Here is a 257,989-nt window from a genome sequence, read left to right as displayed (position 1 = left end):
TTCCTTTGAATAAAGTACTCAATATTGTGTGGAATATGTTTCTTAGACATACCTATAATTTATGTCTACACTGGCTTCTGGACACATGTCCCCTTACGTGTTTGTGCCAGAACCCTGCTTCCATCTGCACCTAAAGCTCAGAAACACAGGCTTCCAGGCACGTACAAGGCAAGAACACTAGCACTCCTGAGGGGTGTGGGTATGATCATGCCTTGGAGTGTGGTGTGGCATGGCCCCCTACCCATGCCACTATGTAGTGTGGATGAGGGTAAGGTATATGCACTGAATTAATTAGTCTTCTAGCCCCTTTCCCACAATGCATTGCACTTTCTTGCCTGACTCTCTAACCAAATCTACAATGGTTCATCACACACACACACACACACACACACACACGGAATATGCAAGAGCAGCTGCCTGGTCAGCTGAGCATGCTCGGGTGCTGCTAAATCTGTGATTGAAGTTCACCATTCTCCACGGCCTCTCCCACAACACCAGGAACTTACACCTGTACCGGGAAGTTCTGGAGAGTTAGTGCAAGTGTGCATTCACTGCACCGTGGCCCAGGGCCAGGAATGGATAAAGCACTTGAGGCTCCAGTAACAGAGGTCAAAAAACTCTGGCAGTTACTGTGGAAGGGGTCCTGCAACACATCCCTTCTTCAAGGAGCTGAACCAGGTGCTCTCCCAAGCTCCAAGTACTGAGCTGGAGGTGATGCATGACCCCCTCCTCAACCCTGCTGGCTTTGTCATCTGGTGGGATGCTAACGGAGGCAAGGTCGTGGAGGCAGCAGGAACTATGGAGAAGGAGAGGAGCACATTATTCCACACCCCTACCTGGAGGAGCCAGTTCAGCAAGCCCCTCCTGAGGAGTCAGAGAAGGACCCTGAGACTCAGTAGGATCCAGAACCCAACACTGGTAAGTTAAAACCTGGCTCTCCTGGGCAACATGCTTCCTCTTTCTCTGGGACTCCATGCATGATTGGAAGCCTCCCCCCTCCCCGTACATGCCTTGAAATCTGTTTTTCTGGGGTTTAGATGCAGACGGTAGGGGAGTTCTGGCATAAACATGTGAGTGACCTGTGTACAGAAGCCAGTGTCGATATATGTCCAATGGGCATGTTCCCCCACCCCACAGCTCCCAGTGGTCGCCAACCAAGACACAACTGCTGTTCTCTGGGTGAAGGGGTTGCATTTCCTGATGTTGCAGGGACTAGTTTGGGAACAGGTGAGCACTTGAAGTGGTTCACTCTCGCTTCTGTCTGCTAGCTTAGACTATAGTCTCTTTCCATTTGAATTATCTCCCAGTTCTGTGAGCATATGTTGGCAAACGTTTGGTGCAGCAGAAACTCCAGCTAGTTCTTAAGATTCAACAGCAGTGTAATTGGGCTTGGTCCACCTTCATGGCTTCCAAAGCCTCTCTATTAAGCAATTATGTAAAGAGTTGAAAAGTTGTACAAACTTCTCTTTTGCATAGATTGCTGGATCCCCACCTCAGGACAGTTAAGCCACCTTCTCTCTTCCCCCGTGCCCCACCCCCCACAAACCCTCCAGTCTGGTACTTCCAAAACTATGTTCTCCAACAGACGGCCAGTCTGAGGAGAAAAAATGGAGAACTCTTAATGTTGTCCCTGAAATAAATGCCCCCCACCAACCCAATCACACACTTTTACACTTTTAAAAACCATTAGTTCATGCTACCTACCATTTTCAGAAGGTGCTCCTTTCTCAGTCTGTAAAAGGCATCTGAATGAAACAATGGCATTCCTCAGATGCTGTAAAGTGCCCATATCTTGGCCTTCCACTGCAAAGTTGTGGGAGGGTTTCATACCTGCTTTCAAAGAAAAGATAAAGTATAGTGCTGCTCTTGAGATTGTAGTTGCAGGATGTTTGGCTGAGGAGACTGCACCTATTCTGTGCAGGGACAGTAGGGCCAGATGGAGAAAGTTACTTGAGGACCTGCTCCCTGGGCTCGACAGGGAGAGCTCAGAGCAGTTTGACTTTGAGAGAATGGGAGCGAAGAGCTATGGAGTAGAAGCAACAGACTGTAGAGTGGGAGGAATGTTTTCTCAAAGGCAGGAGGGATTAATGGTCCAGTTCCTGGAGCAGGACTTGTGGTTCAAGGAATGGAAGCTTGCCCCAAAGGACCCAGGAGTATGTCCTGTTGTAGTCCCTGTTACAAGTGGTGGTGGAACAGATTTGGGTCCTGCTTGCCACAATAGCTGCTGCCAGTATCTGAGAGCTGGCACCTCATCCTGCATCTGCAGCCCACTGTGCTGCTAAGGTGGAGGACTCCCCTCCCCCACCTCCATGATGGAGGGGCAGCCTCCGGACTCCAGGCTCAACACCCTGCACAAGTACCCAAAACCCCTCATGGGGGAGATCTGTGACAGTGCAGCAGAGGGATGAGCCTGAGAGTGTGCCTGAAGGACACATGTCTGTCCCCCCGAATGCCATGCTGGAGATGCCCTTCTTTATGTCCCCTGCCCCCACCTCAAATGTTTTCCACAGCTGTTCCCCACCCCCTCCTTGTCCAGGGGAAAGGGAGGTCAAGGCCAAGGAGACTGGGTCATAGGCAAAGTTCTGTATTAAAATCACAAATGAGTTTGATTCCCCATAGTTTAAATTCCAGGGTATTACTAATTAAGAGGTCTCTTGGGTTTTGGTACTGTTTCTCTCCCTCTATGTGTGAAACTTGCAAGCTGCTAATTGTGTTAGTACATTCTAAGACAGAATCTGTTCTCAAAGCAATTCACAGAGACTCAAAGCAATACTCTAACAACAGAAACAGCACCCAGAGACTCCCCGCCCTTTTGTTGTATTAACAATTGTGATTAAAATAGAGATAGAGGATGTATGTGGACGGATGCTTGGTGTGGATAACAACTGAATGATCAGGGAGGTGCCAGCCTAAGAATCCAGTGTCCATCGGCTGAAGAAGGCGTCAAGTGGAAATAACCAGAGGACCCCCGGAGGGCAGACTGGAATCCACCCAACAGCCTCAAGAATGGGAGAACCAAAGAACAAGATAACTTCTTGGAGCCGTCAGGAATGTGCTATCTGCTGATTGATTCAGCAACAGCATGATGAAGCAATTCCCATAGACTGGCATAGGAAGAAATTCCTATAAAAATAGACTCTTAAAAAGTGAGAACTTTGGGGTCTGATTCTGCAAACCAACTTCCAGGAGCATCAGATGAGCATCTGACAAGGCCCTGCTCCCTCCTCATGTCCAGGCCACCTGGCCAGTGGCTTGGCATGAGCAACTCTAAGGCTGGTAACTATGATGACAACCTTGCAGAACCTGTGTGTGTGTGTGTGTGTGTGTGAATGTGTGAATAAAGATGAGATTGAATGGAATGTTATAGCTATAACTAACTGCTTACTATGATAACAACCTTGCAGAACCTGTGTGTGTGTATATGAATGAATGAGTGAATAAAGATGAGATTGAATGGAATGTTACAGCTGTAACTAACTGCTTACTATGATTCTTTCTGTATTCACAATAAATGTGGTATTTTGCCTTTTTCCCTTTAATAAGATCCTGCTGGTTTTTAATTTATTGGTACAACACTCCTTGTCCAGGGGAAAGGGAGGTCAAGGCCAAGGAGACTGGGTCATAGGCAGTGAAGTTTTAATGTACTTCAGGGAGTCTGATTTGTTTGTTTCTCTTTAAAGTTCAGAGTTATGCTACATGCACTAGTTTCAATAAATGTTTTGTTTCCTTTACTTATGTGCAGCCCCTTCATTTGGGCTATAAGAGGGTACATTTTTGTCCCGTCTCCCGCTTTGGTTTTGGGCCCCACCAGTCTGTGCCTTAAGTTGTGTAATTGCCCGGGACAGAGAAGTGCAAGGTCCTATCTGTCCCTCCCAGAACTTCCAGTCAGTCCACCCTGACCCCCGCCTAGGTATGTGAATATAAATAAGCTGGAGATGTGCTGAAAGTACAATGTGCATGGAAATAAGTTAACTTTGTTAACGGGAGTCTGGGAGAAGAAAGGGTGGATAAACTTCCCTATGCATTTGACAAAACAGAACAGGAAAAACAGTGATGTAACTGTGCCATCATGCACATGTCCTGTCCTGTGCCCACTCTGTCCCAAAGTATTCACCTTCAGTCTCACATGTTACAAAATGCACAGCATGCCACAATAATGGGAATGGCATTGGCCACACTGGAATCCAACCAAGTGTGTCAGGATCACCAATGAGCCTTCAGCCATCCTAAGATGAGTTCCACTCCTATCCTGAAGCTGCTTAGTGTGAAGTTGTATTCTAATTTTTGCCAGGTTGTTGATGTCGGGGTAGGGTTTCGTTAGCCAGGGTAGGAGTGGTTAGACGGGGTCCCACAGAGTGATCCTGGGCACAGAAACATATCATTTCTGGGGAAATAAAGTCCTTTCCTTCCACTTCAAGTACAGTTCCAATCTCCTCAGCACTCTCGTGTCATGAACCCTGCCTGTGTGTCTGTTGTTACTGTCTCTCTTTGTGGTCCACTAGAGCTTGAATGAGGACCCTTTCTGATTGATGTACTCCCTCACTTTTGGTGGACAAAGTACGTGGGGGTGAGTGCCATTGATAGCCTCCATGCAGTTTAAGAACATAAGAACAGCCATACTGGATTAGACCAAAAGTCCATCTAGCCCAGTATTCTATCTTCCGACAGTAGCCAATGCCAGGTGCCCCAGAGGGAATGAACAGAACAGGTTATCATCAAGTGATCCACCCTTGTTGCTCATTCCCAGCTTCTGGCAAACAGAGGTTAGGGACACCAGCCCTGCCCATCCTGGCTAATAGCCATTGATGGACCTATCCTCCATGAATTTATCTAGTTCTTTTTTGAACCCTGTTATAGTCTTGGCCTTCACAACATCCTCTGGCAAGGAGTTCCACAGGTTGACTCTGCGTTGTGTGAAGAAATATTTCCTTTTGTTTGTTTTAAATCTGCTGCTTATTAACTTCATTTGGTGGCCCCTAGTTCTTGTGTTATGAGAAGTAGTAAATAACACTTCCTTATTTACTTTCTCCACACCAGTCAGGACTTTATAGACCTCTATCACATCCCCCTTAGTCGTCTCTTTTCCAAGCTGAAAAGTTCCAGTTTTATTAATCTCTCCTCGTATGGAAGCCATTCCATATCCCTAATAATTTTTTTGTCCTTTTTCTGAACCTTTTCCAGATCAAATATATCTTTTTTTTGAGATGGGGTGACCACATCTGCATGCAGTATTCAAGATGTGGGTGTACCATGGATTTATATAGAGGCAATATGATATTTGCTATCTTATTATCTATCCCTTTCTTAATAATTCCTGGCATTCTGTTCGCTTTTTTGATTGCCACTGCACATTGAGTGGATGTTTTCAGAGAAACACCATTGTCTGGAAACCAGCAATAATTTCCATAACTTTGGCAGCTACCCATGGGTAGATGAGTGTTGATAGTTTCGCAAATCTGCGTTACCATGAGCCTGACAGTGGACTTCCCTATCTTAAAGTGGTTTGTGACTGACTGGTAGCTGTCTGGCATTGCCAGCTTCCAGAGGGCAATAACCACCTGCTGCTGCTGCACCAGTATGCATCTCTGGAACCATGTGTTCTGCTGCTCTAGGGTTGGGGCTGGCTCCTCACAGAGGTCCAGGAATGTCTGCTGCTTCGTTCTGAAGTTCCGGAGTCACTGGTGGTCATTCCAGGTTTCGAAGACTATGTGGCCCCACCACACTCTGCTGGTTTTTGTGGTCCAGAAGCAGCAGTCCATCATGGATATACAAAAAAAGAAAAGGAGGACTTGTGGCACCTTAGAGACTAACACATTTATTTGAGCATAAGCTTTCGTGAGCTACAGCTCACTTACAGTCACAACACTGGCCCTCTCCTTGCATCTCTGTGTCATAGGGCGTTGGTGGACAAGTCACCGTCCCAGTCACCTGTCTCTGCCTTGTGAGAGAGATTTGACCCAGGATTCTCAATTGTTGCAGACTGCAATATACACACACTTGTCCAGCAAGAAGGGCAGGAGCAGAACCACATCATTGATTACTTGATTCATGTCTTCCAAGTTGGACAGGAGAGAGGGGTGAGTGGGAGCTGCCATTGCCAGATTTGTGAAGGCTCCTGCAATACCCAGCAAGGCAGATCCTAGGACGTCTCCTGTGACTCACTGAACCTGGGGATACCACCCCTGAAATGCTAACGCTAACCTTGTGTACCAAAGAAGACAGCGTGGATGTGGATATACCCAGGTACAAAGTGTATAGCCGTGGCTAGCACAGCCTGTTTGGACACTTGTCGGGGGGAGCATACAGATGTGTGGACGTGTATCCGGACGCCAGTGTAGACATAGCCTATATGCTGCATAAACACCAATTCTGAAAAGATTGCTACCTTCTTGTTCTCTAGAAGTCTTGCTGAATCCTATAGCTTCATTTCACAGTAGTCCATTATCTTTGACCTTCTCACCATTTGATCATCCTGAGAAAAATGTGTTCAGTCAGAGGTAGCCTCAGTATGAACATTCCCATGGGGTGCAGGGGTGGGGTGTCCGAAAGTAAAGCCCCACTAGTTGAGGTTAGTGGAGGGAGAGCCGGAGATCTATCAGGTTTCTAAATTTAGTTGTGCGTTTCCATCTTCCTTCACGTTCTTGGTTTGACACATTTGATGTAATAAAGGCATAATAAATGAATTGTCAAACTAAGGTGTGATTAGCAATGACCCAAATGAATAATTCAATACTGAAATGAACCATGAGGACCATATATATTTCTATAATAACGTATAAGCAGTATTTAATGCCAGACTGATTATGTGAGGAAGCTGAAATAATTTTGTAGTTATTTCTTTATTTTCACATGAATTATAGAACACACACACACTTGTACTATTGCGGTATTTTATGAAGCATTATTCATCTCTCAGCCAATTATATTAGTTTTTTATGCTATGCATTCTAATTAGGATGTAGGTACAATAGACCTGTGCCACAGGAAAACACTGTCTAAACACTTCAGCTGTACATTAGTCCTAAGTAAATGCACCCCACCAGGCTTTCTGAGCAGAAGTTCTATGTGGGATGTGCTTCTGAGATGCTTCAGTAAATTGAGGCCATACTCTGGACCATAACCAGGCAAAAATCAAACTCACTGAAAATTTTCAAACATTTGGGACCAGTATTGTAACGTGGAAACACATCGTCTATTTTTAAATAACTGGCATCTTCTTTTGGAAGCCTGTTGCTAAACAGTGGCTTACCCTACGTCTGGTAAGCACGTTAGAGAGACAACTTTTGTTTAAGGACTAGCTTATCTTGGACCATGTACCTATGGGTACAAAACCTTGTTTTCCACTGCAACTTCCATTTTGTTTCCCTGACACTTCTATGTGGCTCTCATTGTTCACTTTTCCTCCTTCCAAGGTAAGCCTTGTTCACACTGTTCTTTACATTAGAAATCTGTTGGTCCTCCATTAATGTTCTACTTCATAGGACAGTGGTTTTCAACCTTTTTTCATTTGCAGACCCTTAAAAAATTTCAAATGGTGTGGACCCTTTTGGAAATTCAACCTGTGGTCTGCAGGCCCCTACCATACCTACCAAGTCAGACTGAAAACTGTCTAAACAGAATTCAACTATAAATGTTGCACATACTCCGCATGGCATTTAATGCAGCACAAGAAAGAGCGCTAAACTGTGGGCTTCTATGGTAAAGACAACACTTCTGGCTTTTGACCTGTAGGTGGGGGTATTCACATACTTTTGAATGCCTTTTCTGGAATCTGAAACTATTTTCATAGTCACCTTTCTCAGACCCCTTAGATGTAGTCTGTGGACCCCAGGTTGAAAACCTCAGTCATAGAACAAAGGATACTACTTCACCGGTAGGATCCAGTAGCAGTATTACCACTGCCTTGTATAGCTCTGTCTCGAAACACTAACAACTTCTGGTGTTTTGGATACTAGTTAAGTTCTAGTAACCAAACTTGAGAACACTACTGGGGGTGGGGAGGGAGAAACTCTGCCTGAGGCTGTATTTCTGACTCGGTAGAGCAATTTAGTTTTACTACTTTTGTTAATTCTCTGATTGGTTTATTTAATTTTGGTGGTAATGCAGAATGCATTCTGAGTTTACTCTATACAAGGGGCATAGGTACTTAGGCCAGCACACAAAGTACTGATCCCTATGTGGATGTGCATCCTTCCACCACTGAATAATACATACGTATTGGCCTGTTTAATAGTTGTATTTGGATTAATGCTATCAGGGGGCTTGTACCATATCAATCAACATAGTCATAGTACTGTGTACTCTGCAGCAAGCCAAACCGAAATTCTGGAGCAGGGTTATCAGATTCTGTAGCAGACTGGAAAATATGAAGCTTCATTTATATTTAAGAAAACAGAGGTTAAACTAAACACCAACTTGAATGTCCTGAAGTAATTATTTTTAATGCTTCATTTGTTGCATTTAGGTTTCAAACCCCCACCCCCATTTGATTCTGACCTGAGCTATTGTTTCAGGCTCTCTGCAGAATCAGGCACATGACATTGCATTCATTTGCATTCAATTAGTGTCTTTAGATTTTTACAGCCATTCAGCTGAACACCTCCTCCACCCCCTCCCTTGTTTTTCTTTTTAATTTAAGTGTTTTGATACTGGAGCACAAATCTTTGGCAAATGCTTCACAGCCACAGAATCATGGAATATATAGAGCCCTGACTACAGTCACGCCAGGGGAGAGGAAAAAAAATGTAGAGTTGGAATCATGTGTCCGGGTTGTCATCCTGGCTCATATGATGTACCACATCTTTCAGAGTAAGAGGATCAGAATGGGCATTTCCTTTCTTACGGTTCAAAGGCTGTAGGCACATGCTGTGTCTGTCACAATATTCGGCTACTGCCTACGCTGCAATAAACTAGGATTTTTGAAGAGGGTTGTATGATTTATTTCAGAGGGGAAAAATTCACTTCTTCCCCCAAGCTCTTGTTCTTCCATGATGTTTTTGGCCTGAAGCTATCTTTCAAACTGTTAAAATAACTAATTTTAAAACCTGATCCTAAAATTTTAATATAAGTGATATCCTGCCTTGGAGAAAAGGTACAATCCTATTGAAGTGATCAGGCCCAACCCTGGCTTCTCCTGGAAACACATAACTAGCTAAAATAATAGTTCATGCATCGATATATTTGCCAAACCTACTCTTCTTTTGGAGTGGGTCACTGAAGCAGACTTCTCCATGGTGAGAGGGAGGTGGTTTCCATAATGATGCTTCTGGCAAACATGGCCATTGTTTAAGTGTTAGGGCATTCAGTAGTTTTCTATACTGTTCTCTTCTAGCTGTCCCACTTGGAAGACTATTTAACTGTTTCTCTGCTGAATGCAAGACCAACAGAACAATTATGATCACACTTGTATGACCAAGAAATAAAAAATATTGGTTAATTTGCTCATCATTCTGCTCTTACAGGAAAAATAGCTACCTCTGCCTCAGCAATGCACTGAACTGGCCTGTAGGGAACCTAGTAGGGTTGCAACTTTTGGTGGCTTTATTTGCAGCCCCAAGTCACAATTTGTATTTAGTCCCATTTTTGTTCTTACTCATAAGGCCTTCTGAAATAGTTAATACAAACGAATGCTACCGAATTGTATGATGATGGATTAATTAAAAGAGAATATCATTTAAATCGGTCACATATTAAAAATCTATATATAGGGTTGAGTGCATCCATGTACTGGTTTAGGGATATAAAATTTCAGGGAGAGTCTGAAAGCCACATGATGTCTCCATGCTGGGTTTTGCAGTGGGAGTTTTGAGTTAGTTGACCTATGTAAAATTACAAAGCTCCCTCAGAAGCTTGTGTGCATTATAGCATAAGAAAGCTCTGAAGTTGAAGGCAAGGACTTTGTTTCCAAGGGGCCTTATTCTGGATAGGCAGTATATGAACAATTGGTGCATATTGCTATCCACTGGTCTCTCGGGAGATGGGAGGATTCCAGAGTTCAGGCTGCAGCCCAAACGTGAACATCTACAGTGCAATTAAACAGCCCCTTAGCCCAAGCCCCACAAGACCAAGTCAGCTGGCACAGGCCAGCCCTGAGTGTCTAATTGCAGTGTAGACATATCCTTAATTAAGAGGCAGCAGATTTAAAATAAACAAAAGAAAATAAACAACGCACAGTCAACCTGTGGAACTCTTTGCCAGAAGATGTTGTGAAGACCAAGACTATAATAGGGTTCAAAAAACTAGATAGGTTCATGGAGGATAGGTCCATCAATGACTATTAGCCAGGATGGGCAGGGATGCAAAACCATCCTCTGAAGTGTCTCTAGCCTTTGTTTGCCAGAAGCTGCGAATGGGCAACAGGGGATGGGTCATTTGATGATACCTGTTCTGTTCATTCCCTCTGGGGCACCTGGCATTGGCCACTGGTTACTGGGCTAGATGAACCATTGTTCTGACCCAGTATGGCCGTTCTTATGTCCTTGAGGACTGCTACTGTAATGCAGGTACAGCAACCAGAAACACCTACTACCTGGTGGGGCAGGTATAGAAGAAGCCTGCTCTACTAGACCCCCTTAAAATAACCTTATGACCCCCCCTGCAACTCCCTTTTCTTCAGGACCCCCAATTTGAGAAACACTGGTCTCCCCCATGAAATCTGTATAGTATAGGGTAAAAGCACACAAAAGAACAGATTTCTTGGTGGGAGACCAGATTTCATGGTCTGTGATGCATTTTTCATGGCCGTGAATTTGATAGGGCCCTACTTATGATTAACTGCTCGTCTGCTCTCCAGGCTCACATGTGGGTTCCAACTCAATTCTGTCTTGTCACCTGTCCTGTTTAGTGGTGCATTGAGCTGTGGCAGACAGATTCTGAGCTGCAGAGTCATTAGGTTGCTGATACTTAGCTCTTCCCCAGCTTTTCACAGAATTAAGATTCTGTAGCAGTGTCTGTTTCTCATTGCCTAGCTGAGATAAGGTGTGTGGTGAGACTCATTCCAGATCAGGCCGAAGTGATGCCTGTAAAGGAAAACATTTGGAGACATGGGGAAAGACTGTGTTAGCTCCTTTTTGGGGTAGGGGTTCTCTTCCATTTGCAAAGAGAGGTCCTTGCATCAGGGTCATATTGGATCCATTGCTGCTCTTGGTTTCTCAGTTACAGGGGACATTTTCAAAAAGCCCCTAAAGGATTTAGGATCACAAGTCCCACTGAGAGTCAGTTGGTACTTGTGCTCCTAAATCTATTAAGGCACATTTTTGAAAGAAGCTAAGTGCCTTTTTCATCTAGAGTTTGTCATTTGGCTTTGAGCTTTCCACTCTAATATGGACCTCACCACAGTTCTGCATGTCTTTATTTTCAGGTTGGCTTATTCCAAGGTACATTATTGGAACTGTTCTGGAAGCTGCAGAGTTCAGCTCCCCTTCTTCCAAATGTGCGGAGACACCGAGTACTCCACATAACGCTAGTGCTCTGTGGTCTGCAGTGGTTAGCAGTTCAGGGTGTAATTCCATCCTCTGGTTATAGAAAGGCCTAGATTGTGTGGAACCCAGTTACACAAGAAGCTGACTCATGCCAGGCAGTTCAGATTGTCTGGATGGCTTTTGCTGTCAGCTCTGGAAAGAGAAGCCTTCAGGACTGGCAACAGGGTATGTTCCTGGGAGGGTCCTTTATAGTATTGGTTTAAAAAGTACTTCCCATAGCAAACTGGCTGATACATAGTGATGTAGAAAAGAGAGCCAGGCAGTCTGCACAAAACAAGAAACCCAGCATGTGCAGTACCACAGTTTGGCTCCAGTGTGGTCCCATGAACACATTCTCCAGATCTTCAGTTAAACAAACCCCTGAGTGTGGTGGAGGGAAAATCTCTCTCTCTCAGATATTTCAGATGGGACATCGCATGACCGAATGTTAGTGCCTGGTACCGTGAAAGAGAATTGGGACACCTGCGGTGCTATGAGACGATGTTGGTTGTTTTTGTTTTGACAATTTATACACCTTATTTTCATTTTTCTACGTTCTGTTTCCTGTAGGGAAATGAGCCTGGTGGACTGTACAGATAAATAAGAATAAATTTGGTGTGAGTTGTAATTTAAACACTATTTCTCTCTGTCATGCTGGACGCAAGAGCTATTAATAATTGCATGTAAGCTGTTAACTCAGCCCCAGTGTAGTTGTGCTCAGCCCCAGTGAAGCTGAGGCTCTGCTCACAGGGAAATGATTGCAGGATTAGGGCCTGAGTTAACCATGCAGTCTCCAGAGAATGGCATTTGCTGACATGAACAATGAAAGTTAAGGCTGTGCTTAATTCTGTTCCCTTCTAGGAGATGATAGCCTTCAATTACATGCCTTTATATTATTCAAATACGTATTAATGAAGCACCATTGAGAACATTGTAATCACTGGAAGAATTTTAATTTAATTCCAAACCCCTAGAGGTGCTGGAGGACCTTAAGTATTGCTCTGTTTGTATTTGGAAAAGTCCTAGATAAGTGTAGTGTACTGTTTTCATATAATTGATATGTACTGACTCTCCTCAGTATCATGGGGCATTGTGTACTACTGTACTGTAAGACAACACATATTTGGAGTCGGGAAGGAATTTCCCTGTAGATCTGATTGGCAGAGACACTGGGAGTTTTTTGCTTCCTGCTGCAGCATGGGGCACACTTCAAAGTTTAAAGTAGTGTGAGTGGTGGATTCTCTGTAACCTGAGGTCTTTAACTCATTAGGGATCTGTTGCAAGAGTGGGTGTGGTTCTGTGGTCTGCAATGTGCAGGAGGTCAGACTAGATGATTATGATGGTCCCTTCTGACATGAAAGTCTGAATCTTAAGGCTTTGAATAAAAATTGGAGAATACATTGTATTTGAGAAATAGGATGTGTTCATGTCATTCGACAGTATCAGAATGCACACATTCATACAGGCAAGAGTTATGGTTGTATGTACACACCTGACTTTAAAATTTCCTGATGTGTTAAAATAATGTTCAAGGGACATAATTAAACAGCTTTCTATTATGGCATTTCCTACACTCCAAAAGAGAGAGAGAGAGAGAGAAGAAATATGGCCCTAGGTGACTGACTGGCTCACTGAAAGCTAACTTAACTCCATACACACACACACAGCATGCTGTTCTCAGAATGTACACACAAGTCCTGATCCTTCAATGCACTCTGCACAGAGCCTTTTTGACTTCACTGGGGCTTGGATCACATGGAGCCTATCGCAGGATTAGGGCCTTAATGAATTTAACAAAACAAACAAACAAAAAAAAACCCCCTGCACATGCTCAGAATGTGATTTTCAAATGCTCTTGGCTTAAAATTTGATTTATGAACCTAATTCCTCTAGAGTAAGGCCATTTGCTGTTCCTCAGTGAGGACTTTTTTGATTCCAAACTTTAGTTTTTAAAAGATGCAAGTTTCAGAAAATTTAAAAATGACGAAAACCAGGAATTGATTGGAAACCATGAACTTTAAAGGGCCCTACTACTGTCAAAGGTAGCAACCAAAATTACAGTACCTGAAAGCACCAGACATCGGCCACTGTTGGAAGACAGGATACTGGGCTAGATGGACCTTTGGTCTGACCCACTATGGCCGTTCTTATTAAAGAAAATATTTCCCCCCAATATATTGCTTCTGGTATTAGTCTGATGTCTATAGTCAACTTCCCTGGTGTGTTGATGGGGGCTTACATCATTCATGCCTAGCTAGAGTGATTAAACTCATAATGTGCACACTCCCACTTACATGAGCCCTGCAAGAAGGTGTATGTCATTAACAGCAGCTAAGCTGAAACTGAAGAGGTGCAGCGTTCAGCCACAAAGAGGCAGGGAGAATGGGTATGCTTGGTTGTGCTTGGTGATTTGCTCTTTGGCCCATGCAAAAGACCCTGCAGCAGGGGGAGCAGAATACAGGTCCATTCAGGAAAATAGGTTTTATCTGCAATTTGAAAAAAGATCAGGATAACTATAGGTTTGAGACTAGAAACCTCCTGTAAAAATACTTGGTGCTGATCCTCTGACTCTGTTAGTGTTTTACAAACAAGCCTCAAACCCCGCCCCCTGTGAGGTGCTGCTATAACAATTTTACAGACTGACAAACAGGTTTTTGTCAACACTGCATTGGCCCAAACAATCCGATTCACAGTTCTCTGGAATCAGTAGACACAGATGTCTCACGTGAGCCATTCCTGAACTTACTCTTACACCAATAGTAATTAACATATTGTTAGGGCAACAAAGGGAACACAATTGGAGCAGGAACTGGCAATTTGGCAGGAAGGGTTGCTCTGCTACCACGGATGTCTCTCTTGCTGTTGCTGTCGGGGTGAGGGAGATCCCAAATGTGGCCAAGTTACAAGCCCTTGAAAAATCTGTTTGCATGTAAGGACTTTGACAGCTAAATTCTGATTCAATCTGCATTGAGCATGCTCCAGCCTAGGGCTGCATGTGCTGAGCAGGACTTTCCCTGCAATACCTGCTCCTAGCTGCGGCGGTGGGCACTCAAGAACTGAGAGCAGGGAAACACTTTCCTGTGTTTTCTGTGCTCACCCTGGTGGCTCTCCGGCGAGGAGGAGGAGGAAGGTGCTAGTCTTGAATGCAGAGGGGACAAGAACTGAACCGGGGTGGTAGAGGAAGTAGATTGAGACAAGGAGTCTCAGATGCGGGGAAGGATGGGAAATTAAGAGGTGGGGGGGCAGGGATTGGGACAAGGACTCCAAGAGGTGGCGACTGGGATCAGAAGTTTTGTGGGAAGGGGGGAGTGGCAGAGGTGTGAGGAAAAGAATGGGCCCAGAAGCCAGGTATGGGAGAAGAGACAGCACCAGGACAGGCTGAAAGGGATGGAGTAGAATGGTTCAGGCTTGAGGGTTATGGGTAGAAGAGTCTGTGACCACTAGGCTCATTCATTTCAGAAGCCGGAATGGAACCCAGGATGCCTGAGTCGTGCCGTTCCTCTTCTGTCAGCAAACAGCTGTGAAGCCCACTGGCAAAGTGTTTGTCCAATCCCCTCTAGTGCTGGTCCACATAGCAATAGTAGGTTATCATCTTCTATCACTGGGGTTCTCAAACTGGGGGTTGTGACCCCTGAGGGGGTTGCGAGGTTGTTATGCGGGGGGAGGGGGGAAGGTTGCAAGCTGTCAGCCTCTACCCCCAAACCCTGCTTTGCCTCCAGCATTTATAATAGTGTTAAATATATTAAAAAAAAAATTATAAGGGGAGATCGCACTCAGAGGCTTGCTATGTGAAAAGGGTCACCAAAACAAAAGTTTGAGAGTATCTGCTCTCAGTTACTCCATTAGCTCAAAGGGCAGAGGTTTGTGGTGGAGCTAAAGGTTCCATTCCTGCTGATAAACCATTTAGGTGTCAGAATGATTCCAAATGATGGGATTTGTTTTTATCAGTTTGCTTTTTTAAAAATACCGAGACCCAGATTCTTAGAGGCATTTAGGCTCCTAACCTCTATTCATTTCAATGGAAGTTAAGCACCTAAATACCTTCGAGGAACTGGGCCCTTGTAGTTTGTGTGTAATCTATTTTAAAAGAACATTAGTGTGGCACAAGTTAGGAAATGCCAGAATTAACTTTACTCCAGCCTCCTTGTGCATATGCTTTGTAATAGTCTTTAATTATATGATCACATACTAATTTTTCCACAGACTCCTCTGGCTCATTCAGTGCACAGGATGGACCTGCTCTGGGGATGAATCAAGGGTGTATAGTAAGGCAGGCTGATTGTAGGACCCCTGCCTCATTTGTTGCAGAAGATGGATGGTGTGTTGTGTTTGAGGCAGGGTACTGCAGGAATTAAAAGGATGGTCTCACAGTAAAGGGTCTGATGCCCTTGAGCTTGCAGTTCTAACTCTGCCCCTGACGCAGAGGTTGTGTGTGATGCTAAGTCAATCACTTAAATCAAATTCTTCACAGGTGGTCACTAACTGTGTGTTCTTCATGTTCTGGGTGCCCAACTTGATACCTGGGGGTCTGCTTTGCAGAAATGCTAAGCACTTACTTAGAGCTTACTTAAAGTTACTTAGTATAACTTTAAAAATCAAGAAGTCACTGTCCAGTCTTGAGCTGTCTTTTGATCAAAAAGTTTGTACATATTCAACTTTTGTAACCGATAACTTGAGCACTCACTTACACAAGCCATAAACAAACTGTTCTTATTAAATGTGATCAGCATGTTAAGAGATTTGGGGCCACTGTAGCTGAGGATCTGAACTGGTATGATCAGAAAAAGTTCATCTGGCCCACCATAACTACCTATCTTTGGTTAATTTTACTTCCTGCCTTTCCAGTACGCCCCTCCATTCCCTCCTCATGAAACTAAGTCTAGGGCTTTCTTGAATGTACTCATTTCTTTTGCTTCAGTTGTCTTTCCCTTGTTAGCTTATTCCACCTTTTTGGCTCTTGGCATGCATTAGACCAATAATGCTCTTAAAAAGAAAAAAAATCTGGGAGTGAATAAGGAACTCGAGCAGAACAAATTTGCTAATTCCTTGAGGTTTGCCATAAGTGGAAGAAAGCCCAACCAACTTCTGTCGTGAATGTAACAGACAGAACCGCAAGGCACAAGATTATGCATCATTCATCCCAATACACAAGTCATAGATTTCCTTCCAGAAGATAGGGCCTACTGAGGCAAGCTTTCCATGGAAGGCAGAAATTTGGCTGAGTCAGAAATGCAGTGTGAAGTTCTGACTACCCTGCAGCTGGGAATGTGCTTCTCTGCCTGGGTCAAAAGACATGCCGGAGCTCTTCTCAAGTTAGCACACTAAAAATAGCAGTGTTGTTGTAGGGGCCTGGGCAGTGGCCCACACCAGCCACCCGAGTACAAGACCACGCACTCCCCTGGGTCCAAGCTTGGATGGCTCGCCTGTGCCACCACAGTGCCCACACTGCTATTTCAAGTGGGGCTCGGGTCTGTCTGTTGCTGACTGTGCAGACTGGGAGGCATGCTGCCAGCTCAGTGTGGCCACATGCGGCTAAGGCATTAGATGCAGTAACCAGAGCTGGGGGGAGACTTAAAGCTTGATCCAGCTCTCAGTAAGATAAAGGGGGAAACTCCCATTGATTCAGTGTGAGTTGGACTGGGGCTCTTAGTTAATTGACAAACTGATGACAGTGGGCCTTATCCTGTAAACCTTTACCCATGCAAGTAATGGTCCTTTCTCACACAGGTTGCCCTGTTGACCTGTTTAGGACTACTCATGAAAGTAAGCATTGCAAGATGTGGGGCCGCTGTTTATACATTGTGGGAGACGCTTGGGGACCTATCTATTCTGCTAAGCAACTGAAAGTGGAATTTCTGAAAGCCTGAACATATTGAGAACTTATTAAAGCTGACAAAACATAAAGAACCAGAAATAAATCTTGAAAGAATTCAGCTGCAGTGAGTCCATGTTATGGCCATGCAGGCTGTTTAAAATTTACGCTGTGAAACTGTTATCCAGTATAGAGACTGTTGGGACAGTTGGCCTCTTAATATATATTAGAATTGATCAAACAGCAGAATTGTTTCATATTTTGAACAACCCAGCTCTTGGGGATGTTCCAAGCTGGGGCTGTGGGTTAGCTCATCGTGTAGGAACTATATGAGAACAATAGACTGGGGCCTGAGTTCTAAACGGCCACGTGCATCGACACTTTGAGGTTGTTTGTATGCGGAGTCTAGGCATCTGATCTATTTCTAGTATTTGTCTGAAAAAGGAAGAATCCATGATCATAAGGCCGAGGCACAGTAAAGAACTCACGGCTTACTTGCCAGGAAGAAATAAATGTTTATGAGGCAAATTAAACTTTGTGGTCACTCATTCAAAAGATGCCAGGTTACCTCCTTGAATCAAAGTGCTAGTAAAAATCATGTCAGTTACATCATTTCCTTTCACCTGAAAAGAGAGCAAGGACTTTAAGGGTTATTAAAGATGAGCTGCCAGGGATTTTTAAAAACTGAGCTGTTTCAGCTTTGTCTTCCTTATCATGATAAGCATACAATTTATCCCAATAGCCTTTTAATAACAGTAGGGATGATTAGTGAGATGACTTGTAAAGCTGCAGTGTAACTGACCACATCATCCAATGATCTTTTCTGGCTCTACTATCTATGATCCTGTGACTCCTATTATGTATAGAGAATACATTCCTGAGAGTAAACCAGCTGACTATGTTGAATCAAATATGGGAACAGCATCTTTAGTTTAGCCGTTAACATTTTTGCCAGTATCATGAGGTTGCTGGAGCTGCAGTTCTCTGAAATTCTATTTTTGGAGGACCCCCTGAAATCTGCTGTTTTCCTTGCCATTAAATAAACATAGCATCTAATCATGAGTCAGTCCAAAGGAAAATTGAATATTTCCAGAATTTTCATTTAAGTCACCGGCACCCAAACCTTTGAATTTTTAGGGCAATGTGGGACTTTAAATGAAAGGACCAATACCCTGACTGATAAAGCATTTGGATAGTGGTGTTCATCACTGTTGCACAATCTTGCATCCTGAGAGTGGTCCCAAAAGTGAAGGAGAACTTCAGAATTGTGCTCCTTAGTGTCCAATTGCTGATTAGCAATGAGGAATTTTATTACCTTTGCTGCGGAGTGGTGCTCAAAGTTGCTAGGCTCCCAGTGCAGCAAAGTATTAAAAAATATGATGAACTTTGAGCATGCAGGTATTCTCATCCCCATTCAAGGTACAACATTAAGGTACAACATTTAGGCACATGTGTAACTTTAAGCACATGCATAAGTGCTTTTCTGAAAAGGGGTTCGAAATAGAATAGCAGTAGAAAATTTGAAATTGTTCAGTGCAACTAGATGACCCTTTAATCCACATTTCAGTGTGCCTAGAATGTCTCCATTTGCCACGGAACTAAACCAATATTAAATATTGAACAGAAAGGAGTTCATTTGTGACTGAAGCATTTTAATTAAAAAGAAAAGCTGGTGCAGATCATTTGGCTCATGGCTTCTTTTACCTCCATCAGCTGGAGACTTTTGGAGGAGCAAGAGATCATTCAGCTTGGAAGAAGCTTTAATGGGGGAAGAGAAGAAGGAGCACCTAAACCAAAGGCCCAGCAACCCCAAATAAAACCAGGCTTAATCATGTAGACTTTCTTCAAAAGAGCCACCTACTAGAAATAAAAGAGGTGATATCTTGTCCCCATTGAAGCAAAAGGGAGTTTTACCATTAATTTCAGTGGGATCAGCATTTCACCCAAGTTTTGTCCAGAGAAGGACTGCAGGATTAGATCATTTGATCTCATAGATTCATAGATACTAAGGTCAGAAGGGACCATTATGATCATCTAGTCTGACCTCCTGCACAATGCAGGCCATAGAATCTCACTCACCCACCCACTCCTGTGAAAAACCTCTCACCTATGTCTGAGCTATTGAAGTCCTCAAATCGTGGTTTAAAGACTTCAAGAAGCAGAGAATCCTCCAGCAAGTGACCCGTGCCCCATGCTACATAGGAAGGTGAAAAACCTCCAGGGCCTCTTCCAATCTGCCCTGGAGGAAAATTCCTTCCCGACCCCAAATATGGCGATCAGCTAAACCCTGAGCATAGAGTATCTATGAATTTGGAGCCAGGGTGTCTGTTGTATACAGTGAGACTGTAAGTGGATCTTCCTGGCTCAGCTTCGCTGGGAACACACATCCTTTTCACATACAAATCCCCTTTAGTTTGTGCTTCATCTTTTTTTTACTCTTGGAAGTAGCAGAGAGCCAGAATTCCTTACTAAACCAGATTTACAGCCTAGTCTATATCCACTTCCTACTTTAAGTTAAATTAACAATGGGGATGTTCTAATACAATGGTTGTAGCCGAATTTATTACTCTGGGCACATGGAATTGTACACCACAAGCCTGTTAGTTTCACTTAGCCGTGAATATTTGTGCCAGCTGAAACTGCAAATACATTGGTCCTCGTTGACCCTCTACAACGTGTCCTGTTCTGTATTACCAACCAAACTGCTGTTCAATGATGTGGAGCAATAGGTAAGGCATCTGGCAGGAGGAAAACCTCCAAATAAATAAGACAGTTTGATGCATAATATAATTCAGCTGTGGACAGAGTGAAAATACAGAATTACTTTATGAATATTAAATCTTTTCCAAATAGTTTCCTGACACCAGTGATTGATGGAAAAACACATTAACATGGGGAACATGCATCAAGTTATTAATCTGAATGTTAAAGAGGGTTTTTTTTTCTGACAGCTCAGAATTGTTTTATACATTTTTAAAAAATGTGAAATAGGAATCTGACATGAACGATTAAGGGAAGCTATTTAGAATTGCAAAATGAATTAAAGCTTTAAAATGTCTTTACACAGTTATGGGCAGAAGCAAAACTACTGAAATTGGAATAATGAGCTAGGAAATTGCTGTTTCAAAAGGAGAATCAGCTGAAAACTACCTTTCCAGAAACAAACTCCTTCCAGTGCAGGTCCTATGAGTGCAATTTATTTTAATTCTTGAGACTCAACAGCAATGTGGAAATGGAGCAGGAGTCTGGAAACATGCAAAATGTTTTCTGTACATTTAGAAGTTAAAAGTATTTTGGTTAGAAATCTTGAAAATATCCGAACGGAGATTTGATGGACTAGTCTGTGTACATACATGCAGGAAAGGAAGAACGCTTCCCCCATTGTGTGTTTAATCTAATTTTTCATCAAATTTCTACCTTTTACACGCTATGCAATTGGGATTGGGGTGCCACTTCACTGAAAATGTGAAAACCCAGATTCAGCAAAGTACTATAAGCATGTAATTCCCTTGAAGTAAAGATTACTTAGGTACATGTTTAAAGTGCACTGCCAAATCTTTGCCTCAGCATTTTCAGTTGAGTGGCATCAATTCCATTTCTAAGAGTATAACGTGTAAAAGGTGGTAATTTGAGGAAAAAGTAGGATCTGGCCCTAATTTGTTAGCCCGCTAATATCATTAAATGCTTTCATTTTATGATGAATAATAGGACCTTTTTTTTTTTTAACCCAAAGAATGTTGTCCTCCCAGACCATTATTATGGAGAGGTACTAGCGTCTTCATGGTTAAGGTTGTCTTCTATGTCCATTATAATGGTTTCTTTTAGTCCCTATGTAATTTTAGCTTGGAAAATTCATTTGTGTAGAAAAATGTCAGATTTACTGTGTGGGGAAAGAAAAGTTTTCTACGAAATTTGAAGAAAATTAATCAAAATGTGTTTTGAATTACAGCTTAATAAAAATGTCACCCTAATTTGAAATGTTGATTTTTGTCTAATGTTTCTTTCTTATTTTAGCGCAAAAATGCCACACAGCTATCCCTTCAAACATTCCATAACCTTCCATATAATTGAAAACTCATGCACTGGCTATGTTTGAAGAAAAGAGACTATACTTAAGCAAAGTTACTCACAATGTGTGTGGAGGCTTTAGGCCCAGCGCTGCTCCTATGGAAGTCAATGGAAGAAGTTTTTTGCCATTGACTTCAGTGGAACCAGGATGTGTGTTGTGAGCAAGTTTGCTTTTCATTGGTTGCTGCTTAGAAAAAACAATGTGATGTTCTACAGTTAATAGAGCTGCTTCTCTAGTTCAGGGGTTAAAGGCTTGTGGTTTTGAACCTCTAGAGGCAGGGTTCTAGTTCCCATTCTGCAAATATGTGTATTTTATTATGGAGAGGTAACAGACTCTCCAAAGTTATGGTTGCAACCAAAGTCCCCATTTGAACACTGCTTTTTGCAATTTTTGCAGTGTCCCATAATTCTGTAAAAAGAAAAGGAGTACTTGTGGCACCTTAGAGACTAACCAATTTATTTGAGCATAAGCTTTTGTGAGCTACAGCTCACTTCATCGGATGCATACTGTGGAAAGTACACAAGATCTTTTTATACACACAAAGCATGAAAAAATGGGTGTTTACCACTACAAAAGGTTTTCTCTCCCCCCACCCCACTCTCCTGCTGGTAATAGCTTATCTAAAGTGATCACTCTCCTTAAATGTATATGATAATCAAGGTGGGCCATTTCCAGCACAAATCCAGGGTTTGACAAGAATGTCTGAGGGGGAGGGGGGTAGGAAAAAACAAGGGGAAATAGGTTACCTTGCATAATGACTTAGCCACTCCCAGTCTCTATTCAAACCCACATATCTATTCAGGGGACACCATCACAGGGCCTACTAACATCAGCCACACTATCAGAGGCTCGTTCACCTGCACATCCACCAATGTGATATATGCCATCATGTGCCAGCAATGCCCCTCTGCCATGTACATTGGGCAAACTGGACAGTCTCTATGTAAAAGAATAAATGGACACAAATCAGATGTCAAGAATTATAACATTCATAAACCAGTCGGAGAACACTTCAATCTTCTGGTCACGCGATTACAGACATGAAAGTTGCGATATTACAACAAAAAAACTTCAAAACCAGACTCCAGCGAGAGACTGTTGAATTGGAATTCATTTGCAAATTGGATACAATTAACTTAGGCTTGAATAGAGACTGGGAATGGCTAAGTCATTATGCAAGGTAACCTATTTCCCCTTGTTTTTTCCTACCCCCCAGACGTTCTTGTTAAACCCTGGATTTGTGCTGGAAATGGCCCACCTTGATTATCATACACGTTGTAAGGAGAGTGATCACTTTAGATAAGCTATTACCAGCAGGAGAGTGGGGTGGGGGGAGAGAAAACCTTTTGTAGTGGTAAACACCCATTTTTTCATGCTTTGTGTGTATAAAAAGATCTTGTGTACTTTCCACAGTATGCATTCGATGAAGTGAGCTGTAGCTCACAAAAAGCTTATGCTCAAATAAATTGGTTAGTCGCTAAGGTGCCACAAGTACTCCTTTTCTTTTTGCAAATACAGACTAACATGGCTGTTACTCTGAAACCATAATTCTGTGTGTTTCTGACCAATGCAATCACATTATACAATTACTTTCTTGAAACATAGTAGCTGTGTGCAGGAGACACATCTAAAGGAATGAACTAGACATATGTTTAAGAAAATTAATTTATTGTAAAATCTAGACCAACAGAGAATAAAAACATGGCAGTGGAAAAAGTCTTCTTCAGACACAGTCTTCTCCAAAGTGAGAAGAAATGCCTCTAGGGGCTTTCCTTACCAAAATGGGCCCTGGGCTAGGAGAATTATTTCCTAGCTAGCCTTTGAAAATTACAACTCTCTCTTCCTCAATTGCGCCCTCTGGAAAATGAACCTGTTTACATTCTCCTAGGCCATGTTCTAGAGTTGGTAATTAAGGAAGAGAGAGCTGTAGGAATTAAGGAAGAAAGAGCAATTTTCAAAGGCTATATAGGAAATTGGTGACAAAGCTGGTACCAAAAGCCACTCTCTGGAATGGCAAGCTCATATCTTATCCATTAGATGCCAGTGGTTCTCATACAGATTTTTCAGATCTCTGTTTTCATGACACTATAAAATTAGGCAATTAATATGTACTTTTGTCATATTCTTCTAATGTTACATATCTAAATGCAAAGCATTGTTGCTAACCCAATTTTTCAGATGATATAACTAAGATTAAAAAAACCCAGCAACTTGGTCCAATTCAGCAACTCATTTAAACACATGTCCAAATCCATCCCTATTCAGCAAAGCTCTCACAGTGGTATTTAGGCACTTGCCTAAATTAATGTAAGCATGTGCTGAATCAGGGCTGTAGCTGGAAGGCACTATGGCCTAGTGGTTTGGGTATTGATCATGGAACCCAGCAACGTGAAAATTTGCCTTTACAGTGAAGGAAGGCTGGGCACTATATGCATGTATGGCTAATTTAGCTGTGCAGTGAGAATGAGTATATCAGGCCACATTGAGGCTGGACTCTACAAGAGCTGTCATTAGCTCTACCCTTGATAATTATTCCCTTAATTTCATAATCTGATGACCAATGCATTCCCCAATTTTTATTTTCAGGTATTTACACAACAGAAAAAAGTAAAGATTTACAAAAACAAAAATAATAGACACCACCATACCCTACCTGTAACATGCCAATAATGTAAAACTTTGTTTCAAAAGCCAGTTAAAGTTGCTATATTGGCCTTGCTGACACATCATTTATAAAGCCCAAGCATTTAAAATGAGGAAATTACTAGGTAAAGACTTCATAAACCTTCTACTGGTCACAATAGTCCTGATTCCAGTCTCTTCTGAGGCCCCTTTATTAGAGCTCAGCTGCTGTAAAGGGACTAGAAAGCCCTCTTAATGGTCTCTGGTTGTTTGGATGCTAACACAAAGAGCACACCAAATAAGGAATTAAGGTGGGAGAGGAAACAGATGCATAGGAAGGTTTACTATGAGGTTACTGGGAATTTCATCGGGTGGGTACAGACTCCTACTGCATGCTTATATTTCCCACAAAGACACTATAGGTACTTTCCAGTCTGTTAATTGCATCCAGAGTTAAAATAATAATAGCTATTAGCATGCAGTCAGAAATCTCCAAGCACTTCATAAAGGTGGGTAAGTATCATTATCCCTATTTACCAATGGGGACAGTGAGGCATAGAGTGATGAGGTTCCTTGTCCAAGGTAATTGACGGTAGAGTTGAATAGAGCTACAGCCTCCTGACGCCTAATGCAGTACCCTATCTACTAGATCTCATTACCTCCCCTAAAAAATGCAGTTTTGGAAATGGGAGTCAAAGGGGAAACTTTGAAGGCCTTTTGCCTCAATATCAAAGGGAAAGGGGGCCTGAGATTGGAATGTGATGTTTTTGGTGCCCTAAGTATGGAAACTCCAATGGATGGAAGGTTGATACTTCCTGTTCTTTACGCCTCTCCTACACCCTCCTTGTTGCTTTCTCTGGTTGTAATTCTTGGAGAGCCCATTAGTACCCCACCTGCACTGGCTAACCAAGTGTGGGTTTAAAAGGCACTTAAGCATGGTTTAAACTTGGTTGTGACCTAACAAGGTTCTAACATGGCCTGATCAGCCAGCCCAGATGCCAAATGAATCGATGATACATAAACAAAACCCAAACTGTATAAAACCAGCCACATTTTAGCCTAACATAAGTAGGGACATAGGCTAGAAAACAGCTTTTGTTTTGTCCCAACCAAGTCTCAGCTATGCTTGAGCATGGTTTTTAAGCCCTGTGCAGACAGACCCTTAATTGGCTAGGGCTATGGGGAAGTGGTGACACAGGAACCAAACCTGGTGTGAATGTAACTTGAATGTTTTTTCTAATTATTACAGAAATAAATACCATCTTGCACCTATAGCCCTTTACATCTACAGGCTGATTGTTCTTGGTTCCTTGTGAAGTCATGTAGATAATAATTCTAGCAGATCAGATCAAGATCTTATGGCTCCCTCAACAACCAAGGGGCTATTCCCAATGGTGTGTGGCTCAGCTGACATCACTTGAATTTGATGTTAAGAGAGACAGGAAACCAATGGGAGAGTTCAATCCCTCTAGAGATTTGTTGCTTTCCTATTCTGCCTTTCTCTGCAATGGTTTCTTCTGCCTCCAGTTTTGCTGCAGTTTAGTGGGAAACTGCTTCGGAGAAGGCTTAGTCCTTTTCCATCTTCTAGCCTCCTCTTCAAGCCCAGAAGCCAGCCTGGAGACAAGGTCAGATTTTGTAGGGTAGAAAAGGGAGAAGCTATGAAAAATCTGTGAGGAGACTGAGGGGAAATTCTCACAGTAGGGAGCTGGGAAGAAAGAATAGGAATGCATTGCCCTGCTATGTTTAGCAATTACCAATCTCACCCAGGGCTCTAATTCCTATTCTGGTCTGGGTCTGATGTTTGTCACAGGGTTGCTAATGCCCTGAAAGGCTTGGGGCAGTTATATGGGGTAGTATCCTGGGTGGAGACGCATTCAGCTTTCCATTAACTGATTGTTCTGTATCCTGGGGAAAAAAAGAAAAAAAAAGTGTGGGGGTGGAATCTAACTTATTTTCCAAATTAAGACAAGGTTGTCTTGTCTCTCTCACTAACAGAAGTTGGTTCAATAAAAGAGCTTTATCTCATCCCTCTTAGCTCTCTAAAGTTGATCGCTGCATTTCTAGGTGTAAAATATCTGCCTGTAGAGCTATGTCTGGCTTGAAACAGCTGTGGTGGCTGAGAAGTATTTAAGCTTTCTGGTGCAGCCTGAGTGTCCCTGGAAATTAGCACAATGGACTAAGACAGGCTGAATGGACACTAATACTAATAGGGCAGGTCTCAGAGAGAAGCTGGAGTTTGCTTAGTGGTGTCTTGGCATTTAGGCCTTGAGGGGATGGTAGTTTTTCCTAGTTTGAAAGGAGAAAATATTCCAGAAATTCCCAGACAAAATTCCTCTCTGGCTAGAGCCTTTCTTGAGACTAGTAGACAAAATTCAGAGTGGTTGATTGTTGCACTCCATTGAACTGGTCTTGAACTCCTCACTAGGGACACAGTCTTCCTTATAACACACATAGGCACTGAGCAAGGCCAAGGGATGGGAGAATAAGCTACATGTGACAGATGTGTAGTCACATTGCTTAATGCATTATTGGAAGGTGTTCTGATACTACAGTGATGTGTGGTATAAAAACCTGTATAGAAGAGACTCTGAATCCACATAGTCCATAGTCCTAAAACCGAAGTCAACATCACCTAAGTGGAGTGATGCAGACTCTTGGAATTAGGGGCGTGCATGAGATTTAATATTTGTATTAACTGTTTGAATGGTGGTAATACCATAAAGATGAGCTCTTGTGTTATTTCAGTCGCACAAGCAGTTTGAGGCACAACAACAGCCCTTGGTGACTGACCATGAATAGTAAAAGGGAGCTATTTGGGTTCCTGTAGATCCCCAGCACAGAGCCCTGCTTGGAATTGTGTGTGCCAGTTAAATCCTGGAGCAGAGCAGCTGGAAGAGCTGAAATACCATGGGAGTGCTTGGATACCACCTCATGATGGGTGTGGTATCAAACACTGACTTGGTTAATGGGGAGTTACACCAAAATGGCAGCTTTTTAGAGAGTCTATCAAATGGCTCTATATTGTACATTCTTTATTTTTACTTATATAAGACTTTTTTTAGTATTGAGATGATAGCCATAACCAGACTCTAATGGTTTCAAGGTTTTGGTCAGAACAGGTTCTCACTGACTTTGACACGTTCGGGGGCAGGGGCAAGCGAGGAGTCTCTTGATGTTTGTTGTTACTTTTAAAATATATTCATTACATCTTAAAAAGAAAAGGAGTACTTGTAGCACCTTAGAGACTAACAAATTCATTTGAGCATAAGCTTTCGTGAGCTACAGCTCACTTCATCGGATGCATTCAGTGGAAAAAACAGTGGGTAAGTTCTGTAATTATGTCCGATAATGATGGTCTCTAATACATTCATGTAGTAATGTTCACTTCAGCACTAGTATGGACATGCTGTTGCTATATGGACACAATGTGAAGCCACAATGTTTGTATTCCTGTTTTATGCACCTTTGCACTATAAGAAGATCCATTTCTTTAAAATCTGGGTAACTCTGTGCCAACAGAGAGAACAACTTAATAAACAGGGTAGATGTGGGAAAAGCTGAGCAAACAACCACTGACAGTCACAAAGAACCAGCAGATTAATCTTTCCTTGAAGGAGACTTCTTTCTTCAGATGGTACAGAAGGAGAAATGTTTGTCCTGAGATTGTCCAGCTCAGTTAGGCAAATACTTCTGTGTTTTCATAAACATTACTGACTAAAAATACCTGCTACATGTTCTGTCGGAGTGGATCAACTAGGAAAGCTCTGATACTTTTGCAAAGGACGGCTACAGTCAACTTAGAAATACATACATCAGGTAAAATCTAAGAAACTTACGGTTCACGTTCCAAAGGGACTTGCTTTCATCTCATTAACATTGTGGCATTGTTCCTAAACTAGAGTGGGGTATAGACAGTTCTTAAAGAAGGCAAGGAGTCTGCACACTTGAGTTTGCAATGGGTTAATTGGAATGTTAAGCTAAATTTTATGTTGTCTGCTTTTAATAAGCTTTGTTAGGAATATGTGATGGTTAGGAAATATGCCAGGGGAGTTAGGGTAAAAAGGGAACATGTATGGAAATGTGGTGAAAGCAATATTTAAAGTCCTGGACACTTCTAATTACTCACATAACCTGTATTTTTTCTGTGCTAGGGCAAATAATGGTAAATATCTTCTTTAGGTTTAATCCTGTGGTGTTGAGTGTTGCCCACCCTGATCCAGCAAAGCCTTTAAGCATGTATGTTAATTTCATATGCCTAATTGATTGGGTCTTGATTGGGGCCAGATTGCTCAGCACCTTAAGTTCCAGGACTGAGTAGTTCCTTAACAATTTGAAAAGAGTAATGCTTGTCAACCCAACCTGACTCTCCCGATTAGAGATTCCCCCCACCACACTTTGGAGGTAAAAGCAGGAAGAACCTCTTGGATAACTTCAGGGTCTCTCTGGGGAGCCTGTTCCTTGGTGACTTTGCTCTTTCTCCTCTTCACTAGCCTCCCCCACAGCCCATTGCAGCTGCTGTGGTTGTCATTAAAAAGTCAACGCTTGACAGCGGTAGCCATGTAATGGTATTGGAGAGAGGCAGATATTTCCTTATGTTTCAAATAGGAAATTTCTGAGGTATTGTAGAGACCGCTGTGTATTAACATTGGGAAATGTTGACTTTCTTTAATGGTGACTTCTGTATGGAGGGTCTTTGTTAGCTGTTTACCATCACATCAAAGTACATTTATCTGCTTATCTCTTGCAGTACATCTGAGTGTAAAAGCATTGGGTGGTATCTGTAAGACATCAGGATGGAGAATCAACGGCTCCCAAGTTAAGCGACTGCTGTCCAGTCTTGGGTTCAAACACACTCCCCGCTGACTCTATATCCCTTATCTCTAGGGGAGAACAGGGACTGGTAGGGACGGTAACTGCACTTGTGATTTTTATTGCATGTTGTAGCAAGAGTGACAAATAGAAGCTCTGAGAGGAACAGTTTTTCTGAGTTCAGATACTCTTTCATGGGTTGTGCTAAATGCCAGTGCTCATGAGGCACACACAATAGATTTGATTTAAAGCAAGTATAATTTAAGAAGCTGACATCCTCCCTTTTCCCTGACTGAAAAGGCAGAAGCAAATATATCCGGTATAAACATACTGCAAAGAGTCTGCTGAAATGCCAACCTTTCCATTGTGCTGCCAGAGGGATTGATCTAGGTGACTTGATGGGTGGTTTTCATCTCTAATAGCCATGAGTTTTAACAATAGAAACAATGGCTTGTATCCCTTTGTTTTTTTTATAGGGAGTCTTCCCCTTCATGGCAGAGGTGGCTCAGCTAAGGATTCTAGGTATTTATCTGCACAAGATATAGCATGTAATAGAAAGCATGGAATGTGAGAGTTCACGGTCACTTCCCTTTGAAGTTGGTCACATGCATACATACATGTCTGTACAATATATAATCTGCATGCCAGATTTCCTAGTGAGCTAGACATTCACCGGATTGAGTGTGTTAACAAAAGATAAGCGCTGCTTCTACAAAATCCCTCTCAGAACTAACATAGCAGTAGCATAGGTTTGGCGGCACCTGCATTCATCTTGGAAATTAGAGTACATACCTAAATATGATCACTGCTTTATTATAGCAACACTGCCATAACTGAGGAACCATTGGTGTTTCTGCTCTGACGTACAATGTGACCTTGGATAAACCTGTCTCTCTACATGCACTGGTCCCCATCTCTTCCCCCCCCCCCTGCATCTTGCCTATTAGATTGTAAACTCTTCAGGGCAGTGTGTTTGTACAGTTGTCTAGCACAACAGGATCTCAAACTCAACTGGAGCTTCTTGACACTACTATAATAAATCAGCTAAATCTATCCCTGATGGTACTCAATTGAAGCTAAGAGTCACCTGGGGATGAAATTGGTTCAACATGTTATAATCTAGTGAACCTAGTTCTTAATTCTAGAGTCTGGGAGAAACTTTAAAAGTTTTAGATCCTTTTGTCATATTTGAAGTGTTAAGATATACTTGGTTTAAAAAAAATCCTTTTGCAAGCATTAGGTCTTGGGTGAAGCCTTTCACTGTTCTGTTTTTAATAACCAAATTAAGCAGCTGAATTTGTTCTTGGTGCAATTTCATTGAAGACAGTAGAGTTATACTATAGTGGTGTTGGTGTTTTGTATAGTAACCTTTACATTCTAACAGCTAACCTGATGATGGAATAAGGGCATGAACAGGAAGTTCCAACAATGACATTGTTTCTATGCTATGTATACATGTGATATTATAAATTCATAGCCAAGGTGTCCATTTTTTCCTTTCCTGTGCTAGACTATCATAGTTTTTTTTTATTTAGGGCAATGATTAAGTAACATTGTCTCTAGAACTGTGTAACTGAAGATCTAATGACCAAATTCTGACCAGATTTAGGATGCAGCTCATCAACTTTAGTGGGTTTGTGCACAGGTTGTAAGTCAAGGTAGAAAACTGCATTAAATGTCCCCTTGGGGAAGTTTAAAAGAATAAAAATCTGACCTAAGCTTTTTAAAGGAAAGCAAATGGGTGAGCATCACCTTTACATCATCAGAGAAATGCCCAAGACAGTTAACAACAATCTTCTTTTTGTAACATAATGTGACCGGCAGATGGCACCAAACATTTGGCCTGAAGAAGTGTGTGTAGGAGTCTTGTGCTATAGTATAATAGGCAATTAGAGAAGCACCACATTGTTCTATAGACATATTTTCTGGGACTGTAAGATTCTGATGAATTGTACTAGTGCCGTGGAACTCTGATTTATTCAGTGTACACCAGCACATTTGACAAATAATTTTGTGTACAGCATCAAGGACTAAGCATAGCTTTTCAGCATAAGGGATGCAGTCTCACCTTCATGGATGGAGATTTAGTAGGCTCACGAGAAAATCCCTATCTATCAAGATGAGAAATGCACTTACAAATATTTATCTTGAAGAACCAGTGAAAGAAGGTGCAGGAGAAGAAAAGAGAGGCTGGAGTGGAGTTATGTAGAGCTCTGAAGGTTAGGACAAGGAGACTGAGCATAATGTAACAGACCATAGGAATCCAGTAGAGAAGGACGACATACCTAAGGCAGTAAGCAAGAAAGTCCTTTCAGTAGGGTTAGCCAATTATTTTTTGTCAAGGTCCAGATTTCTTGGTCAAGATATAGTCCAGGTCCAGACTCCAGAGAAAATAATGGAAAAAAATAATGATGATGAGAATAGGCAACAGGGGATGGATCACTTGATGATTACCTGTTCTGTTCATCTGGGGCACCTGGCATTGGCCACTGTCGGAAGACAGGATACTGGGCTAGATGGATCTTTGGTCTGTCCCAGTATGGCTGTTCTTATGTAAGTAAATAAAAAGATTTCGGGGTCCATTCAAAAGCATCTGGTGGTCCATATTTGGCCTGCAGCAAGCCTATTGACTACTCCTGCCTTTTAGACTAGGTTAGGGAACCCAGAGGGAGGGAGATGACCCATGTTGGGTTGAGGGTTTTAACCACAGGGGTGGAGAAGAGAGAGATGGGTTTTTAGGGATGTTTTACAGGATACTGAGGATTAATTATCTCTGTTCTCCAAATATAGAAAGCCAGCAGCATGTATGGCCTAAAGCTTCTGTCAAAGCCTTGAAAGGGAAAGACTTCTGCTCCTATCAACCTCCACTAGTTCTGCATGTGCTTTAGTATCTAACAAGGGGTATTTGCTTACCACGGATCATCTGTAGAAGGAACTCTTTGTTGACCAGACAACCTGATTAGCTTGATCTTTCCAAACCAGCAATTTGTGGTGCCTCTACCCCTGGAAATATAGGGACAAAAGACTGCAGAGGTGTTAATGGGCCACTCTACCTTGAAAGGTCCCTTAAATAGTGCTTACTACTATGTCCTAACTAACCAATCTGGGAGTACCTTTACCAGAAAGGAAGAAGAGCTGTGTGTGGCTTGAAAGCTTGTCTCTCTCACTAACAAAAGTTGGTCCAGTAAAAGATATTACCTCACCCAATTTGTCTCAGAAAAACACAGGCATTCAGTTCTGGTATATAAAATGCTTATAGAATTGCATGTCTCACTGGCATACAGATACATGAGGAATTTTCCAAATTATTATTCAGCTTCCTCACCAAAAGAAAACCACTGTCTGATTTCTTCTTCTGGCATCTCGCTCTCAAATCACCACAGACCAGCGATTTTTCACTTCAAATCCTAGCCATCTTACCATTTGACAGCTAGCTTTCTTTTGTACCATCTGAGTGTACAACACCACCAGCACAGCAGGCATGACTGACAAGCAGCCATACTTGTTCCAAAATGTTTGCATGTGAGATTGTCTGTCCTAAAAAGACACGTGTAATGAGTTCTGAGGCCATATATATATGAGGATTCTGTCACTATTAACTCTTCTGTGAAACCATGCTCTGAGTACTGGGACATCCCAGGTATTTTACCTCCCTATGCATAGATCTTTGGCCCAGTTTGTAAGGGATGGATGCTCTTCTTTACCTTTCCTTCCTGGGTATCTGCTTGGTCTCTATTCCCTCTGTGGGTGGATAGTGAATCACTTATGGTACAGAATCACTTCTTTGTGTAGTTTTTAGGTATGGAAGTGACTTAGTTGATGAGCTTCAGCCCAAATGGGAAGGGTGGTGTGTATCTCAGCTCCAGCATGCACTGCTGTATTGCAATAGTGAATACTGGCCAAAAGACTCCTGGCAAGGAAATTGCTTAGTGACTAATTCTGCAAACGTTCAGTTCTACACTGAGAATCTTTTGTTCACTTATTCCAGTAAGTCAGTTGCCAGGCCCTCCCTCTATGAGGAATTTCTTCATATATATTAAAAAAATAAAAATAAATGAGCAAATATTTTCTGAGATGAAATTGTGGCTTTGCAATGCGATTGATTCGTTCTATCCCTTCCAATAGTGACTTTTATAATGGGATTACATGAATGTAAATCTTCAGAAGAACAGTTACAAGATAATGCCTCAAAGCACAGCACTGAGGGTTTGACTCTTGGGAGTGACTTCCTTCCTGCTGGTGATGAGTTGATCAAAGCTATATTATAAATCACTTAAATTGAAATGAGGCTAACTTCTTTTTTTAGGCTAAAGGGATTATTCTCGCAGTTTGATCTTTAACTTTGTAGTTTGCTATGGAAGGGAAAACTTTATAAATCAGAAGAAAAAAGTAACAAGTACTTGTCTCTAGAAGACAGTCTAGAGTCTAGACTGGGACTTGTCTCCCCAGTACAATGAGGATCTGAGCTTGACTGTGTACTAATTATATTATTACTGCAAATAGTAATTAAGCTAAGTCCTAACAGAGACTTAAAAAAAATAGCAAAAGCGTGTCTATTTTATTACTTAAAAAAGAAAGTATTTGTACAGATTCTATATGAAGAAAATTAGCCTGTGCCCTAGCTTTGTAACCATTATCTAATTATGCTATCAGGCCACCACACCTGCTCCTCATTCAAACCCCTCCTAAATTCTCTGACTCAGTGTCCATAGTTCATGCTCATGTTACTACTACATATAAATATACTGTCACTAAATATAAAAATATTCTCTGGCTTTCCAAGTGTGTCCCATCTTCTCGGCCAGTCTTCTCAATGGGAAGATCTTTAGTGCAGGGACTGTTTATCTTTGTGTCTTGTACAGGGCCAAGCAGATAACTAGATGCTGTGGCCTTCATGTCCATTCAGCTCATCTGACCTCCATTTCTCTTATAGCTCACTCTGAAATCAGAAGTAGCATTCAGTCCTGCCTGGGGCAGAAGAGTGAGATAAAGTTCTTCTATCAATCACTCTTCACTGTTCAACACATGATCTGTGCAGGCCTAATCTGGTCTGGTGCTCAGTATCTGCAACTCCCACTGAATTACCACCCAATGACTCAGTTGCCCCTTGCCATGCATGTGACTCTGATAACAAGTGTTAAGGCGATACCAGGAAGATTATGACAATACAAATTCTGCTTCTTTTCAAATCTGTTCAACTCCTTTTATACTCAAATTGTTGGTGTGGTGGGAAAGCAAGAAGAGATGCATTTTACTCCACTTCAGTTAGGACCTCAAATAGTTGGGGATAGACCTAAGCAAGCATCACTGAACTTTTAGGTGTTTCAATGCACCAAGAAGCACCTAAATAGGTTCTCTTCCCCCCCCCCCCCCTTTTCCCTCAGACAGTAGATCAGCCTTATGAAGGACATTGGCTAGTAGGCCTCACTTACTCTTAGGAACATATTTCAACATCAATTATTGATATACTTTATCTAAGCCTGTATCTAAATTTAGGTGCCTAGCACCAGTTCCTAATGGAAGCATAGTTTTACTAAGCCTCCACCCCACTTTCTGTAACTGTCCTCTTAATAACTAATTAGCCAAACCTGTTCTCTGTCCATTCTCTAGCATGCTATTTTTACATTTGATTATCATCACTTGCCAATATCTAATTAATGCCCTAGTGACAATATACAGACTACAGAACTCTAATATAAAAGTGCATTTGGTAGGGAAGACAGCCTACTGATCAATAGCAGATCAATAATGTAGTAAGGCAATATGCTGAACTATCTTTTGTCTTCTAGTCATAGCTTTTCTTGAAGGAAAAATCTGTTGGGGAGTCTAATAACCAGTCACTAAATGATCTTTTTCAATATATTGGAATAAACCATAAGCATTTTATGGCTTCCTATGATTTGAGGAGCAGCAGGTCAACTACAAGAAATACTGAGCTTCCATGAGTTAAGTCCCTGTTGTTGTTAACAGAGAGGCGGTTTTGTTTTTAGCCTCTGAATTCTCCTCTACAGACATGCCTCCCCCTTTTATAGGAGGAAAGAAATATCCTATATTCTCAGGCAGCTAAAATAGCTTCCATAACAAGGCAAGTCTCTTCACAATTGTCTAACTTTTCCCACACATCATCCAAACTGTGCAAACAGCCACCAGATTTAAGTTCCTACTTGTTGTACACCCTTGAAACTATGTAGGGGTAACTATTTCAGCCCTTGTCCCCCTTTGACCGGCTTATATTCCGTGTTGTCGTGTATTGTAGGCACAAGAAGCCGGGTATAGTCATGGCTTGCCGCAACCAAAACGTTAAATTTTAGACTTGATTTACTGCTTCATTAGGGCTATTTTGTTCCACTCCAGTGGTGTAAGGCAGCCTTAAATCCTACTTAGCTAGCTGCAGGACTATGAGGGAAAGCCTTGGGTACTGAGCTTCCTTGAGTCTTGGATTATTTCAGGCCCATGAAATGGGCCTTTTAGCATCATAGGAGCAGCTATGGATTACAGCAGCCTTTCAGATGCTCTAATTTATGCTTGGGACTGGCCTGGAACCGGGTTGGCCCCACCCTCAAGGAAGGGCCACAGTGACAAAACTACTTCCGTCCTGCTCATTCCCAACTCCCTAGACCTACACTGAGCTTGCCTTGCCTGAACAGAAGAGTCAGAAATAGGCCATCTGCAGGGAGAATACAGACTTCTCAGCAGTCATACATCATCTGTGACTTTTAGCCCAGCTTGTACGTCCCACTGATGGTACAGTACTAGGCTACTAAACTGTATATATAGTTTAATTATGTACTTATCTGAATGACAAGTCAGTAGCGACACTTGCTCTGGGATGAATGATTCTTGTGGCTTGTCACAATTCTAATATGTTTATTATTAAATAGTTTCCTTAAAACTGCAAATAAAAGAGGATGTGAAGCAGAGTTTGTTATGGGTATCTAGAGAATTTCTAACTACTGTAGTTAGTGCTTAGATCCTACAATAAGAGCCCTGGAAATGCTTTCAAATAGTAGTACGCTTCTTCCAAGATCTAGAAGTCTCCATCTCCTTCAGATGTTGGATTAAAGCGTACCTTTTAGAAACAGGTCTAAGCTTTTCTTAAAGACTGCATGCAATGGTGAATCTACCACCTTCTCCGGCGAACAATTTCAATATTTAATTACCCTCCCTCACTGCCAGGAAATTACAACGTCAAGGTTGAATTTGTCTAACCTCAACTTCCAGCCACTGGTGGTTCTTATGCCTTTAGCAGGAAGGCTGAAAAGCACCCCCTCTTACCCCCATCTCTTCTTTTCAATGTGTATGTACTTACATGCAGTGATTGAGTCACCTTTCAAACTTCTTTAAAGCTGAATAGGTTGTGCTCCTTAAGCCTTATGTCAAAGCTTGTTTTCCAGTCTCTGAATCATTTTTGTAGTCCTCTGAACTCTCCAGTATTTCCACATACTTCTTGAAGTGTGGATACCAGAACTGGACACAGTATTCTAAAAACAGGCCTATCAATGCTTTGTACAGAGGCAAGGTAACTCCCTATTACTATTTGATATTCCCTTGTCTATGTAGCCAAGGATTACACTACCCCTTTTTACCACAGAATTGCACTGACAGTTAACCTGTGAAGAGCCTTATGTCCTTCAGAGACACTGTTTTCCAAGACAGTCTCCATGTAGAGGTATAGCCTGCATTCTTTGTTGAGATATGACCTTGCATTTGGCTATTAAAATGCATCTTGTTGAATTGTAACCACTTAACCAGGACCTCCAGATTACTAACAGTGACCTGTCATTATAGGCTACCCCACCAATCTTTCTCATCTGCAAACTTTGCATATCATTTATATAGTAACTTTTCAACAGAACAGTGTTTGGACCAAGAACTGACTCCTAGAAATAACCCAACTCATTTGTCACCCCGCTAACAATTATATGTGGAGATCTGTTAATGAGCCAGCTTTTAGTCCATCTAATGTGTGCTCTGTTAGTTTCATCTAATGCAAGTTTTTGTTTTTAATCAGTGTCATGTGGTACTAGATTAAATGCTTGGAAAAAAAAAAATCAACCAGTACCATAATCTTGTAAAAAGACAAAGACCTACCTTCCATGAAACCATGTTCATGGATTATAAAACAGACTGATTTAGTCATGGAGGTCACAGAAGTAATGAAATCTGACTTCCAGTGACCTTCCTGACTTGAGCCTGTGGTGCTGGGGAGCTGCAGGGTCCCCCTGGCACCCACAGGTGCTGGGACCTGTGGGGTACTCTTGCCACCTCTGGCAGCTCCCAGAGCTCCCGACTGCAGTCGGCAGCAGGGGCACCCCTCAGCTCCCAGATAGGAGCACCCCAGCTGCTGCAGGCAGCAGGGGGCCCTGCAGCTCCCAGCCATGGGCTGCAGGAGACCCTGGAGCTCCAAACACTGAACCTGAGGAGGGAGCCCCCAGAGCTCCTAGCTGCAGTGCAGCTGCCCCACTGCAGGCAGTGTGGGGACCCGTAGATCTCCATTTTGACAGATTTTTTTAGTAAAAGTCACGGACAGGTCACAGGCTTCCATGAATTCTTCTTTATTGCCCGTGACCTGTCCCTAACTTTTACTAAAAATATCTGACAAAATCTTAGCCTTCCTTAAAATTAAGGCAAACATTCTGTCATGCAGGTCACTGATTCTGTGATTTTACGTGACCTCTGACTTCAGCCCCAGATGGCAAAGCTCAGGCTTCCAGGGCTTTTACTAAAGATACCTGTGACAAAATCTTAGCCTTAATTATAAGGCTAGAAGGGATCACTGATCATATAGTCTGAATGCTTCTATTGGATGATTTCTATAATTTTAGCCTTTAATTTTTTGAGTCCTGAATTAACCATTCCATTACTTAACCAATCTATAGGTCCCCCAGTCATCCCTTTTAACTTTTTCAAATATTTGAACTGCTGGCAGTACTCCAAGCCTTTACAATTTCCCCAGTTTTTCACGATTGTTCAAAATAAAATGCCAGTGGTTCAGAGTGCTTCACAGCTAGTTCCTTTAAGACTGTTGGATGCAAGTTATCCAGGCCTCTTGATTTGAAAAATGCTTCATTTTAGCAGATTCTGCCTCACTTCCTCTTGCTACAGATAGCAAACTTTCTATTCCATCCACCACCACCACACAAGATTAATACAGCATTTTGCACAATTTCTCCTTTTGATTTCCAGGCAGGTGCAGTGCTCTCTCCCTTACTCTGAGCTATCCACTGAGATACAAAGATGTATTTAAAAAACTAGGAAGTTGTTTTTTCTTCTTTTAATTATGTCGAGTAGTAGTTAAGGTTGCATGAGGACATAACTTATTTTCAGATTTTTAAGGTTTTTGGATGGATGAGGTAAGGGGAGAGATTTGTTTGTTACTTAAACTTCAGCTTCAATATAAATTAAGTCCATGTTTCATAAGTTATCCTTATTTTATTGTATGTATTCACGCAACTAGCAAAACTGACAATTCACACTGGGTCTCAGTCTACTGTGTGTACAGGTATCTGTTCTCTGTTCGCAGTAATGATTGAAAAGGGAAAATAGATGCTTTAAAAAAGGAAACAAGCTTTATAAATTCAATAAATAAAAAGCATATCCAAGAGATTTGTGAAAGTAATTTATTGCCATCTCAAAACACTTTATATTCTAAGAACTCAGATCTACAGTAGTAAAGTAAAACACTTGGTGTAAAGTACACCTGACATCAGACTTACACATGCCTTAGAGGTTTTCTATGTAGTCTTCACTAAAGTGCACCTACTTCATGTTTTACAATCACTCCAAATCATGAGTTCTTCCATCATAACCAAACTCCCAAAACTTTCAGAACCAGGCATTTGTTATAAACTGTAAATAACATGTCTATAAAAAGGACAGCTGAGAAATACAAAATGTGAGAGAGGACTAGCAGACTAATCTTTTTGGAGGCAGAGTACATCTCACATTTGATTATGACTTCCTGTACACAGAAAAGCAACATACAAAAAGCATGGTAATTATCTCAATTATTTGGAACTGCCAGCTAGTTTTAAAAGTTTGTAAAAACTGGTCAAATTACAACAAACTCAGGAATTTGCATAATTAACTGAGTTTATCATTAATGAAATGCATTGTTACAAACACAAAGAGCTGATATGTACTAGCACAAACTATTTGTTCAGCTTGCCAACTTGTCAGATGTCTGCTGTGCTGAAGCTTCAATTTCTAATTAAAAGATATTTAGTACCATACAATATGATCTTTTTAAAATTAATGTAGAAGCTGGAATGATTTGCTGGGTGTAGCACACTTTATCTCAGAAGATAATCAGGATCAAATGTGAGGAAAGGACTGACAGCAAGATTTATATGCGTTCTAGTTTTTCACTTAGGAATTCTTCTACACTATCTGTATTCCATTTGAGGATGCTCAGTTCTTCAGCAATGTTCCCACTGTCATCCAGCAACTTTAGTACAGGATCAGAACCACGCACATACTGCACAAAGAGAAGGTTAGTTATCTTCTGTTTGGAAATCACATTCCTACCTCTCCCCGCCTTCCCCCACAAATCAGCTTTAAATTAAATGCCTTAATTGCAGAAATACCAATTTCAAATTGAATTACTTTTTATATACAGGTATAAAAATCAATTAAAATTAAACCAAAAAAACTCAATGACATTTAATACCATAAGGCACTAAGTGCAAAGTTTATCTAATTTGGGCCATGCAAATTGTATTGGGAAATCTAAGCATAGTAGTGCGTGTGTGTTTTTTTTTTTTTGGGGGTGGGGGGAGGCTATGCTAATTTAAAAATCCAATCTTAATTTATGAAAATATAGTCATTCCTGCTAGGGCTTAAGTAAGATTGTAAATGTTTTAAGTTTAAAAAACCTTGACGCTTTTTATCAGCATTTGCTCCAACACTGAAAACAGTGCCTAGCATCCATCCTGAACTGGATTCTTATTCTTAAATAAACAGTTTGTATAGGATACAGGTTTATTTGATAAGCAAGTACTAAACACTGTGTGAAAGGACAGGTTTCAAGTGGGTTTAATTCCTCTTAAAAGCCAGAATTTAAAATGTGGTTAAAAAAATGCTACTCACCTTGATTTGCAGTCCCCTGAATAGTTTGGGTTTGTCACTCCTGACAAAAGCTGAAGTTTGGAGGAAAGAACAAAGAAAACCAACTGAAAATTACTATTATTCGAAAAGAACACAAACTAGGTAATTTTCTCCTATGTGGTCTCTCATAGATATTGGGAGATTTAATTTTTCCAGATATACTTTTTGATTTTGAATACATGCTTCAGGCTCCAAACTATACTGCTACAAGCATTAAAATCCTCATACATAAGCAATAACAGTTGTGGAATTAATTGTACTTGGAAAAAGCCACATTTTTACTTTGAATACATCTCGTCTTTTCCCCCAAAAAACTTGGAAGCACATCTAATGCCAGTCATGGTTTCCATGTATGAAGGAGGAGAATCTTAAGGAGATTTATATTGTATTGTTGAGGGCAGTCTAGTGCTAGTACAAGGTGCGAATGTGCAAGAACAATAGTTTGAACCTAGTTGACAGTGCATTCAGTTTTGTGAGTGGAGGGGGAAGGGATGTCTCCTAGTCATCCCCTCTCTCTCACGCACGCACAGGCAGCCAGGGAAACCCTAAACTTCCACCGAAAAGGCAGAAATCCTTCTGTTCAGTCTGACGTTTTTGAGGCAGCAGGTTTGAGCATTTCCCAGGACTCCCAACTCAGTCAAATTCAGATCCTCCCCTTTCTGTTCCATCCTTTAGAAACCATCTGGCCCATTTTCTTCCAAGATACCAGGGGTGTCTCTTCAGTCTGAGCATGAAGCCATGATTGAGACCATCTACAGCTGGTCTTTCCCTTTACAGGAAAAGAAATTATTACGGTATCTTGTCTCCACTTCAGTTGACGGTTATAGGAGAGGTGCCAGAGCTCTACATGTTTTAATCCCAGCATCTCTTGACATCTTCTGAAAGCAACATCATGAAAACTCTGGATTTACATACATGAAAAAGGAGGAAGATCTTTCAATGTTGGTATAAGGTAATTAAAAAAAGATTTAAAAATTGCTAATGCACTTAAATACAATTCCTATCTAAGTGTTACAAGATGGGATTTCCTGCTAGGAAATATGGTATCTGTGATGCAACAGCTTTCATTGAGTCAACAGTACTGTTTTACCATGGGAATAGTGAAAAAGCAAAGTTTCTAAATCACTCAGATAATAACTACAGTGGTATATATTCACTACAGCTTTCCTTTGAGAAGTTAAGCTTCATTCAAGTAGTAGCATCAGGATTTGTGCAACTTCAAACTATATACAAGAATAATTAATTTAGAGTATCCTAATATATAAGAGGACTCCACATACCCTCAAATACACCTAACAGACTGGCTACTAGCAACAACTGTACCATATATATTGTGGTAAATATAGGAAATAGGAATTATTTTCAAATAAAATGAGTGCAAACACACAACACTGGACTGAAATCAGCGATACTACTTAACATGGGGGGAGGGCAGAATTGGGCATGAAATTAGTACTACTGGCAGTCAGTTTGACAGCAGAATAAAAACATTCAGATGAACAACATTATGAGAAACAAGAACTTAATTTTCTAGTCAGCAAGGTCACAAGACAGAAAATCAGTGCAGAAGTAAGGGGATCTACCAAGACTAACGAACTACTCAAGATTTTATTCAGCTTATCACATAAGGAACATTTAAGCCTTTAGTTTTCAAAGGGAACATTCAAGAAGTGATATATTGCACAGAAGAGTAAAAATAAAACTTCATCCTATTATGTTTGGACATTTGAGCCTCATTTATAAAGGTAAGATACAATGAATTGTTGAGTAAATGGCAAAAAAGCATTGGCTAGTAATATGTATAAATCATTCTGAATAGGAAAGTATGCAGAATTAATTTCCTCCAGCAAGGACACTTCTGTAAAAATATAAATTTGGGGGGTGGGAGCGAACATAACATAGTCCTGCTTCAAAACCTCCATGATGACCCATATCATTTTATGAAGAGACTAAACTACAAAAGATGAAGTGCACATCTAGACTTTAACAGGCTCAGTCATTTTCCTTGTGAGACCTCAACTCTGGAGAAAAAAGTAGTAGTTTATTAATGTGGATGGCATATTGAGGACTATACATTTCTATGAAGAACAAGTACTTCACAATAGCAATTTGATAGATTACAAAGAACTAAAGTTTTCAAAAACCAATTCAAGATATCTGGAATGAGGCATGTGATCACAAAAATGATGCAGGTTGTGCATCTGTAGTTTCCCACTCGGCATGACTAATAAATCGGTTACATTTCTGATTTGGAGAGCACTGTTTTTGACTTTTCCTACTGCAGGTGTTTATTTTATCTGAATAATCTGGCAAAGGAAGACTGTGATAAAGGGCAGTGAGTATTTAGGGGCAGTTTTTGGAACAAAGGCCACATTGAAAATAGAAGGGATTTTACTAAATAACTGCAAGATGCAAGTCTTAATCAATGGGATTTTGTGAAAAAGTAGACATTTCCAATATTTAAGAATTGGGTTAAGATTTCTGTGTAACAGATTTGCTGGGAGTGTACCAATGGCCTGATTAAAACCAGTCTCATAAGGAGGTGAGCTGGATGTTCTCCTGCTGATCAACTGAATGCATTGGGAAAGCAGCAACATTCAATGAATGTCTTTATTAGAACAATGGAAAGAATGTTAATACATTAAATATCACAATTTTATCTCCTTAATGAACAAAACAGGGCTACCACTGAAGTTCTACCTTAAGGTAAACTGATTACCTACAGTGATTAGTTAATTTGAAAGTTTGTGTGCAGATGTAAGAATAATTAGACTAGTCAGTCAAATGGGAATACATTTTCTGGCTTTCTACTGTGAATTAATACATTTAAATGATCATACAGAAAAGGTTTAATATTTAGAGTAGAATTTTGTCCAATCTCACTTAGTACAAATTGAGTAGAGTGTGCGTGTGTCCATAACAGAACAATTTGAGGAACGTTCACCAGCATTTTTGCTAGTACCACTGAACAAATATTGGCAGAAAAATATTTTTCTCTATACCTAAAGCTGTTTATATGACAGATAATGGGTGACTCTGGAAGTATGTACAAAGACACTTATTTAAAATGTTTCTGGAAGTTTTTTTTTTTTTTTTTAAATATAGTGTGGTCTAGTCAGTAAGCAACCAGTTTTCCAAACTGAATAACTTGCTGGGACTAAAGGTATTTCAGTCTCTCATACTCTTAGGTGCTTAATATCCAGTGACTACATTTTGAGCTTAATCTAGCGAGACAGATTTTAAAAAACATTTCTTGAATATTGACCTTTTCCTAAATTAAAAACAGCATTTGAAATTAACTACTGTACTATTAAGAGTTCCATTTGATGTATTAGTACCAGATAATCTATTATTTTGTACCAGTGGTTAAATAATGGTTCCTCTCCTTATTGTATAACTTTATTTTTATACGATTCACTTTATTTCACAAACAAAAACTTTAAAACTAGATCTCTGTATGGTGAACATCATCTCTGGCCAAACAGAAAAACAAGACAGAGGTAGATTTCAGAGTAGCAGCCGTGTTAGTCTGTATTCACAAAAAAGAAAAGGAGTACTTGTGGCACCTTAGAGACTAACCAATCTATTTGAGCATAAGCTTTCGTGAGCTACAGCTCACTTCATCAGATGCATCAATAATAATAATGCATCGGATGCTCAAATAAATCGGTTAGTCTAAGGTGCCACAAGTACTCCTTTTCTTAAGACAGAGGTACTGTGCCATCAGATTTAATTGTAAGCCAAGTGATAAAATTTTAATCAATGTTTTATATGTACTTAAAGAACTTGGTCATCTACAGAATTAAACATAGTAATTTATGTAATTCTAATACATTCACAATCCACCAATTAGTGCTGCCATCTTGTGTATACTCTGCAAGAAAAAAATCTTAGAGGGAGCCATCAGACAGGAATCAAACTGAAGTGAGCATTTGTAATGAGAGCATTGGCAATGACAGGTTACACAGTTCAATATAACCTAAAAATACCAGCACTCCTGAAGCTTCAGAAGCAGCAGTATGACCTTCAGTCAACCTCACTTCTGTAACAGTCAAGTCACAACTGGAAATATATAGAACCCTTAGATAAATTTAAGGTTCCCAAAATGTTAAAATTTAAGGTGGAATCTCAAGATAAAAATGATCTTTACTTCCTGCCAAAACAAACGGGCAAGTATAGTAAAAAACTTAAGGTACCAATACTTGAGAATCTGAGAATAAATTCAAATTAAGTAAATTACTCCATTGTGCTTCTAAATATTTTACAGTATGTTGGAACAAGCTGAACGCTGGTTGTATCAAAACTGGTTTGAAGACGCCAGTTATGATGCCTTTAGATCTCATAACTATATGGAAGTTCATGACCAAGAGAAAATTATGTACCTGTAAAGGTTTGTCAATCTTTCCTCTGTTACCATTGTACAAAAGAAGAGTTGCCAGACAAATGCAAGTATTTACTGGCAGGCTCCCAAGCTTCAGTCATGGTATGTCTATACTGAAGTCACTGCAGATTACCAGACATACCAGAGCTAGCTTTAATTTACCTAGCTTGTGTACCCGGAACACTGAAGCTACAACAGGGTATGCTCCTGCGTGGGCTGTACAAACCAACCTGGAACCCGGGTGATTACTTGCATGACTAGCTCATGCTGAAGCATGTTTTGCCATAGCTTCACTGCTCTAGTACTGGAGCTAGCTAGATTAAAGCTGACTCTGGTATGCCTACATAAAGGCGCAATCGCACCCGGTGATTGCAATGTAGGCATACCTTCAATCATTTTAAAAAGCAAACTAAATTTAGTAGAATTAAAGAAACTTACAAACTTGTTTTGAAAAAACAAGGATTAAGAGAGAGGATTCTTGATTACTAATGTGAGCCAGCTTCCAGGAAATTAGATTCTAGAGATCCTGAATGAAAAACTGATTTTAATACAGACTAACACGGCTACCACTTTGAAAGCTGATTTTAATTAGTTCTCTTTCAGGATAATTATCCCCAGCCCCTCTATGGAATGTCTTCCTGTACGTTCACCATTATTTCCCAAAATGGGTATAAATTGTAGGGGACTAAAGAAACAGGATGTTGAAGTTGGTTTTAACTGAAGATAAAGTCTCAGGAGAAGGAGCCTGGGCTTTTCATTAGAGGGTGGAGTGAGGAAGAAGAGTGTTTGGAACAGTATGTACACTGCTATTTTAAGATAGGTTGATAGAACAAAGGTCATTTTATATCTGTGCAGGCTTAATTTGGCCCCCTGGTGCATATGCGCTTTGATGGATAGTGCTCAGTTAATGAGCAGCTGGACTTGATAACTTCAAGGTTCCTTCTAGCCCTTCATTTCTAAGATTTTCTTTTATCCTCATTGTTTAGTGTGTGGCTCCATGCCTTATTTATTGCACACTATTCAAACCCTGCTCTGAAGACAGAATGATTTCATCTGGGGCTTTTCTATGGTGCTCATCACTTAGTTTGTGAAGCACTCATACTATATTTATCTTCGAAATCCTTGTTAAATGGGGATATGTGGAGAATGGAGTTACCAGTATTTAATAATCCTATGCACTTCATGCCATTATTCAGGCACAATCATATCGAGGAAGGTCACCAGGGGAAACAATGAGCAATCTACTAATTGGGAAAAGTGCACCAACCAGGCTAGGAGGTTTAGTTTTGCCCTGGCCCAAGGCTAGCATCAAAGGGGCACTAAGCTAGTAAAAACCCAGCCTAGTGAGGAAAGGGGGTGAACAGGCAGTAGCAGCTGGACAGAAGTCTGACAGAGAATAAGCCACAGTCTCCTCCAGGCCAGGAGCAAGGGGTCTGGGCTTAGTGGAACTTACTTCCCCAAACCTTGCAAGGAAAGAATGGAGCTAAGACCCAGGCAGACAGGCTTTTTGTTTGTATAGCTTTGCTTGATGAGTAAGTAGTGCTTTGTTTTGAAGAAACTAGGACTTTAATCAGCCACAGGCTCCTGGAGAAAGAGGGCATGCAGGTGCCAAATACTGTCAGGCCTGTCTATTTATAACAATTTGTAAATGGGTGCATCCCAGAGATGCAGTCTCAAATTGGTAGGATCACATGGTTCTGTCCAGAGAGGAGTTAAAGTAGTGAAACATATCACCAGACAGGTGCACCTGAAGGACTAAAAACAGTCTGAAGTGCAGCTCACCTGTAATGGGACAAGGGGGAAGATTCTCATTTTACTGATGAGAAGGAGCTGAAGCACAACAAAAAAGTGTCCAATTCTGGTTGCCCATTTTAGATACCAAGAACCTGATTTTTCAGAATACTTAGCCTTACACAGCACTTCAAAGAACAGCTCCTATCAACATCAGTTGCATCTTAAGTGATCAGCACTTGTGCAAATTAGATCCTAGGGTCTTACCTCAGACACCGAAAAAGTGAGGAACACAATTAGTTACCACCTGTGAAAAGTCTAGATTAAGTGATATAGGAACCCTACAGCAGAAGCAGGGATAGGATCCAGTTGTCCATGGCAGCATTCAACTGCCTTAACCATAAGATCTTCCTTTCTCTTGCTGCAGTCCCCTTTTCCGAGTCACTACACACTTTTCTAACATTGCAAATAAAGCAGGGGTTCTACTACCTCTTTCACCACACAACCCTGATTCATCCCCTGAGCTGGACCATCTTGTGCACTGAATCAGGCAGGGGTCCTGTGGAAAATATTCGGATTTGATCATATAATTAGATCATAATGCATATATACAAGGGACCGAGTTAATACTGCTCAGGCATTAATGCAACGTTAGTTCTGGTATTTCCTAGCCTGAGTGCTTGACTTGGCAACCTTGATGTTCTTTTAATGTAGTTTGTGTGTAATTTCCTAGCTTTTTAAGAAAGTCAACTGAAAACACAATTCCAACATGTCATTGTATTGACACCCACATGAGGTCATCAGCAGGGTTGGAACCTTTAGATTCGCCTCAAACATTTGGGACTGCAGCTAAGTGAGTAACTGATAGCAACATCCTACATGTGGACCAGCACTAGAGGGGGATGAGATACCCACTTTGCCAGTAGTTTCACAGATATTTACTGACAGCAGAGGAATAGTGAAACTTCCACCACCGGGTTCTATTCTAGGCTTTTGGAGCAGGTGTGTGTTCTAGTGGGGACAGAGTCTTCAAACACATCTCCTCCAACCTGTCCCAGCCTCCTAGCCCAGCTGGTACCTCCCCTCCCACCTGATCTGCCTCTCCATCCCATCTCCACAGACTCCCAGTCCCCCGCCTCTCGCTGCTTATGCAATCTGTCTCCTCTTACATTCCCTCCCTCATTCCATGCTGTCCCAGTCTCCATCTCCCCTTCCCAATAATCTACCTCCTGTCAGGCTTTTGTTCAAGCTTTTATTTAAGTCAGGCATCTTCCTCCTCCACATTGCCTTTGCTCTTTAGACCCCTTTTTAGTACCTCAAGTGCTCCTTGCTCCCACTTCCAGTGCCCAGGCATCCCAGCTGGGAGCAGCATTTATAGGGCAAGTCCTAGTGAGCTTCTGCAACCCGGGAGCTGAGTTACTCTGTGGGGTTTGTGCATGTACAGTCTGGTCAGCACTAGGACCTGAGAGAGTCTGGCGCATGCACTGTTGGTTGTAGGGATGGTACAAGTACAGTACAGTCACATGTAGGAACTGCAAGAGTCTTCAAGCTTGTGCAGTGAGGATCAGAATCTGTAGAGATTTTGTTACTAATGCTGAAGCCTGTAGCGTGCAAGTCCAAACAGCAATTTCTCAAAGCCTTATAGCTTGGCCAAATTTGGCTGGACTTCCTTAGGGATAGCAAAAGCATATCCCTTACACAAAGGTTGCACCTCTGCAAGTTTCAAGTTCCTCTCCAAAGTAGGATGGTGCTAGAGCATTTCAAAGAAAAATTTTAACATGGGCAAAATTTATTTTGGCCGGGTCTCATTCTCTAAAATGGCTGACCTGTTTTTTGGCATGAAAAATGTCACTCCAAGTTTGACACAGTTATATAACATCTTCACATTATAAACAGCAAATGAAATATAGGGCAAACTTAATGGACAATGCTATCAGCCCTGCCTATAATAGATGTTTTCGGAAGACTGATTAGAAAGGATAGGTCCATCAGGATAAAAGTCCATAGCAGAAAGACGAAAGCTTAGGATAGATACTTCAAAAATACATCTAAATAAAACAAATTAAGAACTTACTAAATAGATGAAAGGGCTGCAGCCATTTAAATCCTCTCCCCTTTATAAACATATTTCCATATTGAAGTTCTTTATAGATTTAACCCTGAAACACGCTCACACTGACACGGTTTACCTTTTACACTACTGTATTCCAGCCATGCTAGTCAGCTTATCCACTGAGAGAACAGGCAGTTACATCAGGATTTGAGCTAAGAATAGTCTATAAAATGGCCAGCAAGCTTCATGTAACAATACAGAAAGTTATTGTGCTTTAGTTCCAGTAGTCTAGAGTCTATGGGACTCTCAATTTTTATCACTTTCCTATTAAATTCACAACTTGCTTTAAGAAAAAATACTATTTAAATAGTGATCAAATTTTTATATATATTTTGACAGAAAATTTAGTGGTACCTTTACTTACCCTGAACTTGAGGGAACCTTCCCAATTTTCATCCACACACTTCAAGAATAGCACCTGCATAGAGCTGCAATAGAAGAAATATTTTCTATTTATTAAGTTCAGACTACTAGTTTACTTATTTTTACATCTACTTAATTATCTTTGGGAAAATTCAGGAAATACAACAAAAGAAAATTCTTCCACAGTAAGATTAATTTACTATTAATTTTAGAATGGAAACAAATCTACTTTTCAGATATTCTATTAAAATGGTATTAAAATATTTTATTACAATAGATAACTAAGGGGTCACAGCCACTGCATGAAGACTGGCTAAATGCTAAGCTCCACTATGTCAAAAAGGAAGAAGCTATAACTCAAATTAGGAACAATCCTGACTCATTCAAACAAGTCTTAGTTCCTGAAATGCAGGAATGTTTTGTTGTGCATTTTACTTAGGGCTTGTCTTCATGTACAGCAGCTGCGCCGCTGTAGCACTTTAGTGAAGACGCTACTATGATAACGGGAGAGCTTCTCCCATCAGCATAGTTAACCCAGCTGCCCAAGAGAGGATAGGAGGATAGGTCCATGGGATAAACTGTCTACACTGGGATTTTTCACGCTCCTGAGCGACGTAGTTATCCTAATATTAGTCTGTAGTGTGGACGTGGCCTGAGTATCCATAGAGCTAGTAAACCTAGAAGAAAGTTTTCAATGCTATAAATAAATCAATTCTGAAGACTTCAGTGAAACATTTTCTAGATTTAGAACTAGTCACCTTTCTCTTAAGCCATTGGAATCCTCCTTGCAACTCAGGGCTTGTCTACACTCCCGCTTAAGTCGATGTAACTTATGTCGCTCAGGGGTGTGAAAAACACAACCCCAAGCGATGTAAGTTACATCAACTTAAAGTAGTGTCTAAACTGCACTGTGTCAGCCAGAGATGCTTTCCCGCTGACATAGCTTCCATCTCTCGTTGAGATGGAGTAATTATGTTGATGGAAAAGTGCTCCACCCGTGTAGCATTGTAACGAAGACAAGCCCTCAGTAGGTTTAAGAATCTAAAAAAAATATTTGAAACCAAGTAGATTTTTACTTTGAAAAAAGAACTATGTAAAAACAATATCTTAAACATCTTTTCTCTCCAATGACAAAAAAGCTTTTACTGCTTTCTGTTTTCACAACACTAAGATACAACGAACTACAAATTCTGTTGCATCTTGAATATAAAGAATTCTGTTGCTAATACACATTTCTAGAGCTCTTTGGGCTCAGTCAAGCTGTCTGCCTTCCATCTTTAAATCTCATGCATCATAACTAAAGGTTCTGTAGGCCAAATGATGCCCCTCAGTGATAACTCTGAAACACAACTGCTTTTCAGTTCAAGTTCAAATATGTTACACCTGGGCTAACCTACTGAAGGCTGACAGTTAGAAAACAACATTCTCTGTTTACAAGTAAAAAATGTGAGTGAGACAATGAAGGACCCATACAATCCAGTTTTCACAGCAGAATTGCATAAGATTTGATATAAAGTGCACTGGTTATATATTTAACATTTGTTGGCTTGATTCTGAGCTTGTAATTAACTTAGTCACCACTGTATGATATTCAATTTTAATTTATTACTACTTCTGCTGAATTAGTGACTGGCCACAAAGTAAATTTGTGCATAGTGTTACAGATGTCTCAAAATAATGAACAGCGACTATTTAGGCTTCATTACCTACAATAAGCATTACAAGGTTGACTTAAGGATGGATTTGCAGCTTAGCTTCTGAACCTCTTTCTTGAATATAGGTCAAACAACATTTCTTTCATAATTTTGTAGATTAACAAATCTTAAAGTATGTTACTATTAGCATTCATAGAGACAGAGAGATTTTGTATGATCTGTATTAATCAGTCATTTCAACAGGAAACTGAACCAAAAATGTTAAAATAAATCTACATTATCTGCTCAGTACTGCATCCTGAAAGTTTGCTTTGATAAAAGCACTTTTGACCATATTTAAATTTTAAGTTGAATCTGGAAATGAAGTTCTTAAAATTAGCATTTTGCCTCCTGCTAAAGACCTCTACAGTCTACACCTCTGTAGAGCAGCATTTGCGATTAGCAGTGCTGGGTGCCTTCTAACTTCAGTTTTAAATCATGGAGTGACACTGATTTAAGTAAAAATAACTTCATTGATTAAACATTGTATAAATACAGTTTATATAATATTAGAAAAATGAAATTCACAAACTTAAATCTTGGTGTTCCATATTCCCAATAAATGTCATTACAAATCAAATACTGCTCATGCAAGCCGAGCAGTATCTGAATCAAGCTGTTCTTTTTACCTGGTACATCAACAATAATTCTGGATTTAGACTTCAGATAGCATGTATATTGATGCATGAGGCAAAATAGATTGAGAAGTGCTTTGCCATCCTTATCTTGGCTTTAAGTTCGACAGCAATAAACTTGTTTTTCCTGTTAAACAAGTTTAGAGTAAATGGATGGGATTATGAAACAGATATGGGAAGTAACAAGATGCCTCTCTAATCACTTTCTGACTATATCCACATCTTTACATTTGCACATAGCAAAGTAAAGTATCATCGACAACCTCTGTCAACAGCTTCTAGATCTGGTTGTTACCAACTATAATTAATTAGTTGTAATCACGTGTGTAATCCACATAATGTGTAAACTAACTTTTTAAAGTTAACCACTCCCCTCAATCTACATAGCAAATACTAAATACTGCATGTATATATTGAAGTCCAACTGTGCTACAGAAAAGTTGATTCATGTAGAGACAAAACAACTGCTCTGTGCCATTTTTCACGAGATGATTAGACGAAGTCAATCAACTTCATTTACAACTCAGGACAAAAGTTACTTTTGTGAGATATAGATCCTTTGCACCATTTAAAAGCACACAGTGCTGTACTTGTTAACATCTGCCATCACATCATAACCAGACTAGAGGAATGAAATCCACCACACTTGTTTGTGTACAAATTCCCTATGTTAAAGTATTATTCAGAAAGAACATAAGGGAATGATACACCACTCTATATTATAGCAGAAGTATACACATTTAATTTGACTCCTTTGTTCGTTACACAATGCTTTTTTTTAAAATGTGTTGGCTCATTTTAAAAAGAATACTTCACTTGCTTTTAGTCTTTATGAAAGTCATTTTAATGACACAGAAAATAAAGGACTTCCTACAACCCACTATAGTGTCCATTTTAAAATTTGAAATAAATTGCTGTTATGGTTTCTAGGCTGATTTACGTATACCTTGCAAGCAGAAGTTATTTAAACATTCTCAATATCTCTTCCCCCACTAAGGGTTATCATGACATTAAAATCTGAAGCTCTCTCTCTGTTTTACAGGGCACCAATTTCAGTTAAGATTTCACTTAAAAGCTTTTTTTTTTTAAAGCACTTAAATGCTAATGTAGAAATCATGGCCCTTTAAATTTAGAGAGACAGAATGTCATTATGACATAAGCAAAAATGGTTCTTCAGAAAACAGTGCACATTATATATAGAATGTCACTCACAGGAAGATACCAAAGGGTTTTACACTGGTACAAATCATTCACCACTGAAATGCAAAGAAGCCAACATAAGAGCTTTTCTGGAGCTGAACTGAGGAGTAATTTCTTCCAGTGAAGTTCCCAGTCACTTGTAAATAAGTTCAGTGGACATAATCCAATTAGCCAGTTTCCAGTTTGAGTAAGAGCATGTCTACACTGGTGGAGTTACAGCACCACTCAGAGAGCACTGAAGGGAAACCGCTGTTGTATGTTCATACTGTCAGCTGCCTGCACAATAGTGTGTTCATACTTGCGGCACTTGCAGCTGTATTCTGAGTGTTGCACTCTGGGAGCTATTCCACAGAGCATTTCTTCCTCTTCTGCCACTAAGAGTTGTGAGAAGACGAAGGGGGTCCTGGGGCTTCCTGGGTCCTGTCCCAATGCCCTGTGATGCATTGCTTCGTATCCCAGCAATCCCTATGCTTCTGTTTCTGCTTTCAACTACCTGAGAGGTGGTTCCAAAGAGTATTCTCAGTGGTAGAAGAGGACAGGACAAGGAGTAATGGCCTCAAGTTGCAGTGGGGGAGGTTTAGGTTGGATATTAGGAAAAAACTTGTTCACTAGGAGGGTGGTGAAACACTGGAATGCGTTACCTAGGGAGGTGGCAGAATCTCCTTCCTTAGAAGTTTTTAAGGTCAGGCTTGACAAAGCTCTGGCTGTGATGATTTAGTCGGGGATCGGTCCTGCTTTGAGCAGGGGGTTGGACTAGATGACCTCCTGAGGTCCCTTCCAACCCTGATATTTTATGATTCTATGTCTGCATTTGGCGCCATCTTTCAATGGTTTGTGTACTGTACGCTCTGCCTCTTCTGCAGGAATGGATCCCGAATTGTTGACCAGTATACTGCTCGCTACACGTCATGGAGTGGCAGTGGAGTTATTCCTTAAACTACAAAGGCAAGAGGAGTGCGACATTGATCTTCCCATGCGTACTACTTACGACCAATGTTCCCTCTAATTTTTGACAGGCCACATGCGCAAAAAATTTGTGCAAATTTTTGTGCGCACGGTAATTCGCCATGTGCGCGGGGGTTAGGATCTGTGTGTGTGTGTGCGTCTGTACAGCTTAGAGGAAACAGTGCCTACGACATGAGATTGTGAATGCCGCAAGCAGAGGTGCTGACCACAGTGGAACACTGCATTTGGGCTCGGAAAACAAGCACTGAGTGGTGGGGATCATATAGCGACACAAGTCTAGGATGGTTAGCAGTGGCTGCAGAACTTTTGGATGAGGAAAGTCACATTCATGTGACTGGGAGATGAGCTTGCCCCAGCCCTGCGGTACAAGAACATGAGAATGAGAGCTGCCCTGCCATTGGAGAAGCATGTGGCAACTGGACTGTGCAAGCTGGCTACTCCAGAATGCTACCGATTGGTTACTAACCAGTTGGGAGTGGGAAGGTCAACCATTGGACTCATGTTGATGGAAGTGTGCAGGGCCATTAATTGCATCCTGCTCTGAAAGAGTGACACTGGGCAATGTGAGTGACACTGTGGATGGCTCTGAAAAAATGGTCTTCCCTAACTGCGGACGGGCGATAGATGGCACGCATATTCCACTTCTGGTACCAAGCCATCTAGCCCCTGACTACATTAATCGCAAGGGGTATTTCTCAGTGGTTCTCCAGGAGCTTGTGGATCACCATGGGTGTTTCACAGACCTTAACACAGGCTGGTCTGGAAAGGTGCATGACACATACATCTTTTGGAACACTGGCATGTTCAGGAAGCTGCAAGCAGGGACTTTCTTCCCAGACCAGAAGATCACTGTAGGGGAAGCTGAAATGCCCATTGTAATCCTGGGAGACCCTGCTTACGCCATAATGCCATGGCTTATGAAACCATACAGGAGGCAACTTGACAGCAGCAAGGAGCAGTTCAACAACAGGCTGACCAAGTGCAGAATGACCGAGCGTGCTTTTGGCTGGCGCCGTCTCTATGGCAAGCTGGACCTGGCAGATGACTATTCTTATGCTTATAGTCATGTGCTTTGCGCTCCATAATAATTGTGAAGGGAAGGGTGAAAGCTTCACCCAGGGCTGGACCTCAGAGGCTCAGTGCCTGGAGGCTGAGTTTGAACAGCCAGAGACCAAGGCTAATAGAGGGCTGCAATGCAGGGCCATAAGGATTAGGGATGCCTTGAGGCAGCAATTTGAAGCTGAAAGCCACTAACATTTGTTGCTATGCTCGGGCGTGCAGTGCTTGTAATGCTAGGAGGTGGCTGTGATTGGTGCAGACGATGCAATATGAAGGTTTAACATAACTGTTGCTTTGCAGGGCTCTGTTTGCTATCAATTAATAGAATAAAGATTGCTTTCAAACCAATACAAAAGTCTTATTAAAAAAGAACAAGCGAAGGAGAGAGTCAAAACAAACAAAAAAACATCAGCCATGAGGGGAATGGGAGAAAAGAAGGTCTCTGGAGGAGATGGGGTCCTGGAACAGCTAAAGATTTGTGTATGTCTAGGGATCATATCCAACCTTCTCCTTTGGAGTACAATGCAGCAGGTACTGTAGTTCAGCAGGGCCAAACAATAGAGGGATGGGTGTTGAGGGCAGTGGGTACTGGGAGTCCACAGTGCTGGACTGTGAAGTGGGGGGGAAAAAAGAGTGGAATGCCGTGGGTATAGACTGGAGCCAAGAGGTTGATGAGTGTGTTGGCGGTGTCTGGGGGGAGCATGGGAAAGAGTTTTGTGACAGTGGCTGCAGGGGAAGGCGGGCATGGAACTGCTTGGTTTGCAGTGCTAGTATTGCCTGGAGCGTGTCTGCTTAGTGCTCCATAACATTTAAGAGCTCCGCCGTGGCTTCGTTCTGGTGTGCTGCGTTCTCCTTTGTCCCCCTTATTGTCCCGCCACTCCGATTTGTTTCTCAGCTGTGGAGCGCAACATAACACGTAGAAAGTCCTCCTTAGTTCTTGGCCGCTTTCTAATTCTGCACAGCTGTTCAGATGCTGATTAAAGAGGGAGGCTGGGCTCCCAAGGTCATCTCTGAAGTTTAAATGCAGTATTTTACAGAAGCAGTATTGTCTGCAACACGCACAACACTGATTCAGTGATTTAAAACACAGCCTGTACTCACACCTGTCACTAACTGTCTGACCCCAGGCAAGCGCAGATGAGCCCCAAAATGCTGAGTAGCCCCAGGGGCAGGGCAAATCACTCTTCCTGGACCCTGCTGTACACTGGACATTTGAGCTCTTGTGGAGAGACAGTACTATGGGGGGGGGAGCCCTGATAATCATTCCTTCCCACAGGATGTGATTATGGAAGCTACCTCACTGTTGAGGGTGAGCAGGGAATCAAGGGAGGGTCTTCTCCAAGACACTGGCTTCTGCCATGGCCCCATACGGATTGCCTGTGTGCAGCAACAGTGTTACAGGAGTAACAGTGTAGAAAGCTGCTTTACTGCACAGAAACTTGCCAGTGTAGACAGGGCCTCTGACAGAGCTTACATCTAAATGAGAAAAAACTACCATAGACTCTGTAGTGAACTGAACATAACCTCTGCTTTCTCAAATGAAATACAGCACCTCAATTAGCACAGATCACCCCCATCATCATGCTATGGGTTTAGATCAATGCTAACTTAGAGAGTTTTGCATTGCCAGCTAATGAATAGTCAACATTACTTTCTATTGCACCTATGATTTCAATGCAAGTTTTCTATCCAGATGCTGACCTGGCATGATCTTGTTTAGACTGACATCTAACTTGAACATAGCTTATAATTTTATGGCTATTTTTAGAAACATAAAATGGATGGTTGAGATACGATAGTCAACTAATAAACAATCTTTAAATATCCAGATACTGATAGCAACATTTTGTAAAATAAAAAAATGACTTCTGAAATCAAAAACTATTGTCGCATTTGCCTATCTATTGCGCCCACTGGTTTAAAGACCTTGACAAATTTTTTTTTAAAGAAGTAGTGGGAATAAGAATTCTGAACTCTAACAAAAGAGAAGTCACCAACAAATAATACTCGAGAGAGAGAGAGAGAGAGAGAGAGCGCGCGTTGAGAATTTCCAGTTACCTCAGTTACAAAATGTATAAGCTGGTAAAATAATTCATCAAGCTATCTCTTTACAACCAAATTTGACTGACACTGCCTTACATGAAATTGGAATTCTAAATCAGGTTCTTTTTCTAATTCATTTTTATATTTTTTTTCCACACTTACATTTGAAATCCTTTTTTGTATGACAGCAATAATTAGTCTCAATTTGAGGATATTATAACATATAGACAAAACTAAGGTAATTGATTTAACAATCATACATTGTACTCTTTGGAGCAGGTCATTAAAACAGATTATAGGTTATGCATGTTGCCAAAATGACCCTAATCTTCCCGGGAGACACAAAATTCACAGGAATCAGTAGAATACAAGGAACTAGTAGGAGAACCTTGTTCCAGGGGCATTATGAATTATTGCTCTGTAAAAGAGAGCCACCAAAAGTCCATTTCTGCATAATTCCTAACATGGCATCAGACTAAATCTGCTGACAAAAACCACTCATATTCAAACCTCACCCAGGGATGTGGGGCAGAGGGGGGAGAAGTCAGGCTCTCAATGAGAGCTAAGAATGTAAAGGTCAGAGGGTCAAAAGGCACTGTTGTCTGGTGGTGTTCCTGTATTCGTGGCCATGTGTATTCAGAGGAATTTGCCTAACAACCCTTGTAGCAGAATTCTGCTGCAGAATCTAAGCTTTACTTTATTTTAAGCTTAAATTCTTGCCTTTGATTTTTGAAAGAGCCTCTCAAACACAGAAAACAAATACCAGTTAACAATCCTTAAGATAAATGAGGGCAATTTTTCTCTCTGAGCTAATGACGACTATCAGACAAACACTGCTCCTCATTTTAGCAGAAACATCTAGTTCGTGAGTGTCCAAACACTCACCTCTTTGCTAACCAGTTGCCAAAACCTTCAACTTGCCTAACAACTTATGCAGTGTAGTTATGCCTCGTCACTACAAAAGTATGAAGCATACTGAAAGTTTAGAGACAGTGTAAAATTGAATATTACAATCAGGACAGTGTTAACACACATTCATATTTAATCAACACATTTCTTGACTTACTAAAAAGAACTGGTGGGCCTTGCTGCAGAGTTTAGGTTCATCTTATCTGTAATATTTCAAAATTGTGTACACGAAAGACCAACCAGCTGCCTTACGCAATTCTGGCAGAGAGTTAGCAACAGCTTTGGACTGAGGTCTTATTCATGAAACAGGTGAAAGACCCTATGCTACACAAGACCAGAAATTCCATTGGATTATGGTGGTCTTGAAGGTCCCTAGACCAGCCCCTTCCCAAAGCACCACCTCTGACTTTCAAGAGAACAAAAAATTAAATTTCATAGTTCTCAGGTAGAGTGAAGGGTCTCATTGTCCCAGAGGTGAAAACCATTCATTACTAGAGCACTACCAATTTCACAGCTGTGAAAAAGATGTCACAGACTGTGAAATCAACCCTTCCCCATGAAATCTGATCTCCCCTGCTGCTTGGAGCCAAGGGCTCCTAGCTGCTAGTCTGGACACGCTGGGGCAGGACAGGAGTTGTCCTTCCCTTCTATGGCTGCTCTTTGTAGGGAGATTAGACCCCCCCTCCAGAGGCAGCACAGAAATGAGGGTGGTACATCCTCACTTTTGCACTGCACCAGCCCAGGAGCTGGGCTCTGGGCTTCCATTCCCCACCCTGCACACACACTTTTCTCACTGCCGTGGCTCTAGGCACTGAGCTTGAGGCTTCCGCCCCCGACCCGGGACAGCCTGGGCTCGGAGTGACCCCGTTAGGGCTTCCACCCTGGGGCTTGGATGCCCATTTTCCCAGGGGAGCCCCAAAGGGGCTAGGGGCACCTGCCTTAATCTGTCCCTGGTGTGGACTAGCAGCTAGGAACCCATGGCTGGGGCACTCCCAGCAGCATGGGGGAGATCCTATCCACCTTCATCTCCAGGAACCTCCTCTAACTGTAGGGAGCTCTGAAGGCAGCACAGAAGTGAGGGTGGAAATCTTGGGACCCCTTCTACAACAACTTTGCAACCCCACATAGTCCCATTTTGGGTCAGTACTCCCATGGCTACAAGACCATGCAATTTCAGCGGTAAACATCTGAAATCATGAAATTGACCAATTTAAAAACTTTCTGGCTGTGAAATTGACCAGAATGGACCATGAATTTGGTAGGGCCCTATTCATTACTAAAAGAATAGGGATGATGTCCACGTCAATGTTCCCTGAAAGACTGGGCACCTGTTGGAGGCGAGAGCCAAAGGGAAGCATGGCTAAGTGGATAGGAAATCATACTGGAACCCAGGGTTCCATTATCACCTCTACTACTGACTCAGTGTTAGGATGGACAAGTCACAACCTTTCTCTAGTGGTAAAAGTGGGGCTAGTGAGACTTGCCTACCTCTGTGGATGTTTGAGACTTATGGTGAAAGACAAATGCGAAGTAGCTATGTTGCAATTAAGAGCTAGATTTTTCTTAAAGTAGAAAACTAGAGGATATAGATGGATGTCTGGTAAACATTACTAGTCAAAACAAAAAAAAAATACAGATATCTATGTAACTAACAGATGTTGGCACACCACCATCCCAGAAAAGGACTCTGTGCTAGTCATCCCTGAAAATTAGTGAATAGAACCAGTTTTATTATTTTATACCAAGTTCAGTTAGTGTATGTAACTGAAGTAAAAAATTGGCAAAGTATGGGAAAATAGCAATTTTTGAGTCTCAACTTTAGAATCCATTGTCTAAATAATTTTTAATGTCTCAGGAGGGCCAGCACAGCATAATGATCTCTCACAAACTACCTCCTTATTCTCCAGGATTTTTTTTTTTAAATGAAAGCAGAGTCTAGCATGACTGCTAAGAACCTTGAAAATGTTAACAAATGTAAACAAACAGTTGTGTACTTGTTTGCAGAGTCAAATAATAACGTTGAGGTATGACTGTCCACATTCATTTCACTGTGTATTCATTCAGATGTTAACAGTAATACTTTAGGAAAAGACAAGGTTAGGTTAAGAGTTAGCTGACTACATCCTATTCTCTACTGTAGATGCAGATTCACAATTTTTTTTAAACCTTGCTTTCTACCCTTGATTCCCTCTGCTCTTCAACCTGTGTCCTAATGTAGACAAATGTTCCATGGCTATGTCTAGATTAGACAAAGAGGTCAAGGCTAGTCACCATCTTCTACCTACTACAGACACAGATTAGCATCTCTGATTTAGCTAACTGAGATCCACCTTGGTTGATCTTGTTGATCTCGTCCACCTAAAAGATGGTAAACTTGTCTGCCCTAAGAACACATTACCTAGCCCCAATCTCTCTTCCTAGATATATCTTTTGTCAACTTTGACTATTCCACTACTGAATAAAGCATTAAAGCACAGAGAGAGGATCATATTACTAAGAATTACAGTCAGTGGGTGGGCTTGGGAAGAGTACCATTTATTTAACGTCTTCCCTCCATTCCAATGTAGGAGCCATGCCAACAGAGCCGATGAAGTGAGCTGTAGCTCACGAAAGCTTATGCTCAAATAAATTTGTTAGTCTCTAAGGTGCCACAAGTATTCCTTTTCTTTTTGCGGACACAGACTAACAGAGCCTAGTGAGGCACCTAAATCCCATTAATGAGCCCAGAAGATCAAGGGTGTATTTGAACTTCACTCAATGGGAACCAAAGCCAAAGAACTCTGTGTGCCTAATCGCAGTTTGAACATCTACACAATATATTTATTAAGAAAGGCATCTCCTTTATCATCTCAAGTGGACAGAACATAGAAGATCATAACTACCTGACTTTTTGTCCCCAATTTGACCTGCACTCCCCTAAAAACAAAAACCATTTATTCCATATATGGACTGCACATGGAAACTAAGTGTGTTTAAAAAAAAAGTTGGAAAGTTGAATTATTTTGACCTTTCAGCCTTAACTAAGGAATTAAGGTCATGACTCAGTTGTTAAATGGTGAAATACAACACTCTCTCTCATTCTGCAATTTCGAAATTGCATTTGTAATAAAAGTAGGATAACTTAATGGGGGTACTGAACAATATCTAACTCGTTTTACATGGAAGTAAAATGTGAAAACCCCCACTCATGCAATGTATCAGAAGTGAGGGATAAAGCTTTGTAAAGCCACAATTTGATCCTCTCTAAAGTCAAACAAGGGATCTCACTAATGTGCATCAAGATATAGGATATACAAAGGATTTTTTGTGATGGGTGGGAAATAAACTAATACTGCCACTCACTAGCACAATTTAGGGGACCTGATTTTTACACCCATTTTACACTAGTGTAATTGCAGTGAACTCTTAACAATTCCTCAATTTACACCATCATAAGCCAGATGAGACTGTCTCACTAGAAACCATGTATTTAGAATATCCGGCATATTGACAAGAACAGAACTCAGGCTGCTTAGACTTAGACAACAATAGGCCTTATTTTGTTGTAGCACTTAATAAAACAGAATGAACCCAACTTAAAATGAAATTAGGTCACTCAAACATAGAATTAGCTCAAAGCATAAAATGCCTTCTATAATCACTCAACTACTCTACTGTAGATTCTTTAGGCAACTCAGATAAAGTGTTCAAAGTTTTTGTTCAAATTCTTCTCCCTTACTTCTTCCATCACCCATAACAGACTATTTAGAAAGTGAACAGTTACAGAAAGCTGGGGCTTTAAGAGGCTATTCTATAACTGAATCTTATATTAATACTAAACATCTTTAATATTCACAAACAAAACTTGGTTTTACATTAGAGCAACCTTAACTAATCAATAAACAAAACCAAAAATTAGTAAATATAAAGTTAGGTTCTAAAGTCAAGTCTCTCAAATTAGGAAATGCTAGAATAAATGTTGCCCACACAACCTTAATTTGACCCCCTTGTGAGTATGCATTATGATAGTCTAATTATATGATTGTTTTAACTTCACAGGACTCCTAATACGCTCAAATCTGCTTTGGCAGTGAACTGAGGTTGTGCAGTGAAGGGGCTTGTCTGTAGGGACCTCATTTGTTGCAGAAGTTGGCAGGTTTGTTGTGAATGAGGCAGGGGACTGTAGGAAGAGAAAAGATGGTCTTTGTAAGGGCAGTTGAATGTCATCTTGGAGATTTGGATTCTGTCCCTGCCACCAAGTTCCTATGTGATGCTAGGCATGTCACTTAGAGCGTGTCAATGCTGCAATTAAAAACCCATGGTCGCCCATATCAGCTGACTTGTGGGACTTAAGCTAAGGGGCTGTTTAATTACACTGTAGACATTTGGGCTCAGGCTGCAGCTCAGGCTCCAAGACTCTGCGAGATGGTAGCTGTAGCCCGAGCCCAAATGTCTATACTGCAATTAAACAGACCTTTAGCCTGAATCAGCTGGCATGAGTCAGCCACAGGTGTCTAATTACAGTGCAGATATGTCCTCACACAAAATTCACCCCAGTCACTTCTGCATGTAATTAAAGGCACTATCATAAAGTGCATGCACAAAGGGTCTGAATTAAGGTTTCCTGGGCAACATTCATTCTGGCATTTCCAAACTTAGCATGTTTGACTTTGCAACCTTTTCATCCTTAAACTTTATATTTCCTTTTTTTTAAAATTTATACATGAGTGCAACCTTAACTAGTTAGTATTTTTGTGAATGCCCTTTGTTAAATAGAAAAATGTGCTATTTAAATAACAAAACTTGTCTTCTCTGTATACTGGATTGCTACTATCTTTCTGCAGCTCCCTATTTCACCACTCATTGCCATGTTGACAAATACACTAAGTAATTCAACTGCATTCAAACAAAACACTTTTTAATACAATCTCAGTTTTGCTGCAACTTCTAAATTACTAGTGAGGAAACAGTAACTTGGATATGGTTTTGCAGTTTGGCTGTTCACATCTTGGCGCCAGTCAGTCCTACTAATTCTGGTGAAGATATACCCAGAAGAGGTTTCTGTTAATCAGGGGAAACCATCTGATCCTATTGGGATCCAGGAAGTGGGTGGGCGGAAACCTGCCCCCTGTTAAATGGTCCCCCCAGCCTAAGGGGGGGATCCACAGGACCTGGAAGCCAAGTTATTTCGGGGGACAACTAATAAAACCACAGGAACAGGAGTGCTGTCAAAGGGTCAAACAAAGGGAACCTGACGGGGACACCGAGCAGAAGATGGAAGGAAACGGCAAAATACTCCAGTGAGGGATCTCTTGCTGTGCCATATATGGACTGGGAAGAAGGCTTCAATTTCTGTTTCTTCAATCTCAAAAATGTGGGAAATGTGGGAAACAGAGAAGGCTGGCATCATCTTGCTAAATGTCACTAAATCTGAAGTACTTTTGAATCTTGTTCTGGTTTCCTTCTGCTTGTCAGCAATTTTAAGGGTTTTGGTACAAGGAACTGAATTAACAGCCAAATGACAGAATCACAAATGCTACAATTATTTTAGTGTCTAGCAGAACCTGAAACCGGATATGAGCAGGAAGCTAACTCAAGTAGGACTTCAGAAATGCTTTAGCCTAGATTGCCGACTAACATATCAAAGAAGGCAATTTTAGTAATACTTCTGGTGTTTTATTTCTTCAAAACTTTGTAGCAACATTGAACTATTAGTCCAAACTGGTGAATTTAAAGATGGAGAAAACAAATTTTCAAGCATTACAGTATGTGAAGTTTAAAATTTCTTAGCTAACATAAAAACAGGCCAAATTTACACATTTTTAACCTTGTGCACTATTACATTAAGCACTAGGGGGGTGAATAAGCTGATGCTGAATTTCTCTTTATATTCTCAGTGCAAATGGCGAAATATACTAACACATCACTAACCTATATTTTTCTGACTATTCCTTTGCCCATATTATTGGCAGCTCAGAGTGCACAGTCCAAGTGCCATACAAGGTAATTTAAAAATCCAGGTGCTGAGTTGTAAGCTTATGAACTCCCTATTGTGAAGAAATTTCCTGCTTTTGGAAACTTTTATTGTTCTTGTGCCACAACTTGTTGTCATTCATATTTGATGATTTAGAATAATGAAAGCGCTGCTCCACACAAGAACACATTCCTGCTGTATTTAGAACCATGGTTCCCAAACTTTAGTACTGCATTTCCCTTACAGACATTTTAGACATTTATGGCTCCCCACAATTATTTTTTTAAACCAACTCACTGCAACTTTTATTCAACTACATATAGTTTAATTAGCCAATCTGGGTTTTAAAAATTATAAACTGAAAACATGAATTTTTTGGGCACGTTTGGGGACAGCCTAAGATTTCAGTGAGAATGCGCCTATTCCAAACTGCATAGTTGTACAACTTTTGGTTGAATCTGATAGTGCCAGATGTAAGTTGTTTTCAGAGTTTAATTTTTTTGTTTTCTATATTTAGTTTTCACAGAAATCATGGCTGAAAACCTAATCTCTCAGAGGTAACTGGAAGCAAGTGGAAACAGCACTTTTACAGCTTCGTCCGAGTTCTTCATACTCATGTAACAGAACTCCTAGATTTATATTTGAAAAATTGATCTTTAGCATGTAATCACTTGACAGTTTTGATAGTTTCTTGAGCAAGTTACTTAAGGTTGGAATGGAGTAAATAGTTAGCGAAAATGGGTTTCGAATCAATCTGTATCTGGAGATTTGTGTTGGACTCCAGGAAAATATTCATCAAAATGGGAATACAATTCAGTTTATATTTAGTCTTTAATACCATTCTGATCACTTTCACTCCATTTTTTTTTTTTAAAGAAGTCTGACGTTCATTTGTATTCCTACCTTGAAGTGATAGGTTCAGAGCATTCAATTTATCAAATATGTCCATCAGGTAAGCTAATTTAGTCAAGTTGTCCACATTATACATGTAATCTGCAAGGCCTCTTTTCCAGAGGAAAGTTCTGATGTAACAAAATTCAAAGACCCCTGTAACACTTTCCCATGTGACAACCACCTGACTTGTCTGTGAGACAGAAGCTCAGTGTGGTCAGGGCCCATCTGTTTGTACAGCAAATGAAAGAGATAACTGCTTGAGATTTTATAAACAATTTTAATAAGAATGGGTGAGGACTTTGTACTTCAGGTTGCAACTTCAACATCAAAACTCGGTGATGAATCATGCAATGTCCAAATTGCTGCTAGTACCACTATCTTTACTCATGCTGCAACCTCATTGTTGTTTATGGTCATGACTGCTGCCCCATCTTTGCAGAGTCCCACTGTAACAGGACCCAGGCGGGCCCCTCTATCTTCTGCGCCTACAAACCAGCCAGAGACCTCTGCTTTGGTGCAATCACCCTTGCTTTTTATTTACAGTATAAATTCCTACCACCTTGTAGCTACATATAGCATCAGGCTCACAGCCTCAAGGACTGCTAACAAGGCCTGCAGCTGTTCCCTGTTTGTCTCTTAGGCCTGGGCTTACTCAGCCAGCTCCAATTCCCCATCCTGATTGGAGCTGGCATGACAGAGGTCTGGCTCAGGGTTTCCTAGCCAGCACCCTGTTACACCCACACACAGAGCCCAGTTAAGACCCTCCATACATTATGAATTTATCAAGGATCTTGAGTATTTCCTCAATGGTAGTTCAGGTTGGGATTTCTTTAAAAGTTCAGTTATTATCCTGGCTTTGGCAATGGAAGCTCACTGTGAGTAAATATTAGTAAGGCTGTCTTAAATAAAAGATAAGTATATACATAAAAGGATTTCAAGCAAACATTTTTGTTTTAGAACTCTTTTTGCTGCAGTGAGCAAGTCATCAGAAATCACTGACACACTCACTTTTTGGTGCTGTTGAATGAAAATTAATTGAATGATTTTTACAAGACCATAAATTAAATATTTGCTTCTGGGTTGAAAACTATATTACTAACTGCACCACTGTTAAAGAACTTTTCATAGTTCTACTATATCTTTGGGAACTGATGCTTTTATTGGGAGTTCATTTACAAAGCAAATGCTGTAGTTATTTTGAAGATAGTCTTTTTATGATACTATGCCACTCAGTTTAAAATGTGACAGATTTAAAAATCAGAAGAAGAGACACTCTTCACTCCTCCTTCCACCACTATCAAATTGGGTTAGTCTACAGGGGAACATCCGATGAAGTGAGCTGTGGCTCACGAAAGCTTATGCTCAATTAAATTGGTTAGTCTCTAAGATGCCACAAGTACTCCTTTTCTTTTTTCTACAGGGGAAGTTACTCTTCAGAGTTTGAGTTTTAAAAACCTGGCAAATCCAGGCTGTGCAGTTCCAAGCAATGGTTTTACATGAATTTAATAGGATAAAGTCTGACATTCTTTAAAAGATCACTACAACATGATGATGCATCTTACGACAACCATGGTAAAACAATCCAATATTTGATATGAAATAACTGAAAAGTCAATCTTTATTTTCTTATCCAATTTGTAAATGCAACTAGTACTAGTGCTTCCTTGATTAATCACTTTGGCAATTCTGACCTAGTCTCACTGGCTTTATCAAATTGGTACTCAATGAGCCAGCTTCAAATCAAATGGGACTTGACAGTTTCTCCAACAAGGCAGTAGACTGAGTAAGAAAGGACAGAAGGATAATCAAAATGAGTACTGAACCCTACTAGGGTCATTTCTTTAATGCACTTGCCACAAAATCCAAGCAAGAGCACTGCGGCAGAGTAAAGCAATATAAAGAGATAGCTTTCTTTCACCAGGAAATCAAGTAGTACCTCATATCATTTCTGCTTCCCTTTAAATATACAGCATATCCTGTTGAATAGCTTTACTGAAATGGAAACTCTTGATGTACACTGTAAAGCCTTGAGCCTGCAAAGACTTATTAACATGCTTAACTTTACACACTGTAGTCTCTATGAAGTCACTGTGACTACTCACATGCTGAAATCTTATCTGCTCCACTCCCCAAACTTCCAATGTCTGAGATGGAGCCAGAATTTCACCAGCTGTAAGTTTAAATACATACATAAGCCTTTGCAACATCAGAGCCAAAAACTGGGAAGCCTAAGAAATGAACTACCACAAAGCTACCACAGCTTCAGAAATCCCTCTAATTCCACAACACACATTTTCAGCATGTCCCAGTATAAAATTTCATTAATCTTAAAAATAGTTACACAATAAAATTTGTGATTTTCTTAAACACTGCATTCTAAATGAAGAAATTTTAAACAGTGCCCAAATTAACCTCCACTGTGTATCCATAGGGCAATTATTGTGGAATACATGACTATAAATATTGAAACATAGGTTTTCACACTGTTAGCTTGTTAGATGTAATTAAGAATCTATCAGCGTCAAATGTTTTATTTTTGCATATATCTAGAAACATTAAGTCAAGATGATAAAACAGAAGTTTGTGTGTGAAATGCGTTAATAAAATGCTATACAAAATACTAGTATTGTGTAGATTGGAGAATTTTCTTAAACATATGCCTTTTAGTACAAGAAAGTTAAGATGATTCACTGGACACTTGAATGTAAAAATTAAGATTTCTTTAACTTCAGGTAGGGTGGTATCTCTCATCACCCGCAACTGTTAGAAATTATAGTTATAGCTTAGTCATTCCCTGGGAAAGTGACATCTAGACGCACATGCCTACAATATCCAACTTGGTGGCTATGTACAACATAAAGCATTCTCAAACTGGAAAGACAATAAGCCAGAGGAGTGACATTTATAACACCTGAGAAATGGTTTTGCAGAGTCTGATCACAGTTGGTCAACAGACTATGTAGTGCAAAGAACTGATCTGTTACACAATTAAGCTTCAAATGAGTACTAGAGTGCACTATCTTCAACAGGTAACTTAAATCTTGGCTCCAGATTTTACTAGTGCAATGGTGTCCAAGGTCTGAGATCTATAAGACATATCTTTGGAAAATAACCCCAACATTATCTCAGTTAGTATATAGGATGGGTTAGAGTCAAAGCTGAAAAGTTCAAATGTTGCAGCTGAAAAGCAGTCACATTGACAGGGATCCTGTATCGCCTACTAGTTTTCACAACATATACCGCTAATGATCTTATTCTTTTCTCCTCCCACTTGTAATATTTCCCACTTGTTTCAAAAAAATGCACAAAACTTTCCCACTAGTATAAAGCAAATATAGGCATTTTCCAGAATTTATGTAAAACTAATCTCATTAAACTCAATTTAAACACTGTCAGATGAAAATGAAAGGTCATGCACATTAAGTCAGACAATGATTGAACTGCAATATTTCTTCAAGTATTTTCTCAGAGAAAATATTGTTAATCTGTGTGACAAACCATAAATCCTTATCCCATTGTACAGGCATCAAAGGGAGAAGGCTGAGTGGCTACAGCATGAACCAAAAGGAAAGTGCTAAAGAGAGGGGAATACCAATTAGTTCCGCAGCCTTCAGTTAATTTATTTTTTGGAAAGCCTGCAAGTAGGGAGACATCTTAATTCTTCATAATCATTTTAAATTGAGACCTGAACATGGTCTAAGGAAACTCGGAAAAATATACAGTATTTGCATAAAAGTAGCAGCAGCATCTGCAAAGACCAATTTTCTTGACACTCCCCACCCCAACTCCACGTATGCAGTCTGATAGCGGCCAGGGGTTCAACTATGATAAATAGCAGTGAAGATGGCTGGCAACACTGCCTGAAGTCTACAAGTTTCCATTTTCAGTTAATTTAACCTTTAAATCTCAGTAAAGTAATCCAGGATAGCAAGTTTTGTTTCCTGAAGTGGAGAGTTGTCAAAACATTGAACACACAATCTCATGGCTCTGGAAGACCGCTGCAGGATGTGTGAGAAGGCCCACTCTCACATCATGAATATTAAGAATTCATCTGATAATAACTATCTGAACTCCACTGTACATGGTCAGATTGATCATAAATTACTCCCACTGGTAAAATTGTATCTACTCAGCCAGTTAAAATAATACAATCCTGACAGGTGTCTAACCTGTTCTTAAAGACGTCCAACAACAGTGATTTCACAACCTCCCAGGGAAGCCTATTTGAGTGCTTATTTTTATAGTTAGTAAGTTCTCTTTAATATCCAACCTAAATCTCTCTTGCTGCACATTAGGCCCTTTACTACTCACCCTATCTTCAGTAGAAATGGAGAAAAATTGATCACGGTCCTCTGTAAAACAGCCCGTAGCATATTTGAAGACTTATCAGGTCCCCGCCCTGCACTTGGTCATCTTCTCTCAGAACTAAACATGCCCATATTTTTTTCCCCAACCTTTCCTCATAGGTTGAGCTTCTGCTTATACTGAAGTCCATGGTACAGTTTTGGAAAATCTCACTCATGGAGAAAAGGCAATACAATGTTTTAAATACAGATCCTTAGTACCAATCAAGGACTGCTTCCTCTCCCCACTGCAGGATTCTTGTATTTCTTCAGGTGCTATCTCTGGGTGTGTGTTATAGGTTTTTTTTTATTCCATCCCACCTCTAATACTGAAACGCATTATTGTGAATAAGATCTGTTCAGATATCAAGTAGCATAGCTTGTGTATTTTGAATTTGTTGTAGAGTAAACATTATGGAGTAAACATTACGCATAGTATTTTAACTTCATCTTTGAGCAGTCCTTTTTGAACTACAATAGCCTCTTTTATTGGCATTCTTTCATCCCCCAAAGGAACCACAGTCTCATCTTAACTGTCTTCAGATTTTCCAGCCTTCGTACTAAGGCACTTCACTAATTTCTCTAACTTTATAATATTCATTAGATTTTTTTCAAGTCCCCACACTTAGACTTTTTGAAATCTAATATACTTCTACTACTGCATTCTCTGAACCCTTTCTCACGTTATGTTGAAATTAACTAGTTGCTGATGACTGCTAGGTCTCCTCCTTATTTTCATGTTCATGTTCTCAAGTGTTCCCTATCCACAGGAAGGGAATCCAGTATTTTCCCCACTTTCAATTCTCTGTCTAGATAGTTACTTTGTCCTTTACAAGTCTTTGGATCCCCTTTAATTAAATATATTTGACATGTGTTTTACTTAGTAGCTGTGTGAATGTTTTTCATTTTTATGACAGGAAAAAATAACCAAAGACATTTACATATTGTAGAGAAGGCTAAAATACAATCACAGAACAAATAAACTCAGCACAAAATGGAGGGACCTTACAGTTGTCCCTGACACAGGATGGGCCTTCAAAGAGGCTCATGTATTTAATACTCAGTTTGGGAACTGGAGGAAGAGGTGCAACCTTTCTAAACCATTGAATAGAAGAATCCATTTTTCCAATGAAAGAATTAACTGTACTAAAATCAAATTATCATCTTCAGCAGCTCGCCATACTGTCAAAACTTCAGATTCAAGACTAATGAACCTGGTGTCAAGGCAAATTATCTTCAAATCCAAGGTCTTGCAATGTCTAAAGTGAAGTGTCCAGGAAGATCTTAAACACTGAGTGTCAGTCTAGAAATTTTTCTATTAATTCTCCTTTAACACAGGTGGAAGGCAGCAGCTTCTCCTCTAGCACAACCTCACTAGTACCAAGTTGATAATTGGTATGGCACTGGCATACTGCCACCTCTTTAAACACTTCAGATAGGAAAATCTTCTCACCCCATTTTAGTTATTCCTACTACCAGCAACAGTTGCCACTTTAGACCTTCACTTCATATGCATCAGATGGATGGGGCACCATGACAGAACTTTAAGCTAGTACTGGGTAGAAGAGGAGAATATTTGCATATATAGTTTTCCCTCCTCCTTCTATGATCTTTTTCCACTAGTACATACAAAATTAAGCTAAAACCTATATCAATGTAATGCTATGGTTGAGAAGGGAAGCATTCAAGGGACTGGAAACACAACATAACATTAAAGTTTTTGGATTTAACATCAAGCACCTTTGAAGCCTGCCAAAAACATAACTCACAAGGCATATTTTGTACAAAGATTATTAGAGTAGTGTGTAGGATGTGAATACAGGAGTGCATTGCATCAGTCACCTATTATAACTGATTCCTGTTAACTCAGTGTTTTCACATCTATTCTCCCTCTCCCACAACCTTAACACAAAAATGAAGTCCAGCTTTGTATGCTCTTTTACAGTTAAAGTGTGGCTAGCAGAGCCCCTCAGTCTCCCATCCCCATTTCTCCACCTACCAGACTTTGGGGGGTGGGGAGAGAGCTCAGGACCTCTGCCTTGCAGCAGAATGGTGGGATAGAATCTGCTGCCCAACAGGGAGGTGGGTCTCGTGGCTTCAGCCTGCAGGATGTGCCTGCTGGGGTTCAGGGCAGCAGCAGGAGCAGGGCTGAAGCCCCAAGCCTCGCCAGGCGCATCCTGTGGGGCTGGAGCCCCGAGTCCCAGGAGGTGTGCCCCGGCTCTTGAACTTCTGAAGATTGTCGTATATGGCTTGGAGGGTCAGTAAGTTTGGTCGGCCCTGGTTTTATCATGCAATTTGTGCCTATACCATCACCACATACTTGTGCAGTTTTTCCTAGGTCAGCTGCCAGGTCTATATTCCTATTCCATTTAATATTGTGTCTGTTTCCAGTCAAGTAAAACTTACTAGAATTATCTTGTCAAGTGCTGACAGCTGGATTTTAGTGAATTGCAACTGACTGTCAGCAAGTCTTCCTTCATATAAAGTGAGAGCAAGAGCAGAATGGCAAGGAATTCACACAAAAATAAAGCATGTAGAGAGGCTGGAATCCTTAAAGCTTACATATAGTGAGTGGTCCCCTGGAGTTTGCTATCTATTGTAACAGATCATTCTTCATGTAAGATACCTTGTTTATGGTAGCACATGTCTAAGGATCTCCTACTGGATTTACAAACATTAAGCCTTTCACTGCACCAGTAGGGTGAAGTCACACACAGATCTGTTACCATTAAAAAAAAAAAAAAAAAAAAGATAAATAATGATTAAAACTAATATACAATGTATGTTACGAAAGAGCTAGAAAATTCAAAATTCAGGTCAACCATGTATGCCATTCTGTTACATAATTTTAAAATTCACTAATCTGTCAGACTGAAATGAGAGCTTTTTCTGTATGGACCGAGTCCAGGAAGTGTTTTATACTCACGCTCTCTCTGTTGGCTTACTAGCTATAGTAATTTCCAGAAATGTGCTGACATTTTTGAATATATTGGCACAAAGTAAAAAATAAAGCCAGTTAATTTTTTGCTCCCTCAGAACCATAGAAAGGAAATCTGAAGTAGTTATTGGAATTTAGTAACATTGAAATAATTAGGCTTACTATTGTGATGTATACTTAATCTATAGATTTTGGCTATAATTATAATTATTGATAGTTATTTTCAAACTGCTCTATTTTGAAAACTATGGAGATTAAAATAAAATGAAAAAAATTCTTCAGTGTCCTTTAATACTTGGGTCATTAGGGCAATAATAGCTGCTGCCAAAAAACAAACGAACAGTTATCCCTATCCTTCATTTCTTCCCTTCTCCCCTCAAATTCCAGTCATTCTTCCAATCAACCAAAGTTGAACAGGGTTCCCACCAAAGCTAGTTAGTAGTACCTGAGTGACCAGAAGGGCAACTGCAGAAAAACGAAAGGTGCTTGTACTCATACCTGAGCATTGTCGCAGAAGCTGAACTGTGCCAAACTTTCAAATTCAGATCATCTCTATATTGGACTGTCATGTAACAGCTGTATTTCCTCATGACTTAAATGAGGTTTAATTAGAGTATTTATACAAGTCTAGGAAACTTATTACTTAATTTAAAAAGTTTCAGAAAGTGTTTTGAAGGTTTGCTTTAAACTTACCTTTCTGGTTTCAAACTGAGCTTCTTCTTGGCAACACTCTCTGCAGAATGGATCTAGTTGATTCAAGCTAAATTGTCCCAGAAGGTTGCAAGAACTACATAGCAAGTTACTGGAAAAGCCTAGTTCTCTGCATGCTTCTGATGATAACTGTGCCCCATACACAGATATCTGAAAGCGAATAAACAATATTACATATTTTAGCATTTAAAATAATTATTTGCAGTTGTGGGAAGGCAATGCTGTTTGATAGTTAGTCTGGACTCTTGGGTTCTACTCTTGACTCTACAACTAATTGGCTTTTTCAGTTTAGGTAATTCACTTAAACTCGTGTAGCATTGTAGATCTGCAATGGAGAGTTGTAGCATACGTGCTCCTGAGGATGTAGCAGTGGGCAGTTTCTTGAAGCCTACTTTGCTTTCCTGCTCCAAAGCAGCCCCCGGTACAGCTGTTCTTGCATACAAGTTCAGGAAATAGCTCAGCAGGCGTAGTTCTGTGTGTGTGCATGGTCTAACAACACACTTCAGCTATGAGAAAACATTCTGGCCCCACACAGCTTTCACCCTGGACAGTTCAGCCCATTACCGTATGATTACAGCATTCATGAGTGAAGGGAGCAACAGGAAGAGAAATAAAACATGAATGCTTAGAAGAAAAAAAGGCAGAGAATGTAATGAACCCAAAATGAAACTTGGCAATCATCGATATATTAAGTATTATTACCGCTAAATAATTTATTATTATTTTCATCTTTCAATGGGAGAATGAACATGTTAAAACTGGCTCTCAAACTTTTTTTTTTTACTGGTGAGGCCTTTCACATAGCAAACCGCTGAGTGCAACCCCCCCTTGTAAACATATAAAAAAAGTATTTTTAATTTAACACCACTATAAATGCTGGAGGCAAAGCAGGGTCCCGACCCCCAGTTTGAGAACTCCTGTGTTAAAAGGTATAAATTGCCTAGGGAGGCTGTGGAATCTCCATCATTGGAGATTTTTAAGAGCAGGTTAGATCAGTGGTCTCCAAACTTTTTACCTCACGTGCCCCCCTGTCCCCCGCAAGCTGGGGCGGGGAGTGGGGCCAGGTCATTCTCTGGGAGGAGGGGGACACAGGCAAGGGTAACAGGGCCGAGGCTGGGTCCACAGCTGGTGGTGTGGATGGGGCCAGGAGCTGGGGGGGACGCTCCCTCACCACCTGCATGGGGGCTGGCCCAGGCCTCCACTGCACCCCACCCCCTGAAAGTTCCTCGTCACCCTAGGGAGCTGTGCCCCTCAGCTTGGGAACCTCTGGTCTAGATAATACTTAGTCCTGCCATGAGCACAGGGGACTGGAGTAGATAATCTCTGGAGGGCCCTTCTAGTCGTATGATTCTATAACATTTCCTTTAATTTTCTTCCTACGGTACTTTCAGTAGCTGTGTGTTTTGCAGCTCAGTGAAAAGGGATAAATATTATATTTAATACAATCTTACATTTTTTGGGAGGATGAGGAAAACAAGGGAATTTAAAAAAATATTTTATTTAATAAAAAAAAACACTACAGAAAGAGAGAAGTCTTGCAGATCAGATATAGCAAGGGCAGCAATAACACAATATTCTCCTCACTATACAACCTCCATAAACCATGAGCCGAAGGGGGCAGCCACACAGTCCTTTTACAAAATCCAAACCACTCCCTGCTCTTGGTACTGAGAAGGCCAAGCTCTAACCAATACTACCGTACGGTGTCGGGTTAGGGATGCATATGGACAACATCCAGTTGGAAGGAGAAGACCAGCTAACTCGTTTCCCGAGTTACCGCCCAGGCCCGAGAACAACAACTCTTTAGTTATAGTCAACCCAAGTTAGAGCCGAGAGGGTAACCCGGAGAAGAGAGACTCTACCTCTCACAACCAAATCAGAGCAACCCACCCTCCTAAGCCGTATCCACCACGGGCGTCAGCCAGTGCAGGACCAAGCCCTCCCTTCGGGCGAGACAATCAGCGCCGCCGCTTTCTAGAAGGCACAAAGAGGGAGAACGGCACAGCCGGGAGCAGGGGGAAAGAATAGGCCGCTGTCAGTTACGGAAGAAGAAACGAGTATGAAAAGAGCCACCCCGGCCGCTAGGCCACGTCTCTCTCTGTCACTCGCTGCCCCCGCCTCAGCCGGCATCTGTCTGCCCGCAGGCCGAGTGGGCTTTAGTTTCCCCAGGGAGAAGGGTACCCACAGCAGCCCTCTCCCTCGAGCCCAACCAGATTGGAAACCGCCCTCACCGCCTGCAGCACCGCCAGGAACCAAAGGGGCCAGCATCCCGGAGCCGTTAATCCTGTAACCGCCGCCATTTCAGTGCGGGTCTGCGCTGTCAGCACGGCCGCCGGGCGGTTGCTCTCAAGACCCCGCCCTCGTAGGGTGACTTTTCGCTGCCTACGGCGAAGGAAGCAAAATGTACGAGTAGGGCCCTTACACCGCCGAGGGAAAAGATTATCTCAGGGCTCTATACGTAGAGAATCTGTAGAGGAACTACCTGGCCCTATCAAGGGAAGGGCTTTATAATGTAGCTGGAGATATCATTTCGGAAATTTACTCAGGCATCAACGTAGTAAGCCGACTGGGGTCCTTTTTCTTTTTATAACCTACAGCTCAAAAGCGAACAGACCTATAATCCTGAAGATTGGCAACGAGATTAACCAATGGCGCTGCGAGTTTGCTGATTGCCGCGGTGCCAATGCCCAATAATATATAGATATGTGGGCCGGACTTCAGAGCAGGTATCCAATGGAGAAGAAACGCGTGTGGGAGGGGCGTCACGTCCGTACATCCGTTTTATTGGGGTGGAGCATTTGTGGGCGGTGTATTGGACTGACTGCCCAATGGGATAGGGGAGAGGGTGGGGCGTAGGAGATGCCGCCCAATGGTGGAGGGGCCGTGGGCAGAGCGTGTGTTTTGCTAGTCAATGGGGGGGGTTAGGTGGGGGTGTGCGCGGTTGGGCGTTCGGTTGCTGAGCAGCGCACGTAGGCGGGGGGAGGGGCGCGGGCTGGCTGGCTGTCGGGGAGTGAGGCTAGTGAGGGGCGGGCTGGCGCGGGGGGCGGCTGGGACGGTGCTGGCTGGGGGGGCTCTCGAGGGATGTGAGAGCCGTCTGTGTCCCTTCGTGCGCCTCACTGCCACCCTCGCGCGCTGCGTCCCTGCGCCCGGCTGAGGCTCCCCTCGGCCTCCCCGGCCGGGCCCCACGTTATGTCGTGATCCCGGGCCGGCGGCGCTGCTGCTGCTGCTCATGGGGCTGCTCAGGATTATGCTGCCGCCCAAGTTGCAGCTGCTGGCGGTGCTGATGTTCGGGGTGGCCGTGCTCTTCCTGGAGAACCAGATCCAGAAGCTGGAGGAGTCCCGCGGCAAGCTCGGTGAGTGCGAGCGGGCCAGGGCCAGGGGGCAATTAGGGAGAGAGAGGCGGTGGAGGGGAACGGAGGGGCTGGGGCTATTGCTGTGGTTGAGGGACAGGGCTGGGGAGAGCCGGGGCCATAAGCTCAGAGGAGGGACGAGGCCCAAGGACCAGAAGCGCTGAGGCGGGATGGGGGCATAGGTGAGGTACGGGGACTATGCACATGTGTGGGGTGGTACTACACAGAGCTGAGAGGGAAGGGTACCGTGAGCAAAGGTGGAGCTGGCGGGGAAGGGGAGAGATGGCAGTGCACAAATCTGGAGTATCCGGAGGATGAGGAATTGCAAAGCGTAACCCTCTCCCTTTCATATATTGAACCCACTAATGTGGGATATGGGAACATAACTCTTCTTCTCCCATGTGGCCCTTGTATTTACAAGTCTGGAAATTATAAGTAACTTCAGCGATATGATTTGGGGGACCCTGCAAAAGAGGTTGTAAACAGTAGAGGAAGTAGCCGTGACCTTTAAGTTTGTATGCACATTATGCAGAATCGTGAAACCAACGAGAGATTGGTGTTTTGGGAAAATGTATAGTTATAAAGAATCTGAATGCACATTCTTTCTCGGAAAGGGAAAGGAAAGTTAAAGATCAGTATTGTGCTATTAGCAGCTGCTGGCCTCTGTGTGTATTGTGCGAGATGCAGTTGGAGATTGAGGAGCAGCAGTGATACCTGAAGGAAGCCCAGCTCTGGTTCCTCCTCCTCCGTGTGCTGCTGCTGCACATATTTTTGCCTAATCGCCTTTATTTTGACATAATAACAAAGAAAAATACAGAAGATAATTATAGTTAAAACATGCATGTTTGGTGAAAATCGTCTTAAATCATTGTAATTATAAATTCATGTGATTTGTTTTACTCTTACTGAACACAGGTTTTAAATACCTCTATTTAGCAGGTGGTGGTGGTGTTACTAGCCTCATATGCTCTGTGATGAAGCAGTAGTTAAACCGTATAAAACTAGGTCCTAATAACTGTCATATAAAATTGTTTTTTTCCTGTTAAAAAAAGTTTCACTCTTCAGTTGTAATTTTTCTGCTAAAATACTATTTCATATGTACATTAAATGTCAGACTGCAGAACCAACAAGCATCGGGATTAAACCTGATCAAAATGAGGAAATGCCGTTTCTAAGACAATACAGTTTGTTTATGCAAGAGTTGTAACTGGAGAGCAGTGGGACCCCCAGAAATACCTAGGCATGGTGTGGAGGGCAGAAAACAAGTTCCGTGCATGTTTCTGATTCCCTAATCTGCTCAATACTAGTAGTTTGTGGTAAAATTCTTAATATTTGAATGTTTATGGGTTAATCCAAGAAAAAAGGGAATGACTATACAATGCTCTTACTAGCAATAAGGCTAGAAATGTATTTTGAGTGCAATGAGAAGTTAAATGTTGCAAGCCTATGAAAGAGGTGAAATCAGAGTAACTTAAAGTATTCAAGTCAAAATGATGAACGCATATTAGACATGGTTTGTTATCTGGATTAGGTAATGGAAGTTAGTGTCCTGTGAGAAGGCAGTGATTGACTGGATGAGCGGTCTGAATCTTCTTGATCTATACTTACTCAACTAAAAGTTATTAATATTTGAAGGGTGATTTTGTTTTTTTCATAGCTTAAATATTTTAAGCAATGGTGTTCAGTGAAAAAGGGAAATACTTGTTATGGAATCAGAGAATATTTTGAGCAGATATTGTTGATAGAGCAGTCGAGGTTTAGTTTTGTGCAAGTCTGTTTTTAATTGTTCGGTGCCAGTGGTTTCAGTGCATCTAATGCTGGCAATGGATGTCATGCAGGAAAATCCAACTCCTGGCACAAAAGGATTAATGCAATGCGAGAGTGAAGAGTAGTGCTGGTAAGATTTCCCAACCCTTTGCTCCTCCTTAATATATATGCACTGGACATGATTAAGTTACATATTTAGAGGATTGAAATATACAGCTCAGTCTGCCTCAAGAAAAGAATCATATCACTATGTTTTGCTGATGCTCTTTTTATTTTTTAAAAATGCTTAAACTCTGTTTCTGAGCTTTGATATTAAAATATAATGGGAAATACTGCCTTATAACGAACTTGTTAGTGGCTGTCAAAGTTTGTGTGGGAGGAGAAGCAAGGGCTTTTTATTTTTAGTGTTGAATTATTCTATATGGGTTTAACAACCTGTTAGATCGCGTGTGGTTTTCATCTTGATTAGGTAGTCCCTTAGTATGAAAGGCCTGTTGTTACCATGATGTCCACCAAAAGGCTCCCCTTATTTTTTGTGTATGTTTAAAGAAAGAAATTAAAAGTGATAAATTTTAGAAGCGTTCTTTATCTGTTAGTAGAATTTCCATCCAACTGTGATACAGAGAATGTAGTTTCACTAAATTAAACTAATCAATTTTGGCCCGATGCACTTGGTTTATAGGAGTGAAGATAAAGAAAAAGAAGGGGGAAAACAGACTGGTGATTCCATGGTCTGCTTACAATAATTATTGCAATTTAGTTGAAAGGCCTGTGAAAATAGTCTGCGTGACATTAAATATTGCTCTTAACATGGTACAATGTGTAATTTGGTTTAAGTCCCATATTATTGAATTATATGTACCTAATATATCACATGAGAAACCATTCTTGATGGGATATAAACATAAATAACTGCATGACTTACGTTCTGACTCGGAAAACTACAGTATGTCACTTTAAATGGAACAGTTTAGCAAAAAATAGTTCTACCAGAGTCTTATGAGTAAAACTCAGAACAGCATTTCCTGACACTTTCTGATGGAACAGGATTCCCTGACATGCAAGCTACATTGGTTTCCATATTGCAAAAAGATTTTCACTCTGATTCAAGACTAATATAAAATAACTCCCATTAAATGAGAAATAGGTGCATCTTTATGGGAGACAGAGAAAGAGGGAAGGTTTTATTTTTTTGCAAGTATAATTCATTCATTCTTGCAGCTAAATTCCAAAGTCACTATTATGTATAATTTTTACCTCTTTCTTTAAGGACTGCAGAAGTTAATTTGCAATGGGCATTTGCTTTTCTCACATTGTGGCTAAATTCCCCCTTTATTATTCAGATTGGTATGCTCCTAATAAAAGGAGGGCTTGTGGCACCTTTAGAGACTAACAAATGTATTTGAGAATAAGCTTGTGGCCTTTAAAAATGTTTAAATAGTGCTGTTGTGAGCTTGGTTTGATTTTTTTTTTTTTTTTTTTTTTTTGAATAACTGATGAGCCCACCATGGGTAACGCTTGTGTCTTAAGTAAGGGAAATCCTTTTCAGTTTAAAAAAAATTCTGTCCACATGAAACAATAAGACAGAAGCCCCTTGAAAAATAAGAATCCTGAGACCAACTTCTCTGATATTAAAGCAATACTTTATTAGAGTTCGATATTTATTAAGGGAATATTTGAATATGAAAATGGTTTATTATTGCCTCCTGCACCAAACTACCCTGGGAAAACTTGTTTTTTCTTGTGAAATTTAGTTAATTGTTGAGAAAATAGCATTTCTTTTTGCTAATTGAGCAGATAAAGTAGATAATAAAGAAAAATGTGTTTTTTTTGTTTTGTTTTGTTTTGTTTTCTTCTCCTGATTTTCTTTTTTGTTTATGGTTCACTTCTTGGGTATATATTAATCTAAATTACTTTCTTGTAGTGTATGGAATATTGGCTATTTCCAAAGGCCGATGGTCCCAGAAAGTGACTGATCTTTGGGCCTGCTGGCCTTTTGCAAGCAGTTCTTAATACTTAATTTATTGTCTTTCAGAGTATTTCTAGTGTCAAAACCCAGGTTCAGGTACCTCTTTGGGTGGGGTATTAACATATAACCAGTAATCCTGATTTACAATCTGTAATTTTATAGAAAACATTTTTAAAATGTATTTATTCTCTAAAATATGTGACAAATCTTAATTTGTGTTGTTGCAATTTTCTAACTAAGCATATCTAAATATTATTTATTAACTATTTAGTAAGAAGATTGAATTCTAACTTTGTTCTGTGAAGGTAAAACATGACTTTGAGGTAAGCCTCTCTTTACTTTCTGTCAAAATGAACTCTGAGAGTTTATAACTGGATTTATTCCCTGCGCTATCCCATAATATTGTTAGGTTTCTCACTCTATACCCACATTACATAATGATGGTGCTACCAACTGACTCCAACAAGTACGTAAAACATTTATTAACAAAGAGTTGATTTTCACTTTAATATTGACTGACCGATAGTGCCCCTTTTATTTGATCACCCTTAAAGGTAAAGGTGCTTACAGTTTCCTGCATTCCAGCAGGAATTGGGTCATGTGGTTCATACCCATCTGTGTAATTCTGCTGTGATATAGTGACTGAGCTAGGAACAGATTGCCCTGTTGTGTATATATGGGCATACATTTTAGGCACCGGTGAGATCAAGTGTGAGCAGTGATGTGTTTTGTTGAGGGTAAGAGCTCCATTGACCATCCAAAAGAGTCTATTCTGAGTTATTGAATACGTGGCTATGCCATTACGTATGCAGTTCTTGCTTGGATTTATTTCTAAACATATCTTTTCTGTAACTGATTCTGTTTATGGCATTGCTGGATTTGTGACCTACAGACATTGGTAAGACATCCTTGTGGCATCTCCACCCATTTGCAGCAAGGATCTTATGAAATGGGCTGAAAAAATTACCTGTGTTGAATTCTTACTGAATGGGTCAGTAGGAGTGGCACAGTATTCCATGCCCTTTCCTTTTGAAGGGGATGTAAAATACATCCTACTGATTCTTCAAGCTGAAAAACAAAACAGTGCTTCTCCCTTCTGTCATTTTAAGCTCCAAACTACTGTAGTAAGTCTCCGCTGACTCATATTATTTTGAGCTCGAGAATAGCCTTATGTTAAAAGCTTTTTGTACTCTGGCTTAACAGGACATAAACCATATGACACTTTTGTACATCAGACTTGAAATTCTGTGGCAGATCTAGCAGAATTAAAAATGGAGGTTTATGGAATTAAATATGAAAAATCAACACACAATTTGTTTTTCTATATTAAAATTTCCATCTGCCCCATAATTTTCAGTTGTCGATGTGAAATGTTGTATGTACAATGTATTGTAGAGTTTTGTATTGATAACTTAGAATTTGTTAGGAGAAAGCTGTAGGTTGTGGTGTTTGGATGGAGGCCATTTATGTTTTTGGCACCAGGGAAGGCATGGGAGACTGAAATTGTGGCATAAGCACATTTGTTTAATGTTTCTGCTAAAAGTGTTGGTATTTCAAGTTAACAACATTACTTACATAGTTAATATTTTCAGTAGTGTACACCCACATCACTATGAATGGTGGGTCATTAAACATCTCTTACAGCTACCATTTTAGACCTTTTTAGGAGCTTAGTCATCTGAGTGCAGATGCAGAAGTATTTACAGAAATCATTTCATATTTTTTTGTTGAACTTAGAACAGAACAGCCACCTCACCTGTGAAGCTTGGTTTTCTTTAAGGCTGTATTCATGAAAATTCTGGTGGTGATGATGGTGATCATTACAGAAAAGGGTATTGTAATATTCCCATGTTTGTGTTTTGTTGAAAGTTCTGTTCTTCATACACTTCAGGCAATTTGGAGGCTCCTCTAGGTGCTTCAGTGCAGGTTAACTTCTCACTGAATCAGCAATTTAGCTTGAAGCCTACTTTAACACTGGTTTCAGAGTAACAGCCGTGTTAGTCTGTATTCGCAAAAAGAAAAGGAGTACTTGTGGCACCTTGGAGACTAACCAATTTATTTGAGCATGAGCTTTCGTGAGCTACAGCATCCGATGAAATGAGCTGTAGCTCACGAAAGCTCGTGCTCAAATAAATTGGTTAGTCTCCAAGGTGCCACAAGTACTCCTTTACTTTAACACTGTTTGGTAAAGACTTCCTTGATCAGCTGAAGCTTGACTGCTAGGCTTCCTTTTTCACTTCAGTGTAACAAGACTAATGCTTCAAGATAGCATTGGAGGCAGGATGGATTAAAATAGTTTATTTTTTAGAAAAATCAGGTTTTTTTAATTTAGTTTTTTACTCAATTAAAGACCAGTTTATTTTTTAAAACCAAATCTCTTTAAAATTAAATTTGAATGAGACAACCTATATTAAGGCCTAAATTTATTATAATCTATTATGATGATTTTAATTTAATTAAAAATATTAAACAGTGCATGTTTGGTGCCAAGATTTAAAGAAAATCAGACCACTGAACTAGTGGCAGTTACTGGCTAAGCACCTGGCACCAGAATCTGAAGTGCTAAACCAGCTTGTTTTCCACTGTCTATCTAAGAATAGCAACTGTGTATGAAAGGATGGGAGCTACTAGTTCTAAAATCTTAAACGACATTGGGACTTGAAACAATAATTTAAATTCACTAGCTACAGATACTACTTCCTTTTGTTGAAGAAATCAGTTAGTTTTAAATGCAAAACATGTTTTAATAAACTCTTTTCCTTATGTATTAGCATTTTTAAGGTAGTTTTATTTAACAAAAAATAAAATGCTGTTAGTGCATTTTAATTGAATTGAATTGAATTTCTGTCCAAATAGAGCTTGACACAAACCCACAAGTAAAATATCATTTATTAACTAAGAGATGCATCATTCACCATTTTCTAACAGTGTAAAAATTAAGAATCTGAATAAATGTAATTTAAACTATATAGTTAACTATATATACACACTATATCTATACACATTTATCCTCTTGATTAGCAAATAGAAGCACCAAATTTAATAGGCTTTATTTTGTTACAAATAACATGTTTTAATGGTTATCAGCTAATCAACTTTTTGGGGGGAAAATAACTAAAAAGTTCACATGCAAAACACTGTTAAAATTTATTATTTAAATCAGGGTTTCCTGCTAATTGATTTAATTTCTTTGATTTAAATCAGTACACCCTGACTGGAGGTGGGAATTGGGAAATAAAGACTATATATAAGAAAATATTAAGACATCAGTGATGTACAAAAAAACCCCTGTGTGTACAAGTGAGTGCATTTTGCTGCTTGATATGAAAAGCAAAATTAGATCTGAACTGGAATTGTTTCCAATATTTTTCAGTTCTTCCAGGGACTATGTAAAGGGTCTCTCTTTTTTTTTTTTTACATTCTAGATCAGGGGTGGGCAACTTGCAGCCCGTCAGGGTAATCTGCTGGCGGGCTGCGAAACAGTTTGTTTCCATTGACCATCTGCAGGCGTGGTTGCCTGCAGCTCCCAGTCGGAACAGCGAACTGTGGCCACGGGGAGCTGCGGGTGGCTGTGCGTACAGATGGTCAATTGAAACAAGTTGTCTGGTGGCCTGCCAGTGGATTACCCTGACGGGCCGCAGGTTGCCCACCACTAGTTTAGATTGTAGTCTTGGGGCCTCTTACATCAGAAGACGCTAATGGAATCTGTTTCATAAACAGAGTTTATTTCCAATGATACTGAACCTGGTCATACAGTCATAATTGAATATCACTAACTTGCCTGCCTTGTCTCTTCTGTTCTTAGATATAAGAAATTCATTGGACACTCAAAATGCAAATGTTAGAAGCACTTTAGGAGTTGGGGAGAATGAAGAGGAGGAGGAAAGAAGGGAATGCCTGAAGGGAAGAAGACAGGAAAAGATCAGACAAAATGCAGGGAAAGGTAGAAAAGAGAAGGCTTAATCTTGCTCAGGATAGTAGTGACTTAAAGTTGTTACCATCTGATTATTTTGTAGCCTATGTGAAATAAGCTTGTTCACAGTCCAGGTTCCAAATTGCAAAATTCACCACCAGATTTTCAGACTCAGCAGAGAAGGCAAGGATTAAATTATCATCTTACCTTTTGAAGGTGATCTCTCCATGTCAAGGTTGAGACATGTTGGCTAGATAGAGTAAGGAACTTGTACGTCTGCTGTTTGTACGGGATCTGTTACATGGACAAATAGAAGACTTGTTTCCTTGGGGCTGCTAATTGAGCATCTTTCATCACATGGACAGTTTAAAACACTTCAAAGAACTCTGTCAACATTATTGAACCCCCTTTTTTGAAAAGGTATGTTGCAAGTGAAAGCTTGAGGACAATCAACTATTTTAAATCTAACTTTAGGTGCTGCAATTATTATTTTGTAATTTGTGGTGTTGCAACATCTTGGGCCCCAATCATCAATCAGGACCTAATTATACTAAGCACCATACAAATATATAACAAAAAACCCCTTTTGAAGCTTAAATCATTTATTTAAGGTTGGGGCAATTGAACTGTTACTACTGTAGCGTTGTATAAAAATCTGAGGTATTTTATTGTTTTTAGATGTATTTTTTAAATCCCTTTATTTCCTTTAATCAGATGCAGCCTACTTTTCAGTCGTGTGCTGCCAGTTTAGCATGTGGTTCTCAAACCAAACACTCAGAACAATGTCAGGAATCTTGTTTAATTGTCTTTGACAGTGTAGCAAGTACTGTGCCTTAGAACGCTACTTATAATTGGACTTTATTTAGAAAGAAAAGTTACTTATAATTAAACTAAAATGTACTAGTTTAATTATATAAAAATGTAAAAATTATTAAAAAGGGTGCTTGTTGTTTGCTGTGGAAGTAGCATAATATATTAATTTGGGCTAATAGCGAAAGAGTATTTATTACATCAAGGAGTTGGGAGTGTTGAGTAGGTTTCAGCCCCTCGCTGTTGAAGCTAACTGGACAGTTGAATGGTTCATGAGCCAGTCATTTCCATATCTACCGACTGGCAATCATGAATCACTTTTAGAATTACTCTGGCTAGGCTTATCCTGCCTTCTGGTATTGCATGACTTGTCTGATAATTCTGGCACCACTTTAGAAAGTAGAAGACTTCTAAATGTCAAAGCTTCCACGTAGTGCCACTTAGCTGATCCAAAAAAACTATCTGTTTGTGAAAATACGTGTAACTTGTAATTAATGTTGTCATTTGTGTCAGGTGTACAAAAACCTTCTCAGAATGCTGTTAAAGTGCCGGTAGTCAGCTTGTTTGAGAAGTGGTGCTATTTATTTGTGTACATTTTAATGTTTAACTTGGCAAAAAAAGTATTTTTCAATAGGATGGTGTTGGCATAGTTTAACATTTCTGGAAGTGAAATGCTTACCCTTATTTTTCAGTCATAAATGAAAGATAAAGCATTGTGAATGGCAAGGGGCCAATAAAGACAGACACACCTGGAATTTGGCCAAATGGCTGCAACTTTATTTAAACATACAAACTTAAACAGGATAACTTCTGAGGGCAACTTGTCCTTGCAACAGTGAAATGGGGGAAGGGCAAGTAACATCTGCTTCAGGCTGTCATAACTTGCCTGCCTTTTGATGCTGAAATCCCAAACATCATACAATCCTATTGACTTAAACCATCTAATTTAAAATCAAGGCTGTATTAGAGCTTCTGCTCACAACCCAGAATCCTGGGCAGGCATCTTCCCAAAGAAATCATTTAACCTGTTAGTATAGTGAATCCAACTCTTTTTCTCAGACACAGTTGATGCTTAAATCCTAGTGAAAGTGCTTGACCGCAGCCTCCTGACCTTTTGCATTGAATCAGCCCTCACCCCCCCATCACTACCTTGATAAAATGGATCTACACTAGGCTACCACTTCTCAATACATGCGGAAATGTTTGTGACAGGTATGACAGCGTCCTGGACAAATCTTATTGAATTGAGTAAAATTTTATTGAATTTTTTTAGGAGTTGATTGTTTTAAACATGCAAATTTTTATTGCTACTAAGGGATTGTATGTAATTTTATGGGGGAGATGGACGACAGGCCTCCAAGAACAAAGTACAGTGGTGGGTAGTTAGGCAAATAAACTCAGTTGTAACAACTCCAGAGAGCTACCGCCCCCTGGAGAGAGGTTCACTGGTTCAAACTGGATTCTCCTGAGACCTACACACAAAGAAAGGACTTTTGGATAAATAACGTGAGCGTCAACTGACTCGGGGCCTTCTTTCTGATCCAGCATACGGACAGGATCTTCTGTCCCAGGGGAGGGCCCCAGCCCTTAGGGAAGGGTTGGAAGGACTGGTGCTAACCAGTGTTCTTGTGGAGATGAGGCTGTGCAAGAGATTTGGTAAGTATACTAGCATGCGTGTGGGCTTTTTATTGTATTTAGTATGTTTTCACTGTAATGCTTTTACCTTAAAGATAAATGTGCTTGCTTAGAAAGAACAGTGCGGTAACTTAACTGCTGCAATTACACTGTGTACTGTCTCTGAAAAGAGGAGCAAAGTAGGCCTTGTTAGGTAGACTGTCTTTTTCTGGGGATATCACAGTGTAGTCAGGGAACTGTGTAGTCTGGTTAGAATGCAGAGATGCACCTCCATCCAAGAGAGGTGATGGCTGAGCAGCTTGGAGTGGGTGCCATTGCTGAACCATAAATAGGGAATACGGGTGCTATTGACCTGAACTGTGACAATATTTACGTTAAACGTATACATTCTTGTGTTAGAGAGCTGCCCACCATCATGATGAAAGAGTTCAGTGTTGTCAAAGGAAATACTTTTGGGCTTCAGGGTCTGGCTTCCAGCTTAATCAGCTAATGTCCTTACTGCCTGCTGGATATGTGTCCTCAGTCATCTGCATGGCAGCAGCTCAGACCACACAGCACAATCAGTTGAAAGAAAGGGTTCAGAATTGCCCAATCCTGTTTCAGGTGGAGGAGAAGCACTAGTCTTAATCATACTGATTCAATCAGGGTGGATTCAATCCCTTAGGTGGATGATGAGACACTGGGGTAGGAGAATCAGCCACTGCAGCTCATAGCTCCAAGGCATCAGCTGATCCCACCATATGATTTGCTGACCAAACCATTGAGGCAGCACATGATTCCAAGGGATATCATGGCCAGTGATCCATAGGGAGGGAACATCTGGTTGATCTTATCAGGTGAATATAGAAAAAGAAACTACAAGAGTAAATACAAAGGGTGAGGGTAGGTGGTATCTGTTTTTGTCCAGAGGAAGGAAGGAGGAGTGGGAAGCTCTTACGAACTGCTGAACTGCAAAGTGATGGTGGTGTGGGCAGAACAGGAAGAGATCTGCTTCCAGGCCATCCTTTTATGGAAGACGCTGCCCCTGAACCAATCCTGACACATATTAGAAGTTCTGTCCTTTTGGCGTGTGTATGTCTAGGGCCTGAACCCACATGTGTATGCTGGCAGCATGGTCTGAAGTATCATAAGTCCAATATTTTCATCCAGAATTAGGTTCAGACTTTGTTCTCCTACATTGTTCAGTTTTAGAATATATAACTTCTTTATAGCAATATTGGGACTATTTAATATGTATGATCGTTTAAGTATGGGGACCATTTTTCAGATGCCTTAATTTACATTATATAAGCAAATTACTGCCTGAATGTGGACAAAACACTATTGCTTATGGACATTCTCACATTTCATACCAGTTTAAACCTATCTTTTATTCCCCAAATAAATGGGTTTACTTATGATGCTACGTGTTTCTGATTCAAATTCCATTGATAGTGGTCATAAACTATATCATAAAAATATAGCTACTTAAAAGCACCTTTATAGAAGGCTCGCACCATGTTGTGCTTTTCTACTCATGAATAATTGGGTTTATGGATTAGTTTTGCCTGTAGAATCAGAAATTAAATTAGATTTTAAGTCTGACTTCGTTCTTGGAGTATCAACTGGACGTGCACAAATATCAAGTGATAGGGATGTTGCAAAACTTTTTTCTTTTTTTTTTAGTTTTGTGTTTTTATGGTGTATTGTAGGAGTGTATGAAAACTAGGTATCTAAAATACTTACGGCCCCCACTATCATAGTGTTTAGAACTTCACAATCTTTATTTATTGGAATACCCTGGATCCCCATTTTGCAGAAGATGAGTTGAGGTAAGGAGGAACTCAGTAACTTACCCAAAGATACCCAGGAAGTCTGTGGTAGAGCAGAAAATCAGGGAGGATTTCATGATTTAAATATTAGGCAGGAAGACTCTATTTAATCATGGTTTTCTACATAAAAGTGCATTCTTGTTGGTTGTTATAACCTCAATACATATTCTTCACAACTCAGAGATAGATGTAGGTTTCATTTTTAGAAGATACACACTATACATTTTTAAACAGTGATTTATTTTGAAAACTTTTCAGATTAATTTTACAGCTAATCAGAAAATGAATGATTGGTTATTTCATTTACCAAAAGTAATTGAAGCAGATATTTATGAAGTCATTGGGAGGAGAACTATCTCCAATTCAATAGGTTAATCATTCATATTTGGAGGATTTTCTTGCCATGCTGTATTAGGAGGAGAACATCACCAGACAGACATTTACCTTGTTTTATTTAACTAAAACAACAACGTTAAGTATTCTGGATATTTTTCTTCAACAGCAAACATACAATATTTTAACAAAAAAGCATATGTTCCTCGCTTCTTACATTTATCTCCAGACGTCTTCTCCTTGGCCAGATCTGTTCCGCCCCCAGCAATCTTCTATTCATTGAACTTTTTGAAACTTTGCACTTTTAGAGAGAGGTCGGGGATTGACTCTGTCTACACAAATTTGCAGAGGGACAATAGAGTTGAGGTCTATGATTTCTCACCTCTATATTATTTATTTATTTATTTATTTAAAACATTTTTGCTGTTAACAAGCATGTTATCTCTGGAGACACAAATCCAGTTTGAGAACTGCAAAACTAAGCATCTCTGATGGTATCTTCTAGACTGAGCACTGAGTCCCATTGGGTAGATAGAAAGATTAACCTAAATAATCAACACAGAAGCCTGTGGAACCCCATAAGATTGGGGTCCCTAATCCATGAACTATTGGAATTTATTTACGAAACTTTTCTTAAACATTACATGAAAGTATTTTCTCATACTATAGAATTAGAATTAATAATCCCTATTCCATGATGATACATTATAGCTCAAAGATATCTTTATCTTTAGATAGGTTTTTTACTCAAAAAGCATTTTATCAAAAAAATCCGGTTTAAATTAAAAAAATCTGATTTATTTATTTTTATTTTTTTTTAAATCATTGATTTTTATCCACCCTGCAGAAAATTAAACCTGGCTCTCCTGAGTTCCAGGCTAGTATTACTACCAATAGACCATTTTTCCTTTCTCAGCTGTGGTATAGAAGAGTATAGCTTGTTCAGGAAGGTCAAGCAGGATTAAAAGGGAAGATGTGTTGCATTATGTGTCAAAGAGAGAGACACTTGTTCTGAGGCTCAGAAAGAGGTGAGAGGCAGACCAATCAAGTCTCTGGGTGTAGATTAAAGAGGTAAAAAATAGGGGTGATGTCATGGTAGGAAGTCTACTACAGACTACAAAATCAGGAAGAAGAGGTGGATGAGACATTTTCTTAGAAGAAATAATGGAACTATCCAAAATGCAAGACCTGGTAGTAGTGGGGGGCTTTAGGTGCCCAGACATTTGTTGGAAGAATAATACGGCAAAACACAAAATTTCCAGTAAGTTCTTGTTTCAGAAAGTGGAGGTAGTATCCAGGGGCACAGCCATTTTAGAGTAGATTCTGAACAATATGGAGGAATTGGTTTCCAGTCTGAAGGTGTAAGGCAAAATGATCATAAAATAATAGATTAAATGATTGTAAGGATAGGAAGGAATGAAAGCAGCAGAATAAGGATAATGGACTTCAAAAAGGTAAATTTTAACAAACTCAGAGAATTGGTAGGTAAAGTCCCAGGGGTGAAAGTTTAAGGGAAAATGGAATTCAGGAGAGCTGGCAGTTTGTCAAGGAGATAATAGTAAAGGCATAACTGCAGACTCTCCTGCTGCAAAGGGAAGATAGGAAGAATAGTAAGAAGCTAATATGACTACAGCAGGAGTTCTTTTATGACTTGAAAATGAAAAAAGAATCCTACAGAAAGTCGAAACATGGACAGATTGCTAACGAAGAATACAAAAGAATAGCATAAGCATGTAGCGACAAATCAGAAAGGGTAAGCACAAAAGTTACACCTAACAAGGGACATAAAAGGCAATAAGAAGCAGATCTTTAACTATGTTAGGAACAGGAGAAACATGAAGGAAATTATAGGTCCTCTAGTTAGTGGGAAAGAGAGCTAATAAACGATGACATCAAGAAGGCTGAGATGTTTGTCTATTCTGCTTCTAGCCTTCACGAAGGGTATGTCTACACTAGTCGCCGGATCGGTGGGCAGCGATCGAACCAGTGGGGATCGATTTATCGCGTCTAGTCTAGATGCGATAAATTGACGCCCAAGAGCTCTCCCATCGACTCCTGTACTCCACCGCCGCGAGAGGTGCAGGCAGAGTTGACGGGGGAGTGGCAGCAGTTGACTCACTGCGGCGAAGACACCACAGTAAGTCGATCTAAGTACGTCGACTTCAGCTATGATGTTCACGTAGCTGAAGTTGCATAACTTAGATCTATTCCCCACCCCCCAATGTAGACCAGGGCTATAAGGGTTAATGGTGACCAGATACTCAACAGAATTAATATTAACAAGAGGGAAGGAATACAAGCCAAAATAGGGAAAGAACAGGTTACAGAATACTTAGGCAAATTAGATATATTTAAGTCATCAGGGCCCGATGAAATTCATCTTAGGCTACTTAAGGAACTTGCTGAAGCAGTTTTGGAACCATTAGCAATGATCTTTAAGAAATCAAGGAGCACATATGAGGTCCCTGAGGATTGGAGAAGGGCAAACAAATACCTATCTTTAAAAAGGGGAAAAAAGAGGACCTGGGCAATTATAGACCAGTCAGGCTAACTCAATACTTGGAAACATACTGAAACAAATTATTAATCAGTTTGTAAGCGCCTGGAGGATAATAGGGTTATAAGTAGAGCTGCCGATTAATCGCAGTTAACTCATGTGATTAACTCAAAAAAATTAATCGCGGTTTTAATTGCACCCTTAAACATAGAATACCAATTGAAACTTATTTTTGGATTTTTTTCCTACATTTTAAAATATATTGATTGCGGTTACAACACAGCAGTCACTTTATATTTTTTAGTACAAATATTTGCATTGTAAAAATGGCAAACAAAAGAAATAGTATTTTTCAATTCGCCTGATAAAGTACTGAGTGTAATCTCTTTATTGTGTAAGTGCAGCTTACAAATGTAGATTTTTTTTTGGTATGTAACTGCACTCAGAAGAAACAGTGTAAAACTTTAGCGCCTACAAGTCCACTCAGTCCTACTTCTTGTTCAGCCAATTGATAAGACAGACAAGTTTGTTTACATTTACGGGAGATAATGCTGCCTGCTTCTTATTTACAATGTCACCTGAAAGTGAGAACAGGCATTTGCATGACACTTTTGTAGCCGGCATCACAAGGTATCTATGTGCCCGATATGCTAAACAATTTGTATGCCCCTTCATGCTTAGGCCACTATTCGAGGACATGCTTCCATGCTGATGACACTCGTTTTAAAAAAAAAAATGCATGAATTAAATCTGTGACTGAACTCCTTGGGGGAGAATTGTATGTCTCTAACTTGGTTTCACGCCGCATTTTGCCATATATTTCGTGTTACGGCAGTCTCAGATGATGACCCAGCACATGTTCATTTTAAGAACACTTTGACTGCAGATTTAGCAAAACACAAAGAAGGTACCAAATTCCAATGAGATTTTTAAAGATAGCTATATTACTCGACCCAGAGTTTAAGAATCTGAAGTGCCTTCCATAATCTGAGGGGGATGAGGTGTGGAGCGTGCTTTCAGAAATCTTAAAAGAGCAACACTCCAATGCGGAATCTACAGAACCCGAACCACCAAAAAAGAAATCAACCTTTCAGCTGGTGGCATCTCACTCAGATGGGTGAAAATAAACATGCGTTGGTCCGAACTGCTTTGGACGGTTATTGAGCAGAACCCTCTATCAGTATGGACGCATGTCCTCTGGAACGGTGGCTGAAGCATGAAGGGATATATGAATCTTTAGTAATAATGCTGCCCTCTTCTTGTTGACAATAGAAATGTAAACAAACTTGTTTGAGCGATTGGCTGAACAAGAGGTAGGACTGAGTAGAGTTGTAGACTCTAAAGTTTTACATTGTTTTATTTTTGAATGCAGTTATTTTTTGTACATAATTCTACATTTTGTAAGTTTATCTTTCATGATAGAGATTGCACTACAGTACTTATTAAGTGAATTGAAAAATACTGTCTCGTTTTTTACAGTGAAAATATTTGTAATCAAAAATAAAGTGAGTACTATATACTTTATATTCTGTATTGTAATTGAAAGCGATATTTTTGACAATGTTGAAAATATCCAAAACTATTTAAATAAATGGTATTCTATTAACAGTGCGATTAATTGTGTGATTAATCATGATTAATTTTTTAAATCACGTGATTAATCACGATTAAGTTTTTTAGCCACTTGACATCCCTAGTTATAAAGAATAACCAGCATGGGTTTGTCAAGAGCAAATCACACCAACCAACCTAATGACCTCCTTTCCTAGGGTTATTTTTCTGGTGGATAGAGGGGTAGCTGTAGAAGAGCAAAAGTAGTTGATTTTAGTAAGACTTTTGATACAATCCCCCTGACATTCTCATAAGCGAAGTAGGAACATGCAGTCTAGATGAAATTACTATAAGGTGGGTGCACAGCTGGTTGAAAGACCATACTCAAAGTAGTCGTAATGGTTCATTGTTAAACTAGGAGTGCGTATCTCATGGGGTCCCACAGGAGTCAAAACTGGATTTGGTACTAGTCAATATTTTAATCAATGACATGGATAATGGAGTGGAGAGTATGCTTATAAAATTTGCAGGTAACACCAAGTTGGAAGGGGTTGCAGGCCCTTTCAAGGGTAGGAATAGAATTCAAAACAACCTTGACAAATTGGAGAATTGATCAGAATTTAACAAGATGAAATTCAATAAAGATAAATGCACAGTACTTCACTTAGGAAGGAAGAAATAAATGCACATCTACAAAATTGGGAATAATTGGCTAGGTGGTAGTACTGCTGAAAAGGATTTGGTGATTATAGTGGATCGCAAATTGAATGAGAGTCTGTCATTCTGGAGCATATTCATAGGAGTGCCATATGTAAATCATGGGAGATAATTGTCCTACTCTACTCAGCACTGATGAAATCTCAGCTGGAGTACTATGCCCAGTTGTGGACACCACACTTAAGGAAAAATGTGGATAAATTGGAGAGGAGGAGAGCAACAAAAATGATAAAAGGTGTCGAAAACCTGACCTATGAAGAAAGGGTAAAAAAACTGGGCACGTTTAGTTTTGAGAAAAGAAGACTTGAGGGGGACCTTGTAATCAATTTCCATATATGTTAAGGGTTGTTATTGAGAGGAGAGTGGTCAATTGTTCTCCATGTCTACTAAAGATAGGACAAGAAGTAATGCTTGTAATGTACAGCAAGGGAAATTTAGGTTTGATATTAGGAAAATCTTCTGTACTGTAAGGGTAGTTCTGTGGAATAGGTTTCCAATGGATGTTGTGGAATACCCACCATGGGAGGTTTTTAAGAACAGATGGGACATACCTGTCTGGGATGGACTAAATTTACTTGGGCCTGCATCAGCACAGAAGGGTGGACTTGACTTCTCCAGATTCCTTCCAGACAGATATTTTTGTGATTTTTGTGTTTCTTTGAAATAGATCTTCAGTGTTGGAAATAGCCTACTCAGGTTTCATGAGAATGAAGGTTATTTGAAAGAAAACATATTAATAAGTACAAAGAGCAGATTTGAATGGCTATACATTTTGGCTTAGTGATATCTGAATAAGAGGTTTGTACTCTGACTGGAGCAGAGTAGAAACAGAATAAATGTCTTATAAGAGCAATGCATAAACAATGAGAGAGGAGTTTGGGGAACTCAAACTCAGACCGGTGGCATCTGACAACAGTTGCAAAAGGGTGTTTTAGATGATTGTTTTTGTACAGAAAAGGAGAAGCGCGTATTTCGTTGTGAACGCTGAATGGGTTTTGATACCCTCCCACCTTAGGATAATACTGTATATGAAAGCAACATAAAACTGAAGTTGATTGCATGGCTTTATTCCTTAATAAGGTCATATCTTAATGGTGTGCGTAAGAATTGCAGATAAATATAAAAGCTTGGTTGTTGATCTCTGTAAGATACACCTGAGTGGCCCAATTCAGGAATGGCTGAACTTTATTCACAAATGTTTGGCATCTTACGTACAATAAGTTGGCAGTATCAGTTCAGTTTCTGATGTGTGGATGTCCGTGTCCCAAAACCACTACAATTGATACTGATTCTTACCCATGTTGGCAGTTTCTGCCGAGGATGTGAATTGGCACAGAGACTGAACTGCCCTCTTATTAATTAGTATATTCCTTCCAAGTCAAGCATAGAAGTACCCTGCCACTGCAGCTGGATATTGTAATAAACTGCTGCTCTCCCCCACTCTTATTTGCTTTGAAGTAGTAATCTTGAGTTTGCTGTAATAAGGTGAAGATGTGTATTTCAGGAACTAATTTTGTTGCAAAAATCGAGACTAGCATTTGATTTTAAGTTTCATTTACATAAGGGCATGAAGGATAAGCCACCAGAGTCCCTCCTGCCCTGGGCTGAGACTTCTGTGCTGCTCCTATTCCAGGGTTTCTGTTTCTGGTTTTGCCATAGACTAGCTGCACTGATCTTAAGCAAATCACTTCACTGTTCTGTGCCTCAGCTTTCCCCATCTGTAAAGTGGGGATACCGTCTTACTTTTGAGGTATGATTTAGATTTAATTCAGTAGTGTCTGCAGAGTGCTTTGAAATTTTTGTATGTTGCTTGATATATAAACAAAGTTTTATTATTATACATGACATTCTTAATCATTCATGGCTAATTTTATTATTCACCAGTTATTAAAATTTATTCTCTGATTTATTGAAATGGTTTAAAAAAAATAAGTGCTTGGAAAAGGAGAAATTTATTTTCGCTTTAGAACAAACCTGTTTGTTCTTTCTCCACCCCCTTCACCTTTGAGGTGAAGATGATGATGACAAACAAATGTGTAGCTCACAAAAGCTTATGCTCAAATAAAGTTTAGTCTCCGAGGTGCCACAAGTCCTCCTTTTTTCTTTTTGCGGATACAGACTAACACGGCTGCTACTCTGAAATATGTCAGTGTGATTTACCAATTTGTGTAGAAACATGTAAAAGTGGTGTTTTGATTGATTAAAATATGGTTGTGAAGTGTTTATTCATACCTGCTTAATTACCTTAAAATTGCAAAATCTGTGTTGGGGGAAGGGAGATCTTGGTTTCTTTAATTAAAATTTAGGTCTTTTTCCATTGACTTAGATGAGTAACCCCCCCCACTCCCCCAAAAAAGGACTTTATTTTATTTCTGTTCTTTGTTTTAATATAAATCATTAATTTTATCTGTGAACTTTTTTTGTCTGGAATATCTCTTCTACTTCAATATGCAGTACAGCACTTTTTGTCTGAGGAAAAAAAGATTGAAGAACATCTCATTTACCTGGAGGTAAGGATAAAAGACTGTTGGAGGGATGAAGGGAAGCTGATAACAGAAGCAGCAGAGAAAATTAAGCAACTTGGACACATGGGAGCACAGAAACAGGGATTACTTGTATTCCACTAAGCTTTTGAAAAGTGGAGAGAGAAACTATGCCTACTATGTTCATTTTGTCTGTTACTTTAAAAAAAAAAAAAAATTTCCTCTTCCAGAAGTCTCCACACTCTTGATATTTTATCCCCTCTCCTTATACACTTTTGCTGAAGATGAAGAGGGAATGCAAATGCAATTGTGGGAAAAGCACTTAAAAAAAAAAACAAAACGTCTCATTTATTCCCATGTACTTTGAGTGCATTGTCATGAGGGTTGATTGATTTTTTTGAACTCCAGTTTTAATCATGATTTAAATCAGTAAGCTAGAAACCTTGATTTAAATAATTTTAATCTTGTTTTGCATTTGTACTTTCTGATTACCTTCCTAAAGAAAAGTTGATTCTTGTGGTTGGTAACCATTAAAACATGTTGATTTGCAAATATCTTTTACACTAAAATTGATACTTTTTGCTAACCAGGACAATACATTATTTCTATATATATTTACTTAAGAAATTACTTAACATACATTTATTCAGATGGCTCTTTTTTTTTTTAATTATATTAGAAAATGGTGAATGATGCATTTCTAATTTACTGGATGATTAGTTTTTACTTTGTCATTTGTATCAAGCTGTATTTGGATGAAAAATTGGAATTCAATAAAAAATGTGCAAAAACAGTGTTTAATTTTTTTAAATAAATCTACCTTAAATGCACTAGATAGATAAAAAGAGTAAATTTATCAAAACCTGATGTGCTTTTAAAACAAACTGCTTTAACAAAAGGATATTGTCTATAGTTAGTGAATTGAAGTGATTGTTTCTGGTTATCATGTCCTTTAGGATTTTAGAACTTGTAGGTGTCATCCTCTCCCACCTAGTTTTAATTGAAAAACTGGAATAGGAAAATAAGCGTTCATGCTTTTTCACCTTTTTTCAATCAGTTGTTTAATTTTGAATGACCTAGACATTGAACTGAATGAGTTAAGTAAACTGAAATGAAGAAAATATTCTATCTGCACTTGCTACTGCTGACATAAGCTCATGAAGCACTTCAGCAGACTCTGGCACTGTGTGCATAGCCAGAGTCTTCCATCAGTTTAGTGCTTTGACTTTTTTTAAAACTGGGCAGCAAACATGTATTGCTTAATGTTTTTATTTACTGTAATGATTTTAGTAGGTTTCGTTTTAATGTAAGTTGTCTTTTCAAATTTAATTTTCAATAGGTTTAATTTTAAAAATGAAAATGCATTTTATTTGAATAAAAGCTGATTTAAATAAGTTCTTTTTTTTTTTTTTATCCACTCTGGTTTACTTTAATGTATGTGGTAGAAAGTGTTTAAGTGGCAGAAAAGTTGCTTGTGCTACATCCAGCATACGAGCTGCATCTTAGGAACCTTACTGGCAGTAGTTTGGCCACACCTAATGTATTTTTACCTTAATCAAGGAATTCAGCATGTGAAATGCTAAATATTTAGTTAACCATTGAATGTTTCAGTTGAAATTTTTTTAAAAGTTGTGAGCCTAAGTGGTGAGGGAACACAAAAGAGTAATTCTATCCTCTTGAAATCTGCTAATGTGTCTTAAAGTGGAATTACTACTTGTTGACATGAAGCTGTTGATTAAATAATAGTCTGTTTTGCTTATGGGAATAATTTTTGGCAAGCTGAACCACCACAGCATTTATCAGTCAAACTGGCCAACTCTTTCATCAGTAGCAAATACTTTGTCCAATAAAAAAATCAATCTCTCAAATTCCAAGTAATGAATAGGATTCACTTGGACTTACAAAACACAATGGAAATGACTTTCCATTGATTGTCCCATCAAGATTAGGTTGTGTAGGTTTAGATGAAATTGTTTAAGTGATTCTGACAAGGATTTGCAAAGTGAAAGGGGATGAAAAACAAAATGTTTTTAACGAATTTTGAAGCTGATAGTTAAAATGAATAGAAACACTTTTTTCCAAAAGAACTATTTATAAGATCCCAGGTTAACATGAGCAATATATTAAATTCAGCAGTCGAAAATATGTATCTGTACTTGGTAAGATCTGAGTTGAAGATTTTTTGTTTTCTGCAACAGTTGAAATTACTCAGACATCACCAGTATTTTTATTTCTTATGTAAAATCATCTTTTTAGTCATGTTATCTAAAATACAACTCGAAGAATCAGGAACTTGTCCGCTTTCCTCATACTTGATTGTTAAATTCTGAGCAAAAGGAAGATGCTGTCTTATGTTTTGTGGCTATTGGGTCATCATTTACAGGCCTCAGTTAAAAGCATTCATAATAAAGTAAATTTACAGATTTTGATTTCTCATACTGCCAAAGCATGTCCTAATGTGGTAGAATGCTAATATTTTTATTTCTTACAGCTTGCCCTATCTAATGAAATAGAGCTGGTTTGAGATGAATCAAGCTGTGTTTTCTAAAGGCTGCTCTTTTTTGGACCTTGTGTTTGGTGACAGTTGTAGGATTTATCCCCATCACTATCAAATATTGGGCAGGATCACCACTTGTCAGAGTGACTGTGTTAAGGATTATTGCAGGAGAACTTTTTCAAGTACCGAAGTCCGTTAAAAGCCGAAGAGTGGTATCTTCACAAATGTCTTTTGACTCAGATTGGTACCCCTTGCAGTTTTTTTACATCTTCGAGTATGGATTTAGCCAAGTACAAACATAGATGTAATAGGATCTACCTGAAATATGTTTTTAGAGGGCGAGATATGGTGATCCTTCAGACCTGGATTTGATGATTTTGGGAAGGGACCATGGGATGAAATCCTGGCTCAACTAAAGTCACTGGAAAAACTAACATTGACTTCACGGGGGGAGGGGTCAAAATTTTCATTCAGAGGTGGCTTTTTTTTTTTTTTAAGTTGAGAGCACGGTATCATACAAGCCTATAGCATTGTATTTATATATGTATTTTTTGTTTTTTAAAGCATGTTTTCCAGCTCTAGAACCATTTTCCATGGGGCTGCTCTACACTGGTATTTTACATGGCATAGCTATGTGAAAAATCCATACCTCTGAGGGGCGGGAGGGATAGCTCAGTGGTTTGAGCATTGGCCTGCTAAACCCAGGGTTGTGAGTTCAATCCTTGAGGAGGCCATTTAGGCATCTGGGCCAAAAATTGGAGATTGGCCCTGCTTTGAGCAGGGGGTTGGACTAGATGATCTCCTGAGGTCCCTTCCAACCCTGATATTCTGTGATCAGATGTAGCTATGCCAACCTAACCCCTGCTGTAGATGAGAGCTGCTAGATCAATTTGAAGAATTCTTCCATTGACCAAGCTATCGCCTGTAAGGAATGTCGATTACTTATGCCATTGGGAGAATCCTTCCTGTTGGTGTTAGGTAGTCTCTTCCTAGAAGCACTACAGCAGTGCAGCTGCAGCATTTTCAGTGTAGATAAGCCCTTAGTCTTAACTTGTGCCCTTTGAATACTAAACATCTTCCAGCACACAGAGCATATCCATGTTTTGTTTTTTAAACTTGCTAAATGCACTAAAATGTCTGTCTTATTTTAAATGGGGTTAGTCTTTTTAATAGGTTTTTGGGCAAATGAGCTTTGCTGTGTTAATTTGACTGCCAGCAAAGCAATCCTTAGGTAAATACTCAATAAGTGGCTTGCTACCCTTTGAGGAAAGAATTAGATTTTGCTGTCCCTTTTGATTATTTGAATATTTGATTATTTCAGAGTATATGGAAGATGGATGGACCAGTTTTTGCTTTTTTTTTTTTTTTTTTTTTGTTAAACCTTCATTCAGTTTACCAAGATATTATTTCAAGAGTGGCTATCTGTAAATTATTTCTGCTTTCTTCTTTGAGAATTTCCTTACATAGATCCCCACCTTTGCGATCCATAACCTGCTACATGGGTCAAAATATTTTATAGTTACGTTCTCCTTAGTGCTAATTTTAGTGTTTTAAAAACTAATGCTTGTTTCAGGTCTTTCTCATAAATCCTTAATCCATACATATTTATGGAACTATTGCTTGGCTCATGTGGTGCTGGAGCTGAGAGCATCAACTTCCCTTTTCCATGGAAATTGTATAAGATTCAAAGTGCTCATTTGACATTAGGACACATTTGGTATATAAATTCAGATATTGATCAAACTTAAAACAACAGAAAAAGCAAAGTTCTTCTGGTAAATAATATGTGGAGAATGCTTTTATTCAGATTTTTAGATGAGATGATGGTAAATGTTTTTAAGAAAAATTAAGTCGCAGTGGCTGGCATTGGAAATACTGAGGGCTTGTCTATATTACCCGCAGGATCGACGGGCAGTGATTGATCCAGCGGGGTTCGATCTATTGTGTCTAGTCTAGACATGATAAATCGACCACCGAGCGCTCCCCTATCGACTCCAGTACTCCACCAGAGTGAGGTGTTGGCGGAGTCGACAGGGGAGCGTCAGCTGTCGACTCACCGCAGTGAGTAGATCTAAGTACGTCGACTTTGGCTATGTTATTAACATAGCTGAAGTTTCGTACCTTAGATCGATTTCTCCTCCTCCCTCCCAGTGTAGAACAAGCCTGAGAAATCTTTCCTTCCTGTAGGCTAGAATATTTTTTATTTCTAAAGCTTTGAGTTGCATTACCAACAAGCCTGCTGAGCTTAAAGCCAAAGGGTGAATAACGAAGGAGGAGCGACTCAGGCTTGCATTTAACATGTAGCAGAGTTTTATGACCTGTGATTTTTTTATAGATTACAAATAATGGATGTTATCAAGTTAACTAAAGGAAGAATTTTTTCTGGTGTGCAGATACTAGCTAGTAGGAGGCAAAACAGTTTTTCATAGAGTTAGTTGAATTGGTACAATACTTACTCTAAATTCTCAGATTTTAGAAGAAATCTCTTCTGTTAATGTGGCTAATTTGTCATCTGCCACCAGTGGCTTCTATATTAAAAAGATGGATAGGACAATTCACGGGGAGACACCTCTTCATGGGATACTTAGATATGCATGTGGCTTGTCAAAATGTTCTGTAGGTCTGTATGCAGTTATCTTGCAATGCATTTACCTTGACACAGAACGTATCTGTTAAAAGAAACAAAACTCTTTTTAGCCATAGTACACAGTCGTTGTTTTTTAAATAGGAAATTATTCATGTAAAATAAAACTATTGGAAATTATTGGATATAACGCCCACCAAGTTTGTGGTAAAACAGCTTTTTAAAGCACTTAATATATCAAGTAACCAACTTCCACATAGTTATATCACATTGACTTTTTGAATGTCAGTGATTTACAAGTGGGTGAATACTGGGGGGAAAAATATAAAAGTTTTAACTTCTACACAAATTCCCCTGACCTGGGCTTGCGTTAATGTCTGTGCTTTCTGTTCATAGCTTAGCAAACAAGTTTACTAGTGGAAATGTTTGCCAAAACAAGTTTCAGGGAATATTCCCAAATTGAATAAAAATGTTTTTTTGAACTGGGACTTCGTTTTTTTCACTGAAAAGCTGATTTCAAAGTAGTACTCATTGAGTCTATGAGCAGAAATAGTACCATGGGATTGCATGATCCATTCAAAGCAGCTAAAATTTTGAATATCAAATACATGAGCAATCTACAGACCATTATTAGTAAAAAAATTATTAAAGTAATTTAAAAAACACATTTTAAGAAAATCGCATAATATCTACAGAAAATTTATGAACAGAAATATTGAACTCCAAATTATTTGTTACAAAATACCCAGGTCTGTCAAAGATACATCTTTGAGATATCAAGCAAAAATTACTTGAAGGACAGAATAGAGTTAGCCTCAACAGTGGTGGAATAATTCATTTCTTCCATGATGTTCTCTAGGTTCATCACCAGTGTTCTACCTAACTTTTTTCCTGTGTGCAGAGTTAGCATCTATAAGTGCATAAGTTTCACTCCTGTGAGCACAATTTGCATACTATGGGAAACCACTGTGCATAAAGCAATGTCAAGCATACGTTTATTGTAGAAAATGTAGTGATGATTGTTGCTTCTGTTTTTTAGATAGATGTAATGAACATGGAAAGAACCCAGTTAGAATATAGACTTCATGTATGTAAATATAAAACATAAAGTGATTTTTTTTAGAGGGTGCTTACAGGTAACCCCTTAACATGCTGTTACAGAATTAAGGAAAAGTTGGGACTATTTTCAGGCCCCGATAGAATTTCTCCTTCTGAAGCTACGACTAAAGTATCCTGCTACAGATGATTTATCATTGTGGTTCATAAAAAGATTTTACAAAAGCAGATATTTTGCTTTTGGAGTAGATAAAATTGCTGTAAATGACTAGTACCTTCAAAAACTAGATGAGGAATGAGAACCTTGCACTCTAAACAAGGTCTGTTCCTCTCCCCTCCTTTGTTTCAGTTTTCACAAATAAAATACTGCTATACTGTCGAGAATTAAGAATAGTCAGCATACTATTTAGGATTAAAGTAAAATGACTTATAGCAAAAGGGCACTTTTCCCAAGGCTGTTGCTTTTCTCCTTGGTTGTGAGAAAGCATTTCTGGAATTGTTTGGAAAAATTAAAGCAGATAAGTGTACATAGCCCTGGTCTACACTACGAGTTTAAGTCAAATTTAGCAGCGTTAGATCGATTTAACCCTGCACCCATCCACACAACGAAGCCATTTTTGTCGACTTACAGGGCTCTTAAAATCGGTTTCTGAACTCCTCCCCGACGAGGGGATTAGCACTGAAATCGACATCGCTGGGTAGAATTTGGGGTAGTGTGGATGCAATTCAACCATATTGGCCTCTGGGAGGTATCTCGGAGTGCTCCATTGTGACCGCTCTGGACAACACTTTCAACTCGGATGCACTAGCCAGGTACACAGGAAAAGCTCCAGGAACTTTTGAATTTAATTTCCTGTTTGGCCAGCATGGCGAGCTCATCAGCAAAGGTGCCCATGCAGTCCCAGAATCGCAAAAGAGCTCCAGCATGGATCGAATGGGAGGTACTGGATATGATTGCTGTATGGAGAGATGAATCTGTGCTATCAGAACTCCATTCCAAAAGACACACATTTCCCGAGGAAGAACACACGTACCCAGGAGCCCATGACAGACAATATGGAGAAATTCGCTATTGAGACAATGGCAGCAAACCAGAGTTGCAGCGGAAGCAGTGGATGACGACGGTCAGCAGTCCTACTGCACCGTCTGCTGAAAGCAGTATGGTGTCTGCACAGAAAAAAGGTGTGAAAGGATTGTCTGCCAGTGCTTTCACAGAGGGAGGGGCGACTGACCACATGTACCCAAAACCATCCGCAACAATGATTTTGCCCCATAAGACATTGGGAGCTCAACCCAGAATTCCAATGGGCAACGGAGACTGCAGGAACTGAGAGTGCACCACTCCGTAAGTCGATGCTAGCTATGGTAGTGAGGATGCACTCCGCCAACTTAATGTGTTTAGTGTGGACATACGCAATCGACTGTATAAAATCGATTTCTAAAAATCAACTTCTATAATATGGACCTAATTTCGTAGTGTAGACAGACCCTATTCACTTTTGGTCAGATTAAGGGATCTCTCTTGTCTGGTCAGTTATTCAAGGTGAGTGTTGTTAAAGCCATAGTGGGATTAATTTTTGTGTGTGTGTGAGAGAGCTGCTTTTTCTTCAGACCCTTATCCTGACTTGTATAGTACTTTTTTTTTCCTTCCAGAATCACCCCATTCCCTACAAATTCCATCACCCAGTTTCTCACTGCCTTTTCCCACCTTCCCCTCTGAGTCCATCAACTGTTGTTTTTCCCCCCATCCCTCTAACCTGTTTTCCTGCCTGGCTGGTGACAAGAGCAGGAGTGGAGAAGGAGAAATTACACCAGTTACGGCTGCTACACTGAAACCAGTTATAGGATGTTTGGAGCATATTTCCTTGAGCAGATGGAAAAAGGGAGCCCCTTAAGTCCCTTCATCTGGAGAAGAGGAACTCTGAAATCTTTTACTTCTGTCATCTCTACTCAGGGAGAAGAACATCAAGGGGAAAAGGGAGTCACAGAAATCTCGTCTGTAAAGGGTTCAATATGAGTCCCTTCTCCCTTGCCAGGATTGGCTAGTGGCATGGGAATGGAGAGGCCTCTCTCCATATATAGGAGCAGTATTAAGAACCCAAGAGCTTCCTCCCTGCCCCATGCTGGATACAGGTGCTTCCTGATGAGGGAGCTTTCCTGTTGCAGCAAATACTGTGTTAAATGCATGGTGCTTAGAAGAAGATACATGGCTGTGCATGTGAATTGTTTGAGTGGAACTTCGATCATTACAGGTTCCTTTTTTATTATTTTTTTGACAGGACAAGCATGTAGGGTGGAGGTGGGTTTTTTCTTTTCTGGCTAGACTGTACAAGCAAACTTGATATGTAGCAAAGATTTAATAAGTGGTCCCACTAGTTTCCCTCAGCATTCCAGTGTACCATAGTTAAGGTTAGAGTAGTACCGCTTAATTTATTCAAACTTATCCACTGTAAATTATAATTAGCAGTAGGAGTTTGGTTAGGATTTGATTATAGCAATTAAGATGTTGTGCCCTTATTATTCCATATGAAACTGAATTACTTTAGTTTGTTATTAACTTCGGTAACATAAAAAGAGAACTTAGGTTAATATTGTTAACTGAATAAAATGTTCCCCTTTATGTTCAGGTGTGGCATCATCAGCTGCTTGCCTGAAGAAGTGAGTGTACGGTATATTGCTGTGCTTTATTCTTTAATGTCTAGAATGCATTTTATTTCCAGAAAGCTAGAGGTATAAAATTACAATAATATGTAAATGATTCTCGTTTTCTTAATGAAACTGAAGGTGTTCATCATAATAGAGGCCACATTTTTATCAGATCTGTTGACATTTTCTGGGATGACTTTTAAACATGTTCAGTCTTGCACACTGTCAGGCTTAATCTGGAAGAAGATAATCCCACAAATATAAGAACAGCTAGGATAAAATACTTAAGGTTTTGGTTGTTTCCTGTTAACCAAACTCTGTTTTATTTTACTTTAACAAACTCAGTTATTTGGCTAGATTAAAACTACTGGGGGAAAAAGGGCTGTTTTGAAATTTAAATAGCATGTTTTATGCAACCATAATGCAATAAGAGAAACACATAAGAAAAATGTTTCTCATTTGTGACCTAGACATGCACTTCCTAGGGTCAGTGAATAGTCTAATGGTGATAACTTGACATAGCTTTTTCCCTACTACTTAAAAACATTTTCTCAATTTGTGATTACTAATGTCACTGCAAGCAAATCAGAGTTTAGAATTGGATACAAAGGATCCTGAAGGTTGATTTCTAAAACTACTCATCTTTGTTATAACATCCATTGATCTTGTCAAAACTTGCGGTAGTATTTAACATACTGTACTTGGTAACTGACATGAAAATGTGTAGTAACTACATGCAATACAAGATGGAATATATTAACATGCTCTATGCTGGTTGGTTGTGAGATATTTCTGCTCCCCATATCCTTGAGTGAATTAATTATACAGATAAATGGTTAATTTGTTTGGTTTGACTGAATGATTTAAAAAAAATCTGAGTGCTTTGCAGACAAAATATTGTACTCGGATCACATATTTTCTGATTTTACTATTGCTTCTTGTTCAGACAAAAGGTGAACATTTATTCTTATCTAATATTCCTTATAAATGATGCATTCTAGCATTTATTTTTTATAATAGTTTTGAAGAGCAGCAAAAAATTTCTGAATGGCATATGTGCCAAAGAGCAGATAAATTAGCTGTCAAAAATATTTTTTGGTAATTGAGACTATTTCTCTAATCATTTTCTATAACAAACAAATGACTGTTGGGGCTTTGCCAAATGGCTGCTAAGGTGTACTGAGAACTATACATTCTAGTGCTGTTGTTTTTATTATAGTCTTAACTTGGCAGCAGTACTGGTGTTACAAATGTAAGAATTAGTTATGCTTTGGTTCTTTTTTTTAATTATAAAAATACTTTCTAATTAATACATGCTTCTCTATAAATTACTCTGAGACTGAACCAATGGAGTCATCAGAGTATTTGACAAATGAAAAGTTATTTGAGTTACCAAAACTAGAATTGGCATTGAGCGGGGAAAAGTAACTCTCAAATATTTTCATATGCTAGTTAATAGTATCTTAAATACTGCAGATTTCTTCAGGGGGATGATTTAACGGGTGCTTAATTGAAGAAATCTGAGACATAATAGGTTGTTTTTTGGTTGGTTGTTTTTTTTTTTTTTTTTTTTAAGACTGTCAAGGAGAAATCTTCAGCCAGGTGGGGGAGGGGGAAGGACAAGAAGACTTTTATGGTTTAATCTTGCTCAAGTTGTTAAGCCAACATGTAGCTATGTATTGGCATGGGAAATCTTGGGTTTCAGATATAGTAAGCACTTGATAGCTAGGTGCTGTGGTCTGGTTTTTTTAACATCTGATTGTAAAGATACCAGTGCGCCTCTCTCTCTCTGCTTCTGTTAATGTTCTATTATTGTCCTCACAGTAACATTGATATGATTCTTATTTGCTTTGTTGCTGGCCCAGGGGTTAAGAATACTGGTTGTTAAACAGACCGGAGTATTGTTAATTTCACACATTTGCTACTTGGGAGAGCTCAGAGGTACTGCAGAAGCACTGGAGCTGTCTTTCTGTTGATTCAGGAGGATAGCACTGCATTCTTCATCATTTGGAAGGTTGGTTTTACAACTGAGTACTAGAAACTTCTTAAAAAGAGCTTAAATTTTTCAAAAACTAATGGGTCCCTGTACTAATCAGGGCACGTTTGTCCTCGTCAATAATAAGAGGAGTGGATATTTCAACTTTGATTGATTAAGGGGCAGTTTTCATGATTGACAGGCTTTATATTCGCACAGTTATCTCCCTCCTGTCAGCTTACAAATCTGCATAGTGGTAAAATTTCTTCACTGTTTCATCTTTTTTTTTTTTTTAATTGGTAAGGCTAGCAACTATGAACAGCTTAATAATATCAACCGGTGGATATATGGATAATAGGAATCCTTTAAGGTTCATTTCAGGCTTTCAAGGAAGTATGAACAGTAAGCGTGCAATTTAAAGGGGAAAAGGGAATTTTTTAAAAATTTAAGTACTGCTTCTGGGAATAGGAATGAAGACCTTCCTCAGATTACTCCATGGTGTGTTGTGGGGGGTTGTTTGACTTGCTATTTGTACATTTGTCTAAATGCATGGTTTTCAAATGGAGGCAATTGAGAAATGAGATCTTCATTTCAAGCAGACTGTACCCTTTCAGTGCCATAATATTTATTTTTACCTGTTTGCTTATCTAGCTTTGTCTGGCCTCAGATACTTCTGTTCTTAAGCTTATTTAAAACTGGTGACAGTATACTACCATTAGAATGTCTGTTATTAGATCAAAATGTGGTGGGCTCCCCGTTTATAAGACCCCCCTGTCATGTTTTTAGGTACATACCTTAGTCTGTTTCCTGTCTGAGGTACAGCTAGGGCAGCAAAGTACTGAAAGCAACTGGCTTCAGAATAGTGTGCTGCTAAGGGGCAGGAATGCCTTGACTAACCTTCTAGTCAGTTCTACTTTACAGTTAAACATTTATGCAGGTTGCAGATTTAAAAAGAGGAATTTTTTTTTAAGTCAAAAAAGGGGAGGAAGGAAGCTGGAGAGAATGTGGAAAGAAGTAGGAAAGCAGAAGTATGGAAACTGCCCAACAATGGAATATGAAGCAACAACAATAGTTCCAAAGTTAGTGTCCAGTTTTTAAATTTAGGACTTTGTACTGGACCCCATCCCATAATCTAAGCATCTTCCATAGAAAATGAGCAAATAAGGTCTTTAGTGGATTTCATAAAGTCTTTATTTTTTCTCCCTTCTCTGATGATGGGAAGTTCTGGGGTTTTGTTTTGTTTTTATTCTTGGTGGTGGTGGTGGTATGGAACAGTAGAAGACCGCAATTGTTGCTTTTTCATTCTGTATAGAATGGAAAGGTTTGATCAAATATGTTGCTTTGATCATGCCACACTACCTACAGGTACTCAGACTCTGGATTGTCTCATCCCTTTTGGAGTTTTGTTCCAAGAACAAAAGACCCCTCTGACTAAAAATGCTTTATCTGTAGCTCTGAGGCTCTTCATCCTCTGTTTTTGAACTGCTGCTTGCGAAAGGAGTGCAACTTTCCTGGAAGTTCATAGATGGAACTTTAGGCCCAGATTCTCAAAGGTATTTGGCAGCTAATGCCCATTGATTTCAATAGAAGTTAGGAGCTTAAAAACTTGTGAGGGTCTGGGCCTTACTCTGTCACGTAACTGGAATCTGCTCCATTGATGGCTTGTGGATCAGAACAAAAGCCTTGAACTTGCAGCAGAAGCTGGCTGACAGTCAGTAGAACAACTGGAGCTTGGATTTAATGTGCTCTCTTACTGGATCAGACTGTATACTGGAGAGCTGTGACTTTGAGAAGGACATAGGGGTTGTGGTGGATAACCAGTTGAACATGATTTCCAAATGCACAAGTGTAGCTAAGAGGGATAACTTGATCTTTTGAATGACCAGGGCAATATCAAGTAGGATATCTGAATAGAGCATTGGTGAGATAAGTATGGGAATACTGTGTTCACTGCTGGCATTAACACTTAGGGCTTGCCTACATTTGCGAGTTATAGTGCAATAAAGGAGCTCACTACCCGTCCACACTGGCAAGACACACAGAGCGCTCTGATTCTGTGGCTACAGCACTCCTGGTACTCCACCTCGGCGAGTGGAATAACGTTTGCTGTGTCCCGCTGGAGCGCCGCAGCCCCAATGTGGACGTCCTAGTTCCATAGTGCGCTCTGATGAGCCTCCAGAAGTGTCCCATAATGCCTGTGCTAGCCACTCTGGTCATCACTTTGAATTCTACTGCCCTGCCCTCAGGTGACCAACTGTCAGACCCGCCCTTTAAATTCTCTGGGAATTTTGAAAATCCCCTTCCTGTTTGCTCAGCCAGGCGTGGAGTGCTCTCAACAAATCTTTCCAGGTGACCATGCCTCCATGTGCCAGGCGAGCCCCAGTATGGAGCAATGGCGAGGTGCTTGGGGGGAGGAAGCTGTCCAGTCCCAACTGCGCTCCAGCTGTAGGAATTACAATACCTTTGGGCAGATATCAAGGAACCTGATGGAAGGGGCCATGACTGGGACACACTGCAGTGCAGGATTAAAGTGAAGGAACTCCAGAATGCCTACTGCAAAGCCCATGAGGCAAACAGCCGTTCCAGTGCTGCCCCTGCGACCTGCCGTTTCTAGGAGGAGCTGGACGCGATACTTAGGGGCAACCCCACCTGCACTCAGAGTACCACCGTGGACGCTTCAGAGCCCAGTTCAACAAGGCAGGAGGAGGAGCGAAGCGGGAGTGAGGGTGCTGAGGCGGAGGAAGACACCCCAGAATCCCTAGATGCATGCAGCCAGGAGCTGTTCTCAAGTCAGGAGGAAGGTGGCCAGTCGCAGTGGCTGGTGCTTGGGGAAGGACAAACACCAGAGGAGGTTCCCGGTAAGCAGCTTTTATTTTGGGAAGCAAGTTATTCAGTGTGGGCTCTTGGGGAGAGGAGGGTTAGGGCTGTATGCATGCCTAGATGTGTAATAGGGCGTTGATGTGCTCTTGCACATCGTGGTAATCGGCCTCAGTGATTTCTTCAAAGGTCTCATCCAGAACTTGGGCAATGCGCTTGTGCAGGTTTCTTGAGAGAACCACTGTGGTCCTTGCCCAGTAAGGCTAACTTGTCCACGCCACTGTGAGGGGTGGGGGAACCATTGCTGCACACAGGCAAGCTGCATATGGGCCAGGGCGGAATCCGCATTGCAGTAGAAGACCCTCCCTTGCTTCCCAGGTCACCCTGAGCAGCGAGATATCTTCCAGGATGAACTCCTTGTGGAAAATGTGGAGACAGTGTTCAGTATAGGGGTCCCCTGCCACTGTTGGCTCTCCCAAAGGCGCAGAAACCCAGAGGATAGTACAGCCATGAAACAATAAGTCACGCTTGACCCTGTGCTTACTCACCCTTTTGAGGCTCCTATGGGTTATGTGCGCTCGCTTTGGGATGGGCAAATTATGCTATTGTGTAGACTGTGCTTTCCCTTACGTACTGGGGAATCACTGCTCTGTCTGGTGTGAACAATGCTGCCTCTCTTAAGTGTTGTATTTTGCCTTTACAGATGCAACCTTGAGATCTCAGCCGTCCATGTTATCACCAACCGAAAGACTCCAAAGAATCAGAAAGAGGCCATGTAGAGGCAAGGAAGACATGTTGCATGAAGTAATGCAGCATTCAAGTAATGAAAATTGAAAAGTGCAGGAGTGGCAGGACAGTAAAAGGAGGATCCGCCAGCAGAATGAGGAGCGGTGCTCTGGCAGCAAAGCATGGATCGGCTGATAAGCATAATGAAGCACCAAGCGGACTCGATCCAGGCGCTCGTAGCCATGCAGGCGGACCACTACTCCACCCATCCCCCCTGCAGCCCTTGTCTCAAAACTCTTTCCCTTGTGCCCCCATGTCACCTCCAGCCTACTTTCCCCAACATCTGGGTTCTTACCGCCACCAGCTGCCTCGAACACCTGTAGCTTCACCACCCAGCCCTGAAAACTATGACCCTTACCCTCTGCACTCAACCCCCATCACCATGCAGTATAGCCATCCTGAAGTGCGCAGCACTCCAGACAGGAAGGCGGAGTATGATAACAGGACATACGCAAATCTGTGATTATATCGTTCCCTATCCCACTCCCTTGCCCTTTCTGTTTCCCAAGCAGTTGTGTTTCTTTTCAATAAATGGATTTTTTGGCTTTGAAAAAATTCTTTATTATTGCATAAAGTAAAAGATACCTTTAGCCCAGGAAAGAAACAGGCACTGCAAGTCAGCGTAGCAAACACAGATTCCTACTAACATTGGAACCACTGCAATTCACTCCCGTGCAGGGCACCAGATGTTACTGGTGACTTTCAGCCTCAGATTGCTCCCTCAAGGCATCCCTAATCCTAGCAGCCCCTCCAATAGCCCTACTCTCTGGCTGTTCAAATTCAGCCCCCAGGTGTTGAACCTCTGAGTTCCGTGCCTGAGTAAATCTTTCACCCTTCCCTTCACAAATTTATGGAGGGTACAGCATGCAGATATAACTGCGGGGGTCCTGTCATCGACCAGGTCCAGATTTCTCATACAGAGAGCGCCAACTTCCCTTTAAACAGCCGAAAGCACACTCCACAGTCACTCTGTACCGGCTCTTTGCTGCTGTCAGGGCTCCCTGTGTAGGGTTTCATGAGCCACGGCATTAAGGCGTAAGCGGGGTCTCCAAGGATCACAGTGGGCATTTCGACTTCCCCTATGGTGATTTTGTGATCTGGGGGAAAAAGTCCCGGCTTGCAGCTTCCTGAACAGGCCAGTGTTCCAAAAGTTGTGTGCATCATGCACCTTTCTGGGCCAGCCTGCATTAATGTCAGTGAAACGCCCATGGTGATCCACAAGTGCCTGGAGAACCATAGAGAAATACCCCTTCTGATTAACATACTCAGAGGCTAGGTGATGCCATAATTGGAATATGCGTGCCATTGATCGCCCCTCCGCAGTTAGGGAAACCCATTTGTACAAAGCCAGCCACAAAGTCATGCACGTTACCCAGAGTCACAGTTCTTCCGAGTAGGATTCGATTAATGGCCCTGCAAACTTGCATCAACACAATTCCAACAGTCGACTTCCCCACTCCAAATTTGTTAGCGACTGATCGGAAGCTGTGTGGAGTTGCCAGCTGCCAGATTGCAAGAGCCACCCGCTTCTCCACCATCAGGGCAGCTCTCAATCTTGTGTCCTTGTGCCGCAGGGTGGGGGCAGGCTCTCACATAGTCCCACGAAAGTGGCTTTTCTCATCTGAAAGTTCTGCAGCCACTGCTCGTCATCCCGGACTTGCATGACAATGTGATCCCACCACTCGGTGCTTGTTTCCCGAGCCCAAAAGCGGCATTCCATGGTGGTGAGCATGTCCATGAATGCCACAAGCAAATTTGTGTCATATGCGTTACTTGAGTCGATATCGTCCTCGGAGCCCTCACTGTCACTTTGGATCATAAGGAATAACTTGACTGCCAGACGTGGTGTGCTGGCGAGACTCGTCAGCATACTCGTCAGCAGTTCGGGTTCCATTCCTGCAGACCAAAAGGGAAGACAGAGCGCACAGTACAAAAAACGTTGAAAGATGGCGCAAAATGTGGACAAAAGCAAAGGGAATGCGGGGATGCGAACCAATGCATCACGGGGTGTTGGGACAGGACCCAGAATGCCCCACACTCCCCGCCCTCTTCCCACAAGCCACAGCACCAGAATGGGAAGAGGTGCTCTATGGGATAGCTGCCCATAATGCACCGCTTCCAAAGCCGCTGCAAGTGCCACAAACATGGCCACGCTAGTGTGCTTGCAGCTGTCAGTGTGGACAGACTGCAGCGCTTTCCCTACTGCGCTCTACGAAGGTGGGTCTAACTCACAGTGCTCTACATCTGCAAGTGTAGCCATGCCCTTAGAAAGGATATTGAGAAATTGTGAACTTTGTAAAGGGTTCAGAAAATAGCCATAAGAATGAAGATCTGGAAAATCTGTTTTATAGAGCATGTCTTTTAAAAAACTCGATCTTCTTAAATTTAAAAAAAAAAAAAGGAATCAGTGGATTCTAGCCCACAAAAGCTTATGTCCAAATAAATTTGTTAGTTTCTAAGGTGCCACAAGGACTCCTCGTTGTTTTTGCTGATACAGACTAACACAGCTACCACTCTGAAATCTTTCAATCTACTTAGTTTATTAAAGAAAAGGTTAAGAGGGACCTTGATCTGTGTAATACAAGGAGAAAAGATTTCTGATAGTAGAGGGCTCTTTAAGATAGAAGACAAAAAGCTTATCAAGATCCAGAAGCTGAAGCTAAATAAAATCAGATTAGTAATATGCTCCATTTTCTAAACAACCTCACCGAGTGAGGGTAATTAGTCATTGGAAAAACTTACTAGGAAAGTGGTGAAAAGAAAAGGAGTACTTGTGACACCTTAGAGACTAACCAGTTTATTTGAGCATAAGCTTTCGTGAGCTACAGCTCACTTCATCGAATGCATAAAGTGGAAAATACAGTGAGGAGATTTATATACACACAGACCATGAAAAAATGGGTGTTTATCATACACATTATAAGGAGAGTGATCACTTAAGATGAGCTATTACCAGCAGGAGAGTGGGGTCGGGGGGTGGGGGAGGAGATAGAACCTTTTGAAGTGATAATCAACATGGGCCACTTCCAGCACATTTCCAGGAGTTAACAAGAACGTCAAGGAGAGGAATAAACAAGGGAAAATAGTTTTACTTTCTATAATGACTCAACCACTCCCAGTCTCTATTCAAGCCTAAGTTAATTGTATCCAGTTTGCAAATGAATTCCAATTCAGCAGTCTCTCCTTGGAGTCTGTTTTTGAAGTTTTTTTGTTTTAGAATAGTCACTTTGAGGTCAGAAATTGAGTGACCAGAGAGATTGAAGTGTTCTCCGACAGGTTTATGAATGTTATAATTCTTGACATCTGATTTGTGTCCATTTATTCTTTTACGTAGAGACTGTCCAGTTTGCCCAATGTACATGGCAGAGGGGCATTGCTGGCACATGATGGCATATATCACATTGGTAGATGTGCAGGTGAACGAGCCTCTGATAGTGTGGCTGATGTGATTAGATTCTCCATCACTTGAAGTCTTCAGCTAAAGACTAAATGAAAATTTCCAAAAGATACACTTCAGTTCAACCAGAAATTATGGGCTTGATGTAGGAATTACTGTGAGAAATTCTAAAGTTGTGTTATGCAGAGGGAACGAGTAGTAGATGATCTCAGTAGTGCCTTTTGGCCCTAAAATCAATGATTCTTTTCTTGGTAGTGGCTGTGGTTTCTTCTGCAGAAAATAAGGTATGGAACTAAATGTCATTTTCATATGGCTGATGCCCTGGGGTGTTTCACTGGACTGCCTAGCCCTAATGCAGTAATTCCTCTCTTAAGTGACCATTTCGGGAACCAAAAGACAAGTTGATTGTGTTTAAACTATACTGGTGGTGTTGTAAGAGTGTAGTAGAATAGAACTTAGTAAGAGTTGAGTGGTCTGCTGCACTGGTTTTACAGTAATTGGAATAAAACTGTGCTGTACTTACTGTCTTTTTATAAATTGGTTATTAAAGAGCTGATTTATTTACTTTAAAAGTGTAATCAATTTGAGTAGATTTGCTTAAAATTAGTAAAATTGCTGTTCAAAAGTATGTTTAAAATTGAGTTGAAGAACTTTGAAGAGTTAATTAGGTCTGATAGTATGATTTTACCTAATAACGAACTAATGTAAACTTGACTTAATTTGAAATCACGCTTAATCTACTGTAACACTCTGAACCTTGCTTTCAAGATGTTAAATTACAGTATCAATTCATATAAATATTCACAGTCTCAAATAGCTCACAATCAACAGAACAAATTAAAGCCAGTTTGGCAAATTAGCAGAGCAGCCCCAGTAACTGCTAAATTACTAAACTCTTTTGTGTATTGGCCCCAGTGAAAAAATTTATAAACTATTGCGTGCACACACTCAGTTGTTTTAAAAGAACATTATTAAGGTAGCAGAGTCAAGCACTCAGAAGTGTAGTAAATGCTGGAATTAAGGTTGCCTATGTGACCTTAATTTGGGTCCCTTATGCATATGCATTATGGTGTAGTCTCTAATTACATGATCACATACAATTTTTGCCACAGGACCCAGGCCTCATTAGATGCATGGAATGTAATGTGCTCACTTAAGGGGTAGTTAAGTTATTCAATATTTTGTTTTATCCTCATGGTCAGTGTATGGCCCCAGATCTTATTTAAACTCTGTTCAAACCCTGTACCCTATTAAAATCCTGCTCTGATGACAGAATTATTAATTTTCTCACTGGCTTTATCGTGCGATCACTATAGTATTGAAGTGTATCTCAAACAATCTTCAAACACTCCTTTGATGTGAAGAGGTTGTATTATCCCCATGTTAAAGATGGGGATCTGAGGGACAGATTAAGGTAAAAAGTTTTTGTGAATTTTGGATGTCCAATTTGAGATGACTAGGACCTGATTTTTCACGGAACTTAGCATTTTATAAGCACTTTATATGTTCAAAGAACAGCTCCCATTGAGTTCAGTTGCAGATATGAATGTTCAGTACTTCTGAAAATCAGACCCCAATGTCTCAAGACACGGGCACAGGCCATCTTAATTCTGGCATTTACTATGTTTTGAGAGCTTGACTTTGCAGTCTTAGTAATGTACTTTTTGTGTGTGTAATTCCCTGGGTTTTTAAAAACTGAAGAAGCAAAAATTCAATCATGGTGACATAATGACACCCACATGAGTTATCAGAATGGTTGGACCCTTTAGTTCAACTGCACAGACCTCTGGAGCTAATGGAGTAATTGATAGCAGTAGCAGGTTGTCATTTTCTGTGTGGATCAATCCTAGAGGAGAATGAGAAAAACTTGGAGTGGGTTTCACAGCTATTTGCTGGCGATAGAGGAATGGGTGAGACTCAGGAATCTTGGGTTCCCTTTCATGCTCAAGGAGGAATAGACTTTTTTTCCCTGTAACATCTCCTTCCACCAAAGCTTGAACCCTTATGCCTTGTCCCATTTCCAATCTGGTCTCTTTCCCACCACTTGCTCCTTTTCCCAGTCCCTTGTCCTTCAGGCTTGTTGTCTGAATCCCAGCCCTCTCGTTCCCTCCCCACTTGCAGTCTCCTTGCCCAGCCAATCGCAGTTCTTCCCCCCAGCTCTGTTTCCCAGCTCTTTGCCAGCCAGATCCAGTTCTCTCCGCACACAGCTGCTTCTTCCACACTGCTTGGCTGCCAGTGGAGGAGAGCAGGAGGGGTCATTGGGAGCGCAAGAGAGACAGGCTCCCTGCTCTCATTTTCAGTGTCTGGACCCATTCTGGCCTGGAACAGCCATCACAGGGAAAGTCCTTATGAGCCTCTGTGGCTCTGGGGTTAGTCACTTTATGGGACTGGTGCATATACAGTTTGGTCACACGTAGGAGCTGTGATGGGATGGACCATGCCCTTTTACTGTGTTGTGATGGTGCATGCTCAGTCTGGTCAGCACTGTTGAGTTGAGAGGCTTGAGCTTTCTTGGTATGAAAAGAATCTTCAGAGAGTTTAGCGGATGAAAATCAAACAAGTCTTTCCTGAGCACATGAAAACTGCAGGGTGTGTTTGTTTTTCTTTTGTTCGAAAGCTTAACTCGTTCAAATTAGGATGGATTTTCACAGGGATGACAAAAGTCACATTCCTGACACAAGGGCCAACTCCCTGCTCTAGTTGTAATAGGGTGCTAGAGGTTTTCCAAAGAAAAGATTGCCAGCATTTTTTAACATGGCGGGGAGGGGGACATTGTTTTTCCCTAGCTTTGTTCTCAGAACTATCTGAACTGTTTTGCCTGGAAAATTCAGCCCAAATGATAAACATTAGCCAAGTTGTAAACAACTGTAAATAGGCTGTTATAATGGGAAGTGTTGGGCTACCTTAATAAGTGGTGCTACTAGTTCTGTCTGTGATACCAAGGTATACTATTTGTGACTTTTAAGATATTTTAAATAAGGTTAATAAGTAGGACTAATGAGGTGGTCAGTGGAATTTAGATGTACATGGTTTTAACAAAAAGAAAAGGAGTACTTGTGGCACCTTAGAGACTAACCAATTTATTTGAGCATAAGCTTTCGTGAGCTACAGCTCACTTCATCAGATGCATACTGTGGAAAGTACACAAGATCTTTTTATACACACAAAGCATGAAAAAATACCACCCCCCCCCACCCCACTCTCCTGCTGGTAATAGCTTATGTAAAGTGATCACTCTCCTTACAATGTGTATGATAATCAAGGTGGGCCATTTCCAGCACAAATCCAGGGTTTAACAAGAACGTCTGGGGGGGGGGGGGGTAGGAAAAAACAAGGGGAAATAGGTTACCTTGCATAATGACTTAGCCACTCCCAGTCTCTATTCAAGCCTAAGTTAATTGCATCCAATTTGCAAATGAATTCCAATTCAACAGTCTCTCGCTAGAGTCTGGTTTTGAAGTTTTTTTGTTGTAATATCGCAACTTTCATGTCTGTAATCGCGTGACCAGAGAGATTGAAGTGTTCTCCGACTGGTTTATGAATGTTATAATTCTTGACATCTGATTTGTGTCCATTTATTCTTTTACGTAGAGACTGTCCAGTTTGACCAATGTACATGGTAGAGGGGCATTGCTGGCACACGATGGCATATATCACATTGGTAGATGTGCAGGTGAATGAGCCTCTGATAGTGTGGCTGATGTTATTAGGCCCTGTGATGGTGTCCCCTGAATAGATATGTGGGCACAGTTGACAACGGGCTTTGTTGCAAGGATAGGTTCCTGGGTTAATGGTTCTGTTGTGTGGTATGTGGTTGCTGGTGAGTATTTGCTTCAGGTTGGGGGGCTGTCTGTAGGCAAGGACTGACCTGTCTCCCAAGATTTGTGAGAGTGTTGGGTCGTCCTTCAGGATAGGTTGTAGATCCTTAATAATGCGTTGGAGGGGTTTTAGTTGGGGGCTGAAGGTGACGGCTAGTGGCGTTCTGTTATTTTCTTTGTTAGGCCTGTCCTGTAGTAGGTGACTTCTGGGAACTCTTCTGGCTCTATCAATCTGTTTCTTCACTTCCGCAGGTGGGTATTGTAGTTGTAAGAACGCTTGATAGAGATCTTGTAGGTGTTTGTCTCTGTCTGAGGGGTTGGAGCAAATGCGGTTGTATCGCAGAGCTTGGCTGTAGACGATGGATCGTGTGGTGTGGTCAGGGTGAAAGCTGGAGGCATGTAGGTAGGAATAGCGGTCAGTAGGTTTCGGGTATAGGGTGGTGTTTATGTGACCATCGTTTATTAGCACCGTAGTGTCCAGGAAGTGGATCTCTTGTGTGGACTGGTCCAGGCTGAGGTTGATGGTGGGGTGGAAATTGTTGAAATCATGGTGGAATTCCTCAAGGGCTTCTTTTCCATGGGTTCAGATGATAAAGATGTCATCAATATAGCGCAAGTAGAGTAGGGGCGTTAGGGGACGAGAGCTGAGGAAGCGTTGTTCTAAGTCAGCCATAAAAATGTTGGCATACTGTGGGGCCATGCGGGTACCCATAGCAGTGCCGCTGATCTGAAGGTATACATTGTCCCCAAATGTAAAATAGTTATGGGTAAGGACAAAGTCACAAAGTTCAGCCACCAGGTTAGCCGTGACATTATCGGGGATAGTGTTCTTGACGGCTTGTAGTCCATTTTTGTGTGGAATGTTGGTGTAGAGGGCTTCTACATCCATAGTGGCCAGGATGGTGTTATCAGGAAGATCACCGATGGATTGTAGTTTAACATACTCTTGTGGTTATTCTAAAATTTTTAGTCAACTAAATCATCTTTCTTTGGTCAAATTTCTCAAGGCTTGCAGCATCAAACAAATGAGAGAGCGTGCGCGTGAAAAGAACCCTGATATTAACTTAATGTGTAATTGTATGGTCTTTTAAAATAAAGATTAAACAGGAAGCCGTGTTTGTAGAGTCGCAGTGTATAAATAGCCTTTGTGTAAGAGAAACAGTAGTTTTATATCAGGGTTCTCCAACTTTTTCATAGTATAGATCATATATTTTTGGAGAGATCTTCAGTGGTTTGAGCATTGGTCTGCTACACCCAGGGTTGTGAGTTCAATCCTTGAGGGGGCCATTTAGGGATCTGGGGCAAAAATTGGGGATTGGTCCTGCTTCAAGCAGGGGGTTGGACTAGATGACCTCCTGAGGTCCCTTCCAACCCTAACCTTCTATGATTACCAGTCTTCTTGTCCAGACTGACTTACCTCCCATTTACAATTGTGTAATATCTCTGCTAAGATTTTCAAAAGTTGGACAATAAAGTAAGACTGCTAAATCAATATTTAACATCTAAATAAGTGGCCATATTTTCACAAGTTCTGAGCACCTGGCAGCACCTATTGACTTCAGTGTCCTCAGATGAAGGCTAGAAGCCTGAACGCTGAATTGTTCCATTGCTTTAATTAAAGTTCTTTAGGGGTGGGGGGAGTGGGGGAGGAGTTGTAACTATCTAGCAGCACAATGGGAATATTTATTTTTAACTTTTTTCTATATGAAGACTTGCTTTTTGGGGGATTATAAGAAAAATTGAAATAGATGTTTTTATTTATCTTTAGCTCCCTCCAAAGACTGAAAAGTGTCAAACCTATAATAAATAATACTTATAAGAGTAATTTTGACTGCAATATGGTTTATTTATGTTATGAACTATGAAAAAATTATTTCAGAGTATGTTCTTCTCATGCTGGCCTGGACTGGGAAAGTTATGCCAATCACTTCCAGTAGGTGGAAAACTGTAAGAATAACTTGCCCACAAAGTTAGTGTCTGTAATTTTCCTGAGGCCTTTCCAATAACTGATTCTTGTCTAGGATGAAAGTGTAGACCGAGGCAGGTTTGCTGCTCATGCAGTGTTCAGTACCATCTGCTGGAATGGAATTTCATAACAGCACACCAGAAGTTTTGACTTATATCTTGGCTGCTGTAGTCAAGAGTCCAGCAGAATTTTTGCACGCTTAATAGATCTTTGCCCACGATGTAGGACTGAAGAACACATATTGAGCCATTTTGCAGATTAGTCTGTGAACTGCTGATTGAACAGAAACCTTTTGCTAAACAACAAAGTCAGTCTTATAATATCAAAATTGCTCAAGACTCTGGTAGGAAGGGTGGTTTTTAGCAGTCCATACTTGGATACAGGGTAAGCTATTGCGAATAGTTGGTCATGATTATTCATAGAGGTAATAGGAACTAGTATATGTTAAGGTTTTGCTACTCGCCTGGTGGTCCTTGCTACAATGCACAACAAATTGATTAAACTGAGTCTAGAAGACTGGAAGCCTCAAAATGGTTCTCTGCTTTTCCATACTTGGGGAGTCCCACAAATGTCTGTCTTCATCTCCCATAAATAACTTGGAAGCTCCTTGCTGCTTCAGAAGGAAAAATAGTTAGAAAATGGTTGAGATATGAATGCCTTAGTACAGAGGTGGTGCAGTCTGTTAGCTGTTGTGTATATATATCCTTCATGACACACGATGATACTAGAAATATCAAGAGTAGACAGTATAGTTTTGTAAATGCCCAAAAGGCTAAAGACTACTGAATACTGTTGTCAAGAGCAGCAAATCTGTATTTCTTCTTTCAATTTTTTGAGACTGGGTTGTTCTGTTTCTAACAATTTATTATTTATATTAGTGTCACTTAAAAAATAATACTGGTGTTTGGCACTATACAAACATGTAGTTGGTGTCTGGGCATGCAGCTCCCGGAAGCAGTGGCATGTCCCCCCTCTGGCTCTTACATGGAGGTGCAGCCAGGCAGCTCTGCCCACCGCCCCTTCCGCAGGTGCCACCCCTGCATCTCCTGTTGGCCACAGTTCCCGGCCAATGGGAGCTGCAGAGCCAGTGCTTGGGGCAGGGGCAGCATTGTCTGGAGCCCCCTGTCTACTCCTATGCCTAGGAGCCGGAGAGGGGACATACTGCTGCTTCTGGGAGTTACGCGGAGCCACGGCAGGCAGGGAACCTGCCTTAGCCCTACTGCGTTGCTGACCAGACTTTAACGGCCTGGTCAGTGGTGCTGACCAGAGCTGCCGTGGTCCCTTTCCGACCAGGCATTCCGGTCAAAAACTTGACACCTGGCAACCCTTCTTTCTTCACTTATTCCTACTTTGTTTCATCCTTTGCATCTCACATTGAGGGATACCCTTAGATGTACTGCACCCAAGTATTCAACTTTTTTCAGCATTGCCTTTACATATGTATGTTAATGTAGGCAAAGTATAAAATTGACATTTAACAAAGTGGACATGTTTATGAAGAGCTTTTCTAAGTACACATTGCACCCTATAAGACAGTAATGTATGTATATGTACATATATAATTTTAGAGTTTGATTTTGGCTTCTAGTCTTCACAGCCAGCTATTTCATTTAGAAAACTTACTTTGTGGGGTTATAGTCAATATGGTGGGAACCAGTTATTTTTGTCTTGAGAGGTTGTCCAGAGATGAGCTTCCAATCCCCAAACTTAGTATTTAATCCTCAAATAGTGCAGTGCACATGGATTTTGAATAATTATATAGAACGATATTAAAGTGTAACTTGCATGATAGCTCAACAGACTGATAAATTCCAAATGAATTTTAATGTTCATGAAAATCAGGTCTTCGGGGGATAAAATAATTATGCCATTTAGAAAACTTTATTGAAAAAAAAAAGTTGAAAATTATGTACCATCTGCAATAGCAGTCTGTCTGTGTCCTCTACATACTATCCCACATATTAAATATTAAACATGATATGTTAGATTTTCTACGCTTAATGCTTGCATTTGCAATGTTATGTTACTATTCTGTTCCTTAACTAAGCAGCACCTTCATATATATCAGCCTGCAAGGATTTAACTGGTGCTTTCAAGAGTTCAGTCGGCGTTGGCACTTTTGTGATTTCTTCCTGCGAGCAGCTTGAATACCACATATTCAGCATAGTATGGCAAAAGCATAAAAGTTGAGGGGAACAGCATACTGTAAATCAGGGGTCTCAAACTTCCAACCCGTGGGCCATCTGTGGCCCGAGAACGTCCCCAACGTGGCCCGCGGGGCTCCTGCCATTTTGGGGCTGGGTCTCTCCCTTGGCCCCGCTTGCTGCGTCTGGGTGCTCCCCCGGGCGATTTACAATGGCCCGGGGCCCCGCCCACCACCGGCAGAGCAGCGGAGCTGAGCGGTTTCTGTCTGCTTGCTCCAAGTGTCTGCTGGCCCCTCACTGTGGCCCCTGGGAGGAGCTGTGCCTCTGTGCGCTGCTTCCGCTCCGAGTGCCCTTGTAGCCAATGGGAAGCTGTGGGGGCGGTGCCTGGGGGAAGCAGTGCGCGGAGGCCCCCAGGCCTGCCCCGCCTTGGAGCCCCAGGTAAGCGCCGCACCCTTTGACCCCCTCCCAGATCCTGCACCCCCACCACCTCCCCCACATACCCTCTCCTGCCCCCCAAACTCCCTCCCAGAGCCTTAGGCAGCTGGGGGGGGGCAGAGTTGGGGGGGGGGCGGGTTCTGGGCGGCATGAGTGACATTATTGGCCCGCTGCGGGGATTTGAGGACTGGCACTGGCCCTAAGGTAAATTGAGTTTGAGACCCCTGCTGTAAATGATGCTGGTAAAGAAAGAGGCATGTAAAATTGCTTGTAAGATGGTAAAATTTCATAACATTCTGGAAAAGCAACCTTTTTTATTGATCCAGTTTTTGCGACTGCAGAGATGAAGTATAGTCTTTTGAAGTCTTACTACTTCCTTGAAGACTTTATATTGATTTGAAGCTCAAGAGCTGAAATCGCTCACATTTTTAGAAAAAAGAAAAGGAGTACTTGTGGCATCTTAGAGACTAACCAATTTATTTGAGCATAAGCTTTCGTGAGCAACAGCTCACTAGCTCATGAAAAGCTTATGCTCAAATAAATTGGTTAGTCTCTAAGGTGCCACAAGTACTCCTTTTCGTTTTGCGAATACAGACTAGCACGGCTATTACTCTGACACCTCACATTTTTAGGAGTGTTGCTTCTTTAATGGCAGTACATTGCCCCCAGTTTAAGTGGAAGACTTTCTGCAGTATTTTTTCCGGGAACTTGTGGACCAGTCAGTCAGGGTTTTTTTAAAAATCCTTGATGAGATACTGCAAATCATGTACTCATGTGGTTTGTTTGGTTGGATCACTGGGCTCTTGAGGCTGTGCTTCTTCAGTCAACCTTACTGTGATACATGTGCACTTCATGAAAGAAGTATACACACCAAAGCTTTCTCCAGAGTGCAATACAGATACAGATTTTTGTGTTATCCATAAACAAACCAGATGTTTGGCACAAACTGCCAACACCTCAGTATACCCAACTTGCTAATACTTTCAGAAGTGTTGTCCTACAGCCTATCCATGTGTTGTTTTCAAAGGTATACACTAACTGGATATAGTTTATTAAGGTAAATGTATTCATATTGTGACTATAGCATGAACTTTCTGAATCTGTTTGGTTATACTTTTACAGAGCAGACTAGCGGTGCAAACTTGGAAATCCTGTCATTGAGGTAAGGAGCCTGGATAGTAACTTGAGGCACCATCTACGTATAGCTTAGATCAAGGGTAGTCAATGGGTGGACTGGAGGCCAAATCCAGACCACCAGATGCTTTTGAATGGACTCCAAAATCTTTTTATTTACTTATTATCATTATTTATTAAAATTATTTTTCTTCTGGAGTCTGCACCTTGACAGTACCTTGACTAAGAAATTCGGACCTTGACAAAAAATAATTATCTACCCCTAGCTTAGATGGATATGTATACAACTACTTCATTACTATCCTCATGGTCTTCTCTCTGTATTTCTATATAGTACTCTCACACAGTGAGGTGTCTCCAGTTCTGACTTCAGAAAGCCCTTAGCTTGCAGATCATCATCTACAGGATTATAATTCCTGCAAGGATCCCTGATGTATATGATAACTGAATGTAATATCTAATTATTAACCCACCAAATGTACCAGAAGATCTTACTGGGACAAGCAATATAAAACAAAATAAATCTAGAGTTTCTACGTCAATCTGAAATGCTAAGCCAATAAAAGGTATAAAACTTTCCTAGAAGTGAAATCTCTAACTTTTTACTCTACCCTCTGAAATGACATCTCTGATTTTCCTAAAACTCCAAAAATGTTCAACTATTGAATCAGATTGCAAATAGGAAAACTTCAGTCTGATCTCATGTATAGATAAATTAGGTTTATGAAGGGAGAGAGGTGTCAGAAGTGGGCCTGAGGTTGACGTTAGTCTTCAGTATTTCTATGCTGAAATGAGCATCTGTCCATATTTATCAGACCTCATTTTACATGTTATATTTAAAGTATATAATCTGTAAACCTATGTATATTTTTAACACCTTTTAGAGAGCACCCAAAATGATCATCTCTTTAAGACCCAGTAAATGAACTGTTGTGAACTTCACTTTTGGGGGTTTCTGTTGGGAATCAGACTGACAGTACTTCTCAAAATTACCCAGATATCTTAGTTAGGTGCAATATTTCTATAAAAGTAGATTTTATTAACAAGGTGACATTGCAATGAAGAAACAAGAAAATAAACTTTTAAAGTGGCCATTTTGCAATTTAGTTCTTAGAAGTACTTAATTCTAGCAGAAATCTAAAGTTGCAGAAAAAATTAGATTATTTGAAGTTTGCTGTCCTGAAGATGTAGAGTTGTAAAGCTGATTTTTATTACTACCATCTCATATCTACTCAGAAATCCTTTTCTCTCACGCACATGCTCGCTCACTCACACACTGACCCTTTTCCCTTGTATTCAAGATTCTGTCTTTGAAATATTGGACCGGAGAGGGTTGAAGAATGCAGGACTTCTTTACATATGTCATAGATCTATTCTGATTAAAAACATTTTCCTTCTTAATCCCCTTCATTGGGATTGTATACAAACTCACTTCCTCCAGGTCTCGAGAAAAAAAATCCCAATTAAACACACAGCCTTAATTCTGTTAATTCAAGTATCAAGCAAGTACAAGCAAATTTTACCCTTGCTCTGCATTTGAAAGTCTTAGACCAGTGGTTCTCAAACTTTTGTACTGGTGACCCCTTTCACACAGCAAGCCTCTGAGTGAGACCCCCCTTATAAATTTAAAACACTTTTTTATATATTTAACACCATTATAAATGCTGGAGGCGAAGTGGGGTTTGGGGTGGAAACTGACACCCCATGTAATAACCATAAGACCTCCTGAGGGGGTCCCAACCCCCAGTTTGAGAACCTCAGTCACGGACTGTGAACTGTGGCACACTTGTCAGTAATCTGAAGAGAACTGGCTACTCCCACAGTGCTGACTCACCACCTTGTTTCAGGTAGAAGGAGAACAAATGGTCGGTGGTGATGAAATGAAGAGCATCAAGTAGATAGTGTGATTTACTTTATTCTGGACATAACACATCACTTTAACTTTAAGTGCAATGGATTGCACTTGTTAACAACGTCTTTGTTCCTACCAGAGTTGCCAATAAGTAGAAGGCAGGTTTGTGGGGCTAGAGCCAGGGAAGGAAAGGGTGGGACGTGCCTTTCCTGGTTGTAGCCCCACAGACTTGCTTGCGGGGAAGGGCAGCAGGATGGAGGGGCCTGCAGCCCAGATACAAGGACTTTCCATGGTGAGTGGAGACACCAGGGCCCGCAGAGCTGCACTGTACTCCTCCTTGCACACTCAGGGCTATGCCCTAGCCTGGCACCAGAGGCCTAGGCTCAGCACACCCCAATTCTTCTTTCACTGGCTGTAGCCCCCTGTGCCCCCTTGTGCTAGGTCAGCATGCAGCCTGGAGAGTGCAGGGAGAGGTACTGTGCTGCTCTACAGGCCTCCAGCACCACCTTTCCCCATGGAAAGCCCCATTATCTGGCCTGCAGCCCCCCTTCTTGCTTCTGCCCTGCCCACAGCCTCCCCTCGCAGTCTGGAGTGCTGGGTCGCTGGCAGGGACATCTCTGCGGGACAGGGCTACAGATGCCCCACCCCATTACTACTTGGGTGGGCAGCAGATTCCCAGGTGCAGGGAGGTTTGCACAGCTGCAGCAGGGAAGGATATGTCCAAGTATTTCCCTGGCTATGGTTCTGCAAACCTAACTGTGGCTGGGTCCTTCCAACCCCCCCAACCTCCAATTCTCGATAAATGGCATTCTGTTGCCTATATCCAAATCCATTTAACATTAAAGTCAATGGATTGGATAGGTTTGTGGAAAAAGTTACTTTTAACCAGAAGTTGTTAATATCAGAATTGCTATTAAGCAGAATCTACTGCCCAAATATTATTTTCCATATACGCAATTGCTGTAGTTGCCATTTGGTTGTTGAGCAATCAAGGCTGACAGGAAAGCTGGCCCACTGATTTCTCTATCAAGCTGAGGTACACACTATGAAAAGGTATGGGAACCCGTAACCCTCGATAGACAAACACCTTCTGCAGTGTGTTTGTGAATTTTCTGAGTCTGACAACCCACAATCAAATTGAACATGCAAATAACTGGAATGTAGATACAATTAATCTGTAGGTGTCTGGGTGAACTGTATTCCCAAATCATAAATGAAATGAGGTTTACTTCTAGTACAAGAAGTTAAAATGTCAGAAATTTGTTTAAACTATGAATGAATATGGCTGACATACTGTTTTGTAATGGCTGAGAAGCCACAGCGTATTTTTGACAATGCCCAAGAAAACCAGGTAGTACCCAAGTTAGTTATCACATGTGGTTGGAAACAAAGTAAATTCAGAATAACACTCTCAAGGGGTAATATGGACTCTTTTTTGATAATTCCACCATTCACGAGATCACAACCAAAGGTAATAAAAAGCCTAAAACAGACCTGTTATCCACAGCAATCATACAGATATGTAGTGACTCCATAGTAAAATTTCAGCACTGAATGACCCCTGTTCATTTTTCTAAGAGCACAGTGGGTAACCAGTTAGTGTTCCTTCATGTATTAAACATCAATGAGTTTAGTCTTTTGACAATAGCCTTCCGATTGTACTGTTAGCTTTTAAATAAGAAGACTCCGGGCCATGTGGTAGTGTTAATTTGAATACACTCTTTGGGTGCATTGTGAATATGAAAAATATAACAATATCCTGAACAAACTTCATGGAGTTAAGGTAAACTATTAAATTAATACTTAGGATCCGTTGTATTAAAAGGTAACTGTGTATGTGTTATTGTGGAATTGTATGTAACTTTTCTAAGAGACTGACTAAATTGGGAGGGATTAGAACTGCACAGGACTTTTTGGGCCAATGTGTGTGAAACGGATTTCCTGGGAAATACTTCGGAATGAGGGAAATGCAAATGACCTACCTTTGAGCTAGCCTTTTGAAGCTGTGCCCTTGAAACAGAGACCCATTGTCTACTGATGACTTCTGGAAACTTCAGGTTCAGAGACGCCCAAATTATATAAAGAATGGACTAAACTGTTCATGATGTGCTGGTTCTGATACGGGGCTGTTACAAATTCGTGACAACTAAAGAAACCCCTTGGGGTCAGGGGGGAGGGCTAAAGGACTCACTTGCCAGAGCCAATGTTGGAGACAGTCTAAGCTTATTAGAATGCATGCATTTTAGTGTTTTTAATGTTTTCTCTGCAGTATTTTACCCAAAGAATAAATAGGTGTGCATGGGAAGTGCTGGGGGGTATTGTATAACTGTTGGCAATTACTCTGTTAGTCTCTGAAGAGAAGGCAAGAGAAGCCAGCTTAGGTTGCCTGTCTTTTGTTGGGAGTAACACAGTGAAGGCAAGAAACTGTTCAGCCTGGAGATACCCTGGTCAGAAAGGAGAGAGAGAGATCTCTCTCTCCACCCAAGAGAGGTGACTGTCAGAGGAGCCAGAAGCCTGAGGATGGGTGTCCTGCCTGTACTAATAAGGGGAAATACAGGAGCAGTCGCCCTGAACTGTGACAGTGAGAAATGAGAGCAAAGTTATCAGTCAATTTTACCATTAATTTAAAGTGTCGTACTGTAATTAGTTCTGTGTTTTTTGTTGTTGTAGTTTTTCACTATTTAAATTCTTTCTAATATGTGGTGGGTAAAATAGTACCTAGGAAATATTTTGCATTTTATTTAATTTTTGTTTTCTTTTTAAAGCTTCAATTTCAAATGTTAGTTTCTGTTGAAAACTACAGTTTTAGAACTTCTTTAATACTTCAGCTAGGTTTTGGGAATAAAAAGCTGAACTGACTTGAATTAGCCAAAGCACCTAAAACCTTTTATTGTAAAGGTGGATGCAATGAGTGGCCTCTGAATTTCAAAGCAGTGCAACAGCTGCAGGGGTCTTCTTATTTCTGCCCTGTCTGCACAATGCTCTTTGTTCAGTGTGATTAGCAGTTCACTTTCATCAGTAGAAATGATGGTATTCATCTCCACCTGCTTCAGGGTTTTCAGTAGAAAGTCATACACAAACCTAGAAAGCGCTAAGGTAGTAGACCTGAACAACTATAGAAACTGAGGACAAGATGCACAGTATTCTTTAATTGCCTTTTTGAAACACTATAAATCTTGCTAATTCTTCATTTTCTCATGTGTTGGGCATGTTGGTTGATAGTTTTGATTTGAGTATGATGAGATCACCTGTTTGAAAAAAATTTTAAACCAGAGTAGTAGCAATAGTTAACTAAAGGATTGCACTTTGTTTCTTCTGTAGATAGAGCACATTGCACAACATTGGGGTTCTTTGCATTCCTCAAGTCCCCCTTCCTTCCACAAATTCGTTCTATGTCACCCTCCCATCCCCTTCTGTTTCATTGACTGTCTGCAACGTCTACATCCAAACCTAATCTCTCATGCCCAGATGTAAGTCAAGGCATTCAGTCTTGTTTTTGAAGACTAGGAGATGGAGAATCCACCACTTCCTTTGGTAGTTTGTTCCTCTTATTCATCCTCACTCCTAAACTTCTCTCTCTCTCCTTCTTGATAAAACTGAACAGCTTGAGCTCTTTAATTCTATTGCTGTTAGACATTGTCTCCCTTGAATAATTTTTTGGGACCCTTCTTTATAATTCTTTTACAAATGTTGGCACCAGTACAGTACTGGATGCAGTATTAGTGTCACCACTGTCTTATACAGTTGTATCATCCTCCTGCTTCTGACTACTTCCCTGTTTATACAGTCAAGTATTCATTAGTCGATTTTGCCACTGTATTTGAGTGTATTAAAATACATTTTGTTTGAATGGGCCCAGTTTACCAAGCGTACTATGAATGTCTGCCCTATCCTTGTTGTTGTTTAGCATTTCACCAATCTTAGTCATTCACAAATTTTATCAGCAGTGACTTTTTATTTACTTCTAGATCATTGAAGAAAATGTTGAGTAGTGTGGCTGTCCACAGCTTTCCCAAGCTGTAGCAGGAGAGTGAATTTGATATATTTTCTGGTTAAAATCACGATTGCTTCCAGGTTTCTGAGTAAAACCACTGGTATCTTGTAAATTTCTCTCTACTGTTTGGCAAAGCTATGAGCAACCCCAGAGATATTAAACCCCTCTGTGTGCTGACTCATTAGCCAGAGCAGCACTCACTTCCTGTTTGGGAAGCCATCTTCACAACTATAAGGGTTAGAAACAAACTCATTTTATTTAAATTAAAACATTAATCAGGAGAAATGGATGGCCACACAGTGGATTTTCCAAACATATTTGTAAATGTAACCTAAATAACTTGTGAAGTATGTTACTTATTTTTTGTAACTGTTATGCTCTAAAGCAGGGGTCTCAAACTCAAATGACCACAAGGCCACATGAGGACTAGTACATTGGCCTAAGGGCCGCATCACTGACACCCCCGCCGCCCCACCCCCACTCCACCATTTTCATGAGGCCCCATCTCTTCCTACCCTTTCCCTGCCCCCATTCCAACACCTTCCCAGGGTGAGGCAGGGATTGGGCTGCGGGAGGGGTGCAGGGTGCAGCAGGGGGCTCAGGACAGGGGGTTCGGGGTGCGGCAGGGGGCTTAGGACGGGTTGGGGTGTAGGAGGGGTGCGGGGTACAGCGGGGGCTCAGGGCATGGAGTTGGGGTTCAGGGTGCAGCAGGGGGCTCAGGGCAGGGGGTTGGGGTGCAGCAGGGGTCCGGGGTACAGCAGGGGGTTCAGGGCAGGGGGTTCGGCTGCAGGAGGAGTTTCGGGGGTGGCCTCCGGCCCAGCGTGCACCGGGGGCAGGGCAGACTCCCTTTCAGAAAGGGAAGCGGCCGCATTGTGGCGGGGGGAGCCCCACAGGGGTCTGTGTTGCCCTTGCTTCCAGGCACTGCCCCCTGCAGCTCCCATTGACTGCGAACAGGGAACCGTGGCTTATAGGAGCTTTGGGGGAGGTACCTGGAGGAGTGGCCAGGGCAACATACAGACCCATGTGCCCCCTTTCCCCCAAGTTCTGGCCTCTTTCCGGAGCAGCGCAGGGCAGGGCAGGCAGGCAGGGAGCTGCTCTAGGTAAACGCTGGCGGGGCCGCAGGAAATAACCCTGCGGGCCGCCTGTTTGAAACCCCTGCTTTAAAGTGCTGTTTTTATTTAAGGATTTCATGAAAATTGTCTCCGAAGATTTTCATGTCTTGATAATGTTCCTCAGGAGACTAGAGGAGACACTCCTCAAGAATGGCTGTGTGTGTGGGAGGGGCAGCTATTATTTGTATTTCACTCTTTAATTTTTCAAATGAAAACAAAAGCATTCATTGACTGTTGACCTGATTGTATGTTTTTGGGAGGCCTTCACTGATTATCCTTTAGATAATGACTTCTGAGCAATTTACTAGGATTAGTTTGCAAAACCTTGCTAAAAACTAAAATTGGATGCACGTCACATTTGGAGAGTGCTAAATATGCAAAGTTATTTACATTTAGTATTTAATCAGTGGGAGTTTGGCTTTTTAATATTGTATTAGTGAAAATATCAAACATGACAAAATATAACTTCTGGGTATTTTGGCAGAATAAGTAACTGTCAGGAAAGCCATTAATCTTAATTTAAGATGTTTTACCTTTGTTTTTAAAAAAACTTGCTGTGATTTTTTTAAGCCAGCAAGTTAGAGAGCTATAAAATGGAAGTGTAGACAAGCCCTGAGTGATTTGTTTGGCTGCTTATTCCCATGAGTGGGGAGGATGAACATTTACAACGTTGGAAACACTTCATTGAGGAAAATGCTGAAGGTTTACAATTAGCATACGTCAAGGTTCCTTCCCGACTCTGAACTCTGGGATACAGATGTGGGGACCTGCATGAAAAACCCCCTGAGTTTATTTTTACCAGTTTAGGTTAAAACTTCCCCAAGGTACCAACTATTTTACCTTTGGTCCCTGGACCGTATTGCTGCCACCACCAGGCATCTAACAAATATAACAGGGAAAGAGCCCGCCTGGAAACATCTTTCCCCCACAAAATCCCCCCAAGCCCTACACCCACTTTCCTGGGGAAGGCTTGATAAAAATCCTCGCCAGTTTGCATAGGTGAACACAGACCCAAACCCTTGGATCTTAAGAACAATGAAAAAGCAATCAGGTTTTTAAAAGAAGAATTTTAATTAAAGAAAAAGTAAAAGAATCACCTCTGTAAAATCAGGATGGTAAATACCTTACAGGGTAATCAGATTCAAAACATAGAGAATCCCTCTAGGCAAAACCTTAAGTTACAAAAAGACACAAAAACAGGAATATACATTCCATTCAGCACAACTTATTTTATCAGCCGTTTAAACAAAACAGAATCTAATGCATATCAAACTAGATTGCTTATTAACTCTTTACAGAAGTACTGACCTGCATTCCTGCTCTGGTCCCGGCAAAAGCAACACAGACAGAGAGAACCCTTTGTTTTCCCCCCCTCCAGCTTTGAAAGTATCTTGTCTTCTCATTGGTCATTTTGGTCAGGTGCCAGCGAGGTTATCTTAGCTTCTTAACCCTTTACAGGTGAAAGGGTTTTTCCTCTGGCCAGGAGGGATTTCAAGGTGTTTACCCTTCCCTTTATTTATGACAGCATACAAATTCAAAAGACCAAAGTCCTCTGGGATTTATTTGTATAGGTTTAATTTAAAATTGAGACTGCTTAATGAAAATGTGCAAGATAAAGAAAGGATATCTTTTTAAAATATAGTTAAAATACACCTTTTAATAGATTACTTATGCATCATAGAAGCAGTGTGTTAGTTGCAGTACAATTTTTATGTCAAGTGTTGCAGAAGATCGTAACCCTACTTACTGTTAGGGCTAGTCTACACTGGCAACACTAGAGCGCTGCTGTGGCAGCACTTCAATGTGCTTTTGTGGTTGCGGTGCAGCGCGCTCAAACTACCTCCACCAGGGGTGTAGCTACCAGCGCTGGGAGCTTGTCTACCCAGCACTGGTGCACTGTCTACATTGGTGCTTTACAGCGCTGCAACTTGCTGTGCTCAGAAGGGGGTGTTTTTTCACACTCCTGAGCAAGAAAGTTGCAGCACTGTAAATTGCCAGTGTAGACAAGCCCTGAGTTTTTACTTCCTTCACATTAACATTTCAGACCTCTTCCATTGTTAATATTAAACTCAGGTTAAGGAGCATATTCTTTCTCCAGGTGAGAACTCTCAGAAGCAACAGTAAAGGTGCGAACTTACACCTATTGCCTTTTAAAATGGACTGTTTGGAGTTTTTTAAACTGTTTTTATGATTGTTTTAACAATCACATTACAGTGCAAAACTGCTAATTCCTTTGATTATTTTATTTAAATATAATTAAAATGCTATTTTTTATGGGGGGTTGCTGGTGATGGAGGCTTTTCAACTTGAGCACTCAGTTGGTGAAGGACAGGTCATAGAGTAGAGAGAGGAAAGAATTGATGAGTTCTTGCATCTCTGACAGTCTACACATTTTCTTCTTGGAGTGCTTGCTCATGTCCATTCAACTTAGGTGTGTGTGCTCACCATATGCACCGGTGCCAGAAGTTTTTCCCTCAGCAGTATTCGTAGGGGACTGGCTCCGGCGCCCCCTGGAGTGGCACACACATGCCACAGTATATAGGGTGCTGCCAGTTCCCCGCACCCTCAGTTCCTTCTTGCTGCCTGTGATGGTGCTGGAACTGTTGCTGCTTCAGCTAGTGCTGTTGCTGCTCGTTTGTACGAATTAGTTATCTCTTGTATTGTATATAGTTTTCTGTTAGTGTTTATAAATCTCTTGGCTATAGTTAGACACTTCATAGATCCCGAACAGGACTTTCTAGCTCCTGAACCAGGACGGTGCATGCCCTGGTCCCCAGGCTTTAAGCCCTGTGATCGCTGCAAGAGGCCCAGGCCTGTTAGTGATCCACACAGCAGCTGTCTGCATTGGTTGGGCGAAGGGCACATCAATGAGAAGTGCAAAATTTTCAAGTCCTTCAGGCCAAGGACTGTGATATTCATTTAAGAGCGCTCCTTATGGAGTCGGCCCTCACCCCAGCACTGGAGCAATGCTCTGATTCAGTGCCGAGTACCATGACCTTGGTACGCAGCACGCAATGGGGACCGTCCACTGGCCGGCACCAGTCCCCTTCCATGGCTCTGACCAAGAAGGCAGGGTGAGGCCAGTCTCCAACCTCCTGCAAGGGAAAGGTTAGGACTCAGTGTGAGCAAGGTCCCATGCCAGGCAACTCTTCACCCACATAGAGACCTTGGGCCCAAGCTCCGGTGGAGCAACGTAGCCCAACCCGTTCCCTGCCAGCTACACCAGATAGCAGCAGAGGCCTCTGTCAGCTCCGGGTGCCGTCCACGCCAGAGGCCCTGCAGGTGGCGCAGGAGATCATGTCCCTCCCGGTGCCGCCCATACCAGCTCCTGCGGTTCCCCGGTCACGGGGTAAACCTGCGTTCGGACCACTTCGGTCTCCACCGCAGCAGCACTGTTCCCTGTTGTGGGGCATGTCCATGCATCCAACCACAAAAGGCAGACGCAGCTCCACCACATTCAGTCCCTAGACCTTTGGCACAGGCAGAGAGGCTTGAGGCACAGCTCATTGACCACCAGGCGCAGACCTTTGGAGTCACGTGCCCCCCAGCAGGAGTACTGGTCCCGGCACCTGGTATCTCTGAGACCACGGTACCACTCCAGGGATCCTTCGAGGGATCGACGTTACCATTCCTCGGACCATCGCCAATCCCCTAGGAGGGCATCACTGCGTGTGGGCTCTTCCTGGCTCCAGGCCTGCTCCGACTCCTGGTCCCACTACTCATCCCGGTACCGCTTGTCAAGTGCGAGACAGATCACCGGCTCCAAGGTGTTGCAGATCCATCGAGCGCCATTGGTCCCTAAGACCTCACTCCAGGCGATGCGAGCAGCACCATTTGGGACAGCCACTGTTCCGCTCCGTCCTGATCATCTGGGAGTGACCGCTCAGGATCCAGCCCTAGTTCGGAGTAAGGTTCCCTGATGGTGGGACAAGCTACAGTACCAGTGGTACTGGCTACATTGTTGGCTCTGAAACCGGCCCCGTGGCCTCAGCCACAGTATTCATGGAACCCAGGGGGGTTCTCCCAGGCCACCCGCTTGGTGTCCGGAGCCTCAGAGAGACCAGCTGCCTCTCTCTCCCGCCCTCCTCTGGTGCACGAAGCCTCGGGCACGAGGACTCCACAGGCCCAAGAGGGAACAGGGGAACAAGCCACTGGACCATCAGTGGTTGTGGAGGACCCTACAGCACTGGCATCTTCCTCATCGTCGTCAGACGAGGCTATAACGGGGTCCCCTCCCCCAGTTCCTCTGGATGATGCTAAAGTGCACCAGGATCTACTGAAGAGGGTTGCTGCCAACTTGGGTCTTCAGGCGGAGGAGCTAGAGGAGCCCTCAGATTCTCTCTTTGATGTCCTCTGCTCCACAGCTCTGGCCAGGGTGGCTCTGCCCCATCATGATGAGGTCTCTAAGATCACTAATGCCCTGTGGCAAACTCCCTCCTCCCTGCCAGCCATCTCCAAGAGAGCTGTGTGCAAGTGCTTTGTGCCATCCAAAGGCCACGTGTACCTGTACACCCACCCTGCTCCCAACTCCCTAGTGGTAGAAATGGTTAACTACAGGGAGTGACAAGGTCAACCTGGGGCTACCCCTAAGAATAAAGACTCCAAGAGACTAGACTTGTTTGGGCATAGGGTTTATTTGGCCTCTAGTCTCCAGTTGAGTGTGGATAACCACCAAGCCCTCCTGGGATGCTATGATTTTAACATGTGGCAAGCCATGGCCAAGTTCAAGGGCTCTCTTCCTGAGACTTCTAGGAAGGAGTTCCAAGCTATTATGGAGGAGGCCATGACTACAGCCAGGGCGATGCTCCAGGCATTGTCGGATGCGGTGGATACTGCTGCCCGAACCCTGGCTTCGGCCATCGCCATGCGCCAGGCATCCTGGCTGCTCCTCTCTGGCTTGTCCACGGAGGCTCAGCAGTTGATGCAAGACCTTCCCTTCGATGGGAAAGCCCTGTTTGTGGAACAGATGGACAATAAGCTCTGTGGTCTAAAGGGCTCCCGCATGACCCTTAAAATCCTAGGCCTATGTGTTCCTGGCCTTGCCCACAACGTTCAAACCACAGCAGCCTCAGGGCCACGGGAGCCACCCTCACCAGGAGCCTCCCCATAAGAAATTCAGAGGCTACAAGCGGCGTCCTAGCTAACAGCCTTTGCAGGCCTCTGAGCTCGACCCACAATAAGCAGAGGGGCTGGTGCTCATTTTGAGGGTACACCTGTTCCCGGGATCCTCCCTCTCCTAATTTTGCCAACTGCCTTTCTCCTTTCCCTTTCCTGTGTGGGTATATATAACATCGGACCGATGGGTCCTCAGTATGGTGGCGCGGGGTTACACTCTTGAGTTACTCTCTACCCCTCCTTCCGACACCCCCTCCCCATCCCTTTTCAGGGACCCTTCTCTCTAGAGTTTCCTGGCACTGGAGATGGAGGGTTACTACAGCTAGGTGCGGTGGAGGTCATTCCTCCAGAATACAAGAACAATCCCAAAGGCCAAGGGCGGTCTGTGACCTATCTTGGACCTGCGAGACTTGAACTGCTTCCTAGCAATGTTGAAGTTCCTCATGGTCTCCCTGGCCCCATCATCCCTGTCCCTGGATCTGGGAGACTGCTATGCTGCCCTCTATCTGAAGGATGCATACTTTCACATTAGCATTTTCGAGGGACACAGACGCTTCCTCTAGTTGACGGTAGGTCCCAACCACTATCAGTTTGTGGTCCTTCCGTTTGGCCTATCAACAGCACCGCAGGTATTTACCAAGTGTGTTTTGGTGGTGGCTGCTTACCTCAGACGTCGGGGTGTCCAGATCTACGTGTATCTCAATGACTGGCTAGTCAAGGGCAGCTCCAGGTCCAAAGGCATGTCGCAATGCTGTTAGCCACCTGCCATCTCCTTGGCCTGTTGGTAAATGAAAAAAAATCCACATTAGTTCCAGTACAGAGGATAGAGTTCATCGGACCAATGCTCGACTCGACCTGCGCCAGGGCTTTCCTGCTGCTGGAGAGATTCAGGGTACTGACTGATCTCAATCGCAGAAGTCTCTGCTTTTCCCCTGACCACGGCTGGGGTTTCCTGCGCCTACTAGGTCACATAGCAGCATGTACATATGTGGTGCGCCATGCCAGGCTCCGGATGCAATCCCTGTAGCAATGGCTGGCGACGGTCCACTCCCAGTCCAGAGACCACCTGGAAAAGGTTGTCGTCATCCTCGTGATGGTACTTACCTTACTGTGATGGTGGACCAACCCCGGGAAAGTCCTGGAAGGAGTTTCCTTCATCAGCACTCCTCACTCAGAAGCATGTCACCTTCCGGGTGCCAAGAACACGCTAGCAGATCACCTAAGCAGGAACTTGTTCTCTCACTGCGAAGTGGATGTTTCATCTAGAGGTAGCCGGCATGATCTTCCAGAGGTGGAGAACTCCCCAAGTGAATTTGTTTGCCACCAGGCAGAACAGGTGGTGCCACAGGTTTTGCTTCAGATGGAGTCTGGGCAGGGGCTCCCTCTCTGATGCCTTCCTTCTCCCATGAGCAGGAACCCTGATGTATGTGTTCCCTCCGATTCTGCTCATCAGCAAGGTCCTAGCAAAAATCAAGAGAGACAAAGTCCAGGTTATCATGATTGCCCTGGCGTGGCCTTGCCAGCACTTGTTCGGGACATTATCAAGCTTGTCAGTGATTCCATCCTGGCCCCTGCTGAACCGACCTAACCTGCTGTCACAGGATCATGGCCAACTCTTGCACCCCAACCTCGCGGGGTGGATGTTGCGTGACTGAACCCAGAAGAACGGTCCTGTTCGGAAGGGTCCAGAAGGTCCTTCTTGAGAGTAGAAAGCCCTAGACTAGGCAGACCTACCTGGCAAAGTGGACAAGGTTCTCCCACTGGACGGCCGAACGGGGCATCTCCCCTTCGCATCGTTCAGTGCAGTCGATCTTAGACTACTTGCTTCATTTGAGGAATCAGGGCCTGGTGCACTTCTCTATCAGGGTGCATCTGATGGACATTTCTGCCTTTTCATCCGCCAATCCAGGGGCAGACTGTGTTCTCCCATGACATGACTATCAGGTTCCTCACAGGCCTCGAGAGACTTTTTCCTCAAGTTTGGTCCCCGGCCCTTCAGTGGGACCTCAACTTGGTTCTCCCTAGGCTCACGGACCCAGCATTTGGCCTCATGCTCCCTATCCCACCTATTGTGGAAGGTAGCTTTCCTGGTGGCGGTGATGTCAGTGAGGTGAGTCTCCGAGCTGTGAGCCTTGACCTCAGAACTGCCATACACGGTCTTCTGTAAGGACAAGATACAGCTCCAGCCCCACCTGGCCTTCCTCCCCAAGGTGATATCTTACTTTCCACATAAGCCAGGACATCTTCCTTTCGGTCTTCTGCCCTAAGCCCCATGAGATAAGTGAAGAGAGGCACCTTCACACTTTGGATGTAAGAAGGGCCCTGGCTTTCTGCCTAGATCGGACAAAGCCTTTCTGTAAGTCAACTCAGCTTTTCATCTCTACAGCTGATAGGATGAAGGACCTCTGGGTGTCTACGCAGAGGATTTTTAACTGGATCACCTCTTATATTTGGACCTGCTGTGAGATGGCAGGAGTCCCACATTGCCAATTGTCGGAGCCCACTCAACCTGAGCACAGGCATTTTCGGTGGCCTTCCTGGCATGCTTCCCGATCCAGGACATCTGTTGAGCCGCGATGTGGTCCTCAGAAAGAAAAGGAGTACTTGTGGCACCTTAGAGACTAACCAATTTATTTGAGCATAAGCTTTCGTGAGCTACAGCTCACTTCGTCGGATGGATAAAGTGGAAAGTAGAGTGAGGAGATTTTATATACACACAGACCATGAAAAAATAAACATTGTATGGAGAGTGATCACTTAAGATGAGCTGTTACCAGCAGGAGAGTGGGGTGGGGGGAGAGAAAACCTTTTGAAGGGATAATCAAGGTGGGCCATTTCCAGGAGTTAACAAGAACATCTGAGGAACAGTGGTGGGCGGGGAGGACTAAACAAGGGGAAATAGTTTCACTTAGTATAATGACTCAACCACTCCCAGTCTCTATTCAAGCCTAAGTTAATTGTATCCAGTTTGCAAATTAATTCCAATTCAGCAGTCTCTCGTTGGAGTCTGTTTTTGAAGTTTTTTTGTTGAAGAATTGGCACTTTTAGGACTGTAATCGAGTGACGAGAGATTGAAGTGTTCTCCGACTGGTTTATGAATGTTATAATTCTTGACATCTGATTTGTGTCCATTTATTCTTTTACATAGGGTATGTCTACACTACGGAATAAGGTCGAATTTATAGAAGTCGGGTTTTTTAGAAATCGGTTTTATATATTCGAGTGTGTGTGTCCCCACAGAAGTGCATTAAGTGCATTAACTCGGCGGAGTGCTTCCACAGTACTGAGGCTAGAGTTGACTTCCGGAGCGTTGCACTGTGGGTAGCTATCCCACAGTTCCCGCAGTCTCTGCTGCCCATTGGAATTCTGGGTTGAGATCCCAATGCCTGATGGGGCTGAAACATTGTCGCGGGTGGTTCTGGGTACATATCGTCAGTCCCCCCTTCCCTCCCTCCCTCCGTGAAAGCAAGGGCAGACAATTGTTTCGCGCCTTTTTTCCTGAGTTACCTGTGCGGACGCCATACCACCGCAAGCATGGAGCCCGCTCAGGTAACCGTCGCCGTATGTCTTCTGGGTGCTGGCAGACGCGGCACGGCATTGCTACACAGTAGCAGCAACCCATTGCCTTGTGGCAGCAGACGGTACAATACGACTGGTAGCCGTCCTCGTCATGTCCGAGGTACTCCTGGTCACCTGTGTGAGGTCGATCAGGAGCGCCTGGGCAGACATGGGCGCAGGGACTAAATTTTTAGTGACTTGACCAGGTCATTCTCTTTAGTCCGGCAGTCAGTCCTATTGAACAGTCTTATGGTGAGCAGGCAGGCAATATGTCCTTCTGCACCGTCTGCTGCCAGCCAAAGATGTAAAAGATAGATGGAGTGGATCAAAACAAGAAATAGACCAGATTTGTTTTGTACTCATTTGCCTCCTGCCCTGTCTAGGGGACTCACTCCTCTAGGTCACACTGCAGTCACTCACAGAGAAGGTGCAGCGAGGTAGATCTAGCCATGTATCAATCAGAGGCCAGACTAACCCCCTTGTTCCAATAAGAACAATAACTTAGGTGCACCATTTCTTATTGGAACCCTCCGTGAAGTCCTGCCTGAACTACTACTCGATGTAAAGCCACCCCCTTTGTGGATTTTAGCCTCCTGAAGCCAACCCTGTAAGCCGTGTCGTCAGTCGCCCCTCCCTCCGTCAGAGCAACGGCAGACAATCATTCCGCGCCTTTTTTCTGTGCGGACGCCATAGCAAGGCAAGCATGGAGTCCGCTCAGCTCACTTTGGCAATTAGGAGCACATTAAACACCACACGCATTATCCAGCAGTATATGCAGCACCAGAACCTGGCAAAGCGCTACCGGGCGAGGAGGCGACGTCAGCGCGGTCACGTGAGTGATCAGGACATGGACACAGATTTCTCTGAAAGCATGGGCCCTGCCAATGCATGCATCATGGTGCTAATGGGGCAGGTTCATGCTGTGGAACGCCGATTCTGGGCTCAAGAAACAAGCACAGACTGGTGGGACCGCATAGTGTTGCAGGTCTGGGACGATTCCCAGTGGCTGCGAAACTTTCGCATGCGTAAGGGCACTTTCATGGAACTTTGACTTGCTTTCCCCTGCCCTGAAGCGCATGAATACCAAGATGAGAGCAGCCCTCACAGTTGAGAAGCGAGTGGCGATAGCCCTGTGGAAGCTTGCAACGCCAGACAGCTACCGGTCAGTTGGGAATCAATTTGGAGTGGGCAAATCTACTGTGGGGGCTGCTGTGATGCAAGTAGCCCACGCAATCAAAGATCTGCTGTTATCAAGGGTAGTGACCCTGGGAAATGTGCAGGTCATAGTGGATGGCTTTGCTGCAATGGGATTCCCTAACTGTGGTGGGGCCATAGACGGAACCCATATCCCTATCTTGGCACCGGAGCACCAAGCCGGCGAGTACATAAACCGCAAGGGGTACTTCTCAATAGTGCTGCAAGCTCTGGTGGATCACCAGGGACGTTTCACCAACATCAACGTGGGATGGCCGGGAAAGGTACATGACGCTCGCATCTTCAGGAACTCTGGTCTGTTTCAAAAGCTTCAAGAAGGGACTTTATTCCCAGACCAGAAAATAACTGTTGGTGATGTTGAAATGCCTATATGTATCCTTGGGGACCCAGCCTACCCCTTAATGCCATGGCTCATGAAGCCGTACACAGGCAGCCTGGACAGCAGTCAGGAGCTGTTCAACTACAGGCTGAGGAAGTGCAGAATGGTGGTAGAATGTGCATTTGGACGTTTAAAGGCGCGCTGGCGCAGTTTACTGACTCGCTTAGACCTCAGCGAAACCAATATTCCCACTGTTATTACTGCTTGCTGTGTGCTCCACAATATCTGTGAGAGTAAGGGGGAGACGTTTATGGCGGGGTGGGAGGTTGAGGCAAATCGCCTGGCTGCTGGTTACGCGCAGCCAGACACCAGGGCGGTTAGAAGAGCACAGGAGGGTGCGGTACGCATCAGAGAGGCTTTGAAAACCAGTTTCATGACTGGCCAGGCTACGGTGTGAAGGTTCTGTTTGTTTCTCCTTGATGAACCCCCCCGCCCCTTGGTTCACTCTACTTCCCGTAAGCTAACCACCCTCCCCTCCTCCCTTCGATCACTGCTTGCAGAGGCAATAAAGTGATTGTTGCTTCACATTCATGCATTCTTTATTCATTCATCACACAAATAGGGGTAGGTAGCCCAGGAGGGGTGGTGGAGGAGGGAAGGAAAATGCCACACAGCACTTTAAAAGTTTACAACTTTAAAATTTATTGAATGACAGCCTTCTTTTTTTGGGGCAATCCTCTGTGGTGGAGTGGCTGGTTGGCCGGTGGCCCCCCCACCGCGTTCTTGGGCGTCTGGGTGTGGAGGCTATGGAACTTGGGGAGGAGGGCGGTTGGTTACACAGGGGCTGTAGTGGCAGTCTGTGCTCCAGCTGCCTTTGCTGCAGCTCAACCATACACTGGAGCATACTGGTTTGGTCCTCCAGCAGCCTCAGCATTGAATCCTGCCTCCTCTCATCACGCTGCCGCCACATTCGAGCTTCAGCCCTCTCTTCAGCCCGCCACTTACTCTCTTCAGCCCGCCACCTCTCCTCCTGGTCATTTTGTGCTTTCCTGCAGTCTGACATTATTTGCCTCCACGCATTCGTCTGTGCTCTGTCAGTGTGGGAGGACAGCATGAGCTCGGAGAACATTTCATCTCGAGTGCGTTTTTTTTTCTTTCTAATCTTCACTAGCCTCTGGGAAGGAGAAGATCCTGTGATCATTGAAACATGCAGCTGGTGGAGAAAAGAAAAGGGACAGCGGTATTTAAAAAGACACATTTTATAAAACACTGGCTACTCTCTTTCAGGGTAAACCTTGCTGTTAACATTACATACATAGCACATGTGCTTTCGTTACAAGGTCGCATTTTGCCTCCCCCCACCGCGTGGCTATCCCCTCAACCCTCCCCCCTCCCCGTGGCTAACAGCGGGGAACATTTCTGTTCAGCCGCAGGCAAACAGCCCAGCAGGAATGGGCTCCTCTGAGTGTCCCCTGAAGAAAAGCACCCTATTTCAACCAGGTGACCATGGATTATATCTCACTCTCCTGAGGATAACACACGAACGGATGTTGCTTGAACGCCAGCAAACATACACTGCAATGCTTTGTTGTACAATGATTCCCGAGTACGTGTTACTGGCCTGGAGTGGTAAAGTGTCCTACCATGAAGGACGCAATAAGTCTGCCCTCCCCAGAAACCTTTTGCAAAGGCTTTGGGTGTATATCCAGGAGAGCCGCGAATGCCAGGGCAAAGTAATCCTTTCACATGCTTGCTTTTAAACCATGTATAGTATTTTAAAAGGTACACTCACCGGAGGTCCCTTCTCCGCCTGCTGGGTCCAGGAGGCAGCCTTGGGTGGGTTCAGGGGGTACTGGCTCCAGGTCCAGGGTGAGAAACAGTTCCTGGCTGTCGGGAAAACCGGTTTCTCCGCTTGCTTGCTTTGAGCTATCTACAACCTCGTCATCATCATCATCTTCTTCGTCCCCAAAACCTGCTTCCGTATTGCCTCCATCTCCATTGAAGGAGTCAAACAACACGGCTGGGGTAGTGGTGTCTGAACTCCCTAAAATGGCATGCAGCTCATCATAGAAGCGGCATGTTTGGGGCTCTGACCCGGAGCGGCCGTTCGCCTCTCTGGTTTTCTGGTAGGCTTGCCTCAGCTCCTTCAGTTTCACGCGGCACTGCTTCGGGTCCCTGTTATGGCCTCTGTCCTTCATGCCCTGGGAGATCTTGACAAAGGTTTTGGCATTTCGAAAACTGGAACGGAGTTCTGATAGCACGGATTCCTCTCCCCATACAGCGATCAGATCCCGTACCTCCCGTTCGGTCCATGCTGGAGCTCTTTTGCGATTCTGAGACTCCATCATGGTCACCTCTGCTGATGAGCTCTGCATGGTCACCTGCAGCTTGCCACGCTGGCCAAACAGGAAATGAGATTCAAAAGTTCGCGGTTCTTTTCCTGTCTACCTGGCCAGTGCATCTGAGTTGAGAGTGCTGTCCAGAGCGGTCAAAATGGAGCACTCTGGGATAGCTCCCGGAGGCCAATACCGTCGAATTGTGTCCACAGTACCCCAAATTCGACCCGGCAAGGCCGATTTAAGCGCTAATCCGCTTGTCAGGGGTGGAGTAAGGAAATCGATTTTAAGAGCCCTTTAAGTCGAAATAAAGGGCTTCATCGTGTGGACGGGTGCAGGTTTACATCTATTTAATGCTGCTAAATTCGACCTAAAGTCCTAGTGTAGACCAGGGCATAGAGACTGTCCAGTTTGCCCAATGTACATGGCAGAGGGGCATTGCTGGCACATGATGGCATATATCACATTGGTAGATGTGCAGGTGAACGAGCCTCTAATAGTGTGGCTGATGTGATTAGGCCCTATGATGGTGTCCCCTGTATAGATATGTGGACACAGTTGGCAACGGGCTTTGTTGCAAGGATAGGTTCCTGGGTTAGTGGTTCTGTTGTGTGGTGTGTGGTTGCTGGTGAGTATTTGCTTCAGGTTGGGGGGCTGTCTGTAGGCAAGGACTGGCCTGTCTCCCAAGATTTGTGAGTGATGGGTCATCCTTCAGGATAGGTTGTAGATCCTTGATAATGCGTTGGAGAGCTTTTAGTTGGGGGCTGAAGGTGATGGCTAGTGGCGTTCTGTTATTTTCTTTGTTGGGCCTGTCCTGTAGTAGGTGACTTCTGGGTACTCTTCTGGCTCTGTCAGTCTGTTTTTTCACTTCCGCAGGTGGGTATTGTAGTTGTAAGAATGCTTGATAGAGATCTTGTAGGTGTTTGTCTCTGTCTGAGGGGTTGGAGCAAATGCGGTTGTATCGTAGAGCTTGGCTGTAGACAGTGGATCGTGTGGTGTGGTCGGGTGAAAGCTGGAGGTATGTAGGTAGGAATAGCGGTCAGTAGGTTTCGGGTATAGGGTGGTGTTTATGTGACCATCGCTTATTAGCACAGTAGTGTCCAGGAAATGGACTGCTTTTGTGGATTGGTCTAGGGTGAGGTTGATGGTGGGATGGAAATTGTTGAAATCATGGTGGAATTCCTCAAGGGCTTCTTTTCCATGGGTCCAGATGATGATGTCATCAATGTAGCGCAAGTAGAGTAGGGGTGTTAGGGGACGAGAGTTAAGGAAGCGTTGTTCTAAGTCAGCCATAAAAATGTTGGCATACTGTGGGGCCATGCGGGTACCCATAGCAGTGCCGCTGACTTTAAGGTATATATTGTCCCCAAATGTGAAATAGTTGTGGATGAGGACAAAGTCACAAAGAGATTAATGATTCTGCTCTACAGCCTTAGCTAATGGCCACATGGCTTTTAGCTCATGCAATAGAGGCTCATGCACTAAGTTCCAGAGGTCCCAGGTTCAATCCAACTCGCTGATGACTGGGGTCTCTTGGTGCATTTGCAGCTTAAATCTCCAAGGCTTCCTTTTACAGACTGATCTATCTCACCTGTGCTCAGCCCCTGCCTCCCCCAGCTTAGTTCCTTTTGTTTCTTAGGTGTTTTCAGCAGTCTTCCTTTTTGGGTGGAGAGGCAGTGGAGAAGAGTCAAGATTAACTCACTCTCCAGCCTTAAATAGGACCTGTGTGTGCTGAGAATCCTTTGTTTCCCATCCTGTGGAAAAATACCACCATTTTAAGGTGGTATCCTGTACCAGGTGACATGATCGCATGACCCTGCAGTGTCAAAGCAGCATCCCAGGAAACTTCTCTGGGAAGGAGGGAGATTAGTATTTTCAAAGTCCTATTGTCCTTCCTAATGGCCCATCCAGGCTGATTGCATACTGTCTGGTGGGTGTTCTCCATGTACACACATCTTTGTAATTGTTACATAATCAGTATCCCTAACTTCAGATACAGAAATGATACATGCATATAAATTGGATAATCACATTCAGTAAATCATAACCTTTCCAGTGATACCTCACATGACCCATCTTGGATAAAACGTATTTTATAATATGAATATGGTATAACTCACAATATTTTTATATTTGACATTATGCCCTATATTCTTCATATGTTGTGCCAGGTTCCTCAGAAAACTACTGAGGAACCAAGAACTTACAAGTAAGTAAAAATAGTGTACTGCATATGCACAGTACACCAGACCCTCACTAGAATGCGCATCTATATACTGTGAATTCACATGTAACGCGGTTGCGGCCATGGATCCCAAATTCAATTACTTTAATTGTAATTCATTTTAACGCGGTCCCTGCGTTAACACAGTACCATGCCTGGATCCCAAATCCCATGTTCTAGCGAGGGTCTGGTGTACTATATTTCCCTCACAGATATGAGGTTAAGAATCTGGTAATCCTGAAGGATGCATTTGCCAGTCTGTCCAAGCACTGAAATATGGGTGGTGGGTGTATTTGGATATTGGAATCATTTAGCTTTTCCCTTAACTTCCCTTTCTTCTTTTTCTAAGGAAACTAAAGTTGGAAAACCTACATTAATGCAACATATGGCTGAAATATCATAATACTAAAAACAGAAAATTCAGTTACCATTTCCACAACTGTAACTGAGCTAAACAGCTCATGTTCACAGAGGGCTTGTCTACACAGTGCTTTAGTCTGCACCAGAGAGGTGTAAATTCCAGTGCTTAACTAGTGTGTCATGCACTAACTGCCCTATATGGACCCTGCAGGCATAAGCTCAAAGATCCCTACCATGTGTTAACGTAATATTATTTGAAACAGGAATACATTAATGCACACTAGAGAACTTTTAGTGCACGCCAGCAAGGTCCACACAGATCTCTTACTGTGCAACGTGCTCGTTCAGACTAAAATTTACATTACTCTGGTGTGGACTAAAGCAGGGGTTCTCTACCTTTTTCTTATTGAGCCTCCACCCCCTCCCCCCCACCCCGTGCTATAAAAACTCCATGGCCCACCTGTGCCACAACAACTGGTTTTCTGCATATAAAAGCCAGGGCCAGCCTTAGGGGATAGCAAACGGGGCAATTGCCTCAGGCCCCACGTCACAGGGGTCCCTGTGAAGTTACATTGCTCAGGCTTCAGCCCTGAGTGGTGGGGCTCAGGGCACTGGTCTTCAGCCCCATGTGGTGGGGCTTTGGCTTTCTACCCTGGAGCCTAGTGAGTCTAACACTGGCCCTGCTTGGCAGAGCCCCTAAAACCTGCTCGCAGCCCCACAGGGAGCCTCAGACCCCTGGTTGAGAACCACTGGACTAAAGAATCATGTAGAAGGTCCTAAGACAGTAGCCATGCACAAGTCCAGAGTGCTGGCATGATTTCTAGGATCCTTTGGGGTTTACACATGGGTCTATAGGGAAGTGCCATATATAGATTTTTGCACTCACATCCTACCTGGTGGATGGGAGGATTGTCATTCTCTCCTCACCTCTTCTTGAAAAGTACAGGTTGCCTGGGAGTGGAATTGTGGTATCCAGAGCAGCTGTGTCTGACAGAGTGGAATATCAAGTGAGGGATAAGGCTACAATCAGAAAATAGAACTTTCAGTGGTAAACAGTTGAGAGAGTTCTTGATGAACTTTGGTCCTGAGAGTTGGAAAGGAAAAGAGCATGTGCTTAGTCTGCTCTTTGTGCAGGTCTACGCTTAGTAATATATAATTTCCTACCATCAAGGGGACAGTGTTTTTGATTGCTCTGGGGACCAGAGCTTTGAGATTCCTGACTTTAGTGCTATAAAATTGCAACTACATTTGGAGAAAATTCGTTCTTTTCCTTCTCCAAACTGCTGCTTCCTCCTTTTGTGACCCACCTGTGTATATCTTCATACAGTTGCACATGTTAGTCAAGACATCACACTTGATGAACCAATAGTATGGTAAGTCTGATGTAATCACAGAGTTGCATTAAGGTATTTCTTGCACTTAATACTATTTAAATTTGGATTTTAGATTAAAGTGATACTGGAACATGAATTTTAGAAGATTAGCTACTACTTACATTTTTTGAATTCCCAGGCATACAGATAAACCAAGCATGGATTAACCACATCCATCTGTAAGTCATTTTCTTTCATTCAGACTGCCCAACAGAGAGTCTTTATTTCACCCAGTGGAAACATGTATTTCAACTGGTTTCTTTTTTGGCTATTTTCCAAGCCCATCAGGACATTCTTAGTTTAAAAATAAAAACTGGGTAATGTAGACATTTTAATTTTTAGGAACAGAGGCCTGTTGTTTGAGAGAGGGAGGAAATAGAAACCACACTCATTCTTTTCCAATTAAGTAGCAGCACTCTTATAATTCATGAAACCCTTAAAAATGAAGCTCAACTTTCAGTAACCCCATTATTGTAACTGGTTGGTGTTACTTTGATTTGAAAAGTTCATGCCTTTTTTTTCCTGTGTAATAATGGAATAGTTGCTTTTTCTGCTTTGGCTCCCTCATGCTGACAGGCCCCAATGGTGGTAATAGAGCTCACACATCATATTCTAGAATGCTAATTTAAAGGAGGATAAACCCTTTAGTGATGTAAGTTGAGCTTTTCCACATGTAATTGCATTAGAGGACTACACTGGTGATGATGTAAATGCAATATGGTGAATGCAGGCTGACAGACTTACTGGCCCTTTGTGCCTCTTGTACAGTATGGCCCTACTTTAGTTTTCTGGTTTGTATTCTGTTCAGCCCTGTGAAGAACCTGGGTCTGGTTTCACTTTCCCTGAACTGATGATCCTTGAAAAGAAATGCACTCCCTTGTGGAAAGGGGAAATCTCTCACAATGAACCCTTTGGCCAATCAAGAAACAGTGAGGTAAATCTCTTGCAGTTCTCTTTGGCTGAAGGAACATCACATGTGTACACAGCATGGGGTTGGATCGGCTGCACAAAAGAGAGAGAAAATACCTTCGAGTGTGGTTATATTGTTTAAATACTTCTATTCTGGGGGACATAAGTTTGGGGAAGGGGTTTGTAACCTGGTTGTGTGGATTCACCAGTCTGAAAAGTCCAAACAAAGCCCAAATACTCAAGTAAAGTTCCATGTTCTTTTCCTAAAGGCAGGTTTTATTAAATAACAAGATGCAAAAGGCCCAAAGTAATAGAAATGATTAAGAGACTTTCCTTCTTTTTGCAAACTTGGTGGGTGGAGAGGGGGGAGAAGGACACATGTTTCCCTCCTTGGTAGCCCTTCCCGTGTACTATGGAAAGCACCCTCCCAGGTCCTTAACTGGGCCTTTCCTTGCTGCTACCCTTGTCTAAGGCAGGAAGCCTATATTTGACTTCTTGTATATCACACACTTGCTCCTAGTCATGTGCCCTATGACTACAGATTCTTGCTTTAAAGGTCCCAAGGACCATAGCAGGCACGTTGGCAGGCAAACATCTGTCTCAAGGCTTAGTGCCCTGTTACAGAGTGTGAATTTGGTGCTTACGAAAGCAATGCTGCTAGTACTTGAGACTTTATCATTAATCTTGCAATATTTTGTGTGGTTTTTTTTGTAAAATCCCAGCTGTTGGACTCAAGTGGTGAGGTGAGAATTTCAGGTTTCATTTTTTAAAAATAAATTTCTAGTCCTCGTGGTTGCAGTGAAAAGCTTAAAAATGTGAACCAAGTGCACTTCAGTCTCAAAACCCAGAAGGCAAATAAAAAGAGCTCCAAATGTATTATTGTTCCTACTTTTAATGCTTGCTTCACTTTGCTGCATCTATCTTATATCCGTGCCCTGTTGAAGCAAGTACAGCTCTAGGGGCAATTGCAGGGTAGTGAAGCTGGATGCCTACAGCTGAGTGGAAGGAAGCTGCTCCTGCCCCTGCTAAGTCCTTCAGCCAGTGCCTGGAAACAGACTGGGACTATTAATGGCTATGCCATCACTTCGTTTAGTCCCTTTTCTCATTAGTTAGAGGTAAGGAGAGAGAGAGGATCCCTTAGTGCCTCTGTGCACATGTGGGAGCAGAGGACAGGCATTGTCATAAAAATAAAGGGAAGGGTAAACCCCTTTGAAATCCCTCCTGGCCAGGGGAAAGCTCCTCTCACCTGTAAAGGGTTAAGAAGCTAAAGGTAACCTCGCTGGCACCTGACCAAAATGACCAATGAGGAGACAAGATACTTTCAAAAGCTGGGAGGAGAGAGAGAAACAAAGGGTCTGTGGGTCTGTCTATATTCTGTCTTTGCCGGGGATAGACCAGGAATGGAGTCTTAGAACTTTTAGTAAGTAATCTAGCTAGGTACGTGTTAGATTATGATTTCTTTAAATGGCTGAGAAAAGAATTGTGCTGAATAGAATAACTATTTCTGTCTGTGTATCTTTTTTGTAACTTAAGGTTTTGCCTAGAGGGCTTCTCTATGTTTTGAATCTAATTACCCTGTAAGGTATCTACCATCCTGATTTTACAGGGGGGATTTCTTATTTCTAATTACTTCTATTTTTATTAAAAGTCTTCTTGTAAGAAAACTGAATGCTTTTTCATTGTTCTCAGATCCAAGGGTTTGGGTCTGTGGTCACCTATGCAAATTGGTGAGGCTTTTTATCCAACATTTCCCAGGAAAGGGGGGGTGGAAGTGTTGGGAGGATTGTTCATTGTTCTTAGGATCCAAGGGTCTGGGTCTGTAGTCACCTAGGCAAATTGGTGAGGCTTTTTACCAAACCTTGTCCAGAAAGTGGGGTGCAAGGTTTTGGGAAGTATTTTGGGGGGAAAGACGTGTCCAAACAGCTCTTCCCCAGTAACCAGTATTTGTTTGGTGGTGGTAGCGGCCAATCCAAGGACAAAGGGTGGAATATTTTGTACCTTGGGGAAGTTTTGATCTAAGCTGGTAAAGATAAGCTTAGGAGGTTTTTCATGCAGGTCCCCACATCTGTACCCTAGAGTTCAGAGTAGGGGAGGAACCTTGACAGGCATTTTGGATGGGCAGCAGCTCATGAAGAGTGTTCGACCCCGTAATAGAGGTCTCCATACGGGATGGGGAGCAAGTGGATACCGGACACAGTGTTGGTATATAATACTCTAAATGCTCTTTATTGATTACAAAACAAACCTTACTCACTCCACATTCACACCCCAAACATACTACACCAGAGTCCAAAGGTCAGAATGGTCCCGATGGCCAGTTGAGGTTCCTTCTGTCAGGATAAGATCATAAGATGTGGGGAGCCGGGAAAAACCACATCTATATCCACATAGGACTCCATAAACAACTCCAATTTGCAGAAATCATAGTCATCCATTTATAGTCCATTCCATTGTGTCATCGGTTCTTTGCCTTTGTTTACTAGGCTTCTACCCACACAATTTCAAAGAGACAAACCTGGGTGGCAGGCTGCCATGATCTAAGGTGTGCCATTTCCTCCAATTCTTATACAATTTTATATCAGTTGGACTGATATTTCCTTTTCTGATGATTTTCCATATTTTTCCCAACATTCCCCCCTCTTCATACATGATTAATACTGTTAATTATTGTATCACTTTATAATTTCGCAAGCAATTCAATTTTATATATCACTTTCTCCAAAACTTCTTGCTGCTTTCTTATTTGGCAGCATAAACATAGCATAATAAAAGTTAACAAAATCTTTAATGTAAATAATATCACAGTAGGATGTAGTATTAAATTTAGAAGAGCTGTGACACTGGGAGACCATCCTTTAAAAACATTGTACCAATGAGAAATTACCAATTCTCCTTCTTTCCCCAATTTTAATATTTGACCATTGTGTATCAAAATGTTTATTTTTCTCAGCTGAGCAGACTTACTTACATCTTTTGCATATTGCCTGATTTTTTTTTGCTTTCATCAATCAATTTTTCCCATTGTTCCCAATGTATCCCCAAATCAAAGGACCAGTCCACATCTTTTGGTTCCCAGACAATTTCCTTTTTTAAAAATAGAGGACCTCGGTAAATAATTCCATTAATATTTATCTCTGTTACATTACATTTACATGACTCAACTGGGCCTTTTTCTGTCATACTTCCCCAAAATACATGTTTTTTGGTGGTTACCACACAAATACACCCATTGCCTAAATCAAACACTCTTGTGCTATTAGAAGCTAAATATTGCATGGTACATTCTCTGCTTGAATAGTTCAAATGACATCCCTCTAGGGACCAAGTTAGTTGTGGGCACACCCATTTGCTTCGTCCCCACTCTTCACAATGTTTTGTGAATTCTACTCATTTTGTAATTCGTTTCTTGGATCAAATGTGTCCCACTTATTTCTATTTGCCATAACTTTCCATTAATAATTTTTGGCAACACCCAGGCCATTGTTGCTTTTCTTTGCTTCCCTGTGTTATGTAACAGCATTCTGTCTTTCCACTCTCCTCTGAGTGGCTTGATCCTAGTTAAACTTCATATATTTCCTTCATCCTGTAATTCATTGATTCCGTATATGAGGATCTTTGAACCATTGAAAAGGCCGTTCCCATTACTTAACAGATTAAAATGTATTTGTCGTCTTTCATCTTTTCCCAGTCCATCGTTCTTTTCTCCAGTTTCCTGTTTAGTTTCCCCATTTGTTCTTACTGAGTTGGCATTATCTGTGCCTGCCACACTTCCTTTCCTCAACACCCCCCCAATGACATGACTGGGGCCGGGACAAGGAAAGCGGAGTGGGCTGGGGTTGGGCTGCTCCGCTTCCCGCTGCCGGTGAGTGCGGAGGACATCCTTTCCCCAACCTCCCCGCGCTCACCGGCGGCGGGAAGCGGAGCAGCCCAGCCCCAGCCCGCTCCACTCCGCGAGCTCCCAGCCACGGCGCTCCGCTTCCCGCTGCCAGTGGGTATGGGGGGCATCCTTTCCCCAACCTTCCCACACTCACCGGGGATGGGAAGCAGAGTACAGTGGCTGGGAGCGGGCTGGGGCTGCGTTGCTCTGCTTCCCGCTGCTGCTGGTGAGTGCCTGTCAGGGAGTGCGGGGGGGTGGATAGGGGTCGGAGTAGTCGGGACAGGGAGCAGGGGGGTTGGGTAGGAGATGGGGGCCTGAGGGTGATTAGGGATGGGGGTGTCTGGAGGGACCGGTCAGGGAACAAGGAAAGGGGGGGCCAAAGCAAGTTTGATATAACGCAGTCTCACCTATAATGCGGTGAGATTTTTTTTTTTTGGTCTCCCGAGGACCACATTATATGGGGGTAGAGGTATATTTAATAATAATGTCGGTAAAAACTCCAGCTCTGCTGAAAAAGTCTGTGTGAACAGATGTGTCTTGCAGCAAGCCTGGAAGATCTATATTCTTCAAGCTGTCAGATAGGAATCAGCTCACTCACTCACTCAAAGTAGAACATTTTCCTGAAAATACTCTCCTCCTCAGTATGCTAAACTAGGGACGGTCAGTCAAGGTCTAAGCCGTAAAGGTCAAAAGGCCATATAAACACCTTGAATTGAACTTGGTAGCTAATGGCAGTGCAATCTCTGGTGCACAGGAGTAGCGTGTCTGAAATAGCATTAGAACCCCTGGAAAATGTGGACCATTTTCCCTTAATTTGGCAACCACCTCTCTCAAACAGCCAGCATTGACACAGAAATAGAATACAGAATCCGCTGTGCCAGCACATCCTTTAGAAGACTACTCAAACACGTCTTCAATGATAGGGATCTGCAAACAGGCACCAATGTCTTTTTTTACAAGGCAGTTGTCATCCCCACCCTTCTCCATGGGTGGGAGATCTGAATAACCTACAGATGACATCTCAAGCTGCTGGAGTGGTTCGAGAGGCACTACCTCAGGAGGATTCTCAGGATCAGCTGGGAAGACTGACGCGCTAACATCAGTGTTCTCTCTGCAGTGTAGAAGCGCATGTCATGAACACCAACTCCGCTGGGCTGGCGACTGTGTCCATGTGCCTGACACTTGCCTCCTGAAACAAGTACTCTTCTCTCAGTTATGTCAAGGAAGAAGTGCTCGCGGAGGGCAGCGGGAGCGCTTCAAAGACATACTGAAAGTACACCTTGGAAAGGGAGGAATCAACCCAACAAACTGGGAAGACTTGGTATGGAACAGAACACAGTAGCACCACACCATACACCAAGCCACAGCTCACTTTGAGGAGAATAGACATGCTCATGAGACAGAGAAGTCTCTCACTCGCATGACTGTCCAGCCCCTCCTCCCCCCTCGGTGATGATTTATGTCTCTACCAGCTGCTCCAGGCACCCGAACCATCCTGCCTGTGCTACTGGGGAGGGGCGCATGTCTGCTCTTGCAGCTTTCCTTTGCTTCCCTGGCAGAAGTCCTTTTTCTGTGAGGAAGCAAAGAAATCTGCGGGGGACATGAATTCTGCGCATGTGAAGTGATACAGAATTCCCCTAAATAGTAAGTAAGTAAAGTAAGTAAGAGGAGTAAATAATATATATACAAAATAAGTTGGCATGGGTGGCTGATCTTTGTGTCCTGCTACAAAATGATAGTCAACCAATATAAATATCCTAGTGTGTAGTATATCCAGACTGAAAAGGATCAAGGAAATCAGACTCCAAATCAGACTCCAAATACTGTTGCCACAAAATTTCTCAATCCCATAAAGCAAAACCAGATGGCAATTGCTGAGAGAGGCCCTGGCTCAAAGTAACAGTCACCTGTTTAAGAGATACTGTCACTTTGTCTTCTCCTTTAAGGGAGGCATTGACTAATCCATCAGTAATCACTTAGTGTCTCTAAGATTCACTAGCCTGAAGAGGTGAATGGAAGGAAATCACAAGTGCAGCATATGGCTGCTTAAGTGTTTCGGGAGCATTAATGACCGGACGTGGATGGGACTGAAGAAGAAAGAACTTCAGGTAAAATGTTCAGAAGCACATAGATGTTTCAGAAAATTTTACTCTGCACTTCAAATCCTTTCTATCATAGATGTGCTAACATGGTGCTGGCCTAGATTGATTTTTCACAAAGTAAATTGGAAACACAGCAAGAAACACTCAAGTATGTTTCTGTGCAATATGACCTGGAATGTCCATGTTCTTTGCTGCCTGACACAATTTTCAGCTAATCAGAACTATGCAGACCGTGTGGTGGAGGCAAAGAACCCTCTTTTCTTCCTCACCTGCCCTGGCACAAGGTTTAAATAAATAAAAAAAATCTGTGCTGCAGTTTGTCAATGCAGGACGTAATTTTCATCATTGGTTCCCTAGATGCCTCATTGTAAACCAAGGTGCCCTGTGAGGAAGCACATGTTCTCCTCTCCTGTGTGAGTAATGAAACGTAGCTAACTTCCTTTTCAAAATAAACTTTGTTAAAATAGCTACTGTATTGTATAATGACAGGTTTCAGAGTAGCAGCTGTGTTAGTCTGTATTTGCAAAAAGAAAAGGAGTGTTTGTGGCACTTTAGAGACTAACCAATTTATTTGAGCATAAGCTTTCGTGAGCTACAGCTCACTTCATCGGATGCATAACAGGCTCTGTGTAACAGAGAGAACTTTAAAAATTGAGTTCTCTCTGCAGGAGGAGGGTGGTTTGTGTATGCAAGAGAAATAATTGCCATTTACAAAACTGTCAGTGGTGTTTGAGTACAGAAGATTTAAATCCTTAATGGGGATGTATTATTGCTCCAGAGAAATCTCCTACCCTGAAAGGTCCTTAAATGCAAGTTGGAGCATATACAAACTGAAAGATTATCTTAAAAAAAAATTCAAGAGCACTTCTCAAGTCATTTTTTCTTCAGATAACTGCTGTTCTTCCACCAACACATTCAGTTTTCCCCCTAATAAATACTTAAGGATCTCTCCTTTTCGTTCCCCCCAACACTCCATCTTTCTTTTTGAATCCTGGCAGCAACACTGTTTAAAAATAACTTGTGTTCAATTAAAGTAACTGGGGATACTCTCCAAGTAGCCACACACCCAGGGAAAATGAGATGAGGCATGGAACTTGGGCTTCATGCATGCCAGTTCAGAACATGATTATTAGACATATATTTAATCAATCTACAGTCACTGAAATCTGAACTTATTGGAAAACAAGCTGTATTTCTGCTTGTTCATAATTAGGAATTATAAGAAGTCTTGAATCCAAATTTAGCTTACATTTTTATTTATAATCCACATGAGAAAGTAGAATACAGCTTTCTTTGCCATAGTTACAGTGGCTGTGCAGAGAATGCGAGCAGTCGTATGAACTTGTATTTGTCAGCTAAGTAGTTGTGACTAAAAATACCTGTAGGGAACAGATATCTGCTATAAGAAGTTGCCAGTCATTTACAGAGCCCAGTATCAGTAATTAACACATAACAAAGAATAGTAATAATTCAGTCTTGTATTTTCTGTTTCTCAATATAATGCAGGCATCTCTCAAGCTGAGCTATCAAACTATGACCCTTCCTGGCCATGTTGGGATAGTACCCTGTGACCCTCCATGCTTCGGTGTTCACCAGTACCCCATTAGCTTGCATTTTTCAGCAATCCTTCTAATGTGACTGCTGTGATTACAGAACTGCTCAATTTAGGAATCCTGTATGTTTACCTTGTTGTTGGGATGTTTCGTGTAGGAATGTATTGGTTTACTTTAATAGGTGGGCTATCTAGAAAAACAAGCAGGAAGGCAAAGAATGTCTCAAGATAAGCCACTGCTTGGTAAACGTTTAAGGTTGTTAAGAGGCAATGTGCAAAATATTAGCTTTGAAGATTCTGCCTCTTCAGCCAGCCAGCCTACAAAACCGATTTTATCGAGGACAAGAAAAGGCCTATGAACACAAAAGAATGAAAACTACAATAGGGTTTTAAAAAAGATGCTGTATGATTGCCTCGGTTACTATCGGGGTGGCAGGCCTTTAGATAAGATAAAATAGTCTACATGGATGTCTAAAATTCTTTTTTTCTGTATGCTTTGTTCTTACTGCAAAATAAACAACACATTGGTTTTAGAAATGCTCACTGGTCACAGTACAGATACCTGTGTTCATTCAGACCTTCTGGGTAAGCTTAGTTAAAATCCAGGGTAGCGTGCTTAGGGAGAGAATAGCAGAATACCAGCCCAGGTTAGGTAAAGGCGAGAGACCTGGCAACAGGGTGCACTCAGAGACCAGAAGGGGGACTGAGATGCATTTAGTCTTGTAATATTAGGAGTACTAGTGGCACCGTAGAGACTCTAAGGTGCCTCTAGTACTCCTTTTCTTTTTGCGAATACAGACTAACACGGCTGCTACTCTGAATCTTGTAATATTGACACCCATGCATTTTGGAAGAAAGAATTGGGCTAATAGCAAGGAACTGGTAAACAAGACTGTTAAGTGTCTAATTTTCAAATCCATGAGCATAACAAAAGAGCTTGATACTTAACCCCCCCCCCCTTAAAAAAGAAATCATTGTGTACACATCTTAACAGGATAGTGAAAAGACTAATTCATCTCACTTTCTGGTTCTTATGCACTAGCACAGTTGTGCAGATTTTGGCTTACAAATACTCCTGGGAATGATCTTTTTATTGAACCTCTTGTTTATTGATAACACTTATTTTTTCACTTCTGTATGTTTTCAGTAAAAGCACTGAGCTTTTAGACTTTAACATTTATAAGAGTTCTTTGTCACAAGTGAGGGTTTACTTTGAGATGTAATATTGTATATTTGGTTGTCTCCACAGGGCTGCAGAATGTACGTTTTATTTAGTTCAGCTCTTAGAAGCTGCTTCCGGAGGGGAAGCAAAAAAAATAAATCTTGAATTTCTGCGCACTCTCAAAGACTAAGCAAAACTTAACGTTCTGTGCATACTTTTCTTCGAGTAATTGTTTAAAAACAAAACCAAACCAAAACAAGCTAGGGGGATTTACAGTTATTCAAGGACTGTAGAGGCCCCAAAGAACCCTCTTTGATTTGTTGTACACCTCTGCAGCAGCACAGTTTTGCTTTGAGAATGCCAACGAAGTAGAATATTGCTCTTTTCTGGTAAGAACCTTGTTATAGCAGAAGCTGGAAATATTAAGTGTTTACTTAACTTTCTAAGAAGGCTTTATTATATTTTATGTCAACCTCAGTGGATACAAACATGCAATATCTCCATTTATATTTTATTACATTAGGGATGTATGCTCATTGGCGGCAAGCAACATAAGGAAAGGAGAATAGATTATTTAAATCTGTCAGCACAATTTCTATCATTGATGAGTCTAAGATATTTTGTAAGGTGTGTATTAAACAGCCTTCCCCACATTTTGTTACCCTCCTTCACTGTAGAGCTGTTAATTACTGCATTTTTAGCAAATGGCTAATAAGCTGTTCTGGTTTTTAATATATACCATGTACTCCAGTTAAAATAAAAATAACTTTATTTAAATCGAATAGCAGGAGTCAGAAGAGCATTTCCATGTTAACATTTGTGCTTATTAACATGCTGTCCTTGCACTTAAATATGTGCCTCTTCCCCACTTTCTTTGTGATGCTTCTACTAAAGGCATAGAAAATTAAGTGTAAATTACATTACCTGTGGAACATCTCTTCACATTTACATAAACTCACCTTTACTAAATTGCACCAAGAAGGAAAATGCAATATCATAATTGTATAATCAGTTGACTGTGATTATATTTTCTCTTGATGCAATTTAGTAAACGGGAGTTGGTGTAAATGGGTAGTAATGTTTCTCAGTTAATGTAATTTATGTAGTTTTCAGTGATATTTTTGTAGAAATGGGAATCAGATACATTTTCTTTTAAGTTAATGTTTCTTTCTAGGATTCAAAATGCATTTGCCTCATGCCCCTTTCTGATGGCATCAGGTGGCTTTCTTTGGGAATAATTTACAATTTGTCTCTGTTTAAATCTGGGACACACAGACACTAATCTTTGAAGCTGGAAATAATGTAGGATTCATTTCCTCAGTGTAAAGCTTTTCCATTTCCTCAGTTCCAGTCAGCATTTTTAATGTAAATGTACAGTAGTAGCTGACATTCTAGCAGGTCTTTGCAGGAAGAAGACGTACATGGGTAAAATGAGGGACATTTGTGAGATCTGACAGTCAATTTTAGTTGAGTGATTGCAAAAGAGGTTTTATTTCAATTATTTCTCAATTTAATGCATCATGAAGAAAGTATTTTCCCCACAATGCAAGCAGTTTAGAAAATAGCCTTTTATTATTAGCAAATAATAAACAATTATATTGAAGGATTTAACATAAAGGAAATGCATTTAGTGAATTCATTGCTAGATTGGATCTTGCCATAATTTATGCAGTAATAGTTTATTACTGCTCGTAGTACTCCAAATACTCAATCATTGTACCTTGACAAAATCTTTCAAACTTGGGTGTTTAAATCCATATTCAGACTCTCCACTAATGTGGCTCATGATTTGCTAGTATGTTTTACGGTGTTTAAACCTGTCTACGCTAGGTACCATGGCAGTTTATTTTAAAAATTGTACTAATTTGCTAAAACAGTTTAGAAATTGACTTAGTGAAATCGGTGCAATTTAGTTGTTCGGATCCTCTTATTTTGGTTAAGATAACTTTATTGATTTAACTTAAATTAGTGAGGAATCTAATTTAAGATTAATAGATATAAGAAACTCTTAACCAAAATAGCAGGTGTCAGAGTAGCAGCCGTGTTAGTCTGTATTCGCAAAAAGAAAAGGAGTACTTGTGGCACCTTAGAGACTAACCAATTTATTTGAGCTCAAATAAATTGGTTAGTCTCTAAGGTGCCACAAGTACTCCCTTTCTTTTAACCAAAATAAGCATCCACACATTGTCACCTTCAGGTTTGATTCCTATAATGCACATTACATGAATGTATGTTAATGGCTACCACTTAGAAGCTCCAAATATTGCAAAATGCGACTGCTCACGCTTAGGTTCTGTATTTTGCACTATTTGTCAATTTGCTCTTGGTATAACTTCTGAGGTATTGATTACCTAGAGTTTCAAATAGTCAAGGACTCAATTATGAGTCATGTGTTATGACATATCCTTGCTGTGCTCCAGCATGACAGTTGAGATCAGCTTTAGCTGATGCATCTTTTGGAACTTGTGGGAACAAGCAATAGGGTGTTCTTAGAGTTCATTTTGGCTAGTCCTCCATCAGAACCTGAATCTTGCCGTTTCCAGGGCTAGATACAATATGCATCTCTCTGATCAAGGTCATCTTTGTGGGTTGGTAATTTCCCCTATCCTTTTAGTCCACTGAGATCTTTTTAGTTTGTACTCCTCTGGCTTGCATGTAGGGCTTTTCTTTTGTTTGGAGAGAGGTAACAATTTTTTATTTTTTTTGCACAGAACAGATATTTGTAAAGTACCTGATCCAGGCTTTAGGTAAATATCATATATTAATGGTACAAATTGAAACTATTATTTATTTGTGCTACCATGGTGCATAGGATCCCTAATCATGGATCAGGAGCCCATTGTGCTAGGTACTGTATAAACAGAACAGAAAGGCAGTTCTTCCCCCCCAAGGAACTTACAGCCTAAATAAACTAGATATTCAGGTGCATGGGTGTCCTTACATGTTTGTGAATAAGATGCATTGAGATACCTTGTTTACAAAAGACTGTATTTAAAAAAAACCTTTTCTGAAACTAAAACAGCAACTAATTTAGTAAATTAGTATTTTGCCTTACTGCTAATAAGCAGCTCTTCACAAAGTGTGGAATGATGTGATTGATGCCAGTGGGAACATTTTCCCCTTTAGTTTTCATCACTTCTCCTACTTGTTGTCCAAGAAGCAAGTGTAACAGATTTTGCAAAGTCTAAGTGTTCACTTGACTAATTGTGTTAGGGCAAGAAGGGGCTTTTTTGTTCAGGAACACATCTAGTGAGTGAAGTTGCTCCTTGAAATTCTCACTTCTTGAGCTGCTTGACAGAAACCAAGATGCTTGAATAGGATGAATACATTTAACTGGTATCTCAATACATAACAGTGTTTTTTAGTAGTATGGCTTTTGAAACCATTTGGGTGCTGATTATAAAGTAAGCAATTTAAGGGTAAAGTTGCTTCAGGACCTGTTAACCTAGCTGGGGGAAAACCTACTTTAAATTGATTTGGACTCTGGAAAAAGCAACCTTCAGTGAAAACCAGACATAATGCAATCCTTTTGTAATAGAGTGGGTATGCTACAAAGCAGCACATTTCAGTGTCCAAGCAAAATTTCCATCACTTGGTGAATCTTACTGTGCTGATGTTTTTGCTAAATCAGTGTTCGAGCTGAGTTGGATTTTTTTAAGTTTGTTTTACTGAGGTTGCATTAAATGTGGTTGTTGCAGTATTAGGGACACTTTTTTCCTTTTAAATCTAGGATTTGATCAGAGTTTTTTTGTTTTGTTTTGCAACTTTCTCTGATCAGAAAGTTGCTTTATTGCACTTTTAAAAATCGTAAGGATTTTTTAGTGTGCTTATTAGGTTTTAGTTACAACAAACTAGTAACAAGTTTTAATAGTGCTTTAGGATTTTATTAGAACTTAGACATTAGGGCTGATTTTGTAGGCTCTTCAAAATACACTTGCCAATACTTTGCGCAAAAAAAAAAAAGTACCTTTTGCAGGGATTAAATGATTAAACCATAATGGGTTTCATAATTTTCTGACATCCATTAAAAGAAAACTGACCTTGTTGTTTGTGTTTGGAATAGTACTGTATATGGTAAAAGTATTGCAGACTATACATGAAAGGAAATACGGAGCCATAACGTGTCTGAGAAATAAATAAATAGCTTGTCTAATATTCTGCTTTATTTATTGCCTGGCAGCTTGCTTGTGAAATAGACATATTGACTTAGACAAGCGTATTTGAGAAGGTACTTTAGAAGTAGTTCTCAGCAGTAGCTCTATGGAAAACCCACTGACCTGTAAAAGTGTGCTGCTGAGTGCAGTATGTCCATCTGGATGGTGAATGTATTTGATTATTCACTAATGGTGCTACTGATCCTGAAGATATTTTAATGCATCCATCACTTTGAAAGAACTCTGTTTTCCTCAGCACTTACAATCAGTTGTTATATGAAAACAAATTGAATAACTCTAGCAGAGAATGAGCCTCAAGGTTTAGTTTACAAAAGTAACCAGACATAAAGATTATGAAAGAAACCAGCTGTGACTGGTGTTTGCATTTGAAGAAAAATAAGCTTTTGTCTGAGTTTTTTATTATGGTTAGCAATGGGAATGTCCTTGACCTAAAAATATTTTACCTCCTTCAGTGTTCAGAAAAAATAAATGAACACAGTTTTTATGGGCCAGATTCTGTATTTAATCCACATACATAACTCCCATTGAAGTCTATGTGCACTAAACTGGACAATTGATAGCATATTCCCCAAAGTGATTATCTTTTGACTAAATATGACCACTTTTCATTGTAATTCTGTCTTCCCTTTCAAAATGTGGGAGTATATGAGTATCTCTTGTAAGGAAGGTTACAGTATTTGCACATATAACCTAACAAGATACTCTGGTACTTTTTCATGTGGAGGAGAGCAAGACTTAAGTTTCCAATATGATCATTATGTTGGCAGCATTGTGAAATTGACTAGAGTTCAGATATCTGAAGCTCTATATTTCTGATACTTAAAATATTTCACCATTTATTTTTAAAACATTCAAGTTTTGATAGAGTACCCCCGTAAGTTCCTTAAAAAGAATAAAAAATTTATTTGTTTTTTCTGCTCCCCAACTACAGTTTAGAAAGGTGTTTTGGACCAGGTCAGAGGACTATAGCATCAAATAGACTCATGCCTCCTTTGTCTTTTTATCCTGTCCTTCTACCCCTCAATTTTCATTCTTGCTAGTGCTGTTAATCATATTTTTGCATAACATGGATAAGAATATGCATGTAAACTACCTCCAGAGTAGTGCTAGAGTGATGACTTCGTGCTAGTCCAGAAGAAAAGTGCAATGGACCATCAATGCACAGTCAATGGAATTGACTCTACACCAAATGCAACAAATTAAATGGGGATAGATAAATGTTTCTCTAATTTTTCAATTATAATAATCTCAAGTATTACCTGTAACAATTAATAGGTGTAACATTTTCACAGAAGAAATGTAATTTTCAAGTTGATGGAGTTATTCTGGAGGAATCAAGTTTTGTCATTTGACTACAATGAAAACAAAGAAGGGGACTAACATCTAGAGAAAGGGAGTGGCATAAAAAGAGAAGCAAACTGACTTCCTGAACCAATTAAAATATGACTACTTTATTAATGACACTTCTAGCCCCCTCAGTACCTTATGTGAGTGTTGATGCTTGTGACATCTGTGACCAGAAACATCATATTAAGTGAGTGCATATGTGCTTGTGATTGAAGTCCTCTTGTAAGTTGGATGGAGATGCCAGAAAATTTAATTTTGCTGATAATGGTTGAGTAATCATTTCCCCCCTACCCAGGAGCAGCTTTCTTTTAATTATCCAAACGTCTGTTTTTTAACTCCAGGACTGTTCTCCATTTGAGTAGATGTAATATAAGCTCCCCCTATTAGTGCATTTGCAATAAGCTTAGTTGAGGAAACAGCAAAAAAAAGGATTTTTATTAAAGATGTTCATTATAAAAATATAGATGAAAATATTTACTTCTAAGCTTTACAGCTACAGTACCATAAAGTTGAGGGGAAAAAAAGACACATATTGAGCATTCATTTCATGTATTTGGTGCATATGCCATTTAAAAAATTCTTAGGGTTTTGTGATTATATCATCGAGCTATCATTCTTCTAAATTTGGAGAAGGGTAGATCTTTTGTTTTACTATAAATTTTAATGAAATTCTAGAAAGACTGTGACAGGCTCTATAGTGCATCAATAAGGCTATGGTAACATGTTTCTTGTTTTCCTAGGAGTATCTTCCATTACCTTAATATGTGCAGCAAATTAGTCAAAACAATTGTTTCACTTGGGAATAGTGGTGAATTAAGGCAGGGTTTTAGCATTGACATTACCAGCTCAGCTCATTTTTACTGCCAAAAAATTCAATAAGAGATGTAGCAATGGTTTGAGCCGTATTAGTTGCTATATTAGTTTACTATTACAATTCAGCATATATACACTGGGAATTCTTAATAAAAGGGCATTAAAGTAAATAATGCACACACAGCATTTAGTAGTCAATTGGGGCTGATTTGCCTAGACAGAGATGGACTTTCTGATTGATCATATCCATTACATCAAGATTGTATTAGTTTTAGATAACGAATCAGTAATTATGTGCCTAGTCTAATGATTAATAAGTTTTAGTTGGTTCATACTGTCAGAGGTATCGATGGTAATTCTCTATTCGATGAATTTTAGTTCATGGTCTTATTGATTTAGTCTACTTTGGGATTATGGATTACTACCTGTAAATGTGTATTGTCAGGGTTGTGGAAAACACTGGGGTGAAGGTTTCAGGGAGAACAATCCAGTATGTTTTCTCTGTGGTTGTCTTTTCTTCATTGGTTTATTACAAAATTTTAAAAACTTCTACACTACTATGGAATATTTTTGGGAACATAACCTGAACCTGAAACATTTTTGATACTGCAAAAATCAGGGTCTACCTTTATTTGTGATTTTAAATTGTTAGCATAAAGTTTCAAGGGAAGTGATTAGAACATCAAGGCTGCTATTATGCCTATTCAGTCTACTAGGAAAAAATAAAATGTAAACTGTCTAGAGGCCTGAAGGGGAATGGGGTGGAGTTATTAGTAGTTCATGGAATCAGTCACCATTAGGTGTTAGAGAGGAGAGGTGGATAGGGTTGCAAACTCAGTGTTTGCAGGAGGTTTGCTTTGCTAGAATGTAGAAACTTCTTACAACATGGTTATGTAAAAATCTGACTGGCTTATATTCTTTTCTAGTCTTCACAATCGGTGGTTTCTCATTCTAACTGTAGGAAATGTGAGTGCTGCAGATTGATTTAACAAATGAATATTGGAGCTTGAAACTATGAAAAATGTAAATGGAATTTCTGTGAAAAATTGCACGATTTTGTTTACCTTTTCAACAAGCTCTGTGTCAGTGTCTGGATTTATTTGACTCCATGTGCCTAACATTGAAGGAGATGCTAAGAAACAAGGATATAACTGACTGAGGTAATTAAAACAGATAATTCTTCTAAAGTAAAATGTAAGAATGTCACAAATTAAGTAGCAGTATGTAAAGGATTTATGCTTTCTCCAAAAGTGTAGAAAATTGCTTGGTTTGAGTTTTTCGAGAACAAATGAGCAAATTGAAAAATACGTCCAAGTGGAAGAGCACTGAACTTCCCCCTGCAAGTGGGACATATCAATGCCATTTTCATTATCAGAATTTAGCAGTGATGATTTAAATTTGTGGTCTAGGTCTTCTAACAGTTCTTCAATATCTGCTTCATTTGGAAACAGTCTTTGTTTATGTGACACCCAAAATATGGCAGTGACCAGTGATTATGTTTTTAACAAGGCATTGAAGGCCCAGCTAGCAAACCTGTAGGCAGGTTTCAACTTGCCAAATCCAGGCATTCTAGTACTTGTCCCTGAGGAGCATGCCTGATTTAGCAGCATCTACACAGCAGCTGAGAGATGTAATTCCTAGCTCAGGTAAATCTACACATGCTAGTTCTTCTCATTCTTGTGCCTAAAAATAACAGAGTGGCTGTGGATGCCTGGGCAGTGGTTCAGGCTAGCCATCCAAGTACATACCCAGGGGGATGGGCAGGGTTGAAGTTGGGCAATTATCCCTAGTTGTCATCTACGCTGCTGCTAACCACGTTGCTATTTTTAGGTTCTACACAATCTGAGCTAGAATGTGTATGTCAGAATTAATACATTTTTAATGAAGTATTTAAGGAAACCTAATTTAGTGTGAATGCTGAAGTTACAGGATTTATAAAAAAATGTATTCAGCCACAAAAATAATTAGGTCTGTTTCAAGGCCACCAAAAAGAGCAGTTCCTCTTAATGTATATTTTAAATAAGTATTGGTGGTATCTGTGATCAGTGTATTGTACATTCTTTGTGCTGCAGCAACACAAGGAAAAATGGGTAGACTTAGATGAAGTTTGAAAAGTGGACTTTTAGTCTTAGTTGAGAATCTCTGCTCTTGTGAACTAGTCTTACCTAATGTTACTCTATTGCTTAATATATTTTTAAATGAGTATGTGGACAGGGGATCTAAGTGATACAGTGAGCTGGCTAATTTAACAAATTACAGATATTTCTATTGGTGGAATCCCAAGTCAAGTAAATTAGTCATATTTAAGTTAAGTAATTTATACTGAATGCCTAAAACGCTAATCCATGCGGGAAATGAAAGCTTTAGAAGTGGCCTGTACAGCGTTTTGGTCAGAGCATACAGGGAAAAGTTTACACAGTTTTGGTTTTGTGTAGCCTCTTCTGTTCATTAGGGCAAAAATGTTGTGAACCCATTTGCTTCTGCTTAATAAATGACACCTAGCTTGGATAGTAATTTTCATTAATAGATTTCCAAGTGCTTTACAAAGGATGGAAAGAGTTCCTGTTTTACAGACGGGAACACTGAGATAGAGAAGAGAATAAACATATCCAAGATCACAGGCTATCAGTGTGAATAGAATTCAGGTCACCTGATTCCCAGCACAGTTCCCTAGCCACTGGACTACAGTGATTTCTATAACTTTATTTTGTAAGAAATTGTAGCAGGGAAAAGATGATCTTGTGATTAGGATATTGCGCTGGGTCTTGGGAGTTCTGGGTTAAAATCCTGCCAAAGATTTTATGTCTGACTTTGGGCAAGTTGTTTAACCTGTTTGTGTTTCATTTCTTCATTTGTAAAAGGGGCTGTTGTGAGATCAAATCCATAAACTCTTGGAATACTGTGGTACAGATACTATGGCACTGAGGGCCACATGAGTACATAGAAAGAAAAAAAAAAAGTGTGATGAACAAGTGAAAAAAGGACTTGTGTAATTCAGCTGTTCAGTTTAGTGATTATAATCTGAGGTTTTGGAGACCACTGCCTTATGAATGTGTTATCGCCCATGGTAGGGAATACTATATCATATTTAGCTTTCACGAAGGAATGTATTTTTAATAGTTACCATTTTTTTAAAAAGCATACTTTATAAAGGAAATATTTCACTTTTGTAAGCTTGCCAGCATTTATCCCAATAATTATAGAACACACTCTGAGGCCACAAAGAAGTTACTGTGTGTTTGCTGTCATCCCTATTACTCTTTCTCATTGTTCTTGTTATTACCATCCCTATTGAACACTAAAATACTCTCTGCTAGAAATATAAATTATAAAGGCTATTTTCACATGGTAGATCTACTTTATTCTGAATTTGATTTGTTGGATGGATTCCGTCCCCTTAGAGAGGTGGAAGGGAGGAAACTGGTGCAGATTTCAGAGAGGAAGTAGCAGCTCCACTGCACACTTCTATCCTTCCTGGGAGCCAAGAAAGACCCTCTGTAAGTTGGGAATCCAGGCACAGGACCTGTGCAGGGCTACCAGCCAGGAAGTAGTGTCAGAAATCCAGACAAGAATTAATTTTGTAAGAAGCAAAATTAATTCCCCTGCACAGTTTATACTCCACTTGAGATTTGGGAGGGAAAGTGTAATGGGGAGTAGCCAGTGGCACTTCAGCTGCTAAGTAAGCAGCAGCGCAAAAGGGAAATGCAAAGGAAAAGCCCTCTGCTAAGGTTCATCCAGGATATTCAGGACTGTGCCCTGCCTTGCGTTTTATGGTGTTTATAAGTAGGACCCTACCAAATTCACGGTCCATTTTGGACAATTTCACGGTCATAGGGTATTAAAATTAGTCAGTTTCACATTTTCAGATGCTGACATATGAAATTTCATGGTGTTTTAACTGTGTGAGTTCTGATCCAAAAGGGGTTTGTGTGGGTGTCATGGGATTGCCACCATCACTTCTGAGCTGTCTTCAGAGCTGAGGGGGAGGTCTGATTTCATGGTCTATGACACATTTTTCATGACCGTGAATTTGATAGGGCCCTATGTATAAGGCACATCTCTTCCCTATTCCACAAATCTACACTCTCCTTCTGAGAACAGGATGACTGGCTACTTAAGCACCTATCTAATGTGCAGGGGGGAAAAGCTGCTTTATCATGGGAGGACTTAAATCTGCTGGAGGTCTTATGTTGCTATTATTAAAACATCATGGAATTTCTAAAAACAAAAGATGATTCCTTAACTCAAAAAATATTGCATCCAACATGAAGGAGTGCTAGTATGTTAGTCCTCACCTTGATAGATAAAGAGGAATTAGTGGTTGTCCTTTTACAACTGCAGAGTAGATTTCAGGGTAAACATACAACAACATCTGTGTGAGAGAACCAAGTATTCTATCCATTTATTTTGCTATTTCACAAAACTTAAATCTAACCATCACCAACCTCGAAGCTTTGTTTTGGTATATTAAAGGTGGTCTTAAAGTTCTAATTTTCTGATTGTTTCATCCTGCATTGTTTCTTATCTATATGTATTTATTACTGTAGAAATTTAATTGTCTTAATATAGTGTCTTACTCCAATGAATAATTTGCAAAGAAGTGGACTGCCACTTTCTTGGCACTTTGTGTTTGCATCTTAATGAACATTTTCTGCTTGGTCATGATCCAAATGGGAATATATTTACATAATGCTAATCAAGCTCTTGTTCTGAGCATTTGGGAGAAGACTTTACATTTATTTGTAGTCTGTACATGTACAGTAGAACCTCAGTTACAAACACCAGAGTTACAAACTGACTGGTCAACCACACACCTCATTTGGAACCAAAAGTACACAATCAGGCAGCAGCAGAGACCCCCCCCCCCCCCGAAAAAAAAAAGTAAATACAGTACAATACTTTGTTAAATGTAAACTACTTAAAAAAAGGGAACATTTAATTTTTTTTGACAAGTTAAGGAAACTTGTTTCTTTTAAATTAAGATGGTTACTATGCAGAAGAAAAATGCTGCTTTTAAAGTTTCAGAGCTGTATTAAGTCAATGTACAGTTGTAAACCTTTGAAAGAACAACCATAATGTTTGTTCAGAGTTACAAGCAATCTCCATTCCCAAGGTGTTCGTAACTCTGAGGTTCTATTGTATCTAACACACGAATTCAGCAACTAGTTGCTTAAACTACAAATTACTTATGCAGGTAGAAACTGGTAACACTGTCTATCCTACATGCCATATATTTGAAGATACCTCTTTTAAAATGTCTTTCTAGATTATATTTTGTAATATTTAGTTATAAAAAATATTTAAATGTTGATCATTCATTGGGGAGAGTGGGATGAATTTTAAGACCCTTTTCTGTGTACATTTTAGATTTCATAAAGCTTCAAGTTTTTTCATTGTCCATATAACAATGGCTCTTCTGATAGTGTGGTGGTGTTGGCAGGCAACTGGTTAGGACTAAGCTCTGTCAGAACCAACCTTAAAAATTACTTCAGGTCTTGCCTCTTGAAAAACAATGGGAATTTTTGTTTGTTCTAAATTTAAATATAAAATTGAACCAACTTGGAATTTAGAAGAGTAGGCCACTTTTAGCCAACAGTATTGTACTTTCTCAGTATAAATGGTTTGTGTCCCACATAGCAAATGGGGGCACATGAAAGAGTACTTTGGTGATTAAATTTACTGTTTCTTAGTAGAAAAAAGAAAAATGGATGCTTTGGCAACCGTGAGACATTGCAATACGAGAGGGTTCTTTTAATGGGTATATTGAAGAGACAATCCCATTGTCTTTTCTTGGAATAGCTCATTTGTGTCTTTTAAAGATTGTCCAGTTTTCTGCAGAGTGATAGCACAAAACAAATGAGCCCTAGATGAATTAGAGGATTGGGCCAAAAGAAATCTGATGAGGTTCAACAAGGACAAGTGCAGAGTCTTGCACTTAGGACGGAAGAATTGCATGCACCACTACAGACTAGGGACCAAATGGCTCGGCAGCAATTCTGCAGAAAAGGACCTAGGGGTTACAGTGGACGAGAAGCTGGATATGAGTCAACAGTGTGCCCTTATTGCCAAGAAGGGCAGTGGCATTTTGGGATGTATAAGTAGGAGCATTGCCAGCAGATCGAGGGACGTGATCGTTCCCCTCTATTCGACATTGGTGAGGCCTCATCTGGAGTACTGTGTCCAGTTTTGGGCCCCACACTACAAGAAGGATGTGGAAAAATTGGAAAGAGTCCAGCGGAGGGCAACAAAAATGATTAGGGGACTGGAACACATGAGTGATGAGGAGAGGCTGAGGGAACTGGGATTGTTTAGTCTGTGGAAGAGAAGAATGAGGGGGGATTTGATAGCTGCTTTCAGCTACCTGAAAGGGGGTTCCAAAGAGGATGGCTCTAGACTGTTCTCAGTGGTAGCAGATGACAGACGGAGGAGTAATGGTCTCAAGTTGCAGTGGGGGAGGTTTAGGTTGGATATTAGGAAAAACTTTTTCACTAGGAGGGCAGTGAAACACTGGAATGCGTTACCTAGGGAGGTGGTGGAATCTCCTTCCTTAAAAGTTTTTAAGGTCAGGCTTGACAAAGCCCTGGCTGGGATGATTTAGTTGTGGACTGGTCCTGCTTTGAGCAGGGGGTTGGACTAGATGACCTCCTGAGGTCCCTTCCAACGCTGATATTCTATGATTCTATGAATACATTATAATCGTCCTCTTTCAAGTAGGAGTCAGGAAACTGTTATCCACTAATGTTTTGTTGTGTTTGTTTTTGCCAGTTTTTCCTGTGGAAATCGAAAATGGTAGCATTCAAATTTTAATGAAGTTTATTAACTTCAACAGAAAAATCTTATCAAGGCACAGAATATAGAAAACATTCAAGTATTTAAGCCATATCTGTGCAACTGACTATGTGCTTGTTTTAAAAAATTTCACTTGTGTTTTTGTCTAAAATTCCATGAATTGAAAGATGTGACTAAGAGGTTCTTTTTCTGGTGCCTTCCACTGAGTCAAGCAGAAAATGTTGCTTGTTACATTCTCCCTCATTGAAATATTTTCTTTCTGGAAGAAATAACTATATAGAATTATGACAGTGAAGGATAAGCTTATGAATCTGCACTTCCAGAATTCAAAATCACATTATAAATGTGTGAAAGAATGAAGTTCTCAAGCATGCTTTTTAACTCTGAAAGTTTGGCCCCTATTGGTTGTTGAAAAGCAAACCAGAAGGTAGCTGTGGCCGATGCAGAAGTCGTTTTTTAAAACCAAAATCAAATTGGACTGTATACTGACAGCAGTGACCAATCTGTGTATCTAAGGCCTGCACTTCAAAAGGGGCCTAAACAACAGCTGCCTCACTGCAGGAGTTGCTTGCACAGCTTAGGCCTTGTCTACACTACAGGGAAAAGTGAATCTAAGCTACGCAATTTGAGTTACGTGAATAGCGTAACTCAAATCAACATAGCTTAGGTCTGCTTACCACGGGGTCCGTACTATACAATGTTGATGAGAGATGCTCTTCCGTCGACTCCCCTTACTCTTCTCGATCCGGTGGGGTACAGGAGTTGATGGGAGGGAAGACCTGCTAAATCGACTGATACATCCATTGCCGCATGTCAATCCCCCAGTAAGTGTAGACAAGCCCTTAGTCTGCAGGAGAAGCGCAATAGGAGCTTTGATCACTGTGCCTGAGTTCTGGCAGAGCCGCCATCAGAAGAGCGATCCCTATTTTGACTGAGCAAGACAGAAATTATTCTGCGTATAATTGATCCTCCGCTTCCTCTTCATGGGAGAGGAGTGGCAATCCCAGGCCAGGCAGGTGTGCTCCTTCTTTGCTCAGTCAGAGAAGAGAGCGACAGCAAATAGACCCCCAGCCATAGGAACAAGCAGGGAATTTTGCCTGCCATAATTAGGAAAGAGCAGGAGTGGTTCCTGGGGTACCTGAAGATAGGTGCCATGATGTGTGAAAGGGAGAACGAGAGATATGAGAGGTGGAAAATCCAGATAGAAGAAGGTATGTAGAAAAAAGAAAACAATGGAGAGAAGTTGAAAAAACCCACAAGAGCAAAGGTGAATGAAACGAGAAGGAAAGGCTAATTACCAGACCAGAGCTGAGGAATTTTTGCAGTAAACCCAGTTAAGAAGAGAGGGGATAGAGTAAATCAAAATCAGCATAAGAAGGATGGTTGTCTAATGGATAGGACACTGGACTGGGACTCTAGACTTGGGTTCAGTTTCCACCTAGCCACAGAAATTGTGTGCAACTTTGGCCGGATCACCAAATCTACCACGTGTCTCAGTTTTCCTATCTGTAAAGTGGGGATAGTATTGTGAGGATAAATACATGATTTTGAGGTGCTCAGATACTGTGGTGATGAGGACTGTATAATATGTGGTTGTAGAGAAGTGTCCAGAGGAGATTAGACTTTCTTTTTTAAATTATTAAACTTATTACAAAGAATTACAGCGTGAGAAAGCCAACTCTGAAAAAGAAAGAAGAAAAGATACACAGTAGAAAGAAACATGGAAAGAAGGAATCCAAAGGAGAAGCAGTTAAAATGTACTTTTATCATCATCTTGGGGCAAATAAAGAATAAAGCAGAGACACTTGTGTCAAGGACTTTTGGCTTATGGTATGGACAGGACTGTTAAAGTACCTGCCCTATGCACTCGAGTATGCTTTGTGCAGATGGGCCCCCATGTTCCCGAGCAGCTTGACAATTAATGTAGGCACACCCCCATGTTGTTTGGGTTGCTGTGGTTAAATCTGTTATCCAGCGGGCCCAACTGTACCTAAATTTCCTTAGGTGTGTCTACTCCAAACACCAGTTAAATTTTTATCAGTTATAATTGGATGATACTGAGTCTGCCACTCCAGCTCCCTAATTATAGTTGTCACAAAAATGCAAAGGGAGTTAAGTCATTTGGCTATTTCATGCAACCTTCCTTAGGGGGACTTTCTCCCAGGTATAGACCACAGTCCTCTGTTAACTTCCTAATGGGAGAAAACATATGAGAAATAATCCATTAGCAGTGATGAATTACAGGGCCTGAGGGTGCATCTTCTACTGTTGTAAGATCATACAGAAATTGATTCACATGGAAAATTTTGCTTGTGTAAGGACTGCAAGAGTGGGCCAACAGCATAAAAAGGAGAAGCTAACATTGAGCAAAGCTCTGAATAACAGTAGTGAACAAGTGACTTAGGGTATGTCTACACTGCCAAAAAAAAATCTCACCCCTCTATCTGTGAGTCTCAGAGGCCAGGTCAACTGACTTGGGCTTGCGATAAGGGACTAAAAACAGCTGTATAGATGTTCCCTCTTGGGCTGGAGCTTGGGCTGTGAAACCCAGCAAGGGAATTGGGTGTCTCAGCCCAGGCTCTTGCTTGAGCAGGAAGACCAAGGCCAGGTCAATTGACCTGGCTCTGAGAATCTCTGTCGCAGGTATGTTTTGTTTTTGTTTTTTAAGTGTAGATGTACCTTTACTTTCTCTTAACCATAGCCACCCAGGAATGGTGGCTTTTATCCTAATAAATCAAAGGGTTCAGAGCTCACAGATTGCCTGTGAAATACTGGTGTGCCCAACTTCTGCTTTGACTCCTTTGTATGAAGGCATATTCAAATGCCTCAGTGCATGCATGGGTCTTCAGGCTGGTTGCCGTTATTTCTTGGTCCAAACCATTGGGACGTTCACTAGAATCAGAGACAGTGGATGAAATATTTAAATCTTTTTTCCTCAAAACCTTGTTATCCAAAACATTTGAAAGATCATAGAGTCCAATTAAGGATAGTGCTCATATTCTATGGTGATAGGGCTTACGTAAGTAGATGCATATACAGCAAAATTTTAATAACTTACATAAACTTTGCACCCATGTGAACATTGAAAACTCCTGAGAGTTGTTGCTTCAAAGTGCTGAAAGGCTCCGACAAGGAAGTTGGTGAGTATACTGCTGGTATTTATACAGAGTTGTCATGCAAATGCTCATTGCAATTTAGGTATGTGCTGTGAAAGGGACAGTCTGTGGCAGGAGTATGTGGAAGAAATCACAGAAGGTATCTAGTACATTTAATCTATTGTTTGCCTTTTAATCCTTGGGTATGAAACAGTGAGTATCGCACTAACATCTGGTGTTTTCCTGTGGTTCCCTGACATGACATGTGAAAACATGTCAGAAGAAACATTACCTTTATTATGACGTCTATGCTGAAAGTATAAAAGCTTTGGTATATAAAATATTGAGTTTAATGAGTGACACTATAAATGCAATTACTATATTTTTAATAGAAAGTCTGACGGTGTTATAGCAGAACATACAAGTTGGAGTTGTATATATTCAGGGACATGATAGCATGTAAAGAGGATGCTTTGTTTCGGCTGATGGTGTGGAAGCATGTGTGCGCAGAAAGCTAGTGTCCCTTGGGATGGGAGTGAAGTTAGGGGTCCACAGGTGACTGGGATCTGGGCGTTAGACTGTGTGAATTCATTGGCATAAGTCTGAGGTTTTTGTTTTTGTTTGTGTGACTTATGATTCCCAGTTTGACATCAGAAGGTTGGTAGCTTTTGACTCATTCATTCTAATATGTATCGGTGGTTTTATATTTTTTCCCCCTGACAAAAATCCTTTCATGCTCATAGGAAGTTCTGATTTTGGTGTCAGACATATTGTATTGTCTCTCTGCACTTTGAAGATGAAGAAATTGATCACTTAGCATAACAATTTTATTTGCATAAATGCTATATCTCTACTGCACAATTATATACCACCACTGCCAGCAGCTGTGTATTACGTGTCTTCAACTTGAAATATTGTTTTAATTCTGGGGTTTTTTTGTATTTTTATTTTTTGGTGTCAAAGGTTGGCTTCATTTTATACAGCTAAAAACATTTGAGTAGGGAGCTGTGATTAGGGGACTTGGTTTGGCATATTCAATTTGTATATTAGCCATAAACATGCTTAGTATATTAGTGTTTCATTCTGTATTGAAATGCAGGTTTTTGGCATTCATTTTAATAGATTTTTTTGTGTGTGTGTGAAATGCACAAATACAAAGCTGTGTATGGCTAATTTTCATTGGGAGACAAATCTCCTACAATAATGTAGTATAACAAAGCGCACAGCTGAAAACAAACAAATGAAAAAGAATAGCTTTTTCTTGCAGTACAATGATTACCTCAGTTTCTGAAGTACACAAGAGACTTTTGTAAAAGAGCTGTTAGATGTTTAGGCCTGTCTACACTGCCACTTTACAGCTCTGCAACTTTCTTGCTCAGGGGTATGAAAAAACATACCCGTGAGCGCTGCAAGTTTCAGTGCTGTAAAGTGGCAGTGTAGACCGTGCACCAGCGCTGGGAGCTACTCCCCTCAAGAAGGTGGGTTTTTTATAGTGCTGGAACTCTCCCAGGACTCATGCTGCAACTACACAGCCATGTTAAAGTGCTGCCACGGCGGCGCTTTAATGTTGCTAGTGAAGACATACCCTTAGTCATTGTCCACCCTCAGTTGGGTGTGAACCTCAGTGTCTACAGGAAGCATCCATTTACAAAAGTGAAAAGACAAATTCAGCATTCCAAAATGAAAATATGTGCCACAAGTATTATTCAAATAGTTGCAGGAAAGAATTGGGCTAATGTATCAAGCGCACTATTTAAGCTAAGTTGCTTCCTTAATCAACAAAAATGCTTATATTTAGGCTCACTTTTGTATAGGTGTATTCCTCATGGAGGCTATATTGCAACTATCCTTAACTTAAACTACAGACAGTTTCGGCATTCATGAATAAAGTGTGGGATAATAAGAAAAGTAGTGCAGAAACCATGTCCATGCATGATGCTGATAACTTCACTCCTGGTTTTTGCTTGCTTTGTTTTATTTTTGCCCTTTACATTTAAAAAAAAAAAAAGGGCGGGGGGGACTGGTTAGGTGGCAACAGCTTGGAAGCAGGATGAGTGTTTGTTTCTTCGGGGGGAGTAGCATTCAGTAGATTGGGAAAAAGGGAAACAGAATTTTATTAAAGGAGGTGCAGTTACGGGGAGGAGGAGAGAAGCTTTTGGAAGCTGAAGAGGAATACCAGCAGATGTTGAAGCAGGGGGATCTGACTTCGGGAGCCGAAGAGGTAGTAAGGAGCTAACACGGGGCTTGTGGTGGATTTGAGAAGCTATTTATATATGAGTGGAAGGAGGGTGAGGCCACGGGAACTGGAAAACCAGCCTGTTATGTAGCTCCTGGAGTGCAGCAGTCCTCTCTTTACAGAACAATTCTTAAGTCACTAAAGCAATGTCTACACTAGCACTTTTGTCAGTAAAATGTATGTCACTCAGGGTGACATACGCACCCTGAGTGACATAAGTTACACTGACAGTGCTGTCCACACTGACGCTTCTGTGTCGGCAGGAGACACTCTCCCCTGACATAGCTACCGTCACTTGTTAGGGGTGGTTTAATTATGTTAACAGGAGAGCTCTTTTTCATCAGCAGAGAGTGGCTACACGGGATATCTTACAGTAGCGCAGCTACATCAGTATAGCTATGCCGCTGTAAGATCTCTAGTGTAGACATAGCCTAAGGCTTGGTTTGCACTAGTAAATTGGGTCAGTTTAACTGTTAGTCAGGGATGTGAAAAATCCACACCTCTGAACAGCGTTGTTAAGTCAACCTAAGTCCCATGTGGACAGTACTAGGTCAACAGAAGAATTCTTCCATCAACTTAGCTCCTGCCTCCTGGAGGTGGATTACCTACACTGATGGGAGAACCCCTCCTGTTGGCACAGTTAGTGTCTATACAGAAGCGTAGCAGTGGTGCCACTGTAGCGATTTAAGTGTAGACTTACCCTAAAGCAGCATGGTGATGAGTGCTACAAAACTGGTTTAAAGAAGAATAGATCTTAGTGGGGGCTGGAAGGAAGAAACCTTGCTTTTTAAAAATAAAATATTGACAGGAGGGGAGGGATGAGTCTAGATAATAAGCAGAGACTGATTTCGCTGTCAAGTTACGGTTCTTTTTTTGTGTAGTTCTGCACCTTCAGATCATCACTCTCGGAGTGCATTCACTCCTCTTCGCCTGTCGTCAACAGAAATGAACCCAAGACAAGTGTAACAGCTTGAATTGTTCCAACATGTGATAACATGCATTGCCTTCACACCACTATAGCTTCGAGAGGAATTGGATGATGAATTTTCTCCCTTTTAGTTGTGGGATTTGCAAGCCTGCATGGAATCCCAAGTAGTTGCTTGCCTTGCCAGCCCGAATACCAGCATAAAGTTGAGTGTCATCTTAGTTCCTCTCTCATTTTTTGTATCTCTCTCCACCACCTGTGCTGCCTCTCTGGAGAGAACAGTAGTTCTTTGTGCACATACCTTTTTTCCAGTCTCTAATACTGTACAAGCAGAGGGGTAGCCTATTTTGTGTTTGTTTTTGTTTTTTTACAGAAACATGTTTTTGTAGTGAGGAAAATTGTGGCGGGAGGAAGTATAAGGGGAGCTCAGGTGAAAAGTCTCCCATATTTTCAGACTGCCACTAGCCTTCTGTATGTCTATCTTATGTTACCTATGAGTTGTAAAGTACTGAAATAAAATCCATTAGGACAAGGCTTAGCACCCCAAATTGAAAAAGATGGTCCTAATCTGTAATTTTGTACGCAGGAAGCCAAATAGCAATGTGTCCATTCTCCCAACATTTGTTAGGCTTTTCAGACGAGCATTTTCCCCCATCCTTTGACAAAACAGTCATCAAAACAAAAACAGGCTGAGACAAGGGATGGCATAATGCTGATGGTTGAGAGATTGGATTTTCAGGCCTCTGACTTCTTAACTGATCTCATTCAAGTCTATTAAAAGCTATCTAAAAGCTTCCAGCTTGATGGATTTAGCAGTGTTTCTGGACCTCCAGTGCACTCATTCTGAACTGAAGGACTGCACCTCTTCTTTCATTGTGGTTTGTAATACACCAAGTTACCAGGAATATTTTAGTGGCCTCTAGGATAGCTCCTCACTTTTATTTCCTCATTCATTGTTGACTTTTTTTTGAAATAGAAAATAATTAGGGCTGTCAAGCTATTAAAAAAATTCATTGTGATTAATACCATCTGTGATGTTACACCCCATATTCATCCTAGAAATATGGTTATGATATGAATATGGTATAACTAAGATATACTTTGTGCAAGATGGGTTTTATAAGAACTATTGGAAAGGTTATAATTTACTGAATGTGTTTATGCAATTTTTATATGCATGTATCATTTTAGTATTTGAAGCTGGGAATATTGACCATGTCTCTGTATTTCAAATGTGCTACGTTGGATGAGGCCAGACAATGTTAGTGGCTTATTGAAGAAATACACACAAGCATAAGAACTAACCCAGGAACTGTGTGCAATAGAAACCTCTCAGAGGTAGCTGAGGGGTCCTCACCCTCCCTACAACAATACACCTGAAAACACCTGAGGAACAAAGACTGAACTATGAGAAGTGATGGTCCCAGGCTAAGATCTTTAGCCTGTGTATGAAAACCTGGGAAAGCCAAGGCAACTTGTGCCTTAAGAATCTGCCAGCCTGTTTATTCCTCAGGGTGAGAATTTGCTAATCTGTGTGCTACGTATCTAGTGTGTCAAGCTTAGTTTGCGTGTTTTGTTTCATTTGCTTGGTAATCTGCTTTGTTCTGTTTGCTATTCCTTGAACGGCTTAAAATCTGCCTTTTTTAGTTAATATTTATTATTAAACCTAGTTTATGCAATGTCTAACTTGGGGGGGCAAGAAGTCATGCATCTCTCTCTTAACATTGAGGAAGAAGGCACATTTTATGAGGTTGTGCTTTACAGATATTTCTATACTGTGTAAGACAGTAGTAATTCGGGTTTGTCTCCCAAAAGGGGTGTGCACGTGGGTGCTGGGGAGTCCTCTTGCACAGAGCTGACTTCAGCCTGTGGCTGCAGCTGGGTGTGTGTGCTGCAAAAGGCTGGAGAGCCTAATTCAGCAAAACAGGGAGTGAGAACCCAGGCTGGTAGAGCAGGAGAGGCTTAGTGAAAACCCAGTACAGGTGGCATCCCGGACTGGGAGGCAGGGTCCCAAGCTGTGTCAGATGCCACCAGCAGACGATAAATTTTCTTTTTTGGTCGTTCAGGTTCTGTAGTTTCTGCATCAGAGTGTTGCTCTTTTAAGACTTCTGAAAACATGCTCCACACCTTGTCCCTCTCAGATTTTGGAAGGCACTTCAGATTCTTAAAACTTGGGTCAAGTGCTGTATCTTTAGAAATTTCACATTGGTAACTTCTTTGCATTTTGTCAAATCTGCAGTGAAAGTGTTCTTAGAACAACATGTGTTGGGTCATCATCCAGGACTGCTGAGGTAGGGGATTTGAGTGGAAGGGGAGGAGGGGTGCAGGCTCTGGGTGGCGCTTACCTCGAGCGGCTCCCGGAAGCAACCAGCATGTCCTGCTCCTAGACTCAGGGGCGGCCAGGTGGCTCTGTGTGCTGCCCCTGTCCGCAGGCGCTACCCCTGCAGCTCCCATTGACTGCAGTTCCCAGCCAATGGGAGCTGCGGAGTCAGTGCTCGGGGCGGGATGCGGAGGCAGAGCATGCACCCCCCTTCCCCCGGCCTCTCCTGCGCCTAGGAGCAAGACGTGCCGACCGCCTCCAGGAGCCGCAGGGAGCCGGCCTTAGCCCCGCTGTACCACTGACTAGACTTTTGGCCTATTAAAATCTCCCGGGTTGCTTTTAGTAGTCACTTGGAGATTGAGGCTGATTCTGATAGACTCCTGGCCAATCCGGGAGGGTTGGTAACCCTACACTGGCTCTGTTCTCCAATGCATGTGATATGCAACATTGCAGCGTGTTCACTGCTGGTGACAAGTTTGAAATGACATATCTTCTACATTTTTATTCCCATGACTATTTGAAGGTGTTTAACATATATTGACCGATTGAATTCACAGGAATGGTAATCTTCATCAGTTCATGATTGTAAAGGTCTTGTACAAAAAGTGCTCTAGGTTCAAAGTGTTGCTAATTTAATTTAGAATAATAATTATCTTAAAACCTATTATTTTATTATATAATACTATATTTAAAACCCAGTGCAGGTCACCAGCAGGGCATAAAAGACTTTTTCATCTTGAGTGAAAGGTTTTTTTGTTTTGGTTTTAATATAAGCTGATCTAAATGAAAAATGGTTTATATGCTGCTCTGTGTGCGCTGTCTCACTGCTGGTTGTCATGCAGCAGACACCAAGTCATGGAGCGGATCAGGATAGAGAGTGGGAAGAAGTGACATTGGAAGGCATTTTGTGTGATGGCTAAACTTAAGAGAAAAGCAGTAAAATTAAGATAATTTTAGACTAAAATTATTCTTTTAATGACTTAACTTAAGAGGACTGCATAACAGTGCAAGCATAACCCTTAATACAGTACTTATGAATATTTAATTTGGATTTTAATTTCTTTGGAAATACAAATATTTTATTATATTCTTGGAGAAATGTTTGTACTCAGGCAGCTTTAATTATTTATTATTTCAGCTTAACAGTCATCCGTCCAGAGAGCTGAGTGATTTACACAAGAAGTTATAATTCAACTTAAACACAATTCATTGATTTTTTGTATGATAAGCAATTTGGGGTATGTTTTCCCCCCCTTAAAGCATGCACAATAGGGTTACCACCTTTCTAATTGCTGGTAACCGGACCCTCGAGACTCTGCCCCTTCTCTGCCTCTTCCCCCAGGCTCTACCGCCATCACTCGTTCCTGCCACCCCGGACCTGCCCCCATTGCATGCTGGGTCATCTCCACCTCCCTCGCCCCTCTCCCCCCCCAGCTGGGCTCCCTCTGCTCCGAGGCTGTACTGCTGCAGATAGGAGGTGGCCCCGGCTGAGCAGGGGCTGGTGCCGGTTAATGACCTGACCACTCCCCTCGCCCCGTGGTAACCAGACTTCTGGTGTCTGATCAGTACTTAGGGCCAGACATTGCCAGGTCCTCTTTTTGACTGGACTGGCACCCGGACACAGAAGCCAAATAAAACTTGGACAAGTGGCAACTCCAGTGCACAACACCAGTCATTTTAAACCCTGAGTCTTTAAAGTAATTTTTTGTGTTGATTCCTTTTATCATGGCATATAAACTTGTAATACTTGTTTTTAAAGTGTCCATCTCAAAGTAAGGGGACTTCAATTCCCATTGAATTCAGCCCATGAACAAGAAAAATCTACCACCTCCAACTGCTTTTTAATCTAGCCACCCTTGATTGGTTGATAGCTGGTAGGCATCACAGCAGAAGTCAACTCTGAGGAGAGATATGGAAGATTGTATAATGCTTTTTCCTAACTTCTGAAGCTAACATAAACAGTTTTACTGCAGTGTTTTTGTAACTATAAGGATACTCTGAATCTTTTTAAAAGATTGAAAAGAGAAGTGAAGCACTATTTTAATTAGTCAAAGCTGCATTTTTTGCAGTTAATGAGTTAATCCATTTTGTGGACAACTTTCTCACCGTGCTTAGGAATTTAATATAGCACTCATTAAAAAATAATTAGTATGTACAATGACCACTTAAAATTCTCTCTCTTGTAATAGGGCATTTCTGTCAGACTGCAATCTGGACTTCACTATAAAACACTATTACACATGAACAGATGGAAATCATAAAATTGTATTTAATTACAGATTCGCTGTTACATACTTTTGCAAACAAAGTGAGAGGGCCATTCTCAACTAACCAAAATCAAAACAAATAATGCTAGTGCAATGCAGGCATGTAAATGTCATACACAGAAATATGACAGCAAGGCATTCTATGTGTGTGATTTGAAAGGATGACATTCCTAAAATAGAGACTCTGTGTTCACTTCTGAGAATTGATTATAGTATTAAAAACAAGTAACTACCTAAAGGGGGCAGAGTTTCAAATGAAAATGCAATTTAGTTGAACTAAAAGTTAGACACTTCTGAAGTCCTGATCCTTCAGTCAGATCCATGCAGGCAGGCAGCTGAGCTTTATTAATGTTCCGAGATCTGCCTGCATGGATCCAATTATAAGATCATGATCTGGAAATGTATTACTCCTATTAACATTTTCCCATCTTACTGAATGTATTAAGTTGCTTCTGTTGATTTTATTTATGCTTTTAAAAGCCCTCTTGGTTACAGTGACAGTATTACCAACTCATGATTTCATCATGAATTTTGCAAATTTTGGTGGTATTCTTTAAATCCTAATTCCTGGATCCAAGTGATTACTTGAGAATCCCAGTTTTCATTTGAGTGAGAGAAAAAGGCGGGGTGGGGGGGGGGGAGTTTCTGCTCCTTATGGTTGTGGAGAACATTCTGAAAATGTTTTGAAAAAAGTATACCTTAAAGGATGAAAACACAAAAAGTAAATTAAAAGAACCCCAGATGTATTATTATTCTTTTAGTCTTAAGATTTTAAACCAGTGATTATGTTGAATGGGGAAGAGGGGAGGGTCTGACACTGGATTTTTGAATGTTTGAGTTGGGCAATGTTCTCCTTTTTTTATTTATGAAAGTAGAGGAGGCGGTGGCGGCAACTTTCCATTGTTCTGTTTTAGAACCCTCAAGTTGTACATAATAATTTGTGTAACCATGTGATCTTATTACCATTAATCTTGTCCTCCCTTATCCTTCCCATCTGTTTCATGCCATCGTTACCTCTTAAATTAGATTTTAAGGTGTTTGGGGTCAGGATAATGTCTTCCCATGTGTTTACATAGTACTTGGCACAATTGACCTATGATCCTGATTGTGTTCTTTGGACATTACGGTGGTACTTCTGCTACTAATAGTAACATACACTGGGTTCACTTTTTTTATGCAGCAGTATACACTGGATCACTTCCATAATTGACCTGCTTAAGTTTAAAGGCATTGCCAACTCGAATGTTTTTAAATTAATTAAAAAATTTCAGTGTTCTGAGAGATCAACCTTTTGGTAGTATTTTACTGATTTTTTTTTTTTAAATAATTTTTTAAATAACTATCAAACTTATTCTGTTCTCCTGAACAGGCCTATTCACAGCTCAACTATTTTATTGATCTTGAACATGTTCTCATAAATTTTTATTTGGTCAGGTTTGCTTTTAATAGTCAACATTAGTGAATTATGTCCAAACAAATCTTTTCATGGTAGCTGCAAGAGTCCCCCCCCACCCCCCCAAACAGCTTTGGTATTTGTACATTTGTACACTGTGTGATATGTAAACATCACAATAGAAAATGAGTGCTTTGGCTAAGCTTCACCCAAGATTTATAACTTTGTAATTTATAGGGGTAAATTCTTAGTGAAGCTCGAAGAAACTACCCTAATGCTGCAGAATAGTAAATCTAGTATTCCACCCTCCTGTTACTCAGGGGTTCTCAACTTTTTTCCTTTGGAGTTCCCTCTCCCTCCCCCCAACATGCTATAAAAACTCCAGGCCCACCTGCCACAACTTTTTTTCTGCATATAAAAGCCAGAGGCGGTATTAGGGGGTAGCAAGCAGAGCAATTGCCTTGGGCCCCACGCCACAGGGGGCCCTGCAAAGCTAAATTGTTTAGGCTTCAGCAGCGAGGCTTGGACTTCAACCCTGCTGCAGCTTCAGCCCCACTGCGATGGGGGCTCTAGCTTCGGCTTTCTGCCTTGGGCCCCAGCGAGTCTAATACTGGCACTGCTTGGCGGACCCCCTGACATAGACCCCCAAGTGACAGCCACTGCTGTAACTGATACATTGTGTCCTAAAGTGCAATAGGAAAAGATGAGAAAAGCATAAAAAGTGAAGAAATAACGTATGAAGAGTGTTAGCCAAAAATAATTGACAGCGTTATTAGATAAATGGACCCAGAGAAAACAGATTGCAAGACTAAATCAGCTGAATCAAAGCAAAGGAAAAAGTAGTGAATGAAATGATAAAGGGAAGAGAATATTCGATTTCTAATTTTAAGGACAGTTTAATGGCAACACTTATTAACTTCTTCTAATTCCAATAGAAAATTATGAATTGTTGATCTAGCATAAGGAGCTGTGAAGGTCAGGAGGCAAGGCGTGCTGCAACTCACCTATGCTGGCACAGAGATGGAAGAGTTCGGGGGACGTGTGTCCTTTCAGGGGAAAGGCTGGCCTTTGGGACTTGCTGTGAAACCAGCATCTACAGCCCTTCAGGACTTCAGTGTCCAGAAGGATACCGGTTTTCTGCTGCTTTAGAACATGTGTGTCATTAGGTATTACTTTAATAAACATTGTAATTACTCACCTTCCCTGTACCCCTCCCTGCACATTATAAGAAAAAGCTTTGGCAATATATTACCCACATCCTTATCCAATGTGCTAATATTAATTGAAATCAAATTAAGAAAATATGTTCCTAAATGATGTAGTGTTATCAATACAAATCATTGTCTTTATAAATGGCAGCAAGAAGAAGGTTGAAGATCCCAGCTGTATTAGATAAGTGCTAATACTGGATTTCATACTGTTAACTATTGTGGGAAGCAGATTAATTTACTTGTATTAAGTAAAATCTAACAATTTAATTTAAACGTCTAAATGGTTGAATAAGGTAATATGAGCAGCTAACCCCCCCACCCACCCACCAAAATCACTTAGCTGTATTTGTACCCTCAGTACAGTTTTCTCTGTTAACTCCATATTAAGGGCCAAAAAGGTGGTTTTAAAAACTAGATGAGCTTTTTGGCTGTTCTAGAGAGTTTAGAAAAATTGACATTTCTGAATTAATTTAATTTACATTTTTTATATTTGTAGTTCTTATTTGTGTCCTAATATTTTTGAGGGGTTTCTCAGAGATTCCTCTTAACCCCCTTTTTATCTTCATTTCACCTGCATTGAGTTTTATTGCAACCTTAACCCTGGTTTACATCAGGCTGTGAAAGTCGACGCTTCTGTCTGTCATAGAATGAGTTGTTGGAGACTGGTGGAAATTACCCCACTCTTAGCTCTTGTTGGCTCAGAGTACAGTTTCTAAGCCTGGCACCTGAGGTTTCTTCCCTCATGCAACATCAGTCCAACATGCCTTGTGTTCTCATTTTTATATGTATAAAAATTATGAGCAAATAGTGACTTTTCAAATGATATTTCTTGCTGTTAGAAAAGAATTATTTTTAGATCAAAAGAATTATTTTATGCAGACAGGGAAGACTATTTTAATTAAAAGCTTAATCCAGCCCAAAGCTGGATTAGCTCCCAGAATTTCTGGAAGAGCAGCCAGTTCACTGCTACCAGCTGGAATACTTCTCTGTACAAATAAATTTTATTTGCATACCTAACCTGTTGCTCGAATGGTTCTGTGCCTTTATCAAATAGCTACGACCCTTGATATATACTGTCTCTATATGGTTTTAAGATTTGTCAATGCTTAGTGTCTGAGAGCTTTCTCCATTGAGTTGGTGTGTTGTTTGAGCTTGTTTGGCTGATTAAATTTTTATCTTTTATGACTGCTACTATTTATCAGCACAGAGAGGATGAGCACTTAGGGCTTGCTCTAGTACAGTCAGTTTATGCCTCTGTGCTGTTCAAAACACAACTTTTAGAAGCAGATTCAATATTGGTGGTTCCACCTGGTCTGAGTCAGGAAAGCCGAACAGGAATTTTATGACTAAGGGAAAATGGGAAAATATTTTCTACCAAAAAACATAACTCTGAGTGAGTAAGGTTGCTAGCTTGGTAATACACCTTTACCTCGATATAACGCGACCCAATATAACATGAATTCAGATTAACGTGGTAAAGCAGTGCTCTGGGGGGCAGGTCTGTGCTCTCGGGCGGATCAGCGCGTCAGCGTGTCTGGCTCCGACACGCCACTCTAAGCAGCATGTTAAGGGTGCCGGACCAGGGGCTGAGGGGTTGGATAGGGGGCAGACAGGGAGCCGGGGGAGTTGGATGGTTCGGAGGTTCTGGGGGCGGGGTGGTAAGGGGACGAGGAATGGGGGTGTGGGAGTCCCGGGGGGCCTGTCAGGGGGTGGGGGTGTGGATAGGGGTCGGGGCAGTCAGGGAATAGGAGGGTTGAGTAGAGGGTGGGGTCCTGGGGGTGATTGGGGGGGGTCTCTGGAGGGGGTAGTCAGGGGACAAGGAGCGGGGGGGGTTGGATGGGTCAGGGGTTCTGAGGGGTCAGTCAGGGTGGGAAGTGACTATTAATGGAAATTCTCGAGGCCAAAGCAAGTTTGATATAATGTGGTTTCACCTATAATGCGGTAGGATTTTTTGGTTCCTGAGGACCGCATTATATCGGGGTAGAGGTGTATTTAAAAATGAGACACTCCAGCAGGAGTGCAGGAACCTCCCCTGCCCTCTCCCTGCCCTCCAGAGCCCTGCTCCTGCTCCACTTCTTCCCCAGCACATCCACTGCTCTTCCCTCTCACCCTATCCCAGATCAGAAGGGACTTGCCTGAGGAGCAGGGGCTGGAGCTGCAGCTGCCCAACAAAGGTAATAGGCAGCCCCGACTGAGATGGGGCTGGAGCAGGTGATGACCCGGCACCTCCCCCACTCTCACTAACCAGACTTTGAGTGTCCGGTCAGTAGATCTCACTGAATACAGTCAGGTCCCCTTTTCAACTGGACTTTCTGGTCAAAAACCAGGCACCTGGCGACCCTGTGGGTTAGGCTTAGCTCCCATTTGTTGTCATGGCAAATGTGGAGGAATTAATGGTTATTTCAAATCGATAGGGAATTATGCAGTGTAAGGAAACTGTGCATAGTCTTAGAATATTCTAAAACTTGCAAACCTTCCTTTTTATCTTTCCTCTTATTGCCTCAGCTGAGCAGTAGAACAGTAGCGCTGTCTTCATTCAGAAACCAGTGAGGAGGTATCCATTTGACTTGCTTGTGAAGAAATCTTGTCTTTCAGAGAGGAAACAGGTCATTGGCAGCCTGCATACCTTTGTCCCATTCTACTTAGTTGAGTTATGATCCAAAGGTGCAGTGTCATGCTGTGATATAGCAAACGTAAGTTACTAGATTGCAGGCCCTCGTTCTCATGGGAGACTTCAATCACCCTGATATCTGCTGGGAGAGCAATACAGTGGTGCGCAGACAATCCAGGAAGTTTTTGGAAAGGATAGGGGACGATTTCCTGGTGCAAGTGCTGGAGAAACCAACTAGGGGCAGAGCTCTTGACCTGCTGCTCACAAACCGGGAAGAATTAGTAGGGGAAGCAAAAGTGGATGGGAACCTGGGAGGCAGTGACCATGAGATGGTCGAGTTCAGGATCCTGACACAGGGAAGAAAGGAGAGCAGCAGAATATGGACCCTGGACTTCAGAAAAGCAGACTGATGGGATCTGATGGGCAGGATCCCCTGGGAGAATAACATGAGGGGGAAAGGAGTGCAAGAGAGCGGGCTGTATTTTAAAGAATCCTTATTGAGGTTACAGGGACAAACCATCCCGATGTGTAGAAAGAATAGTGAATATGGCAGGCGACCAGCTTGGCTTAATAGTGAAATCCTTGCTGATCTTAAACACAAAAAAGAAGCTCACAAGAAGTGGAAGATTGGACAAATGACCAGGGAAGAGTATAAAAATATTGTTTGGGCATGCAGGAGTGAAATGAGGAAGGCCAAATCACACCTGGAGGTGCAGCTAGCAGGAGATGTTAAGAGTAACAAGAAGGGTTTCTTCAGGTGTATATATGAAAAACTCATGAAGCTGCAGAACCAGAGGGGCGGTTGCATCTTTTTGCAGGACATCAAGAAACCAGATCGTGATGATTGGGAGAATGGGTTGACAGCAATGGAGTGTGCCTTGCATCTGGAAAAGAATGTGAACCAGTCACTCCTTGATCTGCACAAGCTGGCAACTGACAAGAATGACCCTCATTTGTGTGACTTCATTAGTGTGGGCCCCTTACTGAATGAGGGAGGCAACCTAGTGACAGAGGATGTGGAAAAAACTAATGTACTCCGTGCTTTTTTTGCCTCTGTCTTCACGAACAAGGTCAGCTCCCAGACTGCTGCACTGGGCAGCACAGCATGGGGAGGAGGTGACCAGCCCTCTGTGAAGAAAGAAGTGGTTCAGGACTATTTAGAAAAGCTGGATGAGCACAAATCCATGGAGCCGGATGCGCTGCATCCGAGAGTGCTAAAGGAGTTGGTGGATGTGATTGCAGAGCCATTGGCCATTATCTTTGAAAACTCATGGCGATTGGGGGAGGTCCCGGACGACTGGAAAAAGGCTAATGTAGTGCCCATCTTTGAAAAAGGGAAGGAGGAGGATCCGGGGAACTACAGGCCAGTCAGCCTCACCTCAGTCCCTAGAAAAATCATAGAGCAGGTCCTCAAGGAATCAATTCTGAAGCACTTAGAGGAGAGAAAAGTGATCAGGAACAGTCAGCATGGATTCACCAAGGGCAAGTCAGGTCTGACTAATCTAATTGCCTTCTATGATGAGACAGCTCGTTCTGTGGATGAGGGGAAAGCGGTGGACGTGTTGTTCCTTGACTTTAGCAAAGCTTTTGACACTGTCTCCCACAGTATTCTTGCCAGCAAGTTAAAGAAGTATGGGCTGGATAGATAAATGGACAATAAGGTGGATAGAAAGCTGGCTAGATTGTCGGTTAGTGATCAATGGCTCCATGTCTAGTTGCAGCTGGTATCAAGTGGAATGCCCCAAGGGTCGGTCCTCGGGCCGGTTTTGTTCAATATCTTCATTAATGATCTGGAGGATGGCGTGGATTGCACCCTCAGCAAGTTTGCAGATGACACTAAACTGGGAGGAGAGTTAGATACGCTGGAGGGTAGGGATAGGATACAAAGGGACCTAGACAAATTAGAGGACTGGGCCAAAAGAAATCTGATGAGGTTCAACAAGGACAAGAGCAGAGTCCTGCATTTAGGACGGAAGAATCCTATACCCCGCTACAGACTAGGGACCGAAAGGCTCGGCAGCAGTTCTGCAGAAAAGGACCTAGGGGTTACAGTGGACGAGAAGCTGGATGAGAGTCAGCAGTGGGCCCTTCTCGCTAAGAAGGCCAATGGCATTTTGGGATGTATAAGTAGGGGCATTGCCAGCAGATCGAGGGACGTGATCGTTCCCCTCTATTCGACATTGGTGAGGCCTCACCTGGAGTACTGTGTCCAGTTTTGGGCCCCACACTACAAGAAGGATGTGGAAAAATTGGAAAGAGTCCAGCGGAGGGCAACAAAAATGATTATGGGACTGGAACACATGAGTGATGAGGAGAGGCTGAGGGAACTGGGATTGTTTAGTCTGTGGAAGAGAAGAATGAGGGGGGATTTGATAGCTGCTTTCAACTACCTGAAAGGGGGTTCCAAAGAGGATGGCTCTAGACTGTTTTCAGAGGTACCAGATGACAGAACGAGGAGTAATGGTCTCAAGTTGCAGTGGGGGAGGTTTAGGTTGGATATTAGGAAAAACTTTTTCATTAGGAGGGTGGTGAAACACTGGAATGCGTTACCTAGGGAGGTGGTGGAATCTCCTTCCTTAGAAGTTTTTAAGGTCAGGCTTGACAAAGCCCTGGCTGGGATGATTTAGTTGGGGATTGGCCCTGCTTTGAGCAGGGCGTTGGACTAGATGACCTCCTGAGGTCCCTTCCAACCCTGATATTCTATGATTCTATGACTTAGAGCAGGTTTAAAGAACCAGTTTATTTTCTTAATATTCAGTGTATTTACTGCATAAAAGACACATTCAAAAGCTTTCCACTCTTTCATTTACTATGCAGTAGCTTTAACTGAGGGCTATAAAATGTAATTTTTGATCACAGGAATGGTTAATATGGACAAATGTAAAATTGAACAAAACAAGCTTACTGCACGAATTAACAATCATTCTGTTTTTTGCTGTCCTTGCTACCTTTTTCTGCTCCACTTCAGTTTAGATAGGCTCTCAATGTATAGATCTCCAAGAGGAAAATAAGAAGAATTTACATCTATTGCTATTTAAGTTACTGAAGTCAGTGAATTTTTTGCTTATGAATCAGTTTGAACAGGTGGTATATGAAAATAGATACTTGATTACTGATGATTTGAATATAAAGTAACCAGGGTATACCATAATATGAAGTCCTCAGGCCTAAACTCTGAAGGGCCCCATGAATATCTAACAGATTTCAACAAAGAAAATGAAACTAGAGCTGTATGATCAAGGGCATATAGGGCATCCATTTAGGAACTGAAATTATTTTTAATTATATTATGATTTCCAATAGCTGATGCTATTTCCAACTATAGACTTCTTCATGTTTTTGCAAAGGGCTGTTATATAAGCAATTTATAATATTATTTTAACCAGAAATAGTGTTTATCATAATAAATACTTAGCGCTTACATAGTCAATAGTATTAGTTATGGCGGTAGCATATCCCATCTACAGGTACCAGAGATATAATTGTGGTAAAATTATCATTGGTAAGCACAGGTTCTTAGATCTCTAAAGTCTTTCGATCTTTTGTCAAGGTATGTCAACTGCTGTGCTAAATCAGTATTGTCTGATGCTCATGTGGGGACAAACTGGCTGTATTTTTTCTAACCTAAATTAATTTAGCCAAGAAGGGAAAAGACTGTCAAGAATGTAACTGTAACATATTGGAGTAGCTGTATGTCTTTGCAATCATAGTTTTGTAGGATACAATTGGTGATTTATCCTAGCATAGTACTGTCCATATATTTTTCCTTAAAGTGATATTTAAGTGATTTAAAAAAAAATTTTTTTTTTTAAATAATCCCTTTCCCTTCCATGCTAGCCGGGTACCCTACTGGAAAAAGTAAATGACTGCGTGTCTGGTGAAAGCTTGTATAAAAGCTGTCTCCGGCCTTTCTTACTAAATGGAGTCAGACGATCTATATTGATCTTGCTTTTTTTCATTCTTTGAAATTGGATTTTGCTTGAGGGAATGACAAGCACATTTGTATACTGGAACACTTGTGACAATTTTATCCGTATATAAAACAGTTCCATTAACTTTTCCTGTTAACAGCTAAAAACTTCATTGCAAGGTGAAGACACAGTAATAAGAAAGAACAAGCCCCACTGTTAAATAATACACTACAGTTTTGTATATACAGAACAAGTCCTACCCCGACTTGTCAGAATTTTTCACTGTAGCTCTCGTAGTTACAATACTTTGTAACAATTCGCCATGAAAAGCATTTGGCAAATGCCAGAAGCATCAAGCTGCCTCTCTCCATGATCAGTTATTTCTGTTTCTGACTAAATATCACACAAGGCTTGTTTTTCTTTTCTTTTCTTTTTTTTTTTTAAAGCTGAAATTACAGAGATGAAAAAGGGAGCTGAATGGTGTCTATTCTGTCTGCTTCAGCGTTCCTTCCTTATCGTGTATTTCATGTATACCACATGTGATGCCGTGAGTAAGGTCAGTTTAAAGTAGGAGAGTTTGCAGAGCCATTTGGCATCTGGTTTATGCAAAAGCAGTAAATCTTGCCACTCTGTTATGCTGTCTGAAATGTTTCTGTAATGATTTCATTATGTAAATTTGTAATGAATGTTAACTACATCATTATAGCATCACAGGATACTGTAGTTCTGGTTGAAGAGGCACTTTTAGTGTAAGCCTTTATTCGTCTTCGAGTGCTTGTTCACGTCCATTCCACATTAGGTGTGTGCGCGCTGCGTGCACGAGTGTCGGAAACGTTTTCCCTTAGCAGCTCCCATCGGGCCCCTCGAGTGGCGCCACTGCGCCCCACATATATACCCCGCCAGCCCCACCCCCTCCAGTTCCTTCTTACCGTCCCTGGCGGCACTGGAACAACCTCTCTCTGTCTCTCCTAGAAGAGCAGTCCCTTAGCCTTTAGAGTAGCTGTTATCAGTTCGTTTTACATATAGATTGTGAACACTTAAGTGATTAGGTGCTTGGAGGCCTCCAACACCTGCCCTGGGCTGCAGGGCATGCCGCAGGCCCATGGCTTCAAGGCTTGCGCCACGTGCCGCAAACCTATGCCAGTTAGTGACCCCCACAACTTGTGTCTACGTTGCCTGGGGGACGGACATCAAACTGAACGGTGTAGGATTTGCAAGGTGTTCAAGCCAAGAACAAGGAAAGAAAGAGACTTTCACCTAAAGCAACTGTTGATGGAGGCCGCATTGCAGCCGCTGGGCCCGGAGCGCCCGACGCCAGCTCAGCCTTCCTCAGTGCGTAGTGCCCCGGAGCCGTCGGGAGACCTGGCACCAGCGAAGCACCGTAAACTGTCGGCACCGCAACGCCAGGCTAGGCCCCGGCACCAATCATCCTCCCCTGTGCGGCCCCCGGCGCAGTGTAAAGGAAGGCGTGGTCGTTCCCCAAACAGGAGGCTGGCGCCTCCCAAGGCACCGAGCGCCGACAAGAGCGGGAAGGCCGCGGTACCGGCGCTGGCACAGGCAGTCCCGGCAGCACAAGCCCTACCAAGCCCAGACCTAAGTGAGCTCAGTGCGGACTATGGGCTCGAGGGCATAACGGATCAGCCCTCTACGCCCGGCGCCTTTGAGGCTGCAAGGGACCTCATCAAGCTGTCAGCAGCGAGCCCCCTCCCATATGGGGAGAACTCTCCAGCACCCATGCCTCGGGTGCCATCAAGGGATAAGCCAGCAATGGTGTGCCGCTTGAAGACACCGTCCCTGCACCGCTCCCGGAGTTGGTCCCGGTCAAGCTCCGGCTCCGCAGACTCGCACTTGCCAGCGGCCCAGAAGGAGGTTGTGGCACCAGCAGCGGGTCGACGCGAAGAAGCACCAGAAAGGGCACACCACTCTCCAGCACCACCCAGAGACTGGCACCGGGAGGAGTTGAGACAACCCTCGCCAGAGGTCTCCCGCAGACGGTCCTGGGGATGGCGGTACTGCTCCCGGTCCTGCTCAGCCAGGAGCTGCTCGTTCTCCCGCTGGCACAGATCGTTGGCACCCCCTAGCCTTCACGATCGGCGTCGCCACAGTCCGGCTCCGGCCTGGGCCCGCCAACACTGGTACACATTGCTCCTAGAGCTGTCGGTGGAGGCCCCAGTAGTCCTTCCCCTATACCGGGACCTCATTACACAGGACGGCGGGTGGCTTCTCCACCCCGACCTGCGGCCACTGCACCTGACTGCGTCGAGGCTCTGTGGCTAAACGCCCTAGCGAGCCAGTGCTCCCTTTCTACTGCCAAGCAGAATCTGCTGCACAGGAAGCCCTCTACCAGGGCAGCCTATATGGCCAAGTGGAAAAGGTTCTCGTGTTGATGTGAACCCCAACAGGTGTGGCCAGGCCAGGCCCTGGTGCATGCCATTCTGGAGTACCTCCTGCATCTCAAGCAGTAAGGGCTAGCCCCATCCTCACTCAGCGTGCACCTGGCGGCCACCTCTGCCTTCCATCCGGGGTTGTCGGGGGGCTCGGTGTTTTTCCACCCAATGGTGGGGTGGTTCCTTAAAGGGTTGCAGAGGGTGTTCCCGTACTCCTGCCCCCCAGTCCCTCCATGGAATCTTAACCTGGTCCTTTCTAAACTCATGGGACCCCCTTTCGAGCCCCTCGCTACCTGTTCTCTCCTCCACCTTTCCTGGAAGGTGGCATTTCTGGTTGCCATTACCTCAGCCAGAAAGGTGTCCGAACTGATGGCCTTCACCTCTGAGCCACCATACACAGTATTTCACAAGGACAAGGTGCAGCTCTGGCCGCACCCAAAGTTCTTCTTCCTCCCAAAAGGTGGTCTCCCAATTCCGTCTTGGCCAGGACATTTGTTTGCCGGTGTTCTTCCTGAAACCCCATACGGACCCGAGTCGCCGCAGCTTGCACGCCTTGGATGTGTGTCAAGTGCTGGCGTTCTGTTTGGAGTTCACCAAGCCCTTTTGCAAATCCGCGCAGCTGTTTGTGGCTGTAGCCGAGAGGGTAAAAGGCCTCCCAGTGTCAGCGCAGTGGATTTCGTCTTGGATTACAAGCTGCATCTGGGCGTGCTATGAGCTCGCAGGTGTTCCGGCCCCGGTAGTCACGGCCCAATCGACTAGGGCGCAGGCGACTTCCATGGCGTTCCTGTCACAGGTCCTCATCCAGGAGGTCTGCAGAGCAGCCACCTTGTCCTCGGTGCACACCTTCACGACCCACTATGCAGTCAACCAGCAGGCCAGAGAGGACATAGCAGTTGGCAGAGCGGTCCTCTGAGCAGTTGTTCTGTGACTCCTATCCTCCTCAGAGGTAAGCTTGTAATCCACCTAATGTGGAATGGACGTGAAAAAGCTCTCGAAGAAAAAAACAGTTACTTACTTTCTCGTAACTGTTGTTCTTCGAGATGTGTTGTTCACGTCCATTCCACCACCCACCCTCCTACCCCTCTGTCAGAGTCGCTGGCAAGAAGGAACTGGAGGGGGTCGGGCCGGCAGGGGTATATATGCGGGGCGTAGTGGCTCCACTCGGGGGGGCTCGCCGGCCTGACGGGAGCCACTAAGGGAAAAAGTTTCCGATGCTCGTGCACGCGGCACATGGACACCTAATGTGGAATGGACGTGAACAGCACATCTCGAAGAACAACAGTTACGAGAAAGTAACCGTTTTTTTCAAGTACTTACAATTTTTTCAAAAAACAATATTTTAGGGGCTTCAGTTCACATGTTTGTTTGTTTTTTCCCCCCAGTTTACTTTGTATGGTCACCCATACTGACAAGTTTCTTACAAATAAATGTAATTCCATAGTAAAGATTGTATGTAACCTTTCCTGATTTCTGACTGTTTAAGGGAACACAATTAAGTAATTTGGTCCCTAAATTTGACCCGACTTTGGGATTCTAGATATCTGTGGTATTTTTTAAACCTATACTTGCTGAAAAATTACATAAACTAAACAAAATACCCTACTGTGTATGACCAACTGGTGCTGATGCAAAGCTAGACGAGAAAGTGCAAGGTAACTATAACCTGTTTTGTTTCCAGAGCTCTTAATATCATTCCTGGGTCTTATGAATAAATAATAGAGAACACAAGCCAACATGGTTCTATATGGAAAAACAAAATGTGTGTTGGGGGAAGAAATCAGTACTTTCGATTGGTATAAAATTCAAATTCAAGTTTTGTCTTTCAAATTGTGTATTTAACAGGAATTTGTAAGTTAAACATTTAGTTGAAGGCCTAACAAAAATGTACACACAAACTACAGTGCAACCTCAGAGTTACAAACAACAGACTTACGAACTGACCAGTCAACCACACACCTCATTTGGAACCAGAAATACTCAATCAGGCAGCAGCAGAGACAAAAAACAAAAAAGCAAGGACAGTACGGTACTGTGTTAAACATTAAAAAAAAAAAAAAAAGGAAAGCAGTGTTTTTTTCATAGTAAAATTTCAAAGTTGTGTTAAGTCAATGTTCAGTTGTAAACTTTTGAAAGATCAACCATAACATTTTGTTCAGAATTAAGAACAACCTCCATTCCTGAGGTGTTCATAACTCTGAGGTTCTACTATATAATAAAGTGTTCAGTGCTCACCAAGAAATACAAAATTATGACCAAAACTTAATCCTGAACTCAATGTTGCATAAAATTGCAGCTGACAAGTCTTCTGTCAAATATCTATGGAACAGTGGGCAATGTAGAATCTGATGTTGAGATTAGTTTAGATATAATACATATGCAGAATAATGAGAGGATTTCAGCTTTCGGACAGAATTTTCTAGTTAGATAGTTTAAGCCAAACCTTTAACTGTTTTATAACACGTTTCAATGTGCATATTTGTATAGAATACATTATGGCTTGATATTCTTGTTCCAAATAAAGCTCAGACAAAAATGCTATCTTGAAATTAAATGAGTATCAAATACTTCTATGAAACAGTTGCAGGTTTTCAGCATCAGTAGTTCTAAATTTCAGACAGCTGCTGCATTACATTTTAGTTAATGATCTCAAAGCCCAGCTAGAGCTGAGTCCTATTTGCTCCTTGTGTTTTCACCCACCAGTAACATGAACGCTAGGTGCAATTGTTAAGAGTGTGAAAATAATTGTTTGTCATCAGCACCATTATTTTCCCCCTTTATTCTAAAGATGCTTTATCCAGTCTTAAAGAAAAGAAATATTTTGGACATTTTAGTGTCTATTAGTTGTTCACTAGACAATTACTATTTATGGGAGAAAATGACTCCAAAAGTCCTTTGTAAATTTTTCCATAAATGTTTATAATAGAGAAATATGGAATGGAATTTAATATTTAAAATTGTTAACTAGTGTCTCATAGTCTGAGAACACAATCACATGTGACTTTTGGGTTTGTTTATTTTTTTCTGGTGTATAGTTCTTTTCAATTATTTTATTTAATATTACAAAAATTATAAGTACCTAATTCCCGTGTGTTTGTAAATGCTTTGAGCCAGATCTTCACCTGGTTGTAAGTCATTGTAGTGGCACTGGCCCTACACAAGCTGAGGATCTGGTCCTTTGGATCTGTGAATGCAATCAAATCCTAGGTGGTTTGGGGATTTCCTTTTTTTTAAAAGACAAATTTTAAATTAAGTTGTGTGCTAGATATTTTGTGGGATGATTAGGCTTTTAATAAAAGAATGTATATTGGTCTCAACATATAATTTTTTTGTCTAACAGTTAAACATCTTATAACTTCTTCTGTAAGGTTGAGAATCATCAAGACATTTTAATTTAATATACAGTTAAGTAGAGTTATTCCACCCTAGAGAGATAGATGTTGATAAACAGAGGAAAGCAAGGTTTCAGAGTAACAGCCGTGTTAGTCTGTATCTGCAAAAAGCTCCAACCCCTCAGACAGAGACAAACACCTACAAGATCTCTATCAAGTGTTCTTACAACTACAATACCCACCTGGTGAAGTGAAGAAACAGATTGACAGAGCCAGAAGAGTACCCAGAAGTCACCTACTACAGGACAGGCCCAACAAAGAAAATAACAGAACGCCACTAGCCATCACCTTCAGCCCCCAACTAAAACCTCTCCAGCGCATCATCAAGGATCTACAACCTATCCTGAAGGACGACCCATCACTCTCAAATCTTGGAAGACAGGCCAGTCCTTGCTTACAGACAGCCCCCCAACTTGAAGCAAATACTCTCCAGCAACCCCACACCACACAACAAATCCACTAACCCAGGAACCTATCCTTGCAACAAAGCCCGTTGCCAACTGTGTCCACATATCTATTCAGGGGATACCATCATAGGGCCTAATCACATCAGCCAAACTATCAGAGGCTCGTTCACCTGCATATCTACCAATGTGATATGTGCCATCATGTGCAAGCAATGCCCCTCTGCCACGTACATTGGCCAAACCGGACAGTCTCTATGTAACAGAATAAATGGACACAAATCAGACGTCATGAATTATAACATTCAAAAACCAGTCGGAGAACACTTCAATCTCTCTGTCCACTCGATTACAGACCTAAAAGTCGCAAGATTACAACAAAAAAACTTCAGAAACAGACTCCAGAGAGAGACTGCTGAATTGGAATTAATTTGCAAACTGGACACCATTAACTTAGGCTTGAATAAAGGCTGGGAGTGGATGTGTCATTACACAAAGTAATGAAAGTGAGCTGTAGCTCACGAAAGCTTATGCTCAAATAAATTGGTTAGTCTCTAAGGTGCCACAAGTACTCCTTTTCTTTTTGCGAATACAGACTAACACGGCTGTTACTCTGAAACCTATTTCCCCATGTTTATTCCCCCCCCTCCCCCCCCGTTCCTCACACATTCTTGTCAACTGCTGGAAATGGCCCACCCTGATTATCACTACAGAAGGTTTTTCTTTCTCTCCTGCTGGTAATAGCTCACCTTACCTGATCACTCTCATTACAGTGTACATGGTAATACCCATTGTTTCATGTTCTCTGTGTATATAAAATCTCCCCACTGTATTTTCTACCGCATGCATCCGATGAAGTGAGCTGTAGCTCACGAAAGCTTATGCTCAAATAAATTTGTTAGTATCTAAGGTGCCACAAGTACTCCTTTTCTTTTCGTGGAGAGCAAATGTCTTATTTAAATACTAAGAGTAAATTAAGGGCATTCCTGATCTCATTAACAGTGAGTTCCACAGACTCCATGTCCAACTTCCCAAAGTGACTGATTTTGGAAGTCAAAATGCTTGGAGACCTCTCTTGCTGACCTCAGTTGACTTCCACTCACCTGAGAGGATTCGGTAATGCAATTTGTTCCCTATTTCAGGAGTATGTTACAGTACAAAACATTTCCTGGTGACTAGTACAACTATGCTAAAACTGGGACCACATTGTCAATCTCCAAGCTGTTGTTTTGTTTTTTGTTTTTTTTAGTACAGATTGCATTAACTGGAAAAGGAACAACTATACCCTTCAGTTTGTATACTCTATCATTTTTAGCCTGACTTTGCTTTGTAAAGTGAATAGAAGTTAAGGGAATGTCTACATGCACCCTAACTGTGCTGCAGGCCAAGATATAAATCTGCAGTGCTCCAGTGTGCTGCACACTAAGTATCCATGTGGACCCAGCTGCTGTGGACTGAAAATTCCCTAGTGCTTTTTGATGTGTGACTGGGAAACATGTATTCCGCAGCAGCAGGGTCCACACCAGGGTACACCCTGCTGAAGTGCTGTACAGTTATACCCCAGCTTGCCACGCAGTAAGTGCTCATGTAGATATGTCCTCAGTGCCCGGCACATTGGAGCCTTACACCTCAGCTTGTTGCAGTGGTAAATGCTTATTTTTACATCTCTATTCAGCCTGCACAAAGTACCTAAGATTTCAGCTGGGATAGGCCCACTGTCAGTACAGGGTCTTGCCCTTTGGGCTGTCAGTAGCACCAAGAGTCTTCACCAAATGTTTGGAAGTAGTAGCAGCTCACCTGTGAAAAAGGGAACAATAGTGTATTCATACCTTAAAAATATATTGGTTTGAGAGAAGTCAGCACAATAAATAGAAAATTAAATTAATCAAATTCTCTAGCTTTTCATCGCAATAAGTCTTAGAATCAGTAAAGAGAAATCATCCCTAGTACCGACACAGAGAATAGAGTTCATAGGGCAGTTTTGGTTTCTACTACAACTAGGGCCTGCCTGCTTTAGGACAGATTCAGCATCATGGTGAACCTTGTCAACTAATTACAAACTCAGCCACACACCATTAGGAGAGCTTGCTTAAGTCCGCTCGATCACATGCTTTCCTGAACATCCATCACGAAGCATTCCTGACTTCACTTTCATTCACCAAGGATGGCAGAAGTCTGTGTACCTTCCAAACAGACACCATATAGACGTGATACAGTAGTGTACGTCCCCTCCAAAGTCCAATTATTGAATTGGTGGAAAGATCCTGATCAGGATTGCAAAGGAGTACCATTCTCCCATTCTCTTCCCACCAAGACCTTAGTTACAGATGCCTCCCTACTCAGGTAGAGAGTAGACCATCAAACCAAGGGACTATGGGCCCACAAGGAAACTTGACAGTGTATAAATGTGTTGCGCTCAGAATGAGTTGCCGAGCCCATGCAGCTTTTCTACCAGTGATTCAAGGAAAGACTGTACAAGTCATGACTGACAGCATGACACTTATGTTCCCTATAAACAGATAGGGAGGAGCCTGGTTGTCTCCTCCACCCACCCACGCCAAGGAGTGTTTGTTTGGAATTGATGCATCTGATGCAAAGTATCCCTGATAGCCCTATGCCTTCCAGGTCTATAAAAAGCCTTGGCAGAGCACCTGAGCAGGCACTTCTTCAAAGACCACGAATGGACAGTCAAAGACTCCATTATTCAGGAAATCTTTCACAAATGAGGACAAACATCTCTTCACTAAAGACACAAACGCAAGTGTCTTAGGTTTTGTTTGAGAGGAGGTGTAAGCCAAGGGTCAGTTAGATGCCTTCCTGCTTGCATGCATGCCAAGCAAAATATATGCTTACTCTCCCATCCCATTCATATCAGTGGTCTTTAGGAAACTCATACAGAATTCAGCAATAATGATTTTGATAGTATAAGACAACAGTTTTGGTGTCTGGACCTGATGAACTTGCCCACACAGCCTCCAGTGGAAACATCCTGCATCTAAATCTGTCCTCCGTCAACCTCACAGCTTGGATGCTCTATCAGGATTTTGCATGTATGCCTGACACACTGGAGGTCTAAAATACATTAGTTCAAAGTTGAAAATACTCTACCTAACATATGCAGCCAAGTGGAAGAAATTAGTTGTTTGAGCTGAGCAGCACCACTCATCTGCTACTGGCACCCAAATTCCAGCTATCCTGGATTATTTGTTGATCTTAAAGAGCTCAGGGTTAGCAGTTTCACTGGAGTTCACTTGGCACCCACCTTGCAGCATCCCAGGGCCATGCGCCCCCGCCTGGCTTCAGCTGGGGCTTGGTGGGGGCTGCTTCTGGGGCTGCGCATCCTTGTCCCACAGCTGTGGCAAGCTCCGGAGTGGTGGCTGTGCACCCCTCGCTGTGGTCACTGGAGCCGGAGCTGTGCCCCCTGCCATGACGGGGGCTCGGCCTCTCAGTCCCACCCCCCCACGGGACTCCATTCATCCCCCCTACTTAGCCCTGCCCCCCACCCCCCCGATCATTTTTAGTAAAGACACGGACAGGTCACAGGCTCCGGTGAATTTTTGTTTATTGCCCGTGACCTGTCCGTGACTTTACTAAAAATAACCGTGACAAAATCTTAACCTTATCCGTATGTGTACAACAACTCGCGCTCCTTCCCTGCTACTACAGGGGCTTATAAAACCTGGATTTGGTATTGGCAAAGGAACTGAGGTGTAAGTCGGCCAGCTCAGTCCTTTATACCCACAAGCACAAGACACACAGGATGCGTTCATGATCCCAATGGCTGCTAGCCAGAAACTTCTTATCTCAAGTGAATGGGGAAAATGCACACCCAGAAGCAAAATATATGTAGACAGCACTGATACAGGTAGGGTCAGATCACTCCCAGTTTGAAGCTAATGTTGAGACTAAAGGTCTGATACCAGTTAAGGCAGCTGTTGTCAGATGTTCAGCTGTGTGTGTATGTATTCTCTCTGTGTGCCTTCCCAGCTCTGTGCAGACAGCTGGCACAGCAGACTGCCCCATCCCCGTTACAGTACGAAGGCACCCGGCCAGGTTTATTGTCGACGAAGCAATAGTTCCCCCAATCAATGTCTACAGTTACACTAACACATGTGTGCCTGTGGCAATGGACGCAGCACAGTGAATGGCGGGACTTTCCATTCCCCTGTAGGCTGGCCAGAGACACTGCCTTTGTGACCCCATTTTATACATCAGTACAAACAAGTTATGTACTGCCCCTCTGGCGTAGTTAGTTTACACCCTCTGCCTTAGCCGGTTACTACCCATCACCCTGTACATCTCTGGCCATCACACTGTCATCCTGACCACCTTTAGGATGGGTCAGTGTGTTCCTGTTATCTTTGGGGAATGTGTCAGTATCGAGGTGTTCTGGTACCACGCTTCTGGAATGTGTTTGCGTGAATGCTGTGTGCCTAGCACTTCTTGGGAACGTGCGTTTTTGCAATAGCAGCCCTGTTCTGTGATCAGGGTCTGTCTCTAGCTTACAGCCTGATTTTGCTTTATATCAGCAAAGTTTTGACCGCTACTTTAGCTTAGGCCTCATAGCAGGCCTCTACATGGGCTTATGTTTCAAGCCCTCTTCCTACTACAGCAGCCTGCTCAAATTATTGATAGCTAGGTAATAGTCAATAGCCAATAACTTCTTTCCCTCACCCCTTAACATAGGGTTACAACAAAACATTATAGTAAAATACATGATGAAAAGGCTTATTACATTTAATATTCCATGACAAATTTAGGTGAAAATAACACTTCTCAGAATTAAACATACATTTCCTAACATCTCAAAAATATGTATTTGTGATCTTTTAGACAACGAGATTATTCAAGGTCTGTTTTGTGTATTTGAGAAACTGTTCTACAGGTGCTGCACTCCCTCATATACACCCACATTCACTACCAGCCATCTGTTAAGAGTTTAAAAGCAAGCGCAAGAATGCAGAGATTGATACATCCCTCTACTTTATAAAGATTGGAAAACAAAACCAAACTGAAAAGGTTGATACTTTGGCAGGATGGTTGTTGCAACTTTCTTGGTTTCATTGAAGTTCAGGAAGCTGGCATGTAGCTGAAAAGATTACCTAGTGGTCTTATCAGCTCAGTTGTCAAACATTGATTAACTTGATGTCTGACTAGAGGCTACTTGCTTGTAGATGTTGCTGGACTCGTACTCCTTGGTGGCTGGCTGGGAGGGTAGAGAAATCACAAGAGTCTGACAGGCATGGTAGGATTGCATACTCATTGGCCACAGCAGCAATCACTGCAGGCAACCAAGCCAGCCAGCAAGAGCAGTAAGGCTTCTTCCTTTTCTTCAGATTTTGCCTAGGCTGGTTCTTCCCCTCCCTCCATTTGGAACTTTTTCCAGGAGCTTCTGAGGTTGCTAGCGTCACCAAATGGGGTCACTTTTATGCAAACAAAGAACCTCCTATTCCATGCCTCACAAAGTCTTTGGATCAGAAACCTACCCAGAGTGTCATTCATCAGGTTTGTAGGTATTTTCAGGCACCTTGAAGTTATGGGTCAATCCACAGGCATTATCTCAATAATCTCAAAAAGTCCCAGCTCAAAAATACCTTTAGAAATGCAAGGTTAGCAAAAAGTTGGAATTGAAATTATAGGAATACACCAGTCATACATTCACTCAGCTGTGCCCAGTGAAGGACAGTTCCTGTTTTACAGACAGATGCTTATAACTTCCCTCTTATATTTTTGGAACTCAGAAGCTCAACTTTGAACAGCATTTTTTTTTTTTTAACACACAATCTGTGTGAAAGGAGGGGTTAGAGTGTGACAGGTTCCTGGGCTGGGACTCCTGAGCCAACTGTTTGTCACATCAACTCCAATTAGGGGAGATAAATTGGAACTGGCTAGAGACACCTGTACCTGATTGACAAAGGGGAAACAGCTGCCAACCTAATTAGCCTGGGGCTGCATAAAAGCCTCAGAGGAAGGAAGCTGGGGGGTGGGGCAGGGAATGGAAGGAGAGTGAGATCTCTTCTCTCCTGGCTGCAGAGATTGAGAAGTCCCTAAGGCTGAATCCTGCAAGCTGGCTGTGGTGAGAAGGTGGTGGGAATTGCACACTGTAAATAAACTGCACCAGCGATTGCTGAGCCAGAAGCTCTTGGAGGGGTTTTTGGAGCAGCACAGAGGCAGGAGGGGAAGGATAGTTCAGTGGTTTGATCATTGGCCTGCTAAACCTGGGGTTGTGAGTTCAATCCTTGAGGGGGCCATTTAGGGATCTGGGGCAAAAATAAGGGACGGTACTTGGTCCTGCTGTGAAGGCAGGGGACTGGACTCGATGACCTTTCAAGGTCCCTTCCAGTTCTATGAGATAGAATAGATAGAAGCAAAGGGGGCCCTGTTACATAGAGTCTAACTTTTTCAGAACAGGTGGTCTTTTCTTCCCAAAATCATAATTTTGGAGTTCAATTTTTATATGCTTGACTATGAGCCTTACTTTTTTTCTTTTTTTTGTTAGCGACGTACAGTGTCTCTAGAAATCTGAGCTTTATAGAAAACTTCTCTGTTTCCATCCTCATAGCCAAGATGAAATGGATAAAAGCAAGCTCTTTCGAATCAACAAGCACGTCAGCATGGACATTAAATTAAAAGCTTATGGCATTAGAATATCTCAGATCAGATTGTTCTTAAAAATAAAAGTAGATTGAATAAGATTCTGCAAGATCTGAAGGCTGGTAAATATGTCCACTTCAGTTTCCTTAATCCAATTTTAAGAATAACGTCTTTTTAGCGTAGTTTAGGGAGTGGGATGTGTATTTGGGTTCTGCTAATTATTCAGTTGACTTCAATAACTAATTGTATTGGGAGACCAAAGAAACTCATATAATCTCCTTCAAAAAATTTAATTTTACCCTCAAATACTCTGATAGTGTTAGGCTGTGGGAAAGGGGAGAGTCTCAACAAAAATAAACTTAAATCCTGGTTCTTCTGGAGCCTTAGGGATAAATATTGCTCTATACAGTAAATGTAAGATTTGTAAAATTTAGTTTACTACTCTTTAAGTAGCGTGTATATCTTTAAATTTAGCTTGGGTGTATAATACTTTGTTCATAGTTATCACTTACATATATGAACTAAATATTACTGTCAACTTAGTTTTTAATAACTAAAAAGGCATTAGCTTTTTGAGACAGGAAAGGATGCTAACAAGTATTAAAGAAAATTACAGTGATTAGTTTTAAGTTATTATTTATTTAAAAATAATTTCTTAAACTGGGTTTTCAAATCTGTCTAGAAGAACCTGTCACTGTTCTGTTTCCTTCAAAACTATACATACTGATGTCTCTCTCATTGGGGGCTGCCTTTTCAACTGTAAAAAGAACAGGAGTACTTGTGGCACCTTAGAGACTAACAAATTTATTAGAGCATAAGCTTCCGTGGGCTAAAACCCACTTCATCGGATGTATGCAATGGAAAATACAGTAGGAAGATAGATATATATACACACAGAGAACATGAAACAATGGGTGTTATCATACACACTATAACGAGAGTGATCAGTTAAAGGTGAGCTATTACCAGCAGGAGAGAGAGAAAAACCTTTTGTAGTGATAATCAAGATGGGCCATTTCCAGCAGTTGACAAGAATGTGTGAGGAACAGTAGGGAGAAAAATAAACATGGGGAAATAGTTTTACTTTGTGTAATGACACATCCACTCCCAGCCTTTATTCAAGCCTAAGTTAATGGTGTCCAGTTTGCAAATTAATTCCAATTCAGCAGTCTCTCTCTGGAGTCTGTTTCTGAAGTTTTTTTGTTGTAATCTTGCGACTTTTAGGTCTGTAATCGAGTGGACAGAGAGATTGAAGTGTTCTCCGACTGGTTTTTGAATGTTGTTGTTCTTGACGTCTGATTTGTGTCCATTTATTCTTTTACGTAGAGACTGTCCGGTTTGGCCAATGTACATGGCAGAGGGGCATTGCTGGCACATGATGGCATATATCACATTGGTAGATGTGCAGGTGAATGAGCCCCTGATGGTGTGGCTGTTGTGGTTAGGTCCTATGATAGTGTCCTTTGAATAGATATGTGGACAGAGTTGGCTACGGGGTATGTTGCAGGGATTGGTTCCTGAGTTAGTGGTTTTGTTGTGTGGTGTGTAGTTGCTGGTGAGTATTTGCTTCAGGTTGGGGGGCTGTTTGTGAGGACTGGCCTGTCTCCCAAGGTCTGTGAGAGTGGGGGATCATCCTTCAGGTTAGGTTGCAGATCCTTGATGCTGCGCTGGAGAGGTTTTAATTGGGAGCTGTAGGTGATGGCTAGTGGCGTTCTGTTACTTTTTTTGTTGGTAAGTAGTCCTGTCCTGTAGTAGGTAACTTCTGGGTACACTTCTGGCTCGGTCAGTCTGTTTCTGCACTTCACCAGGTGGGTATTGTAGTTGTAAGAATGCTTGATAGAAATCCTGTAGGTGTTTGTCTCTGTCTGAGGGATTGGAGTAAATGCGGTTGTATCTTAGGGCTTGGCTGTAGACCATGGATCGTGTGATGTGGTCTGAATTAAAGCTGGAGGCATGTAGGTAAGGATAGCAGTCAGTAGGTTTCTGGTATAGGGTGGCGTTTATGTGACCGTCGCTTATTTGCACTGTAGTGTCCAGGAAGTGGATCTCTTGTGTGGATTGATCTAGGCTGAGGTTGATGGTGGGGTGGGGTGGAAATTGTTGAAATCCTGGTGGAATTCCTCCAGGGCTTCCTTCCCATCAGTCCAGATCAATGTAGCACAAGTAGAGTTGGGGCACTAGGGGCAGTTAACTCATGCAATTAACTCAAAAAAAAATTAATTGTGATTAAAAAAATTAATCACAATTAATTGCAGTTTTAATCGCACTGTTAAACAATAGGATATCAATTGAAATTTATTAAATATTTTGGATTTTTTTCTACATTTTCACATATATTAATTTCAATTACAACAGAATACAAAGTATATTATTTTTATTATAAATTTTTGCACTCTAAAAATAATAGTATTTTTCAATTCCCCTCATACAAGTACTGTAGTGTAATCTTTGTCATAAAAGAGCAATTTACAAATGTAGACTTTTTTTTGTTACATAACTGCACTCAAAAACAAAACAATGTCAAACTTTAGAGCCTGCAAGTCCACTCCGTCCTACTTCTTTTTCAGCCAATCGCTAACACAAACAAGTTTGTTTACATTTACAGGAGCTAATGCTGCCCTCTTATTTTTACAATGTCACCAGAAAGTGAGAACAGGCATTTGCATGGCACTTTTGTAGCCGGCATTGCAAGGATATGCTAAACATTCACCAAAAGCCTCATAATGTAGCCATAGCCTATGTCTTTAGCTGACTCCTGGCTCTTCTGGTTGAAAAGCACGATTTAGCAGTTTTTCAAGCTTGTTACATTCTTAAAACACTTTTGTGCAAAATGGTAGGTTTGAGTGCTCAAAGTTCCTTGTTTTACTTCTGGCAATTTCTTCAAAGGAGTGTGTGGGTGTGTTGGTTTTTTGTTGTTTGTTTCCTTCCCCCTTCCTCCGTATAGAATTTGCTTCCAGGGAAGCTGTCTGTCTATATACTGGCACATATATACAGAGCTCCTCTTTCAGCATGCTCTAACCTTGTCTGCATTGGAGTTCTTTGCATTGGTGTAGCTACACTGGTGCAAACCCTGCTATAGATATGCTGCACTGGGGTAAGAAGTGCAGATTATTTCTGTTTAATTTCTGCCATCTGAGATGCTGTTCCATATTTTTGTGCCCGTATGGGCAACAGAGCAGTATCTGTCTTGTGGGAAGTGGGGAAGATCAACCTGTGTGTGTCATGCCCCCTGCAGGTGTGTGGTGGTCTACTCTGGATATTTGCATGTGCGGAAGGGATTATTAACTGCCTGCTGCCACCTCCATCTTCACCTTGATGAAACGTGAATTGTTGCCACGCCACTTTCCACAAGAGTTGAGGGGTTTGTCAGTGAGGTGATGCAGGGCAAAGAAGGAGAAAACAAAGAGGGAGAAGATAAGAGGGGATATGAAAGAGAACAAGAGGGAAGCAACCAGGTGTCAAGCCATCTTGGTTATTTGTCACAGGTTTGAATGCTGAGTAGTATGCCCTCAGCCTGATCTACACACAGTTTTTATACTAGTATAACTAATTTGGTTAGGAGTGTGATTTTTTTTTCTTTTTTAACTGAAATAGTTATACCAGCACAACACTTACCATGGATGCATTATACTAGTATAAGCACTTCTATATTGGCACTGTTGCGTCAGTACTAGAGGAGCTGCCCCGCTTTAATTGTGCTGGTAAAGTTAAGTGGTACAAGTTCTTTGGCTAGACAACACCATAGGAATGTTAAACCTGGTCTTTCCTCATTTTACTGGAAGACTTCTTTGGTGTTACGAAGCATTTTGTTGTGAGTTCCAACTTCTTAATTGAATGTGCCAGGATTTTGAGTTCTTAACAAAGACATCATTTATCTAATATGACAGGTTTCAGAGTAGCAGCTGTGTTAGCCTGTATTCGCAAAAAGAAAAGGAGTACTTGTGGCACCTTAGAGACTAACCAATTTATCATGAGCATGAGCTTTCGTGAGCTATATTTATGTATATAATAATGCATTCTGCAATTTCCACAGTATGCATCCGATGAAGTGAGCTGTAGCTCACGAAAGCTTATGCTCAAATAAATTGGTTAGTCTCTAAGGTGCCACAAGTACTCCTTTTCATTTATCTAATATGTTAACAAAAAGAGTTGTCAACAGCTCAGCCACAGATCCTTCCACTGTCTTGTGTCATTGTGATGTTGTCATTTCACTGGTTCTCCAGACATATTCTTCCCAGGCAGACTATTTCACAAATTGACATCACACAGGGAACATGCCAGCTTTCTGGAGTTTTAACTTAATGATATTCAAGATGTGCTAATGATCCACATCATTCCACAACTAGGTGAAGTTACAATTTTTAAAAAAATTAATCTTGGTTTCCTTTCATCTGCTATTTGCTGAATTAAGTGACAGGTTTCAGAATAGCAGCTGTGTTACTCTGTATTCGCAAAAAGAAAAGGAGTACTTGTGGCACCTTAGAGACTAACAAATAATAGTTAGTCTCTAAGGTGCCACAAGTACTCCTTTTCTTTTTGTGAATTAAGTGATTTACTCTAGAAAAAAACACAAAATTCTTCTTTTCCTTCTAGATCTGCCTACTTTTCAGGCAAATGGGTAAGACTAGGCTTTCAGTTGAAAAATACATGAATCGTTTACAGGAAATTTCACACCCATCTGGGCTGCCAGAGGAAACCTTGTCTGTCAGTGGTGACTGTGCTGCCAGCACTCCTTGGTTCAAGACTGTGTGCACAGCAGAAAGAGATGCATACATTTGTACTTCTTTTTTCTTAATATTATTATTGTGGTAACACCCAATGGCCCCATTCAGGATTGGGGCTTTGTATTAGGAGTTGTACAGGTACATAGGAAGAGATGGTACTGCCTGAAAAGTTTTGCAGTCTAAAACAAGACTTGGGAAATGAGTGTAACAAACAGTAGGAGAGAAGTTGTAGGAGTGTACAGTAACTCCTCACTGAACGTTGTAGTTATGTTCCTGAAAATGCGACTTTAAGCGAAACAATATTAAGCAAATCCAATTTCCCCATAAGAATTAATGTAAATGGGGGGGCGGGGGCAGGTTAGGTTCCAGGGAAAAATTTTTTTGCCAGACAAAAGACACACACACTATATATATATATATATATATATATATATATATATATATATATATATATATATATATATATATATATATATAGACACACACACACACAGTATAAGTTTTAAACAAACAATTTAATACTGTACACAGCTGCTGCCAGGAAGCTCCCTCCATCCTGAGCCCTGTTGTGTGTCCCCCTGCTCTATGGAGATGGGGTAAGCGGGGTGCAGGAGCAAGGGGGAGGGGGACACCCTGACATTAGCCCCCCTTCCCCCCCCCCAGCAAGTAGGAGGCTCGGGGAGCGCTCCAAGGCAGAGGGCAGGAGCAGCACATGGCAGTGCGGAGAAGGACAGCTCAACTGTAGGATTGATAGCCTGCTGGGGCGGCTGCTGCACAGGGAACTTAGGGGAGCGGGGAGCTGATAGGGAGGCTGCCGGTCCACCCTGATTCCAAGCCCCCCCCAGCTAGCTGCAACAGGCTGTGCTTCCTGCATGCAGTGGACACAGCAGGCAGCTGCCAAACAACATTAAAAGGGAGCATTGCACAACTTTAAACGAGCATGTTCCCTGATTGATCAGCAATGTAACAACGAAACAACGTTAACCGGGACGACTTTAAGTGAGGAGTTACTGTAGCTGAGGGCAGTGATAGTATGTGGTTTCATAGACTACTTGTATGCACAACTTAATAGTTCTAAATTGTTGTTTGTTTTTTTTTTAATATTTCACATTTAAACTGTGGTATAGAGGTAGGGTGAAGGAGAACAGTATGAGGGGGTGAGTTAGGAGCACAAGAAGAAGAAGAAAAGTGAAGACTGAAGATGATGGAAGAGGAGATAAGGAATGGGAGACGAGGGGAGGATGCAGCTCTACCAAGTGTCATGCATCCTTCATTACAATCTCATATGTGGCAGTCCTGTCACACCTACCTGCATTGCAGGTAAAATCTTGTGTATATATGAGAGTGGGGAGCGAGAAACTTTCCCTGAACTCCATTTGGCCTAGAGGGAAAGTGCATTGGGTCTAGAGCCAGGAGAGAACATTAGGTTCTTGTCTCATTGGTTCATAACCCTTACTACATATCAAAGCTTCATATACGTAAGCTAAAAGGTAACCGAGCTAAAATAAGGTAACCGAGAGGTTGCCCATGGTCACTTCAAGCAGACCTGGAATTATAACTCAGGTCTCTAATATGACAAAGCAAACTCTCACTCATTCTGTCACACTGACTTTCAGAATGAATGTGCCAAATCTGTATATGTAGCTATGCGGTCTGTAACCACTGCTCTAAATACTAGACCCCACTGCCCTTGAGCCAGGAAGAGAAGCCAGGATCATAACTAACATTCCCCTGTTGTCTCACATAGCTGTGCCCCGCTGAGTGTGTGTCATAACCTCCTTCTAGGACAGTAGTCCCCAAACTGTGGGACACACCCTCCTGGGGTGTGCGTGTGGGAACTTTCGGCAGGGGACCGGGCCAGCCCCTACAGGGGGCAGGAAGGGAACACCACCCAGCCCCAGCCACAGCTCCTGGCCTCAGGCCCCGCTCCTGACCTCAGGTCCCCAGTCCCTGGCTGCAGCTCCGGCCCCACTCCTGGCCTCAGCCCCACCCCTGGCTTTGACCGTGGCCCTGCTTCTGGCCCTACCTCTGACAATGGCTTTCATGGGGCATGGACAGATTCCACTACTGGTAAGGGGCGGCATGACAGAAAAAGTTTGGGGACCACTGCTCTAGGAAGTACTCCATATAAAGGACAGCAACTTATTTTTACTAACAATTGCTCCTTTAGTTCAAATAGAAAAGGTTTGTGCTGTAAATTTCTAGATCCTGAGGTCAAACCTTGTTGTTGACCCATGTGGAAAAAAGGTACACCATTAAGGACAGTATCAAAATGCATAATTCTAAAAAGATGCTTTGACATTAAATTGTAAATAGTGGTGGGTGCTCTACTTAGCCAGAATAGAACAAAGCTTTTGAATTTTGTCTGGGTCAACGCAAAGTATGTTTGGCATACTGTAGAGCCATAACGATCTGCTTCTCATTTTCCAAGTAGCTTTATATTTGAAAAGGAGACCAATTGCCCAGAGCATTGTCCTTCTTGTAAAAGGAATTTTTATTTTTATTTGTAGCTTACCCACCTCTCCAAAACGTGTCTTGTTCAGGGTTTGCTTTTCTCTTTTTTTTCTTTCCTTGTGTTTGATGTACCCGTATATACTCGTTCATTAGCCCGTTCGTTTATAAGCCGATCCCCCAAGATGGATAGGTAAAAATAGTAAAAACTGTATGACCCTTTCATAAGCCGATCTTATATTTCAGGGGTTGGCAAACTTTGGCTCCTAGCCCATCAGGGTAAGCCGCTGGCGGTCGGGACATTTTGTTTACCTGGAGAGTCTGGAGGCATGGAGCCCCTCAGCTCCCTGTGGCCGCGGTTCACTGTTCCCAGCCAATGGGAGCTGCGGGAAGTGGTGAACTGCGGCCACAAGGAGCTGAGGGGCTCCATGCCTGCAGACACTCCAGGTAAACAAAACAACCATGTTTTAGATATTCAATTCAATGATTTCATAGAGTTTAAAGTCATCAAATTTTGGTGTAGACCTGTTTATAACCCGACCCCCGCTCTTTGATGCATCACTTTTTTTACCAAAAATATGCAGCTTATGAATGAGTATATACGATAGTTTTGTATTCAGTGCAATAATTTTGCCCACCCCTTAATGTAAATCATTTCATAAGCTTCTCCTGTTTCTTTTCTTATCAAATTTGAGTCTAATGCATCTAATTAGATTCTTACAAAGCCATACGTTGTAGTATTTACACATGGGGAGTGATGTTAATTGGAGTAAGAACAATAGTAGTTTTATTTAATCTCCAATGCCTCTTCACCATTAATTGACTAAACCATCTATGGTCAGTGACTTTTATTGTTTTTTAAAATACATATTTTATACTTTGATATTTGAACTAATTATTCCTTTTACCGAGTATTTCTGAGTACTGGGTATTTTATAGGATTTTTGGGGGGACTTGTGAGAAGGGTTACCATTTTGATACAGCATCAGAGAGAACTTTTTAAAGAAGAGTGTAGCTTCTTTTAATGCTTACATAAGTTAAAGGAAAGAATATCCCTCACTGTTTATCAGTTTCCAGACAACATATTCGGTCTCCAAGCATAATTTAGTTTAATCTATAAAAATGCATTGAGCAGGAAAGGAAAATTTTAAATCCAGATGTTAAAAAAACAAACAATTAGTAGTTGTTTACTTTATAGATGGTTTTTAACATTTTTTGTCATTTTAATGCTAAGGACTGAGTTTCAAGATCGCACTATCTACTTCATTATCACTAAAAGCTTAGTTTTTCTGTTACTCTTTACAGAAAGAGCTATTGCAAGACATGAAGTCAGAGAAATAGAACAACGTCATACAATAGATGGTCCCCGACAAGATGCAACTCCGGATGAAGATGATGATGTGGTGATCATTTACAACAGAGTACCTAAAACTGCAAGCACATCCTTCACAAATGTTGCCTATGACCTTTGTGCAAAGAACAAATATCATGTTCTGCATATTAATACAACCAAAAATAATCCTGTTATGTCACTGCAAGATCAGGTAAGTTACATTTATGGAGATGATGGTATGGGTTTTTAGCCACTTGAGCATTTTTAATATATTAGATATTTTATTGTGTGTTCAGCACTATTCAGGAAGAAGCATTTTGAGTGTGTACATACATCCACAGAGAATAGTAATTTGCTATTGTAAATATAACTGGAGGAACAGATGGAATTGGGGTGCCATTATAATGTAGCTTTATTAAATAAGTTTATAATTATAATGACATTTTCTGTGTATATGGAGAAAGTTAATATTGTTTCATTATGTAACAAGATTAATGTACCACACTACTTGGCATGATAGAAGTCTCTGCTTAAAGGTCAAAGACTAGAATAAAAAGGGATACAGTGGGTCAGGACTGACCTGCATTGGCGTAGCAATGTGTAATGCTTGTCTAGTATATAGTTTACTCACTTTATGCTTGGCTGTACATAGTGCTTCCAGTTCACCACTTTCATGTGAATCAGTTAACTCTCCAAAATATATTTTAAATGAGAAGACTAAAAAAGCTCATTCAGCTAGGTGAGTTATAAATTACTAGAGAGGAAATAACATAATACAATGAACATCTCAAGTTCAATTGTATTAGGAAGTGTTTGGTATTATGTAATGCTCAGCAAGTTTTGAGTCCACTTCTGTGTCCCTGAATATTTCTTAGTTCTTTTTTTAAACCCTATTCTTTAAAAATTCAGCACTACATAATGTTGCTCTGCTTGCGGTGTTCAGCTTAACAGAAAAGCATTACTTGCAAAATAAGTTGTGCACAATTGTGGATCTAATTTCCAATGCAGTTACTGTTAGTAAATTCACAAATGAGGTAATTGCATATGAAGTGACCAATTAGATGCATAATGTCCTGTTAAAGTATACAGTTGTCCAATTTGCATATGAAATCATGTGCCTGAATTAGTCTCACAAATGCACATTCCTGACTTTGAAAATCAGATCCCAAATCTCTATTAGTCTATTTTTCTGTAATGTAAGTGAACATGAATCAACTAAATATAGCATTAGCGGTAATACTACAACTGCTTGTGGCGTATTGTCAAGATCAAGATTCTGGGTGGTTGTTTCACCTCAATAGCCCTTAGTTATAGGTAAAATAAAGTAAGAATAATCATTGGCAGGGGATAATGAGCTGTTTTCTTAACAAGTAATTGAACTGCGTGTGTCTGTCTCTGAGAGAGAGAACCTGCAATTGAAGATTGGTTTTATTTCAGAATTTTTGATAATTTTAATTCAGAAAGCAGTGTTTCAATGGACAATATGAATCACTGACTTAAAGAAACTGAAGTGGTTTTTGTACCAAGGCTTCTGGTACAAGGCAAACTGTGTAGTAAATATTTGATAATAGTCCTTTTTTTTTTTTTTAAATAAACAAAAACTCTGGAAAGGATGTAACGCCTTTAAGCTTCAGGGCATAAGTCAACCTCTTTGGGCTTAACTCTACCATATGGCTATTCCTAGCACAAACTAAAAGGTACCTAGTTCACATTAATGTAGTCCTCTTCAAACAGGTCTATGTTAATGCAAACTAGATACCTTTTAGTTCACGCTAGCAGCATCCCCACGAGGGAGCTGGACTATTTTGGTGTGCACTGCAGTTCACACCCCAGTAACCCAAACTGTGAGGTTGTGTAGACAAGCCCTAACTTTTTGGCGTGATGAAACTTTCCTTGGTGACAGGTTAAGCCATTGCTGCCTACGTAGGATTTCTACCTCTTGATCCTGAACACGGTACCAAACTAGATGGATCACTGGTCTGCTTCAACGTAGCAATCTGTGTTCCTAAATTCAGAGTGGTCAGTTAGCATGATTTCCTCAAGTCCTTCCCAGACCTGGGGAATCTCAGGTTTTCTGTCCAGCCCATGTTGCTTCTCCTGCAAATTTCTGGATTTTTTGGCAGCCAGTCAAGGGCTAGTTTCTGTAACTCCATTCCTGTTAGAACCAGCCAGTAAGGCTGCTACATGGTCATCTGTTCCACCAGTACTCCAATAAGCAACTCAGATGGAGCTGCGTGGGAGGAAATTATCTCCAGAACAAGGAATTCAAAAATAGCCAGCAGGAAAAATACAGCCAGAAAAAGAGAGGTGTATAACAGTAAGGCAGTGGGAAGAAGCAGCAATGCAACAGCAAAATGCTTAGCCCTGCCTATTGGGAGAAAAGGACCATAGCAGTGGAGTAGCTGCTGCTGTTGACAAGAGGAGCATGGAGCCTGGGAAGTAAGGGGCCTCAGACTAAGGAAACTATATTTCTCAAAGTGGATATTTTCCACTAACTTAGTGCTCTGAATAAGTTCAGCATGAAGCACTTAACAAATGTCATTATCATTCACCTTGAGCAAAAAGACAGTTTTGACAGTTTCTTTAGAATTTTCTCTTCACCCCATACTGCACTCATTCTATTGGACTGTTTGTTCCTGGTGAACACAGAACTAATTCTACTCTGTATAGCAATATGTCTTGAACAAATATTTAGATGTTATAAACAAAACCAACATCATAATGAAAAGCTGGAATGTTTCAGGTGTCTCAAAAGAAGTTCCTGGGACACACAGTCTTAGGAAAAAACTAGATATATGGTCAGTACTGCAGGGAGGAAGAAGGATGGATTTAGGGGACAAGGAGAGGTGATTGGGGGCGAATTGTGTAGTAGGACACCAGTTTTGTGCTGTATGCACTTTTCTTTAATGTAAATATTCCCGGCTTATTTTGCTGAGTTGATATAGGACCTTCTGGCACCTCCTTTTTGATCACTGGAAGCATTTTAAGCTTCCAGTTACCTAGAAAACTGAACTTCTTCATTCATTCCTATTTTCCTTGCAGTACTTCTTAGCTCCTCTGATTACATTTGATCTAGTTTTCAATTCAGTGAAGCTCAGCTGAGCTAACATCTATTAGGAGCTCTGAAATAGCCTTTCAATTATTTTCTAAAAATGCCTGAAACACACTTTCATAAAAGTCGTTCACACTTACCTGTATTTTCCAAAATAACCTCAAAGATCTTACTTAGTTTGGACACAAACTTTAATCACTCACTCTCATGTGAGCCCCGGTAGCTACAAGGCCCTTTAAAATAAAATAAAACAAATAAGCAAACAAAAGCCAACCCATGTTCAACAGTAGAGAGAGAGAATTGCAAGAAATAGTCATCAGTGATCCAGTGAGGAAAAAAAAAAAATCATTTACCCCAGCATGGGTATGGGTTGTCATAAAACTTCAGAAGTTCTTTGCATCTGGCTTAAAATGTGGACTTGTACTACAATTGTCACAGCTGCTATATAGCAGCTCACTTACCCTCTCTTGGCTTGTGCTGGACTGAGTATTGTCTGTTGAAAGATGAGCTAAGAAAAGTCCTGGCTAAATCAGCTAAGCAGGCCTCTGATATACATGATGACTGTATACTATCATTGATATTACCTTCTTAGCCATAGGTTTTGCCTGGACCAGCATGAAACAAAGAATAAGTTAATGGTTCTTCTTCGAGTAGTGCCCCTATGGGTGCTCTACTCTAAGTGTGTCTGCATTTCTGCGCTGCTGATCAGAGGACTTTGATAGCAGTGTCCATTGGGCCCGCACATGCACTGTGTCACGAGGCTAGCCAGTGTGTGTGGGCTAGCCATCCTCAGTTTTCTCACTCACCCCTTGTTAGAGATGGAGCCTTTTCTTTAGCTTTTAGAAACCCTTTAGCCTTCTTTTGACTTTTATTTGGCCATTTATTTATTTATTTATTTATTTATTTAAAGAAAAGATTTTGTTCTTGTTTGACCCCTCGTGGGTGGAAGGAAACCCCCCGAGAAGGGTATGCCCAGCTCTCTAGGCTTCAAGAAGTGTCCCACTTGCAGCGAGGCAATCCCTGTGCACTCCAAATGCATTTGCTGCCTTGGCAAGGGCCACATCTAACAAAAGTGTTCCCTCTTCCAGCAGCTCCAACTGAGATTCCCTCAAGGACAGAGAACTCTGCCAGAAAATCATCTGTATGGAGGCAGCCCCTAGCCCTCCGGCGGGTGTGAGTCTTCCCCATAACCTTCAACTTTGAAGGACAGTGGGTCAAAGAAACAGTCTGGGGACTCCTCCCATAAGTCAAAAACTCAAGTCCTGTCATTAACCCAAAGGGATAGCCAAAAGTGATCACCATCTCTGTTGGTGTCTGGTACTGTTGACAAGCCCATGGATCCTTTGGGCATCGGCATCTAATCTTCGGTACAGAGAGACAAAGGCAAATGCCCTAAGATGTTCATGGAATGCAAGCTGTCATCGGTACCACCAGCAGCAGCAGCCCATCTGCCATTGGAAAGATGAGTACGGGTGAGGTCCTCATCTCTCCCAGCACCACTATTGATGCTGGGATGCTCAGTACCAGCAAAATTTCATCAGGCCGGTGACCTGGCTATGTAGGAAGCTCCTGACTCTCTCTCCCCCTCGGTATTGAGATCATTGCACTGAGCCATGGCCGACCAAAGGGTATTTCTGCACAATCATGCCATGCCTCTCCGATGTCAAGTGAGCCGGCCAGGGTTTCTCTCTCTTCCTCCCAAGCTTTATATGGGACCTGATATGAACAGGGTCTGGGAATGAATCACCAGATGTCACTGCCACTATCTTGGTATGGTCACCCGTGGGCACTTCCACCAGGCCATATGCCCCCTCAGTGGCCATACTGGGACCCCTGGGCAGCGCACCGCCAACCTGTCTCGAGGGCACCGAGCACTGCCCATGAGCTTCCCAGGCATCTGGAGGAGTGAGAGGTGGACACGGAGGAGGTCACACTCAAGGCCATATCCTCTTCTTCACTGGACAAAGCAGTCATGGTGTCTCCACCATCCATGGCGGATGACTTTCACATGTTTCAAGCTGGCGAAGATAGCGGTGGACATCCTCCATATTGGAAGAGGTTAAAGGTATGTACCACTAGCTTATCGATATCTTCCATGCCTCATCTACCTCCAAAATCACCCTCCCAATGAACGAGGCCACCCTAGACCTAGCTAAGATGATGTGGCAAATCCCAGCTTCGGTGGCCCCGACATGCAAGCGGGTAGACAAAAAAAAATTATGTCTCTGCAAAGAAATCAGAGTTCCTATTTACTCACCTATTGCCCAGTTCCATTGTGGTGGATGCTGTGAACTCTAATGGCCCACAACACCGCTTTAGGACAGCGCCCTATGACAGAGATTGGAAGTGTCTTGACCTTCCTCCCCTGCTGCTGCTCCTCACTGTAGCTTCACTGGGGGTGGGGAATGGGGCTGCCCCTTGCCCAGTGTGGGGCAGGAGCGGTGACTGCAGGCCGGGGTGGGGGCCCTGTGCTGGTGGAGGGTCCCACTGGAAAAAGGAAGGGTCCGAGGCAGAAGGGCAGGGTCGGGGCAGGGCAGGCTGGATCGGGGGCACTAGGATCCTGTGGCGGCAGGTCATGCCGGGAGCCAGAAGAGCGGAGTCAGCGTGGAGCTGCAGGGGAGAGGCAGGGATGCTCTGGGACCCGGGGGAGGTGCACGGGGGCAGCAAGTGGGGGCCGGGGGACACTCAGGGGAGGTGCAGGGGGGCCGCAGGCAGGGCCAGAGGAGAGACCGGGCCCCAAACATTGGTGGAGCTGGGTCCCCGGGCCCTGAATATTGCTGGAGCCCGGGCACCACAGGCCCATATAGCTCGCCGCCCCAGCATGGAACCAGTACCTACAAGGCAAGGGGTTCTACTCTTGTTACTTTCTAATTTGCATCAGGAAAAGATTTCAGAGCTCTCAAAAAGTTCGTCAAAGCTCAAAAGTTCAAGATGGTCACCCTGTTGACGATCATTCCATCACTGGAACAGGGAAGCTGGTTTTTGGCCCTCAACCTGCAAGATGCCTACTTTCACATCTCAGTACTACTGGCTCACAGATGTTTCATCAGTTTCACTCCTCCCCTTCGGACTTCCATTGGCACCCAGAGTATTTTCCAAAGTTCTCTCAGTGGTGGCCACCTATCTACGATCTCCAGGGATAATGGATACCCTTACCTGTGTGATTGCCTCCTCAGAACCCGGTCGCTTCAGGAGGCTCATCGAGCCACTGAAGACACGATATGCTTGTTCACAGAGCTGGGCCTGCAGATCAATTCCCAGAAGTTGACCCCCACACCAGGGCAATGCCTAGAATTCATACAGGCCTACCTAGATGAGCTATAGGCCAAAGCCTTCCTATATCAGGCCAGATTTCTGTCCTTGGTGTCGCTTATAGACACGGCTCAATGCAGCCCTCAAGTGCCAGCGAGAATCTGCCTTCAGCTCCTGGGGCATATGGCAGCTGGCACAGCAGTGATTCCACACACCAGACTTCACATGCGATGCCTACAGCTGTGGTTCAGCTCGGTTTACAGACTGAACAGGGACAATCTGGACAAAGCCCTGTCATTGCCCACCAGGGTCAAGAACTCCATGGACTGGTGGAAGAACCGGTCAATGCATGCAAAGGGATCCCCTTCTTACAGGCGCCACCTTCGTAATTCCTTACCACTGACACATCCCTCATAGGATGGGGCATGCATTTAAACGATGATATGACCGAAGGCAAATGGTCACCTGCAGAGACATCCCTGCACATCAATCTCCTTGAGTTGAGAGCGGTGAGGAACACCTGTGCCAGTTTCCTTCCACTGATAACAGGATCACATATAAACATCCTGACAGACAGCATAGCCTACATGTATTATATCAACCGCCAGGGAGGAGCCAGATCACACCCTCTCTATGCACAGAGTCAGTGAAACTGTGGAACTGGTGTATCTTGAGTTAGCCAAGTTCTAAATAATATAGGGTTTTATAGATAGGAATCAAAACTTTGAATTGCATCCTGAAACAGATGGGAAGCCAGTGCAGTTTGCTTTGCAGCATTATAATAACATCATGCGGTCCTCAACCAGACTTGATGAAAGTTAACTTCAAGGCTAGCATTAAGCAGAGCACATTATTTCAATCCGTTTAGGAGATGCCATACATAAGCTCTGCATCAAAGGAGGAAAAGCTGCATATGACAAAGTAGCACGAGCCACTTCCACATGGGAATTTTAAGAGCCAGTGGTTCAAAGGAACCTCAAGACAATGGACAACTGATCTCATCCATTCCAAGAAATAACATATCCGCCTTACAGAATCTTCACTGGCTTTGTTTCATTTCTGAATTCAGCACATGTTCCTCAGTGACTCATTATCCTGTTCAGATTATTATCTAAGGTTATCTGTAGACACCAGACTTTTCTTTTCTGAATCTTTGTCTCTCCTCAGTACCTCTGCATCTGTCTGCCTCACTGACACATTGGAGAGAGGAGTCACCAGGCCTAGTGAGAAGTGGTTGGCCTTAAGAGGGGATTTGCAAGCAATTCTCTTCTCCCTGTGCTTCTCAATTTTACACTGATTTTGAAACTTGGTTAAGTAACGGGTCTTCACTGTTCCGTTGCACATCTATAAATGCTTTATGTACAATATTTTGCAGTCTCCCTACTTTATTTGTATTTGTATATATGTACTCCGTGTATCTGTGAAGTGTTCTGTGATACTTTTCACATTTACACTGCTACAAAAAATGAGTTCTGTTTAACAGAGAACAGCTGCACTGAGAATTTTGCAGTTGATATTTCTGTGGTTTAGTTGTATAGGCCATCACTCTGTCTGAGCTTAGTACAGGGTAAATTCCTGGTGCTTTAGTTAATATCCAAGTGTGATTCTTAACTATTTCCTTTAATTATGTGAGTGATCTCCCCTCTGCTTTTCAGCTTCAGAAATGGCATATCACTACCGTACAGCTGGTGAGATTCAAATTTATCAACTTTTCTTTATTAACCAATGCACCAGCTATTAAATAATTTTCATAGTTTTATTGTTCTGGGTGTTAACTCTTTTCATCTAATAAAACTAAACTACCAGCATTTGGCTGTCTTACTTTATCTTAAATTGATCATACTTTGCAATTTTGACCGTGTATCTTATTTTCTACTGCATAATCATCTTCCAAATGTGAGGTCTGTTTCTATCCATTGTGGAGTTTTGCCAGGGTCTACTTAGATCTTGATCAGCTCTTGTCTAAGGGCTAGTTCATGCCTTGGTATGATCTAAGAACATAAGAATGGCCATACTGGGTCAGACCTAAGGTCCACCTAGCCCAGTAACCTGTCTTCCAACAGTGGCCAATGCCAGGCGCCCCAGAGGGAATGAACAGAACAGGTAATCATCAAGTTATCCATCCCCTGTTGCCCATTCCCAGTTTCTGTCAAACAGAGGCTAGGGATACCATCACTGTTTAGATTTAGATTGTTGTGTTGAGCTTTTGGGCTTAAATTAATTTTTCCTAGTTATAAGCTCCAGAGAAGAATGCAGATGTACCTTAAACTAAACATAGTGCTGAAATGCAGTCTGGCTGATGGTCCATCCAAAAATGAAAATTTTGCTCCTTTTGAGCAAATGGTCCACCTGGTTCGATGCCTTCATGTCCCTGTAAAATAGATCCAATAAAAAACCAGAGTTTCACCTAACACATTTGAAGAAAAAATCATTCCCTTCTTGTGGAAAATCTGTTGGAATCTGAATACAGTTTGATGGATTTGGTCCCTGTTGCTCACTGCTGAGGGCACTCTATATTGCCTTCAAACTATGTTTAAGGCTAACAAAAAATACTCATTAAAATGTTGTTTGTATTGGTCATGTTTCTGACTTTGCTTTATTTGCCTTTCTGATTGCTATATTCTACTTCATATTTTTTTTTAGCTTTAAATTGTGGCTCTCTACAGTGAGTCAATTGCCATGTGCTTCTAAATAAAGTATCCTTTTCAGTTAGTCATATGTCTTTTGGTAATATTCATGGTGATAGATTTTTATCATAATGCATTGTTCGGTTTTACTTATTGAATGGAACATATTATTGTAGGCTGAGCATCAGCCATTCCAAATGGTATTGGAATATTGACTGTTTTCTACTTTTGTAGGTGCGATTTGTGAAGAATGTAACTTCCTGGAAGGAAATGAAACCAGGATTTTATCATGGACATATATCTTACTTGGATTTTGCAAAGTAAGTTACCTCATGATTTGTTTCATCTGCAATGATTAATGCTATTTATATTCTTAAAACTACACAGTAGATAAAATATTTCCTTCCGAAACGTGATAGTTTTGCCAGTTTTCAGTTGTGGAGTCCAGTAGTTCAAGTAGATTGTTGATCCATCTTAAATATTACTGCCCTCTAGTGTTCAGAATCTGACAACTGTTTTAAAAAAAATGCAAACGTTGAGTGTCCTTCAAATGAGCAATATTCCCTTTAGATTTTTAATACAACTTTGACCTGTTTATTGCATGATAAAAAAGAATTAACTCCTCGTTTAGGCCTGACTCCACAAGTTAGCAATATTATTCCTTGGCTGAGCAACAGGAGTGCCTTTGCCTGAGAATTTCAGCTCGCTCTTCTGGATACTGAGAGTATCATCCTAGTGATATGCTTCACAGGCTGAGTTGTTTAGACGCAGTCTGTTCCCAAACACACCGCATCTAATAAGTAACACCACATAACTGGTGTTCAGTGAGGTTACTTTGAAGTGTGTGGCTCTTCACGTTCACCATACATTTTAACTTTTTACAATTTAGTTTTTAACATGCCACAGTTAATAACATAGCAGTACATTAAAGCAGTCACTTTTGTGCTATACACTCATGCTACTTTTAAAAAAAATACATAGGAAATACACTGAATGATGATCCCCTTTGTAGGTCATAATCCTGCTCCCACTGAAGTCAATAATAAAACTCCTATTGACTTCATTGGTGCAAGATCATGCCCATATTCCCCATCACATGTGTTCCTCCTCCTTTCCACTCAGACAATTAACCTCAGAGGGTAAATATCTTTTGGTTTGTAGCCTTTAAACCTCTCTCTAGAAGTAATTTTTAATTATAACTTTCTATTTAAAAAAAAAAAGTAGAAGTAAAATGGGGGAGCATCATAAACTCCCAATTTAGCTCATCTCTAATAGAAAGTCCTAAAAGCCACTGCAGCAGCTGAAAGTTACCAGTGGCAGCAGCTGAAATTTCAAGATTGCTGAAAGAAACAGAAGGAGAGAAACCTAAACTTAAAAAAAAAAAAATGAAATAAAATGAAGAAACTCTGTGCTTCACATTGCATCAACCTCCCCTCCACCTTTTTTAAAAGTTAAAATACTATATTAATAGACTTTTTGAATTGCACCTTTAATGGAATAACAGCCTTGTGAACAGCTAGCTGAATATTATTCTTTACATTACTCAAGGCATAAAGCTGAAAACATCTTATAGGTACTGGAACTTTTCAGATTAAAATAATTATTGTACCTGTAGAAAGGCATCAACGCAATTTCACAGATTTCATTCATGTTAATATTTCCTTCCAGGGCTGTGTTATCCTTGTGTTTGCTGATTGTTGCCCTTTTACCTAAATGACTAATTTTTTCCCACAACAGCTTCCTTTCTCTTATTTTTGGTTTTCATTATTAAAATCATATATTGAGTGCTATGGTTGCTCTTGGCTTTTGACCTATACTTTTAAAGAAACTCTGAGTATGTTCTGCATTCTTGTAATTGTCAAGTGTAAACTATTTCAGAAAATATTAAGGCTGTGTATTAAATGCCAAATGAGACTTTGATGCACTAAAATGGTTCAGAAACACCTCTTACATTATGCTGAAACCAAAAACATTGCAGCAGTAGGGGCCAATCCAAGACTGTTGATGTTGAGGGAGTGGTGCCATAACCCCACTGACTATTACTAATAGTAATAACAAAAATCCTTTGATTCTCTGTTTTTTGCTTTTATCCTGTTTTCATTCTGATGCCACTTTCAGTCATCCATAATAGTTGATCTCCATTATGATGCTGTTTTCTTTTCGTTAAATAGATGGGAAAATAGCTTCCTTTGACACAGGACAATACTGTTTCATTATTATTATTTTATTACTTATTATTTGTATTGTGCCATGAATATTTACAGAGTGCCAAGAGACACCAATCAGGATTGAGACCTATAATGCTAGGTGATGTACAAATATATGTCATGACACAATCCAGGCTCCAAGGAGCTTTGCATTAGTTGGTCAGCATGGTCATTATAAGACCAAATGTTCAGGCCTCTGTCCAGTCTGCCCCCAAAATAATCTTTTCAGTTGTTTTTATTTCCTCGTTTACTACTACTAACCTTTTGCCCTTCTGTTATCTCTCCTCTTTACTCTTTCAACCCAAGACCTAATAGTTTTCCCCTACCAACAGCAGTTAGTTTAGTTTATAACTTTTTTCAAATGTCTTTACCCTAATTGTACTGCATCTTGAGTTGTGCTTTGCTAAGGTTTCTCTGGTTTAGCTAGTACGGTCACATGATTCCCTGTCAATACAAAATTCTAGCAGTTATAGCTGAACATAAATGTATTCGAACATTTTAAAGATTCTAGTTTCACTTGAGGATGTCATGCTTGCTCATGATATTGGATGCACCTCCTGGGGTCTCTGAAATGTTTAAATGCTCTTTATGTTCTTTTCTTTTTGCTTAGTTCATCATGATCTTTTACCTAAACTATGGCTGACAAGTCTCAAAAGGAGAAGAAAAATAAGGAAAATTTCCCCTAAATATAGACCAATTGGGGGGGAAATAATATAAAACTATTTCTGATCACTTGTCTGGTCATTTGAGTTAGCACCTTGTTATTTTTTACAAGGCTTCCAGTTTGTACTATGCTAAATCAAAATTTCCTTAGGTAGCACAGTGGCCTTAAAAATCTTGAAAAGTCACTGACTGTAATAGAAAATGAAGTTTCTGCTAGTATCAGACACCCACATTTTATAATCATAGCCAAATGACAGTCCCTGAGCACCTCCCCTTCCTTGTAGTCTGCATCTCTGTCCTTTGGAGTCATGCCAGGAATACCACTTACTTCACTAGTGCATAGCACCGTTAGAAAGGCGGCAACAACAACAGGAAGCAGAAAAGGAAGTCCGAACCTTCTGAAGGCTTCTGTGGTATGAATATTTGGTTGCTAGACTGAGGAAGGAATTTCTAAGGTCAGGTTACTTATATTAAAACTTTCTGCACCTGGTATGGAAGCAGGTGGGATGTAATTATTGACATTTCAATATTGTTTTAGCTCAAAGACTAGGGCTGGATTATATTAAAAACAAACAAAAAAAAAATCATACAAACACACAGAATTGACTTACCTGGTGTGTGGCTTGGTTTTTTGAGTTTGTCTTGTTCCTGTAATCAAGAATCTATTGTGTTAACATCTCTGGAACCCTCCATCACAAGGTAGAGAGTGTCTCTGTTTTCAATACTTTTTTCATCTGTCCTTTTTCAGACAGCATTCTTCTGTTCTTTCAAACAATAATATAGAGCCCTAATGTGAAATGTTGACTTCCTGGCACTAAAGATTAAAATTTCCTGTCTGTAATATGTATATATGTTCACATTTACATAATGTCAGTAAATATATTTTTGAGAAACTACAGGAAAAAACATTGGTTTGACTTTATTTTCTATTTCAGATTTGGTGTTAAAAAGAAACCAATTTACATTAATGTCATAAGAGATCCTATAGAACGACTAGTTTCTTATTATTACTTTTTGCGGTTTGGAGATGATTACAGACCAGGGCTACGAAGGCGAAAACAGGGGGATAAAAAGGTAACCTACGCTTTAGATTCTGCTTTCATGTCTTATCCGTACTAAAATTGATCTGAAAACAGCTTTAAAATATGGTTTGGCTAAAGCCATATTTCCTTTAAAAAAAAAAAAAAAAACAAAAAACAAAATATTAGTGGATTTAAGGTTGAAATTACACCATTGAATTTGTGTGAAGTTTGAAAATCAGAGCTGTTCTTGGATCAACAGTGGCGATGCTGGTGATTTTGGTAGGTGGCATGCTCCACTTTGTGTTGGTTTTGAATCAAGGTGTACAACTCCATATGCTGTAAGACCTTTGAAGAAGTATAAATCCAAGATTCTGACCTTTTGTGAGCAACTGTTTATTTGAATGACTAATTTTGAAAAAAAAAAAAATGAAAGAATTTTCTTGAAACTTTGCAAACAAACTAATTTAGGGCTCAGAAGTCTGAAAAATCTCAGCCCAAATGTCATTGTTGTAAATATTCAAGGTTGCAAGCGTCAAATGAAAAGACTATTCTATTAGAGGTATCCAGAAATCCATTCCTGCAAGAAGTTGAACTGAACCTGCACTCTAAAGCTATCATGCTAAAAGAATATCTGCTTTGTCTTTCAGCAGCTGTCCTAGCTGTTGATTTTGAACACTTAATATTGTGATAGGGCTTTAACATATGCAAGGTGCACTATTTGAAAATTGTGGTGTTCAAGCGATAAATGTTCTGCACTTTCCCACCCTTCTTTAGAGCTGACCGGGACTGACCCAACTTAGCATATTCAAACAGCAAAATCTCCCTTGCTCAAGCATTGTTACAGCTTCCTGTTAATTCCATAATTTATTTATCCCAGGATGCATTTATATATCTACTATAATATATATGCTGTTGGAATGCCTCACTTGAGATCGTACTTGCATATAAGTAAGCAAAGTAATGCAATATATTTGCTGAATGGACAGTTTTTAAAGAGACTGAATTTGACCGAAAATGTAAAGTTTTGTAAAAGTAAGCTTTTTACAAAACTTAAGAGCTGAAATTTTTCCATTCTTTTTTTTTTTCAATTTCAGTGGAAACACAGGATTTTTAACCAAAAAACTTTTTCTGCAATGTTTGCAATCTAAATAGTGCACCGTTATGCTAATACCTTGGAAAACTGAAAGTGAAACTGACTAAACAAAAGTCAAACCAAATAGATTATTTTCATTATGCAAGCTGAGCCAAATGCAAAGAAACAATGACATAGTAAGTAAGTTTTTACTTTTTAAAATTAGCATTTTTTTGGTTTGTTTTTTGGTTTTTGGTTTTGGGGTTTTTTGGCAAGACCACTAATCTGGAAGCTGCTGCTCCTTGTTGCTTCCTTAGCTAGAAGTAGCTCTGCCTCTGTTACTAAGGTTTTGGCTCCATCTGCTGCCCCTGCATCCCACCTCCCCTCACCAGACTCTACCATGTGAGTAGAGAGAGGGTTCTGCAAATAAAGACATTTGTGTGTTAAGTGTGGGGTTTTTACCTGAAACCTTTCAAACATTCTGAACTTTATTTCAAGGTTGTTACCTTCAAACGTTGCAAAACCTTGATCGTAACAACATATGTGCTAAGTTTGAAGATAACTTGAAGTTTGCTTGTGTTTCTGAGTACAAGCAACTGTTCAGGTGCTTTTACTGTTAAGCATTTTTAACATTTAACCAACTCAAAATATGCCTAATTAATTTCCTGTAAGCTTTCCTTAGGGAAAATCTTTTCTCGGTAAAAGAAAAAGCATGAAAACTTCAAGCAGAACAGTAACTGAAAATAAGGATTTAAAATGTGTCCTTTGTAGACTTGCTATAGTGATGGTATGATGTATGATATCAGAAGTTTTTAAAAAAAAAAAAAAAAAAAAAGAGGGGGAGTATAGTTCTTGACTTTATAATCTACTCTCTGTTCCTTTGTGTATAGCTGCTTTTACTCCACTGATGGTTAAAAAGTACTAAATCATCACCTTACACAGATTGTGGGCACTAAATCCACCTCTGTGCGTTCTCTGCTATGATCTGTCCCAAAGTGATATAGGAAGACATTAGATCCAGGGTTTTCTTTATTTTCAGCCCCAAATAATGATTGGAAATGGTTTGAAAAGAAGTCATTTGGCAAATTAAATATTGAACTATTGTTATTTCACTGGACATGTATCTGACAGAATTAAAACTAGCATTGTATAATAAAACTGTTCCACTTACAGTATACCTTTTTGTCTTCTATCAGACCCTGGTATGAAAGGAATACTTTTTAAAAAAATCACATTCAGTTAAGGCATTAAATCGGTTCAGTTTTTTTATTTCCCTTGAGTTTGCAGTAAAAAAATTAATATTGACTGGATAGATTTGTCTGATTGCCAGAAGCTGAGAGTGGATGGCAGGATGGGTCACTCGATGATTGCCTGTTTCGTTCATTCCCTCTGAAGCACCTGACATTAGCCATTGTCAGAAGACCGGGTACTGAGCTAGATGGACCCTTTGGTCTGACCCACTGTGGCCATTCTTTTATATTCTTGCATAACACCATGAAGACTTTCATTTTTAAAACATTATTCAAGACCACCTAGAAAAATGTCCACTTTATACATGGATGTTTGGCTTTTCTTTTGGGTGACTGATTCAATTGAACTCAGATTAAACAAAGAGTATGCATATATTAGTGTAGCATATAGCAGTTGGACATTGAAAGTAAAGCTCTAAGATAGACTTTGGGATAACAATAAATCTTCCTTACAACTGAAGATTCTAAAGTTCATTGAAAAGTCTTATCTAATGTTTTGTGGAGATGTAAATTCTATTAGCAGTGCAGACTCAGCACAGCCAAGAGTGAATGGGCTGAATTCTGTTCTATTCTGTGTGTGGATTGTTTACTTCTAATTCCCTTATGCAAAACTACTGAAGGTAGTGTGGTTACACAGCGTCATTGGAGGCATAATTGGCCTGCAGAACTTTTCACTGGTGGAGATGTGTGAGATAGAGAACTGTGATTCCAAGTCCAGGATAAGTGGACTGGACTGGAAGTTAATTAAAAAAACAAAAAATAAAAACATAATTTTACATGTAATTTGTAATCTGAACACATCTGGTGTGCATTTATTAAGAACCAATAAGCCAAAATCCCACAATGCCATTTCTATGGAATCTCTTTTCAGAATAGAATGCACTTTAAATAACTTCCTTCAGAGATTAGAGCTATTATCATTAGTTTCAATTTAAACCTTCCTAATGTGTTACTTAATAATTCTCTGTTCTTGTACTTCAGGCTCTTGTTTTCAATCTTTTATCATGTCACTTTTGCTAACATAAATGTATTTTGATTTTAGATATTACTGTTGTTGCCATACACATTTGAACTGTCCCGCAAGCACCCTATTCTACCCAGATAAAATTTTGTCACCAAGCATTAATTTCTTCCACTATAATAATTCAGATTATAGTGCTGCCCGTGCAACCTTTTCAAAGTTACTTAACAAGAGGATGACAATTTTACTTACATCAGATATAAAGTTCAGAACGATCAACAACTGACTAACCCAACCAGAGTATCCATCATCATAATCATTTACTATATCTTAGAATCCCATCTGAATTGTGTCATGGTACGTATGATTTCAGATAACTTCCAAAGAGCCGCTAATTTAAGCATTAACAATACTGCAGCATCTTCTGCATGTTTCTTTCAGCAAGACAGTTTAGCTGCTTATTTGATATGATTTTTCTTGATACAGTCCAAAACCAAAAACTTACATTTAGAAAACCAGTTAAGATTGCTAAGAGTTATGTTTTTCTCTTATTAATCACGTTACTTAAAAATTCTTAAGTAAATAAGCAACTAGTTAAGGTTCTTCTTCGAGTGATTGCTCATGTGTATTCCACAATAGGTATGCGTGCTCGCCACGTGCACCGGTGCCGGAAGTTTTTCCCCTAGCAGTACCCGTAGGGGAAGCACCCCAGTGACCCCTGGAGTGGTGCCTCCACGGCACGGTATAAGGGGAGCTGCGTGCTCCCCCCACTCTCAGTTCCTTCTTGCTGCTGGTGAAGGTGCATCGGAACTGTGCTGCTCCAGCTTTGCTGTAGCTCATCCCCAGAACTTTTCATTCGTTCAGTGCTAGTACCTGTAGTTAGTTAGTTCATTTAGTTAGAGTACCCGGGCCGGGGCATGCCCCACGCCCCGGGTTTTAAGGCATGCGACACTTGCAGGCGATCTATGCCAAAGAGTGATCCACACACAGACTGTCTATGCTGTTTGGGTGGGACCAATATCAGTGATGGTTGCAAAATTTGCAAGTCGTTTAAACCTCAGACTAAGAGAGAAAGAGACTTTAGGCTCCGGGCCATTCTCATGGAGTCGGGGTTGACCCTGGCTCCGGCGCACTGCTCAGAATCAGCACTGCGGCATCGGTGTGCTGCGACCCTCCCGGTGCCTTTGACTAGTCAACACCGCTCCCCATCTGTGGGGCATAAGAAAGCTAAGAAAGTGCCTTCTTCACAGTGGCACCGAGGTAAACCAGGGGCAGAGACTAGACCTCATTCCTTTCAGGCCTCTAGGCCTCCGACTCATGTTGAGCGGAGCAGCCCAGCCACGTCAGACCAGGCCTCCCCAGATATCTGGATGCCGTCCTCGCTGGAGACCCTGCAGATGGCCAGAGACTTCCGGGACTAGGAGCGCTGCCAGTGTCGGCTCACCGCTGGGTTCTCTACAGTTGCATCCGGCACAGCACCGGTCTTGGTCGCGGGAACATTCCCAATGCCGAACAACCGGGGCCATCGGTGCCACAGCAGGTGCAGTGGCACCAGGCCCAGTGGCTGGCACAGTGGTACCAGTGGGCACCATGGCCTCCAATGCAGCCCCCTGGTGGGGTCCCGCTCGGTAGCCAGAGTCTCAGAGGCACCATCGGCCTCTCTCTCCAGGCCCCCGAGGAGAGGGTTGGTGGGACGTACATCATTGGCACTGTTCCAGGAGACCGACCAGGTGGTGGACCCTCCGGTGCCGGCAGATACCCAGAGCACCGTACCAGCTTCCTCACCCTCCCTGGATGAGGTGATAGCGGCCCCGCCCCCCTCTGTCCCGCAGGAGGACTTTAGGGCCATCAAGAACTTTTAAAATGGGTGGCATCGAGCCTTCACCTCCAGGTAGAGGAACTGGAGGAGTCCTCGGACTTCCTGTTCAATGTACTGTCATCTTCAGCACCGGGCAGGGTGGCTTTGCCCCTCCATGAGGGGGTGGCAAGGATTTCAAATGCCCTGTGGCAAACGCCAGCTTCCCTAGCCCCCATCTCGAAGAAGGCAGAACACAAGTACTTTGTACCCATCAAGGGGCACGAGTACCTCTACACCCACCCAATGCCCAACTCCCTGGTGGTCGAGATGGTCAACCACAGGGAGCGGCAGGGCCAACCAGCCCCCACTCTGAAAAATCAAGACTCAAGGAGGCTGGAGTCTTTTGGCAGAAAGGTTTATTCATCCTCGAGTTTCCAGTTGTGGATGGCAAACCACCAGGCTCTCCTGAGCAGATATGAATTCAACTTGAAGTGGGGTTCACTGCCCAAATTCAAGGACTCCCTCCAGGAGCGCGATAAGAAAGAGTTCAAGGCACTGGTGGAGGAGCTTGCAGCTGCTGCCGGGCGTCCCTGCAGGCGGCGTCAGATGCGGCGGACACGGCAGCTCGATCCAGGGCCTCGGCGGTGTCCATGAGAAGGGCGTTGTGGCTCCGGCTGTTCAGTGAGGCGCAGTCAGCCATGCAGGATCTCCCGTTTGAAGGCTCTGTTTGCGGAACAAACGGATACACAGCTGCATGGCATGAAGGACTCCCGCACAACCCTGCAGACCCTGGGTCTTTATGTTCTGGTTCCGGCCAAAACTAAGTTTAAGCCGCAGCAGGCCCCTGCTCCGGCTGCCCTGCCTAAGTACAAGGCTGCCTATAAAAAGTCGAGAGACTATAAGAGGCGCCCTCAGCGGGGAAAAGGCGGTTTTGATGGGACGCCGGGGGACACCCTGACAGTTCCCGAAAGGGATCCCCTCTCAATAAAGCTTCCCTTATGCAATTGGTTTTTTGCTTTCCTCCCGGAGCAGTCGCAACTAACCTCAGACCGTTGGATCCTCAACACGGTCTCCCGGGGCTATACGCTGCAATTTGTTTCGTCCCTGCCCAACCATCTCCCACCCCCGTTCCTTCTGGGGGATCCTTCGTACGAAGCCCTGCTAGACCAGGAGGTGGGGCAGCTCCTAGACCTGGGAGCAGTGGAAATGGTCCCTGGGGCGTTCAGAGGCAAGGGGTTCTATTCCCGCTATTTCCTTATCCCGAAGGCCAAAGGGGGACTCAGGCCCATCCTGGACCTGCGGGATCTGAACCAGTTTATGGTCAAACTGAAGTTCTGCATGGTCTCCCTGGCCTCTGTGATCCCCTCCCTGGTGACTACAAAGTGACCTGTGCTGCAGGAGAAATCTTATCGGCTGATAAATTCCAACTCATATTTGACATTTGGCATATGTCTGCACAGGTCGGGAAATGTGCCCAGGACAGGTCAATGCTTGGATACGTTGATTGATGCTGGATAAATACTTAAAGTGGAAAGCTAGCACTCATGAAAGAGGAAAAAAGATCATCATTTTCCTCTGTTGTTTCAAGCATAAAGCTTTCTGTCTGGCAACTTTTAAGATACTAACTAGCTCATTCTGAGCTGAGCAGATTCTTAAGTTGTTTTGTGACTCGGGTCCACTGCATGCATCCGATGAAGTGCAGACAATTTGTTTGTTTGTCTCTAAGGTGCCACAAGTACTCCTTTTCTTTTTGCGGATACAGGCTAACACGGCTGCTACTCTGAAACAGGTTAAAACATGCTTATCTTATCTTTCAGAAAAGCATCATTTCAGTGAGATGCCACATTGTTATCAGTGCTCAATTCTGAACACTTTAAAGTTCTTCACTAGTGAAAATGCGCAAATATATATTACTGAAGTATGGGCAGAGCTTTATTTGGAGATGCATGATTTTACCAAACTGCAGCAATTTCAAGCAATCTGCTTGTAGGTGTCTGCATCTTGGGTTGGATTCCTAACAACAGTTACAAGAGTGGTAGAGTCCTAAATCTTACTAGTCTATAGTCAGTTAAAATTAAACAAATGCAAGTCTTACTTTTTTTTTTTTTACTCTTTTCCCCAATTTATTTTCACTTGATACATTTGATGAACTTATCAAAACAGTAACGTTTTTAATTACACAGAACACAAGAAATATTGTAAAAAGCTGTCTTCATTAGTATAATATACTTCCACAGAATAAAAACAGTACTGTGCTCTAAACATGTATCCTATACCTGGCTTAGAGAAATCATAAATACTTGAGTTTCTGACTATTGTATGTATAGCATGTTTTTAATACTAACTTCCCTCCAATGTTAACAGAACGTTTATTGTAACTGACATTATAAGCTTGAAACACTGTGCTTCACTGCAGGTATCCATGTGTGTAGAATGATGTCATGGGTCTAGTTTTTTTCCTTCAAAGTGAAGTTGGATGCAGTAACTTACTTTCATGTCTACCCTTATTTGGAGCCATAGTATTTTAGGTTCTTCTTCGAGTGCTTGTTCACGTCTATTCCAATTAGGTGTGCGCGCGCTGCGTGCACAGTCGTCAGAAATTTTTTCCCTTAGCAGCTCCCCTTGGGTCGGCTAGGGAGCCCCCTGGAGCGGCTCCTTCATGGCACTCAATATATGACCCTGTCAGCTCAACTCCCTTCAGTTCCTTCTTACCGTCTGTGGTGGCGTTGGAACTGCATTTCACTTGCTTGCAAGTGTTCCCTTAGCCTAGTACCTAGTTCTACCCAGTTTCTTGTTTTAGTAGTTAGTGTATTATTGTTTGTAGTTAGTATAGAAATTGGTGCGTGGGATTGTTCCTATCCCCTCATCCCGCCTTGGACTTTGGGGCATGCCTCAAGCCCAAGGGTTTGTCTTGCAGTGTATGCGAAAGCCTATGCCTAATAGCGATCCCCACAACTTGTGCTTGACTTGTCTAGGGGAGGCGCAGCAGTCTGAGCACTGCAAGATTTGTAAGGCTTTCAAGCCTAGAACTAGAAAGGAGCGTGACTTCCATTTAAAACAGTTACTGATGGAAGCTGCACTCCGTTCATTGGTCCGTGAATCCCAGACGCTCAGCACCACAGCAAGGAGCAGTGCCCTGGCATTAATCCACATCTCCGTTGCCCCACAAGCGCCATAAGAAGGCCGACAGAGGGTGCTCTCCTCAGAGAGCTGCGACACCATCAGGGGAGGCTTTGCTGCTCCAGAGGAAAGGCTCAGCTCCCAAGCAGCAAGAACTTGTGCCATCACTCCGGCGCCCCCGGCAGCACCGTTGTGCCTGGCACTTAATGACTATCCAGCGGGGCAGTGCCTGGTGGAGGTTTTGGAGCCCCCCTCCCCCCAGACACTTTTGAAGCTGCTAAGGAGCTCATTGAAATAACTGCACCCACCCCCAGCTGTTAGAGAGAAGCCTCCAGCACCTCCTAGATGGGTCCCATCTAGAGGCAAGCCCACGATGATGAGGCTCTCCTTGTCGCCGGACCAGCACTGTTCCAGATCCCCATCGCAGAGTGGCATTACCTATAGTAAAAACTATTCAAAAGAATAACAAGACTCTGTGGCAGATTCCAGACTCGATTCCACCCACTAACAGGGGAGTGGAAAGGAAGTATTTGTACCCTCCAAGGGCTATGAGTTTTTATTCTTCCATCCACACCCTTGCTCCCTGGTGGTCTCGGCGATGAATGAAAATGAGCGCCAAGGGCAACAGGCGCTGCACGCAAGGCTGAGGAGGCCAAATGTATGGACCTCTTTGGCAGGTAAGTATATGTCTCAGGGGACCTACAGCTGGGGATAGCCAACCAGCAGCCTGTCCTCAGCAGGTGTAACTTTAGTCTTGGGACTCTATGTCCAAATACAAAGAGTTGCTCCTCGCGGAGTAAAGGCAGAGTTCTCAGCTCTGGTAGAGGAGAGGAAGGCAGCGGCCAATGCATCCCTACAGGCCTCCCTTGACTCGGCAGACTCGGTGGAACATACCATCTCCTCTGGAGTGGTCGTGAGGAGGACTGTATGGCTTCAAGCTTCCGGTCTTCCCCTGGAAGTTCAACAGACCCTGCAGGACCTTCCCTTTAAGGGCGCAGGGCTGTTTTCGGAGCGGACAGACTCGAGGACAGTATGAAATCTCTGGGAATGCACTCGCTTGCTACCCGGAGAAAGCCTTTCAAGCCTCAACCCCAGCAGCAGCAGAAACAATATGAGCCTCATATTGTATGTGGGGACATACTGTCCTAGGGGCAGGAACAATAGGCATAGACCTTCTAACCTGCCTTCAGGCCAGGGGCAGGACCCTACCAAGCCACTGTCGGGATCCAAACAAGGGCTTTGAAGGAACACCTGAGGACGGCGTACCCCCCACTATCCCGGATCCTTACCTCTGTTTTCTGAGCCATCTATCCCACTTCTCCCGTCCATGGTCGCATATAACATCAGACCGCTGGGTTCTCTGCACGATAGAATCATAGAATATCAGGGTTGGAAGGGACCTCAAGAGGTCATCTAGTCCAACCCCCTGCTCAAAGCAGGACCAATCCCCAGTTAAATCATCCCAGCCAGGGCTTTGTCAAGCCTGACCTTAAAAACTTCCGAGGAAGGAGATTCTACCACCTCCCTAGGTAACGCATTCCAGTGTTTCACCACCCTCCTAGTGAAAAAGTTTTTCCTAATATCCAACCTAAACCTCCCCCACTGCAACTTGAGACCATTACTCCTTGTCCTGTCATCTTCTACCACTGAGAATAGTCTAGAACCATCCTCTTTTCAACCACTTCTCAGGTAGTTGAAAGCAGCTATCAAATCCCCCCTCATTCTTCTCTTCTGCAGACTAAACAATCCCAGTTCCCTCAGCCTCTCCTCATAAGTCATGTGTTCCAGACCCCTAATCATTTTTGTTGCCCTTCGCTGGACTCTCTCCAGTTTATCCACATCCTTCTTGTAGTGCGGGGCCCAAAACTGGACACAGTACTCCAGATGAGGCCTCACCAATGTCGAATAGAGGGGAACGATCACGTCCCTCGATCTGCTCGCTATGCCCCTACTTATACATCCCAAAATGCCATTGGCCTTCTTGGCAACAAGGGCACACTGCTGACTCATATCCAGCTTCTCGTCCACTGTAACCCCTAGGTCCTTTTCCGCAGAACTGCTGCCTAGCCATTCGGTCCCTAGTCTGTAGCTGTGCATTGGGTTCTTTCGTCCTAAGTGCAGGACCCTGCACTTATCCTTATTGAACCTCATCAGGTTTCTTTTGGCCCAGTCCTCCAATTTGTCTAGGTCCCTCTGTATCCTATCTCTGCCCTCCAGCGTATCTACCACTCCTCCCAGTTTAGTATCATCCGCAAATTTGCTAAGAGTGCAATCCACACCATCCTCCAGATCATTTATGAAGATATTGAACAAAACCGGCCCCAGGACCGACCCCTGGGGCACTCCACTTGACACCGGCTGCCAACTAGACATGGAGCCATTGATCACTACCCGTTGAGCCCGACAATCTAGCCAACTTTCTACCCACCTTATAGTCCATTCATCCAGCCCATTCTTCTTTAAGTTGCTCGCAAGAATACTGTGGGAGACCGTGTCAAAAGCTCTGCTAAAGTCAAGAAACAATACATCCACTGCTTTCCCTTCATCCACAAAATCAGTAATCTCATCATAGAAGGCGATTAGATTAGTCAGGCATGACCTTCCCTTGGTGAATCCATGCTGACTGTTCCTGATCACTTTACTCTCGTGTGAGTGCTTCAGGATTGATTCCTTGAGGACCTGCTCCATGATTTTTCCGGGGACTGAGGTGAGGCTGACTGGCCTGTAGTTCCCAGGATCCTCCTCCTTCCCTTTTTTAAAGATGGGCACTACATTAGCCTTTTTCCAGTCATCCGGGACTTCCCCCGTTCGCCACGAGTTTTCAAAGATAATGGCCAATGGCTCTGCAATCACAGCCGCCAATTCCTTTAGCACTCTCGGGTGCAACTCGTCCGGCCCCATGGACTTGTGCACGTCCAGCTTTTCTAAATAGTCCCTAACCACCTCTTTCTCCACAGAGGGCTGGCCATCTACTCCCCATGTTGCGATGCCCAGCGCAGCAGTCTGGGAGCTGTCCTTGTTAGTGAAGACAGAGGCAAAAAAAGCATTGAGCACATTAGCTTTTTCCACATCCTCTGTCACTAGGTTGCCTCCCTCATTCAGTAAGGGGCCCACACTTTCCTTGGCTTTCTTCTTGTTGCTAACATACCTGAAGAAACCCTTCTTGTTACTCTTGACATCTCTTGCTAGCTGCAGCTCCAGGTACGATTTGGCCCTCCTGATTTCATTCCTACATGCCCGAGCAATATTTTTATACTCTTCCCTGGTCATATGTCCAACCTTCCACTTCTTGTAAGCTTCTTTTTTATGTTTAAGATCCGCTAGGATTTCACCATTAAGCCAAGCTGGTCGCCTGCCATATTTACTATTCTTTCGACTCATCGGGATGGTTTGTCCCTGTAACCTCAACAGGGATTCCTTGAAATACAGCCAGCTCTCCTGGACTCCTTTCCCCTTCATGTTAGTCCCCCAGGGGATCCTACCCATCCGCTCCCTGAGGGAGTCGAAGTCTGCTTTCCTGAAGTCCAGGGTCCGTATCCTGCTGCTTACCTTTCTTCCCTGTGTCAGGATCCTGAACTTGACCATCTCATGGTCACTGCCTCCCAGATTCCCATCCACTTTTGCTTCCCCCACTAATTCTTCCCTGTTTGTGAGCAGCAGGTCAAGAAAAGCTCCCCCCCCAGTTGGCTCGTCTAGCACTTGCACCAGGAAATTGTCCCCTACGCTTTCCAAAAACTTCCTGGATTGTCTATGCACTGCTGTATTGCTCTCCCAGCAAATATCAGGAAAATTAAAGTCACCCATGAGAACCAGGGCGTGCGATCTAGTAGCTTCTGCGAGTTGCCGGAAGAAAGCCTCATCCACCTCATCCCCCTGCTCCGGTGGTCTATAGCAGACTCCCACCACTACATCACTCTTGTTACTCACACTTCTAAACTTAATCCAGAGACACTCAGGTTTTTCTGCAGTTTCGTACCGGAGCTCTGAGCAGTCATACTGCTCCCTTACATACAGTGCTGCTCCCCCACCTTTTCTGCCCTGCCTGTCCTTCCTGAACAGTTTATAACCATCCATGACAGTACTCCAGTCATGTGAGTTATCCCACCAAGTCTCTGTTATTCCAATCACGTCATAATTCCCTGACATCATCACCAGGACCTCCAGTTCTCCCTGCTTGTTTCCAAGGCTTTGTGCATTCGTATATAAGCACTTGAGATAACCTGCTGATCGCCCCTCATTCTCAGTATGAGGCAGGAGCCCTCCCCTCACAGACGTTCCTGCCTGTGCTTCCTCCCGGTATCCCGTTTTCCCACTTACCTCAGGGCTTTGGTCTCCTTCCCCCGGTGAACCTAGTTTAAAGCCCTCCTTACTAGGTTAGCCAGCCTGCTCGCAAAGATGCTCTTCTTTGCTAGAAGTGGTATATTCTCTCCAATTCTGCTCCTTCCCACCCCCGTTTCCCGTCCCTCTTCAGAGACCCTCCTCACGAACAAGTCCTTATCCAGGAGATGCAATCACTCCTCGCCATAGGGGCAGCGGAGGAGGTTCCTCAGGAGCTAAGGGGCAAGGGATTCTACTCTATTTCCTAATCCCCAAGGCAAACATCAGGTCTCAGACCCATCTTAGACCTGCGAGGACTCAAATCAGTTCATGGTAAAGTTGAAGTTCCTCATGGTCTCCCTGAGCATGATTATTCCTTCCCTGGATCCAGGGGACTTGTAAGGTGCCCTTGACATGAAAGACGCACTTTCATATAGTCATTTAGCTGGCCTATAGACGTTTCCTGAGGTTTGTTGTCAACCACAAACACTATCAGTTCACAGTGCATCAAAGGTCCCCCCGGGTGTTCACCAAGTGCATGTCGGTAGTCGTGGCCTTTCTCCACAAGAGGCAGGTACAGGTTTATCTCTACCTCGACGACTGGTTGCTGCGGGGGCGCTCCAGGGAGCAGGTGAAGTCCCAAGTCCAGTTAGTCAGAGAGACCTTCCAGAGACTAGGACGACTCCTCAACGTGGAAAAGTCGATGCTGTCACCGACCCAGTGAATAGAATTCACTGGGGCAGTGCTGGTCTCAGTTCAGGCAGAAGCAATACTACCAGAGTCTAGATTTCAAGCATCATTCAGATTCTCAGGCGATACCCCGTTACAGCCATGAGGACATGCCTCAGTCTCCTTGGACACATGGCGGCATGCACCTATTTGGTCAGGCATGCCAGGCTGAGGCTCAGGTCACTCCAGGCATGGCTCACCTCAGCTTATCACCCAGGTCGAGACAGTTTGGACTGTAATAATAGTGCTGGAGCAAGTTTTAGATACCCTGTGGTGGTGGCTGGACCCTCGCATGGTCTGCGAAGGAGTCCCATTCAGCATCCCTCAACCGGCCAAGACCTTAGTAATGGATGCGTAAGACCTGTGTTGGGGGGCCCATGTTGGAGATCTACAGACACAGGGCCGGTGGTTGCAGTCCTAGATCCCGCTCCACATCAATATAAAGGAGCTTAGAGTGGTGAGACTAGCTTGGCAGACCTTCTGACCAGATTACAAGGTCAATGTGTTGCTGCATTAACCTCTGACATCCCCCCCCCACCCACACACACGCACACAGAGTCTTCCATAAGGACAAAGTACAGCTCAGGCCGCACCCATCCTTCCTTCCCAAGGTGGTACCCCAATTCCACATTGGCCAAGACCTTTTTTATCAGTGTTCTATCCCAAGCCACATGCTACTGCACAGGAGCAGAGGTTTCACTCACTAGGTGAGCGGAGAGCGCTAGCATTCTACACTGAGCCCACGAAGCCTTTCAGGAAGTCGAAACAACTGTTTGTAGCAGTGGCAGACCACATGAAGAGGCTTCCAGTCTCCTCAGAATGCATTTCTTCCTAAATCACGGACTGCATCTGTACCTCGCTAAGGTCCCAACCCTGGCTATTATGGCCCATTCGACATGAGCTCGTCCGCCACTTTCCTGACCCAGGTGCCCATCCAGGAGATCTGCAGAGCGGCAACTTGGTCTTCGGTGCACACATTTACCACCCACTGTGCCATCACCCAGCATGCTAGAGATGACAGTGCTCTCGGTAGAGTGGTGCTCCAGTCAGTGATTTCTTAACTCCGACCCCACGCCCGGGGGAGAGCTTGGGAATCACCTGATTGGAATCAATGTGAACAAGCACTCGAAGAAGAAAAGACGGTTACTCATCTTCTTGTAACTGTTCTTCGAGATGTGTTGTTCACGTCCATTCCAATATCCGTCCTCCTTCCCCTCTGTCGGAGTAGCTGGCAAGAAGGAACTGAAGAGGGGGTAGGGTCGGCAGGGTCATATATTGAGCACCATGAAGGCGCCACTCCAAGAGGCTTCCTAGCTGACCCGATGGGAGCTGCTAAGGGAAAAAGTTTCCGAGGACCGTGCATGCGGCATGCGCACACCTGATTGGAATGGACATGAACAACACATCTCAAAGAACAACAGTTACAAGAAGGTAAGTAACCGTGTTTTACAGACTCAGATTTGAAAATAGATACCAGTAATTTGTTGGTACGGTAAAATAGTGGTAGACTATTGATCCTATCATTTATAAAAACAAAATATTCGCTGTATAATACAGTTATGATCCAGTCCACACTCCGTTTTGCAGTAATATTATTTCAGCATTTGGGACCATTGTTATGACTTTTGTAATAAGGAAAAACTGTAATATTAACAATATATAGTCTTGCTGGTTCTGACAGAATCCACTTTTCTGCAGAGGATACAAGCAGGACTTAAAGTAGTCAGTTAATTTCAATCACAAAATGTTAAGACCAATAGATTCTCTTTATAAGGTATTTTGAAAACAACACTTGAAAAAAAAATACATTTTCTCTCTTTCCCCCCCCCCCCCCCCCATCTCGTGTTCCTCTATCCCCGGCACATTTAACAACTAACTGTAAGATGTTTCATATGAAGGCTGGGGTGTATAGCTCACTGTGCAACTTTGTCTTTTGTTCCAGACCTTTGATGAATGTGTAGCAGCTGGAGGCTCAGACTGTGCTCCAGAGAAACTTTGGCTTCAAATTCCATTCTTCTGTGGCCACAGCTCAGAATGCTGGTAGGGAGATAAAATTGGCTTAAGCTGCTAATCAAGTATATTATCACTATAATCTATATTTAATCAGTAAATGTGTGGTGGAGGGTTAGATGTTGAGAAACTATTTTCCAAGGAATAAGTTTAAAAGACATTTGTTTTGTAATAGACATTATAGAAGTGTGCAAACAATTCTTTAACTAAAAATCAGCATTTCCATTATAGACCCCAGTATTACAGATTCAGTAGTGACAATTTTTTGTTGAATCAGGTAAATCTTAGTGTACATGTTTGCCTGAACTAAGTGTTCTCCTGTTCAAGCTATTTGAGTTTTATACAGAGGGAAAATGATATAAGTAGCTTGGTTTGAGGTGCTGTTGTGATAAGCTGTATGCCAATCTCTCAATAATAAAGGCAGCTTAGTTGTTAGAAGGTGAAATGAAATTTGATAAGGATTAACTGTACATGTGGATCAAGCATTTTTGTTTCTTATACAAGAGCCATGTACTTTGTTAGTCTCCAGGGAATGTAAGTTTGAAAGTGGCTTATTTGTGCACAACAATTCCATTCAAATCCTTTTAACACTCAGTGATAGAGAAGTTGCTAACTGCTATCTGTGGAAACAAATATACTTAAAGGTTCTGAGTGAAGACACGGAGCATTATTATCAAGCCTGTTATCACTAAATTTGCTGGATTTAATCACAAGCAAAGCAGGTGGCCACTTGGCGACTTTTACTCAAGTGCAAACTCTGTATAATGTGGGCAAGCCCCATGTACCCCAGTCTGGCAGTGGGACCAGAGGAAGACGAAAAGTTGAGCCCCTCTGCCAGAGAGGAAGGGGGGACAATGAAACCATGAGAGTGGGAGAGATGACAGCTCTATTCTTTCTCCTTTGTAAGGCCAGCTTTGCTTTTGTGTGGGCATTTAACTATGGTAATGAATAATACTTGTTAAGTCAGAGGAATTATGAGATGATATTTATCAGAGGGAAAGGAGGGCATGTGCCCCCCACACACACACACACACCTCATTTTTTGAGTAGGTAAAAAAATGGTAGTTCTGACCATTTGACTCTTGAGACACAGAAAAAGTAAAATTTTAGAAACTGAATTAATTAAATTAATAGCCATATAATTGCTAAACCCTCGTGGGTAAGGTGTTACTATTAGCAAGAGACTGTTGTGAGCGGCCTTGTAAAGCCATAATCCATGACATTTGGGTTTGGTGTTGACAGAATCACAGGTGAGAGAAATTGCCCCGGGGGGGGGGGGGTTAGGAAAAGGAAATTAGAGATGGGTGTGATTTAAAATGAGTCTCTTGCCTGTGCAAAGATGATGTGAAGAAAACTACATCTAGGAATCAAGAATTCTTGGCTGACTTCAGAACCTTGCTGTAATTACTTTTTATCATTTTAGGAATGTGGGGAGCAGATGGGCTTTGGAACAAGCCAAGTACAACCTGATTAATGAATACTTCCTAGTGGGAGTCACTGAAGAGCTTGAAGACTTTATTATGTTATTGGAGGCAACTTTGCCCCGATTCTTTAGGGGTGCTACAGAACTGTACCGGACAGGTATTTGAATAGCTGTTTTCATTTCTTCCTCACCCCTTTTTCATTTATGCTTTCACATGACCTCTTCAGACCTGGATGAGCAGTCTTGAGTCTCTGCCAGGGTTGCTTCTCAGTTGACTGATGTTACTATGCAGGAGGCGGAATCATTCCAAAAGAGTTCTTCTATCAGTTTTACCATGCAGGCCAAGAATCTTTAGCCCGTATGTTCATTACACGCAACCAGGGTGGAGCATTTGGTCTGTGCAGCAGTTCTGCAGTAATATGACTAACTTACTGTTATTTATACATGCAGGTAAAACATGGTAGACTTTACTAATAAAAGGGCCCAGCCCCAAAGAGGAACTGACAGGCTAGGGCCCTGATCTTGCAAACTGGGAGATTTCTGCACCCAGGTGGAGCTCCACTAAAGGATCCTTTAATCTGTATAAAACTCCTGTATGTCAGTGGGAATCTATACAAACATTGAGGTCTGTCTGCGTGGATCAGCTTGCAAAACTGAGGCCAAAACAATAGGAAAGTACGGGGTGGTGGAAGGAGGAGGGAGAGCCAGCCTTAAACAAGAAAAGGGGAAGCTTGCACTTTTTTCTTTCAGATTGATTCCTTAAGGCTATACTTTTTGTTTTTAAGTGATTTATTTTTTAAATGTTGACATATTTAAAGCCAGAAGGATCATTTTAGACAAAAAATATTAAGTAGTATTTCTGGACATTTCCAGAAATATTGTCCCAGGAAAGTAAATCATTATTTAAGGAAAGTCACTGCAGAACAAGCAAATTGCCAGTTCCTTTGCCACAGTGTAATTTTCAGAAATATAATCTTCTGGAAGTGGTGTTAGAATGATTTATGTGTTTATGTATGTATTATGTATACAATTATTGCTACACCAACATATGATTATTTCTTCTTCGAGTGCTGGCTCATGTCCATTCTGCATTAGGTGCACACATGCACCACTGCTGGAGATTTTTCCCTCAGTGGTATCTGTCGGGCTGGCTCTTGTGGTCTCTGATGCTGCGCGCTTATCTGCCAGTATAAGGGGTGTTGCCAGCCCCGCATCCTCTGTTTCTTCTTACCGCCCATGACAGTTGCTGGAACATCTTTTGCTTTGGCAAGGTGTTTCAGTGGTATTTTCTGTTCAGCTTAGTTTATTAGTCTTCCATTAGTAGTAGTGTAAATAGTGTAAATAATACTAGTGTAGGTAATTAGTCCCCCTCCTTTAGTGTAGAGGGGCTCCCTTTGCCCTTGGAGCTGGGCATGCCCTAAGCCCCAGGCTTCAAACCTTGTGCCTCCTGTAGCAAGCCTCTACCGATGAGCGACCCACATTCCAGTTGTCCAAAGCCTCTGGGAAGGGTTCATATATGAGAGCACAGTCAGATCTGTCGGGACTATAAGCCTCATATGAAGACACAGGCAACACTGAGGGCTATCCTAACAGAAGCCGCTCTTAGACTGACGTCAGAGCCAAGCAGCTCAGATTCTGCATGGAGCACTTCAGCTTTGCTGTGAAGCACCTCTCTGGCACTGCGTGTTTCTTGACACTGTTCTCCATCTCTGGTACTGAGAAAAAAACATGAGAAGCAGTGATCTGAGAGAGGACACTCCCCAGTGCTGAGGTAAGGCAAATGGGGAAGGCAGTGGAGTGCGACCCACACTGGGCCACTTCTCCACCCCGGTCCCATGGTAGCACTGACGCCGCCCTGAGGGCCATTGATTCCGGTGCAAGACCACCACCACCACTCCGCATATGCCAGGAAGTCATCACAGTGCCTTCTACCCCAGAGACCTTTGCAGCAGCCAGGGACTTCTCTCCCAGTACCACTGACTCCAGTGCCACAACCTCCGGTTCCAATGAGCATGAGCAAAAAAGAGCAGTGGGCTCCAAGCTCTTTCCCAGCACCGGGGCCCTTGGCATCTTCCAAAGGCAGGCCAGGCCATGTTTCTTCTGTGAGGTCATCCCCAGTCCGGCACCAGTCCCTGGACCCTCAGCACCAACTGACAGAAATGAGGGGTACTGCTTCCCTGTGGTCACCTCAGGAGGACATTTCTTCAGTCTGAGGTGGAGCCCTACACGCATCCCAAGAGCTGTTGCCGTTATCTATCCTACGTCCCACCAGTCCTACTCAGTGGCTTCGAAGAGGTGGGCTCCTGCATGGCTCCATTCGGCATCAGATCCCGACTCTAGTACCAAGTCCAGTACCAACACACAAGATGTGGGCCCGATGTATGTAATCAGGGCAGAAGAAGAGGAAGAAGCTCCCCCACCGGTACAGGCCTCTTCCTTCCCAAACAAGATCTTCTTGACTGAGTTGCTCACTGCATTACCATCCGAGGTGGCCCTCCCATCAACAAGGTTGTTATGGGTCTGATAAGAGCCCTGTGGCAGACCCCATCTTCTCTTCCTCCCACTTGGATGAAGGCAGAGAAGAATTACTATATGCCAGCCAATTGGTACCAGTACTTATATTCTCATCCTCCTTCTCAGTCCCTAGTCATAACAGCAGCCAATGAGAGGGCCAGACAAACACTATCCCTAGACAGAAAGACTTAAACTAGATCTGTTTGGCAGAAAAATTTATTCAACAGGAAGATTGCAACTTTGTATCTTGAACCAGCAAGCCCTGCTGTACAGGAACGATTATAATATGTGGGATTCTCTGACAAAATTTAAGGATTTGCTGCCTGAGGGCTCCATGCAAGAGTTCTCTGCCTTCTTAGAGGAGGAAAAGAACATAGAGCCCTACTCCAGGTGACCCTGAACGCAGCTGACGCAGTAGCCAAAATGATGCCTTCCACAGTGGTCATGAGGCTAATGCTTGGCTGCAATCCTTGGGGCTACTATAAAAGGTCCAACAGTCAATCCAAGACCTCCCATTCGATGGTACCTCATTGTTTTCGGAGCAAACGGACACAAAGCTTCATGGCCTGAACGACTCCAGGGCTATCCTCTGGTCCCTGGGCCTCTATGCACGGGATCCTTCGAGGAGGCATTTCAGGTCTCAGCAACTTGACCACTTCTCAGCTTCTTGTGCTTAGAGTTCCAGCTCTGGTCCTTGCCTCCCTCAACTGGTAGAAGGAGCCCCCAGCCACCTATGGCGGGCATTCCCTTTGTCATCCCCCAGTAGGATGACAAGACAGCAAGTGTGAAAAATCAGGATGGGGCTGGGGGGTAATAGAAGCCTATATAAGAAAAAGACCCAAAAATTGGGACTGTCCCTATAAAATCGGGACATCTGGTCACCCTATCCCCCAGCCATCAGTATCCCTGATTTCGGATGCTTCCGATCTAGGTTGGGAGCCCATTTCGACCGCCTAAGACCACCGGGTCAGTGGACCCATGAAGAGCTCTCCCTACACATAAATGTCAGAGAGTTCAGAGTGGTACGCTTAGCTTGCCAAGTGTTTCTTCCCCAGATCACAGGCAAAGTAGTATGAGTACTCATGGACAACACTGCAGCCATGTTCTACATCAACAAGCAGGGAGGAGCATGCTCCTGGGCCCTGTGTCAGGAGGCCGTCCATCTATGGGACTTCTGCGTGAAGCACTCCATTCACCTTGAAGCTATCCATCTTCTGGGAGCTCAGAAGGTCCTGGCAGATCACCTCAGCTGATCTTTCTCCTCTCACCAGGCCACTCCCAGGCCACCAGGTTCATCTTCCAAAGGTGGGGATCTCCCCAGATAGATCTGTTTCCAACCAGGCAGAACAAGAAATACCATCAGTTTTGCTCGCTTCACAGTCATAGCCCGGGCTCCCTTTCAAACGTCTTCCTGCTTCCGTGGACAGATCTTCTATTTTATGAATTTTCTCCAGTTCCTTTTGTGTACAAAATCTGAAAATCCTTCTGAAAATGAAGCAGGACAAGGCGAGCATTATTCTAATAGCCCTGGTATGGCCATGCCAACACTGGTTCAGTACACTGCTAGACTTGTCAGTAATGCAACTAATCTCACAAGATCCAGGGCTGTTTACTCCACCCAAACCTCAGAGCCCTTCACCTGATCTTGTGGAAGCTCCATGGTTGCGCCTGGAGGAACAAGCCTGTTCAGAACAAGTCCACTAGGTCTTGCTAGGTAGCAAGAAGCCATCTACTAGGGCTACCTACATGTGCAAGTGGAAGCGTTTTTTCAAAATTGTTTTCCTAACGAGGTCTATCTCCAACTCACTCGGTCTTCCCTTCAATCTATACTGGAATACCTGCTCCACCTAAAACAGCAAGGTCTTGGCCGTTGCATCTATCATGGTAGACCCAGCAGCAATCTCAGCCTTCCAGCTGCCAGTGAACGGTAGGTCAGTTTTCTTGCACAAGATGTCCATCTTCTCTCTTAAAGGGTTAGAGAGACTTTACCCTCAGATTTGTGAGTCGATTTCCCTGTGGGATTTAAAACTGGTCCTGTCAAGACTCATAGGCCCTCCCTTTGAGCCGCTAGCATCGTGCCCTGTGCTGTTTCTTTCCTGGAAGGTTGCCTTCATGATAGTGATTACCTCAGCCCCAGAAGCGTCTCAGAAATCAAGGCCCTTGCATCAGAACCACTATACACTGTGTTAATCAAGGACCAGGTTCAACTGGGCCCCCACCTAACATTCCTGCCAAAAATGGTTTTTCAGTTCCATAGTAACCAGCCCATTTTCCTGCCAGTTTTCTTCCTGAAACCACACAGGAATTCAGAAGAATGGCAGCGTCACTCATTGGATGTCAGATGTGCCCTAGTCTTCTACTTTGAGAGGACTAAACCATTCTGTAGATGTATGCAACTCTTTGTGGCAGTAGAAGAGAGGATGAAAGGCCTGTCAGTTTCAGCCCAGAGAATCTCATCTTGGGTAATCTCCTGTATTCAGGTGTGCTATGAGCAGGCAGATATTCCACCTCCTGCTATCTTGACTACTCATTCGACAAGCGCTCAGGGCTCATTAGCGGTATTTCTGGCCCAGGTCCTGGTTCAAGTGCATACCTTCCCACTATGCCATCACCCAGCAGGCTGGAGGTGATACCAGATTTGGGAGAGCAGTGATTACAATCAGCATGCCCATGAACTCCAAGCCTATCTCCTTGGGTACTACTTGTCAGTCACCTAATGTGGAATGGACATGAGCAAGCACTCAAAGAAGAAAAACGGTTACTAACTTTCCCATAACTACTGTTCTTTGAGATACGTTGCTCATGTCCATTCCACAACCTACTCTCCTTCCCCTCTGTCAGAGTTAGCCGGCAAGAAGGAACTGAGAGGGTGCAGGGCCGATGACACCCCTTATACTAGTGCAGAAATGTGTGGCACCAAAGGGTGCTAGAGCCAACCCGATAGATACCATTGAGAGAAAAATCTCTGGCAACGGTGCACGCACACCTAATGTGGAATGGACATAAGCAACACATCTCGAAGAACAACAGTTACAGAAAGGTTAGTAACCGTTTTTTATTACTTCTACTGTTGTAGCACCCACGGGGCGAGCACTTTCCAAACCCAGATGAAGAAATATTCACTGCTCCAAAGAGCATAACGTTTGATTATACTAAATCTAAATCCCCTTCTTGCAGGCATAGAGAATGCCCAGTTTACCTGTGTCTGAAGGTACCTGTACATTTGGAGGCCCATAAAGTCTCAATGGGTATGTCTACACTGTGTTTTAAAACCCATGGCAGCAAGTCTCAGAGCCCAGGTCTACAGACTCAGGCTTGTGCTTGGGTGCTAAAAACAGCTGAATAGATGCTTCAGCTGGAGCTCAAGCTTTGAAGCCCACCCTTCAGAGCCTGAGCTACGTCCTGAGCCCAAGTGTCTACTCAGCTGAGACTTGCTGCTTTAGGTTGTAAAGCGCAGTGTAGGCATACCCCATGAGACTTACAGCCTCCCAAAGTCTATTTCAAATTGGACATCTTGCTGCTGAGTTTTGGTTTGTTTTTAGCATGATCCTACCTATTTGCTCTGATGTCTTACCTTTGCAAGGGCTTGTTGTCCCCATCCTGCATCAGATTGTTTGGGCTATGGACATACAGATCCATGTTTCTCCTCTTCTTCGGTTATCATAGACTGCTGCCATTGGAAATAGCTGAACCCTCTCTAGGTAGCTGCTGATGCCTCAGTTGGCCCTGCTGCATGTGGTGATGTAGGACTCTGGGCAGGACTTCTGCCTCTGAACAGGAAGAGGGACAAGATTATTGTTTAGAAGCCCCTAAATATGCAAAATTAACATTTTGTATGTAGTTTTTTAATCATTCAACTGTCGCTCTTATGAAGAGTGATCATCAGTATTAAAATTAGTAAAGCTGCACCTTAAACAAAGCGTGTTCTCTGAACCAGCTTTTCTGGTAGTAGATGCTTCTGGCTTTGAATTTTCTTAATTTCTTAGTATTTAGTATCCATAGTAATTTCCAAGTAGATATTAATCAAGTTTGAAATAAAGATCTTACAAGGCGATTATGTGGGGTAACACAGTTCACTAAGTGACCATTTCCTGTTTGGAGCTTTAATAACTGAGTCCTTTGCATAGAGTGAGGAGCGGGTTCTCTTGAGTAAACACTAATGCAAAATGCATCAATGCTTAGTGGCAAAGGTTTGAATTTACCAGTTCCACATGGTTATATTAATAAATTCGGGATTAAGTTCTATCAACTTTTTTACAATTTATCAATATGTTGATTGAAGAAACTGTGCAAATAAAGCAACTGTAGTCTGTATGGTACAATTCTGGAATTATTTAAACTTGTAAGTGCAAGTGGAGTTATAACTGTTTTCTTTTTCCATTTAGGAAAAAAGTCTCATCTTAGGAAAACAACAGAGAAAAAGCTCCCAACAAAAGAAACCATTGCCAAGCTGCAGCAGTCGGAAATTTGGAAAATGGAGAATGAGTTCTATGAATTTGCACTGGAGCAATTTCAGTTTGTCAGAGCACATGCAGTTCGGGAAAAAGATGGAGAATTGTATATTCTGGCGCAAAACTTTTTCTATGAAAAGATTTACCCTAAGTCGAACTAAGAACAAGGTTTACTGTTAGATTAATGGACTAAACCTTTGGTCACTTTGTCATCTTAGTTCTCAGCCCTGGAAAATAGATTGCTGGTAGACCTCTGAGGTATTTCTCTCTAGAGCTGAGGAAAGTGGGCTGTGGATCACACCAAAGGTGTTGGATACTTGACTTAAGCTTCAGTTCTTTTATCTAACTAATAGTTTCAGTGGGAGTTACTACCCTTTCCCTGAAGAAACCTACATTTTCCTTTACAGATATTAACCACACAGAGGTTCTGGTTGGAAATATAAACAAAAAATGCTTCTATTTATGCTGTTGTTGATTCTCAGAGCAATTTATTTTCGTTTAAACTTCTGCAAACAAGAACTCATTTGTTTTCCCAGCTTCTACATGGAGATTTTGGTTGTATACAATTATGAATAGTGTTAATAACTGGTTGACATCTGTGCTTTGTTTTTGTGAGTCACGTTACATGATATTCATTGGAATGGTTAATCGTGTTCTGCTAAGAAATGCCGCTGCTGGATTTGCCCATATATATAAATGTGGTTTTATTAAAAAGAAAAGTTATAACTAATCATTAGTGTTTTAAAAAAATAATTTCCATATTAATATTGTAAAAAGAGAATCAAGCCAGTATTTCCTTTTCCTCCCTCTCCCCAACTGCCAGCTGAAGTTGGGAAAATTCTGCAAAAGAAGTTGGCATTGCCTGCAGTTCTAATGAATGCTTATACATCAATATAAAAAAACCCTCGTAAATTCAGTATCAAGTTGCTCCATGGATTCTTTGTAATGACTGTAAACTGAGATAGTGATGAATCCATATTATGACTCCATTAGTGAGCTGTGGTATGGTTTAGGTTTTCCTACTTCTATACTTTTACCTGTAGAATATTTTTACTAAGGTGCTTTATAATGTGTTTTAAAGCATTGCATTTACAAAAGGAGTAAAATGCTGTAAATACTGCATATTTTATGTATTTGGACCAAAAGGTTACAAGTAATTAGCTGAAAGTGGTTTTTGCACCAGCTTTGTTACATGTGGAGTAAAAAACATCTCATCTGCTGTTCTGCTTCCTATTTTAGTTAACTGTTGGACATCACTGAAATGCACTTCAATGACCTCTACAACTTTACTAACACAGCACATTGTCCAGAAGTTCTCTTTACCTAAAATTAGTCTGTATCTTTTTATAACACTTGAAAGAGGAAAAAGAAAATCAAATGTGTGATTGAGAGAGATGTTGAACTTGACATAAATGTGTTTATGTAACTGCCTTATGTCGCTATTGTAAACTTGTATGATTTGCTGTTATTAGCAGCTTGAAACACCTGGTAGATTAAGTATAGTTGAGATTAGTGAACAGATGTTTGGGTATTGGGGACACTGTGTTTTAACAAACTGCAGTGAATACCTACAAAGAACGTATAACTTTTTAAAAAATCACAGTAATTACCCCTTTTTTCACCTTCAGTTTATAAAAATTAGTTTCCCTGGGTTTGATTGGGGTGGAGGGAGGAGATAATGTGACATATATCTGAATTCCTACGGATGGTGCTTAAAGCAATGTTATAAAGTTATTAAGATGGAGTTTCTTTAATGCATTTGTTTTTTGTAATATGAAAATGATTGGGAGTTGAAAATCATGTGTACATTGGATGTTTGCTGCCAAAAAGGTTAATTGAAAAGATTAATTGAGACACTATCCAGTATTTAATTTTTAAATTTGCTTTACTATCCTTTGGACCTTCCTCTTTTGAGATTTTAAAAAAAAACCACTTTCTCAAATAATTGTTCTCCCCTATTAAGTACTGGTGGATCTTTCTTTCTGATTACTGATTTATGTAGCATGCACCAGACAGGATTTTGCTTGATACCTTTCCTGTGTATCAGCTTCATTAATGATGCCAACACATCACTGGGGAACAGGATTTGCTACTCGATTTATGTTTCTTCTAGTAGCTGGTTGTCTAGCTGGACAAGAAGTACTGAAGTACTGGAGAGTCGTCATAGAGTGGCTGTTGCAGTTCTGAAATTTTCTGTTAGGTAAATTTTGGAAATACAATGGATATTTATCATTTTTAAAAAAGAACATTTTTAGGGCAGATCACATTTTGTCTCTCTTCCATATAATTTGGATTTATTTGCTTAAAGCACCTTATTTTCTTGATCCTTTTGTAAAATTTTCAGAATACTATCTCTGAACAAAGATACAATGTGAAAACTTAGTACCCAACTAGCTAACGAAATAGGGCATTTAAACATACGAGCAAGTGTCCTAGTTTGAGAAGAAAACTATGGGTGAAATCAGTAGAAGTTTTGCCAGGATATAATCCTATAAATACAGTTTTTGAACTTCTGCTCCTCTTTTGCCAAGATTTAAATTTAGAAAAATGAATGAAATAGTCATCTTAAAAATATATTAAAAATCTTTGCATTTTAAAGGAGACATTTATTTTTTGTAGTTCTAATCATGGAAAAAATCTTTATTTCCTCAGATAATATCAACTCCCGTCCTCTCCTTGCTGTGAATTGATAAAATTGAGAGTGGTGATACAGAAATAGGCATCTCTTTAGAAACTTACTAATTGAAAAATATTTAAACATATTACATGTTGGGGTGGAGGAGGAATCAAGATTGTGGCTACTTTTATATCATATTAATTCATTCAGAGAGTATTTTAAAATCCTTTGACCTCAAAGAGTCAAACTTCTGCTTCTCAAGGGGATAATCAACTTTACACATTTTTAATAACCTACTCTATTCTTGTACTCCGTAATTGTCCAAATCACTGGTTGTTAAAAGTAATTTACAGTATATAATTGAGAATTTGTCTCAATACTTTTCCCCTAATGAGTCCAGTCAAATTTAGATTGTATGATCATTGGACTTGATTATGCAGCCTTTTGCATGCACATCTGACATTGAAGTCAATGGGGGCTGTATGCAGAAGTAGCAGGAAGAGATTTGCGTTATGGGAGCAATTTGGGGTGAAATTCTGGCCCCTTTAAAGTCAATGGGAGCTCTACCATTGACTTGAATGTTGCCAGGATTTCACCATTTGTGTCCATGCACAATATTTAAAATATTTTAGGAAATGGAAGCCACACAATCAATGCTGTGTACAGTGCGTGGATTTATGTTCAAATATTCTGTTTATTAATTATACACAGATCATGGATTCCTCTTAGATGATTTAAAACAGGAATCACAGTTTATACTTTTAGAATGTAGCAAAGGGGAAGCAGTCCATCTGGGAGTTTGGAATGCTTTTTCTACATGTTCCACATGTCTTAAGATGTTTAGCTGCTTCTGCGTTCCAATAGTACACATTTGCCTATTATAACATTACATTAATGATGTTTACGTCAAGGGAGGTCCAATTTCTATTATGTTTTTGCATCAATTTCACTGGTATTGAAAAGGTATGTATAGAAAGAGATGTTTGTGATGCTGTCTAAACTATGCTGCTTAGGCAGACAGATGAAAAACCTGTTTCAAAGTGCACTGCCAGTTTAGCTCTTTAAAAGTGGAGCTTATTTTATGACTACTGGAGATCAGACTTGCAGAAATTGTAATGGGTGACTAGTTGTCGGGATATATTCTGTACTTTTAGCCCATGCAGCTATGTAACCCTTGCAGCACTATTTATAAATTGAGCCCTCTTTGTGAAGACTTTGATAGCACATAATTATAAATGTGTTTAGACACTCGTACTGTCTAATACCTAGATCAGCAACTTTCTGTAGCTTCCGTATTAAGAGAGTTAGGTTTGTGAGCATCTCTAAAGCAGTACTGAATGTAACTTTGAGAAACATGGATTGTGTCTCATGACTTTTACTTTTTAACTGCGCACACACACACACACACACAGCTAAATAGTGCCTTTTTTCCTCACAATCCATGTTGAAGATGCTCACTCCTGCTCTTTTTCCCTCTCTCTCCGTATATTGATTCATTCGTGCAATATTATCCCGATGTGAAACCATTGTGTCACATTTGTTTGAGAGATAATCACTCAGTTTTCCTCGCTATCATGCCAGCTTCTGTTGTTGAAGTGTTGATTACTGATGCAAATGCTATAAAATAAAACACCCAGTGGGAAGGGGAAAAAAAAGTCCAGTGTCCTGTCTTAATATTTTTCATGTAGCGTTCACACTGATACTTTTCTAGCAGGCATCAATATACATTATAATGAACTTCACTTACAGCCATTGTTGCTGGAGCAGTTTCCATTGTGGTTGATCTATAATAGTTTTTATAACTCGTTTGTGGGATTATTTTATTAAAACTGCTGAGTGTAAACTGAAATGTATAGCCCTGTATCACCTGCAGTGGAATCTCTGATTGGAAATTAATAAACTGCATATAGGGTGTATGTTATAATGGAAGTGTCAGTGGAAAGCTCTGTGTAATAAAAAATTACGTTTTGAAAGAACGAAATAGGTTGACATTTAAGCAATGGGCTGAAATGCACATGCCTCTCACCATAAGGAGAGCATGAGAGAACATATGTGTGAGAGATGGTGGTCACATTGCTTAATGCTTTACTGGAAGGTGCTCAGATACAATGGGGATGAGTGTAGTATAGATAATCGAAATGTAGTATTGGCAGCTGCAAATGCAAATATGTTCAAATGAGATGATGTCTCATGAGCACTCTATCCAGTGCTACAATGTAGGACTTACTAAATGTGTATTATAAACACTTTTGGCCCCTCTGCTCCATGAAGCAGCATCTCAAGTAACTGACCCAGATTGATTACTTAATAGGATAGTTCTTAAATATTTAGCCACAGCATTACTAGTTGAGAACCAACTGTCACATAGCGTTTCAGCCCTATAAGATTTGTGCTACTTCCCACTGAGGAGTCCACTGAAGGTTAATTATGTCTCTTGCGTTGATGAGTAGACTTTTTCCCTAATTCCCCCCCATATATGTGTGTGTGTATGGATATAGATATAGATAGATAAAATCCAGAATTAAAACTGATCTTTGTTACCCTTGCAGGTGCAATTGTTGCATACAGACTTCTGCCTTTCATCAGTCAATGGGAAGTTGAGAGAGACACACACACACACACACTGTGGCCTGTAGAAGGATGCAAGTTCATCCTCTAAAGGCATCTTTTCCAGAATCGAACAATGTAGTAATGGAAATAACTATTGCCCAAAAAGAGGCGCATAGCTCACTACATAGTATATTAGTAATTAATGTGAGCTCTACTGTAAAAGAGAAAATATCACAATAATATATCAACGTATTAATTGCCCAAGCAATCTTATAAAATTAATGCTGCCATTCTATGGATAATTTAATCTCTTGAATTGGAATTAATTGGGAAGACGGTGCTAAATTTTTCCACTTCTTGCTTTTTCATTTTACTTTTATTAATCCGTTAACCTGTCTAAATCTTAGTTGAATTTAGTATAAATTTCCTTATTGCTTAATAAAATATAAGCTGCTAGTGAATCTCAAAGCAATGTCCAGATGTTTTCTTCAAGTACGAGTCCCCCGCTATGACCTCTCTCCCTGCTTCATTACCACATAGCACAGATGTGGTAACTTGCAATAAGAACTAATTTAAAGGACCAATAATAGTCTTTATTAAAAAAAAATCTCCACAAAGAACACCTGTGGCTTAAAAATGAAGGCTTAAAGACCTTTCACCTTGTCATAGTGACCCACTGTATCCCCCATACAAATGAAAAATACTGTGGTAAATATACTCTGTCCATTTTCTAGACACTTACAAGATTTATTCTGGATAATACACTCTTGGGTTTGCTGCACACTCAAGCATTAACTTTTTATAATAAGAATAGATATAAATATGGCTGCATGAGGAATGACCCACATGTCTCAGTAACTATAATAAAAGTTTCAAGCCAAATAGAGTAATATATATATCTTAAAATAGTAGTATTAGGCTTGGGAATTGTGGCTGTAGTTTGTATGGATCATATTTCTTGGATATTTAAGAAATATTTGATTTGCATGTATTTGAGTCATGGACTGCTCAAACACCCTTTATATGTATTGCAACATCCTGCAATTTGATATGAATTTGTCCTCTGAGTTAAAATGATGTTTCTTGATCGTGGTTCTTATTTCTAATGCTGATATCAATTTTAAATAATAAAGGAAAAAACCACTTTCCTATGTTGGGAACAAAACAGAATTCATTGTTTATTTTTTGTAAGTCCAGGAAGTCTCAAATGTTGCAAATTTGGTACAGAAGTTCCTATGCTCTAACTTAAGTAGAAGTTTTGAGCCTGATGCAGGAATTACTGAGTGAAATTTCATGGCCTATGTTATGCAAGAGAGTCAGAGAAGATGATCATACTTGTCCTTCCTAGCCTTAAAAACCATAAATTTATCTTGATAAACATTAGTTGAGTCTGTTGGCACAAAGTATTAGTCTTTTGTTTCCTTTATTTAGAATAAAATTTAAAATGATGGATGGCTCAGATGACTGACACGCTTGTTAAGTTATTGCCCAGCTTGGTCAGGACTGTCACAACGTAATCAATATTGGGTGGGGAAGTGAAAGAGAATGCAACTTCAGTTATGTAATCTAGTTCAGGGTGTAACACAAAATATGTGGTCTTGTGTGAAGCCAATATACAATGAACACAGATAAAGTGCAAGAAAAGAGATAAGTCTCTCTTGGGGTTGCCTTTGAGATCTTATCCATTCAGGAGTATGTTGGAATAGCTTCTGAGAGCCTATCCCTTCTCAGTAGCATCAAGACTTTTATCCACTTGGTTCCCAAGAACTTAGCTCAGCTTTGAACTCACTAAGGTTTCTGTATTGACATACAGTTAAAGCACACTCCAAGCCCTGCTCTTTCTACCAGATCACCGTTTCCTACATGTACTTTTTCTGGATTTTGCAGTATAGCATGGAATTCCGTAGGCATGCAAATGGCCATATCTACTCTCACCAGATCACATGGTAACTGGGTGAAATCACGAAAATTCTTATGCTTTGGATCAGATGGACTTTATGGAAAGAGCGACATTCCAGCACTAAATTTTTCAAGTCTCTCATACATTTTTTCCTTTGTCAGAAATTCTTACAACATCTTTCTCTATCAAAACTTCAGTGGGACTGCTTGTGTGAACATCTGTTGTCGCATACTACACAGGCTCCCCTTATAATATTGCATCACGTTCAAGACCTCGGTCCTTGTCTTCAGAGCTTTCAGTGATCTGGGCCAGCTGTACCTAAAAGCTCTCCTCATGCTGTGGGGCCAGCCATGCTTCTCTGGCACAATGGAATTCTCAGCCACAAAGTGTACAGATAATTTTCCAGGAGACAGAGCAATATTTGTTCCTGTGGCAGTTTGCTCCATAGTCTTGGATTAGCTGCTAAGAATGACCACAAACCTCACTACTTTCCATTCCAAGCACAAAGCACATTTCTTCAACTTTGTCTCTGCTAGGAAACATGCATAACATGTTATACATACATAGAAATTTAATTTGGTTTTAAATCTGCATGTAATTTCCACTCTGGGTAGCTACATCACTTTATACCTCCCTGGGAGGCACTTATAAGAGTGATGGGCATGGTGGAAGAATCTAATTAGGATAGAATACAGGTCGCAGAACTGGGCCTCAACTGAGCTCTAGTGGAGGTTTATGGGGTCTGAGTGAGTGTCTACACGGCCTGTGACACCAAGTCTCCTATCCTAGATCGACAGACTTGGACTAGCGGGGGTCATGCTAGTGCTCTAAAAATAACTTTGTAGAAGTGCTTTGAAGTTGCGGCTCGGGCTCTGAACGCTCCCCCGATGTCAGAGCCTGAACTGCAAAATGCTATCTAGACATTAATTTTTAGAGCATTAGCATGAGCCCTGTTTAACCAAGTCTATTGACCTGGGCTGAAAGAGCCTCCTGTTTCAGGCTGTTTAGACTTACCCATAGAATATCAGGGTTAGAAGGGACCTCAGGAGATCATCTAGTCCAACCCCCTGCTCAAAGCAGGATCAATCCCCAACTAAATCATCCCAGCCAGGGCTTTATCAAGCCTGACCTTAAAAACTTCTAAGGAAGGAGATTCCACCACCTCCCTAGGTAACGCATTCCAGTGTTTCACCACCCTCCTAGTGAAAAAGTTTTTCCTAATATCCAACCTAAACCTCCCCCACTGCAACTTGAGACCATTACTCCTCGTTCTGTCATCTGCTACCACTGAGAACAGTCTAGATCCATCCTCTTTGGAACCCCCTTTCAGGTAGTTGAAAGCAGCTATCAAATCCCCCCTCATTCTTCTCTTCCGCAGCCTAAACAATCCCAGTTCCCTCAGCCTCTCCTCATCACTCATGTGTTCCAGTCCCCTAATCATTTTTGTTGCCCTCTGCTGGACTCTTTCCAATTTTTCCACATCCTTCTTGTAGTGTGGGGCCCAAAACTGGACACAGTACTCCAGGTGAGGCCTCACCAATGTCGAATAGAGGGGAACGATCACGTCCCTCGATCTGCTGGCAATGCCCCTACTTATACATCCCAAAATGCCATTGCCCTTCTTGGCAACAAGGGCACACTGTTGACTCATATCCAACTTCTCGTCCACTGTAACCCCTAGGTCCTTTTCTGCAGAACTGCTGCCGAGCCATTCGGTCCCTAGTCTGTAGTGGGGCATGGGATTCTTCCTTCCTAAGTGCAGGACTCTGCTCTTGTCCTTGTTGAACCTCATCAGATTTCTTTTGGCCCAATCCTCCAATTTTTCTAGGTCCCTCTGTATCCTATCCCTACCCTCCAGCGTATCTACCTCTCCTCCCAGTTTAGTGTCATCTGCAAATTTGCTGAGGGTGCATTCCACACCATCCTCCAGATCATTTATGAAGATACTGAACAGAACCAGCCTGAGGACCGACCCTTGGGGCACTCCACTTGATAACGGCTGCCAATTAGACATGGAGCCATTGATCACTACCCGTTGAGCCCGACAATTTAGCCAACTTTCTATCCATCTTATAGTCCATTCATCCAGCCCATTATTCTTTAAGTTGCTCGCAAGAATACTGTGGGAGACCGTGTCAAAAGCTTTGCTAAAGTCAAGGAACAACTCATCCACTGCTTTCCCCTCATCCACAGAACCAGTTATCTCGTCATAGAAAGCAATTAGATTAGTCAGGCATGACTTGCCCTTGGTGAATCCATGCTGACTGTTCCTGATCACTTTCCTCTCCTGTAAGTGCTTCAGAATTGATTCCTTGAGGACCTGCTCTATGATTTTTCCAGGGACTGAGGTGAGGCTGACTGGCCTGTAGTTCCCAGGATCCTCCTCCTTCCCTTTTTTAAAGATGGGCAATACATTAGCCTTACCCAGTATGTTTGTGGGATGAAGAGGTGTTTTTGTTTACTTTACCATTTAAATGGTCTGTCTCTGTGTTGCTTTTCTTTCACAGAGTTACATGGTTGAACCATTTTGTCTTTTAAATGAGTTTTCTTGTATGTGTGAAACATTTCTGATCAAATATCCAAAAGGAGGCATGGATTTACTTCTCCTTTTACCCTAAATTGATCTTTCCTCAACTCTCAAAAGATCACCCCTCCCAAGAAAATTTTTCATTCATCCAGATCCAAGACATCAAAGGTGGGGTTTAGGTGGCTGGGATTCTTACGGATCAATTGCAAAGGTAGTGCAAAAGTATAGGAAGGAATCTCCATCTCCCATTGGGGGGATCACAGCCATATAAATGTATATTGTAATCTTTCTCATTGTCCATGATTTGATGTGAGATATTTGCGAGCACTATGATTAAGTTGAGAACCTGGCAGGGACAATATTTCATCTTTTGCTTATCTTTCAAAATTTAGAAGTTTAGGCCAAAATTTTCTACTTAGGAGCCTAATTGGTAGGTCCCTGTGTTCATATTTAATTATCATTTTCTCTGGATCTTGCTTGCAATCACATCTGCAAAAAAAAATGTGAGTGAGAAGAATTAATCATTTTGAGAGCCTCATATCTAACTCTTTGAAGACAAAGTGCTGCTTCTGCTGATTCCAGACTTTTTGCCCAAGGTGTTTTCTTCTTTCCACATAAATCAAGAAACCATACTGCTGTCGTTATGTCTAAATCTTTAAAACAAACAAAACATCAAGGAGCAATAACTTTCTTCCCTATGATGTCACAGCCATAAAAAAACAAAACCAAACTCAAAGAACTCAGGCTTTCTGGAAACATCGTTTAAAGTAGGAAAAAAAAATGCTCAAACCAACTTTGGCCATACCAATTAAAAACAAAAATGCTACTCTAAGATTCCAGATCTTCTAATATCCAAACATATGTCTACAAATGAAACATTGTAAGAAGTCTGTTGGAATAGTGTTGAGATGTTTACTGCTCCTTCCTCGGCTTCCCCCAGATCTCTGTTGTCTATATAATATAGACAACAAGTTTGGGTTTTTTATTAGCAACTTTGTGTTGACTTCCACTCAGATTTTTTGTTTTGATAAATCCTCATTTCAGTGAAGAATACAGAGGTGAAGAAAAGAACCGAATAGTTGTCCCAGACTTGTGCTGTGGAGGTGAAGTTATGTTTGTAAGAAGCACACGGGATCTTTTTCAGGGGAAAAGGCGAGATGCCGCGTTTATTGGAAATGCAACAATTAGCATATGCGTTCAATCTCTCTCTCACACACACACACACACACACACACACACACACACACACACACACACACACACACACACACACACACACACACACACACACACACACACACAATGTCCCTCCAGTTGATGTTATAGTTACTAGTCCAGAGTCAGGATCAATGTAGTGGCCAGGTTGGTTGATCTCGGGTAGAGAGGAGCCAGGTTCTGTCGGTTGCAACATGATGCTCCAGGGAAGTCTTGACAGGACGAACCCAAAGTTTCATGGCAAAGCACCCCGTTTATATTGTGATTTTCCTTCATTGGGACCAATGAGTTTTGCACGGTCATTCTGTAATCAATTGTCGTTTGAGTGCCCATTTTCTTAAATTGTTCTTTTTGTTCTTTCGGTTGTTTTTTTCTTAGTCTCTCAGGTTACCCCATGCTGGTTTTAATCACAGCTATCTTGTCCCCATTGATAGGTGCCTGCCACATCTTTTAGAGTCATCAATCTGCCCTCCTCTGACATCTTAATAGAGGGCAATCTTCCTGGCGCCCTTACCCGTCCATCCTTGATTCCTCTCTAGAACATCTGGTCCGGTGATAGTATTCACACTTAACTTCTAACACACACATTCCTCATTCACACACAAAACAGGATTGATTTACACACAGCATTTGAACGGGAACATCAAATTGCAATGCAAAAGAAAACAATCATTGCATTCTTTTACTTACTTTAAAATGCTAAACCTGCAACGAAGTGGTGACCCTAAGAAGTCTGTTACTGCCATGAAATCAGCTTCAGACACAAAATTCTGGCTGATGCATCTTTATCAATGGCCCATTAGGCTATTCCTTTCTGCTTTCAGAAAGGGTGTCTGGCAGAATATGGTCAAATCATACACCAATACATTTCGGGGATGCTACATTATTATTCTTTCCTTCATTCTAAATTATACAAAATACAAACATAAAATCCTACTACTACATAGTGAGTTATCTGATGTGGGTTTTAGTAATAATGGAATACTGCCACCATACTTTCCACAGTTTGTTGCTGTTCAAGATAGAATAGATGTTTCCTAACCCCTATTTTGTCTAGAACCACATGTGTAGCATAATTCAAGGATGGATCATAGTTTAGGCTACTTTCCTTCAATTATTCATTAGCTAGAGATGAACACTTGAAACATTAATTCATGTATATGAAGGAAGATGAATTCCTACATCTGGCCCTTTTGCGCGCTCATACCCTGACTGCTTTTCTGTTCGCTACTAAGGCAAGCAGTCTTCCTTATAGCTTGCAGTAGGTTCTGGTCTACGTTTAGATGTCTTGGTGGCAGTTGGCTTAGTGTTTGGATCTTTTTTTCATTCTAACAGAAGAGAAACTCTGATTACTCATTACCACTACCATTTCCTGT

General features: G+C 41.7%; 2 protein-coding genes and 1 long non-coding RNA gene across 4 annotated transcripts; 1 reads left to right on the top strand and 2 right to left on the bottom strand.

Moving 5' to 3' along the window:
* Positions 1–38,359: 38,359 nt before the first annotated feature.
* SELENOF (selenoprotein F) lies at positions 38,360–74,198 on the bottom strand. Its single transcript, XM_074962240.1, has 5 exons — positions 74,042–74,198; positions 71,793–71,960; positions 48,467–48,530; positions 39,860–39,909; positions 38,360–39,248 (listed from the first exon to the last, which is right to left on the bottom strand). The coding sequence occupies exons 1-5, from the start codon at positions 74,108–74,110 to the stop codon at positions 39,117–39,119; spliced, it is 483 nt and encodes a 160-aa protein (XP_074818341.1). The 5' UTR covers positions 74,111–74,198; the 3' UTR covers positions 38,360–39,116.
* Positions 74,199–74,837: 639 nt separating this feature from the next.
* HS2ST1 (heparan sulfate 2-O-sulfotransferase 1) lies at positions 74,838–248,263 on the top strand. 2 transcript variants are annotated; one of them, XM_074961382.1, is made up of 7 exons: positions 74,838–75,163; positions 209,288–209,547; positions 218,502–218,587; positions 222,073–222,211; positions 237,349–237,446; positions 238,840–238,997; positions 245,739–248,263. In XM_074961382.1, the coding sequence occupies exons 1-7, from the start codon at positions 75,040–75,042 to the stop codon at positions 245,963–245,965; spliced, it is 1,092 nt and encodes a 363-aa protein (XP_074817483.1). In that variant the 5' UTR covers positions 74,838–75,039; the 3' UTR covers positions 245,966–248,263. The 2 variants fall into 2 exon arrangements, with proteins under 2 accessions (XP_074817483.1, XP_074817484.1); XM_074961383.1 differs by having other exon boundaries at positions 74,839–75,163; positions 209,309–209,547.
* LOC141992383 (uncharacterized) lies at positions 133,760–145,080 on the bottom strand. The gene is made up of 3 exons (XR_012640583.1): positions 144,880–145,080; positions 134,640–134,752; positions 133,760–133,810 (listed from the first exon to the last, which is right to left on the bottom strand). It is a non-coding gene; the product is annotated as an uncharacterized LOC141992383 (long non-coding RNA).
* Positions 248,264–257,989: the final 9,726 nt, after the last annotated feature.

Source organism: Natator depressus, chromosome 8, assembly GCF_965152275.1.
Source record: "Natator depressus isolate rNatDep1 chromosome 8, rNatDep2.hap1, whole genome shotgun sequence".
Lineage (NCBI taxonomy): Eukaryota > Metazoa > Chordata > Testudines > Cheloniidae > Natator > Natator depressus.
This window is presented reverse-complemented; position numbering and strand designations above follow the sequence as displayed.

Excerpts from the sequence above, each read along its gene's own strand:
- HS2ST1 (XM_074961382.1), top strand. The coding sequence starts at position 75,040 with ATGGGGCTGCTCAGGATTATGCTGCCGCCCAAGTTGCAGCTGCTGGCG. Across the intron at positions 237,447-238,839 it reads GGCCACAGCTCAGAATGCTG|GAATGTGGGGAGCAGATGGG; the intron begins GTAGGGAGATAA and ends TTATCATTTTAG. Across the intron at positions 238,998-245,738 it reads TACAGAACTGTACCGGACAG|GAAAAAAGTCTCATCTTAGG; the intron begins GTATTTGAATAG and ends TTTTCCATTTAG.